At 43.0% G+C, this 231469-nt stretch overlaps 5 protein-coding genes and 1 long non-coding RNA gene across 23 annotated transcripts; 3 read left to right on the top strand and 3 right to left on the bottom strand.

Moving 5' to 3' along the window:
* Positions 1-12025: 12025 nt before the first annotated feature.
* On the top strand, positions 12026-140526 carry CLIP1 (CAP-Gly domain containing linker protein 1). Of its 11 annotated transcripts, none has more exons than XM_050923894.1 (28): positions 12029-12179; positions 61044-61240; positions 62753-63324; positions 76971-77095; positions 77676-77892; positions 81366-81563; positions 83399-83502; positions 85089-85149; positions 86335-86367; positions 91036-91140; positions 95821-96765; positions 99821-99937; positions 101056-101113; positions 101392-101475; positions 104110-104266; positions 104954-105119; positions 105218-105433; positions 109962-112247; positions 113510-113647; positions 115843-115949; positions 119634-119754; positions 125826-125878; positions 128879-128899; positions 132126-132243; positions 132718-132877; positions 133696-133748; positions 137819-137940; positions 138719-140526. In XM_050923894.1, exons 2-28 carry the CDS (start codon positions 61147-61149, stop codon positions 138939-138941), a joined length of 6654 nt encoding a protein of 2217 aa, XP_050779851.1. In that variant the 5' UTR covers positions 12029-12179; positions 61044-61146; the 3' UTR covers positions 138942-140526. The 11 variants fall into 11 exon arrangements, with proteins under 11 accessions (XP_050779855.1, XP_050779856.1, XP_050779851.1 ...); XM_050923895.1 differs by lacking the exon at positions 12029-12179 and adding an exon at positions 49373-49456; XM_050923896.1 differs by lacking the exon at positions 128879-128899 and having other exon boundaries at positions 12030-12179.
* On the bottom strand, positions 132285-147067 carry LOC127034758 (uncharacterized). Its single transcript, XR_007769487.1, has 2 exons — positions 146906-147067; positions 132285-132831 (listed from the first exon to the last, which is right to left on the bottom strand). It is a non-coding gene; the product is annotated as an uncharacterized LOC127034758 (long non-coding RNA).
* Positions 147068-147141: 74 nt separating this feature from the next.
* Positions 147142-164595, top strand: VPS33A (VPS33A core subunit of CORVET and HOPS complexes). The gene is made up of 13 exons (XM_050923922.1): positions 147142-147273; positions 150559-150624; positions 151139-151266; positions 152030-152219; positions 154058-154174; positions 155343-155517; positions 156146-156339; positions 160575-160701; positions 160904-160971; positions 162563-162700; positions 163273-163410; positions 163563-163731; positions 164194-164595. Exons 1-13 carry the CDS (start codon positions 147172-147174, stop codon positions 164385-164387), a joined length of 1806 nt encoding a protein of 601 aa, XP_050779879.1. The 5' UTR covers positions 147142-147171; the 3' UTR covers positions 164388-164595.
* Positions 164596-176212: 11617 nt separating this feature from the next.
* On the top strand, positions 176213-182828 carry DIABLO (diablo IAP-binding mitochondrial protein). The gene is made up of 6 exons (XM_050923963.1): positions 176213-176327; positions 178238-178358; positions 179285-179416; positions 180745-180855; positions 181019-181115; positions 181976-182828. Exons 1-6 carry the CDS (start codon positions 176275-176277, stop codon positions 182188-182190), a joined length of 729 nt encoding a protein of 242 aa, XP_050779920.1. The 5' UTR covers positions 176213-176274; the 3' UTR covers positions 182191-182828.
* A 4320-nt stretch (positions 182829-187148) lies between these two features.
* On the bottom strand, positions 187149-192169 carry B3GNT4 (UDP-GlcNAc:betaGal beta-1,3-N-acetylglucosaminyltransferase 4). The gene is made up of 2 exons (XM_050923950.1): positions 191958-192169; positions 187149-188500 (listed from the first exon to the last, which is right to left on the bottom strand). The coding sequence occupies exon 2, from the start codon at positions 188471-188473 to the stop codon at positions 187385-187387; it is 1089 nt and encodes a 362-aa protein (XP_050779907.1). The 5' UTR covers positions 188474-188500; positions 191958-192169; the 3' UTR covers positions 187149-187384.
* A 2636-nt stretch (positions 192170-194805) lies between these two features.
* LRRC43 (leucine rich repeat containing 43) lies at positions 194806-209809 on the bottom strand. 8 transcript variants are annotated; one of them, XM_050923926.1, is made up of 12 exons: positions 209759-209809; positions 208602-208886; positions 207001-207111; positions 206662-206801; positions 204860-205098; positions 203013-203191; positions 201945-202077; positions 199946-200085; positions 199647-199748; positions 198799-198990; positions 197645-197732; positions 194806-195031 (listed from the first exon to the last, which is right to left on the bottom strand). In XM_050923926.1, exons 2-12 carry the CDS (start codon positions 208758-208760, stop codon positions 194904-194906), a joined length of 1611 nt encoding a protein of 536 aa, XP_050779883.1. In that variant the 5' UTR covers positions 208761-208886; positions 209759-209809; the 3' UTR covers positions 194806-194903. The 8 variants fall into 8 exon arrangements, with proteins under 8 accessions (XP_050779883.1, XP_050779885.1, XP_050779880.1 ...); XM_050923928.1 differs by having other exon boundaries at positions 208602-208881; XM_050923923.1 differs by lacking the exon at positions 209759-209809 and adding an exon at positions 209603-209706.
* Positions 209810-231469: the final 21660 nt, after the last annotated feature.

The following is a 231469-nucleotide window of genomic DNA, read 5'->3' as shown; positions in this document are numbered from 1 at the left end:
CCCCGCAGCCTCAGCTCACTCGCTCCGACACAGTGCTCTGGGCCGCGGGGCTGTGAGCTTCTGGGGCAGCACAACTGCAGAAACTACCCTGACCTGGTGCTCTGAGCTGCGTGGTGGTAGTGGCGGCAGCGGTGTGGCCCGGCTCCGGCCGGACGGCACGGCTGTAGTGCAGCCAGCCACTGGTGCTACAGGTAGCGTGGTAAGGGGGCAAGGAGTGGGAGAGTTGGATAGAGGACAGGGGAGTTCGGGGTGGTGGTCAGAGGGTGGGAGTGTGGATATGGGTCAGGGGAGGAATGGGGCTCCAAGGGGGCAGTCAGGAGGGGGGGGGAATTGGATGGGGTGGCAGGGGGCCATCAGGGGACAGGGAGAAGGGGTGGTTGGATGGGGCAGGGATCCGGGGGCGGCTATCAGGAATGAGAGGAGGGGTTGGATCTGGGGGCGGTCAGGGGACAGAGCAGGGGTATGTGGATGGGGCAGGGGTCCCAGAAGGGCCATCAGGGAACAAAGTGGGTTGGATGGGGCAGGAGCCCAGGGGCAGATAGGTGGGGGCTAGCCCACAACCCCCTCCCCTAACTGGCCCTTCATACAATTTACAAAACCCAATGTGGCCCTCAGGCCAGAAAGTTTGCCCGCCTGTGGTCTAAACTATCCAAACCAGATGGTTATCCAGGCTCCTTTTGAAAACTTCCAATGAAGAAGCTTCCACAATTTCCTGAGGCAGTCTGTTCCATTGTCCTACTGTTCTTACAGTTAGGAAGTTTTTCTTGAGATTTAATCTAAATCTGCTATGCTGTAGTTGTGAACCCATTGCCTCTTGTCCTGCCTTCTGTGGCTAAAAATACTTAAATAGTTTAGGTATAAAATTGTCATAATTTTTAAGAATGTCTTCTGGATTATAAGTAGCTCTAAATTCTCTTTAATCTACTGTTTATCACTAAGGTCTTTTTTTTTAATCCTTTTTATGAAGGACCTATGGATGGATTGGCTGGGCCTTATTGCAGTACTGCCAGTAGAAGGAGCCCTTAGATAGCTAGCCAAAGCTTTTGTTAACAGTTCATCAGTGCTGGCAGAGGGTTTGTTCTATTTAAATGCAGGATAGAAAAATAAGTTGCCAAGTAAGAAAGATGAACAGAGGAAGCAACTTTTTATTTTCAAGACTCTTTGAAGCTATTTCAAAAAGAGGAAGAATGAAACTCGGATACTAATATTTAATGATTTTGTTTTAACAAATACTAGTCAAAGATGCTTACAGGAGCTTTGGAGCCCACAGTCCTCCACCCACAGAACAGGTACAGAATAAGCAGTAGCAGTGCAAGATTTCCAGACCACCCTTTTGAAGTGTGAAATAGCTTTTCAGTTTGAAACACTTCTAAATATTTTTACAGTCAAAGATTTTTAAAATCCAAAAAAATGGGCTGAGTTAGTATTCCTGTATATAAATACAATGCCTTTCTGGAAGATTTTCTTTACTAGGGAGGATACAATAGGAAGAAGTTTGTTTGGACTTGTCAGTGCTATGATTGGCTTGTTTAGCTGTGGAAAGAAATAATAAGTTAGCATTTGCACTACGTTAAAATGTTTGAAACTCAGTGATTTATTTCTGAACTTTTTACCTTGCCGGGGGAGGGTGGCTGGGTGGGTATACAATACCATGTTATAGAACAAGAGAGACTTTATGCTCATATCCTTTCCTAAATAGATAGTTCCTTACTGAGGGCTGGATTCTGCCTGACTCACATGCAAATAATGCAGCACAAGGTATGAGGTAATCGAAACCTGTCATGTCCACACCTTGGGTGTGTTGAGGCACTTATGCCTTTGAACATTCATTTGCCATTTTTTAATCCCTCCCCACACCTGGAAGGCATTTTATAGCACTTGTGAAATTATTTTACTTTAACATGTGTGGCCTAATTTTACAGGCATATGTCTTTTATTTACTGAAACATGAAGTGTTTTTTAAAATTGTTTGAACTATACTTTTAAACAACCCTTTAACACTATTTAGCCTTTTAACTATATATACAGTATGTCCACAATAAATCCATTGTTCCATTTTTTTTAACAGCTCAGAATAGAAAATTATTCCATAAAAGATAAGTTGAATTGAGAAGAAAGTGGAATACAACTGTTAATTCTGCCTCTTGTTTTTAAGGGCGTTGAAAAAACCATTTTGAGGCTAAAGTTAAAACACATTTTTTTACACAAGCTAACCTAGGAGTAAAGCTTCAGGATCTTATGAATAATCTCTTCTACAGGATTTATTAATTCAAAAAGAAAATAGTTAATTTATCTTTTTTTAAAACTACTTAAAATATGAAAAGGCGGCTTGTATAGCTTAACACTTTTCTATCCACTGCAAAGAAGCATGTTTGATATTTTCTATCCACTGCAAAGAAGCATGTTTGATAGAAGCATGTTCAGATGATAGACTGAAATTGCTCTTCATAGGTTTTATTTGTTTTTCAAAAGCTTTTCTTAAACTCATTAAAAACCTCTAGTTATTCAGGCTGAGTTTACTACATTCACTCAACTAGCAGGGTTTTTTCCATCTTCTCTGATAGTTGAAGAATATGGCAAGTGATGTCAAAATTGAATACACACTTAGATTAAAACCCACACCATCTGATTAACTCAATTTTTAATATCGCTCACTTTATAAATGTTTAAAAGCTTCCACATAGCCACAAATGTAGAAATGTACATAATGTTTGCAGCACCTTTACCGCTTTTGCCACAGGGAGTTAAGTTTGGAAATTGAACTTGGGTATCATAGATATTGCTTCATCTTTCCCAAAACTGCAGTATTGGCAGATTATTATTATTATTATTATTTATTATTATTTAATATTTATTTTAGTATTATAACAACTCTAGTTCTAATGGTATCCCAATCATGCATTAGTAAACTGGTTTCAGAGTAGCAGCTGTGTTAGCCTGTATCCGCAAAAAGAACAAGAGTACTTGTGGCACCTTAGAGACTAACGAATTTATTTCAGCATGAGCTTTCGTGAGCTACAGCTCACTTCTTCAGATGCACCTGTTTACATTATTTCATCTGGCACTATTCATTGTATATCTTAGCTTAAATAGAGCAAAGAAGACCCAAGCCAAAATGTGAGAAAATTACTGCTCTCTCCAGTCAGTCAGATTTGCAGTATATAGTGGATATCATTAACTCTACTAAGATTTAGTATAGTCATTACTACTTTATGCTCGGAGTTCTAATAAATCTGTACAGAAAAACCATTTTTTTCACTCCATTTAAATTAACTTCATTTTCTTATTCTATCCATATAATTGAATACCTACAAACATGATATCTCTTTACAAAGTAGGCTGCTAGATTCCAATCTTTATCTCCAATGATCTTTAAAATCAAACTGTTTAACTTTTCATTAGCCTGTAAGTCTCAATGCCTGATCTGTCCAAAAACAAAATTAGAAATCTCTGTGTTTTGTGGTCCAGGCCTGGCTTGGATGAATGTGCTTTAAAAATGGAAGGGGGGTGGGAGGGAAACAAAAATAATAGCAAGTTAACATAGATTTTTTTTTTTTTAATAGCAAGTTAACATAGATTTTTTTTATCAAACTCAAAATGGCAGGGAGACAGTGGGCATGTATGCCAGTCTCAGAACAGCTAATAAATCTTCAACCATAGCTTAATATTTTTTTTCATGATAATGGTCACTTCTTGCCTTAAATTGCATAATTTTATGGGTAATATGTTCAGCATTTTACTCCTTTTGAAAAGGCTCCTTTGCATTACTGTGTCAGAGCAAAAGCAGTGAGCTAAATTAATGTTTGCCCACTTCCACCTGAAGTCAGTAGAGGTGTGCTAAGGTTGGATTTGGTCAATTAAGTTTTGACAGTAACAGATGTTCTCACTGCTGCCAGCACAGATATGACTGAGAATCTTAATTTCCAAATAACTTTTGGGTTGACTGTAGTCAAACTTTATACAAAAGTCAGTATGTTGTTAGACTAGACCCTTTTAAAGACACATGCATCTATGTATTGAATCTTTCTAGCTTTGTTTTCCATGCGTGCTCAACATTTAAGTAGTTTCAAGGCTTTGAAATACTTTTTGATATGTTATCTCTACTTGAGTCTATCTGCAAGATGGGCTTTTTATCCCAGAAATCACCTTTCATTTCAGTTGCTCAGTTTTGCTGAGAATGTATTTTCTTGATTATTTTAAAATTTCTATTCATATTATGGTGATGGGTGTGGTGTAGGAACCTAGATTACTCATTCATTTTAATAAGATCTAATAACACTTGGTATGAGATAGGTATGGTGTGAACAGACACTGATCAAGTTTTCCCACATCCCTCTGCCAATGTGATTCAGTTCTGACTTGCATCACTTCTGCTCTTCTAGTCTTGATGCTCTTTTCAACAGAAATTCTATAAACATTGGGTATGATTACCAGTAGGTAGTAGGAGAATCCATACTAATTTTTACCTCAAATTACTACGTAGGAGCCCAAGTCTTAAAAACTGAATACCATGTATTACCCCTTCTCCTCCTCTTCCCACACAGAACAGTTGAAAAGTTGCATTAGAAAACATATCAGTAGTGTGGCATTCAAAAACTAGTAGCAGTCAAAAGGGTGTAATTTAAAAACGCAAATGGAATACTTTTGAATTAGAACAAATTTGAATTGACAGGTTAACACTAACTAAACGAGTAATCTCTGCCCAGCCTCATTTGTTTTTTGTTTGGTGTGGTTTTTTTGTATTGTATGTTTTGTTTTTTGTTTTGTTTTTTTATTGAAGAGAGACCATTGCATTTATTACAATATCAATAGATCAGTCAGACCAGTAGCTTGGTTTCAAGAGTAACTAGTACTTGCTGTTTTAGAAGAGAAAGATATGACTGTAGCCAGTATGAGTTTGCTGCTGTGCAGGTTATCTGGCATCGGGAAGCTTGCTCTTCTGTTATCTTAAGTGACAAATTTATTGTTCATAAATGTGATATTGGATTTGTCAAGTCTGTGAGCAGCTGTTTTACTGTCTCAGAACTCTCAAACTATAGAGTTAAAGTATGTTTAATATCCTCTGTTAGGGAAAAGGATCCCTCAGATCCCTGCCAATGGGATACACAACTTTTAATCTTTTAGTCACTAGCTCAAATCCAGGTCAAGTAACAAGCAATGAAAATGGATTGTCAGCTGTTTAGTGGTCTGCATGTCAAATGTTGGTGTGTGTTGTGATCATCTTTTGACTAAAACTGCACTGAAACAGTCATCACAACTAGTCCCCTTCTGGCTCCTGCTGAGATATTGTATTGCTGGATTATCCTGTTGCCCCAAGAAGTGATCACTCTAGAACAGGTCGATGGATGCTGGTGCAGGGGAATGTAGAGAAGTTTGGACTGCTGCTGCCTGTGCTGTATTTGATCTGTTGATGAACAGGGTACTTCAGTCTCCAGGGCTGTCAATTTGGCAGTTTTTGCAAGCACTGAATTCATCTCAGGAAGGAGAACATCTGACACAAGACCTGTAATTGGGGATGCAAATCTTTTCTGAGTTTGCTCCCATTTTTGGAACCGTATATTTGGAGCATTTAGTATAGTGAAATGCAATTAGTATTAATAAGACTATTCTTAAATATGCTTACTTGAAATTTTAAATGAACCTCTGCAGTACATTCAGTGCATCAGTTGGGATGTAACTGCTATCCCGTAGTTATTTGTGTAATCTAAGTTGGTTGTAATATGAAGGTATTAATAGAATACCAAGTGCTTTAAATATGAAAATGAACCACAGCTAAAATTTTATCAGATATTTGCAAGACACACAGTAACTTTACTGAAAGAAAATATATATTACAACACAAACTCTGGAGGGTGGGATATCCATTAGATAAGTCCAAAAGGAACAAAAACCATATTGAATTGAGTCAGTGTGTCAGGCTAAATAGGAGTCCTATGCTACTGTGTACCACCCGAATCATGTACCAAGACTGTGTTGTCTTAGACAGACAGATTTGTAATTGAAAGTGAATGACTTTGCAGACTGATTCACCTTCCTGAGAGCATATTTTTGTGTTACAGGGAGATAAATTAATCAGAAGAAAAAGACTAGCAATTTAGTCATCAAAAAGCAGTTTATTAATAGGGTGGATTTAATGGCATTAAAATTAACATGTTGTGTACATGACTATTGTTTGCTCACTAACCCTAAAATGCTTCAAATAATATAACATTGCAAAGTAATCTATAGTGAAGCCTGTCTTGTGTTTTTTCCCCTAAGGACTCAATAGAAAGGGTTGCCTACCCAGCGGTTCTCAAACTTTTTGTATTGGTGACCCCTTTCTCATAGCAGGCCTCTGAGTGTGACCCTCCCTTTCTACATTAAAAGTGGAGGGGGGGAGTTAATTTAATTTTAAATAAACAGGCTCAGGCTGTCAGCCTTGCGGCTGGTGGAGCTGGGGCTGTTAGCCCCCACCAGCCATGGGGCTGACAGCTCACAACCCCCAGGTAGTAATCTTGTGATCCCCTGAGGTGTTGTGATCCCCAGTTTGAGAGCCCCTAAAAACCCAAACACAAGTATTTTAAAGTGATCACTAAAGATTGACAGTTGCCTTTTGTAGGTGGGACTTTAGTGCAGCTTTCACTGTAATAAATTGTAGTTGGAAAAACTTTTTTGAGCAAGGACGTTAATCCTTTTAATTACCACTCTTTTTTTTCCCTATCGCAGGACACTGCAGCAGAAGAAAATACACTTTTGGGTCACGTCAAGATGAGAATTATATTGAAGTTAAAATTAGTCTAAAATGAGGTAAGCAAACAAAGGGGGGGATCATTTAATAGCATCTGTTTTTCACCCAAAATGTTGCTGTCTCAAGTACTGTGCAAAACTTGGTAGACTTTGGTTGCTGTAGACCTGCAATAAGGGAGGCATGGCTTTGGATTGACTTTTACCGGTCAGCTGAAGCAGGAAAGGAATCATTTTAGGCAAGTGATGAATGGGGAATTGTTTTTCAAAGGATAACTCCCCCTTTGTAATTTTTGATCTAGCTTAGCTGTGAGAGTGGCTCTTGATTCTGGATTGGCTTACCAAGGTCACTAGTTCTGGGAGCGCTCTTTGTTACTGTTGTTTACCCAATGCAATGAATGGTACTTTACAAAACATGTTAGAGGAAGTCCCGGACTCACGTGGCCTAACTTCAGTGTGGTGTCTGCCCCAAATAGTTTATTATTCCAGACAAATTATATGTGAAACAACAGTTACAATACAACAAGGACTGGAGAGATCATTGATGCCTAATGTAGGAAAGCTTATTGAAAACAATTCTGTAATCTTTCACTCACCTTTGCTGAGATTAGATTCCCAAAGTCTATTAGCTTATTGCAGGAGCCTCTTTCACAAATAAAATGTTTATCTAAGTCTGCTTTACATGCCAGCATATTTTACACAAGTCCCACTTTTTCTCTCCCTCCTGTTTTGTCAACTGTTCATTGGACTTTATACCACATAATTACACACACACAAACTGTGGTCCTGTTACTTGTTTGCAAGATTACATAACACAGTATTCAGCTGGATCAGTCAAAAGATATCACATGTACACGTCATGGAGAATTCAAGGAGGCAATTAAATACAAATGAGAGCCAGAACAAAAGTAAAATGAAAACAAATGCAGTTGTTGTTCTTTAATTAGTGTATGTAGTAACTTGATAAAATATTTATTGGATAATTAAGCAATTTTGCTTGAGATCCTCCCTTCACTGAAGAGTCCTGCTATGTACAGGAGGAGGAAACAATAGGAATCCCAGTCAGTGCACAGATGAAACTGAAATATATAAGAAGAGCCATAAACGGAGTGCAAACTGGGAACAAGCAACTGAAGAAGTGAATAGAAGCATAAAGGCCAAATAGATTCCCTGTGTTACATATTGCAAGCGTAGCTATTTTTCTGCTTGACAGAATATTTTCTCTTGCGTGCATCCATGCTGCTGCTTACTGATGAAAGTCTGTGGGGACTGAGATCTTCATCTTGCTGGAAGGCCATTCTCTGTGTTCATTCCTTAGTGCAATAAAAGTCAAATTTTGGCATGTGTTCTATACACTGCAACTTCTAGAAGAGAAAATGGGCATTTGGCATAAAGTAACACTATCCTTTCTACACTAGACGAATATTGCACTTTGTTTTTGCATAAGGTCACTTGTAAACTGACTTTGTATTTTATTTATAAATCACTTCACATGTTTGTTATATCAGTGAGATCCTATAGGATGTTTATCATAAGAGCCTCAGTACAAGTAAACTCTACTTATATGTCTATTTGGTACCAAGTGGGGAGGAAAAACATTAAGAATGCAAAAATAGAAGGATGAACACACACCAGTCATGTTTGGATTGATTGTGATGATAATTGAAAACTTAGCAACTAAGATTTACAATGAAATATGATAGCTTGGGTCAGATGCACTGTTTATTACATTCCTAGCCATAACCAAGGCTGTGAGATCTTTGGGAGAGTGCCTGTCTCTTAATACCTGTGCAACATCTAGCACATTGTAGCCTGTAGGTACTACTAGATATAAGTAGCAACAATAGGGCTTATTCCCTACCTTTTTGTACACTAAAACCTGTAAGGGGAGGGGAGAGAATCTTTCACTGCATGCTAGAAGGGCAGTAGGGAAATGCACAGAAAGGGTATACAGTTAGCAAAATTTAGATATACTACTTTTTTATAATTTAAAAATTAATCTAATTAAACTGAGGACTGGGTTTCTAAGGAGAGTATTCCCAAAAATGTGTTTAAAAAAGAATAAAATGTTTTCTGCTATTTTGAAAGCTCTCATTGGTTTAGAGATTGTACAAAGATGAGAAAATGGAAGGAAGAGCAGTGAGTCACTTTTCCACATTCACTGGAGGAAAAGATTCTCTAGGACTGAAATAGGCCTAACTTATTAACACACATTAACAATATGGTTATGATACCGGAAGTTGTGTTCTAACTGCATGTCTGTGGGATGTCCAGTGATTCACAGTGTTAAGGGGGTAGGAAAAAGTGCACAGAGTATGCCTCAGACCATGAAACTAAACTATAGTAGACCTATTAAAATCTAGGGGTTCCTCGTTTCCAGTCCTGTGTCTAGTCCACTACTGTACCATTTGGCCACTGTTGCCAATGCTTTGCAAGTCAGAACAAAGTACATAGCTAGAGACTGGATATGTCTGCCTGCAATAAATGCATATGTAATTTATTTAAGGCCAGAAAGTGATGCATAGAAATGGACTCAATAGTAGCTATTAATATATATATTTCTATATATAATGTAAAATGCTATGCTATCGTTTGATGACAGAGTGGTCCCTCCTAACTCTCCATTCTGTTCTCCAGCTATTCTTTCTTCAGGGGTGTACAATAAAGCTGTTAATGGAATGAGAGTTTAACTAGAACTACATTTAAAAATTATTGCCCATTTTGTTATAGTTGGAGGCTTTTTAAACTGTGCTTTACCCAATTCTTGTTTCAGGAGCTAGGGATTACCATTTTAGCTTGCTTTCTTTTCCTACAAATATTAAGCTATTCTATAACATTTACTTGTATAGATTTCATCATTTAATGCTGTTTTATTAATTTTGGCCAGTAAACCTTCAAATAAAGCAACATACCTTCCAATCACTTCTCACTTTCTAGTTCCTATGCATTAGTACAATGCTGTTTTTTGGTGTGTTTTTTTTTTTTTTGTTTACTTCGTAGAGCTGCACCATATGTATTTGAATTGTGATTTAAAACATACAGAAAACCACAGTAGTTGTACAAGGAATAAGAACTACTGAATGACCGACCTAGTCTCCCTCCATCTTTAGGTTGTAGGGAAAAGCCACTTACCCAAATCAACAGATTTTTTTTCCACTGATTTCAGTGAGAGCAGCAATCCTTACTCTTAATCTTAGATATTAAACTGATTTATGTTCATTAAATTTTTATATAGTTTGTGTGTTTAAAAGGCCCCTTGAAACATATTAGAACTGTTCATGTAGAATGTTAAAAAAAAAAATACTGTATACTATTAGTGTACTCTACAACAGGAACTCATATTTATCAGGAAAAACAAATGCTTGGTAGTTACAGAGGGCAGGAAAAATACTTTGGTTCAGTGCTGATATAAATTTCAGTGTGAAAAGCACTCAATAGAGACATGCTATCTTTGATCTGGTCTAGATGCTATACCACTACAGTGGGGTCCGTCCATGACTAGGACTCCTAGGCACTACAATAAAACAAAGAAATTTACACTGCTCTTTACAAATTAACACGTGGTGGGGGTCTGATTCTGCAGCCCTTACTCTCACTCATGAGTAGAGCCCTGCAAATCTGCAGCTATCCACAGACCATTTCTGTGGATCAGATAGAAATTTTGTGTCCACATAGGGCTCTATTCATGTGTGTCAGTGGAAATACTTGTGAGAGTATTTTTACATACATTAGTAAGGTTTGCGGGATCAAATCCTTATGCCATAAGCACAGGATTGATCTGTCACTGTATTTTTTAAATTAAACACAATGCACTAGTTAAAGCATTATTTTTATATCCTTCCTCAACTAAAACTTATTGGGGGAGGATGGGGGAAATCAAAGACTGAGGATGGGCATCAGTATTTGGTTCAATAACATGTAACAATTAGAATAAAAGCTCATACTTAACACTTAGGGATTGAAATTCTATCAGACATTGCTAAACACTGATCAGTTTATTTTAAACCAGTTATTTAGAGTCCCTGTTGCCCTCTTTTTCTTTTGTGCTTTCACAGGCTGTGCTGCCAAAAGGCTGGGCTCATGCCAAGGGATGAGGCAAAAATTAAATACAAATCCCAATTAGGTTTAATTCAGCAGCTAGTGCAACTGCTTGTCTGTCTCCCTTTTGTTTGGACAGTATCTCTCATAAACCAACTGATCTCTGAGACTGCAAACTCAGGTCTGCTTCAGGACTAATACAGCAGAGGCCTAGGACAATATTGTCTGGAAATTGCACACCAGGCAAGAGGTGGTAACTTGGAAGTGAAACAGAGTCCTTTGTATCAGGCTTAAGAATTTATTTAAAACAGCTGGTACCACTGGCATTAACAGGCAAATAATTTTTTAAGGTTAGTAATAGAATGACAAGTCCTCATAAAGATTACTTCATAAATGTATTAGGAATTAAAATAGTTTGTGTTTTGGGGTTGTGAATGGAAGATAAATTTGTGGGTATTAAGACAAAAGGAAAGGCAGATAAAAGCAGCAAACAGTTAAGTGATTTGCCTGTTAAGATCTAGGCTTATTTGTATTGCCCCGTCTCGTATCCTTTTCTCCCCTTCCATTCATACTTATTTGCCAGAACAGCTCATTACTAAAACAGTCAACAGTAGGGTTAGCCACATTCCCTTCCTATTGTCTCCCCCCCCCCCTTGTGGGGACAAAGCCTTTTGTGAAGAGGAAGGCCCTGGTGTAGCACTTCTGTTTCTCTAAACTCTTGCTTTTTCTTATGTCTGAACATTCCTTAGGGGAGCACCAGCCGTGCGGCTGTTGCCATGGTCCTTGGGAGCTCCAGAGCTGTCGGCTTTCCAGTGGGCTGTCTGTGTCTTGTCAATTTCAAAGCCAAAGCCCAAGCCCTGGGAGGAACGTGAGATACTGACAGGTCGGGTCCTTGTGCCTGGGAATGACAAGCTTTCCCTTCACCAGTGAAGGGGGACGATCCGGGGATTTTAAGGGATGGGGCATTCCTAGCAAGGGCTGACTCTAAAATTGTCCTTTCCGTGCTGGAAAACCTTCTCCCTCCTACTCTCCCATGCTGTCCCTCCTTCCATTGACAGGGACGGGTCTTAGCCCCCTCTAGCAGCAGGAGAGGGGCGGGGGAGTGGAGAGAAATTCTTTCACTCCCCCCCGGGGCAAGGGCCTTCTGACACTTCCTGCACCCGGGGGAGAAGGCGAAGGACCCCGAGCCGCCGGCCTCCCGGTGTGTGAACGGACAAAGGCGGAGAGGGAAGGAACGGGAGGCGGGGAGACAAAGGGACGGAGGAACAGGGGAGGGTCCCCTCCGCTGCAGTCTCCGCCTTGAGGTGCCTGAGGCCGGGCCGGGCGCAGACGTTGTCTGTCTACCCCGCCCCCTCTGAGCCGGAGAGGCGCCGCCGCCGCAGAGGGGCCGGAGCCGCAGCGAGGAGGAGACACCGACGGTGAGGGGGGCCCGCTGGGGCCTGGGCTCGCCGGGAAGGGGTCTGGCTCGGGGGAGGGGGCAGCTGGAGCCGTCTCCGGCGCGCGGGCCTTGGCTGCCCTCCCTGTTGCGGCTTCCCGCCCGCCGGCGGCTCCTCTGGGCTCGGCGCGCGCCCTGCCCGAGGGGGCGGCGGGACCCGCCTCAGGCTGGGGGGAGCGGGAGCCCGCGGCCGGGGGTTTGTCCGTGTCCCGCCTAGGCGGGTGCTGGGTGAGGGGCGGGGGCCCCTCGGCGGCCTGGTGGTTCTCCCCCCCCCCCGCTCTGGCGTTGCCGAGGTGACAGCGAGCGGGCAGCGTGCCCGAGTGGCGTGTGCCGTGGCTCCGCCTGACCAGGGCAGCGGTGCGTTTCCACAGCCCCGCTCGGGCCCCGAGCGCTGGCCGCACTCCGCGAACTGGGGGGCGGGAGAGGCCGCACCGGGCGGCGAGCAGGAGTCAACTGGTGTGTGGGGAGGGAGCGCGTCGGCCCGGGAGATCAGAGCCGGTCTCGTCCCCGCCAGGAAGCGTTACGGGAGCTGTACAGCCCCTGCAGAGCCGAGGGGGGTTTCCACGGTGCCAGCGGAAAGGCCTGCGCCTAGGAAACTGTCAAACTTTGTCTCGGGCTTGGAAGGCGCAGCCCTGTCTTCAGCCGTTTGTGATTTGAATCCTTGTTTTTTTCTGGGGTGTTTAGGTGCTGTCACATGCCCCTCATGATTATTTGCTAGATGTTGATACATGGCTTATTTATCAGTCGTCGGATTTTCTTTAAAAAGGCTACCCTGAGTTTCATGTTGTAAGCCAGGGGTTGGCAACCTTTCAGAAGCGGGGTGCCGAGTCTTCATTTATTCACTCTAATTTAAGGTTTCGTGTGCCAGTAATACATTTTAACGTTTTTAGAAGGTCTCTTTCTATAAATCTATAATATATAACTAACCAATTGTTGTATGTAAAGTAAATAAGGTTTTAAAAATGTTTTAAGAAGCTTAATTTAAAACTGAATTAAAATGCAGAGCCCCCCGGACTGGTGGCCAGGACCCGGGCCATGTGAGTGGTACTGGAAGTCGGCACATGTGCCATAGGTTGCCTAGCTCTGTTTTAAGCTTTGTTCCCTATGTTTCCATTATTTTTGAAAATTACTGATCTGCAGATGACATCCACATGTGCCACCTCACCAGCTAGGGAACTGGTGCCACTATCAATTATTGTGTTAGAATCAAAAGTGGGTCTAGCAGCTTTTTAGTGGTTGTGGTGTTTGGGGATTTTTATTTTTATTTTTTTGGTCTCTCCCTAAACCAGACAAGGGGAAGAAGCATTGCCTAGTGGTTAAAGCATAGTACAGCACCAGGAGAATTGAGTTATTTTCCTTTCCTAACTCTGGACAGGCCACACAAACTGTGCCATGCCTTATCTTCCTACCCCCATTTTACAGCTGAGGTAACTAAGGGCATTCAGAAATTGCTCTGAGATCATTGGGTGTGAAGAGTTAAAGTGTGGTGTATGTGTTGTAAAAACAAGGATAGGAGGTAATGTTATAAATACCTTTTAGGGAAAGTAAACACAAAGAGAGGAGGACTGCAGGAGAGGAAATACAGGGAGAGAACCTTAATGGCTGGTGTTCTGTTGTGTATTTTAGTTAAAGAACTCATGTATACAACCTTAACTTTTCTGTTGAAACTGTCAATGCCGGAGAGTAAATTCTCTTTTCTTCCTGATACAACATGAAATGGAATTGCAAATGAAGAGAAATTGAGCAACATATTTGGTTATTTTTCTTTAACAACAAGGGATCTTGGGCTTTGTCTATACCACAATGTTTTGTCGTCAAAAGTTAGCTTTCGTCGACAAAGCAGAGGAATACGCAGAACAGTGCTCCTCCCGCCAATTTAACTCCCCCGCTATGCTGACAGAATAAAACTACCTTGCCAAGTGGCATAGAGCTCTTTGTGACATAATTAAAGCAACACAGTGCACTGCTACATTGACACTTACTTATGTCACCCCAACTGGCCTCCAGGAGGTGTCCCACAATGCCCATCATGACTGCTCTGGTCAGCAGTTTGAACTCCACTGCCCTGCAGATACGCAGGCATGTGCCCTTCCCCAGTTTAAAGGCTCAGGAATTTTTGAAGTTCCTCTTCCTATTTGATCATGATCAGCGTGGACTGTTCACACAGCATCTTCCCAGCTGACCAGATGCTGGCTTTCCACATCAGACGCATCCTGCAGGGAGTACACTGGAGCTGTTGGGTCTGTGGGGAGAGCTTTGCTCAAGCTGTAGGAACTTTTGATATCTATGAGCAGATTGCTTGTGGCATGCAGAAGAGACACAAAAGGGACATGCAGCAGTGCTGTGCTAAGATCAAGGAGCTGAAGCAGGCCTACCAGAAGGCAAGTGACAGCAACAATGACTCTCGTGCAGCGCTGGAGACATGCCACTTCTACGAAGAGCAGTGTGCCATTTATGACAATGACCACACCAACAAGAGCCCCATGGATACACTTCACGGGGACTGGAGGCTGCGGCCAGCAGAGTCATCCATGAGGACAAAAGTGGTGGATGAGGCAGTGGAGTTGGAGGAGGATGTAGAACATGCAACAGGGTCATCTGGTGGCATGGCAAACCAGGACTGACTTTTGATTCTAGAGGTGTATAGCCAGTCCTATCAGCCTGGCTCCTGTGCCCATGAAGCAGGAGAGGGAAGCTCTGGTAAGCATGCATTTTGCTTTGATACTACACAGTGTTAGCCATTGAGATCTCACTTACTTTATTATGTGGTAAAGGAGGGATAAGGGATAGAAATTAACAACAGAGTCTATGCAGTGGGGGCCTAGTGGAAAAGTTTGTTAGTGTACACAGGGATGTCCTGAGAATCTTCCATAGAGATTGCTAGGAAACATTTGTGTAGGTACTCTACAATCCTGTGCTGAAGGCTCCTTGGCAGAGCTATCTTGTTTCTCCCCTTGCTGTAGGAAACTTTTCTGTGCTAACTGGCAATTATTTCTGCAGGGACCAAAGCGGCAAACAGGTGAGCAGCATACAGACCCAGTCTGAAGCTGCATGCATACAGGAAATGCACCCTTGCATCCTGGGTTACCCTCAGGAGTGAGATATCGGGTTCGATTACCTCAGCCTATGGAAAAGGGTGCCAGTATTCAGAATACTCTCCCTACACGCATGTAATGATCCTCTTCGCAAACCACCTAGACCTTTTGTCTTTTCTTGCCCTTTCCCCCTTCCCAACCCCACCCTCCCCACAGAACTTACCATATTTGGGACACTCTTTTTGGCTTATGCAAATGTGCCCTTGAGGACTATCTCCTGCACACTGGCGGAGCACCTCCATCAGCTAAACAGGCAAACCAGAAGGAGTAAGGAGGATAAGTTTAGAGAGGTGCTGCAGTCAACAGATTCAGCACGTAGTGAAACAAGAGCATGGAGGGAGCCACTTAATGAAAAACTCAGGCTGGATATCTTGGAAAGTAGACATGGGCAGGAGCGGATTATAGATGAATAGGAGCGGATGATAACACTACTGGAGAGTCAGAGAGCACCCCTTGTAATCCACACCTAGAGAGTGGTTTCATGATGAAAGCTGAAGTTACACACAACTGTGAGAGCATGAACCAAGAGACTGCTCCTCATTGCTATGTCACTCGTTTGAAAAACAATACACTTTATCCTTTTTTTAAAGTCTAGTCTTTGAAACAAAATGAGTCTTTATTTGTGTCATGCACATGGTAGTTGCTGCTAAAATTCAAGCACAGTGGCCATAGGCAAAAGCATTTGCTCACTACAATGAAAGCTCAGAAAGCAAGCATTACGAGGGTCATTTTAGGTGGTTAAGTAAACATTGCCTGACCAAATGCATCACATAAAGACACATTACTGGTGCTTGTTGTCAAAATGCTCCTTCACAGCCTCACCGATTCTGATAGCACCCCACCCCACCCCCCCGAGCTGCTTTAATTGCCCTGGTATCTGGCTGCTCGAAATCAGCAGCCAGATAATCCACATAGAGCTCTCCCCATGGGGAAACATTTCCTCTTTTGCTTCGCAGATGTTATGCAGAGCATAGCAGGCTGCTGTGACCATCGGAATATTTTCCTCACTGAGGGCTAACCTCCCCAAAAGGCAGCATCAGCAACATTTTATTCTGCCAAAGGCACCTGCTGAGCCTGTTGTTGAAGTGCTCCTTGCTGCTGTCTAGGTTCCTGGTGTAAGGATTCATGAGCAACAGGAGCAAGGGATTGGCAGGGTCTCTCTTGATCACTATGGGCATTTATACATCCCCCATTGGAACGTTCTGGTCTGAACAGAAAGTCCCAGTGTGCAACTTTCTATACTGTCCAGTATTCCAATAGCATCCATGCGTCATGAACGTTCTCTGACCAACTGAAACTGATGTCAATAAAACAGTCCCAGTGATCCACCAGCACCCTGCAAGACCATGGAGAAGTAGCCCTTTCGGTTGATGTACTCTGTTGCAAGATGGTCTGGGGCCAAAATTTGGATATGGATATGCTTGTCATCTATCATCCTGCTGCAGCTAGGGAATCCCATTGCAGCAAAGTCATCAGCTGTTTCCTGCACATTACCCAGCGTCATAATCCTTCATAGCAGTATGTGTTTAATGGCCCTGCACACTTGCATCACTGCAACCCCCATAGTGGACTTTCCAACTCCAAACTAATTCACGACTGACTGGTAGCAGTCTGGATTTGCCAGCTTCCACACGGCGATCTTCACTCACTCTGAAGGCAGCTCTCATTCTGGTTTCTTTGCATCACAAGGCAGGGCCGAGCTCTGCACACAGTTCCAGGAATGTGGCTTTGCGCATCTGAAAGTTCTGCAGTCACTGCTTGTCATCCCATACACCCATTATGATGCGATCCCACCACTCAGTGCTTGTTTCCCGACCCCAGTACCAAGGGTCCACTCTGGCAAGCTGTTCCGTGAATGCCAGCACCAGTCTTGAATTATTTCTTTCCCTGGCAGACAGCAGGTCAGGCATCTCTGTTTCACAGCTCATGAAATACTGCAGGACCATCTGCATTGTGCTCATAACACTCATCAGCAGAATGGTCAGCAGCTCAGGATCCATGATGTCAAGCAGAGATGGCGGGCACACAGTTTACAGAGGTCGTTAAAAAATGGTACACATTAAAGTGGGAAGCCTGTGGAATTATGGGATGGAAAGAATTGCATCATGGGATGGTGAGCATGCCCCCATGATGCACTGTGATCCATTCCCAGATCTCCCAGCGGCAGAGGGTGGCAAGTTGCACAGTAGGATACCCACAATGCAACACTCTGTCGATGCAAGAACTCCGACTGTGGATGCGCTCTGCAGACACAAGGAACGTTGTATGGATGTGCACAGACAATGTAATTTAAAGCAGCATATGGTCATTGACTTAACTTTGTTGTGTACACAGGGCTTTAGTCTTCGCCATGTGTAAGTGTTTAGTTACTGGCAAGTCTGTGGTTCTTTGCATACTTAAAATACATGATAGTCATAAAGTGCTAGTGGAAACAACAGTGTGATTGGGTTATTAGTCCTTCTGTAATTTAAAATAGCAACATTGCAGTCTATCTTTGTTTCACTCAATACGTAATAAAGGCTTTATTGTATTGTTGGGTCTGCATTAAACTTCAGTGTGTGTGATATATTTTCCCCTTTAATATAGAGTTGTGGGTATAAATTCTTTTTGAATTGTAGATCACCACTAGGGTCAGCTTTGCTGATTGTTGTATGGTTATATTGAGTATGTGTGTTTTGTCCCTTTCATAGAGTCCTTTATAATCGGAATTTTTTCTGTTCCTGGAGGTTTGTCTTAGACTGAGTCAGTGAGGTGAGGTAGGGCATAGTTAGGGAAAAGTGCAAAGTTCTCTAGTTTTTTAGATTATCAGGTCTTTGGAACTGGAGGGCTAAATCCATTTGAACTGAATCAGTATAAAATACTGCATTTCATATTAAAAAAAACTAGTTTGAAGTAGTGTCACTGATACATCCCTGTTTTTGTAGCACTCATGTATGGTTTTTCGTTTAGCTGAATGTGGCTAATGCCAATTAACACTTAATTATTGTAGCTGCAACTTTTTTTGTTAAATTTTGCATGACATTCCTGCATAATAGAAATTAGAGGAAGAGAAACTGTCTTTGGTACGATCTAGTCTATCCCCTTCTCACCCAAGTGCAGGATTGTTCTGTGCACTATGCTCTCCAGACTGATTTGGGCCTTGGTCCTGCAAATGTGCACTACCTTAAGCTCATACATGCAAGTAGTGCTGTTGATGTCAATAGGATTACTCATGTATGTAAAGTTAAACATGTCTTTTTGTTGGATCCGGTCCTTAAAATCTACTTAAAATGGGGCTTTCAACTCTTCTTTCAGGAGATCATTCCATTGCCCTCAATCTCTCTCTTAATTTTTTCCTGATATTTAGCCTAAATTTTCCCTTGCTTAAAAAGATGTTGCCCACTTAAAAATCATGTGTTTAAAAACAACTTACTTTCTTCATGTTACCAACAACTGTATATTAAAGATGAAATAATTTATTGATTAAATTTACTTGTCACTGGTTATGCTATTTCTTTAGTTTTTGCATTTCAGCTTGAAAAGTCAAGTAACTTTCAATTGTAGGCTTTTGCTTCATAATGTTACCAGCTCTTGTGATTTTTTTTTCGATTTTTTTCAATTTTTTCTTTTTTTATCATGTCTTGTGATATTTGGTGCTTTTCTTAAAGCTCCACCTCCTGGAGTGAGGTGATTACTTGTGAATCTCAGTTTTCTTTTTTAAAGAAAAGTATATTTTTTTAGCCCTTATGGTTGTGGAGAAAAGCTTGAAAACATGAACCCTAAAGGCTCAGTGACAAGAAGGCAACTAATATTTTTTTATTTTTAAAAATCATAGGATTTTCAAGTCCATCACATTGTGGGAAATAGAATCATGATTTTTGAACGTATAGGGTCAGCAGTATTGTGTTCTGAGTGCTGTGATGTTTTGGGTTTCAAATACTACAAAGGATTGTGCTGGTTTAAATAAAAAATATAAGAGAAAACAGTTCTTAACGGATGGAAACGCTTATACTGATCTTAACTTGCTTGCTTACGTTTTAAAAGGGGAAGTACTTATGTATGTGGGGAAAAAAATACAGACTGCCTTGTTTACACTACCATGTTATATCACGTGGTAAAATAAACACCTTTTTTCCTAGTGCAGATGCAGCTTTAAGTGGAAGATTGACTAGCACCATTTCCTGGGAGGCTTGAGTGTTAATTGGGGATCTTCTATCCAAGTTCTGACCTAGCCCAAATCTACTTAGCATATGATTAATGGTGATGCATGTCAACACCTAGGGCGGCTTGACTTTTCTTCCTTGTAGTTTAATGTCCTTTTCTTTGTTCCTTTAGTTATGCCAAGGTTTTTCTTGGAATTAATTGAGAATATTTCACCTTAGATCTTTGTCAAGAAAAACTCACGTCATCTGTCTCCTCAGTATAATTTTTCAAATTCTCCTTTCTTCATCTGTCTAAAAGATTCAGGTCAAATGTTAACTCGGTACCTTAAATGCAAGCTTTTGGATGTTTGAATGAATGCAGTGGTTTTCAAACTGGGGTAGATGAGTTTTCGTCAGGGGGTATGTGAGAAAAATCCTGTAATGGTGGACAACGCACTCTACTTAGTAAGACTTGGCAGTCAAGCAGAGGTATATTATGACCCTATCTCAGATGGAGGAATGCAGTAGACTACGTAATTTGGAAAGGGACATGCAGCCTAATAGTTTGAAAACCACTGAATTAATGTAAGCTTTGTTAAGGCTTTTGACATTCCTTTAGAGTCTCTTTGCATTGCTGACATGTAGAAAACTGTTGGGATCCTCATTGGTTACTTCATTGAGTGTGTTAGCATGTCTAGAAATGCCTCTGTTGGATGCAGTTTTGTTGTTTATAATGCTTTGGTGATGATCTCAGCTGCCTAAGCTAGGTGCCAGTTCCCGGTGGAATAGGTGAGGCACCACTCCTCTCTTTTTGATCAACAGTATCAGAACCAGCCCTGCAGGTCACGTAATGTCTGCCTTCTGAAGTAGATCTTGACTTCGGGGTTTTGCTGGTAGAGAGAGAGGTAAGGGAGGAAAATAGTGGAATGTGAGCATATCACATTTCTTCTCTCATCCTTCCCCCGCTGCCAACCTCATGTCATGCCCCAATTAATAGCTTAAAATTATGATTAACTTTATTCCTTGCTCTGTACTCTGAGCATGTTCTAGGTTCTTCCAAAATGACTGCTGGGGAATATTAAATTGGACACAGAAATTACGGATTTTAAGGACTCTAAGTGTTGGAAGGAAAAATTCTCTAGATAACCAGTTTTACTTAATAGTAATTGGGTGATAGGTCCCATTTGTGGAAACATGAAGAGTTATTAGGGGGACTTTAACTGAGAAATATTAACTTTCACCTTCGTTTATAACACACACAACTTCTCAGCAGCCAGAAAATATTCTAATAAAATTTAATATTTCTAATAAAATATTTAATATTCTAATAAAATTTTCTCAACCCTGGAGGAATTAAAGGGGAAGGGAGTTGGGGGGGCCCACTGATGTGGGCTTCAGCTGGTAGGTGACAATGCAGCTGGAGGTCCCACCCAATGGCTCCGGCCTGGGTCCAGCTCAACTCTATGTCTCCTGTGTATCAGTCATGATCACCTGTACAGGTCTAATCTGTGTTCAGCGCGTGCAAGTCTGTTCCCTCCTGGGCAATGACCAGTAACTTAGTGATCGAACAGTCTCTTTAAATCAAAGTATTTCTTTATTTTAAATAAAAGAATTTGGGCATGTACACACTATCACTTATGTCGGTATGAATAAGCCACCCCCCTGAGTGACATCGCTGTTGTGGACAGCACTTCTCCCACCTTGCGGAGGTGGTTTTATTTTGCCGATGGGAGAGCTCTCTCCTGTTGGCATAGAGCATCTTCACCAGACATGCTGCAGCTGCACAACAATGCAGCTCTGCCACTGTAGCGCTCCTAGTGTAGACTAGCCCATTAAGCAAAAGCAGGTCTCCCTTTGGGGTCTGGCTGGCATAATCCTTTCCTTTACCTCACAAAATACTTACCCCCTTGCTCCAGAGAGAGCATCCCCTTCCTCAAGCTGTTCTGTCTTTTTGATCTCCAAGTTCCTAGCCTGGCAAAACAAACCATGCATCTTAATTGGAGACAGGATCGGTAAGATCCTCCATGCTAGTAATGTCCTCCATTGTCCTGTAGTTCTCTCCCCTACCCCCCCCCCCCCAATTCAAAAAAGTGTTGTTTGGAAGTTGCTTATCTTGGATCCCTTCTGCTGCTGCTTCCCTGCATGTTTTTCAGTAGCCTCCTTTGAGTTCAAGCATTATAGGTATGTGATAAACTTTCCATTATCCCATTGTAAGTTATAGCTGTATCAAGAACTAGGTTACATATCAGTATTCCTAGATTGTCAAGCAGCTGTGATGTAATAATCACAGAAAGGTGAGAGCTAGAAGAGGCTTGCTGATTTTTAATGGACAATTCTGAGTGGCGTGAATTGTTCTAACTGCTCCCTCCACTCCCAGAGCCATTTAAGTATCAAAATTAATGTTTATTCTGGAAAGTGGCCTCCGTGCTTCAGCTCCTTCACTTACAATTACATCAGTCAGTTAGAAGCCTGAGGTGCTGGATGTCCTTGTTTATATGCATTCAGTTTTTGAGAAAAACAGGAGCTGGTGGTATTATGACCAGATCCTACCTTTTGTGCCTTAACTACTTTCACTCCCAAACTTCCATCAGAACGGCACATTTTTAACAATTTAGACACTCTGCTCAAATTGATGCACACTAAAATTTCAGTCTGCGTCACAAACTGCATTTATTTAGCAAGGGGTATATATATTTCAGTGCCAGGAGAATATCTGCAGTGGTTTGTATCTACACTGTTTGTATCTACACACACGTTTAAAGGTAGGGCGACAGCAAATCCTTGTCTTTTAGGGGATCTATACAATCAAAATTTCCACACTGTTCACCTTTCCCATGAGGGTTAAGAGATTTCAGGATGCATCTAACTAAGGGTAGAAATTGGTTGTTTTGTAAGGTAATGGGACCAAAGATTTCCCAGTGACCAATCGTATCCCTTCCTTTTGTTCTCTTGTCAGCATTCTGCTCATTAAATTAATATTTTTCCCAGCAGGACTTAGTCTCCTTATGTTGAAAGGAAATTGTTTTAGTAACTCCACCTAGTTACAGGTAGGAGGAAGGAGCCTTTTCATCACACAGTACCTAGATGCAAGGCTGTTGAGATTCCTTCTTTGGTTCCCCTTGAAAAATTCAGAAGGAAAAAGTAGATGTTAAGGAGTGACTAATTAAAAGGGATAAGATGAGTGAAAAGTTCTTCTGTTTCCTAATCCTAGAGCTTCAGTCAGGACAGACTGATGTATGCTTAAGATAAGGGACTCTCTAATCTTTCAATAAATTACAGCAGCTGTAGCTTTTATAATGTATGTAGGACTTTAAATAACAGAATATACACTAGCAACTGAACCAGGGTATTACACCTTAACACTGTACATTCTGCAAATTTAGGCTTTTTATCAGCTATTTCCCTCTGTTAATTAAAGGTGGGAAAATCTAGCGACTGTGTGTTGAAATGGCAACATAGCTTTGCAAAGAATTATTCATAATGCCCTGACCCAAAGTCTATAACAGTTCAAAATGGCCTCTTATTTATCTTTCTAATACTTGACTGTGGAAAGTGAAGTGCATAATTCTTCATGGTTCTCTGGTGCATTCCATCTAGGGATCTTAGAGCACGTTGGAATTTGAATTAATTAAGCGCTTAGATAAGTAACCATCCCTCTTATACAGATGGGTAAACTGAGGTACAGAGGTGAAGTGACAGTCCTATAGGAAGTATGTGGCAGAGCCAGGAATAGAACTCAGATCTCTACATAGAATTTAAGCCTTTCTGGGATGCTTGGATAGATAATTCATGTCTGAAAAGATTTGAGAACTTGGGCCTTCTACTGCATCCTCCATCCAAAGCATCTCCTGGCGCCTTTACTGTGCCTTAGCCTCTACTTCCTCCTGGCAAGCCTCTACTTCCTCCCACAACCCTCCCCCCCAGCCCCAAGCAAATCCTTGTTGTATACCCAGTTTTAAATGAGATGATGTACTATGCAGGGTGAAGAGAAAAGAATACAAAAAATGGGTACAGGATGATCAAGAGGTCTCATTAATATGTTTCAAGTTTACAAACTCAATGAGTGGTAAAGAAAAGAGCGAAAGATGAAATATATAGAGACAATATGCATAATTTGTAACATTTTGTTAATATTAGATGTGACAGCGAGGTGTAGAATCTATTAAACTCTCAGATATGAAAATCTATGTAGATTGTTAGTTAATAAGTAACATATTGTGTTTGTTCACAACTTTGAAGCTGGTCAGACCAAGATTGTGGTGCTTTTATATTAATTCCAAGGAAGATGGGTTAATTCCTGTAAATCCCTGATGACTGTGTAATATTGGCAAGGGACACAGTAGAACTGGAGAACAAATTGCAACAGTTGCAAACACTTTCATGTGATAGTGGTTCGGAAATGAACACATCTAAGATTAAGTGGATGTGGAATGAGCATTGTGCAGCAGGAATCATCACTCTAAATGCGAAAGTAATTGAGGAGGTTGACAAATATATTTACCTGGGTCAGCAGCTCAACAGAGACTACTCATCCAAAGGGGAATGCAGTAGGAGGAGAAAGGTGAGGTAGGCAAGTTTCAACAAAAGAAAGACATCGTTAACAGATGATAAACTGCCCATGAAGAAGAGGAAAGAACTGTTTACTACTGTTCTACCAGCAATGATATACGGACCGGAAGGCTGGTCAATGACAAAAGTGGAGGAAGAAAAATTTGCAGTCACCAGAGAGCAGTGGAAAGGCGAATGTGTAAGATATCACCCCATGATCACATACTAAATGAGGAGATCAGAAGTATACAGAGGTGACCGATGTAGTGCAGGCGATGTACAACACAAAGTGGAGATGGGTGGGTCCTGTAGTCTGCGGGCAAGACAATAAGTGGACAACCCGCATCAGTGACTCAATCCCCAGCGACCACAAGCGACTGCTGGGCAGACCAAAAAAGTGCTGGGCTGATCCCATGACAAAACTCTTTGCCCAGAAATAGCAAGAACGTGCTGGCAACAAAATGGAATGGTGTGGCGTCGACTTGTATTCGTAGAGGGATGGACAGGGACAAGCTGGACAAAGGTGAAATTTTATATCTGTTTAAACGAGATTCTCAGCTCCTGGCTCTGGAGCTTCAAAAGGCATGCGGCGGCCTTGCCGACAGCACTCATTGTGTTCATGAGTCTGATCAGCACCCTCTTCGTTCTCTGTCTCTGGTGAGACTGTAGGGGGAGTGTTTAAAAAACGGGACTGCTGTTGCTTTGACCTGTCCTTCATGGTTCCAAAGAGGAGAAGTGGGAGAGGAGGGAAACAACATTACTTCCCCTTTCAGAATCCAGGAAGACTGTAACAGGTGAGGGAGAGAGAACTCCTTCCCTCTTATCTCCCTTCTTCTCAGGAACTATAAGGGTACGTCTACACTACGGGATTAGTCCAATTTTACATAAACCGGTTTTCTAGAACAGATTGTATAAAGTCCAGTGCATGCGGCCACAGTAAGCACATCAATTCGGCGGTGTGCGTCCATGGTCCGAGGCTAGCGTCGATTTCCGGAGCGTTGCATTGTGGGTAGCTATTCCATAGCTATCCCATAGTTCCTGCAGTCTCCCCCGCCCCTTGGAATTCTGGGTTGAGATCCCAGTGCCTGATGGGGCAAAAATCATTGTCACGGGTGGTTCTGGGTAAATGTCTTCACTCATTCCTTCCTCCAGGAAAGCAACGGCAGACAATCATTTCGCGCCCTTTTTCCCTGGATTGCCCTGGCAGACGCCATAGCACGGCAACCATGGAGCCCATTCAGCTTTTTTTTTACCGTCACCGTATGTGTACTGGATGCCGCTGACAGAGGCGATACTGCAGCGCTACACAGCGGCATTCCTTTGCTTTTGCATGATAGCAGAGACGGTTATCAGTCGTTCTGTACCATCTGCTGCCATTGTAAATGGGCAATAAGATGACAGTTATGTGTCGTTCTGTACTGTCTGCTGCTATCATGGGTGCCTGTGGCTGAGGTCAGCCGGGGGCGCAAAGGCAAAAATGGCAGTGATTCCCTGAGTCAATCCCTCCTTTATGGTTTCTAAAAATAGTCCTGCCTAGAATATGGGGCAAGTGTAATAGAGAACCAGTGTATCAGAGAGTACAGCTGCTCCATGTCAGATCCCGCAGAAATGATAAGCTGCATGCCATTCATGGGGGGGGGGGGTGCGCCTGCAACAACCCCACCCGTTGCTTCCCTCCTCCCCACCCGTTGCTTCCCTCCTCCCCCAACCTTCCTGGGCTACCGTGGCAGTGTCCCCCCCATTTGTGTCACGAAGTTATAAAGAATGCAGGAATAAGAAACAGTGACTTGTTAATGAGATTAAATGAGGTGGAGGCAGCCTCCCGCTGCTATGACAGTCCAGGCAGGACATTAAACGGTGCAGGGGAGAGGAGCCCAGCATCCCGCTGCTATCACAGTCCAGGCAGTACAGAATCTTTTCTTTACACATGAAAGGGAGGGAGCTGATGGAGCTCAGCCCCCAGTTGCTATGATAAGGGCGGTTACTAGCCGTTGCGTCCCATCTACTGGGAATGACCAGGAATCATTCCTATTTTTACCCAGGCGCCCCGGGCCAGCCTCACCTGAGGCCAGCCAGGAGCACTCACGGGCTGATGGTGGCGATGGATAGCAGTCATATTATACCGTCTGCCACCGGGGAAGGGAGAAGAGCAGATACTGCTCTTCAGTGCTGCAGCATCGTGTCTACCACCAGCATTCAGTAGACATAGGGTGACATTGAAAAAAAGTCAAGAAACTATTTCTTTCACTTGGTGGGCGGAGGGAGTAAATTCACGAGCCATACCCTGAACCATGCCGGACAATGTGTTTGAACCTACAGGCACTGGGAGCTCAGCCAAGAATGCAAATAGTTTTCGGAGACTGCTGTGGACTGTGGGATAGCTGGAGTCCTCAGTACCCCCTCCCTCCCTCCATGAGCGTCCGTTTGATTCTTTGGCTTTCTGTTAACGCTTGTCACGCAGCACTGTGTAGCCTGGAGATTTTTTTCAAATGCTTTGGCATTTCGTCTTCTGGAACGGAGCTGTGATAGAACAGATTTGTCTCCCCATACAGCAATCAGATCCAGTATCTCCCGTACGGTCCATGCTGGAGCTCTTTTTGGATTTGGGACTGCATCGCCACTCGTGCTGATCAGAGCTCCACGCTGGGCAAACAGGAAATGTAATTCAAAATTTCGCAGGGCTTTTCCTGTTTACCTGGCCACTGCATCCGAGTTCAGATTGTTGTCCAGAGTGGTCACAGTGGAGCACTGTGGGATACCGCCCGGAGGCCAATACCATCGATTTGCGGCCACACTACACACTAACCCTAGTGTGATATGGTAATACCGATTTTAGCGCTACTCCTCTTGTTGGGGAGGAGTACAGAAACCAATTTAAAGAGCCCTCCATATCGATATAAAGGGCCTCGTAGCGTGGGTGGGTGTGCCGTTAAATCGATTTAACGCTGCTAAAATCGGTTTAAACGGGTAGTGTAGACCAGGCCTAAAACTCCCTCAGTTACAGAGAACCAACAAATACTCATGGTGCAGTATGCTAATATGCTTTTTGATAATGTGGGATCAGTCATGACAAAGCAACGTGATGTGACTGTTACGTGTGTGTCTACAACTGTCATAAACAGATAGCTAAGGGTTAATGTCTCTTTCACCTGAAGCACCTGACCAGAGGACCAATCAGGAAACCGGATTTTTTCAACTTTGGGTGGAGGGAATTGTGTGTCTGAGTCTTTGTCTGTCTGCCTGCTTTCTCTGAGCTTTGGAGAAGTAGTTTCTACTTTCTAGTCTTCTGTTTCTAAGTGTAAGGACAAAGAGATCAGCTAGTAAGTTATATGGTTTCTTTTCTTTGATATTTGCATGAATATAAGTGCTGGAGTGCTTTGATTTGTATTCTTTTTGAATAAGGCTGTTTATTCAATATTCTTTTAAGCAATTGACCCTGTGTTATATCATCTAAATACAGAGAGAACATTTGTATGTATTTTTCTTTCTTTTTATATAAAGCTTTCTTTTAAGACCTGTTGGAGTTTTTCTTTACTTCAGGGAAATTGAGTCTGTACTCACCAGGGAATTGGTGGGAGGAAGAAATCAGGGGAGATCTGTGTGTTGGATTGCTAGCCTGATTTTGCATTCCCTCTGGGGGAATAGGAAAATACTTTTTGTTTCCAGGATTGGAAACAGAGAGGGGGAATCACTCTGTTTGGATTCACAGAGCTTGTGTCTGTGTATCTCTCCAGGAGCACCTGGAGGGGGGAAGGGAAAAAGGATTATTTCCCTTTGTTGTGAGACTCAAGGGATTTGGGTCTTGGGGTCCCCAGGGAAGGTTTTTCAGGGGGACCAGAGTGCCCCAAAACACTCTAATTTTTTGGGTGGTGGCAGCAAGTACCAGGTCCAAGCTGGTAACTAAGCTTGGAGGTTTTCATGCTAACCCCCATATTTTGGACGCTAAGGTCCAAATCTGGGACTAAGGTTATGATATGGTGTGCAGTGGTGGGATAGACAAAATCCAGAAGCCAGTAGGAATATTATATTTTTCTTTTCTCTGCTAAGGGCTTTTTAGCAGAGAGAAACAGTTTGGTTTTAAAAGGGAACCAGAGAGAATTTTTTTTTCTGCTCTCTCTGGCAGTTTGTGGCTTGCATGTTAAGCGAGAAGCCATTACCAGACTGTTGAGGGTCTTTTGTCATGCAATAGCCCTCCCATTAGGAGGCAAGTACCAGCACTTATATGCATGCAAATAAAGTGGTTTTTCTGGTTTCCTTTCATTGAACATTAGCTAGAGAGAGAAAAGGAAAAAAGCACTGTTGCTAGGCAGACTTCAGGAGGCAACAGAACCTGCAGTTCAGAAGATAAACACCGGAGGGCACCCCAACACAAGAAAACAGGAATCATGACTTCTAAGGCAAAAATTGAGGCTGAAGAGCAACTCAAAGAAGCTGAACACAGGCGAGAGATGGAGATGAAAGAAAAGGAAGAAAGCATGAAACTGGCAGCCTTCCAAAGAGAACAGGCAGCCCAAGAGGCAGCACACAAAAGAAAACTAGAAGAAGAAGAGGTGGCCTACCGAAGGAAACAAGCAGAAGAAGAGTTGGCCCACCGCCGAGAAATGGAAAAGCACCAAAAAGAAATGGAAAAACAACAAAAAGAGAATGAAGAGAAGGAAAAACAGAGAAAACATGAACTGGAGTTGGCAAAAGCTGGGCTGCATGTGCCAGCCAACCCTAACAACCCGGCGCCCATTATTGCTCCACAGCACAGGAAATTTCCCACCTACAAGGCAGGTGATGACACCGAGGCCTTCTTGGAAAATTTTGAAAGAGCCTGTCTTGGGTACAGCATTCCCGAAGACCAGTACATGGTAGAATTAAGGTCACAGCTCAATGGACCTTTAGCAGAGGTGGCAGCTGAAATGCCTAAGCAGCAAATGAATGACTATAAACTTTTTCAAACCAAGGCCAGATACAGAATGGGGATAACCCCAGATCATGCCCGTCGGCGCTTCAGAACCCAAAAGTGGAAACCAGAGGTGTCATTTCCCAAACACGCCTACTACATTGCAAAAAACTATGAGGCCTAGATAACAGGAAACAACATTCAAACCTTGGAAGAACTGAACCTCCTCATACAAATGGAGCAGTTCTTGGATGGTGTTCCTGAAGACATCACACGGTACATACAAGATGGAAATCCCAAAGATATCGCTAAGGCGGGGGAGATTGGAGCCAAATGGATGGAACTGGCAGAAAGCAAGAAAGCTACTGTCAAGGGGAACGATTACCCCAGGGGGCACACAGACCATAAACCCTACAACCGAGGACAGCCAAAGACCCCACATACCACCCAAGTAAAGCCACAGATACCCTACCCTTCAACCTCACCAGTCTCCAGTAACTCACCTTGGCCCAGTGACCCATCAGATGGAAGATGCTTTAAGTGTAATGAACTGGGACATATCAAGGCCAAGTGTCCCAAGAACACCATGCGAGTGCAATTCATTACACCACCATCACCCCAAAGATCCCCAGGCCCGGATGCCTCTCAAATACCCTTGGAGCGAAGGGAAAATTTGAGAGTGGGCGGAAAGAAGGTTACTGCGTGGAGAGACACGGGGGCACAAGTGTCAGCTATCCACCAATCCTTCGTTGACCCCAAATTCATCAACCCAAAGGCCAAAGTTACAATTTACCCCTTCATGTCACAAGCTGTAGACTTGCCTACAGCTCAACTGCCTGTCCAGTACAAAGGCTGGTCAGGAATGTGGACTTTTGCAGTCTATGACAATTATCCTATCCCCATGCTACTGGGGGAAGACTTGGCCAACCAGGTGAGGCGGGCCAAGAGAGTGGGAATGGTTACACGTAGCCAAACCAGGCAAGCTTCCAGACCCATTCCTGTTCCTGAACCGTCCACAGAGGCCCCGTCTGTGTTACCAGAGACCCAGACAGAGGTAATGGACCCGGATTCCATGCCTACCACTGAAACAGCCACAGCATCTCCAGTCCCAGGCCCGGAACTGGAACAGCAACCAGCACCAGCAAGTGCAACCACATCTTCAAACTCAACGCCAGAGGGCGCCAGCGAGCCAGAACTGGCAGAAGCAAAAGACAGCCATACCCAAAAGGCTCAGCCAGAGCCTGAAATACCCTCAGGTGCACCAGCGGAGAGCGGTTCACCAGCAACGGAAACAACCCCATCACCTACATCGCTTCCAGAGGGACCAAGCCCAAGTCCACAGTCTGAGGAAGAACTGGTGACCCCAGCCTCAAGGGAACAGTTCCAGACTGAGCAGGAAGCGGATGACAGCCTTCAGAAAGCTTGGGCGGCGGCACGGAGCACCCCACCGCCTCTCAGCTCTTCTAATCGATCCCGGTTTGTTATAGACCAAGGACTTTTATACAAGGAAATTCTTTCTGGTGGACACCGGGAAGAATGGCAGCCACAAAAACAGTTGGTGGTTCCAACTAAGTACCGGGGGAAGCTCTTAAGCTTAGCCCATGATCATCCCAGTGGCCATGCTGGGGTGAACAGAACCAAGGACCGGTTGGGGAAGTCCTTCCACTGGGAGGGGATGGGCAAGGACGTTGCCAAGTATGTCCGGTCTTGTGAGGTATGCCAAAGAGTGGGAAAGCCTCAAGACCAGGTCAAGGCCCCTCTCCAGCCACTCCCCATAATTGAGGTCCCATTTCAGCGAGTAGCTGTGGATATTCTGGGCCCTTTCCCAAAAAAGACGCCCAGAGGAAAGCAGTACGTACTGACTTTAGTGGACTTTGCTACCCGATGGCCAGAAGCAGTCGCTCTAGGCAACACCAGGGCTAACACTGTGTGCCTGGCCCTAACAGACATCTTTGCCAGGGTAGGTTGGCCCTCTGACATCCTTACAGATTCAGGGTCTAATTTCCTGGCAGGGACCATGAAAAAACTGTGGGAAACTCATGGGGTGAATCACTTGGTTGCCACCCCGTACCACCATCAAACCAATGGCCTGGTGGAAAGGTTCAATGGAACTTTGGGGGCCATGATACGAAAATTCATCAACGAATTCTCCAATAATTGGGACCTAGTGTTGCAGCAGTTGCTGTTTGCCTACAGGGCTGTACCACATCCCAGTTTAGGGTTTTCACCGTTTGAACTTGTGTATGGTCACGAGGTTAAGGGGCCATTACAGTTGGTGAAGCAGCAATGGGAGGGGTTTACGCCTTCTCCAGGAACTAACATTCTGGACTTTGTAAGCAACCTACAAAGCACCCTCCGACACTCTTTAGCCTTGCTACAGAGAACCTAAAGGATGCTCAAAAAGAGCAAAAGGCCTGGTATGACAGACATGCCAGAGAACGTTCCTTCAAGGTAGGAGACCAGGTTATGGTCTTGAAGGCGCAACAGGCCCATAAGATGCAAGCATCATGGGAAGGGCCCTTCACGGTCCAGGAGCGCCTGGGAGCTGTAAACTACCTCATAGCATTTCCCAATTCCTCACTAAAGCCTAAAGTGTACCATGTTAATTCTCTCAAGCCTTTCTATTCCAGAGACTTACAGGTTTGTCAGTTTACAGTCCAGGGAGATGATGCTGAGTGGCCTGACGGTGTCTACTACGACGGGAAAAAAGACGGTGGCGTGCAAGAGGTGAACCTCTCAACCACCCTGGAACGTCTGCAGCGGCAACAAATCAAGGAGCTGTGCACTAGCTTCGCCCCATTGTTCTCAGCCACCCCAGGACGGACTGAACGGGCATACCACTCCATTGATACAGGTAATGCTCACCCAATCATAACCCCACCCTACCGAGTGTCTCCTCATGCCCAACATGCTATAGAACGGAAGATCCAGAACATGCTACAGATGGGTATAATCCGCCCATCTACCAGTGCATGGGCATCTCCAGTGGTTCTGGTACCCAAACCAGATGGGGAAATACGCTTTTGCGTGGACTACCGTAAACTAAATGCTGTAACTCGTCCGGACAACTATCCAATGCCACGTACCGATCAGCTATTGGAAAAGTTGGGACGTGCCCAGTTCATCTTTACAATAGACTTAACCAAGGGGTACTGGCAAGTACCGCTAGATGAACCTGCCAAGGAGAGGTCAGCATTCGTCACCCATGCGGGGGTGTATGAATTCAATGTCCTTCCTTTCGGCCTTCAAAATGCACCCGCCACCTTCCAGAGGCTGGTAGATGGTCTACTAGCTGGACTGGGAGAATTTGCAGTTGCCTACCTCGATGATGTGGCCATTTTTTCAGACTCCTGGTCCGAACACCTACTACACCTGGAAAAGGTCTTTAAGCGCATCAGGCAGGCAGGACTAACTGTTAAGGCCAAAAAGTGTCAAATAGGCCAAAACAGAGTGACTTACCTGGGTCACCAGGTGGGTCGAGGAACCATAAACCCCCTACAGGCCAAGGTGGATGCTATCCAAAAGTGGCCTGTCCCACGGTCCAAAAAGCAGGTCCAATCCTTCTTAGGCTTGGCCGGATACTACAGGCGATTTGTACCCCACTACAGCCAAATCGCTGCCCCACTGACCGACCTGACCAAAAAGACCCAGCCAAATGCAGTTAAGTGGACTGATGAGTGTCAAAAGGCCTTTACCCAACTTAAGGCAACGCTCATGTCTGACCCTGTGCTCAGGGCCCCGGACTTTGACAAGCCATTCCTAGTAACCACAGATGCATCTGAGCGTGGTATAGGAGCAGTGCTCATGCAGGAAGCAACAGATCACAACTTCCATCCTGTCGTGTTTCTCAGCAACCATGCTGCACTAAAGTGGCTTCATACTGCCAAGGGGAACAACAAGAAACTTCTTCGTTGCAGTTTAGCTCTCCAAGATTTTGATTTTGAAATTCAACACATCACAGGAGCTTCTAACAAAGTAGCTGATGCACTCTCCCGTGAGAGTTTCCCAGAATTCAGTAGTTAAAAAGTGTTCTTAAAATGTAGAAGTCTGTTAGTTATATACTTAGGAGTATATGTAAAGGTGTATGTGTTGTATTAATCTGTTTATTTTCAAGTTCTAGAAGGAAATCGCCGCCAGTGAGCTTCCCCACTGTCTGCAATTTGGGGGGCGTGTCATAAACAGATAGCTAAGGGTTAATGTCTCTTTCACCTGAAGCACCTGACCAGAGGACCAATCAGGAAACCGGATTTTTTCAACTTTGGGTGGAGGGAATTGTGTGTCTGAGTCTTTGTCTGTCTGCCTGCTTTCTCTGAGCTTTGGAGAAGTAGTTTCTTCTTTCTAGTCTTCTGTTTCTAAGTGTAAGGACAAAGAGATCAGCTAGTAAGTTATATGGTTTCTTTTCTTTGATATTTGCATGAATGTAAGTGCTGGAGTGCTTTGATTTGTATTCTTTTTGAATAAGGCTGTTTATTCAATATTCTTTTAAGCAATTGACCCTGTGTTATATCATCTAAATACAGAGAGAACATTTGTATGTATTTTTCTTTCTTTTTATATAAAGCTTTCTTTTAAGACCTGTTGGAGTTTTTCTTTACTTCAGGGAAATTGAGTCTGTACTCACCAGGGAATTGGTGGGAGGAAGAAATCAGGGGAGATCTGTGTGTTGGATTGCTAGCCTGATTTTGCATTCCCTCTGGGGGAATAGGAAAATACTTTTTGTTTCCAGGATTGGAAACAGAGAGGGGGAATCACTCTGTTTGGATTCACAGAGCTTGTGTCTGTGTATCTCTCCAGGAGCACCTGGAGGGGGGAAGGGAAAAAGGATTATTTCCCTTTGTTGTGAGACTCAAGGGATTTGGGTCTTGGGGTCCCCAGGGAAGGTTTTTCAGGGGGACCAGAGTGCCCCAAAACACTCTAATTTTTTGGGTGGTGGCAGCAAGTACCAGGTCCAAGCTGGTAACTAAGCTTGGAGGTTTTCATGCTAACCCCCATATTTTGGACGCTAAGGTCCAAATCTGGGACTAAGGTTATGATAACAACTCATTTGGTGAAGTGGCTCCTTTAAGGTTGATTAACAGATCAAAACCAATGCCCAGTGGACATTACTTGAAGATGTATTATAATACAATTTATAGCTTTAAACCTTGGTGAGCATAATCCTTGTCTAGCATTATCAAGGTCACCCTAACTAGTTATATTTATCTGTCAAGGTGTGCTGTGTAGGCAGATAAATACCTTTTAAGGAGAAACTTCTTAACTTAATAGTGAGAATCTTTTGATTTATATTTTTTAGACAATTTGAAATGCAATTTACCATGTTAGTCTGTGCATTTACTAAAAATCTTATGCAGTAAATGAGTTTCCTGCAATGGTCTTAATAGTTTCCAGTCTTCTGAAGGCAAGTCAGAAGTGCAAAAGATTGAAACAAATTTCATTCAGTGTACTTTAAAGAGACATAACTATTAAAATATCAGAGGTGCGCACATCCAGAAATATGTCCCTAAAGAGAGAATATAGAGAGTATATTTTATAAAATATAGAATGACTCATAATGCTAATCTGGCCTGAACTTTACAAAGATTTCAAGAGAAAAATCATGCTTTGTGATTCAAAGAGGATAAATATGCTTTGCATGAAGACAGAATTCTTCTTTTCATGCTATGGATAGCGTAGTTCTGATTGGAATATGTTGAAGTGCAATTATAATTAGAAAAGTAGCTATGATAACTCATAGAAAAGTGAAAATGGCAACAGCAGATCTTTCTTGTCTGAGAAAAGTGCTTAGTTTACTGATGAAATTAGGGTTTTATTCCTTGTAGCGCTGCAAAGTCAGCACTGTTATGGAAGAGTGAGCTGAACCCTATTCTACCTTGTCCATCATCAATTGTATTGTTAAGCAGGTTTCAAATGCAAAATACTTACTGTTGATACATGAACTGCAAATAGCACAATCACATAGCAGGCTGGATTTTTTGTGCTGGCAGTTACCAAAACATTCTTGTAAGCTGAGCAAATGTGATCTGGTGTTAGTAAGAAATAATAAACATAGAACTGTACAATGCAGATTTTTTAGTGTAGCTTTTTTATAACAGAACTGCTTTTTAAGAACATGTCTCAAATCAACAGGTTAAAAAAAATTAGGATGATTCATAGTACCAGCATTAAATGACATACGTGGTATGTAGGGAGACAAAACAAGATTCATGTAACTTTCTAAACTTTGAGCTACTCATTACTGTACTATCTTGACTTATCCTATGTTGACTACAAGTAGCCAAACATGGACTCCACTATGCCAGCCTATATAATGTGGTCTGAAATTTTATTTATTTATTTTGATTTAAATAATAACTAAAGAAATCCGTCTCAAGTTTTGTGTCCTAATACATCACTAACAATACAGTTAACATCTCAGCAGGATTAGAATGGTAACAGTTGATCAATTTAGTTTAAAATGACCCCTCATACAAAGGCTGTTGCATCAATGCTGGCTGTTGCATTTTGCTTTATTATTTGAGATGCTTACAGCTTTTTTCCTGGCTAGCATCCACCTTACACTTGTTACTGTTTCAATAAAAGTTTGCAGCTAAAAATACAGATTGATTCTTGCACTCAGTCACATGTCAAGTTCAGCAAAGCATCTAATTGCCAAGTAGCTAATTATCTTAAGTGGGTATGTACATGGAGAGATCCTGTTGTGATTTCATAGTACCAAAATGGTTGTATTTTAAATAGTAAGTGGGTAAGAACATAAAGTGCATTGTGGATTACAGAGGAACGATTCTGTAAAATGAATGTATGCAGATTTTCAGATTCATCTTTTGGTTTAATTATTGTAATACTAGCACTGACTTTGACGCTTAGTGGGATATTGTATACCGAAGTATTCTTTCATTGAAAATGTGTAGGCCAACATTTTCAAAAGTGTTTAGTGATTTTGTGTGTCAATTTTTGGGTTCTCAACTTGACACCTTAGTATGAGAGGGAAAGGAGGCCAGGAGAGCTGGCTGTATTTTAAAGAAGCCTCATTGAGGGCATAGGAACAAACCATCCTGGTGTGCAGAAAGAATAGCAAATATGGCAGATGACCAGCTTGGCTTAACAGAGAAATCTTCGGTGAGTTTAAACACAAAAAGGAAGCTTACAAGAAGTGGAAACTTGGACAGATGACTAGAGAGGAGTATAAAAATATTGCTAGAGCATGCAGGGGTGTAATCAGGAAGATCAAAGCCCAATTGGAGTTGCAGCTAGCAAGATATGTAAAGGGTAACAAGAATGTCAGGGAAAGTGTAGGACACTTACTGAATGGAGGAGGCAACCTAGTGACAGATGATGTGGAAAAAGATGAAGTTCTCAATGCTTTTTTGCCTCAATCTTCACAGACAAGGTCAGCTCCCAGACTGCTGCACTTGGCAGCCCAGTACGGGGAGGATGTGAGCAGCCCTCAGTGGTGAAAGAACAGATTGGGGACTATTTAGAAAAGCTGGACATGCACAAATCCATGGGGCTGGAAGCAATGCATCTGAGGGTGCTGAGGGAGTTGGCTGATGTGATTTGCAGAGTCATTGGCCATTATCTTTGAAAACTCGTGGCGATCGGGGAGGTCCTGGACGATTGGAAAAAGGCAAATATAGTGCCCATCTTTAAAAAAGGGAAGAAGGAGAATCTGAGGAACTACACAGCCTCATCTCAGTCCCTGGAAAAATCATGGAGCAGGTCCTCAAGGAATCCATTTTGAATTACTTGTAGGAGAAGAAGGTGATCAGGAACAGTCAGCATGGATTTACCAAGGGCAAGTCATGCCTGACCAACCTGATTGCCTTCTATGAGATAACTGGCTCTATGGATATGGGGAAAGCGGTGGATGTGATACACCTTGATGTTAGCAAAGCTTTTGATATGATCTCCCACAGTATTCTTGCCAGGAAGTTGAAAAAGTATGGATTGGATGAATGGATTTATAAGGTGGATACAAAGCTGGCTAGATCGTTGGGCTCAATAGGTAGTGATCAATGGCTTGATGTCTAGTTGGCAGCTGGTATCAAATGGAGTGCCTTGAGGTTGGTCCTAGGTCCAGTTTTGTTCAACATCTTCATTAATGATCTGGATGATGGAATGGATTGCACCATCAGCAAGTTTGCTGATGACACTAAGCTGGGGGGGAGAGGTAGATACGCTGGAGGGTGGGAATAGAGTCCAGAGTGACCTAGACAAATTGGAGGATTGGGCCAAAAGAAATCTGATGAGGTTCAATAAGGACAAGTACACAGTCCTGCACTTAGGATGGAAAAATCCCCTGCACTGCTACAGGCTGGGGACTGACTGACTGAGCCACAGTCCTACAGAAATGGACCTGGAGATTACAGTGGACGAGAAGCTGGATATGAGTCAGCAGTGTGCGCTTGTTGCCAAGAAGGCTAATGGCATATTGGGCTGCCTTAATAGGAGCATTGCCAGCAGATCGAGGGAAGTGATTATTCCCCTCAATTTGGCATTGATGAGGCCACATCTGGAGTATTGCGTCCAGTTTTGGGCCCCCCAGTACAGAAAGTATGTGGACAAATTGGAGAGAGTCCAGTTGAGGTAACTGGGCTTATTTAGTCTGCGGAAGAGAAGAGTGAAGGGGGATTTAATAGCAGCCTTCAACTACCTGACCGGGGGTTCCAGAGAGGATGGAGCTAGACTGTTCTCATTGGTGGCAGATGACAGAACAAGTAGTAATGGTCTCAAGTTGCAGTGGGGGAGGTCTAGGTTGGATATAAGGAAACACTGTTTCACTTGGAGGGTGATGAAGCACTGGAATGGTTTACCTAGGGAGGTGGTGGAATCTGCATCCTTGGAGGTTTTTAAGGCCCAGATTGACAAATGCCCTGGCTGGGATGATTTAGTTGGGGTTGGGGTTTGGGTCCTGCTTTGAGCAAGGAGTTGGACTAGATGACCTCCTGAGGTCTCTTCGAACTCTAATCTTCTATGATTCTAAAAGGGCCTAATATAAAATGATGGGGTCTAAATTAGCTGTTACCACTCAAGAAAGAGATCTCGGGGTCACTGTGGATAATTCTCTGAAAACATCCACTCAGTGTGCAGCAGCAGTCAAAAAAGCGAACAGAATGTTGGGAATCATTAAGAAAGGGATAGATAATAAGACAGAGAATATCATATTGCCTCTATATAAATCCATGGTACGCCCACATCTTGAATACTGCATGCAGATGTGGTCGCCTCATTTCAAAAAAGATATATTGGGATTGAAAAAGGTTCAGAAAAGGGCAGCAAAAATTATTAGGGGTATGGAACGGCTTCCATATGAGGAGTGATAAATAAGACTGGGACTTTTCAGCTTAGAAAAGAGACGACTAAGGGTGAATATGGTAGAGGTTTATAAAATTGTGACTGGTATAGAGAAAGTAAATAAGGAAGTGTTAGTTACTCCTTCTCATAGCACAAGAACTAGGGGTCACCAAATGAAATTAATAGGCAGCAGGTTTAAAACAAACAAGTATTTTTTTTCACACAACACACAGTCAACATGTGGAACTCCATGCCAGAGGATGTTGTAAAGGCCAAGACTATAACAGGGTTAAAAAAAGAACTAGATAAATTCATGGCAAATAGGTCCATCCTGGCTATTAGGGATGGCGTCCCTAGCCTCTGTTGCCAGAAGCTGGGAATGGGCGATGGGGGATGGATCACTTGTTGATTACCTGTTCTGTTCATTCCCTCTGGGGCACCTGGCATCGGCTACTGTCAGAAGACCGGATACTGGGCTAGATGGATCTTTGGTCTAACCCTGTATGACCATTCTTATGTTTTACAGGGAGGGTGCTTTCTTAAAATCAGGCCCCTCTAATGTGTCTCAAGTGGGGTGCCTTAAAGAGCAATTACAGAAATAAGTCAAATTATGACTTTATGCAACTCAAAATTGCCACTGCCAAGCATTCAAAAATGAGCCAGACCCAAAAAAATTCACGAGAATTATACAGTAATAAATACGGCTGCATTTTTATTTACCTTTTGGTTCTGGAGTGTAGGTTTCACATTTTCAAGCTTTTTTCTGAAACCATGTGGGTTAGAAACTTATTTTTTTACAGAACCTGGGTCTCTAAGGAGAACACCAAATATTGTGAGAGCTGGAAATACAGGTACCTATAAGTGACTGAGGCTGATCTCAAGAAATAGCAGCAGTTTACAATTGCAAAGTAAAACACAGAGATGCAAAGGGGAAACATTTTAACTGAATTTAGTTCCTAACAAAGTAGTTATTGCAAGAAGCAAATACTAAAGCCATGGCAAGAAATATATTTTGTTTAGAATTAAAGTTTGATGGCAGTTTTAAAATATGGGAAACATTTTCAAAAAGCCAAAATCCCGTGGACTTTTAGATATTAAAATCACTTGGGGTCAAAGTCCTCTATGGTGGGTCCTAACTAATGTTGATTTCAATATTTAGATATTTTTGAAAATATAACCCTCAATTTTATAGAAGTTTGTTTGTGGTCACTTTAAATTAGCTACTCTAAGTGGTATAAACAGTAAATCTGAATGCTGAAGGCACTTTTTTATTCAAGGTAAAGTATCTGCCTTTGGAATTTTATTTTGTGATGTTGTAAATGTATGTAATTGTACAAAGTACTGCTTTGCTGCAAGGGTTTGAGCTCTGTGTAATACTTGTGAATCAAAAGACAGCTCCTCACTCCTCCCTCTAATTTTCAGTCTTTAAACCAATCTCATGATTATTTGAGGTATGAATTTTATTTTATTTTTTATTTAATGCTTAGGGTTGGTGATACTGGTGTAAAACTAGTGTTATAAAAAGCACCACAGGTGTGAAACAAAGTTAAGAAATTACTTTCAGGCTGATGTTTTAAACAACTCTTCCTATGCTGAACCATTTTAACTCAAGAAAAATGAATTTTCTAGTTTTTGATGGGCTGTGTTGAAACTCATTTTCCGTAATTTTTTTTACCAGTTTACACCAAATGAAATTCTTACTTATGGCTTCTTCACAGTATGCTCAGGTTTTCCTTTTAGATATTTGCCATGCAACCAGCACACTAGTTGAGTCTTACATTGTAGAATTACATATTTATGTGCCCAATCTGTTAAAAACTCTAAAAAGGTTGTGTAAAGTAGGTAGCTTTGTAGGCAGCGGTCCTTAACATTCATATAACTTCTGCAAAGGATCAGTATGCTTAACAAAATCAACACACTGAAATTATTTCTTCTTTAGAATTTGGAAATTTGTTTGCATTGAAAAGCATATGCCAAGGGTGTTTAATCTCTTAAATGAGTTAATTATGAGTTTAATTTTTGATCTTCTTAATGAATCTTTTGAATAACTCATGCATGACTTGCGGTGGATGAATGTACACAAAATAATTGTTTCACACTAGTTATTCTACATGTACACCTAGTATGAGAAATAATGTTCTAGCAGGAAAGCATGACACAGACGGTCAAGGTGTGTATGTTTAGATATATAATTTATTGCGAATAGGAGATTTCGGTTAGGCAGTGTTGATTTAAGTAGCAGACTACTTCATTCTAGATTGTGAAATTGATCATATGTGGCTAGGGCATTCTCCATGTCAATTCTGCATTTATCCTTTGGCTTAGTTGGTGAGCTGAAACATTGGCCAAAGAAGATACTACTTTGAACTGTAACAAAGCCATAGGTGCAAACACAATAATTATCAGTTAAAACGATATACGACTGTGATAATACTATCTGTAAGGAGGGAGAGTCTAGAAGTAGAGCATTGTGCTGCCTTTCAGGTGATGCCAACTAAGTTTGTTTAAAAAATTATCTATTCTTATCTCTCTTCTTGACATGATTGTATGGGTCTTAAATGGACTCACTGAGGGTGTAGCTTTTTAAACCAAGTGTTGTACACTTGATTATGGTGACTGTAATGGCTGTTAATTTAGAAGTATTTATAATATTTAAGAAGACCATGATGAACAGCCAGTTTCACCCACAGAACATTTCTTCCTTTGATTGTTTCAAACAGTTTGCTTTGAGCCAATGTGAACAGAAGCAGAAATGTTTCTAAATGTCATACTGTGGCATACATACTGTCTGAGACAATTGAGAGAGCCTGACCACAATAGCTATAAAGTGTCAGGGTAAAATTAATATTCTGAATTTAATTAATTAACATCTTGTATGATTGGCTGGAGCTAAATGTGCTTCATCTTCCTCTTTCTTCCTAGTATATTGTTAGGGTTCCAACTTTCTACTTGCACAAAACCAAACACTCTTGCCCCGCCCCCTTCTCCGAGGCCCCATCCCTCCTGAGGCCCTGCCCCCACTCACTCCATCCCCTTCCTCCCTCTGTCGCTTGCTCTCACCACCCTCACTCACTCATTTTCACCAGGGTGGCTCAGGGGGTTGGGGTGTGGGAGGGATTGAGGGCTCTGGCTGGAGGTGCAGGCTCTTGGGTGGGGCTGCGGATGAGGGGTTTGGGGTGCAGGAGGTTGCTCTGGGCTGAGATTGAGGGGTTGGGAGGGCGGCAGGGGTTTGGGGTGCAGGCTCCGAGCGGCGCTTACCTCAAGCAGCTCCTGGAAGCAGAGGCATGTCCCCCCTCTAGCTCCTACGTGGAGGCGCAGCCAGGTGGCTCTGTGCACTGCCACTGCCCCCGCAGCTCCCATTGGCCATGGTTCCCAGGCAATGGGAGCTGCGAAGCCAGCACTTGGGGCAGGGCAGTGTGCGGAGCCGGAGGGGGGACATGCCACTGCTTCCAGGAGCTGCACAGAGGCACAGCAGGCAGGGAAGCCTGCCTTATCCCTGCTGCACCGCCAACCAGACTTTTAATGGCCTGGTCAGAGGTACTGACCAGAGCCGCCTGTGTCCCTTTTCAACCGGGTGTTCCAATCGAAAAACAGACACTTGGCAACCCTATATACTCTGACTGAAATTTTCAAAAATTACTACAGAGTTTAGATGCCTCCGTTTTTGAATGCCCAACTTGAGATGCCCTAAAGAAGCTGGATTTTCAGAAAGTACAGTAGAACCTCTGAGTTCTGAATACCTAGGGAATGTAGGTTGTTTGGAACTCTGAAATGTTTGTAACTCTGGACAAAAAGTTATGATTCTTTCAAAAGTTTACAGCTGAACTTTTGACTTAATGCAGCTTTGAAACTTTACTATGCAGAAGAAAAATGCTGCTTTTAACCTTCTTAATTTGAATGAAACCAGCACAGAAACCGTTTCTTAGATTGTCACATTTTTTTTAAAACTTTCCCTTTATTTTTTTTAAAGTACATTTAACACAGTACTATGTCCTGTGTGCTGCTTATAAGCATAACAGCTATACTGTACAGTATTTGCATGTTGTTGTGGGGTTTTTTTCTGGTCTATGCTGCCTGATTGCGTACTTCCGGTTCCAAATGAGATGTGTGGTTGACCGGTCAGTTCATAACTCCGGTGTTCCTAACTCTGAGGTTCTACTGTAATGTACATGTGCCCTCTGAAATGTAAGTTACTTTTAAGGTGACTCAAGTGGAACACTCAAAATTTGACCATCTTAATCACTAGCCATGTTTGAAAAAGTAGGCCTCTAAAAATATGGTTAAACTCAAAGTAATCCTGCTAGATTCAACAGCATAAGAATGCTTTATGTTATTGAAAACTGAAATTTTAGAAAACATCGTGTTGTCTGTTACCTAATTTAGTTCTGTGTGTCCAAAGAGAAATCACAAAATCTTAAAGTGTTAATATAGTAGTATTTATTCTCTCAAACACTATTTTTTTGCTGTCCGATACTATACATTACAAATCAAGTTGGTACTGACAAAGCAATGACAAACTCTGTTTCCTTTGGTGGCTGGTATTGCAAACTCTGGGTTTCCTGGGACAGACAAAAAGTTAAATTGCACAAGAGAAGCTAGAGATCAAATTAGCAGTGACACCAACTGAGTCCCAAGGAAAGCTGCTTTGTGTTAATTTAAAATGTGTAGCTGTATAATAAAGTGATATACTTAAATCTAATTAGCAGACATTGCAGCTTGAGACCATGACTCCTTGTTCTGTCATCTGGTACCACTCAGAACAGTCTAGCTCCATCCTCTTTGGAACCCCCTTCAGGTAGTGGAAAGCAGCTTTCAAATCCCTCCTCATTCTTCTCTTCTGCAGACTAAACAATCACAGTTCCCTTAGCCTCTCCCTATAAGTCATGTGCTCCATGACCCTAATAATTTTCTTTGCCCTACACTGGACACTCTCCAATTTTTCCACATCCTTCTTGGAGTGTGAGGCCCAAAACTGGACACAGTACTCAAGATGAGGCCTTACCAATATCAAATAGAGGGGAATGATCATGTCCCTTGATCTGCTGGCAATGCCCCTACTTATACAGCCCAAAATGCTGTTAGCCTTCTTGGCAACAAGGGTACACTGTTAACTCATATCCAGCTTCTCGTCCACTGTAACCCCTAGGTCCTCTTCTGCAGAACTGCTGCCTAGCCATTCGGTCCCTAGTCTATAGCAGTGCATGGGATTCTTCCGTCCTAAGTGCAGGACTCTGCACTTGTCCTTGTTGAACCTCATCAGCTTTCTTTTGGCCCAATCCTCTCATTTGTCTAGGTCCCTCTGTATCCTATCTCTACCCTCCAACGTATCTACCGCTCCTCCCAGTTTAGTGTCATCTGCAAACTTGCCGAAGGTGCAGTCCACACCATACTCTAGATCTGTGTTTCCCAAGCTTGGGACGCTGCTTGTGTAGGGAAAGCCCCTGGCGGCCGGGCTGGTTTGTTTACCTGCTGCATCCGCAGGTCCGGCTGATCGCAGCTCCAGGCCAATGGGGCTGCAGGAAGGGCGGCCAGTAGGTCCTTCAGCCTGCACTGCTTCTAGCAGCTCCCATTGGCCTGGAGCAGTGAACTGTGGCCAGTGGGAGCCGCGATCAGCCGGACCTGCGGATGCGGCAGGTAAACAAACCAGCCTGGCCCACCATGGGCTTTCCCTACACAAGCAGCATCCCAAGTTTGGGAAACACTGCTTTAGATCATTTAATGAAGATATTGAACAAAACCGACCCTTGGGGCACTCCACTTGATACCGGTTGCCAACTATACTCATAGACTCTAGGACTGGAAGGGACCTCTAGAGGTCATCGAGTCCAGTCCCCTGCCCTCATGGCAGGACCAAATACTGTCTAGACCATCCCTAATAGACATTTATCTAACCTACTCTTAAATATCTCCAGAGATGGAGATTCCACAACTTCCCTAGGCAATCTATTCCAGTGTTTAACTACCCTGACAGTTAGGAACTTTCCTAATGTCCAACCTAAATCTCCCTTGCTGCAGTTTAAGCCCATTGCTTCTTGTTCTATCATTGGAGGCTAAGGTGAACAAGTTTTCTCCCTCCTCCTGATGACACCCTTTTAGATACCTGAAAACTGCTATCATGTCCCTTCTCAGTCTTCTCTTTTCCAAACTAAACAAACCCAATTCCTTCAGCCTTCCTTCATAGGTCATGTTCTCAAGACCTTTAATCATTCTCGTTGCTCTTCTCTGGACCCTCTCCAGTTTCTCCACATCTTTCTTGAAATGCGGTGCCCAGAACTGGACACAATACTCCAGTTGAGGCCTAACCAGCGCAGAGTAAAGCAGAAGAATGACTTCTCGTGTCTTGTTTACAACACACCTATTAATGCAACCCAGAATCACATTTGCTTTTTTTGCACAGTATCACACTGTTGACTCATATTAAGCTTGTGGTCCACTATGACCCCTAGATCTCTTTCTGCCATACTCCTTCCTAGACAGTCTCTTCCCATTCTGTATGTGTGAAACTGATTGTTCCTTCCTAAGTGGAGCACTTTGCATTTATCTTTATTGAACTTCATCCTGTTTACCTCAGACCATTTCTCCAATTTGTCCAGATCGTTTTGAATTTTGACCCTGTCCTCCAAAGCAGTTGCAATCCCTCCCAGTTTGGTATCGTCCGCAAACTTAATAAGCGTACTTTCTATGCCAACATCTAAATCGTTGATGAAGATATTGAACAGAGCCGGTCCCAAAACAGACCCCTGCGGAACCCCACTTGTTATACCTTTCCAGCAGGATTGCGAGCCATTAATAACTACTCTCTGAGTACGGTTATCCAGCCAGTTATGCACCCACCTTATAGTAGCCCCATCTAAATTGTACTTTCCTAGTTTATCTATAAGAATAACATGCGAGACCGTATCAAATGCCTTACTAAAGTCTAGGTATATCACATCCACCGCTTCTCCCTTATCCACAAGGCTCGTTATCCTATCAAAGAATGCTATCAGATTAGTTTGACACGATTTGTTCTTTACAAATCCATGCTGGCTATTCCCTATCACCTTACCACCTTCAAAGTGTTTGCAGATGATTTCTTTAATTATCTGCTCCATTATCTTCCCTGGCGCACAAGTTAAACTAACTGGTCTGTAGTTTCCTGGGTTGTTTTTATTTCCCTTTTTATAGATGGGCACTATATTTGCCCCCTTCCAGTCTTCTGGAATCTCCCCCGTCTCCCATGATTTCCCAAAGATAATAGCTAGAGGCTCAGATACCTCCTCTATTAACTCCTTGAGTATTCTAGGATGCATTTCATCAGGCCCTGGCGACTTGCAGGCATTTAACTTTTCTAAGTGATTTTTTACTTGCTCTTTTTTATTTTATCTTCTAAACCTACCCTCTTCCCGTAAGCATTCACTATACTAGACATTCCTTCAGACTTCTCAGTGAAGACCGAAACAAAGAAGTCATTAAGCATCTCTGCCATTTCCAAGTCTCCCGTTACTGTTTCCCCCTCCCCACTGAGCAGTGGGCCTATCCTGTCCTTGGTCTTCCTCTTGCTTCTAATGTATTGATAGATGGAGCTATTGATCATTACCCATTGAGCTTGACGATCTAGCCGGTTTTCTATCCACCTCATTTGGTGAAAAAGGCCAGATTTCATGTTTAATTATGGCCTGTGGACTGAGACATAAATTTAGGACTACTACTTGCTTCTTCAGTCCACAATGGATTCCCCCACTGATGTTAGAGGAAGGAGGAAAACCCAGCCTTTATGTAGTAACTAAATGTTTATTCAGTCCCTTATCACATTCAGCATCACTCTGTGAGAAAATCAGCTCTTCTTCAGCGTTCTGCTACATGTGCTCCTGCTTCCTTCTCCAGCCTCATTTCTGTCTGCCTCTTCCACTAACTTTGAGAGTCTCTACTGTGCTTCCATTTACATTTCCTTCCCAAAGGAGCTTCTAGGTCTTGACTCTCTGAGGGCATCATTCCCCCACCCTTTTCCTGATCCGTTAGGATGACCAGCAATGGAATTTATGGCATGGGTTGGTTTTTTTTCTGTTTTCACAGCACGTGGCCCAATGGGGCCGGGCCCCAGTCCTGATTAGGGTCTTTGAGCACTACCATGATACAAAATTGTAATCACTGTTAATCTTGACGTTGAAGTGTTATAATTGGGTCTTGGAGCTGATGCTCCAATTAATGGAAAATGGAGCACTTTACGCTCATGAGCTATTGTATCAGACTCTCTGCAAGCTCAGGCAGACGTCGTTGTTGGTTTACATTTGGTTCACATTTTAAGAGTTTCTTCACAATCCTGAGGGCTAGAAATATTTGGTTTTGCTTTTTTATCAGAACTGAAATTTAGCATATATCATGTGGGTCACATCAATATGTCATGCAAGTTGGATCTAGTTTGCGGGACATATATTTGACACTCCTGCCATAAGTCCTTTGGACATCTCATGTCCTTTAATGTTGTGTTCTTTAATGCTGATGGGAATCTCAGGCATATTTGATAAGAATGTACAGGACATTGTAATTTTATGCTGGATCACATCTTGGTGTCTTGTGTGTGTATTCTAGACCATCTCCTTTAAGCGCAGTTCATTTGTACTGGTGCCTGTAGTAATTTCCATCAATAACACAAATGGAAGGTCCGTGTTGACTGGAAGTCACTGTTTGAGCGCAGTTATGTAAGACCATAGGAATGGCCATACTGGGTCAGACCAATGGTCAGTCTAGCCCGGTGTCCTGTTGTCCAACAGTTGCCAGTGCCAGATGCTTCAGAGGGAATGAGCAGAGCAGAGTAGTTATTGATTGATCCATCCCATCATCCAGTCCTAGCTTCTGACAGTCAGAGGGACATATGGAGCTTGGGATTGCATCCCTGACCATCTTGACTAATATCCATTGCAGTTTCAATGGGATACATGGCTTCATAAAGACTTAGGATTGGTATATATTTGACTGTCTCCCTCTGAGCATTCTCCCACCTTCTTGTATGATCTTTGGGAAACCTGCAGTTGAGTTACTATGCATTGCTAGTAGAGATTTGTTTGCACAGAAGCAGAGAGAAATAAAGGAAAGTGTCCAAATCAAGGAAACTAGCTATTACATCATGTTAGCTATCACAAGAGGAGATGGTGTCAAACTAGGGAATTGTCTAAGTCCTAACAGGAAATATTATAATGCAGAACAGCTTAAAATCAATTTGTGCAAAGCAAAACAAACAAAAAAAATATTTCCATGTTCCCCAACTCTGCTAGGAGATACTAGTGTGAAAAGGAAGGTGCTGAGCTCTTTCTAAATGTAGAATCTGCACTTTAGCTGTGAAGATAACACATTTTAGTAAATTGCAGCTTGTTAAATTTTTGTGTAGTTTGTTGCATTAAGCTATAATTTCGGTAAAGTTACATTACGTGGACTTAAGTGTACAGGTGATTGTGTTACTTTTGACTTGGTTGGAAGTTTATATATTAAAGAAAAGAAATGACACAGCAGATGTATAACCAGTGACTGCAGAGAATGAGATTAAATATGAATGAGCACCCTGAGCCAAGAAATACAATATTAGAATGTTCTCGCTTCTTGTCTTCTGAGTGTTTGCCAAACTTTTTTTGAAAATCAACCTTGGGAGCTGCCTGTGCAAAAACAAAATGCAATCTCTTAGGATATTTTATATAAATTGCTAGAATAAGATTTTTAGTCCTTTCTTGGCAGAAACTAGATGACTGCTACAAAGAGTAGAAATATAATGAAATTAGTTCTTGCTAGGAGTAAGCGTGGTTGCTGGAAGCTTAGCCCCTGTCAGTTTGCAAGGAAGTAAGAGCTCAGTAACCAGTAGGAAGCAAAGGAGGTTTATGCTTCTGTCAGTCCCTCTGTCTTCTTCCTGCCATTTCGGTGCACCCTGCTCTGGCAGAGAGAGAAAGAAGTGTAGGATTAGATGATACCAAAGTATACCCTCTCTTCCAAGGTATCAAAGTGTGGGTACCTCTCTCTGTATTTTTAAATTCCCCTGCATTTCAAATCTAGCTACAATCTGTTTTATTATATTTCCTTAATAGGCTGTCCACAATTGCAGTTTCCTGCACAGTGAACACTAGAAAAACAACACAGATATTTACAGAAGTTAAGTAGTCCTCTAGGAACTCTTCCCCTCAAACAAAAAAACAAAACACCAAACAAACCCCTGATATGAAGGATACTGCAGAGCAGCTGTAGTTTGTTGTATTAACATATTCTAATTTTAATCTATAATATAATCAGCATAAAAATAGTAATAAGTATCATCTGCAAATGAACATGTATGTGGATTTTTATAGATGGATAGGGGAGCCACAGAATGTATTCTTGTTAATATCTGCTTAGTTTTATTAGGAAGGAGTGAAGTAATTCTCCTCCCTATAACCTACATGTCAAATGGTAGCTAAGATCTATCTTTAGATGCTCAACAATAAATTGTTGCTTTTCAGGATTACATATGTTTATTTTAACAAATATTTCAGATTTCAACCAACCCTATTATAGTATGACTGCAACGGACAGACAAATGCTGCTCTTAATTGGAGAAGATCAGCTGATAGGGTAACCCACAAAGCTAACATGGTCCTTCATATAGTTCCAAGAGTTGTTCTAACAGACATTCTGGCAACCGGGCTGTTTACTTGTGACATCACAGCCAGTGAGGTCACAGTACAAAGAGCGGGGAAATACACATTCTTAGCTTACATGTTGATACTGTCTGCATCCTAAGAGCCCAAGTTCAGGGATTTTCTGCTTGCAAAAGTTGATTCTGTCACAAGCAGTACAAGGATCTATACACTTCGATTCTGTTCTAGGGATTAGTGTTGTGACGCATGGGTCTTGGAAAGACACATCTCAGCTCTTTGCAGGTGAGAGGTGGTGGATCAGATTTTCATCTTTTAAAAATATATTTATAATTTTGTGTCTATGTATCTTTGGTTAATGTCTTGCACTTTTTTCCCTTTTTTTAAAAAAAACTCACTTTTAACCACTCACACCTGTTGTATTTCTAAACCTTAATATAATTATTACAACTTCAGATTTCAAATAATTTTCCTAAATGTGATACCCACAAGAAATTGGACAACTAATTATGGAAAGACAGGCGGTTAGTCATATATAGTTGATGTATATTGAAGAGGAAATATATATTTAAAATGTAGAGTACATGGTTTGACTGCATCCCTTTTCCCTAACCCTTTATATGTTGCTTGCTCTCTTAGGCCATGATCTTGCAATCAGATACGCTAGTATGGACTTCTGCACCTCTGGAGAGCCCCCATGACTTCAAGGAACTTCTGCACAGGTGCATGGGTCCTTGCTAGTGGGTTGGATTCCTGGATTGGAGCCATAGATTGCAGCCTCCTTGGGGCAGGGATTATGTCTTCATGCATGGCTGGGCATTGCTGCAATACAGTAAAATATAGCAGCTATTTTCCACAACAGAATTTCTCTACAGAACCACTGCACACAAAACACCAAAAAAACAAATATAATGACCGTTAAAGGAAAAACAGTTTTTGAAAATTCCAAATAACGTGTGTTAAATACACTATTAAATACATCCATTTTCAAGAAAGCCGGTTAATGAAATTGAACTGTATTGTATAGTCACCTCTATAGATTTCACAGCCTTCCCATGGGTTAGTATTTCCCTGTGAACAATCAACCTCTGACAAAGGGTAGATTTAGTTAGCCGAAGAGGGAAAGACCTTAGAATTCTGAAAATATCCTGTCTTAGGCTGTATTTATGGAATACATATTTTGTCAAAGAATATTGATAACTGCAAGTGCAAAGTTCACATGGTTTAAGGACTATAACCACAAAGATAGTTATGACCTAGGTTGTGTTTTTATCAGCATTAGTAGTCTTAACACTAAGGGTACGTCTACACTACAGGATAATTCCGATTTTACATAAACCAGTTTTATAAAACAGATTGTATAACGTCGAGTGCACGCGGCCACACTAAGCACATTAATTCGGCGGTGTGCATCCATGGTCCGAGGCTAGCGTTGATTTCCGGAGCGTTGCACTGTGGGTAGCTATTCCATAGCTATCCCATAGTTCCCGCAGTCTCCCCCGCCCCTTGGAATTCTGGGTTGAGAGCCCAGTGGCTGATGGGACAAAAATCATTGTCGCGGGTGGTTCTGGGTACATGTCGTGAGTCATTCCTTTCTCCGGGAAAGCAACGGCAGACAATCATTTCGCGCCTTTTTTCCCTAGATTGTCCTGGCAGACGCCATAGCATGGCAACCATGGAGCCCGTTCAGCTTTTTTTTTTTTTTTTTTTTTTTTACAGTCACCGTATGTGTACTGGATGCCCCGGACAGAGGCGATTACTCCAGCGCTACACAGCAGCATTCATTTGCTTTTGCATGATAGCAGAGATGGTTACCAGTCGTTCTGTACCATCTGCTGCCAGGGTAATTTGGCAATAAGATGATGGTTATCTGTCCTTCTGTGCTGTCTGTTGCTATCATGGGTGCTCCTGGCTGAGGTCGGCCGGGGGCGCAAAAGCAAAACTGGGAATGACTCCCCAAGTCAATCTCTCCTTTATGGTTTCTAAAAATAGAGTCAGTCCTGCCTAGAATTTGGGGCAAGTGTACTAGAGAAGCAGCATATCAGAGAGCACAGCTGCTCCGTGTCAGCTCCCGCAGAAATGATGAGCTGCATGCCATTCACGGGGGCTGCCCCTGCAACAACCCCACCCATTGCTTCCCTCCTCCCCCAACCTTCCTGGGCTACCGTGGCAGTGTCCCCCTGCATTTGTGTCGTGAAGTTATAAAGAATGCAGGAATAAGAAACAGTGACTTGTTAGTGAGATAAAATGAGGGAGAGGCAGCCTCCCGCTGCTATGACAGTCCAGGCAGGACATTAAATGGTGCGGAGGAGAGGAGCCCAGCATCCCGCTGCTGTGACAGTCCAGGCAGTACAGAATCTTTTCTTTACACAGGAAAGGAAGGGGGCTGATGGAGCTCAGCCCCCAGTTGCTATGATGAGGACCGTTACCAGCCGTTCTGTCCCATCTACTGGGAATGACCAGGAATCATTCCTATTTTTACCCAGGCGCCCCCAGCCGACCTCGCCTGAGGCCAGCCAGGAGCACTCACGGGCTGATGGTGACGACGAATAGCAGTCATATTGTACCGTCTGCCACCAGGGAGGGGAGAAGAGCGGATACTGCTCTTCACTGCTGCAGCATCGCGTCTACCACCAGCATTCAGTAGACATAGGGTGACATTGAAAAAAGTCAAGAAACGATTTCTTTCCCTTTTCTTTCACGTGGGTTGGGGGAGTAAATTGACGAGCTATACCCTGAACCACGCCGGACAATGTGTTTGACCCTACAGGCACTGGGAGCTCAGCCAAGAATGCAAATAGTTTTCAGAGACTGTTGTGGACTGTGGGATAGCTGGAGTCCTCAGTACCCCCTTCCTCCCTTCACGAGCGTCCGTTTGAGTCTCTGGCTTCCCGTTACGCTTGTCACGCAGCACTGTGTAGCCTGTAGATTTTTTTTTCATACGCTTTGGCATTTCGTCTTCTGGACCAGAGCTCTGATAGAACAGATTTGTTTCCCCATACAGCGATCAGATTCAGTATCTCCCGTACGGTCCATGCAGGAGCTCTTTTTGGATTTGGGACTGCATCGCCACCCGTGCTGATCAGAGCTCCACGCTGGGCAAACAGGAAATGAAAATCAAAAGTTCGCGGGGCTTTTCCTGTTTACCTGGCCACTGCATCCGAGCTGAGATTGTTGTCCAGAGTGGTCACAGTGGTACACTGTGGGATACCGCCCGGAGGCCAATACCGTCGATTTGCCGCCACACTAACCCTAATCCGATATGGTAATACCAATTTTAGCGCTACTCCTCTCGTAGGGGAGGAGTACAGAAACCGATATAAAGAGCCCTTTATATCGATATAAAGGGCCTCGTAGTGTGGACGGGTACAGCGTTAAATTGGTTTCTTAGGCCTGGTAAAATCGCTTCTTAACGCTGCTAAAATCGGTTTAAACGTGTCGTGTAGACCAGGCCTAAGAAATCAAGAGACAGGTTTGCTGTTTCAAACATTCTGTTCCAGCTGCTGGCTCAGTTACTTCTGATGTCGTACAGCATGTTGAATAAAACTACTACACAATATCTAAACTAAGCTGCTCCACATTGTCTATTTTGAGGAGCTTCCTTTTGGACAAAGAAGGCAGTTCAGTCTTCATACATGTCAGTTCTGTGACCCATGTACTGGGACTAAATAAGGTGCTAGTTGCAGGATATAAACAATAGGGAATCCAGATCCAAAGGCTTTACAGACTATGCTATCCTCCTCTCAGCTGTCTCCATAAGGGATAGCCAGTGGTTTGAGCATTGGTCTGCTAAACCCAGGGTTGTGAGCTCAATCCTTGAGGGGGCCACTTAGGGATCTGGGGCAAAAATCAGTAATTGGTCCTGCTAGTGAAGGCAGGGGGCTGGACTTGATGACCTTTTGAGGTCCCTTCCAGTTCTAGGAGATTGGTGTATCTCCAATTATTATTATTTTTTATTATAGCTCAATTATACTTCTCCCCCCTGAGTTCAGATAAAGTCAAAAGTGACTCTGTCACTAATCTCAGGCACTGTTCTTTGGTTCAGGCAAAATGATAAGTTAGTGAGCTCAGTTCAGACCATCTCTGAGGTTGGAACAAACCACAATGGGGGCCCAGGCTTGTTTTGGGGTGTTTATGATTCAGGAGAGGTTCTACAGTGTTGTGTGCGCCTTCCATTTTGACTTACCTTGTCTACAGCAGCTGGAGTCCAGTAGCTTAAATTAGAAAGCATATGGTGATTTGCACTTACCAGGCTAGTGAGCAAAGGGCTGAGAGGCTACATTGCTCACATTCTAGATTTGGACAAGGCCATTGTCTATCTCTGGTTGTATGTATAGACCAGGGGTAGGCAACCTATGGCACGGGTGCCGAAGGAGGCACACGAGCTGATTTTCAGTGGCACTCACGCTGCCCGGGTCCTGGCCACAGATCCGGGGGGTTCTGCATTTTAATTTAATTTTAAATGAAGCTTCTTAAACATCTTAAAAACCTTATTTACTTTTACATACAACAATAGTTTAGTTATATATTATAGACTTATAGAAAGAGACCTTCTAAAAATATTAAAATGTATTACTGGCATGCAAAACCTTAAATTAGAGTGAATAAATGAAGATTCGGCACACCACTTCTGAAAGGTTGCCGATCCCTGGTATAGACAATATTTTAATACAAATAAGGCCTTGGCTACACTGGCGCTTTACAGCGCTGCAACTTTCTTGCTCAGGGCTGTGGAAAAAACACCCCCCTTAGCTCTGCAAGATACAGCGCTGTAAAGCCTCAGTGTAAACGGTGCCGTAGCGCTGGGAGCGCGGCTCGCAGCGCTGCAAGCTAAACCTCATGAGGAGGTAGAGTACATGCAGCGCTAGGAGAGCTCTCTTCCAGCGCTGGCGCTGCAACTACACTCACACTTCAAAGCGCTGCCATGGCAGCACTGCCATGGCAGCGCTTTGAAGTTTCGAGTGTAGCCATACCCAAAGGGTGTAGGGGGAAAGGGACTACTGTCCTTTAAAGAGCTTGCTGTAGTAATTTCTCAGTTTGTCTTGTGTTTAAAGAAGTGCGATAGTGATGCATCCCTAACTCCTTCCACATGCTTTCACCTGTTTAATTCCTCCCAGAGTAAAATTTATTTTTCACTGCTGAAATTTACTCCCTGGAGTTTTGGGGCTTTTTTCTTTAGAGACTTTCTCCAAAACAGATTGAAAATGAGACTACAGTGCTGCTACTTTTAGCCTTGATTTATTAACAGTGCAGGTTATCAGACACATGTTGTGTTTGCATTATCTCAGTAGAAAATAACTCGATTGTACACTAGCAAGGCAAAGAACTACAGTTTATTTTGCCAGCATGAAAATGAACTAAATTTTGACTATGAAATGGGCATTGACAGGTCTGCAAAGCTTGCCTGACTCCAGGTCAGACCAGGAATAGCGTCAGTCTGTAGAGTGTGTTCATAATTTTCCTGCCCTAAAAGTTATGGGTTTGCTGCTTTTGTTAATTGTCCCCTTGGGAGGAAGGCAGTGAACAGCATCATACTATTTAGCCATTGAGCCAGCTATTGAATCAACATCTAGTGAAGCACTTTGATGTAGGAAGGAAGGGGGTGGGGAATGTTTTAAATATCTGCCTTTGTGGGTGGGATTCCTTCTGAAGTTAAGGAGACAAGGAAGGCATTTTAAAAATGTAACTTTCATTGTGAAGAAATCGATGTATTAAGAATGTGTCACTGACACTGAAAAAGCTACAGAATTCCCAGGACCCTGATTATAGAGCACACCTGCTAACATTTGAATACTATAAATAGGGACATTTGAGCTCAAGCTCCTCTAAAAGGTTGCCTATGTCTTGAGATTGTTTTCAAGATCAGATGTTGCATTTAATTTAGCATGGCTATGCCATGCTATCTGTGTGTGTGTGTTTGTGCGTATGTCTGTCTGTCTGTACTCCATTGACACAGGCCGGCATAGCTGTATGTTACTTGACATGGTTTTTAACAAGTGAAAAGAGTTAACAGTTTAAAAAGATGAGTAAGCTTGTAGTATAAATCCGACCTTGGGGAGAAAAATAGGTGCTGTTTTAAACTTAAACTAAGGAAAGTGCTCCAAAGCTTTTTGGAGATTGGAAAAAAAATTCTTTGAGACCGTTCACTCCTTAGTGAGGATAATTGATATGTTTGTATTTTTGTTACAAATTTTCATCTTAAGTAGACAAACAATATTTTCATTAAATACAAACAAAACAGCAGAACACCATTTCAATGAGTTGAAGATCGAAGCACAAACCAACAAAGGGAAGGAATGTCAAAATCTCCAAAAGAGATTCAGTAAATAACTCTCTGTGCTTCTGACTTGATTTTTCCCTCTTAGGGCATGGTTACACTGCAGTTAAAAACCCACAACTGATCAGTCTAAGCTGACTCAGGCTCACAGGGCTCAGGATAAGGGGCTATTTAATTGAGGTGTAGATGTTTGGGCATGGCTGGGACACAGGCTCAGGGACTCTGTGAGGCAAGAGGATCCCAGAGCATGGGCTCCAGCCTGAGCCTGAGGGCAGGTCTACACTACTGCTGCTAGTCAATCTAATTGAAGCGATTTGAGTTACGTTAGTAGCATAACTCAAGTCAACGTAGTTTAGATCTACTTGCCATGGGGTCCACACTACGCAATGTTGACAGGAGACGCTCTCCTGCCGACATTGCTTCCGCCTCTCATTGAGGTGGAATACAGAAATTGATGGAAGAGTGCTCACCCATCGATTGAGCATGTCTTCACTAGACCTACTAAATTGATGCCGCTGCATCAATTGCAACAGTACCGATTTAGCTCCATAGTGAAGACAAGCCATGAATGTCTACACTGCAATTAAACCCATAGCCGAAGCCTCTTAGTCAGATGGCACAGGTCAGCCGCGGGTGTCTAACTGCAGTGTAGGCATACCCTTAGTTGTGTCCTTTCCTTGATGACTGTGTGTTTGCCTTTCACCTCTGTTATTGGGTCCACTGGTGCTGCTTCTTCTCTGGCTCAGCACAATAAAACTGGTTCAAGTTTGTTTTTATCACTGACTTCAGAGGCATGTCTGCCTTGTTCCCTGGTCCTAAGATTTATTTTTAAAATATTTGCTCATCCATCATCACCTCTATAGGTTTCACAGCAGCAAAGTTTTTAACCTTCTACGCTTGGCCTCTCCCTTCTGCCTGCCACTATTTCTTGTAGCAAATCTCTCCAAATAATCATCCTGAGGATTTTCAGATGTGTTTTAGATCAGGGATTTAGACCACTGGCATTACATTAAATAGATTATGGCTTTTAAATGAATACAGGATACTGAGGCATTGAAAAGACACAATAAAATATGTCTTGATTCCTTGCCTGTTTACCCTACTTTCCCCACCCAAAGGGGAAGTGCTTATCTCATCTCTTCTCTGTGCATGTCTAGTTAATCACATAGTAAGTCTTTTTTTTTCTTTTTTTTAATTATGGACACCTGATAAAGAGCAGAAATAGAGGGTTTGGAGATGAGTGATGAAAATGTAGAGAGAGAGTAGAAAGATTAAGGCTGTTAATTTAGTCAGGGGATGTGAGAGGCGTGTATGAAATTATAAATGACAAAGAAAAAGTAAATCAGGCAGTCCCATTTATTATAATGCAATAAGGCGGCATTTAATATAAATTGAAAGGCAGCAAATTTAAAACAAATACAAGGAAATAGCCTTTTCTATACAAATGTATAACTAACCTGCAGAACTCTCTGCCATGAGATAGCATTGAGTCAAAGTGTTTAGGGGGATTCTGGGAAACCATTATATCCATTTGGATTTGGCAGGAAAGAATAGTATAAAACACCATGCTTGAGGTCATAAATCAGCTTTTAACTGCCAGAATTTAGGAAGCACTCTCTTTATGGCCAGGTTATTCCATAATTCTCCACAATAGGGTTCTGCACTTTCTTCTTAAAACTTTTTTACTGGCCAGAGCCTGAGAAGACACAGGACTAATGGACGACTGATCTGATCTGGTACGTCAAGTTCTGTGTTCCTGACTTCATACTGAATCCTCATTTATTGCAAACTTGGACTTGAACCAGCAGAGTCAAAGTGGCCACGGATGGGTAGAGCGAGAGAATGAAGTTCTGGATTACAACAGTTCTGTTAGTCCTCTGCACTCCTTATTGCTGCCTTTCTGCCCTGTCTAGGTTAATTGGTAGGGTTACTGCATGCCCTGAAAAGGGATAAACATGCAGCTTATTGCAGGTGGGACATGCTTCAGAAGAAGTGCTGTAGAATTCCTTGTTCGCTCCATGAGGTGTTAGTAATGAGAATCATTATGCAGAGTTAAATCTAGTACAGAAGTTCTCAAACTTCATTGCACCACAACCTGCTTCTGACAACAAAAATTACTACATGACCCCAGGAGTGGGGATTGAAGCCTGAGCCCGCCGGAGCCCACCACCCAGGGTGGAGGGGCCAAAGCCTCACCGCCCTGGACAGGGAGCGCAAAGCCGAAGTCCAGGGGCTTCAGCCCTAGGCAGGAGGCCTGTAATCTGAGCCCTGTGCCCAGGGCTGAAGCCCTCAGGCTTGGGCCTCAGGCAGTGGGGCTCTGGCTTCAGCCTTGGTCCCCAGCAAGTCTAAGCCAGCCTGGGCAACCACATTAAAACAGGGTCACGATCCACCTTGGGGTCCTGACTCACAGTTCAAGAACTGCTGATCTAGTATATCAATTTCAAGATACAATATCTCACAACTCTGTGCCTTTGTCAGACACTGGTATTTCCTCTTTCTCCTCCTTTTGTAACCCTTCCTTGGTCTCAAAGACCTCCTTACCTAAAGTGTGATGATCTCCTTGGCTGAGGGCTGTGTAAGATTATCTTTCAAGCTAGTTTCTGGTACTTGGTCAGAAAGATGGGTTCAAACTGCTTTTTAAGGTGAATTGCTTAGTTTAGTACTGTCTGGTCCTTTTACTCTTCTTCATTTTCCCCCATGGGTTTTGGCTTTGAGTTTAGGTTTTGGTAAGATCATGTGACAAAATCCAGGTAGCAATTTGTAGCTTTTCCCAAAAATATCTTTAAATCACAAATTCTTTAGGGAGAAGAAAATGGAGACAGAAAAGCCTATGAGCTGGCTTATTACAGCTAGTCTTGGAACGAGCTACAGTCATGAATCTTGATTTTTAAATGTTTTGGTTTTAGTGATGAGCCAGCTTCCTTCACTTTGGACTCAACAGTAAGCTGTCTTATTCAGCGTTGATGGGACTTTCTGAGAATACTGAAATGGGCTATGATTTTACGAATACAGCTGAGATCAATGAAAACTCTTGCAGTTGTAACCTGAAACTTTTGAGAGCAAGCATTGCGGTGTTGGAGTTCACAATTCTTGTATTGCTGAAGTTGGCTACAAACCTAATCACAGATGAATTGAACTACCAGCCTTTATTTAATAACTATAACTATCTTTGAAAAATTTAAATGAGCAGGTATTCTAGTTGTTCAAAATGGACCGAAGATGAGTCAGTTGTACTGATGGATAATACAAACTAGATTTAGCATCTGTCTTGTTTCAGTATGAGAAAAGTGCTAAATTATGTTGAAATTATTTCTGAATCTTTCTTGAAACTTTCAACGTCAGTGGAATTAAAAGTTGAGAACTACCTGATTAGCCCCTGGTGTCAGAGGAAAGGCAGAATGGGGCTGCACACAAACCCTGGCATGGGGGGGGAAGGAGATAGATGGGGCAATGGGCGGTATACAGAACCCTTGGGATGAGGGTGGGGTGGAAGTGGGGCTGCAGGGAGCCCTTGAAATATAGAGGGGGATGGGAAGATAGAGAGAGAGCTTGTGGGGGGAATGTTGGATGCAAGGACACTGGTATATGGTGTGTATTTGGCCTTCAAAAGCAACAAAGTGGTGTGCAACCCTCTAGTTCAGAGGTGGGCAAACTATAGCCCATGGGCCACATCCAGCCTGCAGGACCATCCTGCCCAGCCCCTGAGTTCCTGGCCCAGGAGGCTAGCCCCCTGCTGTTCCCCCTCCCCCGCAGCCTCCGCTCATGGTGCCCCCAGCGCAATACGCTGGGCTGCCGCAGCCTGACCCAGTGTTCTGTGCTGCGCAGTGGTGTGGCTGGCTCCAGCTGGGTGGCACGGCTGCGTGTCCTGGTGCTCTGGGTGGCATTGCTGTAGGGCCGCCAGCCACCAGTGCGCAGAGCAGCTCGATAAGAGGACAGGGAGCAGGGGGGGGTTGGATAGAGGGCAGGGGAGTTCGGGGTGGTGGTCAGGAGGCGGGGGTGTGGATAGGGGACGGGGTGGTCAGAGGGTGGGGAACAGGGGGGGTTGAATGGGGGCAGGGGTGATTTATGCATGCCTCACTAAAAGAATAACTCCAGTGACTCTCTCTTCATTTAGTCCTAACTCTAGCAAAGGGGTTGGAGACATGCTTCTAGGATCACTTGATGAAGAAATATTCAGCAATCTGTACAATGTTACTTTTAGCAACCTCAGAATTTTCTTATTTATGTGTATAACATACACGCCAAACATCAGAGGTGGTAATTACAGCTTGTTAGTAAAATGTAAATTGTTAGCATAGCTATTAGAACATGGTTTGAATTTGGCACGGCTGACCTTGAAATAGTACAAGAATGCTTCACTTCTTAGTCACTAAGTCTGCGAGGCAGCATGACTGATACTTTTTTGTTCCACAGTGAATTGATTTTCAGCAGCTCTAGCATGCTGTCCATTAATAATACATGAAGAGTAAAATTTACTTTGGTAGGTAAAAGACATTGATGTTGTCCCTCTTTAGTCTTCATTACTGTAGAATGAGTTTCTTTCTTTCATTACTGCTTCTCCTGCTTTAGGATTTATCATATGCCAAAATTGCAGGCCTGAGAGTTGGTAGTACTTGAACTGGGGGAACCAAGAGCTGCAAGCGTCCAGGCTGAGTACATGCACAGGTTGGTGCCAAGACACTAAGGCTATGGCTACACTACAGAGCTTACAATGGCACAGCTGCACTGATGCAGCCGTGCCGCTCTAGTGCTGCTAGTGCTGCTAGTGCAGACGTGCTAAGCCGACGGCAGAAGCTCTCCCGCCAACATTGTGCTGTCCACACTGGTACATCACTTGGGGTGGGTGGGTGTGGCTTATTCACACCTCTGAGTGACGTACCTTATGGACAGTAACTGTAGTGTGTACATAGCCTAAGTAAAGAGTAGGGTCAGGACCCGCCTTTCAGTTCCTGCTTGTCATGCTCTGAGAAAATAGTTAAGCAAGTAGAGTGTGATTTCTTCATATTTAAATTTCTTCTAACCTTTCCCCAAGCTTTTGTTCGGCTCCCTAGTGCGATTTTTAATAGTCATTTGTCACCACTGCTCTGTCAGTGTTTCTTTAACCAAAATGCTATTAACTTAAATGCTGCCTTTGTAAAATTCAGTATATATCCAAGGCATATTGACTGTAGAACTGTGTAGTTTTAAAGAAGAGAACAACCCAAACACTAGCTTGAAATTCAAATTTATATTTGAAGGAAGCAAATTCTAAAGCTTTTGTAGTCAGGAGAAAAGATGCCTGCCCTCTCTTTTGAGCAAAAATCTCATGGCATGTCTCCCTAGAAAACCTATAGCTGGTCTCTGAATCAGAACTGCTCTTTAGCCTAGCAACCTAATTCCTCTTCCGCCTAACTCTGGTTCCAAAGGACTGGAGCTGGGGCACTGTATTGGGGACTTTTATGATGAGCTAATGGGTCTCATGATCCTAAATGCTGGATTCCAAGAGAACTGAGATGGATGTTTACTTGTTAGCTCTCTGGGTCTAAGAGACTCTGCTGATCCATCTTAGCTTTTCAGTTCAGATCATTTTAAAGAGCTTTCTGTTTGTCCTAAGTCCCAAGTCGCTTTACTGACTTGCAGTCAGCCCTCTTGCTAGTCTAAATTTGTTTTCACTGGGCTGTTGCAACACTTTAAAAATACTTAACTTAAAGCTGTATGGTGCATAAAATGATTACATCTGTGCATGGTGGTGGTAGTAATGCTGCTAAGGGCTTTGTTTTTCATTCTTAAAATAACTCTTTAGTTTAAAGCTCAAGCTGAAGACAGCAGTGTTTAATGTCGTGAATTGTCTCAATGCTTTAGCTTCAGACTCAAGATTTCTTTCAGTAGAAAAGTCTTCTAAAACATGGGAAATGCCTGACTCCCTCTGAGAATATTTGTTGTGTTGTTGTACGAGGCTGTACTTTCTGTACAGCAGTTTCTTTACAAATTATTTATTCTATAGGATTTAAAATATGTATTTTATTTTGTCTCTAACACTTTTTTATATACAGGCTTAACCCAAAGGCAGAAAACATAGAAGCACATACTGCATCCATGTTTGGGAAAAGATAGTTACTACGGACAACAGGGATAAACATCGACGACATAAGAAAGATGAGTATGTTAAAACCAAGTGGGCTTAAGGCTCCTACCAAGATCAGCAAGCCTGGAAGTACAGCATTGAAAACAGTTGCATCTGTTGCTGCTGGTAATGAAGATTTTAATATCTTAACACTTTTTTCTTAAGTATCCTTTCTTCTAACAAAACTAATCTGAAGGTTGCGGTTGAATTCTTATATCTAATCTAACTGAACTAATGTGTTCAGTACACAGTAAAATTTGAATTTACAAACTGGGCATAATTCTGAGTTCATAAGAAAAGGGCATTTTAAAAAATTTAAAGGGTTATTTTATTTCCTTGAATGTTACTCCATTTACCTAGTGATATAATTTAAAGAATTGGTCATTCTAAGAAAGAGCATTCTATCTCGGAGTGTGCCATGCTTCCAGACTTGTGAATTGTGAGCTGGTCACTCATAACAAATTAAAGTCAGCTGCATTCCAGGTATCATGTCATTATGTGGCATATTATTGGTCATGTGGGGTCTGAGGTAGGTGCTTGCCAGTATAGCCAACTGCTGCTTGTTTACTCCTCAGTACAGTAATCTCTTAAAGTGATCATACCATAATACAAGGCTTCAAGCTTTTCTGACAGTAACATACAATTTTACATTCTAGCTAGTAAATTTAAATTTAGTGCCATAGTATTATGTGTTTTTATTTTTGATCTTTCGGAATGTGCCGGCTATTGAGTAAAAATATGCTGGTACTTTAGAGTCTTAGAAACAAATATTAATTTCTGTATAGATACAAATATTGTAAAGGCTTGAGTCTCAAAGCGCTCGTCTTCTCAAAACAGCAGTTTTTGCCAAATTGACCATCTAGTCAGGCAGCTCAGAAATGAAGCTGATGATTATTAAATGTATCCCATTTTTAAATGGACAAAGGAGAGTAATGAGCGTATGGTTAAAACATAGGTCTGGGAGTCAGACTCTCTGGATTCTAGAGCTGATTCTATGGACTTCCTTTAGGTTCAAGCTCTTTTGGACTTCTGTTTTCTCACCTGTCATCTGTGGCTAATACTACCTCAGTGGAGGATTAGACTTAACTTGCTAAAGAGTGTAAAGCATCTTGAGATATATTAAATTCACAGTAGAAATACAGACTGGGATCTTCAAAGGCACCTGAGGAAGTCAGGCATCCAAGTTCTGCTGGAAGTCGGCTCTTAGATATCTTGGACAATCCCAGCCCCAAAATGCAATTCTCAGTTATCCAATTCTGATATGTTTATAATGAACAATTGGGTACATAGTCAAAATATGCTTAAGCCCAAATCAGAGTTCTGGGGAAAGCAATTTTTCTTGAAGAGTAAATCCAACATTTTTTCATCATAATGGTAAAGGTGGGCAAGTGGATTTTGTGCAGGGTTGGTAAATTTTCATTAAAACGTTGCAAGACTGGATCAAAGGCTGTTTAGCTATTAATTTCTTAAACTGGTTAAGGAAATGTGAGAACACTGCAATCTCAATGTAGCAGTAAGAAAATACATGTTTACTTTCTTCCTTCAGAGTTACTTTCTAAATGGAAACAAGCTCATGATGCATACTGGAATATAAATGTGTTTTAACTGATATTGCTTCCTTACTGTGTTTGGCTCCAGCTCCAGCAGAAAAAGCAGTGTCCAGTGAAAAGCAGTCAAGCACCCCCGCCTCGGAGGCACATGATGACTTTGTGGATGACTTCAGAGTTGGGGAGCGTGTTTGGGTCAATGGAAACAAACCTGGCTTTATTCAGTTTCTTGGAGAAACACAGTTTGCTCCAGGACAGTGGGCAGGGATTGTTCTAGATGAACCCATTGGCAAGAATGATGGCTCTGTAGCTGGAGTTCGCTATTTCCAGTGTGAACCTTCACGGGGAATATTTACAAGGCCATCAAAGCTGACAAGAAAAGTGCTGGCAGAAGATGAAGCCAATGGTACACAGACAGCTAATGCTTCTAGAGCTACTTCACCAACCTCCACATCAGCTGTTAGTATTGTGTCTTCTCCCCCTGCAGCAGCTCCCCCTACAGGAATTCCTCAAAAGACTTCACCACCAGCGGGCAGGGAACCCTCTACTCCTACTCAAATTAGCAATCTTTCAAAAACTGCAAGTGAATCTATATCAAACCTCTCTGAAGCTGGGTCTGTAAAGAAAGGAGAAAGAGAACTCAAAATTGGAGATCGAGTTTTGGTAAGTTTCCCCCATCCCCATATCTCATTTCAGTCTAATAACCTATAACTTTTTTGATATTGTTTAAATCTATTTTTTTTTAATTAGTAAATAACCCAGATTCAAATACAGGCTTTCTGCTCTGTTGAGTTGTACAGGCTGGGAAGTAAGAAAGTTGTAATGAGGTGGTCCATGCTGGTGGGATGGGGTTGACCATTGTCCACTACTGCATGGAATCAGAATCTGGGTGTCATATGGGCCCTACACTACTAACAGATATTGGATATTGTCCTTAGCTTGTACAGTTCGGGACTGTGCTATTGGAGCAGGAGGACCACAATTCTACCATGCCAGGGATGTATGATTCAGATGGCTATGCTCTGTAGCACAATGTCAGCGGTAAAGCTCTAGTAGCTGCAGATTTGTTATATTTTGTGGCTTGGGTAATACAGATAATAGTCTCCAGTTTCCATTTTTGTTTAACAATCAGATTAATAGCTATAATTTGCTACTGTTTGTCTTTTTATGGCCTAGCAAATCAATTTCCATGTTGCTTTCATATTGATTTATAATCATACATTAGATTCCTATGCTGCTGCTGTTACATAATGATGCCACTTGTCAGAAATACTGATTTTTAACTGAAATCTTCAGAATTAACATTCATTTCACTGTTGTTTTTTCTCTTTTGACTACTGGGCTAAGTAAAGCTGCTTACAGCTCTGTACTTTACCTCATCCCATTGTGCCAGAATATCACAGAACATATGGTGTAGAATTTCTGCACCCTGTGTGGAGATCTCTGAAATACTAAAGCAGAACAGAGGCTGGTTTTGCAGCTTTCATTCTATTGTGCTTTGCCAGCATTCAGTAAAATCTTTAATCGTGCTTTAACAAGCTATTTATATTTTCACCATCTTGCTTTAATTTTAAGCAGTACAATAGTGCTAAATACAAATTGCAGACTTGTCAGAGATTTCCATCCAATCTTTCTTTTAGTCATTCAGGGCTCAATATCTCCAGCAAGCTTCTCAACAGTAGAATGCTTAATGGCTCCCATTAGTTATGACAGGCAGCAACAGGGCAGTCTTTTAAGACCAGTAATCACCTGGGGATTAGCTGTTCTGCCACTGATCTGTGAGTTTAGTTGGATGTCCTTCATAAGCCTCAGAACAGAAAACTTTGTATCACAGTTGTGATTTTTATTTTTTTAAATAGTTTCAAGTTCTCTTATTTGAAATGACCATTTTAAAGCTTTAAAAAGCTGTGTATTGATTTTTGGCCGTCGCTTAGTCCAGTGCAATAGAACATGGTACCTTTTTTGATGTGCATCTGCATCATAGAAGACTCCTGGAGAAAGATGTTCAGAGCTGTGGAAGTGGTGTTCAGCTGCTGGATGTGAGCACCAAACTTTGGCTATGGGAAGCCCCACAAAACGAATTATGTTCTTGCAGGACATTTTTAAAGGCTTGCAAGCATCAAAGTGGTGGATTTAAAATAAAACGGAATTAATATTTGAAGGGTAAACCCCACCAGACTTGCAACCATTTGACCATGGGTCAGATTTTGGGTCTGAACTATTGTGTGTCCCTTGTATTAATCACTCTTAGAGCAGGCGGTATAGCTTGCTGTAACTTTAGTATTTAAGATATTGCAAATGAAGAGGCATCTTATGTTTACATTTCTGTTAGTAAGACAGGGCAGGAATTTGTACTACTGGCACATACAGCATCTCAGAACATGCTGTGAAAATCTTGTCAAGAAAATTGCATGGATGTTATTGTTTTATTTGTGGTGATACTATAGAGGTAATGATTCTGTGGTGAAAAGGTGAGTTGAAAAACTGGGATACAATTTCTAGGAGATTATTGAATGTGTCAAGTGAATGGTGAGCTGCTGGTCCAATTCCCCAAAGTTTACTAGTGTCTGAAAAGGAATTAGGGTATCTTTATTGTCTCATGCATTTTTTTAAAAGTGTGTGTGTGAGAGAGAGAGAGAGAGAATAAAAGGGGTAGAGAGTTCTTCATAAAGAATATCTCCCTGCTAGTCTTACCTACTTAAACACCGACAGTCTAGTTAGTTGGTGCTGTAAGTCATTGCCTGAGGAGCTTGCAGTCTAATTAGACTGATCACACAGGAACTTCCTCTGTATTCCTATATGTTTTATCTTGAAAATATGATGGGATGGTGATAGCATTTTGCAGACAAGGATTAACATGTCTGCACTTCATGGAGCTGGGAGAGTGAGTTTTCAGGGGGAATTTGACAGGAGAGGGTGCTTGTTAGGCATACCAGAATAGAGAGGGAGATCCAAGCATAGGGGCAGTGTGGAAGAAGGTACAAAAGAGTAATATGAAGTGAGAGGTGAGGCTTGATTCACTGGCAGAGTGAAGCTGAGGAGACTTTGTTTCTGCTTTGTCAATAAAAATTAAAGATCCATCATTTAACCCTCCCTCCCCATCTGTCGGCGCTGACCTTATCAGGAGGTTGACTGCTGCCTTTGCTTCTCCAACACTGTCAGACTTCATTGCCCATTCATTAGTCCAGTGGTTCTCAACCAAGGGTACATGTACCCCTGTGGGTACACAGAGGTCTTCCAGGGGGTACATCAACTCATCTAGACATGCTGAGTTTTACAACAGGTTATATAAAAAGCATTAATTTAAGTCAGTACAAACTAAACATTTTTACAATGACTTGTTTATACTGCTCTATATACTATACACTGAAATGTAAGTACAATATTTATATTCCAAGTGACACATTTAATTGGTAAAAATGAGAAAGTAAGCAATTTTTTAGTAATGTCGTGCTGTGACACTTGGACTCATAGACTTTAGGGTCAGAAGGGACCAATATGATCATCGAGTCTGACCTCCTGCACAAAGCAGGCCACAGAACCCTACCCATCCACTTCTATAACAAACCCCTAACCTATGTCCGAGTTATTGAAGTCTTCAAATTGTGGTTTGAAGACCTCAAGCTGCAGAGAATCCACCAGCAAGTAACCTATGCCCCATGCTGCAGAGGAAGGCGAAAAACCTCCAGGGCCTCTGCCAATCTGCCCCGGAGGAAAATTCCTTCCCGACCCCAAATATGGCGATCAGCTAAACCCTGAGCATGCAGGCAAGACTCACCAGCCAGCAAGTAAGCAAGTAGTTTTTAAAGTAAGGTGAAACGTAGAGGTACGCAAGACAAATGAGACTCCTGAAAAGGGGTACGGTAATCTGGAAAGGTTGAGAGCCACTGCATTAGTCCTCTTCTCTCTCAAGAACCTTTCTGACTTCCCCTATGCTGCCTGAATGCATGGGAGAAAAACTTCTTATCAAAATCTTGTCCTCCTCAAGATTGTCCTCTGCCATTATAAATACTGAACACTGCAATCTGACAGTGAGTAGGCAGGTGGCAAGCTGAGACTGCTTCTTATGCTCATTTTACCACTACCTCATCCTCCCTGATCCTTGGTTTGCCTTTCATCTTCCTGTTATCTTGTCAGACTTCTAGACTGTGAGTTCTCTGTGGCAGTGACTTTGTTTTGTACAATGCTAAGCACATTGGGACCGTGATGTTTGATTGGGCCATACAGAGTACTGTAATGCAAATAATTAATAAACTACAACATAGTACATCATGCAAGGGTAAAATATAGAAGTTAAATAATCAATACGTTTTTCTTTTCTTTTTTTTTTAATGTGTGTGGGTCTTTTGTAGCTGAGCTTCAACATTTGCATCAGTGTGTGTTAGATTTAAAAATAAAACTTCTTGGACTAATCTGTGTTCTGCAGTGTTCTAGATGCTAGATTGTACTCTGCTGATGTCATCCAAACAATACATTTAAATCTCCAGAGTTGATTTCTTTAGTACAAAAAAAGTAAAATTAGCTGAACGTTGCAGCTGCATAAGCCTATTTGGTTTTAAAGGCACTTTCCCCTGCCTCGTCCAAACTGTGCTCCACTATCCATAACTTCAGAGTTGAAAGTCACTGACCAAGTGCTGGAGGCAGACTTTAGAACTGTCGGTCAGCATCAGTTGCTAGGAAAGACCTGCTCTTAACTACTTTAACATGCCTGTATGTTCAGTCTCTATTGGGTGGTTTAAATGCAGTCAGACCACTTCAATTTGAGGATAGGGCATTGTTGTCTTACCCACAGCAGGGAGGTTACACTGACTTTTTTGTAATATTTATTATTACACAGTAAGACAAGTTCTGTGGCACAAACAGTTTGTACTCCTGTACTCACCACAGGAATAGTTGTTCTTCCTCCAGGGGACAATTTAACCTCCTAGACCTACTGAACACCTACTGACACTCTCTGACACTGTAGTTCGACTATGCCATCACAACATCTAAAATTGAAATGCCAGCTGCATTCTTCTCAGTTCCTGGCCTGATTGATAGCTACTAGAAACTTTTTGTAAATGTAGGAATAGTCATGACCTACTGAAAATTATTAGGAATATGTCCTGTGCCCGTTCTTGAATGGGCAAACATTCAGAATTACAGAACAAAAATGGTGAGCCTTCAGGAGTTTAGGTTTGTAAAGCACAGGAGCAGTAGAGTTCCATTGTAGATAGTTGCTTGCTTGGGAGTCTTTATGGATACAAAGAAAATCCAGTTCTTGGAGGGAAATTCAAAATGGCAATCTTATTTTGTAGAGGTGTGGGTTGCAGCTGCTTGGTTAAGATTGCATTCTGAAATGGATTTAATATGGGGCTTACATTTCTGTTTACATGCAGGTGGCCCTTCACTGTGAAATTTGTTACTTTTTATGTTTGCGTTTTCTATGTAATGTTTGGTTTTTTTTTAAATACATATTTAGTGGGCATTGTTTGAAATTGGTCTGTCTGCAATTCATCCTTGACAGACTGACCTTTTTGTTGACTATTTTTTTAGAGACACACACACACACACACACACACACACACACACACACACACACAGTTTTCACAAAAATTGGTAAAGAGGTGACTTTTTAGTAGATTGGTACACTGAGAAAACTGTTTAGGATTAAGGATATTTTTTTGCTTTCATAACTGAAAATGTAAGCAGAACCAGTAGCTGACATTTAAACGTTCTCTTTCATGCACACAGCTTTCTCCATCAGCTGCTATGCTCATCTATCGGATTTTTCTCCTACAATGGGGAAGTCTTTATATGCAGCTGCTGAGATGTTGTATATGCCAGAGAAGTCCAGCCATAGGTCTGTTTCCCATGTCTAAATCATTTACGTATTAAATACACTAAGAAATTAATATACCACTTTTTGTTGTGAGACAGTTGAGCTCTTTCCCCTACAACAGTGGTTCTCGAAACTGGTCGGCTGCTTGTTCAGAGTAAGCACTCTGGTGGGCTGGGCCAGTTTGTTTACCTGCTGCATCTGCAGGTTTGGCCAATCACGGCTCCCACTGGCCGCAGTTCGCCACTCCAGGCCAATGGGGGCTGCGGGAAACAGCGCGGGCCGAGGGATGTGCTGGCCGCCCTTCCCGCAGCTCCCATTGGCCTGGAGCGGTGAACTGCGGCCAGTGGGAGCTGTGATTGGCTGAACCTGTGAACGCCGCAGGTAAACAGTCTGGCCTGCCAGGAGCTTTCCCTGAACAAGCGGCGGACCAGCTTTGAGAACCACTGCCCTATAACATACCTAAAACGAAAGCAAGAAAATTAAAAGTTTAACTCATTTTCTGATACCTACTGTCTGTTCCTTCATTGCCACTACTACATACCACTGACTCACATCACAACCTTAACTCTGCCCTCTAGCATTACTAGCCTTCCAACACCAGTTTGTGGTTGGAAGAATGGCTTATAAGTTAGTTTCCTTTCTTCTGTGGACTTGTTTCAAGTATGTTAATTGTTTCACAACAGTTATTTTTTGTGTATTAACTTTGGAGTAGAACTTCATAATGCTGCATGTTGCCATATTCAGCTCTCCCAAATACTTCTGCCAGGAAACTAACCTCGGTCCAAAACCAATATAGATATAGTTCTAGCTTCCATCGTACATCAGTCACACAGAGAAAGGAACCCTGAAAGATCTTATCTTATCTCAGTGTCTATTAAGAAGGATAGTGATGATCGGAGCGTAAGTGGGGCATGTACTCAGAGACACTGCTTGTCAAAGGAAGAGAAATACTACTGAATCCGTCTGGTAGAATTTCGAGGAGGTGGCCTAGTTATGTTGACAGTGCAAGCTCACCTGAGAGACCTCACATCAAGTACACAATATAACTGTGGCTTACCTGTATGAACAAGGAGCACAAGAAGCAAAACTCTGAACTGAAAAGAACTGGAGGCTTGCTTTTTTTCAAAGGGCAGATAACATCTTGTCCTCACATAAAAGGTTCCATGAATATCAAAACAGACAGACAGTACTTCAGGGCATGCAAAGTCTCAGACAAGTTGTGTTCTCATGGATAATAAGAGTTGTGGGAAATCTGTTTGTTTCAGCAGCCAACAGTGTTTTCCTCCTTTTATTGAGAAGGGTGGGGGGGACTCCAGATCACTAACACTAGAAGAAAATATCACAACTGGAAGAATAATCTATTATCATTCTTTTTTTTCTTTTATGACACTAATGTCCAAAGTAATTTAGAAATTAAGGAGGGAGATACCCCATAGTATATCATCCTCTCAGCTCCTTGCTGTCCGTAGTTTCTTTAGATGTGCTTGAAATCCTTTTGAGGCCCTGATAAGCCAGGATCTAAGGGAGCCAGACCCAGCAAGTCTGTGCTTAGTTGCCTGGTTGTCTTAAGGAAATTGCAATAATTGTCCAAATTTCTAGCCAGCCAAAGGAAATAAAACATACTCGCATATGGGTATTTTATAAACATCACTTTAGTTTTTCAGTATTTAACAAAGTTAATGATTTTGGTATGAGTCCTTTTAATTCTGATCTTATTTATTGTACTAGTGTCTAATTTATCAATAAAAAATAGTTAAGGAACCAAATGGAGCCTTTAATTCAGGTAGAATGAGAATTAACATAATCAAGACAACATTTTACATCTAAAGTAAATTCCAGAATCTGGATGTGAATTAGCAGTGGTATTCAAAGAGGAAAAAGTAATAACCATAGGCAGTCCATATTTTGGGATTATTGCAAAATAGCAAATCTGAGTATTTGCCATTTGAAAAGCTAATTAGCGTCAGCTTCTGTTTCATTGGACCACAACACCATAATTGCATTGTTGGTACAGCGTAGCTCTTTTCTAAGAGTAGGAAGAGTGTGAAACCAACTGAAAACAAGAGATTATTTGCTGTGGTACTGCAGGCACTTTCTATTTGATCCATAAGAGATCACTTATTTTATGTATTTTATCCATGAAGGTATCTTGTTGAAATAACAGTATTAATGAGAAAATAATTTTGGAGATTCCTCTCTTGAGGAATATTGCACTTTCCAGGCAGATAAAATGAATTAATGTGATCACATTTTTGGAAATAATCCCTCTATCCTTTTCCCAAAAGGTAAATGCAACACCAGCAATATGGTTTGAGCAAGGTGGATGTGTTTAAAAGTCTTTCTAAATTCAGATACATCCATTTCACTTTTTCTTATCCTTCCAAAACTCAGAGAAAAATGAATATCTAAGTCTGGCCTGTTCCTGGATGGGTTAGACGCTCTATTTAACAATCTCGTGTCAAACTAACCTTCTCAAGGGATTAAAGTTCCTTCATTCATTTAACCAGAGTTACAGCTTTATTATGGTCTAACAAATCTGGTGCTTCTGCAGATGAATGGTAAAGCTGCAACTTGTCCATATGGTCACAAAATATTACAATCTAGATTAGCAGGCATATGCTGATGTGGCCTTTTTATAAGAGGGTGTTCACCTTGTGTGGACTCAGTGAAAACTAATCTCTCATTTTATCTTATTGCTCACTGTAAGTTGTTTGTTGAAAGTTACTTCCTCACATTGAGATAATGGACGTGAATTAATAAGTGAACATGCTTGCTTGTCAGTTTTGTCCCTTGAAATCTGTGTTCCAAGGTGAACCTGTCAGAGAACTATGGGCAAGCCCCCTCCCCACCCATTGAGGTCTCTGCCAATCCCGACCCCACTTATGGTGACCAGTTAGACCCTGAGCAAGATCCAGCTAGCCTAGCACCTGAGAGAGAGAGAATGAGAATGCTGGTGCCTCCTCACACCTAATTAGGGATTTTATTTTTTTTTAATGAAAACATGGATCTTGCAGACTTCCGATTGTTAAAGATGTGTGGGCAGGGTTCTTAGCCAAATTAAACTGTTTTGGTGTGAAGGATATTGTGCTATATCAACTCTATTATCCAAGGGCCAAATTTTACTATGACATCCACAGCATAGTTCTCAGATTTGTATCGCTGTATAAGCATTGTGCTGTAAATACATGTGTTTCCATTATTCTTCTCATTTTCAGCTAACTATGTTCTTCTGAACTATGGTACCCTATATAAGAGGTGGCTTGACTCCCCCCAAAATATTTTTAGCACATTGCATCACTAACACAGATTCTTCTCTTTGGCTGTTTACAGCTGCATCTGTAGCTTGCTTAACTGCAGCATGAATCCATATTTCCTACTTCTTGGCATTCTACGCTAGTTTTGACAACCAAAGGCTTGTTAGAAGAAATAATAGTATGGAAAAAAGTTAACTGCCTTATGTACAGATTGCAAGAACTGAATTTGGAGCGATTACAGTGGTTTTACAATGGTTAAGTTTTATAACCATACCCCATGTATTTACTAGATTTTTAAAAACACGAGAACATTGCAATCAGCAAGTCAGATGACATTCAGTTGGGAATAAACAAAGCTAAACTTGACTTTGCCCATAACCCTGGTGATTGTGTATGTAAAATATCATTGTACTTTTAATGTTGCCTGTGAATAAACATTAGGGCAAGATGTCTTTCTTCTAATTTGCTTAAAGATAAGCCCATATATTTACTTTGCCGTTTTAATTACTGGCACAGCAAGGTGATTGGTTAATTATAAATTAAATGTGAGACACCAGGATGGAATAACATTTAAGACACATAAGCAATTAATCTCTTATATCTACCTATTGATACTTTAAATTTGTTTCTGTATAGAGCACTACACTTTTTTTTTTTTGGTGGGGATGGGAGAGGTGGATTTTTTTCTCCAAGGGGAAGAATGTCCAGGGAACAGTCAGAACAACTTGGACTTAGTTTTGCTAGTTTACATGTTGGATGGCTCAGAAAGCAATTCTTTGTTTCACTGGAGCTTTGTGCTTTTGCAGTTGTAAATTTGTATGAGTCTTTTGCACCATGGAATTAGTCCAAACATTTTCCAAATAGTTTCCTCTTCTGCAATTCTATGGAATGTCTTCAGTTACTGACATTTGGATTCCCATGTAGTTTTACATCTTGATGAAAGCCACGCTATCAGGAGTTTTTGTTTTTTAGTTTTTTAAGCAAGCTCAACTATGGGCTCAGGTTCTTTAGCGGATGCTTCAGGCAACTAATCAAGCAAAAAGTGTTAATGTTGTGCCAATATTCAAAAAAGGGCAAGCAGGATCACCTGGTTAACTATTGGCCAGTTAGCCTGACATCAATCTGGGCAAAACAATGGAACAGTTGATATGGAATTCAGTTGAAAAAGTCTTAAAGGATAGGAATATTATTAATGGTGGTCAACATAGTTTTATGGAAAATAGGTCTGGTCAAATCTGATTTTGTCTCTGATGAGATTACAAGTTTGATAGGTAAAGGTAACGGCATCAGTGTGATATATTTAGATTTTTATAAGGTGTTTCACTTAGTACTGTACAACCTTCTGATTAAAATATTATCACTATACAATATCAATAAAGCACATGTTAAATGGATTAAGAATGGCCTAACTGACCTTTCAAAAAGTAGTTGTCATGGAGAATTATCAAATGAGGTGTTTGGCAGGGTTGGTATTAGGACCAATTCTGTTCGACACGTTCAGCAGTGACTGGAAGTAAATACAAAATTACTGCTGATAACATTTTCAGATGACACAAAGATCGACAGAGTGGTTAGTCATGATGACAGGGCAGTCAGAAAGAGAGATCTGGATTGCTGGCTATACCTACAGAATGGGAGAACTGTATCTTGAAAAGCAGTGACTCTGAAAAGGATATTGAAGTCATGGTAGACAAGCTACTGAACATCAGCTCCCAGTGTGATGTTGGGGTAAAAAGGATGAATGTGATCCTTGAATGTAGCCACTGCGGTAGTATACTACCACACTCCACTCCTCTCCCTGTTTAGAAATGCAGAATTATATAAAGATGCCTATTCACATAATTTGGTTCATTCACACCCACCTGGTTTCTTCAGGAAGTTTTTGAAATGAATGCTTGTAAACTAGAGACGAACATCTTTCATTCCTTAACATCTTGTTGGGGTAAATGTATGTAGTCTTAGAATTTATGACCAGTTCTATTTGATCACTGTGTTTTCCCACTTTTTCAATGAAACCCCAGCTGGGACCCTAAACTGAATTTCTCTATCCCACAAAGGCCAGAAGTCTATATTAACCACATTGGTTCATTATTATTTGATGTTATCCATCTCGAATATGTTGAGTGTGACGATCAGCTAAAAATATTTGGCAGGCCTTCTCTTTGCTGTTCAATCATTTAGTGGCCTGCCTCGGTGTGAGTGAAGGTCACAGAGTAGCTGTCTTCATCACGTTGTAATGTTGCCCTATTATTCATTTAACTTTTTATAACTCTTGTACAAGGCTTTTTTTACTTGTTCATTTATGCTCCATTGTGAAATAAGCATGCCTCCAAATACAACAAATCGTGGATGTTGCACAGCTTTTTGATATACTTCTCCAGCAACTTCTTTTCCATATTTTAAGGGCTGTAGTAAATTGCATTCAGTGATAATATTGGCAAGGAGTATTTTAGTAGCAGGATGACTTGCACTTTAGCCATATGACACTAAGGCTTGGTCTGTATTTGAAAAGTTTTATCTGTATAGCCATTTTGGTTAGGGGAGTGTGATTTTTTTTTTTTTAAACTGAAATAGTTATACCAGTAAAAGCCCCATTGTGGACCCAGTTATACCAATATAAGCTGCACTGGTATAAAAGTGCTTATGCTGGTATAATTACATCCACAGTAGAAGGTTTCTGGCACTTTAATTTTACAGGCATAGTTGAAATGTTACAACTTTAGCAGTTGGCTGTTCCTCTGCATTTCGTTTTCTTCGTACCTATTTTAAAATTGTTCATACATTTCTGTAAGTGCTGAGCACTTAACATATGACATCTAACGATCTAACTTTAAATTTTTATTTCAGGCAGATCTATAGCTTCTATGCAAGAGTAGAAAGCTGCAATTAAATCAGATTTATACTAGAGATTTAGGGCCAGTATTTCTGTAAAATCAAAGATTTGGTGAAATCTCAGATATTGCAGTGGGGTTAGAAATAGATGGATGGATATTTGACAAGAGCTCAAAGGCAAATTTTTTAGTTCTCTAACACTCTTGGTTGCTTCCTGGTTTAAAGTACACAGGGTGTGGGATGAGGGCAGTGTAATGAGTCTGGCATTGACTTTGCAGCTTCATTTTCTGTTTGGGGGTTTTGTTTTGTTTTTTTTTCCCCCCTTTAGATTTTATTTTGAGATGTGTGTTTGCTGTTTAGCCCTGGGAGAAAAGTTGGATGATTTGAGGGAGGAGGGAACACATTTGGATTCAGGGAATAGTTCTTTCAGGGAAATACTGAATATGAAGCATGCTAGTTATACTGGAATGTAAAAAGGTGTTGGGATCCCATGTGACTTCCGGTCTGTCAACTTAGATTTTTTTTTCTTGTTGCTCTTTTACGAATGAGGATAAACACTGTCTTTTCCATGCCAGAAGCACCAGGTACCAAACATTTTCCTAGTACTATATTTACCTGTGTTTTGTTAATCGTAAATATAAAGTGTTTGTTCCCTCCCCCCCCCGAGCAAAAATGACTTACTATACCAGCATAAAAACAAAGACATAAAGATACTCTGTAGATTAAATGTTATTGAAAGTGACCTGTGCAGGGGAAAAACACAGATCTGCCTCGTTTAGCAGGTACACCTCTACCCTGATATAACGCTGTCTTCAGGAGCCAAAAAATCTTACGCTGTTATAGGTGAAACTGCATTATATCGAACTTGCTTTGAGCCACTGGAGTGCACAACCCTGCCTCCACCCCAAGCGCCGCTTTACCGCATTATATCCGAATTCGTGTTATATCAGGTCGTGTTGTATCTGGGTAGAGGTGTATAAAGACCACCAGAAAGGCACTTTCCTGCTTGTTTTTTCACTTTAGAAATAGGAGAGAAAATTCTGAACTTCCCTGTTTTTTGGAGGTTCCTGGTATGCATATTCGAAGCTTTCTCTGTCATTAATGGAAGGAGTGTTTGATTCTTTAATGAGAATTCAGGCTTCTCAAATAAATAGGTGTAAATAAAAATAAAACCGTTTAAATAAAAATCACTCCCCCTCCCAGTCAGGTTTCGTTTCCTTCATATCTATGATGAAACAAAGCTATTAGTGCTCTAGTCATCCAGAGAGTTTCTCAGGAAAATGGAGTGAACGAGGCCTGAATTGCTAATGTAAAAAAACAGTATTTTAAAATCTAGATCAGGCTTTGAACGTGATAAATAAGAGAAGTGATACAAACCCATTTTATTGTCTTGGCAGGTCACTTTAAGTTTCTTGTCCAAGGTATAGATTCCTTTTCACTGCAGGGTGTGCTGGGAATTGCAAATACCAAAAAGAAGTGCCAAAAATGCCCTTGGTGTATGAGGGAACCTCTTGAAAAAGTAGTTTTGATTGACATTTGGTGCATATGAAACTTATAGTGCTAGATGCAGAAGCTGCACAGATTTTCTCACAGGGAGGCCACAACACACCGTTACCCTGACCTCCAAGACTCCTGCCATGCTGGGCTTGTTCCAGTAGTAGATGGTCAGTCACACTGAAGCCCTCCTTTCCTCTCTTAGTGGTGAAGCTGTATCTTGCACGGATGTGCTGTAAGTGAGTAGAGCACCATCTTGGTTTCTGGAAAGGTCTCCCAACACTTCTAAGCAAAGTGAATGATTTAGGATGCACTGGTCAGGAGTACACGCTGAGAAAAAGCACTTTCTGGGCCTTTTCTTCCCTACAAAACCCATTCAAATAAGTGCTCCCTTTTGCAAGCCTGCTAACGCTCGTGCTTTATATTTCCTTTAAATGTATGAATAATTGTAGTATTTAGCTAATCTGAATTAGTCCAATGAGGAAGCTAAAGTGCTGTAGGGTCTTCTCCTTCCCTCACAAACTTACAATAATAAACCATTCTAAATAGGTGCAGGAAAAACTTAATTTAGAGTAATGGAGTTTAAGGCTAGAAGGGACCATCAGATCATCTGAAATTGGCTACAGCCCAGGTTCCAATGCTGTCAGTTCCCCACATCTGCACTGGGTAGTGGTAAATATATTTTTAGTCTTATTCAGTCATGATTGTGGTTCTGGAGACACACTCAACATGTTAAAATAGAAGCAGTGGTAAAGTTAGAGTAAATATTTCTAAATACTTACTGGTTGAATCACATTTAATCCTTAATTTGCAGTGTGTTTATGAAATTGCTAAATATTTTTACATCTGATTTGATGTTTTAGTTTGGAAACTCAGTAAAAATTATTACACTTTTCCCCCCTCTTCAGGTTGGTGGCACCAAAGCTGGAGTAGTACGTTTTCTGGGGGAAACTGACTTTGCTAAAGGAGAGTGGTGTGGAGTAGAATTAGATGAGCCTCTGGGAAAGAATGACGGAGCAGTGGCTGGAACAAGGTTAGTTTATAATCCTATAATAATAACTTTCAGTAACACAAAATTGCTTGGGGTTTTATGTATCTTCCAAACCTCATATTAATGTTTACGTAGTCTGTAAGGTCTTTGCGATGGAGACCTGTGTTGTTTGTGCATACAGTGTCTGGCACAATGATGCCCTGATCCCTGACAGCAGTCTCTAGGTGTTACACAATACAAATAATTATAATTAATTTAATGCAGCTAGCAGAAGGTCTTGAAAGATTTCCTTTTCTCAAAGAGGTGCCCCCGTTTGCTTGGAAGAATGCATGTGACAGAAGGGAAATGGAGATTTAACTCTGCTAAACCTGAATTGAATTTCTATAGGCCAAGAGCTTTCTAACTGCTGAGTTTTCTGCAAGCAAAGTGCTGGAGCTTCTCAGTAAAGAGGCTGTAAGAATTTTATAATGGAAATTGCTAAGCAGCCTTAATACCAGCAACCTCTTCCCCTTGTTTAGACTGATGTGGAATTCCTTAGAAGTTGCCATACTGTACATGAAAAGGTAATTCTCTGCAGTCTTAATCTATTTAATGCCCTCATCTGCTTTTGTTTTTTCTAAAGGTATTTTCAGTGTCAGCCAAAATATGGCTTGTTTGCACCAGTCCACAAAGTTACCAAGATTGGATTTCCATCAACCACACCAGCTAAAGCCAAGGCAACTGTGAGAAAAGTGGTTGCAACGCCGTCAGCTCTGAAACGCAGTCCAAGTGCATCTTCCCTGAGTTCTCTCAGTTCTGTGGCATCATCAGTAAGCAGCAAGCCAAGTCGTACAGGACTAGTAAGGTTCTTTTTCTATTGCATGCTTTACATTTCCAAGCAGGAACCCATATGGCACATGCCTGTGGTTTGCTTATGTAAACTGAGGATAGACCAATTCTTGTGAAGAGCATAATATGTTTCATTGTGCTCTTTTTGTGTTTCACTCAAAGCATGCATGTAGGAAATCTTAGCTAGCCCTGAGGAATGGATAAATGTTTATACATTTACCTTTATATATTTAACAGTTAACTCAAACTAACTGACGTTTTTGCAATAAGAAAGGGGCTTATGCAGTCAGCAAAATGAAGGGCATCAATGTATTCTGGTATCCACGTTGTAGAGAGTTGTCCATTTTTCCAGGGCTGCTTCTCTGCTAAAGCTCCATTAACGTTTGCAGACTTGGCTCACATTAAAGTTTCCACAGATGAACTTGTGTCTGACTAAGCGTAATGTTAGAAGCCTCAGCTAGACCAAAATGCAATATCTTTTTCTTTTTCCATAGGAGAAATGGTTGTGTGTAATGGATCAGTAAAGAAATGTAATGTGGAAATCCAACATCTGCCTTTGCTGATAAGAAGCCTCTTTCTTTTCCTAATTGATTTTAATTCTGTGAGCTTTTAAGGAGTAGAAGCTGCAAAGTATGGTGTTGACATTAATTTTAACATAGTACTAATTTATGACCTAATATATTTTATATTTATGTTCATTTTTTAAAGTTTGGTATAAAATGTCATAGTGTTGGGTCATGTGTAATAAAAAGGAAACTTAGGAATCCTCTGGGAAAGCTTGATATCAAACTTGGGAAAGCTTGATATCTTCCTTAACAACTAGGCAATTAAGAGTGTAGGAGTAATTTTCTATTGCACCATTCATCCCCAGAAGATTCCAGAGCTTTTTTTATAATCCCCAGAAATTAATATACAGATACTATGTAGGGACCATGTCAACTGCTACTGAAATTCAGCCACCTCTGGAATGAAACTGAGCCGCTAGCATACAGCTCCACTGAACAGCTGGTTTGAGACAGGGAAGATATTATTGTTACCATATTCATTTGAAACGGAAGCAGATTTCACATGGGCAGAAGTAGTTACCCAAGTCAACATTGGCCAGGACAACAGGACTAACACCTTATTATAAAAAGCACATGGATCTTTATTCGCCACAAGTGAATGGCACCTTTTTTCTTCTCAGTCTTTTCTGAAATATCCACTTCCAGCAGCACAGTGCCCCCTAAACATATACAGGTGCATTGGTTCAGTACTGACTCATAGGGAAGAAGACCATTCTTCTGCAGCACCTGCTTACTCATTGGAGGGCTCCCATCATGTACTGACCTGGATCAATCCAGCTTAGTTTAGTATTCTTAACAGGATCATAGCATAAGAGGGAATGTAATTATAGGCTCTAATAGTCTTTGGAGAGTTACTTATTTTGTCACAGTAATGCTCCAGTCCCCTTTCTTATACTCCATTCTGATTGAGGATGAATGCTTAAGGGTCCAGGGGCAGAAGAGATTCTGCTTGTCAAAATAATCTTTTGACATTTTCCTCTCTCAGAGGAAAATGCTGTTTATTGCAAGAAGCCCCAAGTTTCTTTGATCGTGTTCACATTTTAGTCACAGCAAATCTCTACTACTCTGAAATTCCAAATAGAATGTTTTCTGGTAATTTTATATCTTGTCTGGAATTTACCAGGCTTCCACCCATTCTTCTAATTTATCCAAGGCTTCTGTTCTTTTCGCTTGCATATGCAATGAGTCACCAGCACCAAGGTATATGAGCCTGTAATATAGAAAAGCCGTCTGTGGCTATTTGAGTCTGTCCCCTAATGTGAATTCTTTTTTGTCTAGTACTGAAACGTTTTAGTTTTTAGACCATTAATGAAATGAAGTGCTTTGAAAATCTGCAGAATTGAAGAGACATGAGCTGAGTTTTTGTCATGCTCCTGGGATGGAGGAGCTAAAGTAATTCTCCCTAGTACTTTTTGAATCACTTGAGAAGTACAGTGTTTGCAGACTTTCTTGGAAAGCTAGGTTATTCGTAGCCAATTTGGAAATGTTAGAATCTGTAGCGATTCCTAGTGCTCAAAAGAGAGAGAAGATGCATTTTCCCCCGCCAATGCAAGATAATGGCAAAAACCATTCTTTTTAATTTAGAACATAGAAAGGGAAGTCTGGACTGATGTTCTCCAATGCCAGCATTCCCCACTGGATATAGCAGTATTGTTCAATTGTCCAGTCTTTGGAAAGACCATGAAAGAGACATGTTCCCACTCTTGGTCACAACTACTGTGATACTGTTTAAAACTAATCTACCCAGGGAGCAAGGTTATGATTTTGAATAATTGAGATTTTGATAAGAACTAGGATCAAAAATGCTATCTATAGTTTAAGACCTTGGAAGAAAGTTTGGATTACTAGGTTTCAGGTCAATTGTTTCATATTATAACAAATTTACTATCTCAATACTTGCTGCACCTGCAACTTGTTCAATAACTATTACTCAATAGTAGAAATTCTTGTACTTTCAGTTCTGCCACTTTCCCGCCCAGTGCAATAAGTTTTGACAAAATGGAGGATAAGGACACACTAAATTCTCACTAATCATTGTAAGAGCCAATTCTATTAAGTGGAACAGTGGGCACACTTGATCAAGCAAAGCCTTAGTCTCATTTGAGAGAGATTACATTTTGCAGATAGATTCATTTATATTTATACCCTTAATTTTAGTCATTCCAAAGCAGTTCTTTCAAAAAACTATTAGTTTGACTCAAATCCTCAGAGTGATTCCTATCAGATATCAATTATACTTCTTCAGAATGTACTGATAGTGACAAGGATTGAAGAACTTTCCCTTTTAGTCAAGGAAAATTCCCATTGGCTTCAATGGGAGATTGTCTCAAATGAAGACAGCAGAATTTTACTCTCAATATTTATCCACCCTTCATAGACACAAAAGGTGGTAATGGGACTTCCTGGGGAAGGCTTTTCACAATCCATTTGGAAACCTAAAATGTTCTTACTTTGCAGAAAGTGACCCAAGATTATGATTCCATATATAAGGGAAGAATGTCTAATTTTACTATGAGGACATGTTTATATCTAGCCAGGGCTCATGAAAAAAAGGTGCTTAGCAGCAACCTAACAAGCTAGCCTTCGACTGAGTCTACAGTACTCATCTTAGATTGAGGCCAGCCTTTTTTCATTTGAACTCTTCGGTCTCCTTTACAGCACCTGCTGATTGCCATGTAACAATTTTGCTGCACAATCATGTCCCTTATTAACTTCTGGAGCAACTAATTTGAAATTAATTTTCAAATCAGGAAATAAATTATCTTCCCCTCTCATTGCTTTTGATATATAAAGTGTGGGAGAAGCTGCAGTCAGGTATAAACATCTGCTTAGCTAGCACCCAAAATGCTTGTACAATAAGATTATATCCTTCCTTTTTATTTGATAATGAGGTTTTTAACATATTTGCTTTTTTGAAGTTAACAGAAACATCTTCCCGATATGCAAGAAAAATTTCTGGCACCACTGCTCTCCAGGAGGCTCTGAAGGAGAAGCAGCAGCATATTGAACAGCTTCTGGCAGAGAGGGACCTGGAGAGGGCTGAGGTTGCTAAAGCAACAAGTCATGTAGGGGAAATAGAGCAGGAACTGGCATTGGCTCGAGATGGACATGATCAGGTGAGAAATAATGCTGCTCTTGACATGATGCTTGTAGGACAGCCAACTTCTTTCAACTTCACACTAGGTTTTATTATTTGATTGGACAAGTTTGGGAGTAATGGGCACTATTTTAAAATTGAGTCTAGTTTGTAGCCACTGCTCTTCTTAGAGGTTCCTGGAATGGTGAAGTTGAGACTTTTTAAGAAGTTATGTTTATAGTTCATTCTGAATTTTAAGAGGTGGTATTTTAAAAACACTGTTAAATATTGTACAGTGCCCTGAGCAGTTGGGTAGGGGGCATTCTAACATTTGTTGTTAAAATTACTCATTGGAAACAAGCTCTCTTAGGCAATAATAACTTAATTAAGAAGCTCACAATAAATATTGTTAACAATCATTTCCAGATTGTAGACTAAAGACAGAAGCTACCTATTTGGTGCTGTCTAGTCCATTCCCTAAGTGGCCATTGCAGGATTATTATCTGTAATGTATAAATTCTATTCCTTCAGCCAGTCTATTTTTACACATCCCAAATGCTTATGCAACCCCGACATTCCTTGAGAGACCATTCCATATGGAATGAAATGAAATTCAACATTGATAAATGCTGAGTAATGCATATTGGAAGAAAAATAATCCCAGCTATATTTATACTGCAGTGGGCTCTCAATTAGCTGTTACCCCCCAAGAAAGAGATCGTGGAGTCACTGTGGATAGTTCTCTGAAAACTTCCACTCAGTGCTTAGCAGCAGTCAAAAAGGCTAACAGAATGTTAGGAACTATTAGGAGAGGGATAGAAAATAAGACAGAAAATATCATACTGTCACTATATAAATCCATGATCTGCTAACATCTTGAATACTGTGTCCTGTTCTTGTTGCCCTATCTCAAAAAGTATATAGAGAAACTGGAAAAGGTGCAGAGAATGGCAACAATGATGATCAGGGGTATGGAACTGCTTCCATACAAGGAGAGACCAAAAAGATTAGGACAGTTCATTTTAGAAAAGAGATGACTAAGAGGGGGTGGGGGGGATATGATAGAGAATCGTGATGTGGAAGATATGAATAAAAGTATTATTTACTCTTTCACACAACACAAAAACTTGGGGTCATCTGATGAAATTTAATGCACAGTGGGTTTGATACAAGAGGAAGTACTTTACACAAGTAACCTGTGAAGCTCATTGCTATGGGATGTTATAATGACCAGAAGTATAACTGGGTTCAAAAAAGAACTGGACACGTTAATGGAAGAATGGTCCATCAGTGGTTATTAGCTCAGATGATCAGGGATGCAACCCCATGCTCAGTGCAACACTAAACCTCTGACTGCCAGAAGATGGGAGTGGAAGACCTTGGTGAATTACTCCTTAATTACTTTGTTCTATACAGTGGCCCTGAAACCCTGGTACATGCCACTGTAGGAGACAGGATACTGGGCAAAATGAACAGTGGTCTGACCCAGTATGATATCTCTTACATGATAGAGCTCGCTTCAGGAAGCCTTAGTCTGATATTTAGCCTAGATTTTGCTTTTCATATTTCATCCAATTCCTTCTAATTAATGCCCATTATACCACACCTCCCCTTGCTGCTTATACCATTGGTATATTGGTAAATGGTTATCGTGCGCCTGTCCCCTGGGTTATCATTTTTACCAAGCTATAAGTATTTGTTCTTAATCTTTCCATTTACACCTCCATGTGGAATAGATGACTGTCCATTTTGATTTTCTGCAAACCATATGGCTTTCTTCACCCTTAAATAGAACCCTGTTTAAACTTCTTCAAGTAAATATTGACTTGCCTAATCTTTTTACTTTCTAAATTCTGTGTCATTGCTGCTAATTAGCATGTACTGGAAATGGAAGCAAAAATGGACCAGTTGCGGGCCATGGTCGAAGCTGCTGATAGGGAGAAAGTGGAGCTTCTCAACCAGCTTGAGGAAGAGAAAAGGTGAACCAAAAACTTTATTGAGGATTTCTCTCCATCACAAACAAGGTTTGGTGTTTCAAATGTGGTGGTTTGCCAGTAACAGACTAATTCCAAATGGGACAAATATAGGGTGTTGTGGCTGTTTGAAGTGACTTGAATAGTTCATGCTTTGGAATTGCTTAGACCAATAGTTTGCAACCTGCAGAGGTGGTGGTATTGAGGCAGCTTCTGCAAGTTGCATCGTACGGGGCTTAAAATAAAAGCTCCTTCTATAATAAATCCTATGAGCCTGTTTTCACCGGCTGCTAGGGCAGCGAGGGACTACTTTAACTCTGGTCCTCGTTGGCCTTGAGCTCACCTTCAGCATGTTGCCAAGCAACATAGCTGTTGCTGTACATGACTGATACACATTAACTGAAGTGGTATTTTGCAGCTTGGGAAAGTTCACAGCTTCAGCAGTGTAGTATTTCTCCCTCTTCCTCCTAAATACTCCAGGTTTATTTCTTTGAAAGTTCTCTGGACTGTTAGATATAATCTCATGCAGGAACTTGAAATCTAACCACGTTAAATCCTTCACTCCCAAAAGCAGAGAGTTGTTGTGTAGACAGCGTTGTAATTACTGTTAAGATAAATACTAAAATTCTTATTGTTCCTTTTCTTTACCCTAATTGTCTGAAAGACCCTGTATCCCTACAAGCTCTGCTATCCCTACAAGCTCTGCCTTTGACTGAGAAGACTTGACGTGGTCATCTTCAGAGTCAGTCAACTAAGTTTCAGCCAGTGCGTGTCATTCAAGGGATATGAGGCACCCTTTCTCTCCTCTCTACATTTCTTGCGGGATTGAGAGAACTGTGGAGCTAGTGTAGGTTGCTCAGAATCTAACTTCAGAGCCCTCTTCCACAGGAACACACCATCTGGTCCATCTCAGTCCACTTAAAGTTTGACTAGGATAAAAAGTGCGGGGGGGAGAAGAGAGTTTGAGATCTTGTTCAGGAATAAGTTCTACCTATTGTTCTGAAATTCTAGTGTAGATGAGGCAAGTTGTGCTTTAGCACATATCAGTTCCTCCCCCGCAAGCTTCCTCTCCACCAGCCAGCATGGGAATAGATCAACTTGCTTTACTTATACTAGAGTTTTAGAATGTGCATTTCTAAAAAAAAAAAAACAACCCACCCCAACTTCTTAATTTTTTTAATACATTTTTTAATTTCTTATTCATTTTTAGATGAATCATAGAAATTAGTGATGGCAACTGGATCAAGTCTTTTTATCAGGTCATTGTTTGAGAGTCTAAAAAAGAAACGAATGAGATGGTGACTAGTTAATTTAAATATTTTTTTTATTTAAACTACTTTCTTAGTTAATACTGTGTCTTCCAATCTTTAAAGAACTTCAGGAAGGATTTTGATGTCATACTTTATTTTTAGTGAATTTTTCAGTGTTCTCTTATTTAAAATCAGGGTTGAACTTTTTCCCTTCTCCCACTTTCTGGTAACTTGATTAAATTATTTACAATATAGTGTTGCTGTAGCTTTTAATTTCTAATGAAAAGTAAGTACGAAAAACAATCTCTCTTTGAAAGCTGTCTCTTAATTTATGACTCCTAGGAAGGTGGAGGATCTTCAGTTCCGTGTAGAGGAAGAGTCCATTACCAAAGGAGACCTAGAGGTAAAACAGTGCCAACTTTGTAAAAGTCACATTTGGTAGGATATTGAAGTGCAAACAGTTTTATAGACATTATATTGCTACCAGTGTGAAGACAATGAAAGGAAGAGTTAAAACTGCATGTTGATGTTCCAGGAGTACACAGAACAAATGGAAGGGGATCACTAAACCTTCAAGTACCCAATCCTGCACTCTTTGTGTAAGCTTAAATGGTCAAGACTGGGCCCTTAAGTAAATTGTATTCTTCAGCATGGCTTCTATAGCTGAGTGGCTGCGGTTGTGGCAGAATAATTTAGTTTAGCCCTTGGTAAAATTTCATCCTTTTTGCAAGTTTATAATCCTAACATTTTTCAAATTATTTAAAAGAAACCAACAACTAGAAATCAGTTTTAAAGTTATAAAACTGGCAGTTAATAGTCATGTCCCTGTTGAAGTGAGTGCTGAAGATTTAACCACCTCAGTCTTCTGGGTGATTCATACCAAAAAATGACCATCCCTGCACATCTCTCAACAAAGACTTAACATCAGCGTGCCTGCTTTAGCGAGAGCTCAGAATTAAGCACACCAGTGAAATACAAAGTATGTACTCTAATCACAGTTTACCTTCCTACTTTGTCTAGCTGGTATGATGTACTGAACTCTAGTCTAACGTTCTTCAATAATTCTATACACAATGTTTTTATTGTTAATATGAAAGAAACAAATTGAGACCATTTCAACACTGCCAGTTTTTAATCCAAATTTTAAATAAAAATGTTGGACGTCTTCTAGTTTTTTAACATATTTAATCTGAAAAAAGAACAATAGAAATTTTAAATTGACTTGTAACCCTATGAACCATTAATGATGAAAGTGCTAGCCTTGTGGTCCATTTCATGTGACATTTCCTTAAGTTCTACTTTGTGTCAGTCTTCCATCCATTTTAAAGTACCTATCTATACTCTGTTCTGTTAGTTGTTGAGTCCATGGAAGTGTTTTTTTGATTTGTTTTGTTAAATCAATAATTAAAATTGAGTTTAAAATCATGGCAAACTGTTTTAAGGACTCTGGTTGGTTGTTTGACAAGATGCATATCTTCAGGAGCGTAAGCTGAATTTAAATGAATGAAATGCCTCCTGTTGTATTGGAGTGATAGTGTTAAGCATTTAGGTGAAATATATTTTTTGTTTTTTTAATTTTTACTGATAGCAAAAGAGGCAGATTTCTGAAGATCCTGAAAATGTAAGAGGGTATTTAAGTGTGTGGAGACATCCCATGTTAACAGATTGTATACAAATAAAATGCTTATTTATAGACTTTAATCACTAACTTCATAATCTGCTATTGAAACATTGACTCTAGTATTTGTGTGCATGTTGCTTTCAGAGCAATTACAACACTTATCACAAGGAATGTATGTAATGACTAAGCACCTGTAAAAATCCCCTTTAATTGAAGATAGGGAGAATGTGTCATCATTAGTTTTTAAAATAAAACCGCAAACTTAATACAATGCAATGAACTGAAAAGCAACAGGAGCTTACAGGAAACTACAGTCTTGAGTCCTGAAAAGTCTTCTCTATAAAAGCAGGCCTCAACCTGCATTCATCACAAAATCCTGTGTGCTTTCCCATGAGCTCCCACTACTGTTCAATGGATGGCACTGTACATCATTTCATGAAATTTCCTAGAGAACAAATTGCATAGCCCTACCTCTCCTTACTGATTACTCTCTTTTGTTATGAAATGCTGAAGAGAAAGCATTATGCAAGGAAAAGTTATGAAAAATACGAGAATGAACTCTTTATTTACAATGTACAAAACTATTGTATGGATTTTTTCATTGTAGTGTAACAGGATTTCTTCCTGAAACACACAGAGAAATTGTTTAGGATTGGCTAGAAGAAATGTATTGCTTTGCAAGTCATTAAAATAAATCCCTTTTACACTGTCCACAGTACAAATCAGATGGAATTCAAAAAAATCCTCTGCTTTTGATTTGGATCAAGAAAATCTTATAACAGGCTGCCTCCTGCAACCCCTCTTCCCCCACCAAAATAGAAAGCTCTCAAGACTAAAACTGATTTCCTACTATGCATTCTTAGGTGTTCCTTTTGTGAAGCTACTTCCGTGATCTGGGTCTCCTCTATTCTTCCAAATCAAGCACACGGTGTGTTAGAAGTAAATCTGCATGTGACTTTCCTCTTTCCTATTTTGTGCACTCCTCATTCCCCTCTGTCTTTATTCCGGATCCCTCTCTTCTAATTTCTCCCTGAACAGGCTTATTTCCCAAGAAAAACCCTTGTTGCTCTGCTTTTGAGTGGAGAGGCATGTTGGATTATTTAATGGAATGCTAGATAAGAAACTGTCCAGACCATGTTCTGTGGTGAACATACCAATACAGGGGACTGAAGACTTGCTGCCCCCGTCAGAGAACCATTAGTCAGCATTATAGCTTCAGCATAGTCGTACAGATGGATCAGTAGGTAGATACAGGTGCAAAACTCAACGGAATTTCATTTCAAAGAGTGAGAGCAGGCACGGTGTGCAATTGCTGTGCATTGTTGATAAATGATGGCCCCGCATTTGGGACATAACGACTTTGGGTACATCTACCCAGCAAAAAAAAACCCATGGCACTTGGGTTTATGCTGCAGGGCTAAAAATAGCAGTGTAGACCCTCTCGCTGGGACTGGAGCCTGGGCTCTGAAATCCTGCATGGGCGGAGGTCTCAGAGCCTGAGCTCCAACCCAAGCAGGATTGTCTACATTGTTATTTTTGGTGCCATAGCATGAGCACAAGTCAGTTGACTGGGTTTTGAGATTCGCTGCCACAGGATTTTTTTGCAGAGTAGATGTATCCTTAGTGGAGTTGCAGAAGATTTAAGTCAGGGCAGGATTTGTCTCACCCCTCATCATCTAATTGTAATTCCCCAGAATAGATAGTCTTCCCAGTCATTATTACATCTGAATCAAGCTTTCCTTTGTTACCCAAAATAAATCTGGAGTAACTTCATTGAATCTTCCAAATTGATTCTGGTGTAACTAAGAGGAGAATTTGTCCCTTAGACTTGTCTCTTTGGATGATTGGAAGGGAGCTCAGACTGAGCCACAATTCCTCAGTGGATATCCCTATTTGGAATTGTAGCCTTTCCTTTGGAAATCAGACTTATTTATTTTTGTTTTTGTTTGTTTGCTCTTTAAGTGAGCAAAAGTGGTGTTTGGAGTGGTATCTTTTAGATTGCACCTGTCTATTTAGCTGAGCATCTTTATTTTTGTTTTAGTGCAGAAAATATTTGCATGGTGGGATATTTTTGAATAAGTTCTGTTAACTCTGATCTCTGAAGGTTTTAGTATAATTGGACATCACCTAGATATGTATGTTATAGCTGCTATATAAGTAAGGGATTAAAAAGAGGCTTTGTATGTGATGAGTTCTGTAGAAAGCTTTAAGATAGTATGTATTTTAGTAGAGATTCATGATGTAAGGAGAATTCTGGATATGCCTTTCTGTATAACTCCACCTCAGGGAATGTGACAAAGTATGTATGTTGGTTTATTCCAAACCACTAGTTAAAAAACCTCAAGACATTTCTAGAGCTGTTTAGTGGCTTGGGTTTTTTTGGGTTGCTCGATCTGAAGTCACACTAACTAGTCCCACAAAGGCTCTGAATTAAAGCTATTGCATTTAAAACTTTTGGACATTTTAAAAGTTCTCTTAACATCTCTAATTCCCATCAGAATATCGAACCACATAATGGAAAGCTGTTGGTAAAAGGACAATCCTTATTCTTCTGGCAAACTGGCAGTCTTGTCAAGCCCTCTGAAGATCTCCAGGAACAAAGGAGACATAGAATCACATAAAAACTTTATTAGCCCAAGGAACTGCTGAAAGTTTAGCCTCTGAAGCACGTTTAATACTTTTGGATCCCTGTGTTTTGGGGCCTATTGAATTATGTTGGTAGAATTGGCTTATCATTTTCATCATGATGGATACAGAACTATTTTGGTTCAGAACCAGTCAACTTCCAGCTTTTGACACAGATAGAGAAATAACTTGATGCGATCAGAATGAAAGGCTAAGGTGACGCCATCTTTTTATTAATTGATGGGTGGAGGAGAACACACCTGAAGCAAAACAAAGGCTTTCCCCCCATCTCACTTCCTCTTCAGAGAGAACTTATGATCTTTGATTGTTGGGGCTGTTTTGAAGATCGTCACAATCAGCTTACCACTATTTATACATAACACTGCTTTACAGGATTTCAAAATATCTTACTACAGACACTGGCAGTGGAGACTTAGGTCTACATTACCTATGCCGGTGCACAGTGCACATAGAGTGCCCATGTATACACAGATCTCCTGCCAACTCTGGAAACACTACAGTACGGACACTGGGATGGTGATAGATGGAGTAGGGCCTTGATGGGATCCCACATATCTTCACATTACTCTCTTCTTCTTCATATTCTACATCCGGCTCTGCAAGCTGAAGACCTGTTTCTTCTAATTAATATTTCTTAGGTTAATTAATCCAGCCACTCTACTTCACACTAAATTAACAGCTACACCTAAATCACATAGAAGAACGTTGCTCCAGTCTGGCATAGGTAACTTCTCAGGATGAGAAGCGTGTCTTGCCATAGACAGACAAAATAATATTCAGCCTCTGTCAGGTGGTCACCCTGTTGTTGGGATGGTCATGCCTCTTTCTGGGAAAGGACACTTAAGCCAACTGGCATGAATATTGCTTTTTAAAAGATGGCATCTTTTAGGTTAATGATGATGTGTGTTAAGATTGACACAATGTACTAAACTCTGCAGTTCAGAGCTGAGTGTGACATACAGTTCTTAACTCTGGATGTGCTTTTCTTTTTCCCTCCCATAGTGGTGCAAGTCAAGAAGGGAGTAACTGCTAGACTCTTCCCATCTCTCTCAAACCCCATGCTTTCTCTCAGACTCTTGGCACAGTGTCTCTGCCTCTTTGTTGAATATTCAGGAGCTGCATCCTGATATTCCACAGTTCTTTATAAAACCTACCCCTTTGTGAGCAAAGGGCAGAGGGTACTTGGCTCCGCTTTGTGTGGTTTCTTTTTCTCTCTTGGAACACAATGCCTTTTAGAAGTACAAAGGTACTTCCTCTTCTTGGCCTAACCAGTTTAGACTTGAGTGATGTACCATGGTCAAATCGGCATTTTAGTTACAGCGCAACCACTCTAAATCAGTCACATTTGCTCCCCTTCGGAAAGGTGGGGAAAAGATGTTCTGTAGTTTTGAGTAACTGTATATTCACACCATTCATATGATAGCAACAGATGAATCTTGACATCCTCAGGACTTGCCGGGAAGATTTTGATGGCACTATAGAGAAATTAAAAATAGTGTTCTACAGAAGCCTTAATCAATATCTACAGCCAAATTCAGACCTGCTGTGTGCTGGTCCTGTTCCATGGTGTTATTTCACCCATGTACACCAGGTCTGAATTTTGATCCCCTAGTTCATAATTAAAAACCGAACTCAGCTAAAGCCAAATAAATATACAGTGTTAGTTGGGGGTGATAGGAGGAAGGGGCTTATAGTTCTTTAAAAAGTATTAACTATTCTAATTTGTGCTGGTAAACTTCACATACTGATAAATAACTTCTACTTGGCTGCATGAATCTACCTTACTTTTTGTCCGTATTTCTTCTTGTTTGTGGTTTGTTTATTTTACACATCAGACCATTTACACTTTCAGTCCATCTCTCTCATCCATAGAGTTTCCCTGTTCATTTTACCCACTGCATCTTCTCTGCTCATCCTTGATAGAAGATACTGGCAGCACGGCCTGCATGTGGCTCCCTCCTTTTGTGCTGGCATGTGATGGTGGCACTGTTGTGTTCTCTTCCTTTCCCTTTTTACTAACAGACGCAGACCAAACTGGAGCATGCCCGCATTAAGGAGCTTGAACAGAGCCTGCTCTTTGAAAAGACCAAAGCTGATAAACTCCAGAGGGAGTTAGAAGACACTAGGGTAATGGTTTTCACTATTTAAATGAACAAGACCTATTTGTAACGGCGAAGATTTCTGATCACGCAGTATGATGCAAGGTATAATGGATATCGAAGAGAGTGCCTGTCTTCTGCTATATACTTTATAGAAAGTAGCCAAGAAGGACTCTACTAAAACAACTATTAGAGTTTGACTTTTTGTAACATTTTTATTATATATAGTTCTACAAAGGAATCCAGGTAAGATATCTTTCCATTTTGAAGAGATCACTTGACTACAGGTGCAAAGCAGCAAACAAAGTCATGGATCCATTTGTGAAAGTATTCAGCAGTTCACTTGTAGCAGATAGTGAGGTTCTTTATGTTCCAAAGAAATGCTGACTTGCTGCAAATAGATAAATGTTCTTTCTCATTTAATTTACTCTGATTCTTCCAGTCTGAAGGTTTTGGGGGGATGGAGCAATCTGGACCTTGTGTACTGATTATAACATTAGATGCTTATTTTGCTGACCAGTGTGTACTGTGGCCATACAGTTGTTTGGTTTTTTTTTTCTCCATTGGTATGGTCCTTCCATAGGGAACCCAGTGGCACTAGTTACATAGTCTGCTTACACCTCTGATTATTTTTTTAATGCCCTTGTTAGAAAGGTGAAGAAGTTCTACATCTGCAGAGACTTGAAACAATGTTAGTATCTTTCTACCAAGAACCATATTAATCTCTCTCTAGAAAGATGCTAACCCTGTGTCTAATTTCAGCTGAGACAGATCCTATATGACTAAATTAGTTGACCCCAATATTCCCTTTGCAGGTGTGTTTAGCAGAGTGTAATAGTACATTATCAGACCGATGTGCTCTCAGAGGTCCGGAACCAGGAAGAATGGAAATGACTTCCAAGTTCCTTATTTGGATGCCTTTGCACATATGAAAAAAATGACATTTTTTATTTTTGCTTGAAGGAATGAATTGTTTATGGTTTCTAAGCCTAAAGCATTCCGGTAATTTGAAATGACTCTGGTCAGCCTACAGTTCTGATTACTCCCCATTGATTTAGATTATTTTAAATAACAGTGCATAAAATGCATTGTAATAAATGTCAAATTACTGACATTCGTTGTTCTCAATGTGCTTGCAGGTGATCCAGTCAGCTTTCTTCTATGACAATATAAAGCATGTTGATTTCATTTAAACTGATCATTTTCTCCACACCAGAAAGTGCCACATGTAATTAAAACAGAATGACAGGCAAACAGTAACCACACCATTAATGACAATGTTCTGTTTATTAGTTATTTTTGTCAGTTAAAGGAATTTGAGTCAGAAGAACATAGATGTGGATGGCTGTTAGCTCTCTGCTGTACATTTAATAGGAACCTATGTAATCCCTGCACTTGCCTAGCAAAAAATAGTTTGTGTTTTTGCGTGCTAAAGATTAATAAAATGACTTTCTACTATCAATCTGAAGTTTTAACTTAACTGTTTGCAGAAGTCCAGTAAGGTCTCTGTTTTCTGACAGGAAGTATATTCTATAGATTCCCACTCTTGGTTTATAAAGCTGTAGGGATGCAGGAAGCAATCTTTAAATGTATAGTAATCCAATAACTTTTATTTGGATGGGAGTAATGGATCCAAATTCTCATGATTTAGAGACACTTGGGAATAGGAGGAATCTTAGAACTCCCACAGATGAATTACAGTCAGTATTACCTGCAGCATGTACGTGGTATCATAGCATTCAAATACCTTGCACTGAGAGGGATTCTTCAAAATTTGCTTACAAATTGGGCTCAGGTTTAGCATCTTGGCACCTCTGGTTAACTGACCATCAGTTAGCAGATGCAACACAAGCCAGTTGCTTTTTCTTGGTGCGGGGGGCAGGGAAAAACCTCTCTACAAGGAATGAATTCTGCTTGGCTGGAGAGCTTTCTATTGATTGAGGTTTTTTTCCCACCAGTCAGGTCCTTACTATTCTCAAAGAAACTGAGGAACTTCAGCTCTTTTCCAGACCCCAGGAACAGGGCCGCCCGTGGGGTGAGGGGCAAGTGGGGCAATTTGCCCCAGGCCCGACAGGGGCCCCCAGGAGAGTTTTCGGCGAGTCTTCGGCGTCAGGCAGGGCCGGTACAAGGATGTTTCGTGCCCTAGGCGAAACTTCCACCTTGCATCCTCCCGCCCCCACCCTGAGGTGCCCCCCCCGCACCAGCTCCCCACCCTCTGCACTGAGGCGCCCCCCCTTCCCCAGCTCATCCCTGCTACGAGCACGAGCACCCCGAGCACGCCGTCGCTGCTTCACTTCTCCCGCCTCCTCCCCGAGCACGCTGTCGCTGTTTCACTTCTCCCGCCTCCCAGGCTTGCAGCGCCAATCAGCTTAGGCGCCGCAAGCCTGGGAGGCGAGAGAAGTGAAGCGGCCACAGCGTGCTCGGGGAGAAGGCGGGGCAAGGGTGAGCTGGGGTGGGGAGTTCCCCTCCCCCCCCTTGCTGCAGGTGACCCTCCCCGCACTCCCCTGCCCCAGCTCCTTCCGCCTAAATGCTGTCGGCAACCGGGGTGGCCGAAGATCCGGCCGCTGCGGTCACTGCTGAAGAAAATGGCGCCCCCCAAATCCTAGCACAGTTGCCTAAATGGTTGCACCGGCCTTGGTGGCAGTTCCTTCAGTGCCGCAGAACACAGCGAAAGCGAGTGAAGGAGCCGCTGCCGAAGACCCAGAGCTTCTTCCGCTCCGAGTCTTCGGCAGCAATTTGGTGGCGAGGGCTCCCTCTGCTCCGGGTCTTTGCTGGCGGGGGTCCTTCACTCGCTCTGGGACCCGCTGCCGAAGTGCCCCGAAGATACGGGGCCCCTGAACCCTCTGGGCAGCCCTTCCCAGGAAGGCAAAAGTGAAACTACACAAAAGAGAAAGAGGTGTCTCTGGTTCATTTTTGTCATTCTGCATCAATATGATGATGGACCAGACTAGCACAGGTGCATACAACTATGCTTTCCTTTAACATGAGATTCAGTAGAGACTGAGCAACTCCCAGTACCTAAAGGGCCCTTCGGGGCCAGGGTTCATGTAATGCTACAGGGTGACTTCATCTATGCACAGTCCATTGCTGGGGTCCATGCTAGTGGATCTCAGACCAGATTTGGGACTTGTTTGTGGGGAGAAGAGGGTGCTTATTTCTTTTTTTTTTACAAATATAGTAGTTGCTCCACTCCAGCAAACTGCCCATATAGGGCCTAAAACCTCAGACTAGCCCCGCTGTGCTGCTGCCCTAACTTTTAGCAACCTAAAATCTCCCAGATTGGCTTCAGTGGCCTCTGGGAGATCGAGCCGGATTTCAGGAGACTCCTGGCCAAACGGGGAGGCTTGGCAACCCTAGCAAGGAGTGATGGTTTGTTTTTTCCTTGTCTCATCTATTTGGCTATCTTTGCCTTTGACAAAGTGAGCTTTGGTCTAAAAGAGTCCTTGAAACAGTTATCTAATATGTTGTACATTTTCTTCATTGTTCATGGGGCAGGATGTGGTTGATTAGATTCTGCAATGATACATATCAGCTTTAATAGGATATGTGAAAGCAAGTCATTTAACTTATTAATAACACTTCCACAAAATATTACTGCCTTAATAATATAGCCTAGGTAGACTGCAAGATTATTAGTTGTTCCATCAAGACGACAACTTCCAAATATCCTTGCTTATTCCACTTGCTGTTTTATAGTAAGCAGTTCTTCTTCATTAGCTTTCAAAGTTCTTTCCTGACCTATGTACCAGTACATACTGCAAAATGTATTGCTGTTGATTGGACATGTGGGAGAAGTTTAAAACACACTATGGTTTTTGTTCTTGAGGTCATAGATGGAATAATGTAAAACAAAGAGTGGGATCTGTAGAAAATACTTAAAAAGAACAATTTCAGGTAAGTAATATCTTTAATCTTGATGTTGATAATACAAGGAGGAGCAGTCACAGTAATTTCCTGATCAGGAACAGTGGTTGGTTTTGTGATGCTTTTGCATGTCACAGGCCTAATTAATTCTTTAATCCTTTTTTGGCATTCTGAGAGAGGCCTTGGGTAGTGTCAGAATAATTTTTCAAGACAGTTTGGGGATAGATGTAATGGGAGTTTCACCTATTGGTACATCTAGACCAAATAAATATATTTGCATTTCTCTGTCAGTTTCAAAACCAATATGAATAGTATAAGGAAGCAATTATCTGGACAAATGAAGACTGTGATCTCTCCGCCCTTCATCATTCCGCTTTAAATTCATTCTTAGAAGCATTTTGCTAACCCTTGCTAACCTATATACAAGCTACAATTGTAAGCTTTTGCTTAACAATTTTTTTTCTTTTCACTAACTTCAGAAAGGGAGTTTAAAAACATTCCATCTTAAATAAAAAGTTATAAGGGTGTAACACAGGTATTGGTACTTTTATTTTAAAAGAGAGGAAATAATTTAAAAAATAAATGAAACCAAGTATTTTAGGTTGTCTTGGTTCATAGATTTCCATGTATTTACTCTTATTTATGCTCCATTAGTTAGCTCAGTAGGAATAGGAATTTGCATTAGACTAGATCTGATTTTGGTCAATTATTGCCAAAAAGGTTGGTATGGATATACTAAGAGGTTAATTTGTAATAATTGAAGATTTTTCTTAAGACTTCAAAATCTTTTCATGCTTATATACGTGGTGTAACTATTTCTCTTTCTAAATGCTGTTGATCATAGGTGGCCACAGTATCAGAAAAATCTCGCATCATGGAACTAGAAAGAGATCTAGCCTTGCGGGTGAAGGAAGTAGCTGAGCTCCGAGGGAGATTAGAGTCTAGTAAGCCAGTCAGTGATGTGGACAGTTCTCTCTCACTGCTACAAGAAATAAGTTCTTTGCAAGAAAAAGTGGCAGAAATTAGCAAAGAACATCAAAATGAAATAAATTCAGTAAAAGAGAAGTTTGGAATCAGTGAAGAATCTTATCAAAAGGAGATCAAAGCACTTTCAGCCTCACATGAAAGAATTGCAAAAGAAAACGAGTTGTTGAAAACTAAGCTTGATCGTGCCAACAAGGAGAATTCAGATGTGATAGAGCTGTGGAAATCAAAGCTGGAATCTGCTATTGCTTCACATCAGCAAGCAATGGAAGAACTAAAGGTTTCATTCAGCAAAGGTGTTGGGGCTCAAACTGCTGAATTCGCAGACCTAAAGACCAAGGTTGAGAAAATGAGATTAGAGCATCAAAATGAAACATCAAATTTAAAACTAAAGCAAGAAAACGAAAGATCTCAGCATATGAAAGAGATTGAAGGTCTGAAAGCGAAGCTATTGGAAATCACTGAGGAGAGAGAGCGAAGCCTGGAAAACCTGAAGACCAAACTAGAAAATGCAGAAGATCAACATCTAGTAGAAATGGAAGACGCTTTAAACAAATTACAGGAAGCAGAAATAAAGGTAAAGGAGCTAGAGGTACTGCAAGCCAAGTGCAATGAACAAACCAAGGTTATTGATAGTTTAACAACACAGATCAAAGTTACTGAAGAAAAGATTTTGGACCTTGATGTGCTTCAAAAAGCCAATTCTGAAGGTAAATTGGAAATCCAGAAACTTAGCAAGCAGCTTGAGGCAGCTGAGAAACTGATCCAAAACCTAGAGACTGAAAAGATTGATGGGAGTAGCAAGGTTTGTATTAACATCCATCTTTTTACTTTAATTTGTTTTATTTTAATTTACATTTATACCTTTTATCCACAATCATGAGCTCATCACAGAGAGGAAGGTAGTCTTGAGAGAAAGTATTTTTTAATCAGCTGAAGAGGTTTAGAGAAACTGTCCACCGCATCTAACCTGGAAGGCTGTATCTTGCCTTGCAGGGTGGTTGTTTGGGTAGAGATGTGTGGGTCATGCCCCACAGAAGTTCTTTCTTGCTGTGAACTTATGAGCCCTATAACCTCTGCTCTGAGAGCTGTGTTGGGGCACTCGTGGTCCTAGTAAGCAAGAAGAATCCACATATTTATTGATGTGTAATAAGTTAAATAGTGGATGTACTGAGATTAAATAATGTGTGACTCTAAGAAAATCTCTTGCCTCTCTGATAAGCATATTGAGTTGCACTGAGGTTTCCTCACATTCCTCATCCTCTTTCAAAAAGCCTAGGAAGAGCCGTGTACCGCTTTGAAGGGGGTGGTCTTGTGGTTAAGGCACAGGACATGGAATCAGGAGATGTGAGTTCTGTTCCTAGGCTTACCACAAACTTCCTGTGTGATCTCGGGCAAGTCACTTCACCTCGGTGTCTTGAGTTCTGTCTGGGGCACAGGCAGAATAAGTGGAGCATTTAATGCCTGTGAGACTAGTGCAGTCAGGGGTGGGCAAACTTTTTGGCCTGAGGGCTGCGTAGGGTTTTCAATATTGTATGGAGGGCCTGTTAGTGGAGGCTGTGCCTCCCCAAACAGCCAGGCGTGGCCTGACCCCGCCCTCCTGTCTGACGCCCCCTGACAGCCCCCTCTCCCCCGGGACTCCTGCCCCATCCAACACCCCCTGTTACCTGACGGCCCCCCCAGGACTCCTGCCCCATCCACTCCCCCTTGTTCCCTGATGGCCCCCCCAGGATTCCTGCCCCATCCACCCTCCCATCTCCCCCGATTCCCTGTCCCCTGACTGCCTCCGGAACCCCCACCCCTGACTGCCCCCTGCTGCCCTATCCAACCTCCCCTGGGACCTCTATCGCCGTTGAACCCCCCCCCATATCCTGTCTTCTGATCCCAACCCCTATCCACAACCCTGCCCCTGACCACCACCCTGAACTCCCATGCCCCTTTACCGCACTGCCTGGAGCACCAGTGGCTAGCAGCGCTACAGCCACACTGCCCAGAGCAGCAGGACAGGCAGTCCCACTGCCCAGCGGGAGCCAGCTCCGCCACTGCGCAGCACAGAGCACCGGGTCAGGCCAGGCTCTGCAGTTGTGCTGCCCCCAGAGCTTACAGCCCCACTGCCCAGAGCATTGCGCCGGCAGTGCAGTTAGCTGAGGCTGCGGGGGAAAGGGAACAGTAGGGGAGGGCAGGGCCAGCCCCAGCGCGTGCTTGGGGCGGCGTGCTGCAGGGGGCGCTCTGCCAGTTGCCGGGAGGGCTGCAGGCAGCTCCGGTGGACCTCCCGCAGGCTTCCCTGCAGAGGGACCACTGGTCCCGCGGCTCCAGTGGAGCATCCGCAGGGACGCCTGTGAGAGGTCCACCGGAGCCGCAGGAGCGGCAGAGCGCCCCCTGCGGCATGCCGCCGTGCTTGGGGCAGCGAAATGGCTAGAGCCAGCCCTGGGGGAGGGGCCAGGGGCTAGCCTCCCAGGCCAGAAGCTCAGGGGCCAGGCAGGAGGGTCCCTCGGGCCGGATGTGGCCCACGTGCCATCGTTTGCCCACCTCTGCTCTAGGTAGTGAGAGGAGGGATGAAGGAGAGACTCCTTAACCTTTAATTATCCAGGAGTGGAAAACTGATTGGATGAATAACCGTTTTCCCCTTTTCGCTCCTAGTAGCTGGGAAGGGGGAAGAGGCAAGGGAAAAGGTGCTGTACTTAATAGGCCAGGGAAAGCCATAAAATCACAGTGAGACAAGCTGATGGGGCATCTGTACATGACAGTGGTGTTGAGTGAAATAGCATCATATGAAATGTCCTGAAGCAAAGATTGCCACACTGTGTGTGTCTCAGTGATTTTTCTGGTGCTTGTTAGGGTATGGCTACACTTGAAATTTCAAAGCGCTGCCGCGGCAGCGCTTTGAAGTGTGAGTGTGGTTGGAGCGCCAGCGCTGGGAGAGAGCTCTCCCAGCGCTGCACGTAAACCACATCCTCTACGGGTGTAGCTTGCAGCGCTGGGAGCGACACTTGCAGTGCTGGGAGCGATGCTCCCAGCGCTGCAGCACTGATTACACTGAGGCTTTACAGCGCTGTGTCTTGCAGCGCTCAGGGGGGTGTTTTTTCACACCCCTGAGCGCGAAAGTTGCAGCGCTGTAAAGTGCCAGTGTAGCCATGGCCTACAAAATGGCTTTGTAGTTGAACATGACTATATTATATAGGTGGGAGATTATTCTGCTACTGTAGTGTCTATAGTGTCTGGGCTCTTTCCCCTTCACACAAGATCTGTCAAGTCAGCTCTGTGATCATAAAGAAAAAGTAATGAGGCCACTTTCCTAAACCTTGCCACAAATGGTGCCAAAAAATTGGACTGACATGGACTTTTGGCATCATTTTCGGAGATCATGTTGAGCATCCAACATTCCTATTAAAGTCAGTGGGTGGTGCGGGTACTCAATATGACTGAAAATCATGCCAGCAATATGTAATGTTCAATACCGTCAGTTACAAGGTGCTTACTAAATATTCCAGTAAGAAACATTCTATTGATGCAATAAGCACAATTTAAAACACTTGAATATACCCAAAATGTCTAGCATTAAAAATATTTGTAGCATAATTCTGAGAGAACTAAATTTAGACTACTTTCAAATTACAAAGATTGTCTCAAACTTATTCTGAGATGCAGTTTAATACTGTGGTGCAGCCTCCAGTGGAAATCGGCTATATTCAGTTAACACACAACATTTTTCCTTCAGCTTTTGTTCATTTTTTTTTAATTTTTGACATATGATGGTTTGAACATTCTAGTTATTTCCTTGAAGTTCAAGATTTTATGTTCTTTATGTTTTCATTCATGTTTGTAATTTTTGTTTTACTCCATCTAATCCATCCTGCCAGGCTAGTAATCTGGCCAAAGAACTTCAGGGGAAAGAGCAAAAGCTTCTTGACTTGGACAAAGACTTGGGTGCAGTAAATCAAGTTAAAGATTTTTTGGAAAAGGAGCTTCAACTTTTGGTGAGTAATTCTCAGAAATCTTGTCTCTATCCATTGGGATCTCTTTGATCTTTTTAGGGGGAAATCATCACTGTTATCCAAGGGTCAAATGTAACACTCCTTACTCCAGCAAAAATCTTAGTAATTTCAAATGGACTTTTGTCCAAGTAAGGAATGCAGGCTTTCAGTCCAAGTGCTTTGTATATCTGATTTTCAAAATGAAAAGTACAATAAAATTAACTTTTACCTTATCAAGTTGTTGCCTAAGCAGAGCTCCGCTGTTACTGGATTACAGTAAAAACATTGAGCCAGATCAAATACATCATATAACACATTTTTAAGAATAGTCATTAAGGTAGGTGTAGTCCTTTTTCATTGTAAGTGCTGTATGAGTTAACACTACTTCACTGTGTTATTTACAAGCAGCTTTTGAATAACAAATTTTCATTTCCTGCTTGTTTTGCAATACAATAGTTAAATTTCTCAATGTTCTACATTTGGGCTAGCTCCTCCTGAGATTATCCCAGATTTAGGAGGAAGCAAGGTGTGTGTGTGTCTGTCTTTCCATGTGGTCTTTCTAAGGCCATTGCTGTGTTTTATGATGTTGATTAAGGAGCTCCAGTATTTTATCTATCTTTGTATCCTGGCCTTTCGTCAGATGTCCCTAACTTTACATCTCTTCCTGCCATTGTGGCTGGAAAAGACTAGTATGAGATTGACCACAAGACTGCATGGGGCCATTCAAACAGCAAGTCGTCCACAGCCTCTGAGGTAAAGTTTATAACTTTGTTAAAGTGAGGTCCAGGCCTGCTAACCTTGCGAGACCGGTGAACCATGTCTGCCACACAGAGGTGTGCTGCTGCTGTACCACTATCCTCGTTTACAAAGATGTTGTAAGGGACCTCCTTTCAAACTAAGATGGGGAGATTTTTTTCCTTTTACTTTTCTGTGTTACCAAGTTCAAAAGAGACTATAAATTACAAGTCGAAAACGTCTAATACACTTATGACAGTAGTGGGTCTTTATCAAATCAGGAAATGAAATAATAGTAACACTACTTTTAATAAAGTTTATATTTGAATAATAGTGTGTCATTACCAAATGGTTAAAACTTGTCTTGGGTTTTCATTCCCTTCTAGAAAGGAAAGTTCACTAGTGCTGCTGAAGAGGCGGAAAGTGTTCAAAAGTCTATGCAAGGTATGTGTCCCTAGAATCGAAATGCATCCCCTCAAAACCCGCTGGAAAAAAATGGTGCAGAAAAAAATTACTTCAAGAGCCTAAAGGTTCTATTTGTTAATTTAGCAGGATTTGTCTTGGCAACTAGGAATAAAACAGGATTTTTTGTCTCCTCCTTGTTTGATTTGAGAGTAATTAATATGCATTCTTTGTAAATTAAGTTTGCTTTAACAAGATGAATTATGGGGAATTAACTGGGGAATTAACTTTATCTTTTAAATGTGATTTTATTTCCATAGAAACCATTAAAAAACTAAACCAAAAAGAAGAGCAATTTGCACTCATGTCTTCAGAACTGGATCAGTTAAAATCTAATTTGACAGGTAAGGAAATGACAAAATTGAAGGGTTTGGAATGTGCCATCAGCTTTATGCTTTCATGTCACTTGCTGTTCTTATCACATGGTGATGACTAATACCCACATAGTGGCAGACATTGTGTCTGCAAACTAGCTTTGGGAAGCTAGAAAGTCAGATTCCTGTTAGAGCCAAGCCCAGTGCCTAGTTCCCAGCTAAAACAAACCACATCATTAGTGTAAGCACAACTGAAAAACTGTATGTAGGGATGCTGCAAAGTGACCATGGCAAGGAAGTAATGGAAAAGTATTTCCTGGCTCAGCTTGCTTCCTGGTTGAAGCTTTGTTGCTTAAGTCCATTCCAAAGAACTGGTTAAAGCTTTGCATTAGGTATTTATCTGCTTTAATGGCACAAACACACATACAAAAATGTGTTAATATTGGAACGGATCTAAGCTGATTATTAGTGGAGATGCTCCAGGGTGAAGGCTGGGGAAAAAGGATGACACACTCAGGGTACCGCAGAGAGTACGGTACGTGTAGCTATATGCCCCATTGAAAACCAAGATGTGCCCACTCTGCAGTATGTAGCTACATGCATCAGTGAAAGGCTCTGGCAGTGGGATACTGTGACAGTCCGTATCCCTATGTTCACCCGATGGTGTGAGCAGGTAAGCAACCGAAGCCATGCCTTTTTAACAGAAAGTTAAGGGTCACCATTGATCTGTTTGAACAGAACTAAGGGCTCAAATTCCAAACTGCTACTCTGGAGTCTCATACTACCAGAATTTTATATGGAAATTGTTCACATAAAAGGAAAAAAATATGGTGACAGATGCCATGTCCAGGAAAGAGGGCCTTGACTTACTGCCTACAGGTCAGCCAGTGGGTAACCCTCCTGCAGCTTTGTAAGGAGGGAGGTGTGACAGTCTATATCCTTATGTTCACCCTTTTTACAAAACTATAATGGTTTTCATACAAAATATGCCTTGTGAGGTATCATTTGAAAACTCATAATGTGCTGATCATTATTGTCCTGGGAAAATGTGTGGCAACACTGTATGTAAAGTTATAGGATTCTACTGTATAACATTACTGAGACATATTCCAAGTTCAGAAAAACAGGCATCCCAGCTTGGAAAATTGATGGGACACAGTGTCCATCACTCCAGATTGTACCCTGGGTAATGCTACAAATATTACACTGGTCAGATATCAGTGGAGATGGGGAAAGCACAGCTTGGTCGTGCAGAGAGCTCTGTAGGGTACATACCCTACAGGTTCAGGCATGTGTTTACTTCCCTAAAGAGTGGCTCACCAGCTACACTGCTACATATAGCCATGTTTGGGGGTGCATATAGTATATGCACACTACACACTGCCATAAGGAGCATGCAGTGTAGGGATACCCTTGGTGTGTTCATGAAATGCAACATGTAAATAGCATGTGCCTTTAACAGACATGTAAAAAGCATATGACAGCTCATGGAAAGAGTATGAACCCTATTTACATGTGAAGAATCCTTTTTGGTTTGGTTGTTAACTTCTTCCTAGTGTCTGTGACCATAGAGCTAGCACATCACCATACCCTAGGGTGACCAGACATCCTGATAAAATTGGGTCTGTCCCAATTTTTAGGCGTTTGTCCCGCGTCCCAGTCGATGTTTGGTTGGGATGCGATTTGTTCCGATATTTCGCACTCCTGTTTTGTTTTGTTCCGCCAGTGGGACTCCGCTTTTTTTTTCTTTTCTCTCTCTCTCTGCCAGTGGGGTTTTGGTTTTTTGCTCTACCAGCGGAACTCCGGGTTTTTTTTATTTTTTCCCCTTCCCCTCTGCCGGCGGGACACCGGGGTTTTTTTGTTTCTCTCTCCTGGCGGAACTCCATTTTTTTCTTTCTTTCCTTCCCCCCACCCTTCCCCCCCCCCCCCCCCCGCTGCCGGCGGGACTCCGGGACTCTGTTATTTTTTCTCTTTCTCTCTCTCTCTGCCTCTAGGACTCCGCACTTTTTTTTTTTTTGTGCTTTGCTGGCAGGACTCCCCCTCTCTACCTCCCATATGTCCCAATATTTTCTTCATCCCATCTGGTCCCCCTACCATCCCATCACATAACGTGTAGTACCATTTTATGCCATACACATCCACCTAATCTCTTTTTACAGCAATCTAAACTGACCTTATGTATATAAAAGAAAACCTACTAAACCCAGTGACTTGATGTAGCTCTCATTGATCCTTGTGTTTACACTGCTCGAAAGACCAATTGGTCTAATATTCTTCCCTTGATAGCTGCATGTAACTTCAGTTAAGTGAGTGAGTATGCCCAAATGTACCTGCTGGATTTCTCTCCTAATGGTAGAGCCCAGCCTGATACCTATAGTTAAGTGAAGCATTGACTGAAAGTTGTATTCTTGATTGATTGTTTTTCCTGTGTCTCTCCATGTACAACGTTATACTTCTCTATTGGGAGTTTTTCACCTTTCCATTACCCCAGAGCCTACAATTTACAGTCCAAACCCAAACACGACTTTTAGTTTTGGAAGTTCAGCGTGCTAATTTTATGGCACCAGGCTAACTCTGATGTTTACAGTCTCTTGTTAGCATCTAGATGCCTTGTGCCTGGTCTGTGGATTAAATTTACTAGAATTTTAACTTTTTTATGTTCAGTTATGGAGAAAAAGTTGAAAGAGAGGGAAGAAAAAGAACAGCAGTTGATTGAAGCTAAAGCCAAACTCGAGAATGATATAGCAGAAATAATGAAATCCTCGGGTGATAGTTCTTCTCAGCTTACAAAGATGAATGATGAGCTGCGGTCAAAAGAAAGGTATCCCATTGCTATCAGAGCATTTTCCTGCCCTTTGTTCCTACATTTTTTGTCCTTTTTTAAATAGCTCTGAAAGGTCATCTTGAAACAAATCTGTTTCACGTTGATGTGACAACAGAGCTTGTGCCATCAAATTAATTCTGTCTTAAATACTCTGTACATATATCAAAGAGCCACTTGGTTTAAAAATTATTAAATAAACTTCTTATTTATGTAACATCATGTGGCACTTTTGAAACTGAATAGACTTTTTCATGGTTTGATTATCATTGCATATCTTTTAGCTTAGACACAGAAAGTAAACTATACAATTTCTGGTTCTCATGCACGAGTACAATGCATGTAACCCAAACAGTGCAAGGGAATGTGTGTTTGTTTTAAACGTAAATTTAATGCAAACATTTCTGTTTTTGCAAAATCCTGAACTTTGGGGTCAGATTTACCCTGACACTGGTACTTTTGTGTGCATTCAATCTTGTTATTGATGCATTTAATTTGATAGAACATTCTGCACACTTCTTAGTGATCTGAACAAATCTTTTTTGAAACTTTTGATCTCTATTAAAGATTTAATAGAAGCATGCTGCAACTCTGAGAGAGAGCTATGTGTCTGTACGTTAGTTACATTTTTGGCAAAAAGTCATTTTGCTAATTTCTGATTTTATTTTATTTTTTTATTTATTTTAGGAAGCTAGAAGAACTACAAATTCAGCTTACAAAATCAAATGAAAAGGCAGCTCAGCTGCAGGAAAATGTGGAACAGACAACACGTAACGCTGAACAGAACCAGCAGGAAACACTTAAGAATCATCAGGCTGAACTGAAGAAAATGCAAGATAAATTAGTAGACCTGGTAAGAACAACTATAGAAAAGGCTTACTAGTTGTGTTGGAAAGAGTATTAAAAAAACTAGATTTCTGATTGTATTCAAATTGCTCTAAAATCTGACAGGAAAAGCAAATTGAGAAAAGTCAAAATCAGTATAAGGATCTGCAGATGACGCATGAAAAAACCAATTCTGAGATGATCGCTGAGCACAATGCAGCCATCAAAGAGCTTAAACAGAATCTGCTGGACACAGAAGAGATGCTGAAAAGTGCAAAAAAGAAAAACAGCGACTTGGAAAAACAGGCTGAAGAGCTGAAAAAACAAGCAGAACTTGCCAAAGTACGTATGTCTTTTAAGCAAGTAATTGCTCTATTATCTCTCTCCTTACAATGACTCACTCCTTTACCATTTAACCTAACCCATTTGTTTTAACTTTGTTTTTTGGTATTCACTCAGTAAAAATGTATGCAGACTAGATGAAAGGAAAGGAAACGAAACCTATGCCGTTGACTATTAGATAATCTTTATATCCATATTTTAGTTTAATATAAAGTATAGTACTTAGCAATTAACTTTATCCTCATAGATTTCTGTTCCAGTCAGAATCAGTTGGAATTAAATTTTATTTCTCTTTAATAAGGGATGTTAAGCATCTGGATTTTAAATAATTAGGTGTACTTAGAAATATTTTCTTTACAGGCACCTTGTTACTGACATTTTCTTTTGTAAATCAGTTCCATGTTGTGTATAATTATTTTGCCTTTAGCTTGATTTAAATAACTTTCACTGATTTTTCTGTTTCCTGGATATTGTTGCTTGCTTTCATCTCTCATTCATTGTTTATTTGCCTTAAGCTTTGTGTTATGTTATGCTTTAGCAGAATATTCAGTGTATAAATTGACACACGAAAGTTAAAGTATCCAACATATTTCTGATGTAGTATTTGAACAAATTAACCTTTTTGTGATACGGTATCATGGGTACATTACCCATGTAGTATAAACACTGTATAAAGTAACTAGAAGTCAGCATCTGGTATAGCTCCCTAGATTAACTATAATCCAACTCATCCAGGTATTGACTGAGGGTATGTCTACACTACGAAATTAGGTCGAATTTATAGAAGTCAATTTTTTAGAAATCGATTTTATACAATCGTGTGCGTCCCCACTTAAGACCATTAAGACCAATAACTCGGCAGAGTGCGTCCACAGTACCGAGGCTAGCATCGATTTCTGGAGCATTGCACTGTGGGTAGCTATCCCACAGTTCTCGCAGTCTCCGCCGCCCATTGGAATTCTGGGTTGAGCTTCCAGTGCCTGGTGGTTCTGAGTAAATGTCATCAGCTTCCCACCCACCCCTTCCCTCCATGAAAGCAACGGCAATAAATCATTTCTCACCTTTTTTCCTGGGTTACCCATGCAGGTGCCATACCATGGCAAACATGGAGCCCGCTCAGCTCACCATCACCATATGTCTCCTGGGTGCTGCCAGACATGGCACTGCATTGCTGCACAGCAGCAGCTCATTGCCTTTTGGCAGCAGATGGTGCATTACGACTGGTAGCCGTTGTCGTCGTCTCCTGGGCGCTCTTTTAGCCGACTTTGGTGAGGTTGGTCAGGGGCGCCTGAGCAGATATGTGTGCTCCTGGCCGGCCATGGTGAGGTTGGCCGGGGGCGCCTGGACATAAATGGGAGACAACGATGGCCATCAGTTGTACTGCACCATCTGCTGCCAGCCTAAGATGTATAAGAGAGATGGAGTGGATCAAAACAATAAAGAGACCAGATTTGTTTTGTATTCATTTGCTCCCCACTCCCCCCGTGAATAGTAGGGGGAGGGATAGGTCAGTGGTTTGAGCATTGGCCTGCTAAACCCTGGGTTGTGAGTTCAGTCTTTATGGGGGCCATTCTGTGTGACAACCCTGTAAGCCACGTCATCAGTCGCCCCTCCTTCAGTCACATCAACAGCAAACAATCGTTTCGCGCCTTTTTTCAGCGTAGACGCCATAGCACGGCAAGCATGGAGCCCGCTCAGATCACCGCCACAATTATGAGCACTGTAAACACCACACGCATTATCCTGCAGTATATGCAGAACCTGCAAAAGCAAAACCAGGCGAGGAGGCAATGGCAGCGTGGTGATGAGTGGTGAGGACATGGACACCAACTTCTCTCAAAGTACAGGCCCCGGCAGTGTGGACATCATAGTGTTAATGAGGCAAGTTGATGCCGTGGAACGCCAATTCTGGGCCCAGGAAACAAGCACAGACTGGTGGGACCGCATAGTGTTGCATGTCTGGGATGATTCCCAGTGGCTGCAAAACTTTTGCATGCGTAAGGGCACTTTCATGGAACTTTGTGACTTGCTTTCCCCTGCCTTGAAGTGCAAGAATACCAAGATGAGAGCAGCCCTCACAGTTCACGAGTGAGTGGCGATAGCCCTGTGGAAGCTTGCAACGCCAGACAGCTACTTGTCAGTGGGGCATCAATTTGGAGTGCGCAAATCTACTGTGGGGGCTGCTGTGATCCAAGTAGCCAGCACAATCAAAGAGCTTATGATATCAAGGGTAGTGACTCTGGGAAATGTGCAGGTCATAGTGGATGGCTTTGCTGCAATGGGATTCCCTAACTGTGGTGGGGCGATAGACAGACCCCATATCCCTATCTTGGCAGCAGCGCACCAAGCCAGCGAGTACATAAACCGCAAGGGGTACTTTTCAGTGGTGCTTCAAGCACTGGTGGGTCACAAGGGATGTTTCACCAACATGAATGTGGGATGGCTGGGAAAGGTACATGGTGTTCGCATCTTCAGGAACTCTGGTCTGTTTCAAAAGCTGCAGCAGGGGACTTTCTTCCCAGACCAGAAAATAACCGTTGGACCCAGCCTACCCCTTAATGCCCTGGCTCATGAAGTCGTACACAGGCAGCCTGGACAGTAGTCAGGAGCTGTTCAACTATAGGCTGAGCGAGTGCAGAATGATGGTAGAATGTGCATTTGAATGTTTAAAAGCGCGCTAGCGCAGTTTACTGACTCGGATAGACCTCAGCGAAACCAATATTCCCATTGTTATTACTGCTTGCTGTGCGCTCCACAATATCTGTGAGAGTAAGGGGGAGACATTTATGGTGGGATGGGAGGTTGAGGCAAATCGTCTGTCCACTGATTATGCACAGTCACTCTCCAGAGGATAACACAGAGAGATAAAGAACAGATGCTGTTTGAATGCCAGCAAACACGGGGACCATACACTGCCATGCTTTGTATGCAGTGATTCCAGACTACGTGCTACTGTCCTGGCATGGTAAAGTGTCCTACCATGGAGGACGGAATAAGACTGTCCTCCCCAGAAACCTTTTGCAAAGGTTTTGGGAGTACATCCAGGAGAGCTTTATGGAGATGTCCCTGGAGGATTTCCGCTCCATCCCCAGACACATTAACAGACTTTTCCAGTATCTGTACTGGCCACAAATGCCAGAGCAAATTAATCATTAAACACACTTTCTTTTAAACCATGTATAATATTTACAAAGGTACACTCACCAGAGGTCCCTTCTCTGCCTGGTGGGTCCGGGAGGCAGCCTTGGGTGGGTTCGGGAGGTGCTGACTCCAGGTCCAGGGTGAGAAACAGTTCCTGACTGTCGGGGAAAACAATTTCTCTGCTTCCTTGCTGTGAGCTATCTTCAACTTCCTCATCCCCAAAACCTGCATCCCTGTTGCATGCTACTCCATTGACGGAGTCAAAGCACAGGGGTAGGGTAGTGGTGGCTGCACCACCTAGAATGGCATGCAGCTCATCATAGAAGCTGCATGTCTGGGGCTCTGACCCAGAGCAGCCATTTGCCTCTCTGTTTTTTTGGTAGGCTTTTCTCAGCTCCGTAAGTTTCATGCGGCACTGCTGCGGGTCCCTGTTGTAGCCTCTGTCCTTCATGCCCTTTGAGATTTTTTTCAAATGTTTGGGCATTTTGTCTTTTGGAATGGAGTTCTGATAGCATGGATTCATCTCCCCATATAGCAATCAGATCCTGTACCTCCCATTCAGTCCATGCTGGAGCGCTTTTCCGATTCTGGGACTCTATCATGGTCACCTCTGCTGATGAGATCTGCACTCACCTGCAGATTGCCATGCTGGCCAAACAGGAAATGAGATTCAAAAGTTCGTGGGCCTTTTCCTGTCTACCTCGCCAGTGCATCAGAGCGCTGTCCAGAGCAGTCACAATGGAGCACTCTGCGACAGCTCCCAGAGGCCAATACTGTCAAATTGTGACCACGCTACCCCAAATTCGACATGGCAAGGTCGATTTCAGCGCTAATCCCCTCATCGGAGGAGGAGTACCAAAATCAATTTTAACAGCCCTTTAAGTCGAAAATAACGGCTTAGTCATGTGGACAGGTGCAGGATTAAATCGATCTACCTGCTGCTAAATTTGACCTAAACTTGTAGTGTAGACCAGGGCTGAATCTTGCTGGTTTTTCTTGTCTTCACAGTAGCTTTTTTTTAAATCACTCCGTGCTTAATCTATGTAGATGGTACCATTTAAATCACTTTTGGGGGGCAGCGGTCACTACTGGAGCAGATTTAATAAAAAGCCAAACTCCTCTAGTATGGATGAACACACAACTAGTACATCTTTTAACATAACTATCATTAATTAGTTCCACTAAGTCATCTCACTAGCTAGTCATTGTTTTGTAATAAAAATGGCTGTAACGTTTTTCAGCAGTTGATATTTTACACAGAGGCTTGTGTGTCAGTATATACACTTCAATTTAAACTATAATAGCTCTATTTGTCCTTAATCCATACTTCTCATTTGTCTGTTTGACTTCATTTTTGTTTCCCTTCTCCCCAACTTTATTTCTTTAGTCTTTAACTTCTGTGTTAGCATCAGCCAAAAAAGAGATTGAACTAATGTCAGACGAGATGAGGGGTTTGATATCCGAGAAGGAGATTCTGGCACAGGAGGGAAATGCTTTAAAGTTAGAGAAGGGTTCACTATTATCAAAACTACTAGAGTTGGAATCCAAGCTTATGTTGTTGCAACAAGATCAGGAAAAGCTTTGGACAATAAATGAAGAGCTTGATTCAGAAAATAAAAAGATCTTAAAAGAAAAGCAAGAAGCTGAAACTAAAAGTCAACAGGATAGCACAGAAAAGGCAGCATTAATTTCTGAGAAACAAAAGCTGTTTATTGAAATAGGGACAACACAGAAAGATCTTCTAAAAATAAGTAGAGAAAATGATGCTCTACGCTCTTCAGAATCAGCTCTGCTCCAACAGCTGGAAGAACTTCAGACCAGCAAAGATGCTTTGGTTCTGGAATCTCGAAAGCACATTAAGGAAAGAGAAGAACTGGAGGATAATCAGAAAAAACTTTCTGAGCAGAATGCTACTCTTCTTAAAGATAAGGATGATGTCATCCAGAAGTTGAAAAGCTCTTATGAAGACCTGGCCAGAGATCAAAAGGATCTCCTGCAAGAAATATCTGCTCTGGCTGCAGAGAGAAATTCAGTCTTGGATAAAATTTTGACTCTTGAAAGCACATATGTGGCCTTAAAAAATGAAAGGGATGATCTGTTGCAAAAAAGTCAAGATGTGCAATCCGAAAAGGAAGCACTTCTTAAAAGTCAGGAAGAGCTGCATGTGAGCTTAGAAACTGCTCTAAATGAGGAAAAGACCCTAAGTATGAAAACTGAACGACTGCAAACAGAGCTAGATGCTGTAATTAAAGAACTTAAAAAAGCTACCAAAGACAATGTAGAGTTGCAGGCCTCCTATGCTAGTCTCTCTAAACTGCTTGAAGAGATAAAAGCCAGTAGAGAGTCAACAGACTCCGAATGTATCCAGTTACTACAAGAGAAGGAAGCTCTCTCTTCATCTGAGCGGAGACTTTTGTCTGAGAGGGAGGAACTTTTAAATGAAAATAAGGCAATTGCAGAAAAGCTTGCCAAGACCTCAGAAGATGCCGCCCTTGCTGAGAAAGCTCTAAATGAGAAAATAAGTCAACTGAGTAGAGAGAAGGAATTGGCTTCTCAGAAGTCAGTGAAACTTAAAAAGCAGAATGATGTCCTTCACAAAGAAAAGGACATGTTAGAAACCAAATGTGCAGAGCTGCTCACTGAAAAACAGTCTTCTGCAAATGCACTGTGTGACTTGAAAAGAAAACATGAGCTGGACATCTCAGCCAAGAAAGCACTTGGTCAAGAGAAGGCAAAGCTCCAGAGTGCCATTGAAAGCCTCAAGAGAGAACTGGACAAGAAAACCCAAGAAAATCAAGATCTAGTAGCCTATAACTGTGAACTTTCAAAGTGTCTGAAAGAGGCTCAGAGTGCCAAAACACTGCTAGGAAATGAACTTTCTGCTGTTTCGCAAGCCAAGCAAGTTCTGATGGCTTCCTTCAAAACCTGTTCTTCCAGTAAGGAAATGCTAGCCAAAGAGAGGACTGAACTGCAAGAAGAATGTCAAAAATTAAATGAAGAGGTCAAAATTATGCAGGAGAATTTAACAATAGAAAGGGAAGCTAGAAAGCTGGAAAAGGATTCATTCTTATTGGGACATGCAGAACTTCAGAACACCATCAGCTTCTTAGAGAGGGAGAAAGAGCAGCTAACAGTTAAAAATAAAGAATTGCTGTCTGAGAAACAACTGCTGGTTCAGGAAAAACAAAAATCTGAATTCAAACTAGAGGAAATCATTAAAGAAAAGGAGGTTCTCAGCACAGAGACTGATCAACTTGCCTCCAATATTGAAAAACTAAAGAGTGATTTTGCTTCATTGACTAAATCGAAGGTGGAGCTCCAGGACTTGCATGCCTGTTTATCCAATATCCTAGAAGATCTTCGGCATAGCCATGAGGTGACTGAATTGGAGCGAATGAAGCTGCTCCAGGAAAATGAGAGCCTTCTTGCGGAACAGAAGAATCTGATCATGATAAAGGAAGAAATACTGAAAGAGAAGGAGACGTTTTCTGAGGACTATTACAAACTGCATGAGGAAGTAATGCTTTTAGCACAAACTAATGGTGACCTTTCAGCCAACCTATTGGTGTTGCAGAACAAAAATCAGATGCTACTGGTGGAGAAGGACAAACTTGCTTTGAAACTAAAAGAAACTGAGGCTCTTCAGTCGCATACAGTAACGCAAAAATCTGAGGTATTGAAACGTTGTTAAACCAGTCAAGTACAGTTACTAACACTGAGCACTAACTTCAATAGTTTTGATGTCAGCACTTTAATTGCATGACCAGCACTTCATCTTAATGTAGACAGACTGGAATTCTCTTCCCTCTTGGTATAGTACCCTGTTTGTCTCAAGTTGTCTGTAATGATGAGTGTGAAAGATCTTTTAACACCCATAATATAAAACAATTTTATGCTTAATCATAAGGAACTATGTTGTTGCTGAATGCTGTAAGAAAACAATTTTGAAACTGTGAATAAAAAGGAAAAAAAATTCCAAATCCTATAGGAGAAATTTAACATTAGTAGAAAAAGTACTTTCTGGCTAACAGTAAATAGGTATAAATGAATATGATTTTAGACTTGGTGCTCACCATACCTTTTTATTTAAAAAAAATTGAATTAAAAGAATATTAGTTTAAATGTACATGGTGATATAAAACAAAATTTTACTCTTCTTAGAACTTTCAAAACATGTTGTAATAAATTGGCAGCTGAGTGTGTTCTTTTTATTCACAGTAGTGTTTCTATTCACCACCAACAGAGCAGTAAATAGAACTTTGAGCCAGACCTTGCTTGACTTAGAAACTGCAAAACCACTTAAAGTGTGAATTTTGTGGGGTGTTTTTTAATTCCAATTACTTCAGAATATTTTACTCCAATCTAAAGCTTTGTGTATGATCTTCAAAGATTTAATTTCACAAGGGCAAGTCATCATTAACAATGTTAAAGTAACATGTAACATTAACTTGATAGCTGAATCTTTTTTGTCCTCCTATTTTAACGTTTAGGATCCTCTCAAAGCAAATGCAACATAACTCCTCTTTATAATTCCACATCTATCTAAAAGATCAGTCTGTTGGTAGTGAATATATATTGCACAACTATGATTATAAGATGTTTGGGTCATTTAAGGGTAATCACAGTGGATATAATTAGGGCCATTCAGGGATTTAATTAAAAAAAAATCAATCTCAATGAGGACAAAAGCATGGGATTGTAATTCATTTCTGCATGGAATTTGACTTTTTAAGATCTATTTTATACTTTATGCAGCTTCAGAAATGCAGATACATTTCCAGTTTTAGTTATGAAAATGAAGCTATTTAATATATTGATTCAGTATGGAAAAAAGTTGGCAGGTAACTGAGTTCTGCATAAAGTATACAAAATATAATATAATGGTTGGTCTGCATTGAAGTGTTCCGTCCAGTAATAATTCTTTTTTATATTTAGGCTGCTAAAATGGCAGAAGATGCTTTGCAGGTAGTGGAGCAGGTGACCAAAGAGAAGGATGCCCTTCATCAAGAAAAGATTGATACACTGGCCTCCTTGGAGGACTCCAGACAGACAAATCAGAAACTGCAAAATGAAGTAACCACTTTTAAATGTTTATATCTGAAACTAATCACAAAGTTCTTGAGACTTACTGGTATTCCTTAAAATGTCCCTGTATTGTAATGTGAAATCTACATCCAAATAGTCAAAAACACCACAATTTATCAGTGAATATGTGCTCTCTGAGATACCTACACTTCCCATACAACTTTAATTATATGTTGAACTGGACATGCGTTCACTTCCTTCTGCTAGTCTGATCTGGTCTTTGCAAGTGAGAGGTTGTTTAAATCCTGTTTTTCTGTATATAACAAATGACCTAAAAAGAAAAAAACTTAAGGACAGGTTTAGTTTTTACTCTGCAGTCCAGAAGTGGGTTTTTTAAGTGCTTAAACCAATAGGATCACAGCACAGGTGACACGAGAAGGGGAAGGGAATATTGGTTGCGTGGGGAAAAGGAGAAGAATGGGCTGAATAACATTTGTCACTGTCTCACCACAGATCTCATCACGGCCATCTTGGCATAAGCTACTAGATAGTACCCACAGCTTCTCTATGTATTACACTAATACAGCCTTGTAGATTACATGCTTCTACAGCTCTAATGTGCTGTATTTACAAATACTCTGTTACCTTTATGCTCGAGCAGCATTTATCTCCTGTGATGAGAGATGCAGCATGGTACAGTAGACGGGGCACAGATACAGAAGATCTGTGTTCTAAGCCTGGCTTCATCAGTGACTCACTGTGTGGCCTTGGGCAAGTTGTTTACAATAACGTCTGTGCCTCAGTTTCCTCATCTTAAGTGGATAGTCCTTACACTCCAATAAAAAGCACTACAGAAGTGCTAACTAATAGCAACATTAATAACCCACAAAAGTTCTCCCGTCCTAATCTAGCCTACAAAAACTTTTGAGCTTCTGTCCATGGTTATTAAAGGATCCTCTGTGTGACCTGAAGTTTCACGGCAGCATCTTAATTTCTCCTCCTCTGATCTATGTATTATTATTTATCATTTACTATTTATTATGTCAGCACATAGAGGTCACTCTCAAGATTAAGGCCCTACTACGCTAGGTGTTGTACAAACACACATGAAGTTGCAATTCCTGTCCCCAAAAAGCTTGCAACCTAAGAAATACCACAGTACTTTCCATGATGATGCTGGGTCAAGGACCCCCTCCTACCCTTGTTTTTCCCTTTTGTAACACTGCACTTTTTTTTTTTTTTTTTGGTAGTGGTGTCTTCACTAGCACCCTAATCTCTTTTTTTCCCCATAAGTTGCCTCCAGGCTGCAGAGAGGCAAATATAAACTGACTGTTTGAAACAGAAAGATGTGGGGAAACATACTTGAGCACACTGGCTGCTACAGGCTGTGCAGATGATTCTCTAGAATTTTCTGATGTCTTTAAGATAATGAACATTTTGAATGGGAAATGCCAGGATAACCTAATGCCATAGGCTTCTATTGAAACACAATTCTCAATGATTTTGAGGCAATGTTGATTGCTTAAGAGAGATGACATTATTAATGCCAGAAGTGGAATTTCTGGGCTGTTTAAAATAAAAATCCACTGTTCTGTAATGCCATCGAAGTAGCTGGAGATTATCTGTTACATAATATAATGTATTACTGAGTGCTTGTGAACAGATGAGGTTTACAATCTGATAAGTGCTTACATGATAGATGCACGCACAGTAAATATTAGAAGGCTTTCTACAATTTGTGCCAAAACAACAAGATCTCTCAAAAGAATGGATTTCCCATTATTGCAAACACAACATCCAGCCTACTATTTCTCGCTGATTAAGGTACAGTAAAGCTTAATCATATGGTTAATTATGTATGTTTTTACCTGAGATCAGGGGGAAAAAACCTCTATACATATAGCACTCAATTATAACAAATTGTACTACATTAATTTTGCTAAAGATGTTGAGTTGTAGGTACAGTGCTTAGACAGGTAGGTGTTCTGTGTGAAATGTGGTGGATAGATTTCTAATGTTCATCTACTTATATTATCAGTTTGTTACACGTTTGTTAGTCAAATATTTCTCAGTGCAGACAGACTAATTTAACTCTTCACTTACCGAGACTTTAAAATAAAAAAGTGCAACTGTTCAAAATGCTAGGCCTCCATTTTCACAAATGCTTGACTATTTACAAATAATTTGTTTGAACATTATGTGATTCCATGAATTTTTAACAAGATTTCCTTCCCTCCCCCAAGCTGGACAAACTTAAACAAAACAGCCTGAAAAACAAAGAGGAACTTAACAAGTCAAAAGAGCTTCTAAATCTGGAGAACAAGAAAATGGAAGAATTTAGAAAAGAAGTGTAAGTATTTACATGTTTGTTGAGCCTTCAAACTCTTCCATAGTTATTCTATGTGAGTATGTAGCAATTATGTTTCATAAATGAGTCTTCTTACCAGCTCATCTACAGTATCCTCATTTATAAAACAGAGGTACTGTACTTCGTTACAATTCACTACTAACTTAGCTTCTGAAATATGTAAAACATGGAAACAGAGCACTGCCATGGCTCTCTGAAGGTTACTGAATTATTTGTGGAGATGTTTAAATTATGGTAGATTAATTGAATTAGTTTGAAGTGGCATACAGTTCTGCCACATGGGGGCACCAATTTATTTCAAAAGCATCAATCCAAACAAATCTTGCAACATGTTTAAAATATATTTTTAGTTAAAGTGTTAGTGGTTCAAATGATTTTGTACATATTATATCTTAGATTTTTTTATTTTTTTAATCAATGGATCATTTAACAAATTTGCACATACTGCCAGGCAAAGAATGTTTTTTCTAACTTGCATCAGAGCAAACTCACCCTGGTATGTGTAAATCAAGTTGTCTGTCTGCTGGCTGCTCTCAGACCTTGTCTAGCATAGGAAAATATGTGGTGTTTTAAAATGTGTCAGCTACCGTGTTGTTAAACACCACTTAGCCTCTAGTGTAGATGGAGCTCAATGTGATAAGCCGATCATGGTCCACTCCTAATCTAGACAGCCTCAGCCTAGATTCTGAAATTGGAATGTAGCTGGCAATGGGTGAAGCAGTGTGTGCTGCTGTTTGGGCTCACATTTACCTGGACTCTACAGTGTTAATACAGTCATTTATTTTGTCAATAAACCTAACCAGTAGGACTCCAAAGAAAATGTAGGGAGTAACTATACATGTAGTAACACAGTGCCTTAGCCGAGTGCCATTCCTGGGCAGTACTAAATGAAACACACACACAGTGTCTCCGGTTTAAAGCCCTCTAGCCGCAATTTGATTAGTGCATGTTAGCCTCTGAATAAAACTATTAGCTCGTAACTGGTATCCAGCAGCCTAAAACTGTGTTCCTCCCTGAACAAAGACACAGTATGGCTACTGGCTCCTCAGTGTCCCAAGCTTTAGAGACTTGGCACACTGAACCTCAAGTCTTCAATCCCACCATCTCTGTGTGGAGAGAATTTGGTGACCTGTTGGGGAGATTCAGAACCTGGAATTTGGACTGCAGGGCTGAGATGATTGCTTGAGATTTTCAAAACAGTGTAGGGGATTTTTGCCCCACCCTTGACCGGTGCCCTGAGATCAAGGCAGTCCAGGCAAGGAGAGACAGGGTTTCTTGCAGAACACACATTAATGCTATGTTCCAGCACCTGCACCGCGATATTGATTTTTCTGTCCTTTTAAAAACTGAGATGGCTGTCAGAGAGAGGCCCCTTCTGGTGTGACAGGATTTCATTCCGTCAGTAATTCCCATCTGCTTTGGCACTTGTAGAAAATGCCAAGGCAAAGTAATTATTTCCAGACTAGTTGCTCTAGTCTTAGAACCCCAGGAAGTGTGCAGATCCTATTTTTTATTAAAAATTCTTCTTCTGCAACTTGTCAGGAAAAATTATTTGTAGAAATTGCTGTTTAGGCTTCAGTAAAGGGGACTTCTAGATGAAGGAGATTGGTTTCCTCTCACTTGGTCCTCTTATGATTCTGTTTAAGGCAAACCTTAGCCATAGCCAATTGCTGAACATGGTCTCTAATTACCTGTGATTTTGTACTTCATGGATGGGGGGTAACTAATCTAATTTGACAGGTAATTGTAATACTGATTTAAGATTATTACATTATAAATACTTTGACATGTAAACAAAGTAATTAACATTGGTAAAGGATGGAGCTGAATTTGGCAGCTGCAGCTTTCCTTGAATTCCTCAGCAGTCTGTGTTGCCAGAATGCCTTTGGGATGCCCAGTAGGTGATGGTAAACTCTTGTAATTGTGGAGGGGAATAATGCAGGAGAGCCCTTTCAATAGGCAGCTGTGGCTCTGTAGGCAGGGAAGTCTTTCAATGGAAGTGGTAACCATTTTTGCAAAAGAGCTTAACATATAAAACTGGGCACCAGAGAAGCAGTGATACTGATTGGATTTTACTTTCCTGGTTAATAAACACCCTGTCAAATGCTCTTTTTGACATCAATTAAAATTCTCAGATACAAATGAATTACAATGGAATTCTGCAGTTTCACACAAGTCCACACCACTATTTGTGTGCCTTTAAAATCAGGAATCTGACTTCCTGACACACTAGTGCCAAAATCAAAAGTCAAACCACTGATATGGACTGCAGCACAGCAAACAAGTGAGGTTAAAATTAGATGTGTTCCTGCATTAGCAAACAGATTCATACCAAGATAATTTGATTCAGTGATGTGACCCAGCACATTAAATCCAGTTTAACTAGGCCTTTATTAATAGAGCATGAAAAACTGCACCAAAAATTGTTTACACTAGAGCCTGATCTTTAATATCTAATGTAGCTATGGCATAAGATCTAGGGAAAAGGGCTGGAAAATGTTAGCGTTAAGTTTAATACACACAATGCCGGATTACTTTTAATGCTGCTTGATAAAATGTTCATCATATAATATGAAACACTTTTGTTTAAACTGTAATTTAGTGAGTTAAAGGATAATGCTCCTGTTTTGTGAATCCTATTACATAAATGTGTCCCTCCGGGGCACATCAGCCATGGGTCATCATAACATATTTTAGTATTCTAGTCAGTGTTGGACTGTGAAATATTGGCACACATGACCGTTGAGCCTCCCTTTAGGAAAGCAAAATACAATGGTAAAAAAACTGCCTAGATTAAATAAAATGCAACTTTTTTTTTTTTTTAAATCCTGCCATCTTCTGGAGGAACTTATTAAATGACGTATACACAGAATATGTAACAGGCGTTTGTTTCATTTTGTTTTAAATACATCAGTTAAAAATAATTCTAAAAAAAAATCCAATTTTATCAACAGCAACATGGATTAACGAAACTTGAAAATCCTAATTTTATTTTTTTTTTGCTATTGGTGTTTGTTTATTTTGTGCATTTCACTGTAAGGACAACAAAAATAGACTAGTCATCTTTATGTTTTGGCTCGCCTGACTTCATCTGTTCTTCAGCGTTTGGGTTGCAAACCATTCCAGAGAATATTTAAATCTGAACAAATGCGGTTTCCTTGATAATTTTAATTTCATAAACATTTCTGTTTGTGTTAGATTTGGTTAAATACTCTGTGGGTGTGTTTATGTGCCTGTACAGGGGGGTGGGATGTTAGAACTACCTGACTGTGTCTTCAAACATAAATAACATACTTCAAACAAATACTGTATCATACTTCAAACAAAATTTAATACCACAAATTAGCATATTTTTAAATCCCAAGTTTTTTTAACTCTTGAAGCCATGTAGAACTCGTAATAGGACGCTGAATAGACTTTTCCTTGCAGTGGTATCAGATGCATTTAAAGGAAAAGGAAGTAATTGTGTGTCGTGCTCCCAATGCTCTCTCTTTCAGGGTTAACACTATCAATGTGCATTTAAGGTGTAGATTGTCACCTTTATTATAGATCCTATTAGACACGTGACCTAGATGTATTTTCCCAAGCTGTGAAGCAGATTCTCTCCCACAGTCTTTTCTTGCCTGTCTTGTTCCTATGGTAACCATGCACTCCCTGTCCTTGCAGAGAAGCGCTGAGACTGGCGGCTGCTCAGAAGTCCCAGCAGCTCACAGCCCTGCAAGAAGAGAACATTAAACTTGCCGAGGAGCTGGGCAGGAGCAGGGACGAAGTCACAACTCATCAGAAGGTAGGGTGGCTAAACACTTACTGTTTGGTGCTTAGAGGATGCTGCGGCTTGATTGTTTAAAATAATCCATACTATTTTCATGGATGCTTGTGTGACCCTGTAATGCATGTTTGTGATTTAAAGGGATAGTTCATATCAGAAGTGTTCAAGTACATTTGCAAATCACCTCCATTAGAAGGTTAGAATCATAGGATGGTGGAGGGTGGTATGACCCATAAAGAATCTTTACAAGAGAGATGTCTATTTGAAGGCTTCAGGTAAGTGTGTGAATGAAATGTGCTGTAGCCAACCCCATATCCAAGGGGCTACTAAAGAGACACTCTAGTGGGAGTATTTTTATTTTCCAAACAACTCACTTTTCACATCCTTTCCCCCCCTATATTAAGAGAAACTGTGGTTCTTTTTAAAAACCCATCCTTCCAGAGAGAATATTTTAAGGTGGTTTGGAGAATACTGTTCAAAATCCCTTTACTGAACTCTATGAAAATGGTAGCGGAAATGTGCATATGTGTGTGCTTCTGTATCGTGTGTAAATGGTGGATATTAGAGGATTGGAGTTGGTATAAGGTTTTCTGGTGACAGTGTAAAGTCTGTAAAGCTCTTTGCCTTGTACATGTTAAAATACATTTATTGTGGATGGAGCTTATTACATTGGTACTTGCAAATAAAGATTTAGAACTTGAATGTTAAGTGACTTAACTGAAATTCTAGATCTCACATAGAATAATTCTAGTTATGTTAAGAACCTCTTCCTCATTCAAATGATTTTTTCGAAGTTTGCATTTGAACTATGACACCGTGTCCTTTGACCGTAGTGTCTCTCATTCTAGGACATGATGTGCAATGTAAAAAATAAGGCTAAGAGCAGTATGTGAGCCACTGTCAGACACACGTCGCCATTGCACACAGTATGTGCCTTTGTGACAGCACTTAATGTGTTCTCTGATTTCAAGCTTTACTGGAAGTCTCCCTTCCAGTCCTGCTGCAGAACCTCATGCTCCACCAAGATTTGAGGGGGCAGACTTTCTCCAAAGCACCTCTTAGAGCTGAAGCCTGAACAATTTCTAACTCCTGGGTGCTGTGAGAGGAATAGTGCATGGAATCCTTTACTCTACAAAGTGCTTTGAAAGATGACTGAGGAATGTCCCTGGCATACAGGCTCTCACCCTCTTACTGAGTAGTGGCATGATAATAGGATGCTGTCTTCTTAAACAACGAATGGGAGCCTTTTTTGTCCCTTTTAAATTATGTCCGAGCCTTTGGGGGCAGCCAGCTCCTTTCTTCAGACCAACCACAACTGGAAAAGGCTTCCTTGGCAGCAGGGCCATCCATTGAATCAAACCTGGCCTTCAGTGCATGGTCCAAGTAACCAGGCTTTGGGAGGTCCGAGGGAAAACGCTGGAGTAGCCCATGCAGCTCCTGGACTATCTTCCCAGGGGATAATAGCTGTCTGGATCACCTAGTTATGGATCTGCCAGCTTTGGCTCTCCCCAGCTTGCCCAACTCCCAGTTCCCCCACAAACAGACATGCTCTTTGACTGACAGCCAGAAGCCCTTCTGGAGCTGTTCTTTGTTGTTGCACAGAGGAATGGACCTCCTGCCAGGCTCGTCTAATCCTACCATCCTGCACAGTGTAAATGTATCAGTTCCATTGCATCCAGGACTCTCTTCCCATGAGTGGAGGGCAGGATTTGTCCCACAAGTCTAGTATCAAGGAGTTCTCCAAGGGCTTGGAGGGGAAACCGCTTAAATGCTTACTGTAGCCATTCGTATCACATGAAATTATCCTTGGTGAGGAAGGAATCTTAGTAATAATCTGAGCCCTTGAAACACTGAAATGCTGGCTGCTGGGTTTGCTCCATCTGCTAGTCAATCCACATTGCTGCAAACCATGTAATTCATAGTGCTTATTAGAATACTAGAGAGATGACTTCAGGGGTAATCCTGCTGTGGTACAAAGGAGCAAATATGAATTGAAAATGCAGATTGTCGTGCCACATAACTGTTCAATGCAGCTCCTCTCAGCCCTGTTTTGGTTAGCTCAAGATTGTATAACGTGCAAGACCTCTGCTTAGCAAAACTTTTATCTGTTTCTTGCTTCGGATGGAGTTTGGCTGTTTAGAATGAAGTCTAGAGATTCATAAACTAATAGCAAGCCTTCAGTGAGATAAAAGGACCAATATCCTTCCCTTAAAAATAGTCCTTTGCACACCACTCCTGAGCACCTCTCAGAGCTATGAGAACAGAATTAGACATATCTGATTCTCATAATGAAATGGCTGTGAAGTCAGCTTGCCTTCTGTGAGGATTCTAGCTCATGAAACTCTGCCCTGTGCTAACACAATCCCACCAAATCCCATCACCTTCTCCCTTTTACTATCACGTGGGTAAATGTACCTTTACAGTGACGCTAGCATGTAGGTCTCCTTTCAGGATTTCATAGTGCAGATCTCTGCATTTCTCTCTCTATGGAGGTAACAGTGAAACTGCTCCAGAGCCCCTGTAAGGCCCTGGATGCTGCTCAGCTTGGAGTGAGAATGTTTTTAACTGAACGACCATGTCAGGAAAAGACCTCCTATCCTTTCAGTCCATATGGGGCCCAAGCAGAAGGTGTAGGAAAGCCCTCAGAGTGAGTAACATTGTAAAGTGAATCCATGGAGAAGGAATTTTAATATAGAGTGTTGCTACATTGGGGACACTTTAGAGTACAAAGTAAAATTCCATCTTAACCAGAAGAAGAAACAGGTTTCACGTAGAGTTGGCCATAGACCGAGTCTGCCTCTTTGTACAGTGGATATTATTAGAAAAATAAGGAAAGAACTAAAATGTAGCAATTTTTTGCTCTTTGGTTTTTGTGTCTTTTTAAAATACAGTAAGACAGGTATCAAGCATATGTTGCAAGTATTTTGAGCAGTCACTATGGTAACCATATAAATTCTAGCAAGAGTGTTAGTCAACTGGGTTAGTGAATCTGTGGACACATGACATATTTTGCAAAATTAATTAATGCAGTGTCATGAATGATTTATCCTGACATCTAAAGGTTAAAGTAGCTTATGCTGCAGACACTGAGGGGGTTTCATCTATATTGATCCATAAATAATTAGCTATTTGTAATTAGCTAACGGATTCCCATTCAGATGAATACTGAGCTTGGGGAGCTTTTCTGGCTTGCAGTGTTTTTATGTTGGTGTTCTCAGGCTTAGACCAACACATGAGTTTTAACTTTAATGGAGAAATTGTGGAAAGATCTGTTAGCTCAACTTATCCACCGCTCTCTAATCCTGCTCAGTAAGGTAGGTGGAGTCTGCTTGGGACCGACTTATTAAAAAATGTGCAGTGGAGTAGATTATTGGAAAGAGAATTATCTCTGAGTGGGAGGAAGAAAGGGCATCTGTCATGACACTGGCCTCAGACACCTGCTGCCACCACCAAGCTTCTCATTTGGAAATTTTACCTCAGGGCACTGCTCCCTCTGCTTCCTTGTTACAAGAACATTGTCCCCAGGAGCGGAAGTCCCTTACAGGGATGGTAGATGCTTCTCAAAGGCCACTGCAGAAATCCCCAGTCACCACAGTTCCACTCCAGACTGAATTAACAAAGTTGTAATGTATTCTTTACAACTGAAATGTATGCTTGAACTCCGTACTGAACAGCTGGATATGCCCACTGTCCTTTTTCAAGCTTCAGAATGTCTTATTTCATACTTCAGGTTTCCTGTTTGTAAGCCATGGACTCCAGTGTGCTTCCTGTGTGGTCTCACCACTGTCTTCTTGGCATTCTGGATCTGTCAGCCCAGATGGAAAAGTTCTAGGAGAGATCCTTCTTAGCAATTTCAGCAAGCCCAGACAACCCCACCTCCCACTGACCAGTCTCCACACTCACTCTCCTGACAGTCCTCCACCAACTACTGACTTTCAAATGAAGATTCCAGGGTGATGCTGGCAACTCAATGGGCCCTCGCAGAGTCCCTGAGATTCAAACCCCTATCTCACTTCCTCCCACATATTTTACCTTTCACACACTTGGTACCTAAAATAATATCAACCTAAAACATACCCTAATATTCTCCACAATAATCTTTCCATCTCCCTTTCTACCAACAAGCTGCTCCTTGTGACTTGGTCCATACAGCAGACTCCATTGGCTCACCATCCCCAGGCAGGTAACGAAGAGGGAGGCTTAAGTTCCCTTCTTGATTTGAAACCCACAACGTCACTGATGTTTTCTTTTCTGTTTCCATCCTTCGTAAATGCTGTGGAATTTGCAAAGCTAGACAGGAGCAAGGGAAACTTCTGCACCCATGGAACTGTTCAAAAGGCAGCTGAGCTGACAGCAAGGTGGCAGTGTGACTTGGGGAAAGGGTGCATATTTTGGGGGCATTATGACCATGGCTGGGGGCAAGGTGGTATGCAGGGATTTTCAAAGTCTGAAGAGAGTAGAGCACAAAAGGAGTTAAGCACTGAAAAATTAGGCCATCCCAGAAGAAACCCAAGCAACTGGATGCTGGACTGTGTTGCTTGTTGGTGCCAGGTTAATGCTGCACAGGTGGCCTATGGGAGCTGCAAACAATGCCTACTGATGAAGGAAAGCAGGTTGATTACTCCAAGAAAAGGCAGCCAAAGGGGTGTGATCCATGAGTGTCTTATCTGAGGATGAGGGAAGGATACAGAAGAGGGCAAGAGATTTTTAAAAATATCTCGGAGGAAAGTGACTAGCTGGGTGAATGGTGGTCTTGGAAAGAGCTGAGATTCTGGACATAGGAGGACAATGGGAGGAGGTGGATTCCATGTGATACCTATATACATGGTGCCCTACTTATGTGAACCCTGGTTAAATATGTATCTTTTTAAGGACACCATTTCTTTCAGGACTTTTAAATTAAACCCTTCTCCCTTCAGAATTTCACCATTTCCCCACTAGCTTCTACAGAAGCACAGAATTCAAGGAGGCAATATAGCCTGCTTGTGTTTAGGAGGCAGACAACAAATCCTCAGAAGCAGGGGTGTGCTTTGTTCTGTCAGTGAAATTGCTATTTTTAACTTCCAGCATGCTCACAGGAATATGATGGCATATAATCCAAAGCTCCCTGCTATTGAGGTCATGTAACAGGGTCTTGCACAGCTGCTGGCCATATGATCAGTCTCCTATAGAAAGAGATTTTGTTATCTTCTAAGCCTTTAGATAATTCAGTAGCCTTAGTTCTCTCTCTTGGTTCTACTGCCGTTCAAATGAGTACATGAACAAAGTCATGTAACATTGTACCCCAGCAATAAGAGAACAACCAGTCCTAAAGCAGGGAGCCTTACAGTACTAGAGGATGGGCAAATGAAAATTCACATCCTTGTGACCTGAACTTATCCTCAGACCTGGGGATGACAGACAGACCTTCACTCCCACTATAATTTACTTTGCTCTGGAAGCCCAAAGTGCGCAATCTCTTTGGACACCCTTATGTGCCACTGGCATTCCCAGGAGTAATTTAATTTGATGGTATTCCACATCTGGCCTGTGCTGCACACTGAATAATGATTATTTGGTATAAAACAAGGGCTTACTGAAATGACAAAGAATTTCATCAGCCTGAAAATGACCTACTTGCTATCTTTCTAATAAGGTCTCATTTAATCCATGTACCTTCTCTGTTGATCATTGCTTTCACACCTTGTTTATATTAAGTTTTTCCGGATACTATGTTTGGATGATGGGTTGCCAGTTTATATCAGCCATCATTGGTGGAGTAGATGATGTATTGGTATCAAGGTGTCTGAATTCTTGCAAACTAGTTTGCAAATTTGTACTCATGGACCCAGGCCACTGGAATCTGTAGAGGCAGTTGTCTGTGCAGTGAGTCCTGGTTATACCTACAAGTGCTAGCTAACATCCCTGTTCATTGAACAATCTGTGATTACATTTATGTTGACTCTGGAGAAAACTAATTACTTTGCCAAAAACGTTCCAAGCTTCAGTAGCCTCTGCAAATGTGGGGAAACTAGGATATGTTAAACTGAAGAAACCATTTGATTCTTGGTGTATTCACTAAATGCTCGCTTTTGATGTTTGTGTTTTAGCTGGAAGAGGAGAGATCTGTGCTTAATAACCAGTTGTTAGAGATGAAAAAGAGGTAAGCTTTCCCAGGTGTGTGTGTGTGTTCAAGTATACAGTTCTATGGAAACCATAACACAATGTAATACAAAGCTAGTAGTACAGAAAAATATGGTTCTTTCTTCCTATTCTTCAGTACTGAAATGTACTGGGACTGTGCACAATTTGGCATTGAAATAATTTTGCATATGGAATACTAAAAATACTTGCAAACAATATTTTTACTATTTTCCACACTAAAAGTTGGGTGAAAATGTAATTGGCTTAATATTAGGACACATTCAGCGGAACTTAATCTAGTATTTAGCAGCTTCTGTTATTCAGTTAACTGTCTCCTACCTTTTTACTGATGCTAAATTCTCCTAATGTCAGTAACCAAATAGTTTAGTGATATTTTTAGTCTTTGCTGAAGTATTAGATCACTTACACATCTGACGAATGCACATAAGGCAACCCCCACTTCTTTCACCACTGTTTTTACATATTATGAGATTGTTCTGGGTTGCTGGGACTCCAGTGAATGTTCCCAAAGTACAAACTTTACTCTGGTCCCACTTAATGTAGTGTTTGGAAAGGAAAACTGTAAAGCTCAGTTGGACAGGTACTATCGTGTGAGCTGTATGTAGGAAAATCTGTAGATTTGTCTTGGAGAAATTGTATGATTCTTGGGGAAGGATCCTGCTCTTCACAAAACTGATTCCTATGGCTAATAAAGGGATCATTAAGCTGAACTCTATCAAATAAAACAGTAAAATTACATTGGGGGGGTAATTTTAGTGGCAGGTATCAGATGTCATCTTAATATTCATGCAAAGGTTCTTAGTTATCCGTTTAATGTGTTGACCCCATTTTTGTTCCCTAACAACTTGATTTCCTTTGGATGTGCCATGCTCTATTCCATTTTGCACTTTTCCAAAGAACAGTATGTACACAGTGTATTACACAAGTAAAAGCTATGGATCTGATCATTATAATAATGCACAGATGCAAGATCACAGAGTATCATAGAACACTGAGACCTTAACTCGTCCTGTTACTAGGATCACCCAGCATCTAGATCAGCAGTTCTCAAACTGCCGGTCGGGACCCCAAAGTGGGTCGCAACCCCATTTTAATGGGGTTGCCAGGGCTGACTTGGACTTGGTGGGACTCAGGGCCGAAGCCTGACAGATTCAGCGCTGGGTGGCGGGGCTCAGGTTACAGGCCCCCTGGTTGGGACTGAAGCCCTTGGGCTTCAGCTTTGACCCCTTACCTGCCCAGGGCAGTGAGGCTCAGGCTTTGGCTCTGACTCCCGCTCCTGGGGCAGTGGGAATCAGGCAGACTCGGGCTTCAGTCCCCCTCCTGGGGTCATGTAGTAATTTTTGTTGTCAGAAGGGGGTCGCGGTGCAATGAAGTTTGAGAAACCCCAGTCTAGATACATACTCTAGTTTAAGTGTGTTTTTAAATAAAGGGCTGGGAATGAGAAGAGAGAACCTGAATATATAGAGGAGGGGGCAGACCCTCAGCTAGTGTAAATTGTCATAGCTCAGCAGGGTCAATCAAACTGTGATAATTTACCCCAACTGGGGATCTGCTCCAGAATGTCTCATACAGAAGAAATGAGAAGGTGTGTAGGATGTGTTGGCTTCTTTGAGCTTGACCTCAACCAGGAACTATAAAATGTAAAACTATTTAAAGCTACAGTTACATTTAGACTCTTTTTGCAAAGCTTCACAAGCAAGGACAATATCATTACGTCCATTACAGTAAAAAATAAATCATTCCCCTCAGACATTTAATGATGCATTTTTACATTTGTGGATACTCTCTGTATGGCAGCTGCCAGAGATAAACACTGACACTTGTACAATGATTGCCAGATCTGTCCATCCTTATATACCTTCAGCCACTTGTCCTAAAAGTCTATATGCAACACCAGTGTTTTAATGGCATATTTGACAAACATGATTATTCTGTTTTATGAAACAGACTGTGATATGAAGGCCAAAATAAGCACTAGAACAGTGGTTCTCAAACTTTTGTACTGGTGACCCCTTTCACATAGCAAGCCTCTGAGTGCAATCCCCCTCCCCATATAAATTAAAAACACTTTTTTATATATTTAACAATATTACAAATGCTGGAGGCAAAGCAGGGTTTGGGGTGGAGGCTGACAGCTTGTGACCCCCCCCATGTAATAACCTCGTGACCCCCTGAGGGGTCCTGACCCTGTTTGAGAACCCCTGCACTAGAACAAGTCAGCCTGATTCAAACAGGCTAACAGACACTGATGCTAAAATTTGCTGAAACATGACATTAATTTTATGTTTAAAAAATATAGGAGTTAGGCTAACCATGCCTAATTACATAAAAAATGTCTCTTTCCTCATCCACATTCTCTCTCACACACACACTCACACACACACGTATCAGTTGATGTTGTCCCCCTCTGCCTTCCTTAGACTTTCAGGATGCAGAAGCTGAGCCATCTTTTATTTTAATTTGGCCAAACGTCCAGCTAGCAGCAGATTCCCCACCTTCCTTCACCCACAGGAATTCCTTTTAGTATCAATGGACTATGAAATATTCCAGTCAGGAATGACAAATGGTTGACATTTATGAATCTGAAACTAAGAGAGGATTCTCTGTTACTTCAGCTCATTAGATTCATTGTGGATTGCTAACTGTCTTACTGTCTTTGAGCTTGCGCTATTTATCAATACTCATTTCACTCCTCTCTCTTCCCTTTCCTACCCTTGCTTCCTTTGCTATATCTGTGTGTCTTTAATGGTAAGACTCAAGAAAGTCTATCCACGTTACAATAAATAATTATTTTTTTAAGTAAAGTTGTTGTACATATTTTTGGCTGCCTTTGTCCCTCAGTGTTTTGCTTTTGTTTTGTAAAATACTCAGCAGTACATATATATTTCTATTTTTTACAACAAAAAAAGTCAGTGCAAATTTAGTTCTTCTTTATTGTATTTTGCATTTCTCTCTCATGTTTCTAACATGTGGTTCTTGTTATCTTGCATTTTTAAAGCTTGCCCAGTAACACTTTAAGGTACTTGCTTCATTATTGGAATTTCTTATTTTTGTAGTAAGGGAAGAATCTGGGAACTTCGATGTGAAAAGGAACCCATATCTCACATGACTTTTATATACTCTGCACGGAGTGTAATTTAACTTCTTATACAGGTGTTTTCTTTACAGCATTTGGAATTGTTGAGCAAAACTAATACAATCCAACATCTATGTGCTACCTAAACTATTGGAGACTTGTTAGTAAATAGGCATTTGTGGTATGAAGGCATGAATTTTGAATAACAGCACCCATCTTATTACCAGATGATCATGAGTATTTTCCAGCTGCTTTCTCTTGTAAGTCATTATATAAAGCTAATTCCAACTCAACATGCATCCTTCAAGTTTAACTTACCCTAATACTACCTCATACTGCACATGATATTGAAGATTGAGAAGATCAGATGAATGGATTATCTGGTGATGCTGATAGGTGAATGTGATTCAGGCCTAAGTGAAAAGACTGCTTAAAGCAATACACCTACAGTATTTGTAGGTTTTCCTTTTTGCACTTTTTAGAATACATGAGTGGGTCCATGACACGTCAAGATTTTCTTCCTAAAGACACTGCCTTCTAAATGATAAGGCAATGGTACATGAAAGGGATCTTTCTCTCCTCCTCTTCTTTCTCCTTTGTGTTTGTATAATATATAGAGTTATACACACACACATAGTAGTTATAAATGCATGCAATCTCTCCCCCTCTAAGTACAGTGTAATTTGCCCTCCTTTAAGTATCAGACTTCCCCAGTGCCCACATTGTATCTCCCCCTTTTACCAATATTAAAAAATGGTCAGCCATCAAGTCCTTTACTGATTTTTGTACAAAACATTTGTGTGACACTTCGTGATAAAGATTTGACAAAGTTGAATCAAGATATTGTCCAACATTTCAAGTCCCCAAGGGCTCCCATCTTCCCTTTCACCACTGCCTTCTGAGGGAAGACAAACCCCATGATACTGGGTCCCTGTACATGAAGGGTTTGGGAGCAGTAACTCCACAACACATTTTCCCTTCTTCCAAGTGTACTGTGTGGTCTGGGCTCTGTGGTTGCAGGGGAAGATCCGTGCAATGTGTCAGCCCCCTCTGGCTACTCCCAAAAAAAAGTGGGGGTTTCTCTGCAGACCTTGCTTTGTCTATCCGGTCTCACCACTCTGCACAGCATCCCCAGTTCAGCAAAGCATTTAAGCATGTGTTTAATTTAGAGCAGTGAGTAATCCCATTGAAAATCCATGACACTGCTCCCATGCTTAAAGTTAAGCACAGGCTTAAGTGCTTTGCTGAATCAGTGCCAGTGAAAGCACCTGACCGGAGACTCATTAAATGCTTTTTGTTAATGAAAGCCTAGGTTTGTATTAGTAGGAGAGATTCTTTACTCAACACTTCAATTTTGTGTTTCCATGATATTTACTTTCATTGTAAAAACAGGAACCTGAATGTTGTGAGGTGTGTACATCACTCTCCATAAACCCCAGATTCTCCACTTACTGCTTCCATTCATGAGTATAAGCATAATCTTAACAATGGAAGAATTACTTGTACTGTCATTGTTGCTTGAGTTTTCTTATAATCCTGAGTCACTGACAGTATTGTATGTCATGGGCTGGATATCATGGGTCTCACTAACTGTAGATATTAAAAATCTCCCAACTTGGGCCTATCAGTTATCCTATATCTAGTGTGCATTGTTCTGTAAGGATATACTGTAATATTGATCACTTGGATAGTCTTAATATATTTGTTTCATTTGATTACTTGGCTGACAATCATTATGACATTCAATCTTCTTGAAGAATCTGCTCCTTCATGATTAAAACTTAAGTACTCCTCTAGCTAATTTAAGTGTACTCCTCTAGCTAATTTAAGTGGTCAGTTTTCTCAGAAGTGTGTGTATATATATAAAAAAGACAGTTAAGAACTTGGAAAAGATGGCCATGATTTTCAAAATGGAGGTGCCTAATGTTAGGCTCCTAATTCCATATTTAGGCAGCTAGAAAAGTGGTCTGATTTTTCAAAAGCGTGGTGCTCCTAACAGTTCCTGTTGAAGGGGATCAGTGGAAGCTGATGGAGCATGCATGCTTTTGAAAATCAGGCCACTTTTCTAGGTGCTTAAATGTTGGGTGTAAGAGTCTAACTCTGAGCACTCAATTTTGAAAATCATGGTTTCTCATGCAACTCTGTTACTTTCAAAACTAAAAGGTATTTTTGCAGCAGTATCCCTCAGAGCACAAGTTCTCATTATGTGGGTACATGAACTCATTGGGACACTTATGAATGTTATGATACAAGACTTTATCATATCCCTTAACAGTTTGGGATGTTATTCCTATTCTGGTCTGTTGTTATTGGCACTCTCTTTTCCCTTGCTATTGAGACAATAAACTATTTCCTCAATGCTCAATCCACAAGCTCAATTGGTTATGCTCTGAGGGGACACCCTGTGGGGTTAATGTTAAACATGGTGCCCAGGTGGTATCATTTTGCACCACCTGCTAACCCATTGGACTACTTTTTACATCATTTACTCAATGCATGAAAACAAATAGGAATGGAGTGCTTTTCAGACAGCCTATTCATTTATGAACTGTGCAGTTTGCCATGTTGGGGTTTAAAGAGTCTACTTCTGTGTAGTAAAAGAACAAATTCTAAATGGTCTTCTGCTAAGACAGTAGCTATTGTTAAGGCCCAATAGTTCTCAAAATATATCTCTACGGCGAACATGACATTACTGAAATAAGTGAGGACCAGCTGATATTTCCACCATCATCCATGCTTTGCATGACAATTATATAATGAGCTTTGCATGTACTTTTTGTTGCTTGTTAATAGTTATTCCAAGAAGTAACACAACTCTGAAGTTAGGTTTTTGTGGATCATTCTGTGCAACACGTTTTTTTGATTCTATATCTCCCCAATTTATTAACTTTTTTCTTTAAATTCAAATGGATGCGATGATATGCAGATTCTGGCATTTATCTACATAGGTAAACTTTTTGCTTTGTTTCCACAGTAGTAAAATCCAAAATGATTTTGCAAATATAAAATCTCAGTGACATATAGAACCGAAACATGCTTTTAAGAAAATTTTCTAATGATAGTCTAATATTTTAAATTAACTATGAAACCTAATTTTCTTGGTTGATTTAAGCAATGTTAACTGAACAACTCTTCAGATGATTTCTGGAACTCTTTAACTTTCTTTTAGAGAATCCGTATTAAAAAAAGAAATAGATGAAGAGAGAGCTTCTTTACAGAAATCCATCAGTGTTACTAGTGCCTTGATCACAGAGAAAGATGAAGAACTGGAAAAACTCAGAAATGAGGTATCTTTTTAGAACCATAGTAGTCAAACTGTAAGGTGTCATTGGCTTTTTTAAAACATTTTATTAATGACTTCTGGAACATACAGATTTGTCCAAAACTGCTCCCTACAGTTGACCTTCTAAATCATTCCTTCGGTGTCCAAATAGGTGGCTGATATTCAGAGGAGCTCAGCATCCACTGGCTTCCTTAGGAGTTGTGGGTACTCCCAGCACTTCTGAAAATTAGGCCACTTGTTTACGTAGGTGTCTAAATAGGGATATAAAATCATGAGCACTCACTTTTCAAGAGCTTGTTGCTATTTCTGTCTTTACTTTTTTTCAAATCAAAGTAGGCTCCAAACATTGTTTTTTGTTTGTCATATGTTTACTGGCTTATCTTTTTGGTGGTAATCTAGCATTTATTCTACTATAATAGCATTCCCTTATTGCTTTTGGTTTTACTCCAAACTGCCTAAGCATTCCCAATTATTGCAGATCACAGTGCTCCGTGGAGAAAATGCCTCTGCAAGAACCTTGCAGTCAGTAGTTCAGTCACTGGAGTCCGAGAAGTTGAAACTTGAGCAAAAGGTGAAGAACCTGGAGCAGAAACTGAAAGAGAACAAGAGACAGCCTTCTTCAATCACTAGCTCCTCAGGTAACAAGCAGACTGTCCGTTTACTGTATCAGTGCTCCCACTCGGGGCGACTTGAGCATTGTCGTAGCTTGCTGTTAACTAATCAATATTTTGTACTGTAACCCAGACCATTAGCAGAGATCTTAGTACGTTGAACTTCATCTACTGAGATGGCTCTACCATTGTTCAATAGTCAAGTGTAAGACTTTGAATGAAGGAAATAGGACTAAATTAAAATCTGATAATGTTATTGATGTCACTGGTTGCTCCCACTTACATCAGTGATGAAGTTGGCCTGAAATATCTCCGTGAATCCATTTAAAATTCCTATCCCTATAAATGGTATATTTTTCCTGTGCAAAAGAGCATTTCTTAATGAAGTCTATTATGACTCCTGGAAACCTGTTCTCTCACACCAGGAAAAGAAATCAGACCTGGTTTTAGCACAGGACTGGGAACCAGGACCTTGTGAGTTCTAATCCCAGATTTTGTGTGGACTCCCTCTACCTTTTTCCAAGTCACTTACAGTTTCTGCCTTAGTTTCTCCATCTGTAAAATGGAGAGAATATTTACCTCATAGGGAATTTGTAAGGGTTAGTTATGGCTTGTATATCCACTTGAACATGTAATTTATGATATTGAAAGTACTTATATCTGACATTTAGCACTAGTATGTTATACATATCAACGTAAGTCACTTTATTGATGGCTTCTACTGACTGGTTTAGAAATATATGGACAAGAGGTTATCCCAGAGGGTAGAGAACTTACATGGTTTGTTGTTGTATGTTTCATAATAAGGTTGCAGGATTTTTACATCTTGCTTTTTTCTTTAAAAGGTGACACTGCTACTACTAATCCACTCCAAGAAGAAAAAGCAAAGGAGAGCCAGGTATTGGATCTGAAACATCCACACTCTATAGTAGTAACATACCTTTACGAGCCTGGGCTTGAGTAAAATGTCTTCCCAAAGAGAGCTTACTAGATCCTATCTAAATAGTGTTGTAATGGATTGATTTGTAACCCCTTCATTCCTGATTCACACAGTAGATGGAGAATATGAATGGCAGAAGGAAGAGAATGATGGAGGTGTGTAGGGCTACCAGACAGCAAGTTTGAAAAATCGGGATGGGGGTAGGGTGTAATAGAAGCCTATATAAGAAAAAGACCCCAAAATTGGGACTGTCCCTATAAAATCAGGACATCTGGTCACCCTAGAGGTGTGTGGCAGCTGTGGAAGTGGCCTTGGGGATGTGTAGCCAGGAAGGAACCAGGGCAAGAGGGTAGAGGCAGAAGAACAGGATACTTATGGTAAGTAGGGGGCCCAGAGAGAGTCCGGACCAGCTGGCTGGTCACAGGCCACAGCAACTGATCAGCCAGCTGAGAAGAACTGGTGGGAAGGGACATGGCTGGGTGGGAGAAGCTATCAGAAGGGTTGTTGCTTATTGAGTACACCCAGTTGATCAAGGAAGCTGTTTCTGATGGGCCACATTAATGGCATGTCCGATTAAATGAGTCAGTTAAAAGCTAAGGCCAGAATTTTCAATCCTAGGTGCTAAAGCTAAGTCTTTTTAATCCAATGAGAATTGTGATGCTTCCTACCTCAGAAAAGCAGGTACCTATCTTCAGGCTCATGCAGTTGAAAACATTGGTCTTTCATTAACCTAACTGCAGAATTTCTCTCAAACTGTGGGGACAGGGGGAATTGCTCAGGTATAATGGACTATTCTTGGTAAAAGGCTTATGAAAAACTTACACAAATGATACGATTATTATTACTTTAGCTAAGAACCTGTGAAGTTATTTATGCTACTTAACATGCTATCCAGTTTACCATCCATGAGAGTAGATGCTGCAGGAAACAAAAAATAGCGTGCATAACCATGAAACAGTTTCACCTGTTTAAAGATGAGTAGAGTGTAATATGTAACATGCACAAGTCCATGGAACCAGATCTAATGCATTCAAGGGTGCTGAGGGAATTGGCTGATGTGATTTCAGAGCCATTGGCCATTATCTTTGAAAACTCATGGCGATCAGGAGAGGTCTCACACAATTGAAAAAGGCAAATATAGTGCCCCTCTTTTAAAAAGGGAAGAAGGAAAACCTGGGGAACTACAGCCTCAACTCAGTTTTGGAAGCACTTGGAGGAGAGGAAGGTGATCAGGAATAGTCAGCATGGATTCACCAAGGGCAAGTCATGCCTGACCAACTTGATTGTCTTCTATGATGAGATAACTGGCTCTGTGGATATGGGGAAAGCAGTGGACGTGATATATCTTGACTTTAGCAAAGCTTTTGATATGGTCTCCCACAGTATTCTTGCCAGCAAGTTAAAAAAGTATGGATTCGATGAATGGAGTATAAGGTGGATACAAAGCTGGCTAGATTGTCGGGCTCAATGGGTAGTGATCAATGGCTCAATGTCTAGTTGGCAGCCAATATCAAGAGGAGTGCCCCACGGGTCGGTCCTGGGGCTAGTTTTGTTCAACATCTTTATTTAATGATATGGATGATGGGATGGATTGTACCCTCAGCAAGTTTGAGGATATTAAGCTAGGGGGCGAGGGAGATATTCTGGAGGGTACGGATAGCGTTCAGAGTGACCTAGACAAATTGGAAGATTGGACCAAAAGAAATCTGATGAGGTTCAACAAGGACAAGTGCAGAGTCCTGCACTTAGGACGGAAGAATCCCATGCACCGGTACAGGCTGGGGAACGACTGGCTAAGCAGCAGTTCTGCAGAAAAGGACCTGGGGATTACAGTGGACAATAGGGTGACTAGATGTCCTGATTTTATAGGGACAGTCCCAATTTTGGGGTCTTTTTCTTATATAGGCTCCTATTACCCCCCCACCCCGTCCCAATTTTTCACATTTGCTGTCTGGACACCCTAGTGGACAAGAAGCTGGATATGAGTCAGCAGTGTGCCCTTGTTGTCAAGAAGGTTAATGGCATATTGGGCTGCATTAGGTGAAGCATTGCCAGCAGATTGAGGGAAGTGATTATTCCTCTATTCAGCACTGGTGAGGCCACATCTGGAGTACTGCATCCAGTTTTGGGCCCCCCAATACAGAAAGAATGTGGACAAATTGGAGAGATTCCAGTGGAGGGCAATGAAAATGATCAGGAGGCTGGGGCACATGACTTACAAGGAGAGGCTGAGGGAACTGGGCTTGTTTAGTCTGCAGAAGAGAAGAGCGAGGGGGGATTTGATAACAGCCTTCAACTACCTGAAGGGAGGTTCCAAAGAGGATGGAGCTAGGTTGTTCTCAGTGGTGGCAGCTGACAGAACAAGGAACAATGGGGGAGATCTAGGTTGGATATTAGGAAAAACCTATTTCATTAGGAGGGTGGTGAAGCACTGGAATGAGTTACCTAGGGAGATGGTGGAATCTCCATCCTTAAAGATTTTTAAGGCCCAGATTGACAAAGCCCTGGCTGGGATGATATAGTTGGTGTTGGTCCTGCTTTGAGCATGGGGTTGGACTAGATGATCTCCTGAGGTCTCTTCCAACCCTAATCTTCTATGATTCTATGTTTATTTTGGTTACAAGTTCAAGTCCTGGAATGGGGAATACCAATCTGTTTCCTAGTAACATAGTGTGTGTATAGATTAGAAGCAATGTTATTTAACATTCTAATCTCTGGTTTCTTTTTCTGTTTTTTTCTCGTGTCCGTTGCTTTCATCTGTTGCTGGCAACATTTTCCTCCAATCAGCATATGGTTTGTTTCTGCATTCTATGCTTTTTTATTCTCTGCATTAATTTGCTGTGTGTTGCTTAGCTCACTTAGCTGCTTTCTATTCAGCTATGGGAAAACTCATATGGTCTTCTATCAGAATGCTGTAAATGTCTGCAATCTGGTCTGGAGGTTCAGACTACCTTTGGGAGGCCCAAGTTCAGAGATAATGCATGCCCTGTATTATTCCATTGCCCCTTTAGGGCCCATTCACTTGTTATATCCATGGTGCCTCACTGATAAGTCAGGTTCAGAGAAAAAGATGAGATTGATACACTATGTGCAGCCAAGCTGCATAATACTTATCAAAATCTTAAAATTTCTTCATAAAAATACATTAAAGGAATGATTGTAACATTGTCTGAGTAGCTGTCCCCGTCCTCACAGATGAGCGCTAATAGATACAGCATTAGTCTCTCATACTGTTACATAATTAGGAGATAATGTACAGTTCCATTTAATGAAGGGGTGAATAGGGACATGTTGGGTGGTTTGGAGGGTGAGAATGGAAAACAAATACCATTCATGTTTCCATTATGTTTATGGTCAAAGACATCCTTGCTTCAATCCACAGTGAGATTATCAAATGTAGAGCAGAGTGCCATGTTCTGATCCAGTTTACATTTTTTTCCTGGATTGTCAATGGTGAATTTGTTCCTTTCCTCAATCTTCTCCTCAGATTCTGAGGGACAACACTGGAAACTGATGTTCTGTTTTAGCCACCGAACAGATACAGCACAGGCCTATGTAGTGCAGGCTTCCCTTGAGCAGCTCCCCTGTCCCTGCCAATACATTTAAGACACCTTCTGGAGGGAACTGATCTAGGGACAAGCCCTTTGGGACACTGCTGAAGCTGTCAGCAAGAACGCCTGATGTGGTAATAGTTCTGCGATGTGGTCGCTTATCCCCTGGAAACTAAGCTGAGACCCACCATCGTGTTTCAGACTGGCCAGCTGTTGGGTGAACCATTGTTAGTTGCTGGTCAGAATTCACACGACTTAGAGATGCTTGAAATATTTTCTTGGTTTGAAAGCCCTCCATCCCTTAATGTATTTTTCGTAATGTGACTGTTTTAATGGTAGAAGCTAACAGCTCCTTTCTGTGCTGCATATTGGCAATGCAGTCTAGTTTTTGCTGATGTTTTCTGTAGAAGTGTAATCCTAAAGCTTCAGAATGTCTTTTTGTTCTAAATATGTTACTCTTTGTTCTAAATCTCCCAGATTGACTTCCTGAATTCAGTAATAGTGGATCTTCAAAGGAAAAATGAAGAATTAAAGTTGAAGGTGGAAATGATGTCTGAAGCAGCTCTCAATGGCAACGAGGAGATAAACAATTATGACAGGTATTAATATTAAAGGAAAAGGCGTTTGGTTTATGTTGTGCTGATTCCACTATAAATCACTTCTGTCAGCCTGTGCAGCTGCCAACAGGTCAGCCTGACTGCTGACAGAGACCTGAGCCATGAAGTGCAAACATGACTTGCCCAAATCTGTGGGGTGGCTGGATCCAGACTTTTTCTGGTCCATCTCTAACTTCTAGCTGGTAGCGCAAGCTGTTTCTCTGCAGCTCCTCTGCATGTCCTAGTTATGAATTCCCAATAGTGACCCTGGCCCTCTACAAATTAGGAAAACACACTCTACTCCTAGAAGCTGGTATCTGAGTGCAAATGTGTAGGAAACAGTACAGAGCTCAGTGGGTTTTTTTTTAAATAATAGTGGTGGTGTATCCCCTGTATCAAGAAAAAAAGAAACTATTTTTACCAGTTCATACAAATGCTTTTGAAATAGTGGATGTGTATTTGTATAGATTTAAAAAATGTAATGAATAAATTTGTTTAATGGCTAGAGTGGGTATTATCACCATGTGAGGAATCTGAGCAACTGCAGAGCTATGGGGGAAATCCAGAAGCTTTGCTGCCTTTCCCCTCCATATCCCCTCCAACGATTCTCTTCACTGCTTGTGATCCACCAATATATGCCTTGGTTTTAACAGTATTGGATGTTATAAACTTTTATTTTAAAAAAAGTGGGTTTTTTGTGGAAGTTTATAACAATGTCTTTTGGGTTTGTTCTCCTTTAAGAGAATATCCAGCCTAACCTATACCAATTTTGCTCTTGCAGCGAGGATGAAAATCAGTCAAAGAAAAAACCTCGCCTCTTCTGTGATATTTGCGACTGCTTTGATCTCCATGAAACTGAAGACTGTCCAACTCAGGCACAGGCATCAGATGACCCTCCCCATTCAACTTATCATGGCAGCAGAAAAGAAGAGCGCCCCTATTGTGAAATCTGTGAGGTGTTCGGGCACTGGACAACCAATTGCAATGACGACGAGACCTACTAATGCAATACAAGGCCAGGAAAACAAACTTTATTTGTATGCACTAACTGGACAGTTTAGCCCACCAGCATTTGTGTGTACAGACATCAGGAAAAGGGACAGTGATTCTTGACACACGCATCCTTGGTTTCAAACCTATAGATATTTTGAACTTCCATTCATAAAGATCTTATTCCCCCCCTTAATAAACTAAAGTGAAGTATAAATAAATGTAATAATTACTTTTTGTCATTTATTCCCAACTTCTGGGTTTGAACAATTTCTAACAAGAAATGTCCCCTATGTCATTAAATTTATCTATAGGAAAAATTTATAGGAACAAAGTATTATAGTCATATTATAGCTTATTTAAATACCTTAAAATTATGCTGTTAATTTTCATATTTGCACTAAGACATTTTAAGGCTGCATTTGTATATTTAGATTTTTTAAGCTTTTGACACTGGAATGAGTTGAGAAATATTTCATCCTTATTTTCATCTACTTGTTAACTGTTTTACTGTGCTCTTGATCAAAAACATGAGATCTGTGCACTACATATACACGTAGTGCCTTTCTTTCCATTGGACTACAGTATGAAATCTATAAAATCATGAAGCAGGTAAGAAAACAAGCTACTATGGGGAATTTTTAAAAACCTATATGCTGTGCACACTTACTGCCATTTGTGTGACATTCATTTTTTTGCATTATTTCAGCTCCTATAGAGTGTGTGTATATATACATATATATATTAAAAATTATATTTTGGAAAAAACGTCTTCTCATTCACGTTTTTAAATTATATTGGAAGTCATCACACGACCTGTTTATGGGATAAACAGTACAACATGACTACTTCATTTGTTGACTTAAAAACATAAAACCACCTCAGTATTGGGAGATTTTTATTAATGTGTTTCCTGTGAAAAAAATCTTCCAGCACACTTGTATCCTCTAGCAGGTTTTCAGTAAAGTCTACAGGAAACTAAATATTTATGCTAACTATTTCATGATACAGTTTCCCTGGTTTTTATTTTATTTTCAGATGAATGTAACATGGAAAATTCAACATTAATAATTGTGGATTTTCTTAAGCAAAAACATAACAAGGAATGATGAAATCTAAACCATCAGAACACAGTGTGGTCTAGCTTATGTCACTTGTTCTAATGTTGAGATGTACCTTATTACATGGACAGTTAAATTAGTTTTAGAGGAGCTGCTCATACAGTAAGAAAACACTCAACATGAGCCAGGGTGGACCCATCGGGCCCTAAATAATTTATTCAGATGGTTTAAATCTATCTTCTTTTGAATGTCTTCTAGCATATGTAAAAAGGACTGAAACTATACTGTATCTTCCCTGCTACCTGTACAATATACAGTATAGGGTTTACTCTTTTATATAACTGTATATAAGCCTTTGATGTATTTTTCTCAAGATTATCAACCAAGTATCTGGCACATGATATAAAGTAAATCTGTAATCATTTTAAATTTGGGGTAACGAATGTACTATAGTAATAGGAACAAAAGCAGGGAAATCAGTATTAATTTGAAGAATTGAGTGTACTGTATCTCCTTTAATAAATGGTTATTCTCGTCACCTTTTTCTTGTATTCTTGCTATTTCTCAGACTGTGCAGGGGCCCTTCTTATTATTTAAAAATCAAAAAGAAATAGATAAATGGAAGAACTTTTCTAGTGACTGAGAGTGATGTGTGATGTTCCCAGAGCCCTGGCCACATCCCTGTACCTCCAAATCGCACAGGGAAAGAGCCCATCCGTTATGGATTGTGTGGGATTATTCTACTAGAAAGGAAGTGATTGGGTAAGAAAATTTCCATTTGGGTTGCTGGGGCCCCAAACAAATGTTCTAGAACCTATTTATTTGTAATGTAAAAAGGTTGTCTGATATTTACTTGTCATTCAAGGAAGATATGTTTTGGAATGTCAAGAGGTAGCAGTGAAGCTTCTAATATGTATAGTGGATTTACATTCAAATGGATACTCAGGTCTATTTAGAATCATAGAATCACAGATTATCAGGGTTGGAAGGGACCTCAGGAGATCTAGTCCAACCCCCTGCTCAAAGCGGGACCAATCCCCAAATAGCCCCCTCAAGGACTGAACTCTCAATCCTGGGTTTAGCAGGCCAGTGCTCAAAAATTTGCAAAACATTAATAGAAATGTTTACATATTATACATTTTAAATTCCTGTGAAAACAGATTCTCTGATATGGATTTAAACACTGGGGCAGGTGCTGTATATGTACAATGCCTGGCACAAGGGAGCAGTGATCAGGGCCTCTCTGCACTACTGCCATACAAATAATTATTAACTCAGTACAGCTAACACAGTATCTTGACAGATTTGTACACTCTCAAAGCCATTTCCCCATCGGTTATATCTGGGTCACTTTCTTGTCTACCTGGTGTACGGGAGGTTTGAAAGTTGTTGGTCAATGGCTAAACATTCACCATGGATTGTGCCAAAGCTTCTGCTATTGCAGAGGGAAACTGTGCCAGGAAAACAATTCCCACTTGTCAGGAAATTCACTCTAGAATACAGCAGGATTGTAAAACATGTTGTCCTGGTGTATTTTTACTTGATGAGCTTTGGGGCGGTAACGAACCCGGACAGCAGGAATAAAGGGGTATGGTTACTGCCTGCCAGCTGAGAGAGGGATTGCATGGAGAGGGGTGCAAAGCAGCATGCTTGAGGAGAATTTGTCAAAAGGCCTAGAACAGGGATACTCAGACTGAGGCTCAAGAGCCGCAAGTTGCCTTTCAATGTGTCTCTTGCAGCTCTTTGCAGCACATATTAAAACACTGTGTAACTGAATTATTAACCAATCAAGATGCTTTTACTATGTTAAGCAATTGTAGTTGATAAAATCATACATGGTCAGTCACTTTGCTGTGAGAATGTTATATATATAAAAATAGTAAATGAAACAATGAATTCATACTACCCTGGCTCTTTTGGGTAAGGCTGATCACTAATTTGGCTCCTGAACCACTGTCTGAGTATCACTAGCCTGCAGCATCTTCAGCACTCCGCAATGCTTGTCTCAAGGAAGCAGTTTCTGATGGTTTTTATTAATGGCATGTCAGAATGAAAGGGTCAGTTAAGAGCTAGAGCCAGTGTTTTCAAACATGGAGGCTAATGTTAGGCCCTTAATCCAACAGAAATTGTGCTGCTTGCTAACTCAGCCACCTCTGTTTAGGTGCCTAACTTTAGGCTCTCACAATTGAAGACCCTAGCAGAGGGAGACCTGGCTGACTGGGACAGAAAATGAGGGGTCATATGCAACTGAGGCTTATGGTCACATGTAAGTTATCTGGCACAAGGGGGGGCCCTCCTCTGAGCAAGTTAAGATGGAACATTTGGGAATCTAGGCAATGCTCTCAGCTGGAACCACTCACCTCCTCCAGATACCTGCCCTATGAGGAAGGGTTAAAAAAATGACATGTTTAATCTTCAGAAAAGACGACTGAGGGGAGACCTGATAAGTCTAAGAACTGCTTTAAAGAGGATGGTGCTCAATTGTTCTCCATGTCCAATGAAGTTAACCTCCAGCAATGGAAATTTAGGTTAGGTATTGGGAAAAATTTTCTAACTATAAGGACAGTTAAGCCCTGGAGTAGGCTTACAAGGGAGGTTGTGGAATCCTGATCATTGGAGCCTTTTAAGAACAGGTTAGCCAAACACCTGTCAGGGATGATTGAGGTTTACTTGGTCCTACCACAGTGCAGGGGGGATGGACTAGATGACCTCTTGATGTCCTTTCCAGCCCTACATTTCTCTGAGTCTATGGCTGGAACGTGCCAATCACAGACAGATTTATTATTTATGGATCACAAGGCCACTGCTAAAACAGCTTTTTCCACATTATCAGCAATGCTGGAGGTAACACACTACAAGGCTTTTAGTTCTTCTCCAACATTTACTGAAATGCAACGCATACCCAGCTTTATCAACTCATACTCTAGTGCAAAACTTTAACTCTATAAGGGCTAGAGACTTATACCAGTAATAAAATAAGGCATAGCAGCATGACTGGCACTTGGGGTGGGATTTTTTTTTTTTTAAATGTTAACAAGACCTTGTCTTCATTGAAATGGGTTTGCTGGTATAACTGTCCTTGTGCAGACACAGTTTATACAGGCAATACAGTAACTCCTCTCAAAGTCATCCTGCTTAACCTTTCATTGTTACGTTGCTAATCAATTAGAGAACATGCTCGTTTAAAGTTGCACAATGCTCCCTTAGTAGTTTGACAGCTGCCTGCTTTGTCCATTGCTTACAAAAAGAGCAGCCCATTGGAGCTAGCTGGTGGGGGCTTGGAACCAGGGTGGATGGTAGGCCCCCTATCAACTCCCTGCTCCCCTAACTTTCCTGTGGGGCAGCCGCCCAGCAGGCTATCAATTGCCAAGCAGTTCAGCTGTCCCTCCCCACACTGCCATGTGCTGCTCCTGCCCCCTGCCTTGGAGCTGCTCCTGGGAACTTCCTGCTTGCTGTGCGGGGTTGGGGTGGGGGAGGAGGGAGGCTAATGTCAGGGTGTCCCCCTTGTTAGGGGGCTTATTCCTTCACCCTCTCACTTCCCTGGTCCTCCTTGCATGAACAGAGAGCAACAATATCTGAAGTCCAAAGGTGCAAACAATTGGATGTTTACTGGGGTGAACTTCCAGCAAGCATGAGTCCAGTTTCCTTCCTAGCTCTGACACCACAGAGCCTTGCCTGTGTCCCTGTTCCCATTCCCCACCCCTTAGCAAAACATGATTCCAGTTCCCCCTTCCCATTCCCTCCTTACTTCCTGATTGACTGCAGACTATATAGTAAAACTTGAGTTCTGCTTAGCTATACCTTAACCAATTATTTTACTAACCAATCCTAACATATTGTAATGATTATTTAACTAATTATATCCCACCACCTTAATTGGTTTACACCCAACAAAATTAATTATACAGCAGACAGAAACAATCACAGAATCAGACAGAGATTATACAAACAATAGGGAAGTGGAGACTACAGTGATAGAACAATACAGAAATGAGGATTTCACATCCCAGCTGTTGATAAGTGAGTTCTTGCCAGACAGGATGCTATCAAATTAAGTTTCCTTTTACATCTTTTAGGCTCTTCCCTTTCTCTGGAGGTGATAGGAATACAATCCTGTCCTGATATTCCTAATAGCCCAATAGCACTATATTTCAATGTGATTAGTTTGGAATGTAAGGTGTGACCATACACTTCCCAGTGTATGGCTGCCTCTGCTACTTAGCTGAAGGCCTTAACCTAATAACAGGGCCCCAGACTGCCACAGTAAGAGAAGGCCCTTACACAGACAGGTTTCAGAGTAGCAGCAGTGTTAGTCTGGATCTGTAAAAAGAACAGGAGTACTTGTGGCACCTTAGAGACTAACATTTATTTGAGCATAAGCTTTCGTGGACTACAGCCCACTTCATTGGATGCGTAGAATGGAACATAGAAGAAGAGTGTGTATATATATATATACACACATACAGAGAAGATGCCATATCAGCTCTAAGAGGCTAATTAATTACGATGACCTGTTATCAGCAGGAAAAAAAACTTTTGTAGTGATAATCAAGATGGTCAATTACAGACAGTTGACAAGAGATGTAAGGACAGTTATAGAGGTATACAAGAAAATCAAAATCACTGTCTGTCCTTATAACTAGCTTAGTGATAAGAATACACCTACATTCTTAAAGTATAGATCTTTGCAGACAGACCTGAATATCTATATCCTAACACCTGTCTCCCCTGCACCTGCCCCCTACTCACCCCATCTTCATAGAGCCGGGGGGGACACAACAGGGCTCAGGATGGAGGGAGCTTGCTGATCCACTTAAAAAGGCAATGTACTTAGAGTGGAGTCAGCAAACTTAAAGGGGCAATGCGCATCGCTCTCTCACACACAGGGTGTGTCTCTCTGTCTGCCATGCTGTCTCCCCTCCCTCCATTTGTGCTGCCTTGTAGAGTGTGAGGCTATATTAACAACGTGTTAACCCTTGAGGGCTCAGACAAGTGCTAGTCTATCATTTAGCAGCAAGGCATTCCCTGGGAAATATCCCACCCTCTGACTTCACCACCACAACCAAGCTTCACAATCATCATTGCTGTGTACAGTATTAAATTGTTTGTTTAAAACTTATACTGTGTGTGTGTATATATATAGTCTTTTGTCTGGTGAAACAAATTTCCCTGGAACCTAATCCCCCTCATTTACACTAATTCTTATGGGGAAATTGGATTTGCTTAACATCATTTTACTTAAAGTTGCATTTTTCAGGAACATAACTACACCGTTAAGTGGGGAGTTACTGTAATTAATTTGGTGGTATAGCTTATACCAATTCTCCAAACAAAAGAATGTTTCTCTAGTATAACTGCATATTTCTACACTAGAAATTATTCAGTCGACCTAGCGATGGTGACAGTGGGGTTTAGGTCACCTTAATTACACAACATAAGCAGTGACATTTTTACAGCCCTGACCTACCTTTGTAGCAGGCACCAGCCCCCTGTGTCTACAATTTTTTGCCAGCCATAACTATGTAGGCTTGGGCTGCGATTTTACTCACACTCTTAGCTGACATGGCCATCGTGGAAACATATTTAAGTATAGACCAGCCCTAAGACAGAGATTGCAGTAACAACGCTTCCCCCCATGGGTGCTTTTACCCCAGTATCTCTCCCTCCTCAATGCAGGTGCTGTTACCCCAGTACCCCACCCCCCTGGGGAGGTGACGTTAGCACCCTCTGGGGGAAGAGGCCATTACCCCAGTACCCCCTGGGGGCAGAGGCCATTACCCCAATATCCCCCTCTGAGGCCATTACCCCGGTGCCTCCCAGGGGCAGATGCCCTTACCCCAGTGCCCCACTCCCCTGGGGGCGATGACATTATCCAGTACCTCCAGGGGCAGCGGCCATTACCCCAGTGCCCCCCGGGGCAGGTGCTGTTACCCCAGTACCCCACCCCCCAGGGCAGGCACTGTTAGCCCAGTACTCCCTGGAGCAGGTGCTCTTACTCCAGTACCCCACTCCCCTGCGGGAGGTGACATTACCCAGTACCCTCAGGGGCAGTGGCTGTTACCCCAATATCCCCCTCTAGGGCCATTACCTCAGTTCCCCCCGGGGCAGGTGCTGTTACCCCAGTACCCCACTGCCCTGGGGGAGGTGATGTTAGCCAGTACCCCCGGGGGCAGAGGCCATTACCCTAGTGCCCTGCGGGGCAGGCGCTGTTACCCCAGTACCCCACCCCCCTGGGGGAAGGGGCCGTTATAACAGTATCTCTCTGCCAGGGGAAGGTGACTTTACCCCAGTACCCCCCCAGGGGCAGGGGCCGTTATAACAGTATCTCTCCCCCAGGGGCAGGGGCCGTTATAACAGTATCCCCCCCCGGGGCAGCGGCCCTTACCCCAGTACCCCACACCCCCCCAGGGCAGGCGCTGTTACCCCAGTACCCCACCCCCCGGGGGCAGGGGCCGTTATAACAGTATCTCTCCCCCAGGGGAAGGTGACTTTACCCCAGTACTCCGCCCCCCAGGGCAGGCGCTGTTACCCCAGTACCCCACCCCCCGGGGGCAGGGGCCGTTATAACAGTATCTCTCCCCCAGGGGAAGGTGACTTTACCCCAGTACCCCCCCAGGGCAGGCGCTGTTACCCCAGTACCCCACCCCCCGGGGGCAAGGGCCGTTATAACAGTATCCTCCCCCCGGGGCAGCGGCCCTTACCCCAGTACCCCCCACCCCCCCAGGGGAGGCGCTGTTACCCCAGTGCCCCGCCCCCCGGGGGCAGGGGCCGTTATAACAGTATCCCCCCCCCGGAGCAGCGGCCCTTACCCCAGTACTCCACACCCCCCCAGGGCAGGCGCTGTTACCCCAGTGCCCCGCCCCCCGGGGGCAAGGGCCGTTATAACAGTATCCTCCCCCCGGGGCAGCGGCCCTTACCCCAGTACCCAGCTGCCCTCTCGTCACGGCTCATTGACTGTCCCGGGACAGAACATGCTCCGCGGATAACGGTCCCACCGGGGTCACGTGACTGCGCTCCCGCCTCCCGGCCGCGTGCAGCAGCCGTTATAGCCGGGGCCGCCGGTGGGGGGAGGGGCGGCTGCTGGGGCTCCAGGAGGCGGGGCCTGCGCGGGGAGATGGGGAGCCAGAGCTTCGCCGAGTCACGTGATCGGGGCTGTCATGTGATCGGCCGGGCCTGGCGCGGGATGGCGGCGCACCTGAGCTCGGGCCGGGTGAACCTGACGGCGTTGCGGGAGGCCGGGCGCAGGGAGCTGCGCGAGTTCCTGGACAAGTGCGCGGGCTCCAAGGTGAGGGGCCCGGCCAAGCGCCCCTCCCCCCGGCGGGACTGAGTTGCTGCCTCTGGGACACCCCCCCGGCTCCTCCCCATTAACTGCCCCCCCGTCCGGCTCCGAGACCCCTGGCTGCCGGGACTGTCCCCCCCCCCCGCCCCCTCTCCCTGCCCGGCTCCGAGACCCCTGGCTGCCGGGACTGGCCCCCCGCCCCCTCTCCCTGCCCGGCTCCGGGACCCCTGGCTGCCGGGACTGCCCCCCCCGCCCCCTCTCCCTGCCCGGCTCCGAGACCCCTGGCTGCCGGGACTGCCCCCCCCCCGCCCCCTCTCCCTGCCCGGCTCCGAGACCCCTGGCTGCCGGGACTGCCCCCCCCCCGTCCCCTCTCCCCGCCCGGCTCCGAGACCCCTGGCTGCCGGGACTGCCCCCCCCGCCCGCCCGGCTCCGAGACCCCTGGCTGCCGGGACTGCCCCCCCCCGCCCGCCCGGCTCCGAGACCCCTGGCTGCCGGGACTGCCCCCCCCCCCGCCCGGCTCCGAGACCCCTGGCTGCCGGGACTGCCCCCCCCCCGCCCCCTCTCCCTGTCCGGCTGCGAGACCCCTGGCTGCCGGGACTGCCCCCCCCCCGCCCCCTCTCCCTGTCCGGCTGCGAGACCCCTGGCTGCCGGGACTGCCCCCCCCCGCCCCCTCTCCCTGTCCGGCTGCGAGACCCCTGGCTGCCGAGACTGCCCCCCCCCGCCCCCTCTCCCCGCCCGGCTCCGAGACCCCTGGCTGCCGGGACTGCCCCCCCCCCGTCCCCTCTCCCCGCCCGGCTCCGAGACCCCTGGCTGCCGGGACTGCCCCCCCCCCCCGCCCGGCTCCGAGACCCCTGGCTGCCGGGACTGCCCCCCCCGCCCGCCCGGCTCCGAGACCCCTGGCTGCCGGGACTGCCCCCCCCCCCGCCCGGCTCCGAGACCCCTGGCTGCCGGGACTGCCCCCCCCCGCCCCCTCTCCCTGTCCGGCTGCGAGACCCCTGGCTGCCGGGACTGCCCCCCCCCGCCCCCTCTCCCTGTCCGGCTGCGAGACCCCTGGCTGCCGGGACTGCCCCCCCCCCGCCCCCTCTCCCTGTCCGGCTGCGAGACCCCTGGCTGCCGAGACTGCCCCCCCCGCCCCCTCTCCCTGTCCGGCTGCGAGACCCCTGGCTGCCGAGACTGCCCCCCCCGCCCCCTCTCCCTGCCGGGCTCCGAGACCCCTGGCTGCCGGGACTGCCCCCCCCCCCGCCCGGCTCCGAGACCCCTGGCTGCCGGGACTGCCCCCCCCGCCCCCTCTCCCCGCCCGGCTCCGAGACCCCTGGCTGCCGGGACTGCCCCCCCCCCCCGCCCGGCTCCGAGACCCCTGGCTGCCGGGACTGGCCCCCCCCGCCCCCTCTCCCTGCCCGGCTCCGAGACCCCTGGCTGCCGGGACTGGCCCCCCCCCCCCCCCGCCCCCTCTCCCTGCCCGGCTCCGAGACCCCTGGCTGCCGGGACTGGCCCCCCCCCCGCCCCCTCTCCCTGCCCGGCTCCGAGACCCCTGGCTGCCGGGACTGGCCCCCCCCCGCCCCCTCTCCCTGCCCGGCTCCGAGACCCCTGGCTGCCGGGACTGCCCCCCCTCCGCCGCCTCTCCCTGTCCGGCTCCGAGACCCTGCTTTGCCTCCTCTCGATTTGCAGCTCTGCCTCCACGAGTCGCGGGGGTGTTTCTCCTGCTGGGGGCCGGGTGTCATGTCTCTCTGCTGGGCTGTAGTTTTGAGAACATTATGGGGTGCTCGGGTCTCTTTTTCCCCATCCTGATCTGCAGGTGTATGATCCTTCTGGGGCTCCTCTCAGGAGATGGGGAACTGACTCCTTTTCTCATCCCGGTCCAGATCTGTAGTTCCGACAGCCTGCAAGGGGGTGGCCCTGCCCTGAGATGCCAAACGGGCATTCCCGGTCTGCAGATATTTTCCCAGATAAACAGCCTAGCAATAACCGCTGATACCCTGTCCAGGCCCTTCTATCTCAGCATCTCCAGGCACTTTAGACTTCCAGTAAATGCACCTTGTCTCATGGGCTCTAGACCTGAGCTAACCTCATCCAAACATCCCATATGGAAATGCATCCAAACTAAAATAAGGAACGTTCCTTTCTCTGTCACTCAGTGTCACTCGCATTCACATGGGACTAACACTTAAATTCAGAGGAAGAGATGTTAGGAAAAGCCCAGCTGCTTCTTTGAGACCCTGTGCGCTCTAGGAACCCCTGGAGTAAAGAGCCTCAGGAGCCCGTGGCAACATCACTGCTCATGCCCACTCAAGGGTAGTAATAAATTATCCCAAAACACTTTGCAAACTCAGACTAAAAACTGAGCCATTGTGTAAGGCTGGCCCTGGTGCTGGGCTGTCCAGTGGTCAGAATGGGCCAAGCAAATGAGTCCTTACCCTATAGGCCTCAAGTACAGTCAGAAAACAGTGCAGGGTGTGTGGTTGTGGCATCTTGACTGCTCTGCAGGCCAGATGAGCTCAGGAAGTTCTGGGAGAGAGTGGCAGGTGGAGTTAGTGGAGGACAGAGAGGGAGAGGCAGAGGGAGGAGGTGGCCATGAGGGTAGAGTCAGGTAAGAGTCGAGTTGTGGTACGTGAAGAACAGGAGTTTAGTGAAAAGCAGCCATGCTGGGGAGTGGCTGAAGACGTCATGACAAATGATTACAAGAGCTTGGACTGCTGACTCCTGGCAGCTTTGCAGACTATGTCCATGCTGTGCACCATCATTAAAATGTAGCCACCTCTGTGGGATGTGGCAGGCAGAGCCCAGCATGTCCCAGTCACTGCTCAAGAAGTTTTGCCTTTGACGTGTCTTCACTAGGGCAAGTAGAAAGCTCACTTAATGCTCTTACCAGGTGCCCTGCTAAACTGGCTGACCATGACACTGGGTCAGGTTTTGCACTTGCACCTAGTGGAACTCCACCATCTTCAGGATAGTCAATGCAACTGCACCAAATTTTTCGCAGAGTCCAGCAACCCCAATTCCGTGTCATTTTCCCCTTTGCTCGGCTCACTGAGGCAAGGCTGTATGGTTTCCCTAGTCAGTAAAAATCTCTTGGGAGGTTTAATTAGCATATTTGAAGCATGTTGGGCTCCTCCGATGAAAGAAACTAGGGATGAGCAAAGGGTTGTTGAAATTTACCCATTAATTCATTACTGTCTTTTAAAATCGGGACTACCTCAGAAGGCAAATGTTTGAGCTTCTCAGGGCAGCTTACCTTCAACAGGGTTTTCTTTCCTCTTTCCTCCTTTTCTCAGTGGCTTTTTTTCTTCCTAGGCAATAGTGTGGGATGAATACCTCACAGGACCCTTTGGATTAATTGCACAATACTCACTTTTAAAGGTAAGCCCTACATGACATTCATGTTGTGCTTATTAATACTCAGACTCTCAAAAGGCTATTTTGACCCTCATAATGGCCTCTAGAGACTGTTAGCACAATTTCTATAAACTGTCCTAGTTTCTGCCTTTCAAACCCTAATTCTTACTATCCAATGCTGTCACCATGGTTTGCCAGTCTTAGACTGTTGCCTTCTAGCAGAGAAATAAAAATGTGTTTCAAGAACAGACTCTGTCTTTTGGAATATCACTTACTGCTCTTCTGCCAACTCGCCTCCCACAGACCAGATGTGCAGAACCTCTGTCTTGAATGGTGGTGTGATGCAGTAAACTTATAATTTACATAATCAGCATACGGAAATTGAAGATGAAATCCATGTTTCTATCCTTGGATAAGGCAGCACAGTAACAACTAGTGCATCAATTTCAGCTGATGCATCCCTTTCTGAAACCAGTTTTCAAAAAAACAGGAGTTGAGTTGAATACCTTGATTGAATACCATTTTTGTCTCCTCATAGGAACATGAGGTGGAGAAGATGTTCACCCTCAAGGCGGGCCGTCTGCCCCCAGCTGATGTCAAGAATATAATTTTCTTGGTCAGGCCCAGACTAGAGTTAATGGATATAATTGCTGAAAATGTGCTCAGGTACAGTTGGTGTTTAAGTGGAAAGACAGCAGCTGCATCTCAGAGCTGTGGTGGTGCAGTGGGGTTAATGTTTTCTTTTCCCCCCTCTTCCACCCCAGGTTCATACCAGATGTAAGTTATGAGTGAAATAAATTGGGCGAACTTCAGCCCACTCACTAATAATCTTTCACTTCAGTGTGAAACTGCTACGTAGCTTGGCATAAGAGGGATTAGAATCGGCCTATACATACAGCATCACTGAAATGCTGTCATTTCTGGGGTTGGAGGATGGGAAGCAGGTGCATAGCAACAGGATGGAGAGGGAGAAATTTTTGGTTAAGGACACCAGGGAAAATCTCTACTTGTTTTTTGTTAAATTGCCCTGGAACCGTTCGTGTTCATCAGAGCAGATAGCTCTTGTTTGAAAGACCCACCCACAGTCAACTGCAAAAGGTAAAGGCCAAGACAGCCCTTCTTGGGATTTGAACCTGTAGTTCTGGGCAGCATAAGTATTGCCGAGCTGCATAGCCCACAGACGGACTGCTTAACCATTGAGCCATCCCCTCCACCGTCAGGGTGTCGATTTGTACAAAATATTCCGAAATAAAAGGCTGTGAGTAGAGTTGCCTTTGTTTATAAGGAACTAGAAAGTATCAATCAGGAACTTTGTCTTGCTTCCATTCAGTGCCCCTTTGTCTTCTGTATTGCCGATCTGAGTAACCAAGGTCAGTATATATTGTTACTATACTCATTCTTCTGACAACTTAAGCTGACTCTCTTCCAGTGAAGACAGAGTTCGCTCTCCGCTGAGGGACTTCCACATCTTGTTTGTGCCCCGTCGCAGCCTGTTGTGCGAGCAACGGCTGAAGGATCAGGGTGTTCTGGGATCCTTCATTCATAGAGAGCAGTACAGTTTGGACCTCATTCCATTTGATGGAGACTTGCTATCCATGGAGTCTGAAAGTGCATTTAAAGTAAGTGCTGATTTATGCCTTGAGGAAAAAGATACTTTGCATGTTTGTGTTGCATCCATCCTCCAAGGATCTCAAAGCACTTTTCAGACCGATTAGCCACAGGACAATAAAAGGAGTTACAGAGCAAATGTGGTCGGACTCTAGTAGAACTGTGGACTGGGAGTCAGAATTCCTGGGGTCTGTTTCTGAATGCCACGATGCACCCGAGGACTGATCACTTCACCAGGCTGTGTCAGCTTTCCCATCTGTATAATGGGGTAATACTTGTGTGAACAGGATTTGTGAGGCTTAAATAACTAATCCTTTATAAAAAACTTGAAGCTTCCTGTGTCAAATATGCTACAGAAGGGTAAATTGTAATTGTTAGGGTGTGTCACCCTAGAGCAGTACAAAGATTTAACACTTGTCTTAAGATGTGCAACAGTGCTGTGTATATATCCTGCATTGCCAGCATATCACACATGGTGCCATTAAGTCCGTGTGAGGCTTTCTTTAGCCATCTCCCCTTGTTAGTGTATTGAATCTAGCCCTGTGTGAGCAGCAGAGAGGATGTCAGGACATGATAAAACTTGCCAGCTTGGCGACACATTTTCTAATTGACCAAGTCACAGGAAAGAGATTTGTTGTTTCAGTTCTGTTACTCTGCTGCATTAAATTAGGAGCAACACATTGGCTAGAGACTTCTAAAATAACGGGTTTGATCTCATACCAGTTCCTGAATAGTTATTATTAACTCTAATCGCTCTCAGCAGATAAAGCCCCCAGGATGCTGAGTTGTGCTGCTTGTGAATCCAGCTCCCCTTGTTGCTGGCACACATGAAAGTTGCTGCTTTGCAGTCCTGTTGCTGGACTGCCGGCTGGTGTATCACAGCAGCAGTTTTTCCAGGAGGAGTAATCAGACTACTCGTAGCTCCTGGCACCAGCTATAATCATCCCCCTCCTCTTGAATTCTTCTCAAAGTTAAGGTCTCTCTCCTCTGTGGAGGAGGTTGCTGGGCTTAATCTCAGGGTCATTTTTTCTCACAAATTGAATTTTTGTTTGTTCTGTGCATGTCTCTAAACAACCAGCCTGCACTGCCATGCTGTATGTGGACTGTAAGGATGGTAAAATAGCATGGTGAGCTGTAACAATCACTTTCATATTCTGACTCACTTTTTAAAGTGAGTTTAATGCTGGAAACATCCCTCATTGGCATTGCTGGAGATCACTGTCCTATTTAACCACAGAACGTGTACCGGGGGCTGGGGGGGAAGATTCCTCGACCCTAACAACATGTGGAAGGGCTAGCTTAGTCTCCACAGTCCATTCACTCCTAGAACGTCGTCTGCGGGCTTGTATATACAAACAATTGGTGCAGGGCAAGCTGGGGAATAAATCTTCTGCACACTGGCTTTGAAAGTGGGGTAGATCAAAGCTCACTGGGGAACTGTTAGTGCATGGTAACAGGGTCCTTATGGACAGTTGGTGCGCAGCAGGTTAGTGTGGTGTAGATTTACACCCCAGCTTGTTGTGCACTCACTGTTCATACAAACCCTTCAGTCTGACAGCTAATGCTAACTGTAACGATGGTTTTGTGACCTGCATGCTTGTCCACTGGGGCCTGCACTGACGCACCAGATGGGATCCCAGTGCTCACTGAGCAGCCATTAGCAATAGCAAGTAATGACTTTGGATCCCTGATATCTGGGCCAGATTTGAACTAGTGACCTGGAGGTGAAAGGCCCTGTATCCTTTTAGCAATTCCTCAAGCCATCCAGTTCAGCCAGGTTTTACTTTTAAGATGATCAGGCTAATTAAATATCCTCCGTTTCTGTAACTTTCCTTTCCCTGTCATTTAGGAGTGTTACTTGGAGAATGACCAGACAAGTCTGTACCAAGCAGCCAAGGGACTGATGACCTTACAGGCGCTCTATGGAACTATCCCACAGATCTTTGGGAAGGGGGATTGTGCACGGGTAAAACAAATTTAAAACATCTAAGACGATAAATCCTTTTTGATTTTGGTAGTGGTTTGTTTTTGTAGCTGCTGCTAAGGCGTGTTGGGTTTATTGATACTGTGGGTCATGAGCTGCATTTTGCGGCTTGGGCTCCTGTCGGTTGAAACAATTCTCAGTCCATCTGTCACTCTCACGAGCTCCACACCCCTAAAGGAACGTATTTATAAGTATGTTCCCTACAGTTCTTTTTGCCTGCCCAAATGTCTTCTCCTCCTCCCCAATGAAAGTCAGCTGGCTGCTGAGAGGCTGACACATGGTGGTGTTATGTGTGTCTGTATTTCACTGGAGTTTGGCCTGTTCACTTGGTTTTCATGAACGCTATGGTGTTGGAATCCCAGCAATTTGTGGGTGAAGTTCTGCGGCCTGCAGTGTGCAGGTCAGACTAGATCACGATGGTCCCTTCAGACTTAAAGTCCACAAATCTAGGAGTAAGTTAGAGTTGATAAAGACCTACTGACCCTGACCAATGCATGAATGTTGTCTGCTGTACCTCTTTAGTGCTTTGCGTAATTTAATGTAAATATCCCAAGCAGTCGGGCTTGCGTGCCTTCCCGTGGGAGACCGTTCCACAGACAAATAGATTTCACTGTCAAGAAGATTCCTTGATATTTGACCTAACTTCATCCCTTTTTCTCCTAGTTAGACTCCTTTAACCACTCTAAATAATTCCCCTCCCACCTTGGAGTTAACCGACTGCTGATAGCTGAAGGGTTTATGTACCTTCATCTTTATTCATAACTTAGTCAAGTTACATGTGTCGCGTCCTTTTGCTCTCTCCCCATAATTCAGTCCCTCTTACCAGATCATTTTTGTTCTTATTCTCTGAACTCTGTGCAGTTCATAAATACCTCTTTTGGTAAGGAGGCATCTGGAACTGAATGCAGAGTTCTGGTTCTGTGACCATTGTGTCAGACTAAACTAGCAAGTTTTGTCATAGAATAGTTTGGTTTGTTTCTTAATGGCCTTTCCTCCATTTGTACCAGTTACATAGCTTGCCTCTCCTTCCATTCGCTTCTTATATATGCACTTTGTTCCCTGTCTTTGTACATGCATATGTCTCTAAAGCTAATTATCATAGCCACCCTTCATGGTCTGAGCCATAACGAACCAAATATTTTATTTCCAGCATGTGGCTAACATGATGATCAGGATGAAGCGAGAGTTCCCTGGAGGCCAGAACTCAATATTTCCCATCTTTGATACCCTCTTGTTGCTTGACCGCAATGTAGACCTGTTGTCGCCTCTAGCTACTCAGCTTACATATGAAGGCCTTATTGATGAAATATATGGAATTCAAAATAGTAAGTGCAGCTAAACATGGACAGTGAAACTAATGGAGTAGAATAAAATTCCTGAGTGCTAGAATAAAGTGCAGGTGCCCAGTGGAATTTGAGATGAAGTTGAGAATAATTTAGCTGAACCTACAGAGGGGTGGCTTAGTTGCTTGATGTAATTAGAAACCCTGGTTTCAACCCCAGCAAGGTGAGCTCAGTGCTTCATCCTGCCCAAGAAGATGAACTGAGCACAATGCTCTCTGCTACATGAGAGTCCGCGGGATGTCAAGTGTACATAGACATTAGTAATCCCATGGCACTTTTCATGGGATCATGAAAACTGTAGGGCCAGAAGCTTGTGGAGCTGGTAACTTCCACCTAATGTATTGATGAGGGTGAGCAGATGGCATCTTTCTGGTACTATATAGATCTCTATATAGGCCTCTTTGTTTACATATAGCTAGTAGGAATTTTTACCCTTTCAAATTAGAGGAAATCATCTTATATGTAGTAACATTTCTTCCAAGTTGCAGTATGGGTGTTTACACTAAGCTAGAGCTGCCTCTTGCTTGGGGAAAGATTTTGGTTGGTCAGTCAGTTTAAGTACTGGAGTTCGAGCTCTAATTTGTCATTTCTTTTCTTGCTGTGTTGGTAGCTTATGTGAAACTCCCTCCTGAAAAGTTTGCTCCTAAGAAACAGGGTGAGAGTGGCAAGGATCTCCCCACGGAACCGAAGAAGCTTCAGCTGAATTCTGCTGAGGAGCTGTATGCTGAAATTCGAGACAAGAACTTCAACGCTGTGGGGTCGGTGCTAAGCAAGAAAGCCAAAATCATATCTGCAGCCTTTGAGGTAAAAGACATATACACTGCTGTACCACCCAGTAGAACGTCATCTGAGCAGTCTGCTCCTCCTAGGTGAAGAGTTTGGGTCTGACCACTCTGCAGATTTGAGCATGAAACAAGGTTAAGATCCACTAATACCCCTTCCAATTCCTAACCTTAATATTACATGAATGTAGCCTTCGGCATTGTATTTCCCTAGTAGCTTTCAGTAAACTGATCACATGGGATTGTTACAGACTGTCCCATAGTTAGTGGTGGTTCAGATTCCAGGTTTTGGCTTGAGCTTATCTCCACTTTAAAACTCTTTAGGGTCTTAAAGTAGCTTAAGCATCTTAATAATGAGGCTTTAGATTAGTTTAACTTTATAGCACCACCCAGCATGCTAGGTGTTTCATGAAAATACCAGAAATAAAGACTTGTCCGTGCCCAAACGAGCTTATAATCTAAATCAGATTTAATATTTATGTTACGCTCATTATCATAGTATTTGCACCCTCAAAATCTGGAGTTTGTTTATCCTCACAGCACCCTTGTGAAGTAGGAGAATGCTGTTATCCCCCTTGTGCAGATGGGGAACTGAGCCACAAAGAGTGAAATCCTGGCCCTACTGAAGTCACTGATCAAACTTCCTTTGACTTCAGTGGCAACAGGATTTCACCCTAAGTGACTTGGGGAACGTCACAGTGACTTTTGGCAAGGTGCAGTCTGAACCACTGGACTGCTGTGTCCCCGTAGCTCTCCAGCCTGGGATGCTTTTTATACTACTTTCCTGATGAACAGCAGCCTGTCCACACTCTGCTCACTCTGCCACCAGCAAGCAAAGTCACTCCCAGCTGAACATGTGACTGCTGTGCCCAGCCATCCAAGAATTACACACACGGCCACACGTGCATATCCCTGAGCCCAAACCTTGCTCCCCAGACATGTCCGTCTTGTACTGCTTAGTAGCCCACTGGACAGGACATGCTCATAGATAGTTCATCACTCAAACAATGGGTAATGATTATGCACCAGGCTTGTTGACGTAAGTGGAGATTCCCAAGTAATTCAACAAAACACACTGTTTTAAATAAAATTGTAAAACAAGTTTATTAACTAGAGGAAGATAGATGACAAGTGATAAGGCCTAGAAGTCAGAATTGGTTACAAAAGAAATAAACGGATAAACACACATGTTAATTCTTAAACTTTACCAAGGCTAATAGGCTTAAAAGGAAAAGATTTGTCTCACTATGTGCTGCAATACATTTCACAGGTTGGCCTGGGACCACTCCCCTGCTTTGTTCAGTTCTTTCAGAGTCATTGCTCTTGTCAGCAGAGAGGTGGAAAGGGAGGCTAGGAACACTTTTCTTCCCTTCTTATACCCCCAACCCTTTGTACTGAAAAAATCCTTGCTGAGTCATGGGGCCAGGCAGTTCCATTGCATATGTGAGCTCCAAACTGCCCTTCAGATGAATTGTAAATTTTTTGTTTACAACTCCCCCACCGCCAGCACTGGAGAATGTCCAGTTAAGCCAGTAATGGCTCCTTAGCACTTTGCTGGCATGCCAGGGTGTCTTTGTCTCTGAGAAATTGGTTTGTGAATGTTACTGAAACATTTTGTGGTTCTGGGTAACAATCATATCGCAAAATTTCATAATTTTACGTGCCGTGTTTGTTTCACACATTTCAACAGGATGAGGCATACTTCACACAAAAGATATCCTAGCCATATCCAAGTGGTGAATACGGGGTACAGGTGTCACAGTCGCGCATAAAGTCAGAGAGACAGCAGGGAATTGAATCTGAATGACTGGATCATCCTCCGTCTTTTAGGAAAACCAAAGGAATAGCAATTGGAGGAGTGGGGCACAAAACCAGTGGAGGGCTGGCTGGAGAATGGGAGGCGCTTATGCTAGTTTAAGGATTTCTTCAACTGCAAGCTCTTTGGGACTGGGCCATCTCTTTATGCTAGATTTTGTACACACAACAGCTTCTAGCTGCTGCCACAGTCAAATACGCAATAATAAGAGTGTATGGGGCTAAGGACTAATAGACACTAGTTGCCTTTTAGCCAATTGGCACCTGTTACAGGTGTGCAGTTTACCAACAGTGAGACTCCAGTTGGCCTGTCAACTGTTGCTCATTAGCTGTAGAATTGAACACTCTTCTTCCCTCCCTCCGCCCCCTGCTTTTAAAAGCAAATACACATGCAAAATGAGGAAACAAAAGAAGTCAAGCCCTGCTTAACCGTGTGACCTGCTGTGCTGACAGTGTTAATAGTTTTGTGTTCCTTCCCTCTGCTTTTAATCACTTCTGCCAATCTTAAGGCCAGTTAGATGGACCATATATCAATCTAAATTGTGCATTCAGGTTTGACTTGCAGGAATAGACCCTTACTGGGGTATTTGTGTTGGAAGCTCCCAAAGATTAAAATACTTCACGCAGGAAGGGAGGAAAGAGATGTGCGAGATTGTCAGATGTAATAGGTGATAATGAAACAGCAGTACTTTGGGAGCGAAGGGCTTGTCAATTGCAGACTTCATTATCGCTCTCCTGCCTGTACTTGCTCATTTGTATAGTTTACATTTTAGTCAAGATAACTTTTTAGAAAGCTTCCTTTTGTATTTGTTGTTGTGACAAGATGGGAATAGGTTGACTGGATGAAACACAAATGTCTGGATTTTTCTGACTGAGAATTCATAGATGTCTATGCTTCATCAGACCAGGTTTTCTAGATTGTTTGGGGCAGACTTTAACGATTGGGACTTATTTTAAAAGATGTTTCACAATAAATAGGTGGCTGTTCAGTTTTGGAGAGAGGGAAAATGCTCTCTATTCCCCTTCCTCAGGGTGCACCAAACACTTCACACTTCTCTGACAGCTTTCATCTGAGAAGCTGAGGGCTTCACAAATGCTAGTTAAGTCTTATACCCTGCGAGAGAGGTGTGTTCTCCCTGTTTTGCAGGTGTGGAAACTGAAGCATGTTGAAGCTGGATAACATGCTTAACCATCAGTCAGACAACTAGTTAGTGGCAGTGGCAGTACCAGCACCAGAATGCCCTATATTTGTGACCCAGTCCCTGCTTTAACCATTAAACCTGCCTCCTTACGCCATCTTGTCCAGCTCTCTAATGGACGTGAAGTTTTATACTCTCTACTACCTATTGATAGAATGTTGTAATATCTTTCAACCCGGGCTTCATCTTTGTGGTTTCCTTTGCCTCGTCTCTTTACAGCCCTTCAGGTGTAGCTTTTAAAATGTTTAAGGCAACACTTTGCAAATAGCAGATCCCTGAAATGTTTGAAATGTTGCATAAGATTTTCAGTCTCTTCTAAACCAGAACTAAGGCGGGAGAGAGCAGTGAGACATCTGCAATCTCCTTTTCTTTCTGCTTTCTCCAAGGATTCTCCTTATATTTGACAGAAATAACTATAAGAATTTAAGCTAATATTTTGCATGCTTGTCAAAAAGACCCACCCGAGTAAGTGGGTCAGAATTTTGTAACATTGATTTAATATCTACTGTATGTTACCTTATCCTCCTAGGGATTTAACTCCTTAGCTGCAGAGCAGCTACAGTGTCTGTGCTCTTGAAATAGTATGTCACAGTGACTGCATCTCAAGTCTAGTGACACTTAATGATAAGATCTTGAATCTCATCATACTACTAGATGTATTTGTGTGGAGGATCAGCAGCCACTCCTCTCATCTACCAAAGGAAATAACACTTCACTTTTGTGGGCCTCAGACTCACTATCCCCATTTCACGATAGGAATACTTTCCAGACTCAGAGGGCAATTGAGGCTTGCTTAACAAACATTTGAGAAGTGCTTTGGGATCCTTGGATGGAAGGCACAATAGGAGTGCAAGATGCTGTACTATTTTAATATAATTGCACAGAGAAACATGGTTAGCAGCCTCTGTTGTAAAATAAGATATCACTGTGATGCCAGTGGTGTTTTTCTCATGGTGCACTTACACAACAGCTTCATAAACTGATGAAACAACAGTTCTGTTCTAGGAAACAATATATTTTTGTAAATGCTGTCTGTCTGAAAGGTCAGATGTCACTGAAGGTAACTGATCCGTGTTGCAAAATTACAGTATTGTGTAATGAAGCTCACGACTTTCCATTTTTCTTAAAGCAATGAACATAGTACAGAACTAAGCAGACAAAAACACACCTTTTGATTAAATGATTTAGCAGACATTTATTATTGTAACGAATAAGCTCTAAACTATAATTGCTGTGTTTTTAGGAAAGACACCATGCTAAAACAGTTGGGGAGATCAAGCAGTTCGTTTCACAACTGCCACACATGCAAGCAGCAAGAAGTTCTCTAGCAAACCATACCTCAATTGCAGAGCTAATCAAAGACATTACTAGTAAGTATCCTTTTCAGTATTCCACCTACAGTTGATCTTGTGTTATGTCTTTGCTGATTTTCATAAAAAATTCAGACACCAGGAGCAAAATACTGGCCTTATTTATACTTGGGCAACTCCGCTGATGCCACTTAACACAGATAAACTGGCCCTTATTTTTAAGTACCAATTTACTAATTTATTTAATTTTTTTTTTTTTTAGCATCAGAAGATTTCTTTGATAATTTAACAGTGGAACAAGAGTTCATGTCAGGAATAGACACTGACAAGGTGGGTGGAGAGCAAGATCTTGCCTTTGTGATTTTTATCTTCTAACTATAGTCTCCTAGAACACCTATCAGAAAGGTTGGTGGGGGTGTGTTAATACAGAGAAACCTAGACAATGGCTGACTCTTGAAAACTTTTAGTGTGTTCCTGGTGCCTTTTGGAGACGTTCTTTCCACGTAGGATGCAGTGGGCACAATTTAAGTAGGCTTTTTATAAGTGTGTCTTGGTCTGGTGAGTTGGACAAAAAGGGGCTTTGCCCGCTTAAGGGCTCCGTTATAACAGGGCCAAAAAGGAGGCAAGCTTTCAGCGATGGACAGGAAGGGCAGGCTCCAGTTGGTGCCATGCCAAGATTAGTGTATTGCCCTTCCTGCTGACTGGGAGAGGTATTTATACCCCACATAGCCAAGACAAGGGCCACTTTATGAGGATCTGGCTGGAAACTCCCACCTACCTACCTATCAATGTACTTTGGATAGGACCAGGTTTGCTTTTGACACACTGTGGCCATTACTCTAGTTGCCTCTTTTCTGGGGGGCTGGTAAGGAATTTCCCCTCACTGCTAGATTTTTTTTTCCCCCCACCTTCCACACAGCTGATCAGAGGACCGAGGAGGTGGAATAGAAGGTTAGGTTATCATGTTGCAACTTATATGTAAAACTTGTAGCAGATGTCCAGTGCAGGTACTCACTATGAAAGGGATATGCATATCAGATCAGTTGGATTGGGAAAGGATCAGAAGGAAAATATCCTTTTTATATGGAGATATACCTATCTCATAGAGCTGGAAGGGGCCTTGAAAGACCATCGAGTCCACTCCCCTGCCTTCACAGCAGGACCAAGTACCATCCTTGAGATTTTTGCCCCAGATCCCAAAATGGCCCCCTCAAGGACTGAACTCTCAACCCTGGGTTTAGCAGGCCAATGCTCAAACCACTGAGCTATCCTTCCCCCATGGGAGCTGAGTATAGGGGGCTCCTACATCTGCATCAGCGGGGAGCCCATCCCCTCCTCCCTGCACTGTACAATTTGTCAGATTCTCCTAGACATTAAAGTGAATAAAGTTGCAACCTAATTAAACTGCACCCGTGGCCTCCTGTCTGTCTGCTGGTATGGATGGGCAGTAGTTGCTGTGCTGCACTTTCCATCAGGCACAGGGAGACTAAGGTCACCATTACAATGCTTTGGTTCTGCTGCACGTAGTGCAGCACGAGCAACTGTTCACACCGCTTCAGTGCTCTGTGCTTTGACTTGCATAGTGCTCTAATGATATGGGGGTGGGTGGGGAGTCAAGGATCAGTGTTTGCAAAACACTTCCAGTGTATCAGATAGGATCATAGATATCAATTGTTAACATGCTTTGTAAATGGTGTTAATTGGAACAACCAATGCTACAAAGCTATTTTGCAAATATCTAAGCTGCTTATGTAGCTGCTGTGATCCCTTCCCATAGTGATGGACAAGGAGGTAAAAGCATCTTCCGAGAACATTATCTTTGCTTTGCCGTTAAAAGCAAAACCAGAGCTTTTCTTTTCAGCTCTGTTAAAATCCTAACCTAGGTTTTTGGTTGACCGCTTGGATGTCTGTTTCTTTATAGGTCAACAATTACACTGAAGATTGCATTGCTCAAAAACATCCACTGATCAAGATATTAAGGCTAGTTTGCCTGCAGTCAGTGTGTAATAGTGGACTCAAGCAGAAGGTTTTGGACCATTATAAAAGAGAGATTCTCCAGGTCAGGCTAGAATTGTTTAACTAACAATGTGGATATTCCTTGCCCATTAAGGCCCCAGTCTTGGAAAGATTTGCACACCATACATATCCGTGCTTACCTGTGTGATCCTATTGCATTAAATAGGACCGTTCACATGTGTAAAACTTCGCAAGATCAAGGCCTTCACGTGTTTAATCACTATCCTCTGGTTTTTTAATTTTTTAACAATGTGAAATATATTTACACATATTTAAAACATGCATATAAATTTGTTTTGGCCCACTGTCATGCTTTCTGTTGCATACTGCAAAAAGACATTTGTAAATGTTCATTTTAACTTTTACACATTCACTTGTTCCCCTTTGAGTTGTTTTGAAAACATGTCCCTAAAATCAGTGTTTAATTGAAATCACTGTTTAAAATGTCTGTCATTATCTTGCAAACCTTGATGGTGTCTTGTCTATAAATTTCAAACTTCATTAAGTTGTTTGGTTAGTGTCTAGTGTTAGAAATAAAATCAGGTGATTTTTAAGTACTTGCTCTTGACACATAAATGACAGTACTACATTAAAGGCAAAATCTTCATGTCACAGACTTATGGCTATGAACATATATTGACCTTAAACAATCTGGAAAAGGCTGGACTCTTAAAACTTCAGACAAGCAGTAGAAACAACTACCCAACAATCCGGAAAACCTTGCGGCTATGGATGGATGATGTTAATGAACAGGTAAACTGAATACTTCTGTCAGTAGGCAGACCAGTGGGAAGATGGACACAGATGGGGGGTGGGGACAGCTTGTACATTTGCATGATTTTAATATGCTGAAGTGTCACTCTTCAGTAGAAAACTCTACTGCTGTTCATTTCCCTCTCCTGCAGAATCCAAATGATATTTCATATGTGTACAGTGGTTATGCTCCATTAAGTGTGCGTCTGGCACAGCTGCTTGCTCGCCCAGGGTGGCGTAGCATAGAAGAAGTTTTAAAGATGCTCCCAGGACCCCACTTTGAAGAGAGGCAGCAGTTACCTACTGGCCTTCAAAAAAAGCGTAAGCTTCTTTGGAGTAACTTGATTGGTCTGGGACAGTTCTACTGTTAAACTCACTTACAGAGTCTGATGTAGTGACTGACAGCATCCATTTGATTAGTAATTCTTGGTATATTCCCAACTTCAGTACAGTGAGCTGCCTTTGATCGTTGCCCTAAGGTGGTAGAAATAATTCCTAGCTCTGGTAATGTATTGGCCTTTTCATCAGTAAATCTCATAGTATTTGCAAAGGAGGTATTATCTCCATTTTACAATAGGGAAACTGAGCCACAGAGAGGTAGTGACTTGCCTACGGTCGCTGGCAGAGCCAGAAATAAACCCTATTCAGTGCTCTATCCACAGCTCCATAGCACTTCAGTAATTTGACTGACATCTGTGCTTCAGTTTGGCCCTAGGGTAAATTCAGAATAAAACTGTCCTTTCCACACCAGTCCCGTTTGTAACTCTCTCTCTAAATGTTCAGGTCAACAGGGAGAAAACAGAGTAACTTTGGTGTTCTTTCTGGGAGGCGTGACGTATGCTGAAATTGCTGCACTGAGGTTTCTTTCTCAGATGGAAGACGGAGGCACAGAATATGTCATTGCCACCACTAAACTAATCAATGGCACAAACTGGATCAAATCCCTGATGGAGAAACTGGAGCCCCCACCTTTTTAGAAGCTATGTCAAGATCCAGTAAAAGGCTTCAGGCTGGCATGGGGCCTTCAGAAATGACTGCAGCTAGAGAACATGAAATCATGTTTGCACCAGTGCATGCAGTGGCTGCACTCTGCTCTCTGTTCTGTTCCTGCTACAGACAGAACTTCCCTAATAATCGCGTGACTCTGACAGAGAGAGGAAGGAGGAAATAAAAATCAGTATTAGAGCTGTTGCTGTCTGAACTATACAATCATAGAACTTAAAGGGCACATTTGTTGCTAGGCTGTCAGATCTGTCCCACTGACAATTTTTCTAGTGTCTTTTAAATCACCAAAGCTCTGTGAATCTTCACCCTCAACCAAGGGAGACTATCCCATAATTGAATTGATCTCCAGGCCAGGAAGTCTTTCCTGCTGCCTTTAGTTCTCCCTTTCTTAATGTCTTGCTATTATTCCTACTCTCACCCCTTTCCTCTAGCTTCGGGAAGCAGGCATGGATGTAAGTCACCCTTGTGGCTGCTGTCAATACTTGTAACTTTCCTCTCTCTTCAGTATCTGTTCAAGGGTGGGGGCCCAGCAATAAAGGTAGTGCAGCTGTGCTTGGTTCCATGGGAGGGGGAGAGATAGACACGATATGTTGTGACTACTCCCACTACAACCTCATTTGCTGTCTATCCACCTTTATCACAGGGGGTTGGAACCCCTCAAGAGGTTGTGAGGTTATTACAAGGGGGCATGAGGTGTCAACCTTCACCCCAAACCCTGCTTTGCCTCCAGCATTTATAATGGTGTTAAATATATAAAGTGTTTTGTAAGGGGGGGGACACACTCAGAAGCTAGCTATGGGAAAGGGGTCACCAGTAGAAAAAGGTTTGAGAGCTACTGCTTTACAGGGAATGATACTCTCTGGTTTCTTTCATCCAGTGCATAGGTCCCTTTCCCTAGCTATTGTAGCAGTAGCTTGCACTGTACAAGCTGAAGCTGTTTTTTCTGGCTAGGTCACTGATGACCTGCTAGGATTAAACAGATGGGTTTGTAAACTACTAATAAAAACACAGGGAGAGCTTCAGGGGTAGAAGCCACTTACATTCCTCAAATACAGCCTCTTTTTCCCTTTAGTTTGTCCTTACGTTCAAGGTTCCAAAAAGGTCACTATTACCTGAAGAGCCATTGCATGCCCAGAGCGATGTATGTAAATCCTCAGTAAATAATGACAAAGGGGCTGCTGGAAGCCTCCAGCCCGTGAGCAGTAAAGGAGAAAAATATACACCACAGTTGTATGCAATGATTCTGTACTGTCTAGGACTGTATATCTGCTTAAACAACAGAAGAGGTTAGAGGCCAGCTGGTGCTTACACTACAGCTTCATTTGTTACCTCCGAACCACCAATGATTGATTAACAAGGAGAAGCTGACAAACTCATGCTCCTTTAGAGCCCTTGTAATGGACTAGGCCAGGGATTCTCACAATAAAATTTTTGGTGGCCTCAAAGCAAAGCCACCAACTCCTCCTGGTGCCCACACTGACAAATTTTTCCTAAACTCTTTAATTAAAGTGATTTATTTTTCCTAAACAGGCACATGCACATACACATATCCAAATCATTGTAATGCATTGAATCTTTTTGCAGACTCAATAATAAAAATAACATAGTTGTTGCTATTCTTTACCGGCCCTAAACACAAAAAGGTGCGCTGCAGGTTCTTAGGTTTTTTGTTTGCTTTTTTAAAAAGACTTGCTAGCTAGCAAGTCTGCTGCTGTGAAAAGTGTTATTAACCAACATACCGATGTCACTTTTCACAGCAGCAGACTTACTCAGGCCTGGCAATCCTGGGGACAAATTAAGCCTTAGATGGGGAGGTCAGTAGGGGCAAGTGCTGGAATAGGGGGTGGATGGGACATGATGGGCCAGCAGGAGTGATAGGGATGTGAGCCCCACAGCTAGGGGTTAGAGCCCCATGGCAAGAGCCTGCTGCCCACCACCCTGAAGCTGGACCCTAACCCTACCATCCCCAGCAGTGGTAGGCAACCTGCAGCCCACACGTAGCCCATCAGGGCAATCTGCTGCTGGGCCATGAGACTGTCTGAGCTGGATTCCATTCTGCCTCCTGCATCATTGCCAGAGCTGGCTACTCAACTCTGTGAAAGGGCTGCATTGTCTGAGGGAGGACTAGGGCCACTGGAAGCTGTGCCTGCAGATGGTCAGTGTAAACCAACGGCCTTGCAGCCTGCCAGGGGATTAGCCTGAGGGGCCATAGGCGGGCCGCAGGAAGGTGGGGAACTCACTAGCTGTCTTCTCCAGCATTTGTCTCTCCAGAGGAGCCGGGTCCAACCCCTGCTGGTGGCCCAGTGAGAGGGACCACTGCTTTGCGCTCCCCCCACCTCACTGCCCAGGAGGCTGTGACCACAAGACAAGCCCATAGTGGCCGCACTAGGCATCCTGCGTTGAGAAGTGCTGAGTATCATCAGCCCCTGTTTCAAACCTAAACGTGCTTGACACCCCCTGAGTTTAGGGGAGCTGGAATAATTATTCTCAGTGATTCACCAAGCGTCCCTGAATTCATAATGAGCTGTAGTCCAGTGTTACTAATGCAGCTAGAGGTCACGTTCAAACCAGTCTAAAATGTTTGTCTCTTAAGAAAGAGAATCCAGGTGTTTTTTTTCAAGCTCACCATCATACCCAGCTAGATTTGCTGCTGCTTTAACTGGAAAAATAGCAGAGCATTTTACTGGAAATTCATTCAGATACGGAGTAATTGTAATAGCTTGGGCCCAGAATCCTGGGCAAACATGCAGCACTTTAGACCAGACAGTCCCACCAGGTACTGAGCACATTTGCTTGACACTGCAAAGAACTTTACTTAGTCTCATTGATTTCAGTGGTACCACAGCATGTGCCTAAAATTAAGTACATGCCTGCGTGCTTTGCTGGAGATGGCACCTTGCAGGCTCAAACCCAGGATGTGGTCCAGTTCAAGAGAGGGGAGGCTCTTGCCATTTGAAAGAGCGGGCTGGTAAATAAACCTTGTAAAATAAATATCAGAAGACTGTTTAAAATCAACCTCACTTAACTCTTCTGAAAATTCCAAACTATTAAAATGAACAAAAACCAGGAGACAAGAAACTCTCGCCTTAACAAACGTCTCCTGCTTTAGAATTCACCCTCTTTCGTGGGGCACATAACCTGTCCCCAACCCCATAGTTATAGACTTTTTAATCCTTTAAGTAGTCTCAATTTTTTGTTGCATTGGGATCTAATCACGAACCTCTTTTAGATGAACATTCTATGTTCTGCTACATTTGCTTATTTTTAAATTGAAGTTCAGTGAACATTTGTGAAACAAACCCTAATATTTAACCAAATCCTCCCTTTAGTGCATGTATTCTTCAAGCAGAAACAGAAGACTTTACTAAGGGAAGGTTTACACTACAGCTGGGAGCAACACTGAGATCAATTCACCGGCGGTCGATTTAGCAGGTCTAGTAAAGACCCACCAAATTGAATGCAGATCGCTCTGACCCCATCCGTACGCTACCCCTGACGAGAATAGTCAGGTAAGTCAATGGGAGATTTTTCTCCCGTCAGCCCCCCGGGGTGGAGACCCCAAGGTAACTCGACCTATGCTACGTTGACTCCAGCTACGTTATTCACATAGCTTGACTACTGCGGTAAGTCGAGATACGTGAATAACGTAGCTGGAGTCAACGTACCGTAGGTTGAGTTACCGTGGGGTCTACACCACTGGGGGCTAACGGGAGAAAAATCTGTGAAACTAATATCTAAGCTATGTCTACACTACCGCAGTAAGTTGACCTACTTTATGCAACTCCAGCTACATCAATAATGTAGCTGGAGTCGACGTACCTTAGGTCGAGTTACCATGGGCTCTACAGCACAGGGGGCAGATGGGAGAAAATCTCCCGTTGACTTACCTTACTCTTCTCATCGAGGGTAGAGTACAGGGTCGACTGGAGAGCAATCTGCAGTCAATTTGGTGGATCTTTACTAGACCCACTAAATCGACCACCAGTGGATCAATCTCAGAGCATCGATCCCGGCTGTACTGTAGAAGTGCCCCTAGCTTTCTACCATACTAGTAATATTGTTAGGGGGGCTGCTAACTGTTACGTTTAGGTAACAATATGGTATACTTCTATTTAACATTTTTATTTCTTTGGTAAGTATTTAATTTAAAGAAACATTTAACTTTTTTAAGTATGTACACAAAACTGAATGGGAAACTTATCACTTGATTGTTCTTACCTTAGATATGCGTGAGCTCCCCAACAATAAAGCAGCTGTCACATTGATGCCTTATATCTTATTATAGAATAGTGGGCTGATTTCCCAAATTATTGGAATCAATACTCAGAACCCTTGAAAATCAAGCCATAACGAATTACATATTGCACCACTGCAGAGTTCTTTGCCTTACACTTTTAACCATATACAAACACATTTATAGTTTATACTCAAATATACTAGCAAAGATAAAGTGACAACAGTGAGTTTAGGTTTAGTGTTTAAAAAAAAAGTCAAATTGCCAGTCCCTCAGTAGACTTCCATCATTTTATTATATAAATGGATTTTTCTCCTGTAACACTGCATCATTTTGATACTGCCTGAGACTGAGAGACAAAACTGAGGAGAGAAAAGAGGAAAACCGCCTAATCTGGTTTTACTAGCCAAGCTAAGTGAAATGTAAAAGGTAATAGCATAAATAATTAAGCAAGAAGTGCTGGATTATTTACCTTTTTCATCTGTACTAAGTTGTTAGTAACTGGACTTATTTCATAAGAAAATAATTTTAACTTGCACAGCAAATTACACTTCAGCTTTGGCCAGAAAGAGCAGGGTGTGTCAGCACAGCATTCTGAATGGACATCACAACTAGCAGCTAGATTGACAGTTACACAGACCCATCAGGTACAGGGTCTCTTCCAAGAAATAAAAGCCCAGAGTTGACCAAATCTCCTGGGGAGCAATTACTACTTAACAAGCTTCCTGAGCTTGTTTATGTTCCCTTCTAGCTAAGGTCTTTCTGACCACCGGGTAATAATTTGATAACAAGATCCTGATTAAATTAAGAGGCCATTTGCTAGAGCATAATGTCTCAGTAGATAAGAGATTTGATTTGCAGTAGATGCTCTTGCTTCTCGGTGCTGCATATATGTCTAGTTGTTTAAAAGCCAGACCAAACAACTTTTACCTTTTAAATAGGATTATTAGTAACCAATTCACTGAGACTAGACTGACATCTTGACATCTTTTCTGTCATTTAAAAAAACCCAAGCAGTCACTCTCTCTGAAGCAGAGATTCTGTGGTGTGGATATGTGACATATAGTATGTACAGAACTGGACTGGTGATAGTGCAGAGGTAAGCCTACCTTCATCTATCACTTTCGATAACAGGGCCTAACTAGATCTACAGGCATCCATCTGGTCGTGTCCTGTTGATCTTAAGAGATTCCCCAGTTCCACTCCAGTATCATCATCCTCCTTCTTTAATGGTCCCTCCGTGAGAACAAGGCTGTTAAGAGCAGAAAATTATACAAAAAGCAGAATATGCACAATAAAGTCTCCAGAAACATAGGAAACTGTCTGGTGAAACAAGAGGAAAGAGATGAGCCTAAGATCTGATGTAGAAAAAATAAAGGATATTTACAAAAACACAGTGTTAGATGACATAACAGGGAGATGGGGAGTTTAACCCATTTTAAAATATACAATATATTGTTCACATCAAAAATCTCCCTAGGATTTATGGCAATGCCAATGGTTGGATTGTTCTGTACTGTTATGCTGTCAGCACAGAGAAAGCAAAGGGTCTATGTCATATATAATAATTGGTCTCTGACCACACCTAGTCCATTAGTACTGGTGCAGGCTGTAAATAGAACCTCATTACTTCTGACTCTTCGGATTAGCAGACGAGAAGGGGATCAAACTACAGCACCAACCTTTTAGAAGCCAGAAATTCAAGAGAAAGCTGCAGAACAAAAGCAGATAAAACCAGAAACTTTAAGAAGTAAATACAGTCATCTAGCCCACGGTAAGCAGTTTATTTAGCTCCTTGTCAACATAGATTTTGTTCTATAATGAGAATGATGTAAAACATTGGTTAATAAATAACTTCCATACTCTGAAAAACTACATCTAACAGATTTTTTTGTAGATTGCAGTATTTTCCATAACACATTAATACACCTGAGCATAGGTGGAGTGTGGGGAGTTTAAAAAAAAACATTAAAACAAAATATATATTTTTTAAAGCTGCTGTTTAGATTTCACTTCATGTTTCTAATTAATCACTCTTTCGTTAAGTGGTAGGATGGAATTCAGTTTGCTCCGACTGGAGGTATACCATTTGGAAGAAAAATAATCCTTTTTGGTTAGTATTATCCTAAACCTAGTTTCATTTTCCTTTTGGTCATGCATACAAAGGTACAAATATTTTTGCTCTGGTAATTTTCTGATCAAGGGTCAGTGAACATGCAACTGGAGCTGGGGACAGGATTCCTTACATATCTGTCCTTACATCTTAAAAGCCTAAGTACCAAACAGCTATTGCAATTATGTTGAGATTTGACACAAAGTTCACTAACTGGAGGCAGCTGACTGGGCAATGCACAAATATATATTTAACTGGGAAGGAAAGACGTTTAAAACATCTTATCCCTTCCCCTTTAAAAAAAGGTTATTTTAACAGGAGTTATGAAGCTTTCAGATAAATCAATTTATCTTTAATCCCAAATCTTCCCCTGATCCGAAACAAAAAGCCTGCTCTGTGCCTGTCTGTCCATTAGAAGCAATTATAACATTAAATATTAACAGTGGCTTCTCTGGAGAAATTGACCACTTTGATTAGAACTTTTTGTTGGTACTAATGCACCACTGGCGAATGCTCTAAATACAAAGCTCGCCAGCCACATATCAATTGACGGAAGGGAATAATTCCAGGAACTGACTGGGACCTCAACTGCCTGCCCCTTCCCTAGTCCACGCACACGTATTTTTAACCTTGCTTGGTTCTTTCCTTCTCTCACCCACCCCAATCTTAACCTGATTTGTGATCAGCTCCTGCAGCCCCTTTCAGCACTACACATCCTGAAAACTCTGAAAAAGACTTTCCAAATACACAACCACTGTCCCGGCCTGACACTCTCCCTTGGCAATTAAAAAGCTTCTAACAAACCATAGTGTCTGCAGACTTTGTTTATACACCACCACCAGAAGCTCTGAATCCAGACTATTCTACATGCAATTAGCAGGCTCTCCCTCAGCTCTGCAACTGCCTGCTCAGAATGGCTCATCCTCCCCTTTATTTCTCTTCCTTTCAGATCAGGAGACTTTAGTGGGGAGCAGAGTGTGAGACAACCACAGAAATCCCATCTGGCTTGTGGTGCTTGGACGAACCATGCAGGAGTCCTTCGCTGTCCACTTCCTGAAAGTGCTGAAGGAGCTCCTGGCCTTTGTGCTGTTCAGTTACACGGTGCTGATTGGGGCACTGCTCCTGGCTGGCTGGACAACTTATTTTTTGGTGCTTAAGTGACAGTCCCCCTCTATCTTCTCTGGCCACAGACTAGTCCAGAATGTGCAGCAGTAACCACCAAGTACCCTGCAGCTGGCGTCTGCTCAACAAATAGTATGTCAGTTCCTTTTCGCTCCACAAACTTTGCAAGTCTTTGTTTTATTATTGGCTAAATACAATCTTATTTTCTTATGTAAATCAAAAAAATTATTAAAAAACACCTTGATGAGCCCCAGTGGCTCTTCCAGACTCAATCTTTGGGATCAACTCTGCCCCATGCCTGAAGGATCAGAAAGATTGCTGCCAATTTTGTCTTCTGATCAATCTGCTCCTCTTTGACATCACTCCCGAGAATAGCAGCTTGTTGAGGGTGGCGATGAAAGGGAGGGAGAAAGCCCAGAAGTGGTGCAGAACCATTAGAGTGTGAGCTGGCTTCTGAGCAATCAAGTCCAGACATGTCTGCTTCAATCAGCCTTGTTATGGAGATGAAGGCAGAGAGATGCTTAACTTTTTATTTCTGATCCTCTTATTCAGTCCTGGACGTGCTTCCCTCAAATCAGCATAACTCACATGTGTCCTCTCTTTTTGTTTCCACATTTTTATCTGATGGTGTCCAGTTTGGGGTTAAGTTTCCCAGCCTTTCCCACCAGACTGTGATATTAGCATATTTGGAAGAGTTGAAACCAGCAAGGCAAGAGTTTTACTGGAACCATGCTGTACAAGAAAGCACTCAAAATATCCTGTGCAACTAACCTGTTCCCAGGAGAGAGGGAATAAAATGACCTGCTAGGATTTTCTGTAATTTCTATAAAAGCAGCAAAGAATCCTGTGGCACCTTATAGACTAACAGACGTTTTGGAGCATGAGCTTTCGTGGGCTTGCATCCAACAAAGTGGGTATTCACCCACGAAAGCTCATGCTCCAAAACGTCTGTTAGTCTATAAGGTGCCACAGGATTCTTTGCTGCTTTTACAGATCCAGACTAACATGGCTACCCCTCTGATATTTGTAATTTCTATGGGTCAGAACCATTCATCTTAAAATAGTGGTAAGTCTAAACAGCGGTAACTGGTAAATCAGCATAGCTCCATTGAAGTCAGTATAAATCAACTCTAAATCTCAAACATGCTGAACTGATTTCTTATGCTTTTATTTAAGAAAACAGAAGTGTAAAAAGGACAAGTGTCCATGGGAGTTTGTTCAAATAATTCTGTGATTTTTAGAAAGAAAAACCAAACCTCTCTTTTAACTTCCATGACCTACATGGCATGTTTCCAACATCTAACATAAACACTTTAATAATTGCAAACTACTGGGTTGAAAATGACCCTACAGAATGGTTAAAAATACGTATGACAAGTAAAATGTGAGCAACCACATGGTGTTCTTCTGGATACCGAAGTTTACACCAATTGCAGTGTTACAACAAAACACAGATGTTGTTTCAACATCATGGTCTCAGGCCTGCAAACGCTTAGATGTTTTACACTGTGAATAGACCCACTGACTTCAAAGGGAGTGTGAGACTAGTCACGGTGCATAAACTTTAGCATGTACATAAGTCTGCAGGATCAGGGTCCTAGTGCGCAAGTGATTCTCTCTTGGTTTGCGTCACAAGGCAGTCATGTTAGCGAAATCTGCTTTTAGCTCATTCAAGCCTTGTTTTATGCCACTTAAAATGTACTTCTGTACAAAAATGCTAGAAAAATTAAAGTGAGTAAAAAATGTCATTCGAATTAAAGAAATTACCCACACATCTGTTTCACAGTCCCTACTCTTTTTAATGTAATCAGAAGTCTGTGGATCTTTGGTCATACACTGACACTTGCATGTTGTGCCCTATAACTAAGAATATTTTTGACAGAGGGAAAAATTATTTTCTCCTCAGAATATATTTATACGACCTCCTTCTAAAAGAGTGATCACTGTGTCACCTGTTGATGCACATGACAATAACTGAATACAAAATAAATAGAACATTTTAACATAAATAGAAAACTTTTTGAAGACAAAAGTTAAAAGTTTGTCCAGCTAATTTACAAAGTTTCATGCCTATCTTTGATTTCTGCTCATTCAAATTGTTCATTACTTAAAGACTAGCAGCTTCACTTCCAAGAACAAATGTAGTCACTTGACTTTATAAATAGCTAAGTAGACCCATTAAAATCAATAGGTATTTGTGTGGGATAATTATAGATTAAGTGTCAGAAAGGAACAAGAAAAGCTGCTCATTGTAGAGTGAGTTTTAAAATGGAAAAACCCTCAAAGGATACAGCTGTGCCTATAATGTAAAGAAACTAAGGAAGTTATTAGAAAGAGCCCCATTAAGAAATTACCAGGAAAAATTCACACTAATGCCCTAAGTCTGCAAGCCCTTATGTGGCACAGAGAAGTGAGTTCAAGATCATTATACTCCAGCATGTGTGTACTGACCCTGTGAATGAGCACACGTAAGATTAAGCAATAAGGGACTGAGCCAAAGCCCACTGAAGACACTGGGAGGCTTTGCATCAGGTGCTAAGCATAGTCCACTGAACTGCATTAAACAGAGTCAAAGAATGGTCACGTCTAAGGAGACAGGCTTAAATATAATCCTCGCCATGCTAATAGAATGTTTATCTACTTTCTTAGGGCTCAGTTCTGCTACAAACCTGGTGGGCACAGAAAAAAATCTGATGTAGGAGCACAGTCTCCTCCTGCAGTTCCTGTCACTACTTTTTACTTGTACAGACAAGATTCCACATTTGTGCTATCCATTTCAACCTCTAAATTCTCTTTACATATAAGTATACTTTAAATCAGAAGAGCAAGACAAAGTTATTTCCCTTTTGAAAGAAAGATGGCCTCTTGTTTGTGTTGATGCCTACTAACTCATTTGTATGGCATCAATCCAGCTTGAAAACAAAGAAAAGGGGGGAAAAAAGATCTATTTGCCAGAATACCAAGAGGGCAGAACAGACAAGAGAAATAGTAGTTATCAAACCAAACCATAAGGGAAAAAGTTCAGACACGTTGACAATTTCTTGATGAGACAATATTAAAGGCACAACGGCAAACTATCCCAATGTGAAGGACAGCTAGGCAGACTAGTTAGAGGCCATCAGTTCTTTAATGACCTAAAAATGAAAACAGCATCCTACAAAAGGTGAAAACATGGACAAATTGTTGAGTACAAATCAACAGCACAAACACGTACTGGCAAAGTCAGAACGGCTAAGGCACAAATTAGTTACACCTAGCAAGAGACATAAATGCCAGGAAGAAGAGGGTCTCTACATACATTAGGCACAAGGAAAAGTGTAGGTGCTCTACTTAGCAGGAAAGACGAGCAAACAACAGACGACATCAAGAAGGTTGAGGAGTTTAATGCCTCTTTTGCTTCAGTCTTCACTAAAAACGTTAATTGTGACCAGATACTTACCATGATTAAGATAAGTTAGAGCTACTGAAGACAGCTAAGTACTCAAGACACTAGCTGAAGCAATCTGGGAGCACTTATCTTTGAAAACTCACGCAGGAAGAGTGAGGTCCCAGCAGGGCCGGCTCCAGGCACCAGCTTGGCAAGCAGGTGCTTGGGGCGGCCACTCCGGCGCGGGGCGGCACTTCCAGGTATTCGGCAGCAATTCGGTGGAGGGTCGCTCACTCCCGCTCGGAGCGAAGGACTGCCCGCTGAATTTTTTTGCGGGGGGAGGTGTGGCTGCTTGGGGTGGCAAAACCCCTGGAGCCGGCCCTGGGTCCCAGAGACCTGGGGGCGGCCAGAGTACCGATTTTTAAACACCGGGACGAGGACGACGCCCTCGGGAACGGTAGCCCTGACGGGCGAGTTTCGGTTCCTGGCACAACCAGTGTGTAAGCCCCTGTCAGAGAACAGGGTGTATTTAACAAGAACAAATCACGACCAGCCACCCTTCCCTCTGTGAGTGGCTGGGGGGGGGGGGCTGTACAGGGGAGAGATCTGGGTCTGGGGCAAGGCCCGTGTGAACGCACCTCGCGCCACCGGCTCTAGGTGAAACGACTGTGAGGCGAGGGCTGAACGGCTCGACAGGGCCTGACTCAGCAGAACAATCAGTGCTCGAGCCCCCCGGCCCCGTCCCATTCCCCAAGGCCCCGCCCCCGCCCTGCCTCGTCTCCGCCTCCGGGTCCCCGCTCCTCCCCCTCCCTCCGAGGGGCGGGGCTGGAATCCGGAGGACCCCCCCCCCCGCTATTCGCAGCGCGGCCCGCGCACTCAGCGGCTCCGCCCACCCGGCTGGCCAGAGCACTGCGCCTGCGCCGGTACGGGTAGGGAGAGTCTCCAGGAGGCGGAGCCCCACGCCTTTGGCGGCGGTGTTACGTCACTTCCGGCGCGCCGCCGCCTTGCTCTAGTCCCGAGGAGATGGCGGCCGCTGTGCGTAGCCGGTGGTTCCGGTGCTGCTCCGCCCTGCTCAGGTATCGCCTGGCACCCGCCCCCCCCCCTCGTGAGAGCTCCGCCCTTCGACCCCGCCCCTGAGACTCCGGTGTAACCTCCCGGCGGGCCGCCGCCGCCTCTCTGCCCCGCTCCCCCCCGTGAGCCCGAGCGTCCCCTCCGCCACCGCGACACAGCCCTGAACTCCTAACCCGTGAGACCGCACCCCTCGGTGCCTCAGTTTCCCCTCAGTAAGGCGGGGTTGAGCCCCTGGCGCACCAGGGCTACGGGAATTAAAGAGTCGTTGGAAAGGTCTGACCTTTGGGACTGCCCCATTGTGATTGGGCTGCTCATTACCGTGGCTACAAAGGAACTTTGGGCTGCTCCATTTTTTGCGTGATACACACCCTCAGTTTGAAAATAAAATTATTTTACACACACACACCCCTCCCCCGTGTCCTATTTTCACAGTTCGTGCATTGGTCAAGTCTGGCAGTTGGTCTAAACCAAATGAAAACTGTTTCTAAGATTATCTGTTGTACCAGCCTGTTAACTTGACTCTTGTCAAAGTAACACATTTTAACAGATTAGGCTCCTTATTTAGTTTATTTAATACCATGAACCTCTAAACACCTCTGCATGTACTTAACTGTAAGCACATGAGCAGTCCCCTCTAAGTAAAAATATGGGGGAAATTAATTTTAAAATCTCAGTTTTCACTATTTGTTTACATTTTCATAATTCCCTCAATTTACATAGTGAAATTAGGCTGTTCTCTCTTTTGCTGAGAGTCGGTCTCATGTATTGGTTTCCATGAACTAGTGCAGTGTTCGAGGTGTAAATTGTTTTGGAGAATGTTTAAATCTAAAACAGTTTTTGTTTGGATAATAAATAAAAGTAATAAAATCACTTCTATTATTATTTGTAAAATTTATGCTAAAACTATCTGGCAGGGTCCCTTTAAGTCTGTAAAGTGCTGAAGACATTAAAGTGAGCAAACATTGTTTGCTTTATACAAAGTTTCATTGACTTCTGTGTGGTAACTTGAGTGAGGGAGGTGAGGTGGCTTAGCTCATACATTTAGTTCTCACTGCACTGTTCATTTAGTTGAATATTTTGTATTTTAATATGAAGATGGTATTCTCACTCTTCTTTTCAGCTACGTGGACCACTTCATTTGTGATCACATAACATGGCTGTAGTAACTACAGCAATTGCTTATCAGGAGAAGAGATATTAAGACAATGTAACTTGTTTTAGTTGTCTTTTAATGCCATTTAGCTGCTGCCAATGATAAACTAGCCTTCCACAAACCACCAGTGTTCCACTGGTCACAATTTGAGAATGAGTTACAAAATGAACTGATGGTGCATTCTCAGAAATCTGACATGCAAACTATCTAAATGTAGTGAGGGAGAGAATAGGTGCTTTTCACTTTCAATTCAATACACTACAATACCATTTTATTTCAACAATAATGCTCTGATGCTGCACGCATTTACATTGACATAACCCCATTGACTACAGTAGGACTGACTACCTGTATATGATGTTAAACATGCCTAAGTATTGGTTTCAGGATCTCTGATTATAAACCTACTGTTCTGCTTACTTGACCCTGTTAGTGTATTTTATTCTTAATCTGAATGCTTTGTATCCATGTTAATTATATTAATTGCTGACAATAAGCTTATTACTGGAGTTACAATACCCAAATTGTTTAGCTTGTATCTTTCCTTGAGACTGTGATTAGGTAATTAACTTTTAAACATTTGAATTTATTATTTGTATTGTGGTAGTGCATAGGAAACCCAGTCATGGGCAGGACTCTGTGCTAGGCAAACATAGCACGTAAAAAAAAAAAGTCTCTGACCTCAAAGTGTTCTGCTCCTCCAGAATATTTATTTCCCAGTGTGCAGCTGTCTGCATGCTTATCTTTGTTTCTCATTCCCAGGCAAGGTTTTCCTGTTCTGGCTAATGCTAGGAGACGCTGTTTCTCAGGACTGAGTGGCCAATGGAACAAAATGGCGGGAGTGGGTTTTGGAGTAGCCCTGTGTGCAGTCCCTATCGTACAGGTAAATGTACATTACAAGGATTTTAATATTCTACGGTGCTTGTGGCAAATAGACCAATTTCTTGTATTAATTAAAACAACCACCCAGTTATTGTATGATGTTATTAGTATGCATATTGCAGTTTTCCCACTGAGCTTTCTGGGACATAGTTGGACATCTAGAAATTCTCTGCATCTTAGCTGACTTTAGCACAAATTTAAAGTGATTCCACTATAAAGAGTATGACTTAAATCCACTTAGCAAGAAACCATCATTCACTTTTAAAGCGGCAACGTAAAATAGAGTTGCCCTAGTTTCAGTTGTCCCATAACTAAAATACTATTTTATAATAAAATTATTGAAAATTACTTGCTGTTACTTTGTGACGCCGCAAGCTGCCATGGCACATCAGTCAGGAATCCCACTATTAACAGAGCAAACCCCACAATCCATAGGGAGAAATTTACTTGTGTTCCTGGTATGTCATTAACAGAGTTTCAGCTCTTGCACATTGCCTAATGTGCCTGAACTTTTACAACCCACTGATAACCATCAGACAGGAAACAAGATAAGAATATGTTCTGCATATATATTAAAATATCCCAACTCAGGCAAATATTGGGAAATAAAAATATGAAAACTGGTTCTTAAAAAAAAAAAAAAAAAAAAACTTGCGGGAAAAGATGTTTTGGTGAGCTACTTCCTGAAATTTGGGCCCTTCAGAGAAGCCGTTACAGGATATGAATAGAATAGAATGGAACTATGGGAGTAAAATTTTGTTCTACTTTTTAGAAGTTAGTTATTTAAGAGTTAAGGCAGACCAGCAATTTATTTTTAGCAATGGCTCCTGTGGTTTTTTTTGCTTACCGGAAAAGACGTTTTTATCACTAAAAGTTGTCTGTCTTTGAAAACCAGTGTAAAGACTGTGAAAATCTTTTGTCTTTCAGAAACACGAGCCCACTTCTCTCAGTCATGAAGCCTTGATTAGAAGGGCAATTTCTCTGGTAACAGACAGTACTTGTACTCTTCTCTCTCAAACAACATATGCGTTAATTGAAGCATTAACGGAGTATACAAAGGTAAGATGTGTGACTGCCTATGTTAGTACAAAGTTTATACTGCAACAGCTGGAGTATTTAACTCTCCCAAAGACAAGCTCTAACTGTACCTATTAAATCAGCTGTTATACCTAAAATGGTCTTTGACTTCACAAATCAATGTAACAGATGTAGAGCTTCTGGGCTAGCAGTTCAGCTTGAATTGGTGCATCAGACATTTCAAAATAAGTGAACTGAACATGTCCCTGGTGGACAATAAAGGAGGTGTTGCTGCTGTTTTAGAGTGTTCGTGATCCAAGGCACGAACCATTTTTAGAGGTTTGCAAAACTCTCTTCAGGAAAACCCCGGGCACAAACTACTTCCTGAAATGTGGGCCCTTCACATGAGGAGTGAGGCTAAACTTTGCAAATAGTAGGCTAATATCTAGATAGAAAAAAACAAAGCCAGATATCAACCATTCTTTAAAAATACATCCATTACCTTCCTGACTTCTTTTCTAGGCAAGAAAAATATATAGGTTTCATCAGAAACAGATATTTTTCCAATCTGAGTTTGAAACTCTAGAAAGGCCTATTTGAAATGTGCCAAATGTGAAATTTGAGGAGTGCCAAATTAAGCAGAATAGTTGTCCATATTAAATTAACTACTGATTAGCATTGCCTTTAATATATCACTGTAGATAAGTAAATGCAGAAATTGAAGACTTACATGCATACAGAGAATTTATCTGTTACGTGTCATTCCTGCCAAGATTTTCAATAAAAAATAAGCAGTTTGGCAATATTTCAGTTCTAAAATGTTGTAATGAACTGGCTAGTTTTTGTGTATATGTACTACTGCCCTCTGCTAGATCGAATCAAAGTGTTTTTGTATTACAGGTCCATATTTCAAGGGAGGTTCTCTTCTAGCTCAAGTGCTAATAGACTTGCTTTTTCAGCAGGAGAATCCGAGTTCTCTGTGCTGTTACTATTACGTTCCTAGGATATCAAAAAACTTGTTTTACAATATTAAACTGTCAATTTCTAATTTTTCTAGACTTCAGTTACAATGAAGTCTTTCCATTTTCACCACATAGTTTCAGATAAATTAATGAACACTAATACAATACCAGCAAAAGCAAAGTTCAAAAAGCACTTCTGAGACTATCCAGAAATGACTTCCTCACTAAATATTATAGGAGATTAAAACAAGGAAAGTGTTAGATCATTTCCCTTTGTTGTCTACTGTGTAACATAAGACAATAATGTGAGTGCATAAGCAGATGCAAAATTAGTTTGAAAGTAAGGAGCACTTGCATATTTTGAGTTCTTTTATCAAGTAGCTGTGCTAGACTTACACTGTTTTGCAGGCAGTTTACACACTGGTGTCTCTCTACCGGCAATATACAAATCATCTTGGGAAAATGAATTCCAAAGAGGAAGATGCAGTATGGCAGGTGATCATAGGAGCAAGAGTTGAGGTAAAGAATTAACTAACTTCTGCAGTCATCAATCAGTCTCCTTTTTGTTATTTAAGAAATATTTCTCCATTCATTAATTTAACATGGCTGTAAGAGTGTATTACAAAAAGTGGGTTCAGATAGTGTTAAACAGTGTTACATGGCATTTTGTTTTTAATTATAGATGACTACAAAGCAGCAAGAATTCCTGAAGTTAGAATCCAGTTGGATGACCGCTTTACATCTTTCAGAGATGGCAGCAGAAGCTGCATATCAATCAGGTATTTGGGCATTACTGTAACATGCTCCTCGGTATCAGCTGGAATTTGTAATTTTTAGCAAAACTTTCCCCTGGCGCATAGGCAGTATTTATTATTAAAAAGGTGCAGGCAAGATTGACACTAAATCTAAATATGCTTAGTTAGTGTGCAGACTGAGAATCACAAGGTCTGATTTTCAGAGCTGCCGAATACCTCTGTCTTCCACAGAGGACACAGCTGCTCAGTTCCTCTGTATCTTCAGTTGAAGTGCTTAGTACTTCTGAAAACCAGGCCCATAATTTAATATTTTAAATTTAAATTAGATAATTGTAATAACAAACATCTGATTATTTCATTTAAGGAAATAAGGAAAAACTGCATTATAAATTTGACTAAGAAATATTCTTGAAACTAAATGTATTAATGAAATAGTGAGAAGACTAGGTTGTTCAAGTACTGTAATATAGTCATTCACATAAACTGCAGGTTCAAATCTAGAACAGACCACTAGTGACTGAAAATTGCCACCATATGATGATTGTTCAGTCTTGGTTTATTTCTCACAGAGCATGTGGCCACATCACAGAAAATCACAACCTAATTTTGCACTAATTGGCAACCCAAACTTCGTTGGCAGGAATGTTCTGGGAAAAAATTCCGTTTCCGTCATATGATGATACAGTCTAAAACTATCTACTACATCTAGTTATTAATCTACAATAAAGAGGAGTAATCTATGTGTTTTGAAAACTGATTTGCTTAGAACATGAACAGTTTAGTAAAACATGATATTTAATTACTTCATCTCTGCCTTCATTGATGGTGTTTTATCATAAGGGCTGTTTTTGAATGAATTTACTTAAATTACTGTGTTTTTTCAGGTGCAGATCAAGCTTCAGTGACAGCTCGTAACCATATTCAGCTAGTGAAAACACAGGTGCAAGAGGTACGACAGCTGTCACAGAAAGCAGAGACCAAATTAGCTGAAGCTCAGACAGAAGAGCTCATTAACACAAAAGTTGAAGAATCATCACAGCCATGCAGTATCTCAGAAACCACAGAGGAAGTCGAAGAGTCTTATCTTCGTGAAGACTGAAAAAAAACCAAAAATCTTCTAAATATCACCTTTGGAGTATTTGATAGCATACCACTAATTCCAGGGCCTTGAGTTTCCCACATCGTTAAGAAATAGATGTTGGATAAGGAAAAGGCATTAAAGACAGGCATGCTATCTGTTGATAATTGGTGGAAGTGGGCAATAATTCTCTCCCCCGCAAGTTTGCTATACCCAACTACCAGCCAGATTCAGGTGTTTGAAACGTCTTTATTTTTTAAGTTCCCATTATTATAATATGCATTGCTAGTAAATTTGTATTTAAGTGTACAACTATGCAAATGTGAAATTAGCTGTTAAAGATACTTTGTTGATGAGTGTTTGGGTCTTTTGCCATGAGGGTCTAATTCAGATGATTTAATACTAAACCCATGGAAATTCCCAGTGTCTAAAACTAATTGTAGATTGCAGCCAAAGAGGGACACTTAAAAATAATTTCTAGTCTGTGAAGCAAGTTAATCTTAGCGGGTATTATCTCCAGTCGAACAATAGAATTACATTTCACTGTCAAAGTCCGATTGGTTAACAATGTTGATTTTTTTGTGCTGTTTTCTAATTATTTTGACTTGTGACAATTCATAATGGATAGCTCATTGTTTAATAAAACACAAATTACTGTAGTCTAATTGCACTTAATTGTATCAAAAGAAGACAACCAATAGAATTGCTACAAATCTTGGAAATCTGTAGGATCTACACTCAGTGATCACTGTAGTATAGAGTATGGCAGATGTGTTTATGCAGACTTGCTTGTAATCTAATAGGAACACAACCAGCAAGATGCAATACAACTGGTTTTCCATGGTACTTAAGGAAGGATTTTGTTGCTGTGCCACATTTAAAACTGTGTCTTTCTCAATAGGGAACATAGTGTTGCAAAGGCAGACACTACAAATAGCGGCAAATGCTGTTTGATCACAGAACACAGTGTTCCAAATGTGAATTTTCAAGCAGCGTAGCTGCAGTCTGCTCCAAACTGCAGGAAAAATGTAGCTTCCTCCTTGATAGTCAAATGACTGTTTCACTGGGTTTTCAAACTACATTTCAACAGTTCATGAGTATCATTTCTTTCCCTTTGTCATTTAAGCAGTTTGTTAATTTCATATTGAATGTATGGTTGTATTTTCCCAAATTAATGTGTTTTACTATCTGTACTGTAGTACCGTGGCGACTAGATTTTTATGAAGAGCTCCCTTTAATATTTGTGTAATGCTCAATAACAAGACAGCTGAGTATTGGTAATATATAATTTAGCCAATAGGTATGGTTTAGAGAAACAGGCTTCTGTGTATTAGTAATTGTTAAATTTGTTTAAAGTGCCATTTTGTACAGGACCCCAGTCCATGTGAAAGTTCCAGCCCCAAGATTTCATGATATTCTTATAAATGCCAAAACAAGTGTGTGTCTGGAAGTCTTCCAGCCCAGTACCACCCTTCCCTTGGGAATATCTTTTTAACAAGGGGATCGGATCCCTGCAGATCTGTGTGACTGCAGCTAAACTAAAGTTGGATTAAACTACACAAGAAAAGAGTGCAGAGTAATCTTGGGTAATTGTAACTCTCCTGCATTAGTAAGAAATAAAATATTTCCTTGCTGATATTTGCTTTGTTGCAATCAAATGTTTGGGCAAAGTGCATTGGTATCAAATGAAAAGATGTAACAGAAAATATTTTCACAGCCCCTAGCCAGAAGAAATCTTACAAGTGGCCGGTGAATACTTTTGTAACACTAAGTTAGAGGTTAAATTAAAGCCTATGTTTACCAGTGAGTCTCTTCCAAAAACAACAAAAAATTTACACTTTGGCAATGGTCATAGCAGCCGTTAAGGACCCCTGAATACCATTCTAGGATGAAGGATTATCGGAACCACCCCAACAGAGGGGAGGGAGGGGGGAATTCTTTGCAGTTGCACTGTTGGCACAGGGCTCTAAGCAAGCAACAGTGCCACATAGGGTCAACCTTCCTCTAACTGCACTGTGTGAACAAAGCTGAGCAGCTGCAGATTAGCTGGCGGGCAGTTCTGGTGCCAAGCCATTTATATTTATCATCCAAAATTGCATGTACTAGCATTGTTGGATATACGTGTCATTGGTACAGCCCCCTTGTGCCTGCCACGGTGCCAGTGTAGCTCTGTCACATGTTTGTGTGGCACAGACTATCAAGAAAAGTTTGGATCCTATTTATGTAGTACCCTGGAAAGCAGAACAACATTCCCTGTCTGAGTCAGGCTTCCCCCCAAACCAACTTCTGTTTCCTTCTCTGCTGTGGTCGCAGTTGTAATGTGTCACTATTCTGCTAAGACAGCACACAGCCACTTTAAGAATAGAATGAAGTTGCATGGGGGAAAAAGGTAATTTTTTCAGTCCAGTACTGTTACAATATGCTGGTAGCCCATGTTAAGATGAATGATTCACCTTTCTGATGAAACCATGGAAGCAGCTTAGACAACTTGCTTGTTACTGACAATAACCAATACCTTTGCACCTGTAAACTCAGTCCTGTAATGTGTCATTAACACCCAAACCAGTCTGTCTACTTTGCCATTGGAGAGAGGCATATTAGAAATCTTAGTTAAACATGAATGGAAGATAAGCCCCTTTCAAATGCATCCTTCTGTGAACCACATTTGAGATGACAAGAATTAGGGTTGGTCTTTATTTTTCCAATACTAGTTGGAATATATTCAAAGCTCTTAAAATTAGTCAGCTCATAGATGTTCGAGCCTTTCACTGACTCAAAGTCCTTTCCAGTCCTATCTACTGATAAGCATGTGGCGATAAACTGCTAAGTTAATTTGTACAGTGCTTGGAGAGTCACACTAATCATTTCTTACTGTATCCCACTGAGTTTGTATCTGAGATTGTCCAGGGTAACAAAGAAATGATACAATGGTATTTCATAAAAGGTACCAACCCCTATCCTAGATAGCAGCACTGACGCACACACAAGTGACACACACACCTCTCTGGCAATGGATGAAAAATGCCCACACACAATATCAGTGTCCTGTGAACAAGCTTCCTCTCTCTCCCCTAAAAATCCAAGCATTAAGTTTTACTACCCTACCTTATTCCTACGTTACAAATAGAGCAACACAGAAACACTTTTCAGAATTAAACACCTTCCTAATCATGTTTTAAACCCCTACATCAGGAATTACTACACCCGAATAGAAAGGTGGAAGGGTATAGTAGTATTCATTAGGGACTTACATTGTTCTTAATAAAAAATAATCTGTGACCTGAAAGTTAAGTTTAGGTAAAGATGAACCCAGATTATGGGCTAGTCTCTAAATGGCAGTTCTGCTTTCATACATGCTCCTCTTCAACTGCTTTATCTATTTCTATTATCTCTTCCTAGATTCTTACACAGGAATCACGTATTCCAGGGCAGAGTCCACTAGAGGAACAGTGAGCAAGTATGTCATAGAACAGTGACAAGTGGAATAGTATCCAAGGTTACAATCTCTGCTGCCTTCAGACAACTACAACCCTAAGTAAAGTGGTGAGACCCTCCAACACTAAAAGGGAATTGACAAGAACATCAGAAGTAACTAGAAAGGCAGTTCAGGTTAAGCACTAATAAAAGCAAGCAGAGTAGTGACAGTGAAAGCATAATACACTGGCAAACAGGAACCCACAACATCAGAATCCATTGATTTGATGTAGTTTAAACAGTCTTGTCACAAACTTAGACAGGGAAGCAGAAATTTCTTGCTTCTAGTACCAGCTCTGTCAAACTCTCCTCTCTCTGGCCTTGTAGAAGGACATAACTTGCCCTCTCCATCCTTCAGTTTCTCTTGATAAGAGACCGCCCTGCACTGGATCGCAAAGCACTTTACAAACATAAATAAAGGACCATCTCACATCTGTGTGGTAGTATTGCCTGTCCAGGTGCCAAGGTCACAGCAATCAGACTAAAACTGAGGTCTCCTCCAAGAACAGCACTTTACTACCACTTCGAGGCCTCCTCCCCTCACCTGCAACACAGCAGTGCAAGGATGGATTATTTCATGAAGTTGAAACGCTCCATATGAGTACCAAGGAGGATGGGTCTTCTTGAACTTTACCCAAAGGATTGACTCAGATAGCACCAAGGTGACACAGGACCTGAGTAGGGATTTATACCACTCTCCACCACAAGGCCAATTAATTAGCAAGTCCCACTTCCCACAAAGCCATACAGATATATTTTCCATTTGCAGCTGTGTAATCTCTGATGGAGGTAGCTGTCAGCTAACCCTGGATTTTGTTTTGATGTTCTCATCTCAGTTGTACTTCCAATAGAACAAGAATACTCAATGTAAACACTTTCAAAACTGTATTTATTTATACCTGCTGTTTAAAAAAGCCATTGTTATTATAGTGGTTAATAGCAATTTGTTTCTTCTCCCAATCCCACTGTAAAGTATTTTTGTGCAAAAATTCCAGTGCAAATAATCTAATGTAAGTAGATAAAAATCTAAAGAAAAAGAGCTGGTTAGAAGTCAGTGCTATTAGAACTAAGTACCTTGCAGTGTCATGGCTGTGTTAAGAACAGACAACTGAAAGGTTTCTAGACCATCTTCTCTGTGCTCTTTCCCCCACATCCCCATTAAGTAAATTTAGTGCTGGTGACATCTGGTGGATTGCTAACCGTGGACAGTGAAGTCCTTGACAGGAGATGCGCAGACCCAGCAGCATAAGCTTGTCCACACACTTCTTGTGCCTTAGCCCTGATTTCAAGGGTTAATGGGTGAGTTCAGGCTCTACTGCCTGTTCAGCAGGAAGGCCAGTAACTAGAGGCTGCTAGTAAGGTTGGTAGTTGTAACTTGGACACCATCAGGACTGGCACTAAGACCACCACCGCACTTTGCAAAGAGCCACTCAGAACCACCCAGCTGGGCTAAATTCAAATCAGTGATCTACAGAGGAAGCAATCCCAATCCCAAGTCCCTGAGCTATCCCCCCTATGTGTTTTCAGTTCAACCTCATGATGCTTCAGTAACCCAACAATATATTTTCAGAGGCTCATTGCAGAACATTACCTTACTGTAAACTACAGTCTGTTAATAAAAATGTATCATCTACTATGACTTTCTTTTGTTTCTGTTTTTAATGTCAGTTTAAGCAATCTGGAGTAACCACCACCATCATTCTGTTCCCTGCACTTAGCATCAGCAGTCTCATTTTGTGAGTTACTGAGTTAATGATACAGCACACCTAATATGGTCATCCTTTACCAGCGTCCACATGATCCACATCTCGGTGGGGTTCAGCTTGTGCACTATCATCAGTTCTTTGTATAGACATGGATCAAAAGGATTAAAAGGCCTCTGGATTCCAAAGGTCTTAAAGCCAGCATGGTTCAATGGAGTCACTGCCATCTTTGCCAGACACATTCCCACAAAGACATCATCTATTGGGAAGAGTTCAGTGTCTTCAGCAGTGCTCCGGAGTCGCTGCACTGTCGTTCTGGACATCACATAGCCACCGCCACCAGCATAGAGAGGATAGTAGGGCGCTTTGTACATAGACTCCGGGATGAAATATTTGACTTTGGTGTTTCTTATAGGACGGGCCTGGCTGATCACATCCCCAACAAAGAGATCCTCCCCAGGTTCCAGTTCCTTGAGGAACTCAACAATATTGTAGGTGTTGACAAAAACGTCATCATCGCCCTTCAGCACAAACCTGGCGTGGGGACAGTCCACCATGAACCACCGGAGGAAATGCAGCTCCTTCAGCGTCAAGTTGAAGAAGTTGTCGGTGAAATCCCACTGGACAATGTCATCGAACTCCTGGCTCTCATAAACCAACAGCTGATGGAGGGAGTGAGCCTGGATTTTGGCCTCTGAGCGCCCAAGCAAGAACACCAGTTTGATTGGCTTGCTGCCGATGGCCACTTCTTTCCCCCATGTGTTCCTGATAGCAACCCTACGGTCTATGTTGATCGGGAGAGACTTGATTGCCAGCAAGAGGAATGTTTCCTCATTGCATCTCGTGGGCTTCAGCAGTGTTGAAAAGTTCCTGCAGTGCTTGTACATTAAGAAGGTGCGGTGAAGCTCTGGGAGTGCAAGAGAGGAATTGACAATTGTCAGGTCTGGCAAACATTTGCTGGGTTCAGTCTGCTCCGGAGCCCAGAACGTATGGCTGGGATTTGGTGCAGCTATCTTCCTGGCTGCTGGGGAGACAGCCAACTTAGTCTCTTTCCTTATATAAATAAGGAATGCAATCAATGTGATTGAGACGGTATATAGTGCAACCATTCTTATCCTGGGATACATCTCAAACACTGGAGCAGGAGCCAATCCCTGCACAGTTAAAGGAACACATACAACATTTATTAAAGGAGCATTTAGGCTTCTTGTCTCATTGCTAAACAATTATCACAGGAGTCTAAAGGCCAAATTTATGAAGATATTTAGGGGCTTAAAGATGCAGATAGGGATACAGTGGGATGTACAAAAGCACCTAAGCAGCTTACACACCTAATTCCCATAGACTTCAATAGCAAAGTTTTTATTGAATTTAATGGGATTGGGAGCTGTCCCATTACTCCACTTAAACAAGGCAGGACACAGGTTTGTCCCTGCCCAGCCCAGAGTACTGGTGTCAGGACTGCTCACAGGAGCCCTTTGAGAGCTGCCAAAGTGCTCAGATTTGGGGAGTGGAAAGTGGGGGAGGGAGGCAGATTTTAATGTTGGACTGTGAGCTCATTAGCCTATGAATTGAGTCACAGCTCAATTTGGGCCCAATCCTGCAAGGTGCCACGTGCTCTCAATTTCCATCCTCTCCTTTGGGAAAGGAGGGTACTCAGCCCAAGATCAGCTCACAAAGCCCAATATGTATTATGAGAAGGTCTCAGGAAGCACAGAGAACCATCACACGGGCACATAGGCCAAGTGCTGCAGCTCACACAAGCTCTTGCAAGGACAGAGCTAGCTTGATGCAAGCTATTCAGACTGCTCTTCCCATTAGTGTCAAAGCCCTATTTGCATCATCTAGTGTCAGCCTGTTTTAGGAACATTGGGAGCAACAGGGAGGCTCCAGCAGGGATGCTTGGATAGCATGGTAGTTTGGTCTGAGGGCCTAGATGGGAGTACAGGTGGCCCACAAGTTTCTGGGGTTCCTTCCCCACTCACTCACCCCATCTAGTTCTCTCGAGGGTTGCATGCTGTTTGAGAAGTCGAGGCCTCAGGGTGCTTCACATCTGCCAAGTTAGTCTAATATAGCCATTTGTTTGGCAGCTGAAGCTTATCGTTCTGTTCTAAGTTTTGCAGGGGGTTCCAGGTACAGTATGCAAACCTGGAATCCAATTTCTGAGAGAGTACAATAGCTTTTTCAGTGTCCTCATGTCTGCCAGCCGAAGCAGCCAATGCTGCATAGCTTCTATGTTCGGTATTGTTTTAAAGGCAGCCTTAAAAAGAATGGCATGGCGTTCACTCATAGACATCTTTAATTCTATGCAGGCAGTAGACCACGGAACAAGCCAGCAAGTTTCTATTAGTCACACCAGAGGCAGTATTCTGTCCCTCCAGCTACCAAGCTTGCAAATTAGGTCAGCTACAAATATTAATCTAAGTGAACAGCTTGTCCGAAGCACAATCCTAACACTTTGGTGCTGGATATAGGCTCTTACCTGAGAGAGCTTTTTAACAAGTCATACAGCAAATGGGTTTTACAACACCCTACTTCCTTTCAGCATCTTTGTGTCACAGCTGGGATCAGAAACTACATCACAAGGCATCACACTCACCCTTGTGCTTTGACCACAAAACATTTTTTTCTTTTTAGCACATCTATGTACCAACCACACTTGCTTGACAGGCGACAACCTTCCCTCTTCCCTTTAAGAAAAGAAAAGCACTGATTGCTAGGCCCCATTCCCCACCCAACTCCAGTTCTGCCACAGAATTCTAACAGCCCATTAAAGGTAGAAGGAATAAACCTTGTTTTCCCCTCACCAAACGTTCCCATTTAGAACTTTAAAGTATCAGAGAGGCACATTGGTGCTGCACTGGCAATGACCCCACATTTCAGCTGAAGGGCACTCACTGCCCGAATCCAACATTAGAAGCCTTAAAGGGATCCTGACTTTACACAGGGATGACACATCCTTTTTAAGAGCTAGAGAAGCTGAAGAGGCAGATACTGCTCCCAACTTGAAAGTGTTTAAAGGGCTTGGCTACACTGGAGAGTTGCAGCGCTGGTGGTGGGTTTACAGCGCTGCAACTTAGCAACTGTCCACACCTGCAAGGCACATCCAGCGCTGCAACTCCCTGGCTGCAGCGCTGGCTGTACACCTGGTCTGCTTGGGGTGTAACGATTGCAGTGCTGGTGATGCAGCGCTGCTCATCAAGTGTGGCCACCAAAAGCGCTGTTATTGGCCTCCAGGGTATTAGGAGGTATCCCAGAATGCCTGCTCACAACAAACCAGAAGAATGGCTGAACTCCAAGCTCCCCAGAGCTGCTTATCTAAAAAACAAACAGCTCCTATTTGCTCCAGTGAGCAGAGGCAGGCAGGGAATTGCTTTGGAAGGTTCACAGCTGTTTGCTTGAAGACAGAAGTCACACAGCAGAGGGGGAGGGGAGAGTCCGTGTTGAGCAGCTGCTTATGTGGTCTGAAGGCTATTTAGGAGTGCATAATTTACATTTAGTGAATAAGAGAGGGGTGCGGGAAGGGCTCAAAACTTTTAAATTGATTGCAGGTTGGCGATGTGTATGTTCCAGTTCTTAGAACTTGCAAGGCAGGGAGTTGATAGATCCAAAAATCCACTCTCTCTCTCTCCCCCCACCCCCCTCTTTTGAAAAGCACGTTGCAGCCACTTGAATGCTGGGATAGCTGCCCACAATGCACCACGCCCAACAGTGCTGCAAATGTGGCCACACTGCAGCGCTGGTAGCTGTCAGTGTGGCCACACTGCAGCGCTTTCCCTACACAGCTGTACCTCCCAGTGCTGTACAACTGTAAGTGTAGCCATACTCTAAGTTTATAATGTTTAACTGTTAGTAAGATCTTTGGCCTAGGAACCCAGCGACAGTCAGATTTCAATGCTGCCTTACAAAACAGTGTTTATAGTTACTCACATTTTTTGCATTTAGGGTGGAATTTATCATGGCATGATAAGAAGCCCACACTCATACTGCGACAATACCAATGCCTGCGGGGTACACCAGATGGAGGAGAACTGGTTTAAAAGCTGTAACCAAACCATAGGGGCTAATTTTGGGGTAAGTGGTGCTCCACGTGGGCCAGTTTCTCGATGATCCATCATGCATGTGAAATTGCAACATTCCCAAGGTATCTAGCATCCAATCAACGGAAAGACTGAACTTTTTGCTGTCCTAGGCAAAATGTATCATTTATGCCACTCCCAACCCTGTAACATTTTGTCACCCTTTAATACACAGACATTATTTATAGCCGCCTGGTCGCTCCTATACTGAATCCTGGTCAATAATTGAAGTAAATCAGAGGTCTGACTTTAGACTCACTGTTACACTCAGTTAAGTCCTTAGTTATTAAAGGACCCAAACATCCCACCAAAGCCTAATCAGTAACGTTCCCAAACCTCACAAAGCTGGGCAGTCATTTATGTAAAGGAGGTGGCGTGCAGAAAAAAAAGCGCTAGTCTCCCAGCAAAGCTTTGAAGGGAGTTTTGCAACCCCTTTCCAGAATACAGCATCTTCTGCAGAACCCCGCACGACCAGGCAACGATCGGTGCAAACCATTCCTCCGAGTTTACAAGGCTCTTCCTCCCCTCTTACCTTTCCTGCAGCACCGACTTCTCCTCAGGGGCTGCGGCTCTGCAAGGAGCGTTCCTTAAATGCACCATGCAAGCCCTCGCCTGCTGCAAGCAAATCTTTCACCAGGCTTCAGTTTAAACAGGGGGAGGCAGGGGTGGTGCATGGAGGCCTGAACCCCCTTCCTGCCCCCTCTTTCTGTTGTGCGCGTGCATCTGATTCTGGGAGCCGCTCGCTCCCGGTTCCTGCTGCAGTTAAAGCCGAAGCCGCATCCAATGGGGCTCGCGCTGCTCTGGAGCCCGGCCGGGGTCGCCATAGAAACGACAGGCAGGCTCGTGCGGACGTGAAATCAACCGGCTACAGCAGCAGATGCTCCGGGGTTTGGGGGCAGGAGGGCGCGAGGCGGAGCGACTGGCGCCAGCGGCCGGTGAATGGGTCAGCTGCGGCAGAGCCCGCCGCCCCCAATTAGGGGATTATTTTAATGAGGGAGGCATTTACTCTCATGCAAATAGAGCCTGGATGAATTCAAATCCCCCTGCTCCCGAAAGCTGCTGAGCAAGGGGAAAGGTGCAGCCGGGGGCTCGGGCGCCGAGCGGAGCTGCGGGGAATGCTAAGGCCTGCAGGGTGACCCCGCTGTGCGTCCAGGGCACTGTGCTTTGACTGACTCCTTCCCGGCTGTTGGGGGGGGGGGGGAATGCAAGGGTCTGCCCCCCCGCAATCCTCTGCTCACCCACCTGCTCCCTGATTTCCTTTTTGGCCGCAAGGGCTGGAGTCAGGCTGTGCTTGGGGCTGGCCCCTACCAGAGCGCCTCTGCTGGCCCCCGAGGATCAAGATTGAAGGGGGGGGGAGGAACTCTGCTTTAAATAGAGCACAAACTCGCTCCCATGAAAACTTAATTCCTAGGGGTGAAGAGTGGAAGTGGTTGTCAGCCTGCTGCGGTAGGCCTGGACCCAGCCCTAAGGGCCTTCCTCCTGCCCAGCCATAGCTGCAGCATTTAAGATTTGTTTTTGTTTTGCGTTTCTCAGGTCGGACCCGCTGCTGGGCTGCCTGCTGTGACTCTTCAGAGAACCTAAAACAGTAGCTAGGTCTGAGGAGTGTGAATTGTCTTAGAATGAATCTCAGCTGGTGTTAATTCAGAAACCCCAGGGGCCAGGTTAAATGTTAGCCCTGTTAACTGTTTCACCACTGATCCCTTTGAGAAACAACCAGTTAGACAGGGATTGTAGAGCCGGGATTGTCTGGCTCTAATCATTTAACACTAGACTATCTTCAAGGAATATATTTGACAGGAGCCCTCTCGCCCTTTTCTATAGCATCCGGCATCATTTGCTGAAACATATTACAACCTGTGTGGATCTGGGGGACTTCCCCACTTTATCTCATACCTTCCAGTGACTTCCCTCTGCCTTGGGGGACATCACCAATAAATCCTTAGGGAGTTTTGTTTATAACAAATACATGCTGCACTCAACAGCTGCTCTGTCCTGTGAGGAGAGAATGTCCGGGTCACCCAAGCCTCTTATTATCGTCATCCAACCATCTCTTCTTACAAGCTCCTGAAGTGTAAGTAGGTCTCCACTTCTCCTCTAGCAGACCCACACGGGCCATGCAAGCTGCTCTCTCCTGATCTGTCTTGTCAAGTTCTCTTGGAAGGGCAGCTATGCAAGTTATTGTTTTCTAGCCCAGCAGTACAGTATCTCAGGTGTGCAGCTCTGGTGACACCGTCTGGCTGAGAAGGCAAATAGACCTGCCAGCTTAGGACTCTGCCTGGCCAAGTTTTCTCCCTGGAGAGTCCCTGGAGGTACAGCGCGACGGGGAGTGAGTTACAGCGCTGTGGGTGGCTTTATTAATTATTTATTATTTAAAGCAGGACACTGAAGACAGCTTATCCTCGGCTCTCAACAACTCTTAAAGATGCCACAGGACAGCATCCCATGAACAACTGTGCCAGAGATGACACATAGCTGTTGAGAGTGGGGGCCAGGGGGAAGGGCACAATTTAAAGGCTCTGGTGGTATGCAGCAGGGTTCAGGGCCGGGCATATAAAACATTTCAGAAATCTGGGGGCATGTGACTCTGCCTGTTCCCCCATGTGTCACCTCTGATTCACACCCCAGTGACAAGAGTTCAGACAACACTAGGAGCTTGACCTGCTGATGAATAATCTTCAACCACTATAGAAAGCATGAGTTAGTGGGAAGGCTGGGAATAAAACGCCAGGAGTGCTGAGCATGGACACCACCATCTTGTATTTGCCAATCCAAACTCCATCAAACAGAACTGGAAAGGCAGCTCCCACTGAGACTCCTGCTGCTACATTTCAGGTCACTGCCATCAGTGACTTCTGGTTTTAAGAACTTCTCTATGGTCATGAGGCTTGCTTCTGCTCCTGATGGGACTGCTGGCCATCTCCCCAGCCTAGAAGGGACCAACTCCATTCCCAAAGGCCATTCAGGCCCTATCTTCTGGGTACCGTTTTATTCTTCTGTCACAAAACTCACAAAGTTATTCCCCTAGCCAAACAGGAACCCAAAAGCCTTTCCCTTTCTTCCCCGCAGCTCCAGGTCCAGCCTCAGCAGACAGTGTCCTTCCCACAGCTCTTTTGTCAACCCTGCTGTTTCAGCCTGACTCCTTCCCAGCTGGGTCTGAGCGTCCTCTCTCCCAGGCCCGAACACATGTCTCTGAAGGGGCCTGGCTGGCTGGCTCCAGGCTCCGGGGCCTGTAACGGGGCAGATCACCCTGTTACACACCCACTGAGGTCTGGCAAAGCTCCCGTTGACTTCAGTGGGAGTCACAGCAAACTGAGCAGTCGGTGGGAGTTGACAGTCTATCAGGATTGGGCCCTACAAACACCAAGCAACCAACACCCAGCAAGCTTCACAGTTTTATTTCAGTAATTTAGACTGTAGGTTTTTTTACTGCACATATATTATGTGAAACTGCATCATCAAGCAAGTGCTTCTTATTTCTTTATTGGTGCTGGGCATCAAATGCGGCTGTCCACTGAATCAACTGAACTTGGAATTCTACTGTCAGAGGCACAGGCTGGATTTCTTGGACTTCCTTCCCTTCAGAAGATTCTTTGTTTTTTCCTTTTCCTGAGGAAAATAATTAGTCATTGTTTTTAGGAAACAACTCTAGAAAGCCCCAATACTCTGAATGTGCTGTATGTGTTCTTGAAGTTTTTGCAGTCATTCCAGTTCCTTATTACAGATCAATTTGAACATGAATTTGTTGGATAAGAATCCAACAGTGTTAAGATGCTCAATCCAGCTGGGTACAGTTTTGCTTTGTTGTTTTAGAATTACTCAGTATCCACCAGTCAAAGGAGAGAGAAGCAGAAACAGAAATTCCAAAGCACATGGAGAATCTGTTCAGAGGTCAAATGAAACCTACATGCCTCAGACTGAGAATACATCTTTCAGTGTCTGGTCAAATCATTCGTCATGGATGAGACTTCGCTCTTTCCCTTGTTGATGAGGGATCCTGATTTCTACGATAGTTTTCACTATTTGTATATATTTGTGGAATACATGATGCACACTAATTTCAGACTATGGATTATTAGCAAATCGTTCACTGTGGCTGCACCTGCATTAGCAAACTCTGTAGCTATCATTCATCACTGGTGCAGCTCCATGAGTGGCAGCAGTGGAAGCTGTACTGTAGAAGGAGCTCAGATGTATTCTGTGGGATCTATACTGCAGCTTCCACCAGTGGTGAATTACATTTACTCCCATTAGTACCAGGTTTGCGGGTATAGCTAAAGCTTTTGACTGTTCATTATCTGTAGTATGTGATTGGCCCTCTAACTCACATGACATTTCTGCTCCCTGAATGGTTGACATACTTTTTAAACAGAAGAATAGCGAATGGTGAATAATCCACTGTCCAGCATGATAATTTGTGATACAGTTCACGACACCTTCAAGATTTGTACACATTTTCATGAATCCCTGACAGTTGTCTGCACAGCCAGGAAAAACAACAAAACACAGCTAATCCCACCTTAAATTATTCCACCAGCTTTTTGAGCTCTAATAGTTCAGATCTGACTTGTGGAAATATGACCACCTCTTTGTCTATGAGCCCTCAACAACAAGCAATGGAAACCCTCATGCTACTTGCTGCAGGCTGAGCAGGGGTACAACACATTACGTCCCTAAACTTTGAAAGACAAGTATAGGCATAGTTTGACTTCTATATTTGGAGGGGCAGCTACATTCAGGCCAATGGGGTCATGTGGGGGGGAGGGGGACAAATTCCACAGCTGCCAGAAGCTTGCAGTTTGGTGGGGGCAATGCCTCCTACCCCCCGCAAACTATGCCCATGCAATCAGCTGTGCCCCTGCTCTGCCAGCCAAGGGAGAGGGCTAGCTAGCCTTAATGTGCACAGAAGTAAGGAAATGCCAAACTAAGCAAATCCCTCTGCTTAATCCCAATGGGTTTTCCAAGTCCATGATAACACACTTGGATATTTATTGTGTATCTGACTCCATCATCACTGCTGAGGCTGCAGGAGGTGATATTCCAGTAATTAAAAAAAATAAAAAGAAACCCCAGGTGCTAAGTGCTGCTTGTAACCTTTCAAGCCTTGCCTCTGCAATGGTTACAATACATTTGGGTTGTTACGAGTGACCTGACACTAGATGGACTAGCACTGTGGCCATGGCCTCCCCTATAAGGGTGAGTGGGCTGCTAGGGTGGTGACCGAGTTTAGTGCAGCGTCCAGGAGCATGAAACTTCCAGAAATGTTTAATGCTTGTTTCAAATGTGTCTCTCGTTCCATGGGGTAAGTGTCGTAGCTGGTTCAACAAACTGTCTTTTCATACAACTTTCTCTCAGGCAGGACAAGCACTGGCCAGAAAGCAGCTGGGACGCTGTCTTCTCAGACACTGGTGGGCAAAGTAAGACCTAGGGCACTGGGGAATCAGAAAGTCACCCTGAGTCTACAAGAGACTCCTCTTCCTGCAGAAATATTGCAAAGCAAGGACCTCACATCCTGTTCTCACCCTTCAGATGGGGGGGATCTGATTCACAGACAGGGAAACCAAGGCAGAGGGGTTAAGTGACTTTCCCCAGATCACACAGTCAGCAGCAGAGCTGGACAAGATGTTAAGAATATTGATGGCCAATCCTTTACTCTACAGCCTAGTGAAGTCCAGTGAAGAGGAGAGGCAGGGCTGCAAATTAGGGGACTTGGGTTCTATTCCTGACCCTGCCATGGGTTCACTGTATGAAACTGAGCAAGCCACTTCCCCTCTCTGTGCTCTGATATTACCTTTGCAAAGTGCGTTGAGATCTACAGATGAAAAAACACAATGAGATTGCTAAGTGTTAGTATATGCTATGTTAATACTAGACAACACTCCCCTATCGGCTCCGCTAGCCCGTACCATGCCCTGAATGTATATATACACACACACACATCTAGCCAGCTAGGCACCAACTGAGCAAGATACTTAAGCATGTGTCTAACTTTAAAACACATACAATCCCAGTGAGGTGAATGGAACTACTTGTGTGCTGAAAATGAGGAACGTGTTTAAGTTCCTTGCTGAATTAGAGCTATAAAGAGGCTTGTGCACAACCTATAACTGGCTGGCTGGAGGATGCTGGCGCTGCCTTGCTCATTGTGCATCTCAGTGACGCTGCCCTTCCTAGGGGCTCTCGAAATGCTGATAGCTTAGATAGCTCTACCTCTGCCATTACCTTTGGCAGCCACTGTGGTTTTCTGGCTTGCAGGATTTTCTCCCCCCGTTTTTGTTTTTTTGTTCTTGTCTTTGCTCTTCTTACCATCCTAGGGAAAAGAAGTTTGTTCTTAGTGGGAAAGGCTTCCAAGCAGCTTATGTGAAGCAAAGTTTAGCCCTGAAGTCACAATCTCCCAATTGGGACATCATGGTCACTTTCACACTGCCAGGTTATGTCGCAAGCAGAGGATTAGGATTTAAAAGGCGCTAATCAGCAGCAGGAGCTCAGCAAAGAGCCTCTGTACTCAGAAACAAGAGAGAAAGTGTCAGAAAATAGGAAAGGTCAGAGCGACTCTACAATGGAAATATTTCCCTGCAAGACCTCAGCAGCTCTTTAGGATTTATATCCTACCTAGGAGCAATGCGAGAAGGGACTTGAGTGAATGATCTTAGTATATGCAAGGGATACTGCAAACAGATCAGTTCCTCTAACATAGGACCATATTAATACCACCACCACCCAGCTCTTATCCAGCACATTTCATCAGTGAAATTGTCCATGTGGGGTATAAGGGCTTTCCCCCTTTCCTCTGAAGCATCAGGCATGTGTCAGTGCCACAGACAGGCTACAGACATCATGGACCATTGGCCATATCAGACTGGCACAATCATAGGGGCTAGTTTGGCTTTACATGGGCAAGATAATCATGAGAGGCTGTGTGTGGTACAGTCTCATCTTCAAAGTCAAAATTATGTATCTCCCTAAGGGCCCAAGCTCCTGCCGTCCTTCCTCACCAAACTGGCCCCTGCAATGAGGAAAAAACTCTGAGCTGGGGCTGCAGGATCAGGCCCCAACTGACAGCCTTCTCTCTAGGCCTATGCAGAGTACTCAGGCCAGCTGAGATTCTGCGCTTTGTGCCCTGATGCCCAGCAGCGAGGTCCTACTTCTGATGGAGAGAGTTCAAGAGGTAGCAGCTCAGGCCAAATTTTGCTCCTTGTGAAACAGCTCCAATCCTATGGGGTGTCCCACAAGCCAGGCCAATCCTCATGCTCACACATGCAGTGTGCTCCTGCTGGCAACAATGGAACCTAGTCATCCCCTGCAAGGGCAGTGTCTTGTGCTTTGCGTTATTAGCTGGGATGAGGATTTGCTGCTAATACTAGAGTGACTGGTACCTTCTCCTTAGGAGATGGGGGCTGAGTTGTTTCCTCAGTGATGAGGACCCCGAAGTCACACACCACGGCCACAAGCTGGTCACCTGTTAAGAGGCTCTCCAGATTCACATGCCCAGACCCCAGGCATCTCAAAAGAGGCGGGTCACTGCGGAGTTCGACGGGGCTTTCCTTTTTCTTTTTCTGTTTGTTGCCCTGCACAGCATGAATTTGATCATGTCCAAGAGTCACCCGCCTTAAGATCTCAGTTCATTCATCAGATATCATGATATCTTGACAACACCATCAGATCTGAGAGCCCAAGTCTGGACTTATACATGTGACACTATAACCACCCCCGCCCCGTCCAGAATGGGGATTGAGCAAAATGGCTGCATCGAAGGTCTTCATCTGAGACTGGGAAGAAGGCTCAATAGCTGGGCAAGAACTTTCAAAATAAGTGGGAGGTTTCGCATAGAAAATGAGGCCCTGATTATTACTTGGCACAGACCAGTCAAGGGACCAAGTGCTCAGTGCCTGGGGGAACAACTGAAGCTGAACACCCCCAGGGGACAGAGAAATAGACACTGTTTTGTTGTGGCTCACGTGGATATTTTTTCCGTTTGATATTTTTTAAAGCAGACTCTCTGCAACCACCTGCATCATATGGAGTAGCAGCAGATGCCCTTCTGCACCCCGAAAGGGGTCTGTGTAAGTGCACATCGTCGCTGGAAGGCTGAGCAGGGGCACAGGTTAATTAAAAGGGAACTGTGCCTGTAAGTCACACTTCCTTACTTTTCGTGTGGGTTTGCTTAGCCCCCTTAATCAGTCGTCACAACAACATCCTCCCTCCCCCCCATCTCTGTTATTACCTTACCACCGTCCTTTGGCTTCTCCTCTGCTTTTCCCTTATCTGCCTTCCCCTTCTTGCCTCCATCTTCAGCCAGAGCTGCAGCAATGGGCCATGAAAGCACCTAGCAAGATAGAACAGCCTGATTCTCATGCTGCAGTATTTGGGCTGCAAACGGCGGAAGGGATCTCAGTTTGTTACACCGGAATTAAAAAGATGCAAATACAGGGGAACATTCACATTATTGTCAGGCTTTTGAAAAGCTTGTTTCCCTCCCAGCTGGACTGTGTCCCTCCATCCCAGAGCGTGCCAAGCATTTACCTTTTCCTCGACAACAGTGACGGTGGTGCCAGCCATGAGGAAGGCTTTCAGTGCCACTAAGTCCCCAGTGACGTGTTCCTTCCTGTGGCTGCACTCAATGGTCTCAGCCCAGGGCTTCCGCGGGGTGAGGTGACTGTTTGCTAAGTGAGAAAACACAAAAGGAGCAGTGAGGCCCAACCTGACATCTCAGCTTTGCCTGCAGAGCACACAGGGGGGCAGCGCCAGCTTCCCCCACACTGCTCTGCTCTGCTCTACTCTACTGGTGTAGGAGGGAGTGGGGAGCTGGGTTTCCATGATCCTTCAGTCCTTGGGCTCTCAGCTCACACTGCCAGCATGGGAGGTGGGGGCAATGAATCCCAATTGTGGATGCTGTTTGTTAGTGATGTGGAACTTGCTTGCCAGGAACTAGACTTTGAGACCGACCAAACTCTATCACACTTGCTCTGGCGAGATCCCAGCACAGGACCAGCTGGCCACAGCCCTATAAGTAGGTGTGGCTCCATTGCAGTCAATGGGCTTACACCAGGGTTGAATTTGGCCCACTGTTTTAAATCCAGTCTGGCTACAACAGAGAAGCTCACCCATGGGGTGATCAGAGGAGAATATGATGTATAATAGAGAAACAGAGCAACTAATGGACCACTCTCTGGGATGCAGTAGAGAGCTGAGCGTGGGAGACAAGGGAAATCCCGTTACCAGAGGAGACTGGTGAGATGCACTCCTGGGTACTCAGCTAGCTGCCTAGATCAGGAGCAGCCTGAAGTCACTTTCGAGGCAGAAACGTGAGAGTGAGTGAGTGTGTTTGACGCCAGGAAGGGACAGGAGCATTTTAAGGGGAAGAACAATTCTTGTCAGGTTCTCACTTATGCCACAAAGCACAGAAACACCCACCACCCTCCAAAAAAAATAAATAAATAACTGCTCTGGCCTCCCATTAATGGCAGAACCCAGTTCAAAACTGCCCATCTCGTACAGTATTTAAAGGCCTCCCCGTGCCTTGCTCCAGCTTATATCAAGGATCTTGTCCCTCTCTCCCTTCCCATTCATCTTGCACTGGCCTCCCCTTCTGTCCCTTCCCAGGATCATTCCACTTCTGGCACAAGAGCCTGTTCCTCTGCAGCTCCTGCTATCTTGAAGAACCTCCCTGAATCTCTGCTTCATTGACTCTCCATCTCATAGGAGATCTCAGCTCTTATCTCCTTTAACTCTTAGTTTCTCTCCCACTTTGCTAGTATTTATTTTAACGTTGTGACTATGAACCCAATCCCCAAATCACTGCACGCAAATAATGCTCATTGACTTCAGCAGGAGCTCCATGCACAAAGCAGATCCAAGATTGGGCCCTGCATTCATGCTGGAACGCACAGTATGCAGGTATGATGTTATACAAAATAAAGGCCTGCTCCTGCAAACTTTTGCTCCCAGACATGGTGCTGACTGCTATGAGTAATCCCTTTGACTACTCGCAGCAGCCAGCGCTCCTCCTTGCAGAATCGAACCCTGTATCCTTTTAATAGAAACAGGGGGCACTGACAACTGAATAAATATTTTGATATTCTGTCATTCAAGGACATCAGTTTCAACTTTTTTTTTAAATTCCAGAAATTCTGTTTGGATCAGGAATTGGCCTTTTTATTTCATATTGGGCTTCTGGGGGTTCGTATGATCGGAAAGCACGGCTGTGAGCTACGCTCTGTAATTATCACACCAAATGAAATTACAGATTTGAGACACTCACTAGGGAAGTGTAAATCCTAGAATCTGATTTGTATTCACTGCATTTATCTGGAGAGCAATATCTGTCCCAGACCAGATGTCTTGCTGGAGAATATACCATCAATTAATTATTTATATTATGGCATGGTCTTCATAACGGACCTACATTATTGGAGACGTGTTAATGGCAACACATTTCCATGTAGCAGCTGATGACATTCCAGGAAGACTGATCAACACCCCAAGTTCAGTTTAAGGTAAGAATTTCTTGATTCTATGATACCTCTGTTTGCCGGAGGCTCCTGTTTATGCAAAGAAGACATAGCTGGAGATTCTGATCCTCCTGTGTCAGCACTCCCCGGTGGGCTCCCAGGGTTTGGTGTAGCCACCATTTGACTCTGATGGAATTTCATTACCTGTAACAGAAAGGCATCAAAGGTGTCTCTAGAAGGGGCCAAATTCTGGCTAAGTCTGCACACAGACACAGGTTGCAAGGGGAGAAAGGTACCTGTCTACATCCTGGCACTTCTGAAATGCCACTACACAGACTTCCTCCATCATGAGAAACATGGAAGAAGCACTGGGAGGCATGGCCAGTAGCACTGACTCCGGTGAACAGGTCTACTTAAGTCAGTGAGACAAAGTCTACATATTTAAGCACATAAACACACCCTTCTGTGCAGAATATTACTTCACTGCAGGAACAGAGTACATGGAGGCAGAGGACCTATAGGGCTGATCTCAGACAGAAGGTGGACACACATCAATACTGCCTTTGCAGCACATGTCTATGCCCATATTGTGAGATTTTAAAAAGAATACATTTGAAATTCTTGTTATTTGCCTTTTTAACTTGTAGGGTTCCCATTTTCAAGCTTATCTCCACAACCATGAAACTAACAATTTCCTTTTTTTTTTAAATGAAAGTAGAGATTCTGGTGCACTCACATGACTTCAGAATCTAGAGTTTTAAGAAAAGCAACAAATATTAAAAAAAACATAATAAAAATCTCAAGAACTGGCACATTCCCCCAAATGGTCTCTGAAGCACGACAGCTGGGCACACTCCGAAGTGAAAGGGGAAGTTAGCTTCCATGGCCAACTCAATCCTTGGGCTCTTTATTGAGACTTCCAAACGGCGGCCAGTTGCAGGGATGTGTTTTTTGTGATGTTGACAGGGGCTGCTGAGAACTCACCAAACTCATTTCATACAAGCCAGCTAACAACTTTCAGTCATTAATAACCTGGGCTATGTTACACCAATAACCTGGAAGTAAAAGTCTTGTGAATCCCTCTTACCAACCACCTCCTACTTCCCTTTATATATATTTTAACTCATTTGAAAATAGACTTCAGCATTGTTAGTGTCCTCGGCTTTCTCCCTCTCCACAAACTCGTATGTCACATAGTAGCTGTGAGTGATCACCGGAGACTCTGGGCTGCTTTCCAGCTCCTCTAGCTTGATGGGGTTGGGGATGCCTTTGATTTTCCCAACACTCACCACCAGTTGTGCTTTATTCACAATGAGATCTAAGAGGAAGACAATCCAGCCATCAAGTTACAATGTACATTCTCCAGGGTGCAATTTGAGATACCGTAGCAAAGCAAATTAGGAAACTAAAGAGTCAAATATTTTAGTAGAAGGGCTGTTTGGCAGGGGGGACTCCTCTAAGATCTGTATACACTGCAGTTGAGAGTTGTGACTGCAGTAAGTGTAGACACATCTGAGCTAGCTAGGTGAGAACATAGCCTAGTTCCACCAACTAGCAACCAATTTAGTTCCCAGGGGGAGGGATAGGTCAGTGGTTTGAGCATTGGCCTGCTAAAACCAGGATTGTGAGTTCAATCCTTGACGGGGCCATTTGGGGATTGGTCCCGCTTTGAGCAGGGGGTTGGATAGATGACCTCCTGAGGTCCTTTCTAACCCTGAAATTCTATGATTCCATTAATGCCAAGGCAACCATTGGCCACAGGGGGTCACTCAAAAGCCATGCAAAGAGCTCCCTTTCCCCAGGTGATGGGCTTGCTGCCTTCACAGCTCTATTTTAGCCTTCCAAGCCCTCATTCAGGAAAACAAGTTAAGTGCTGTCCTGAACAGGGGCCTTAACAAGGGGCTTTCCTTCTGAGGGAACCTTCCAAACATCTGACTTTAAATACAATCAAGGAGATTTAAGCACATGCTTCATTATTCACACACTGAAAGTTAAACATATGTACACATTTTCTTGAATCAGGGTCCCAAATCACCAGCATAGAGCAGCAACCTTGAGTGGGAAAGGCCTGATCTAAAATCAAACACAAGCCTAGGCAATAAGGGCTTGCTCATGCTCAGCCCAGCTGATTTGATTTCCCTTGCAGGGAGGCCATAATGCAGAACTGGAGACAGCATCTCCCTTGGATGTCAAAAGACTGATGTCACAAAGAGAGAAAAGTATGATTTTAATCACAACTGGGATGTGGGTCTGAAAGCCAAGAACTGCAGATCTTTGTCTGATTAACAGTTAAAGACCAAATTCTCTCTCTCGAGGTTTTTATAAGGCTGTCCATTGCCATGGTGCCCATTCTGGGATGCATGAGCAAATGGAATGGTATCAATGGAAGCTGTGCATGCACAATGCAGATAGATTCTTCACCCAGGAATATAGAGAAATAATAGCAATAATGAAGATTACCTAGCTCTCACATAGTGCCTTTCATCTGTAGTTCTCAAAGCACTTCACAAAGGAGGTCAGTAAATATCATTATCCCCATTTTGCATATAGCTAATACTAGCTGAGAGAAATAATTGGTTGTATAAAGTTTTCTCAACCATCTTCAATCTTGCCCATATATAAGAATTTAAAAGAGTTTTAGATGATACATCAAGACTCTTAACATTTAATGGAATTAAACAGAATGATCATACTTAGTACTTACAGATATTTATAATTAGACATCAGTTAATTAATCCTCACAGCCCATCCCCATGAGATAAATATGTGGGAACAATTATACTAATTTGACAGATGGGTAAATTAAGGCAGAGAAAAAGGGGACTAACTTGATCACAAGCAAACAGGAAGCCATCAATGGGTCTAGAATGAAAACAGAGGACCCCTGACTCCCAGTCCCATACTTAATACGCTATCTCAAGCTGCCTTTTTAAAACAAATAAAGATTGCAGATTACTACAGATATATTTACACAATAAAGTCTTACCTGACTTGCTAGACAGACCATGGAACTGATGCTTCTCATCAGGCGATATGTTCCTGTCGTCCAGTATACAGAGTTTGGGCAGGCTGTCTATTACACAACCTCTGTAGCCAGGAATGAGCACTAGTGGATTACCCTGGAGCACAAGCGTTCTGAGCCTCCACAGAGTAGCCAGTTTAGAGACTATGCTCATCAGATCCGTAAAATTATTAAAACTTAGGTCAAGAGAGAGAAGATTTGGCCTAAAAGAGAACAGAACAGTGTTAGGGTGTGTAACAAGCAGTATTCAGGTCAGTATATAGGGCCCAGCCTGGAGTCTTAAGCAAAGCTCTCATTGAAATCAATTAACCAAAGGCATTTTACTTGGACCACTGTATGGTAACAACTTGGAAATGCAGGAACCTGGGAACCCACAAGTTACATTCTCATATGCTACTGACAAACCCCTAAGCCCTCCAGGCCATCACTGGCATGCTACACACAGGACAGCTAGCTAGCATTCAGTATCCTTTCCTAGCACAGGGTCTAATCCACAGGCCCTTATTCAGGCAAGACTTATTAAAGACTTCAGCATGTTCCCCTTGGAAAATGCGGATTGAAACAGGAACAGGAATTGCCATACAATCAGAGCCATGCTCCACTCAGTCCCGTATCCTGTCTCTGACAGTGGCCAGGACCAACTGCTTCAGAGGAAAGTGCACAATTAGTGAATAATTATAAATAACCTACACTGTTCATGGTTGGTTTGTGCCCTGAAGTATTTAATCTCTAAACTAATTCAATGCACCCTGCTTGCTATAGCTATTAAGACATAAAAGACAACAGGCTAACTCAGGTGTGTGAGCAGATCCTACAAGGGTGCTTTCCATTAGCAACTTTAACTGCAGCTGTGTGTCACTCTTCAGGGCAACCACACCTGTATTTCCTCTCAGTGGTCCTACAGGGCACCTAATCTCAGGCTTCCAGGTCCCCAGCCATTGCCTTTCTAGGTGGAGACCTGCATCCATCTCCCTTCTGACCGGGGTATTTCCAGGCTGCACAGTTCCCTGCCTACCCTGGGTTAATCCCAGCATAGCCAGGCTGCCCAAGGACACCTGATGGCTTTCTCTTCAGAGATAGTTAACAGGTGCCACAGGTTAGAAGGTACCACACAGCACTTCCTATACAAGCCTACTTTATTCTTAAGGCAAAAACACTATGGAGAAAATATAATAAAAACAAGAACCTACACGCATACTAATAAGCTTGCCAGAGATCACCCCAGCCCCAACCAGGCTCTGGCAGGAGCAGTTCTTCAATACTCCATCTGTGGGATTTCCTTTGCAGTCACAATTTCATCAGTGCTTCAGCTCAGAAAAGACATATGGTTTTATGTGGCCACAGCAGGCCAAGTCCTTCCAACCCTCCCCTAAGGATTAGGGCCCTCCATGGACCAGGGGTCCTGTGTATTTGCTCGATCACAAAAGGGCCCTGAGCCAGTTTAAAACCAGGCTATTTATCCAAAAGTCTTTTCTTCGTCTGTTGGTCCTTGGAGAATCCACTTTGAATTAGCACATGCAGCTTCTCCAGGAGGTGGCTTCAAATGGCTGACAACAGAGGAAGTACATTAGCATCCTCCTTCCTACTAGAGAAGGTACAGATAATTCCACCGTAACATGTACACAATTGTGTTTTTAATGCAATGGGCCCCCAAAGGTATTAACCCTACTTCAATAAGGTTTTGTTTAGTTCCATCAGATTTGTTCAGGATATTGTAATATTGTCAGGCAGTCATGCTATGGTCCTTCTTCAGTGTTGGGAGTTACCAGAATTCTGCTGTGAGATATTTATCCTCTGAAGAGCCTAGCAGCCTGTTGTAGCCCAGCCCCAAATGCTGGAGCTCTGGAGGTGGGCGAGAACACAGATCCTGCAAACCGACAATCTCATTGCCACAGAGCTCCAAGACCTGCCAGGGAAAGGTGGAGCAACAGTTATTGGGGGAGGGAAATGATGCTCTGTAGGTTTTAAGTGTCTTTTTCTATGTGTTCCTTTAACTGTAGCCCATTATGGTTCATTCAGTCCATCCTAGGCAGAAGAGAGACTCACCTCAACACACCTTCTCTGTCTGACCTCCCAAAGAAAGAGTCAGGAACCTGCTTATTTACCTTCAGTGTTCTAGGAAGGTGGGCAGAGTTTATTCTGCTGATTTGATTGGCACTGAGTATGAGCTCTTCCAGGTTATGAAACTTCAACAAATTTTTATCAACTTCATTTACCTGGAAAGAGATTCACATTAACCTTCTGTCAGCTGTCTCTGAAGCACAGATGTATCTTAGCATGACAATACAGCACACAGGGCAACATCAGTGCCTGATTCTATGGTCCTCACAAAGGCAAAACTCCCACTGGCTTCCAGGAAGATTTCTCTGATTTCCTCTAATTCAACCTGTTCAGGTTGCTTTACCGTAGCATCCAAGTGCCTAAGTACATTTGTTTTACCTGAATAAGAACTGCAGGATCACACCCATATTTTGTACAAATTGTGGGGCTGATCTTGAGAGGCACTGGTCACTTGCAGCTCCCTGATTTCACCGGAGGCTTTGCGTGCTCAGCACGTCAGAGGATCAGGCCCTAGAGCTCCTAAAATGATTCTCAGAATTACAAAACAGAGTTATACAAGGTGGCAGCAGAGGGATTGAGAGGCAGATGAAACATGGAACATGGTGGAGAGTGAATGAGGTGAAAGGACACCTGGAGGCACTCTGATCATTACTGATCATTGGTTCTCTTCCTCGCTAGGAATAGGCAGGCATACAACCAGAGCTTAGGGGGTGCAGCATCTACAGCAGTTTCATCCCCTCTCCGGTATATTTACTTGATAATCTGAACAGGAAACAGATCCAGCCTCCCCACCCCTTCTGCCAAGTCTAAATGAGTCTTCAGACAACTTCTAACATGACTTGAGCCTTGTATCAGGAAAGCCCTAAGGAAATGCTTAAAGCCTCCCATATTCAGGGCAGCATTTAAACACGTGCTTAATTCCCAGTGCATTCAATGGGACACAAACATATGCGTACAGTTACGTACGTGCTGAAGTGCTGTCCTGAAGAGGGGTGTTTTCCTCAGTCAAGGCCTTAATGCTGGACTTTTCTTACAGATAAATAAATGGGATGAAAAATATCACCACCTCTGTTGGGATGGGTTTGCTGATATTACTGAGACATGTTTGAATACTGTAAGAAATATAGTGATAACATTGTTTCTGGAAAGTTCTCGTGAGATGTATTTTTTACACCTTGCCCATCACAAAGAGGATACGATATTCAGGTTTGATTTGTTTTTTTAGAACAGGACGGTTGTGGCAGCATCTTATCAGAGCACAAATCTGTGAAGAAAGGGGCTGAATTTCAGCTATAACACTTAGCCCTCACACAGCACTGGGCAGTGAAAGCCATTGAACAAAACTGTAAACCCTGTATAAAACTGGAAACCACTTCAAGCCAGGGGATACTCACCCCAAGCTTCAGCACCCTGGGCAACAGCTGGATATTAACTAAGGAACACTTACAGCTCTTCTGTGAGATAGGAACACAGTAGCATCTACTTTATATCTGGAAACTGAGGCAGAAAGGCTACGTGTCTTGGCTAAGACCACAGGGAGGCAATGTCAGAGCTGGGATGAACACAGGAGTTCCTGGCTCCCAATCTTACACTCAATCTTTCTCTACATTTTAACAATAGTGACGCTCCCGCTGGTTGAACTCACTCCTTTATCCACTATCCTTAAGGACCTGAAGAACAAGAAGATGAAGTTGTCCCGGATAAGCTGCGGCGATTGTACTGCCAACTCCCTCAGGTGCTGGTCCTCGGGGCTGCAGTCAGGTGGCAGAGCCCAGGGGGAGTCCTGGCTGCTCACAAACTCCATTAAGGTTTCCAGGCTCTCTTCGCTGGGAGTTCCAATTTGCTGGTGCTGGGCTGTGCCTGCATCTGCCTCTCTCTGGGCTGCATTTCCTCCAGGTTTCCTTTTCCTTAATTCGAAACGGGACCTGTTCTACACAGGACAGAAGAGGGGAGGGAAGCGCATGTGCAGAGGAATGAGGGCAAACTGAGACCTTCTGTGGCTCTGGGCCTGGGAGGCTCCGCCTCCTGGGGATAAAAGGGCTGGTCCTATTTAAAAACCAAATTTAAACCACTTGAAATGTCTAGGTCCATTCCCCACCTCCATATGCACATAGGCCTCCATGTGTCATAGGATGTTCCCAGCTCCTTGAGCGTTTAGTCTGCGGAACATCTGGCCCCAAGGGGCCATTGCAGCATCCGGAGGTGTGTGTTTGGGTCTCAGCCTCATACCGCACTGGGCCTGTGTCACGCCAGCACCTCGCTGGGAACGTGCTGGCCTGGCCTTGTGGCAGCGTGAAGTGATGCTGCTGCAGCTATCTAGGCTGTAAACTCCTGGGCACAGGGACCCAGCTGCAAAGACACCAACAGGCTGTGGCCGCTATGCTGAACCCCACGCCAATGTCCTGGGCAGACGCTCCCACACCTCAGACCCAGCTCCCATTGGAGCCAGGGCAAAGGCTGCTGGGGGCACTGCCGACCCCCCACCCCTTTTCTCCAGGCCCTGCCCATGCACCAAGCTCCCAGTCTGGCAGGACCAGGAGCTGCCCCCTCTGTGTCTCTCTGACTTGGGGGGGGTCTCTGACCCCCATGCGCCCCCCCCCCGCCAGGGGGAGCTGCGCAGGGGCTGGGGTGCGAGGGAGCCCGCACCCAGCTGCCGGCGCCGCAGGGGAACTCCCCCAGGCCCAGCCGGCGGAGATGCTCCCGGAAGGCGGCGGAGGCGCTGAGGCCGCCCATGGCCGGAGCCCCGCATGTGCGGGCAGGGGCCTGCGGCAGCACCGCGTCCCCGGTTGCTAGGAGACTGACCTGGTTGCTGGGTAACAAGCACCAGTGGCGCGCGCTCCACACGCCCCGCTCGGCTGCGGCCCCGGGGAGGCAGCGCCAGAAGTGCCGGCTGCCTCCAGGCCACCGTATTGCACCCCCCCGCCCCGCCGCCTCCACAGCACGTGCGCGGGCCCAGCCAGCCCCACAGCCCCGCGCGCGCAGAGTCTCTGCACGCGCATTACCACCCTGGCGGCTGGAACAGCTGGGTGGGGTGGGGGTGCTGGAAGCCATTGAACCAAACTAAACCCTGCTGCATATGAGGGAAACCGCTTCAAGCCAGGGGGTGCAGGAGCGCCCCCAAGTTCCAGCATCTTTGTTTTAATCAGAGACTATCAGGGTTGGAGGGGACCTCAGGATGTCATCTGATCTAGCCCACCCTCCTGCTCAAGGCAGGCCCAATGCCCAGATTTTTGCAACCACAACACCTCTGTGCACCTTGCGATTGCAGCAGATCTGCATGCGGCACAGCCAACACACACGTGCACAGACACTGTTGTTACCGAAAAATTGGGTTTGCCTAGCTGAGAGCCAATTAACAGCCTGACAGGGATAAGGAAAAATGCTTTATTTTGCAGAAAAAGGAGAGCCTGTACCTTGGTACAGAAGACTTTGTTTTACACAAATTTTACAAACCTTTTATACACATTTAGACAAAGACCCTTGCGTGTTAATACTTGATTGGTAAGTGTAAAATTTTATGTTTTTTTAATTTAAGTAGAACTAACTGGTTTGGAGCAGGATCTTCTTGCCTTGAGGCAGAGGAAAAGAGATAGTGCAAAAATGCAAGCTACTGTGTTTATGAGCAGTACTTACTTCCCCCCCTCACCTACTGGCCGCTTGTAATTTATTAAGGGGGGGTTAGCCAGCTTTTACACTGTCATCACAACACATCTGCATCCGCAGTGTGTCTGCACACACATTGACACCGCAATGTATCTGCAAAACAGCTGTGTGTACAACAGCCTGCGTAGGTACTCTGTGTATGTATTTCAGCACTTGCTCAGCTGTGTATTCCTCCACGTGAAGTGTACAGTTACACTCTCACCTCCAGTGGAATTGTTTATTGCAGTATCTACATTACATGTAGGGAACTGTCCAGTGAAGGAATCAAAGACCTTTTGAAGATTGGTTGGTTGCTTGTTTATGAAGTGATTGCAAATGCTGCAGCAATTACTGAGCATGAGAGCCATAGAGCTTGAGGGAGCAGGACTTCACAAAGGGCTGGAAGCTATGGAGTAGCTTAAATGATGTGCCACAAAATGATTGGCCAATAAATACAAATGTGAAAATATATGGGGTGGGGAGAATACATTCCCTGGCAGGGAGGTTATTAAACAGCTGGATCCAGGGTAGAGGTCAATTAGGTGATTTGCTCTGGCTTTTCCCTTGCAATTAAATCAAGGTTTATAGGACTGTAGTAAAATACTGCAGAGCAAATGGACACAGTATTGACAACGTCCACCTGTGGCATCCATTCCCCCTTCCAGCCTCCCTCCTCCCGCTACTGTAATTTGACCAGTGGTATTGCTGTACTTGTGGGGACACGGGTTGGCTAATCACACACATGCTGTGGGGAATATAACATGTACTGCTTGTAGCTTCAAAAACACATGTGCTCAAGTAGCAGCAGTGGCAGAGCAGGTTTTACAACCTGGGGGCAGTGGTTAGTGGAATGGAGAATAAGCCTGCCCCACACTCACCTGGCAGTAACGGCTCTTGGGCCTGACTCTCCATGCTGGACATTGTGATCTGGTGCATTGGGTCGCAGTGCTATTCAGATTTGGACTGGCCACTCTTCCATCATGATGGAGGGAAGGCCAGGTCAAATTTAATCAAGTGGCACTGTAACACTGTAAAAGGGTCCCTATGCACCACATTGTAATGGTCAGAGTGGGAACTCTGGAAGTTCTTAATTAATAGTAAAATGAATACTCTAGCTTGTGAGCTGCAAAAATTCCCCTCTTTAAGGATTTTTCAAACAAGCTTTTACTTACCCGTAAATGCCAGATCAGTTTTCAATTGCTCTGCTGTACATAGGGACTACACAGGGGAACATTGTACCTCCTATTTAGGTGGCTCTCCAGGACAGATGCTGATCTGTCACCTTATCAGCATGACAGAGCATTGATTAGTGCAGATAGCTATGGAAAGGATGTGCAAAGGGAGCCACCTACACACGAGATAGTGGTCTAGGGTGGAAGAACCATGCAAATAGCTTATCCCCAGTTGACTGAAATGTAACGAATCCTGCTATTCATCTCTGAGAAGATGAAACACCAAAGAGCATCGGTAGCATGGAGAGATTTTCTGGATCAGAGCCAGTTATTTATTATGTCTTACCAGTGCTCATCAGGGTCCTGTTCATCGACCAGGACTCCACTGCACATGGTGCTGTACAAACATCAAACAATAAAATGGTTCCTCCTCCAAAGAGTTTACAATCTAAGTACAAGACAAGAGACAACAGATGATACAGTGCAGACAGATGGGGGAGTGCAAGGAAACACCGAGACACCATTGGTCAGGATGATAAGCAGTGGTCCCACCACACCTGCAGCCTAATTATTGTCAAATTTTAGGTTGGAGAGTTGCGGGGGGAATTGGAGGAGGATGAAGAGGCAGCTTTGCAAATGTTTTCAGGGAGTTTCACCCAAGTGCTGGTTTGAAAAGTTAACAAGAGTGTGATGGAGGCTGGTTTCAGGGGCTGATCAGAGGCAGGAGTCGACAGCTTGCTCATGAATGAGAGGTGTTGGGTAGGGTGGAGATAGGCCGGGTAGGGCCTTGGAAGTGAAGCCAAGCAGCAGAAGAGGTGTGTTTCGATGGTTCATGGTCTGTACATTGTGAAATGAAGGACGTGCAGGATGCCCATAGAGTGGATGGAAAATAATTTAACAGCCTGAGCACACAACATCTTTACTCACTTCCCCATCTTCCCAGCTCAGACCTGCCCTGTTGAATTACAGGCACTCCTCTACTTCCCCAGCTCAGACTTGCCCTGTTGAATTACAGGCCCTCCTCTGCTTCCCCGGCTCAGACCTGCCCTGTTGAATTACAGGCACTCCTCTGCTTCCCCGGCTCAGACCTGTCTGCAGCACTGGGAGATCTCTCGCTTTCCCCTCTCAGAAAGAGAGGGGCTGGTCCAGTGGTTAGGGCACTGCCCAGGAGACCAAGGTTCAATTCCTTTGTGTGTCACCTTGGACAAATCAGTTAGGCCCAGATCCTCAAAGGTTTTTAAGTTTCCAACTTCCATTGATTTCAATGACCTTAGCTTCTCTGTAACTCAGTTCCCCACCAGCAAAACAGGGAGAATAGCAATGCCCTGCTTCACATGGGTGTTGGGAGGTTATGTGTGTTACAGAGTGTGAGAGTCTCAAGTGGGGGAACTTAGAAGTACCTTAGATAGCTATTCTTGCTGTGCTCTGCTGCCTGGGTCAGATGGGCTCACATGATGGGTGCCCATAGGCCACTGGTTGGTCCAACTGAGCTCTTAATCTGGCAAAGTAGAACAGCTGCACCCAAAAAGTTTGTGAGCCACCATCCTAAAGCATTAATCCGGCAGCTTGAAAAATGCCAGCACACTGAGTTAAAGCCTCATAACTTACGTTAGCACAGCACAAGATAAGAAGAGTTACAGCCTTGTTTTTTCTTGTATTGGTGTTACTTCTGAGCAGGTCTCTAACACACATTCCTCACATGGTCTTTCTTGGACATAGCCCTCACCCATCTCAACATTCACTCTTCTGTGGAACAGTTCATTTGCTCACGTTTCTTCTTTGTTGCCCAACAGTTGTGCCACACATTAACACTGAATGGGGCCACCGTTGTACAGATGTTCTCTTTTAATCTTTCTGATATCTCCCTGTCACATATTACGCCACTTAACTCTGTCAATTTGAGCCAGGTATCTTATTATCCTAGCTCTTATTTCATCCTCCATTTCCTCATTTTCCAGGATTCTGGAACCCAGATACTTTAAACGTCATGTTTTTGGTATTTTCTGCCAATCTAGTTTCAGGGATAATTCTTCAGTGTTCACGTTATTGAAATTATAGACCACATACCTGACCCCAAGACTGGCAATCAGTTGGACTCTGAGCATGTGAGCAAGAGTCACCATCTAGGCATCTAAGGAAGAGGATTCTGTGTCCGTGGCTATTATCCTGACTTCAGTTGTGACCAGTCTCTGATGGGGTAAAAAAACCCAAACCAAAACAACAAAAACCCCAGAATGCAGCTGGCCAATTGTGCACTGGGGGAGCAGGGGCGGCTCCAGGCACCAGCACACCAAGCGTGTGCCTGGGCGGCAAGCCATGGGGGGTGGGCACTCTGCCGGTCGCCGCGAGGGTGGCAGGCAGGTTGCCTTCGGCGGCATGCCTGCGGAGGGTCCGCTGGTCCTGTGGCTTCAGTGGACCTCCCGCAGACTGCCGCCGAATCCGCGGAACTGGGGACCTCTGGCAGGCAAGCCGCCAAAGGCAGCCTGCCTGCTGTGCTTGGGGCGGCAAAATACCTAGAGCCGCCCCTGTGGGGGAGAAATGCCTTCCTGACCCTGCAGTAATTTCATCACCTTACACCAAGGTAACAGAGAGACTATTTTCCTGTTCTACTTTGTGTCCCTTTTCTTTAGAAATTTCTGGTCTCTTGAGGCCATTTCTTCAGTTCTCCTTTCCTGGATCTGTGTGAGCACATACTCAGAAACCGTCCTTTTGGAGATAATCTCACTGAGTGAGGTATTTCCCAAGGAGCTCTGGAGTTTTGCTTTCCCCTTCATAAGTACGTCAGGCCTTCAGTTTTGGGTCACATTTTCTGATTTGGGGTAAATGGAAAGTCTTGATCAAGTTGACACTAAAGAAAAAGTTCTTGCTTTCTTGCCTTCCACCATCTCTCACCTCAGTTCTTCTTTGACTGGTTATCTCACATCTGTGCTCTAATCTGTCATTTCCTTCTAAGGTACTGTTCCTCACTGATTCATTTTCTCTTAGTTCCTGCATATCACTTCATATTTTCTTAACTCCAGGAGTTCAAAGAAATTCGCTGCCTTTTGTTGTTTTCTTGCTGGCAGTTTTCTAGTGCCTTTTTCTTGTCGCATTGTCCATACATTTTAAAACCATCCAATGACTAGGCAGATGATTCCCTACTTCATCTATGGATCACAAGGCAAAAAGCAGCAATGTGACAGCAGCGTTCTTCCACACACACCCCTCCCCCAAGCAGATTTGGACAGTAGGAAATGACACGTATAGGGCAGTAGAAGGAATATTCCACATCATTTCCATGCAGCATCAATATGTTTGGTTAGAGTGACGCAGTTCTGATAAGAGCTGTCCTAACTATGACTCAAATTCTGGTTCCTACGTCCAGCCTGAACAAATGGGTTTGTTGGGAGGAGATTCTGCAGCCCGTCAGTCTGGAATCCCCCACCCCAGATTACCTCAATGAGGCCCTTGCATCCTTTCCAGTAAACTTTTTTCTTTAACGTCATCTTAATCAAGACTTTCCAGCAGGTAGTGGGAAGGTTCAGCTGGGGCACTCTATGTGGCTGTGAAACCACTGGCCTTGCCCACATCATGGCCCTGTCCCTGGTGGCCCCCCATCCATACTAGTGAAAACAGAGGACTGCCTCCCCAAATATCAAAATTACCCCAATCCTGCTCTGTTCAGACCCTCCCCTCTCCATGCCCCCGTTGCTGTACATGAGAACTTCCTAGCTCCAACCTTGTTTCCAAGGCCATCTGGATCAGTCCGTTGAAAACAGGCATCAATGGTATGATCAAGGGGACTACGGGCCTGACCTTGAGTTCTCTTGTGCGGGTGTGACTTTGTTCTAGTGGTGGTGCTCAGGGTTTACACTGAGGTGCAATCTGGACCAGGCCCTGTGTGTGCCACCTTGACGCTAAGCAGTGAGCCTCCACCTTCTCTAGCGATGGCAAAGCTTTCCCCTCTGTGTAAAGATGAATGTTGCATCAAAATAGCTCATACAAATGGGCTGTTAAAGTACAAAATGAACAAACAACGAAGCCAAGATCACACTCAGCGGATAGCGGTTCAACCCCTTTAATGCAGTGCATTCACAGACCTGTGAATTTTTGGCGACACTAATGTTTGGTGAGACATAAAGAGGGTAACCAGCTATCTGGAAATCCTGTTGCATCCCTTGCCATACTTGGTCTGCAAACTGGGATGCAGGGTTTTGCAATGAAGCTAGTTCAGCTTGTAACCCACATGCTTTATACTGCAGTAATTTTGTTTTTGTAGGGAGAGAAATAGCAGAGAGGGGGCACAGATTTTTGTTGGCATATACCATGTCTGCTTAAATGCAGAGCACAGGGCAGGCTGGCTCAGCAGGAAGAGCCCAAAAAACACTGGGAATTTTGGATATAGCCGCAAACAGCCATTCTAGGTAGCTGTCTCTGAAGCTGGATAGGAGCTCAAGCCCTGGCAGGTCGGATGTTGTATTCACCACCTGTAAAAACAGCCATGTGGACTAAGTGGCTGACCTATGCAGGATCAAGAGATATGTCTGCAGTGGGGGCTGGGTCCTAATCTCTGTCCCACGCTGGACACAGATCTGGGGTATTCCAGCTTTACTAACTGAGGCAGGGGAGTTGGAACAGTTGTTATAGTGGGGATGCCGAGAGACATTGAACCAAAATGTAAAACCCTGTATATAATGGAACCACTTCAAGCCCGGAGTGCTGCAGCACCCCCCACACCCCTAGTTCCAGCACCTATGAACTGGGGAAGCTCTCCACTTGTATAATGCTTGGCCCATTGCTGTGTATTTTATGGACACAGAGGGAAGGCTGGCAGGGGAGCATTTGTCACCCCTAGGGGCTACGAAGCCTTTGGAACTCACATTTTGCTATTAGGTAACTGCTTCAACCTGGATCTGGCTCAGGCTCAGCTAGAGAGAGATCAGGGAAGAGACTAGTGAGATGAGGGTTCATACATTCTTACTGGACTGAGCTAGGCTTACAGGGAGAACATAGTGCCCTGGAGTATTAGAGGCTCATGGAAATCCAGGGAGTGGCTATTTTAGTCACTGATCCCAACAGCTGTGGCACTTCGGACACAGGCTACAGATTTCTGTTTCACCAGGTGTTATGCCAATTATATTAGATCAGTAAAAAAAACCAGCAGGATCTTTTTAAAGGGGACAAGACAAAGATGCCACATTTATTATGATAACAATTTATGACTAATAACTAATATCTTAATTCTTATACACACACATTATACCTATTACCTATACACACACACACACATATTCACATTATACCTAATACCTATACACACACACATACACACATTCACACACACACACTCATCAGGTGTTCTGCAGCTGCTGCATAGTTACCAGTCCTGAAGATAGCTTAAGTTCATGGCTTGATTTTGCAGCTTGGGTTCGTAGCTTGTGGCAGCTAACTGGCCAGGAAAGCCGGGCACAAGGACAAGCTGGATCTCTGTTGGGCAGGCACCGATGTCCTTCCATGTTGGCAGCAGAATGTTACCCAGAGTTTCTCATCTCACCCTTCTTTTTTATAGGCTTTTAGTTTGGATTCAAAGTCTATAGGTCTTGCTGTGTCACGCTGCCTCTGGGTTTAGATTGATCACCCATCAATTGCAGGCGTGACTTTCAGCCTTGGACCTGGCTTTGATCTTCCTTCTGTTGTTCTGTTGTCCTTTTCTTTTTAGGGTGGATGCTTCTTACTTTGTTTAGGGCTGTTGTCTAGGTCTTCAGCCGTTGGTATTTGAACTTTATCTCATCAGGACAGGCTGGGGCTGGAGGTTGATTCCATCATTCATACATACCTCATTTACACATCTAAACTAAACTAATAAGATTACAGCAGGGTTTGCAAAAATGAAGGTTGGAGGAAGCTTTTACAAAATGGAGTGAGTGTTTTAAAATGGGGTTTGAATTACAATATGCAACAGAAGTTACAGTGTAGGCAAGTGTAGTGAATGGTGAACAGAAGTTACATTAATAAAATGAACAATTAAAAACAATTTCATTTATCAGTTCTACATAGGCACTGACAGAACTACTAACCCAAGGGCTGGAATACTGCTAGCTATGGGGATTTCAGCCTGCTTGTTTTCTGACAGGGTTCTGAAGGCTTTTGAAAGGACTGAGATGTGCCATTCTCCCCGAGCTCCGAGGAATCCCAATGACACATACTGCACATCATAGCCGCTCTGTAAACACTGGGAAATCCTCACTAAAGAAGCTCAGAAGGAAATGTGTGCTGCATTGAAACGTAGACATGTAAACATATCTTGGAACCTTGCATTTAAATTGGATTCTTGGTCAGAATGTCTGCATCTGAAAGGCAAACCAGTTGGTGGAAATCACTGACTCAGCACCTGAAACCAGTGTTTGTTGAAGTGCTAAGCCAGAATATTTTCTTCATTTAGGTTCGTTCAACTAACTCAGTATCATTCGAAGTTGAGAAACCAACTCGGAGTTGAAAAAGCAGGAAAACTTGTTTTCCTCTTCCAAACTATGAACAAAACAAGGCTTGAGAGGATGAGATCTACCAGCGTTAAACTCTCAAAGGACATGGTAACAAGAAGCAAATCAGTTACTACAGATAATACTGTTAATTAGTTACTTATTTAGTTTTAATGCAAAACATGTTTTGATAAATGTACTCCCATCCCTTCCGTACATAGTATAATTAAAGGTAGTTTAATTTAACTAATAAAACAATTTAAAAATGCTGTTTTTGTGCATTTGAATTAACTTCCCATCTCCATCCACTTGCAGTGTGACACAATCATGACTAAAATACGTACGAGCCATCTAGTAAATAAGAAATGCCTCATTCACCATTTTCTAATATAAAAACTACAAATCTGAATAAGAGCTGTATAATTGCTTTAAAAAATGTGTAACGATATAATGTATGCTCCCCTCCTGCTTAGCAAAAACTATCAAATGACACCAGCCTAAGAGAGGCGATGTGACCTAATGGCTACAGCAGCAGACACTTGTGGCCTAGTCCCAGTCCAGCCGCTGGCCAGTTTGCAGTCATTTCCTGTCTCTATGCCTCAGATTTCCCATCTGGAAAATGGGGATAATGGTAGTTACTTCCGTTGTAAAGCTATTTGAGATCTACCGATGAAAAGTGTTGTATAAGGGATAGATATTCTTTTAGGCAAATAACAGAAAGTACAAACCAGATTAAAATCAAAGTTTCCTGTTTACTTGCACTAAATGTCACAGATTAGTAGCATTTAAATACAACTCTGCAGGCCATGGCAAAGACACACAAGCCAAAAAATTACTCAAAAACTGAAGACAGTCAGCTTCTGGTTTGTTCAGCTGCTCCCCTCTGTGTGCCATGAACCTCCGGACAGGTGCGTTTTCACTTTACCTTGCCATGGTTTCCCATTCGTGTTAAGTGCTAACCAAGTTTTAAATTGATAGCAGGTTGGAGTAATTGTGCCTTAGCAGGCTTAGCAAAGAATGGAAAACCAAAGTTCATGTGAAAGAAATAGTAAGAGGTTTTAGCCTGTATTAATTGTATTTTTTCCCTTTTGTACACAGAAATCAATGGATTTGTAATTTTCCACTTCTGTTTACTGGCCACTTCATTCTCAAAGCCACTGACAATGTTCTCAGAATTAGAAGACAAGGCTACTGCACTGTTTAAATCTTATGTAAGTTCACTACCGTTCTTATTTATTGTCTATTTTTCCTTTCAATCTGGGCAGAAAACACTTCATTCTAAAAAATTGTAACGACAATTAGAAACGATCATCTCAAAAGAAAACAGAATGGGATTTTTGTGTTCCAGTCAACAATGGAGACACTGTAATTATTATTTTTTTTTTATGTTCACTAAAGTTTTATGGTATTGTCACTTTCTAAAGCAGTAACGCCTGCGAAGTCTAGAAGGGAAAAGATAGGCTTTTCAAATCTCACTTCTGGTAGGTTCACTGCTTGCAAGGTTTTGTGCTTAAGGAGAGCCTCTGAATGTAAGACTTTCAGTACAATACTTTCAACCTTCAGAATTTGGTACTATAATGTGTATATTATAGGCAGAGCTGGGAAAATAGGAGCAAAGGGCCAGGAGATGAAGCTGGTGGGGTAGATAGGAGAGGGGGACAGGAACCTGGGAGATCTAGGCAGGAGTAGAAGAGCATAGAAATGGGATGGGTAAAAGTGTCTCTAATGATGAGAGACGCTGCCCTGCAGAACCTGGAATTAAACCCAGGAGTGCAGCGTCTCTACATTCCTCTGTTCTCAGTAAGTAGCTATGAAACCCATAGAACCTCCTCTAATGCTGATCAGAGCACAACAGCTTACTACTGCTACCTGTTACTGTTAGCTCAAGTGTAGAGGGCCATACTGCAGCAGGAAAGGTTGGATTCTTGCTGATGACATAAGTTTAGGGTTGATATCATTCCATAGGACAGAAATTCTGTTATTTTAGTTTGTTCTTTTAAAGAGGAGGTTGGAGCTTAAACATTTTTTTTTAGAAGAACATAAGGCTGCAAAGTCAAGTGCTCAGAAGTGCCAGAATTAAGACTGCCTATGCAATCTTCATTTGTGCGTATGTCTGATACAGGCTTTAATCACAGTTGCATATTATGTTATTCCTATGGGACCCCTTGCCTCATCCAGTGACTGGATAGTTGTTCTGTATTTCTTTTTAGCTTCCTCACTCAGTGTGTGGCCCCCTCACTTATTTGTCTCACACTCTCTAATATGCACTGAATACAGAAATTTTAGTTTCCTCCAGAGTGTTTCTATGGGGCTCTCACTGGAATACCTGAGTTATACACAAACCTTTGTTTATTTTCACAGCACATGTGAGATGAGGGGGTTATCATCATCACCCAGTTTTACTGCTGGGGAACAGAGGCACCGAGTTTAAGGCCAAAATTACTGAGTATCCACTAACTATGGGGGCCCAATTTGAGACATGTAGGACCTGAGTTTTCAGACTACTTAGCATTACATAGCACTCTATGTTCAACGCACAGCTCCCATTTACTTTAGTTGCAGCTGTGAGAGCTCAGCACATCCACAGCTCTGGCCCAAGATATCTCATGTCAGGCACCTAGAAAATGAGAACCACCCAATTAGTGACCACCTGTGAAATTTAAGTGACTTTCTTAGCATCACACAGCAAGGCAGAGGCAGGGATAGAAGCCAATTCTCCAAGGAGGGGCACTCAACTGCCTTAATCACACAACCACCCTTCCTGCCTTGTTCACCACACACCTTCCAACTCTGGCAACAAATGAGGACGGGGTCCTGCAGATAACAGCTTTATTCATTACATAAACGTGATTCAGCCCCACAGCTGGTCCAGCCTGTGCCCTGAATGAGGCAGGGATCTTGTGGGAAAAACAGCATGTGATCATGTCATTCAAGACTGTCAGAATGCACATGCACAAAGGAACTGGATCTACTGCTGCCTTTTTTGGCTTCTGCGAAGTCCCTGCTGAGTCAGAGAGCACGTCTTCTTGGGGACTAGTTTATTAAAACACATCACAGTTCAAATGTCAGCTTAAACCCAAACAAATCCCTCCACCTTTGCTCCAGCCCCTGGCCAAACTCAATAGTTCTTTCCCAACCCCCAGCTTCTGCTGGCTGCCCTTTCCCCAGACTCTACCTTGTATTGCTTCTGCTCTTGTCTCTCCCTGCAGGCAGCTCCAGCCAGGCCTCATCTGGCTGAAGGGGACAGCTCTTCCCCCAGTTTTTGCTGGTGCTGGGCACCCTCTAGCACAGGGGTAGGCAACCTGTGGCACGTGTGCCGAAGGTGGCACGCGAGCTGATTTTCAGTGGCACTCACACTGCCCAGGTCCTGGCCACAGGTCCAAGGGGGGCTTTGCATTTTAATTTAATTTGAAATGAAGCTTCTTAAACATTTAAAAAAACGTATTTACTTTACATACAACAATAGTTTAGTTATATATTATAGGCTAATAGAAAGAGACCTTCGAAAAACATTAAAATGTATTACTGGCACACGGAACCTTAAATTAGAGTGAATAAATGAAGACTCGGCACTCGACTCCTGAAAGGTTGCTGACCCCTGCTCTAGATCCCTTGGGGGTGGGGGTCATATGTCCTCAGTTACTCTTGTATTAGCTCATCAGGCCTCAGCTGTCAGGGGCCCAGATCCCTGCAAACAGGGGAGCTCTGTTGGGCCTTCTCCAGGCTTCTCTGGACAGACCTCCCCAGGTCTTTCACCTGTCTTCTTATCGGGAGCCTGGGCCCCCTGGCTACCACCACATGCTGCCTGGTCACCTGTGTAGTGGTCAGTGATCTCTCAGTGCTTACTGTGCTTGCAAGAGTTCTGCTTTATTCTGGGACCGGTTCCACCCGGCTGTACTTCCCAGCACCCTGCCCAGCCCGTCTGGGAGGATCAGGCCTTAAAGCCACAGCCCTCAGTAGCACGGCTTCCCTTCCAAAGCAGCGCACATACAGATAACCAGCCTAAGAACTGGACTTGCTCACACCGTTCTATTAGTCTGAGGTGTCCTGGTGCTCGGACCCTCGGGGCTCCCCTGGAACAGGATGCAGCAAGTCCACCTGTCTGGTCGTTTCATGGGTTGGGGCTCCCTTGTCTCAACTGGCTAGAATTGCCTCACTTCTGAGTACTTGACTCTGCAGGCTTCATGTTCTTTTAACTGACCCCCACCCCCACGCGTAGCCAGTCCCACTTTCTGCCCCACACCCCAGGAGCCTGGTCTGATCTCCACCTTCCCTCCCCCCCCACTCCTGGTTCCTTGTCCCAGTTTCCCTCTTTAGCCAGGCCCAGTTCCCCTCCCCACAGCTCCTTGTTCAATCTGTCTTCCCCACCACAACTGGCTCCCGGCCCCAGTCTCTCCCCTGAGCTTTGCCTGATTACAGTCTCCCTGCCCCGTCCACTCTATTTCCCCATCCCTGTTGGCCCCACAGCTTCCAGTCTCCTTCCCCAATCTCACCCCTACTACACTGGCTCCCCAGCTGCCCTTCTCTGCCTCTTTCCCCCACACCCATGTCCAACGGTTCTCAAACTGGGTCACCGAAGCCAAGCCCGAGGGCTTCAGCCCTGGGCAACGGGGCTCAGGTTGTTGGCCACCTGCCTAGGGCTGACGCACAGAGTGGTGAGGCTTGGGCTCTGCCCCCCCCGGGATAGTGGGGCTCAGGTAGGCTCAACTTCCTGGGGTCGTGCAGTAATTGTTGTCAGAAGGGGGTCACAGTGCAGTGAAGTTTGCCCTGGTCACAATCTCTTTGTCCAGATAGTTCCCCTTCCCCCACCCCCTCTCCAGGCTCCTTGTGCCAAATTTCCCCTTCCATGTCAGTCAGTCCAGCTAACTCCTCCCACATTAGAGTCAGACAGTTTCCTCCTTCACATTACCTGAGCACAAACCGCGAGGGCACCCAAGAGACCGTCTTCTTGGTCTCTAGTCCCAGTGCCTGGCCCCACTGCCGTCAGGAGGAGCCACTGCATGGAAAGTCCTGCTCAGCCTCCGTTACCCTGGAATCATGGAGTGTGTTCGGTTGCTCAAGCAGTAATCATACAGGCCCACTGCAGTCGCCACTCAGGGCGTGGGAGGGTGTTCGTTACAGATGAAACCTTTGGAGAATATAGCTGGAAAGCTCTACCAAGCCTATGAAGTATCTGTGAATTGAGATTCTATTTCCCCAAAGGCTCCTAACTTGGCCAAATTTGGGTGCTTTATTCCCTCCCCTCCCCTCCCCTCCCCATGGGAACAGCAAAAGGCACATCTCTGATCCAAAGTTCAATTCCTCGCTCCAAAGCATGAAGACCCGAGAGCTTTCCAGTGAAACACTTGTAAGATTTTTTTTTTTAAAGAAAAATAAACTATTTTTTCCTGACTCTCATTCTTGGAAATGGCTGAGTACTTTTTGCTAAAAACCCTACGCTACTCAGCCTGAGGGTAACTGCCACATTCATTGTTTGGGCTGAAATTTCCCATGCCGGCGAAGTTAAACGCTACTAAAAACCGGGTCCTATGATAGAAAGTGTTGGGCAATCTTAGCTACATATCATAGGCAGCGCAGAGAGAGAAATGACCATAATATGTATTTAGTAAAAGGACTATAACTGTTAATATAATGAAGCATGCGTGGAAGCTTATGAAAAGTAGAAAACTAGCAGGGAATAACTTAAAATGATAAATTATAATTTTCTCTCTTTCTCCCCATTTAGAATGCATGTCGACCTTTTACACGGGTAATTATCACTCAGACCAACCCATCGACCAACATGATAATGGAAAAAATACCAAACTGCTTGAAATTTGATCAAAAAGCGCTTGCCCCCTATTGCAAGGCCTTGTATGTTTTCCACTCTGTTTTATCCAAAAACATAACTTCTCTCTATTCGTTGTGTAATTTTAGCTTCAAGGACTCAATCATTGCTAATGTAGGCCAGCTGAAGAACCTGCTAAATAACAGAGTGTGCCACCTTCCACAACAGCCTAAAGATATGGAACAAAATGAGCCCACTTCCAACATTGAGAAGCAGATTTTTTTCTGGCGGGTTTTCGAACAGTACGAACAATGTACGAAGCAAGTGAATGTGGTCAACGCCAAACTAAATGTGGCAGTGTGAAAATATTTAAATTTCAGACATTGTGGGCTTCTGTTAAGTACAGTTGATCATTATTTATTTGACAGTTGGTAGTAGGGACACAATGGTTAGTTTACCCATCGGATTAGGTTTCTGAATTACATGATCTTTTCAAAACTAAAATATTTAAAGCATCAATGTTTTAAATTATCATTATATTTATTGGAAGGCTATTTAGTCTGTATTTATTTGTGCTAGCATATCAGTGTTGTGTCTAGGACCCATGCACTCTTTAGCCAGGCAAGACATTGGGCCTTGCTGCTGGGAGGCAGGGGAGTCAATAGAGTTTGGCCAGAGAAAAGCACACAGAAATGGGTCCTGGTGAATTGAACTTGTATTTGGTTACATCCCAGCTGCATTTGTGCTCCCTCTCTGTCTCTCAGAGCAGCTGTGGATGGCCCTATAATAGCTCACACTAACTCAAATTCTGCTCACATGATGTCAAGAAAACTAATAAAAGGCCCACCGAGTGGGGAACCTGCAGAGGTGTGCTCAGTTTTCTGATTTCCTGGTAGCACAGATGTGCACGAGCTGCTTGAAGTTTCATTTTTCACAGGAATTGTGGGAGTCCCACAGGTAGTTGGAGTTCAATATTTTATGAAAGAAGCTGGGCTGTCGGGGCCTGACTGGGGACAGGAATCAGATGTTCAAAGGCTTGGGGGTAAGAAGCGCTGGCAGGGTCTGAGTGAAAAGGAGTGGAGGGATGAAATGGGTGCTCATAGGAGTTGTGTGTGTGGCAGAGTTGTCTGCCTGTGTATGTAATCATCCATGTAGGAGGACCCTGGGGAAAAATGACAACATGCCCATTTCTACCATCTGGTGCATCCCAAAGGCTGCACAATTGCTCCACAGAAGCGAGCAAGGCCATGGGCTCCTGTGACAAAAACTCATCAGTGATGACAAATATTGTTCATCTGGGTGTTATGGACAACCTGCCAGGCATGGGTGGGATATGCCTCTGCCTGCTCTCCCCTCAGACCCCTCATATCCAGCTCATGGCCCCTGGTCCATACACAGAGGCTCTCTCCGGGCATAGCTCTGTGAGGAAAACGGTGGTGGCTGTGCATGTACATCAGCTTCCCTCTTTTCTGCCAGACCTCTTGGCTGATGCTCTATTGTTGGGATCCAGGAGGAGGGGAGGGCATAAAATGGAGGGCCTGGGGTCAGGCAGTGGGTCACCCTGGTTGTGGGGGGTAGGGAAGAGGCAACAAGGGAAGAACACCACCATTTCCCCAGCCACACTTGCTGTCCTGTGGAGATTTAGCCGGGGCATCCTCTTTAGCGGGGAATCCCTCTTTCAGTGGCTACGGGGGCTCAAGAACTGTTGCAGAAGTATTGCCTGTAAGTTGGGGGAAGCAATTAAAAGCAGTGGCAGCAATTATGGCTGCAGCCAACTGTAACTGGGAGGTGGCCATTCAGAGAGGGACCTCCCCTTTTTCTGGAATTCGCCTTCCCTTTTACCCTGACTGACTACAAGGCTGCTGACCTTCAGGGTCCAATTCAGGGGATGCAGATGGGTTCACAGGGTGCGGATGTTAACCTTTCAGAAGGTTGGCCTGGGCTATGTGACTAAGGCAGCGTCTTATCTTTGATGGGTTTCTCTTTGTGATCTCTCTGCTGGCTTCATCACACAAGCTGCCGTGGCAGAGAGAGACATTTTAAACATCTTTCAGGATGGCTGCAGGGCCCTTTTCCAGTGTCAGTGGCCGGGTGTCTATGTGTGCCCATGATTATTCACCACATGCCTCTTCCATTAATGTCTCTGTGCGTAGGAGAGTGCTTGAGGAGGTGAGGGAATAAAGGAAATGGTATCAAAGAGGTTACACACCTGGGTGAAGCAGTGTTCGTTTGCACTCAGACCACTGCTCACAATTCCCTCTGTGCCGTACTCACTCAGCTCTGGGGAAAGGATGATCCTGACTGGGCTTACGTTGTAACATGCCCTTAGAAAAGTATAAAAGGAGGGAAGGGGGTTGGAACTGTCACCCAAGGGCTGAAAGTCCTATTCCAGCAACCCCTGGTGATGAGTGCAGTATAAGAATCCAATACACACGAATAAGCCAGTTAATTGATTTTTTGGTTTTGGTACAGTTCAGCTATAGTCCTAACAGCTTCAAATCACCACAAAGCTCCATAGAGCAAAGAACCCAGCTCCCCAGCCACAATTTCCTCCCCTTATCAACCAGATGGGTTTGATAGCACCACTACAGAAATAAGTGTGTATTTGCTTTATTTTTCGCTGCTAGTCTGTCCCCACCATAGGACACTGTGTTTTTAAACTCTGTGCCATCTTTGACTAAACAGGTTTTGGTTAAGGTCAGACGAGTGATTCTTAAATGCCACATTTAAAACAAAAAATCGAAACCCTTTATACTGTAATTGAAAAGCACCTCAAGAAGTCTCTGGCAAAAAGTTTCCAACAAACTAATTATGATCAGAACCACAGATCTGGAGTAAGATTACTCAGGAGTGGATGCTAGTTAACAAAAAAAAGAGTTTGCACTTATCTGCTTTGCACTTTCAACCTTTAAAGCCTCAGAATAGGCTTGATCCATAACTCCAATTCACTTCTAACGCGTAGAATACAGCACAATGTGCCAGCGAGGCAGGCAGGTAGACTGAGCACAGAGACGAGAAGTGACTTTCTAAATGCCATGCAGCCATTCGGGGTAGTCAGTAATGAAACTCTGACTTCCCAGTCTCCTTCTAGAACCATTTAGATCACACACCTCCAAAAAAAGTGAAAGAGAAAAATAACTTCAGGCTCTAGAGTTATGTACTGGTTATGTCTGCACTAGTCCCCCAGGAGTGTCTGTTACACAAGGCTCAAGGTACTATTGGTACAGCCAGCTTATGCGCAAGCGTTTCTCCTGGCTTAGAGAAACACTAGGGCTCTTAGGGTACCAGCCTGAGAACTTAAAAGCAGGTTAAGAGGCAAACAGAATTATTTGAATGGGTTTCTGGCTGCTGGAATTGGCTCTCGCATTATGTTGTTAAAGGGGAGAAAACAACAGTCAGAGCCTGATCCTATTGACGTCAATGGGAGTAGGTTCAGACCCTTAATATATCAGGAAAATTACAGTTACTGGGTCAGTAAGAGACTTTTAGTTCATCTTGTTGGTCCCCAGTCTCATTAGCTGGGCCAGTTCTTGACTGCTTATGCTGCAGGTCCAATTGACTTTTAGCCTGTGAGATTTTAGAAACGGAGTACATTCATTACAGTTGTACTCCAAGAAATAACTAAATGTGCTGCCTGGCTCCATGGTTACTGCCTCTAAATGGATTTAATATCTAATGTATCCGGTTCACCCGTAACAAGGTTTTTATTTTGTTTTTAAAACATCCATGCAAATTTAGCTTGGAATCCAAGAGTTTAGCTGGGGTTTTTCCTCCCCTGCATCATCATCACCAGGAAAAGACGTTCTGCAGCTCATGTGAGGCCCCAGGGACACTGAAATGCCATAGTTTTCAGTGAGTTGTTATAAGTGTCACTGTGCAGAATTTAGTTAGCAATTCTATTGAAGAATGAACAAGAACAGAATCCAGCTTCCTCCCCCTTGGCTATATGGACTCCAGCAGCATTAAGAGAAGCAAAAGCATTAATATTTATTTTTGTCACTAAAGTAAGATATCTCTGAATACACACAGGGAGTGAATCTGGTGACTTTTTAGTCACTTTTTAGCGTAGAGCTGCACGTTAAGACATAGGATCTAATTCTGTTCTCATTTGCACTGGCATCAATTTGCAGTAAATCAGTGGAAATTCTCTGGATTTACCTTTGTGTAACTAAGATCTGAATCTGAATTAAAAAGAAATGTGCAGTATATCAATACTTATGTGACAGTGTACTTGTGGGTATGTACAGAGCTCTGATGGGTACAGTGCCCTGGCGCCTTCTATCCTGCCTTATTTGCAGACTCTAAACTTTAATTAAAAAAAGTAAGGCTTTGTCTACACTTGCAAGTTAGAGTGCATTAAATAAGCCCTGGGTGCCATAACTCCTGAGGTGTCCACATTGGCAAAGCACTTAGAGTGCCTGGACTCTGCAGCTGGAGCACTCCTGGTAATCCACCTCTACGAGAAGCATAGAGCTTGCTGTGCCTGGGCTGGAGCGCTGGGTTGTCAGTGTGGATGAGGGTGTTGCATTACTGCGCTGTGATTGGCCTCTGGAAACGTCCCATAATCCCCTGAAGTCACGTGGCCACTCTGGTCATTGTTTTGAACTTGGCTGCAGGCATGCGGCTATCCCCTTTCAAAGCTCCATTTCTGACAGCCCGCATGCTTGTCTGCTCTGGGACACAAAGCAAACCATTACTGTGGAATGCTCCTGCTGCAGAGGCGTGTGTGTGTGTGTGTGGTATGTGTGAGAGGGAGGGGCAGGGGGTGAGGGCTGATGTTGGGTTTCCCCCTTGCCTCTTCCTGAACTTACAAGATAGCATGCTGACACACACTGCCCCCCAAAACACAGTCTCTCCCCCCACATACACACAACAAACTGTCACACTCCCAACGCCCTCATTTGAAAAGCAGCTGGCAATCTAGTACAATGCCCAGGGAACAATGAGATTGGGAAACCTGCATCATGTGACGCTGTGCCTGCCCCATTAGGCAGCGCAAACCCCTTCCAAAGCACACTGCAGCCACTTGCACACTGGGATAGCTACCGCAGCGCACTGCTCTCTGTGGTGTTGCAAGAGCTGCTAATGTGGACATGCTCCACCGTCACAAGGAGCACAGTGTGAACACACAGCAGCGCTTTCCCTGCTGCTGTCTCCGAGGGCTGGTTTAACTCCCGGCGCTCTACATCTGCAAGTGTAGACGTAGCCTAAGTCTCTACTGGTTGACTGCTGAGATTGCCTCAGAAACATGACCTGACTCAGTGCAACTGATGCAGTGACATTTGTCTTCATTTGCAGATCTGAAACCTACCTGAGGGGTGGACGACGCCGTTCATCTCAATGGCTGCTGACTCAAGACACCCAGTGATAACGCTTTAAAGGTCAGCATCGTTAAGAATTTCACTGCTCATCCCAGCAGGTAAGAAAGGAGAGAAATTATGACATTCTGTACAATCTATTGCGAGTTCCAGCTCATTCTGGCACTACCAGTGAGTAGGGTTGGAAGATACCACTATTTTTCACCCCCTCCAATCCAGAAGCCAAGCCCCAGCAGCATAGCAGAGCCCCTAGGCGCATCTAGGCCGCCACGAGGAGCAGTCAAGTTCCAGTAGCCCGGAGCATATGAGCCTCACAAAGGCGAAGTCAAGGCTCAAAGAAAGGGAGAGCTGAGCACAAGGCACTCAGAGAGCATGATCACATCAGCACAGCTATGAGTGACATTTCATGTGGACAGAGCTTGTTTTGTGGGTGGAGTCACTCCCCTTTCCCCCTATGATAACCTTAGTCCCAGATTTGGACCTTAGCGTCCAAAATATGGGGGTTAGTATGAAAACCTCCAAGCTTAGTTACCAGCTTGGACCTGGTACCTGCTGCCACCACCCAAAAAATTAGAGTGTTTTGGGGCACTCTGGTCCCCCTGAAAAAACCTTCCCTGGGACCCCAAGACCCAAATCCCTTGAGTCTCACAACAAAGGGAAATAATCCTTTTTCCCTTCCCCCCTCCAGGTGCTCCTGGAGAGATACACAGACACAAGCTCTGTGAAACTACACAGAGAGACTCCCCCTCTCTGTTCCCAATCCTGGAAACAAAAAGTACTTTCCTATTCCCCCAGAGGGAATGCAAAATCAGGTTAGCAATCCAACACACAGATCTCCCCGATTTCTTCCTCCCATCAATTCCCTGGTGAGTACAGACTCAATTTCCCTGAAGTAAAGAAAACTTCAACAGGTCTTAAAAGAAAGCTTTATATAAAAAGAAAGAAAAATACATACAAATGTGCTCTCTGTATTAAGATGATACAACACAGGGTCAATTGCTTAAAAGAATATTGAATAAACAGCCTTATTCAAAAAGAAGACAAATCAAAGCACTCCAGCACTTATATTCATGCAAATACCAAAGAAAAGAAACCATATAACTTACTATCTGATCTCTTTGTCCTTACACTTAGAAACAGAAGATTAGAAAATAGAACTACTTCTCCAAAGCTCAGAGAAAGCAGGCAGACAGAAAACAAAGACCTCAGACACACAATTCCCTCCACCCAAAGTTGAAAAAATCCGGTTTCCTGATTGGTCCTCTGGTCAGGTGCTTCAGGTGAAAGAGACATTAACCCTTAGCTATCTGTTTATGACACCCCCTCCCCAGCCACGTGAGCCCAGGCTATATAAAGGCAGTATGTGATGCAGTAGGGACTGTCTGTGTGGGGAGTGGGAGAGCAGGGGAGGACTTTAGGGGATGGACGATGCCAGGGCCTGTAACCTAGCTAGGTAAGGGAGGGGAAAGGTCAACACCTTTGCCTGGGAAGGGGAAAAGGAAGGGAGTGGCAGGAGGGAAGCAGTTTGAGTTTGGGCTTGGGGCTGTGTGGGCGGAATTCAGGGTATCCTAGCTAGGATCCAAGCACCCTGAAAGCCCAGAAGGACTCGATGGAGGGGTCCTGACTGTGCCTGCAAGCCCTGCTGTAACCTGTGTTCCTGTTGTCCAATAAACCTTCTGTTTTACTGGCTGGCTAAGAGTCACTGTGGGTCCCAGGAAGAGGGGTGCAGGGCCGGACTCCCCCACACTCCGTGACACAGTACAACATTTAAAGTGAACACATTAAGAGCAGAGTTTTCTTCCAAAAAATAACATTTATTGTTTTGGTTGTAAATATAAAAAAAATTGCATTGCACGGTTTAACAGAGCTGCTTGAAAAATGCTACATACCAGCAGCACAGCAGAAGTGATGTCATACAATAGAACAGAAAACCTTATACAACAAGGCCAAAGCAAAAGCACATCTGAAGTCCTTGTTCTTCTGAGCTTTTATGTAACAAAACAAACAAACAAAAAAAATCAAATTATTCATTTAAAAAATACCTGTAGCAAATTTTTATGGCAGCACAGGAAGCAATTTGCTTAATGTATCATTAAAGAGGAGGAGGATTGCTTCTGACGCTGATTTACTTTGTCTTAACATTTTATTCATGCTTA

The sequence above is a fragment of the Gopherus flavomarginatus genome, chromosome 15 (genome assembly GCF_025201925.1).
Source record: "Gopherus flavomarginatus isolate rGopFla2 chromosome 15, rGopFla2.mat.asm, whole genome shotgun sequence".
Taxonomy (NCBI): Eukaryota; Metazoa; Chordata; order Testudines; family Testudinidae; genus Gopherus; species Gopherus flavomarginatus.
Note: the sequence above shows the minus strand (reverse complement) of the source record. Positions and strands in the feature narration are given on the sequence as shown.

Excerpts from the sequence above, each read along its gene's own strand:
- CLIP1 (XM_050923894.1), top strand. The coding sequence starts at position 61,147 with ATGAGTATGTTAAAACCAAGTGGGCTTAAGGCTCCTACCAAGATCAGC. Across the intron at positions 77,893-81,365 it reads AGCCAAGTCGTACAGGACTA|TTAACAGAAACATCTTCCCG; the intron begins GTAAGGTTCTTT and ends GCTTTTTTGAAG. Across the intron at positions 105,120-105,217 it reads AAGATAAATTAGTAGACCTG|GAAAAGCAAATTGAGAAAAG; the intron begins GTAAGAACAACT and ends AAAATCTGACAG.
- VPS33A (XM_050923922.1), top strand. The coding sequence starts at position 147,172 with ATGGCGGCGCACCTGAGCTCGGGCCGGGTGAACCTGACGGCGTTGCGG. Across the intron at positions 150,625-151,138 it reads CACAATACTCACTTTTAAAG|GAACATGAGGTGGAGAAGAT; the intron begins GTAAGCCCTACA and ends GTCTCCTCATAG. Across the intron at positions 156,340-160,574 it reads TCATATCTGCAGCCTTTGAG|GAAAGACACCATGCTAAAAC; the intron begins GTAAAAGACATA and ends CTGTGTTTTTAG.
- DIABLO (XM_050923963.1), top strand. The coding sequence starts at position 176,275 with ATGGCGGCCGCTGTGCGTAGCCGGTGGTTCCGGTGCTGCTCCGCCCTG. Across the intron at positions 178,359-179,284 it reads GTGCAGTCCCTATCGTACAG|AAACACGAGCCCACTTCTCT; the intron begins GTAAATGTACAT and ends TTTGTCTTTCAG. Across the intron at positions 179,417-180,744 it reads CATTAACGGAGTATACAAAG|GCAGTTTACACACTGGTGTC; the intron begins GTAAGATGTGTG and ends ACTGTTTTGCAG.
- B3GNT4 (XM_050923950.1), bottom strand. The coding sequence starts at position 188,473 with ATGTATCCCAGGATAAGAATGGTTGCACTATATACCGTCTCAATCACA.
- LRRC43 (XM_050923923.1), bottom strand. The coding sequence starts at position 209,689 with ATGGGCGGCCTCAGCGCCTCCGCCGCCTTCCGGGAGCATCTCCGCCGG. Across the intron at positions 203,192-204,859 it reads TGGTCTGTCTAGCAAGTCAG|ATCTCATTGTGAATAAAGCA; the intron begins GTAAGACTTTAT and ends TCTTCCTCTTAG. Across the intron at positions 195,032-197,644 it reads AACCACAGTGGCTGCCAAAG|GAAAAGGAAAAAACAAAGAA; the intron begins GTAATGGCAGAG and ends TATTTTCCTCAG.